The 245528-nt window shown below is 53.8% G+C and overlaps 69 protein-coding genes across 69 annotated transcripts; 33 read left to right on the top strand and 36 right to left on the bottom strand.

The window, feature by feature from the left end:
• Nucleotides 1-5632: 5632 nt before the first annotated feature.
• On the top strand, nucleotides 5633-6670 carry CH63R_07011 (SH3 domain-containing protein; the record flags this gene model as incomplete). The annotated part of the gene is made up of 3 exons (XM_018301986.1): nucleotides 5633-5770; nucleotides 5836-6129; nucleotides 6179-6670. 3 exons carry the CDS (start codon nucleotides 5633-5635, stop codon nucleotides 6668-6670), a joined length of 924 nt encoding a protein of 307 aa, XP_018156764.1.
• A 948-nt stretch (nucleotides 6671-7618) lies between these two features.
• On the bottom strand, nucleotides 7619-8146 carry CH63R_07010 (Mitotic spindle biogenesis protein; the record flags this gene model as incomplete). Its single annotated transcript, XM_018301985.1, has 1 exon — nucleotides 7619-8146. The coding sequence occupies one exon, from the start codon at nucleotides 8144-8146 to the stop codon at nucleotides 7619-7621; it is 528 nt and encodes a 175-aa protein (XP_018156763.1).
• A 1645-nt stretch (nucleotides 8147-9791) lies between these two features.
• On the top strand, nucleotides 9792-10402 carry CH63R_07009 (uncharacterized protein; the record flags this gene model as incomplete). Its single annotated transcript, XM_018301984.1, has 2 exons — nucleotides 9792-10150; nucleotides 10198-10402. 2 exons carry the CDS (start codon nucleotides 9792-9794, stop codon nucleotides 10400-10402), a joined length of 564 nt encoding a protein of 187 aa, XP_018156762.1.
• Nucleotides 10403-12084: 1682 nt separating this feature from the next.
• CH63R_07008 (Dj-1 family protein) lies at nucleotides 12085-12903 on the top strand (the record flags this gene model as incomplete). Its single annotated transcript, XM_018301983.1, has 3 exons — nucleotides 12085-12146; nucleotides 12204-12384; nucleotides 12451-12903. The coding sequence occupies 3 exons, from the start codon at nucleotides 12085-12087 to the stop codon at nucleotides 12901-12903; spliced, it is 696 nt and encodes a 231-aa protein (XP_018156761.1).
• Nucleotides 12904-15536: 2633 nt separating this feature from the next.
• Nucleotides 15537-16978, top strand: CH63R_07007 (YjeF; the record flags this gene model as incomplete). Its single annotated transcript, XM_018301982.1, has 7 exons — nucleotides 15537-15548; nucleotides 15622-15730; nucleotides 15789-15854; nucleotides 15918-16046; nucleotides 16417-16485; nucleotides 16551-16779; nucleotides 16876-16978. The coding sequence occupies 7 exons, from the start codon at nucleotides 15537-15539 to the stop codon at nucleotides 16976-16978; spliced, it is 717 nt and encodes a 238-aa protein (XP_018156760.1).
• A 5910-nt stretch (nucleotides 16979-22888) lies between these two features.
• CH63R_07006 (uncharacterized protein) lies at nucleotides 22889-23173 on the bottom strand (the record flags this gene model as incomplete). Its single annotated transcript, XM_018301981.1, has 1 exon — nucleotides 22889-23173. The coding sequence occupies one exon, from the start codon at nucleotides 23171-23173 to the stop codon at nucleotides 22889-22891; it is 285 nt and encodes a 94-aa protein (XP_018156759.1).
• A 3210-nt stretch (nucleotides 23174-26383) lies between these two features.
• CH63R_07005 (uncharacterized protein) lies at nucleotides 26384-26914 on the bottom strand (the record flags this gene model as incomplete). Its single annotated transcript, XM_018301980.1, has 1 exon — nucleotides 26384-26914. One exon carries the CDS (start codon nucleotides 26912-26914, stop codon nucleotides 26384-26386), a length of 531 nt encoding a protein of 176 aa, XP_018156758.1.
• A 1180-nt stretch (nucleotides 26915-28094) lies between these two features.
• Nucleotides 28095-29954, top strand: CH63R_07004 (uncharacterized protein; the record flags this gene model as incomplete). The annotated part of the gene is made up of 3 exons (XM_018301979.1): nucleotides 28095-28282; nucleotides 28352-28547; nucleotides 28761-29954. 3 exons carry the CDS (start codon nucleotides 28095-28097, stop codon nucleotides 29952-29954), a joined length of 1578 nt encoding a protein of 525 aa, XP_018156757.1.
• A 292-nt stretch (nucleotides 29955-30246) lies between these two features.
• Nucleotides 30247-35288, bottom strand: CH63R_07003 (ABC transporter; the record flags this gene model as incomplete). Its single annotated transcript, XM_018301978.1, has 12 exons — nucleotides 30247-30469; nucleotides 30545-31625; nucleotides 31705-31769; nucleotides 31826-31876; nucleotides 31934-32005; nucleotides 32062-32185; nucleotides 32243-32575; nucleotides 32633-32795; nucleotides 32856-33589; nucleotides 33650-33883; nucleotides 33969-35004; nucleotides 35070-35288. The coding sequence occupies 12 exons, from the start codon at nucleotides 35286-35288 to the stop codon at nucleotides 30247-30249; spliced, it is 4335 nt and encodes a 1444-aa protein (XP_018156756.1).
• Nucleotides 35289-38209: 2921 nt separating this feature from the next.
• Nucleotides 38210-38751, bottom strand: CH63R_07002 (uncharacterized protein; the record flags this gene model as incomplete). The annotated part of the gene is made up of 2 exons (XM_018301977.1): nucleotides 38210-38583; nucleotides 38640-38751. The coding sequence occupies 2 exons, from the start codon at nucleotides 38749-38751 to the stop codon at nucleotides 38210-38212; spliced, it is 486 nt and encodes a 161-aa protein (XP_018156755.1).
• Nucleotides 38752-44601: 5850 nt separating this feature from the next.
• CH63R_07001 (Hexose transporter) lies at nucleotides 44602-46344 on the top strand (the record flags this gene model as incomplete). The annotated part of the gene is made up of 2 exons (XM_018301976.1): nucleotides 44602-45084; nucleotides 45151-46344. 2 exons carry the CDS (start codon nucleotides 44602-44604, stop codon nucleotides 46342-46344), a joined length of 1677 nt encoding a protein of 558 aa, XP_018156754.1.
• A 2209-nt stretch (nucleotides 46345-48553) lies between these two features.
• CH63R_07000 (Aldo-keto reductase) lies at nucleotides 48554-49630 on the bottom strand (the record flags this gene model as incomplete). The annotated part of the gene is made up of 1 exon (XM_018301975.1): nucleotides 48554-49630. The coding sequence occupies one exon, from the start codon at nucleotides 49628-49630 to the stop codon at nucleotides 48554-48556; it is 1077 nt and encodes a 358-aa protein (XP_018156753.1).
• A 1271-nt stretch (nucleotides 49631-50901) lies between these two features.
• Nucleotides 50902-51879, top strand: CH63R_06999 (Short-chain dehydrogenase; the record flags this gene model as incomplete). Its single annotated transcript, XM_018301974.1, has 1 exon — nucleotides 50902-51879. One exon carries the CDS (start codon nucleotides 50902-50904, stop codon nucleotides 51877-51879), a length of 978 nt encoding a protein of 325 aa, XP_018156752.1.
• A 2241-nt stretch (nucleotides 51880-54120) lies between these two features.
• Nucleotides 54121-55176, top strand: CH63R_06998 (uncharacterized protein; the record flags this gene model as incomplete). Its single annotated transcript, XM_018301973.1, has 1 exon — nucleotides 54121-55176. The coding sequence occupies one exon, from the start codon at nucleotides 54121-54123 to the stop codon at nucleotides 55174-55176; it is 1056 nt and encodes a 351-aa protein (XP_018156751.1).
• Nucleotides 55177-56917: 1741 nt separating this feature from the next.
• CH63R_06997 (Alcohol dehydrogenase) lies at nucleotides 56918-57874 on the top strand (the record flags this gene model as incomplete). The annotated part of the gene is made up of 1 exon (XM_018301972.1): nucleotides 56918-57874. One exon carries the CDS (start codon nucleotides 56918-56920, stop codon nucleotides 57872-57874), a length of 957 nt encoding a protein of 318 aa, XP_018156750.1.
• Nucleotides 57875-58655: 781 nt separating this feature from the next.
• On the bottom strand, nucleotides 58656-60294 carry CH63R_06996 (Major facilitator superfamily transporter; the record flags this gene model as incomplete). The annotated part of the gene is made up of 2 exons (XM_018301971.1): nucleotides 58656-59109; nucleotides 59171-60294. The coding sequence occupies 2 exons, from the start codon at nucleotides 60292-60294 to the stop codon at nucleotides 58656-58658; spliced, it is 1578 nt and encodes a 525-aa protein (XP_018156749.1).
• Nucleotides 60295-63784: 3490 nt separating this feature from the next.
• Nucleotides 63785-64918, top strand: CH63R_06995 (Glycosyl hydrolase family 88; the record flags this gene model as incomplete). Its single annotated transcript, XM_018301970.1, has 1 exon — nucleotides 63785-64918. One exon carries the CDS (start codon nucleotides 63785-63787, stop codon nucleotides 64916-64918), a length of 1134 nt encoding a protein of 377 aa, XP_018156748.1.
• Nucleotides 64919-66932: 2014 nt separating this feature from the next.
• Nucleotides 66933-67260, bottom strand: CH63R_06994 (uncharacterized protein; the record flags this gene model as incomplete). Its single annotated transcript, XM_018301969.1, has 2 exons — nucleotides 66933-67062; nucleotides 67088-67260. The coding sequence occupies 2 exons, from the start codon at nucleotides 67258-67260 to the stop codon at nucleotides 66933-66935; spliced, it is 303 nt and encodes a 100-aa protein (XP_018156747.1).
• An 849-nt stretch (nucleotides 67261-68109) lies between these two features.
• Nucleotides 68110-68660, top strand: CH63R_06993 (uncharacterized protein; the record flags this gene model as incomplete). The annotated part of the gene is made up of 2 exons (XM_018301968.1): nucleotides 68110-68244; nucleotides 68337-68660. 2 exons carry the CDS (start codon nucleotides 68110-68112, stop codon nucleotides 68658-68660), a joined length of 459 nt encoding a protein of 152 aa, XP_018156746.1.
• A 1575-nt stretch (nucleotides 68661-70235) lies between these two features.
• Nucleotides 70236-72103, top strand: CH63R_06992 (Major facilitator superfamily transporter; the record flags this gene model as incomplete). Its single annotated transcript, XM_018301967.1, has 2 exons — nucleotides 70236-71765; nucleotides 71825-72103. The coding sequence occupies 2 exons, from the start codon at nucleotides 70236-70238 to the stop codon at nucleotides 72101-72103; spliced, it is 1809 nt and encodes a 602-aa protein (XP_018156745.1).
• A 1203-nt stretch (nucleotides 72104-73306) lies between these two features.
• CH63R_06991 (uncharacterized protein) lies at nucleotides 73307-74359 on the bottom strand (the record flags this gene model as incomplete). Its single annotated transcript, XM_018301966.1, has 3 exons — nucleotides 73307-73478; nucleotides 73597-73910; nucleotides 74057-74359. 3 exons carry the CDS (start codon nucleotides 74357-74359, stop codon nucleotides 73307-73309), a joined length of 789 nt encoding a protein of 262 aa, XP_018156744.1.
• Nucleotides 74360-77724: 3365 nt separating this feature from the next.
• On the top strand, nucleotides 77725-78173 carry CH63R_06990 (uncharacterized protein; the record flags this gene model as incomplete). Its single annotated transcript, XM_018301965.1, has 2 exons — nucleotides 77725-77846; nucleotides 77900-78173. 2 exons carry the CDS (start codon nucleotides 77725-77727, stop codon nucleotides 78171-78173), a joined length of 396 nt encoding a protein of 131 aa, XP_018156743.1.
• A 266-nt stretch (nucleotides 78174-78439) lies between these two features.
• Nucleotides 78440-79173, bottom strand: CH63R_06989 (CVNH domain-containing protein; the record flags this gene model as incomplete). Its single annotated transcript, XM_018301964.1, has 3 exons — nucleotides 78440-78672; nucleotides 78752-78858; nucleotides 78914-79173. 3 exons carry the CDS (start codon nucleotides 79171-79173, stop codon nucleotides 78440-78442), a joined length of 600 nt encoding a protein of 199 aa, XP_018156742.1.
• A 1921-nt stretch (nucleotides 79174-81094) lies between these two features.
• On the top strand, nucleotides 81095-82070 carry CH63R_06988 (CVNH domain-containing protein; the record flags this gene model as incomplete). Its single annotated transcript, XM_018301963.1, has 2 exons — nucleotides 81095-81875; nucleotides 81985-82070. The coding sequence occupies 2 exons, from the start codon at nucleotides 81095-81097 to the stop codon at nucleotides 82068-82070; spliced, it is 867 nt and encodes a 288-aa protein (XP_018156741.1).
• Nucleotides 82071-82471: 401 nt separating this feature from the next.
• On the bottom strand, nucleotides 82472-85342 carry CH63R_06987 (Beta-glucosidase; the record flags this gene model as incomplete). Its single annotated transcript, XM_018301962.1, has 1 exon — nucleotides 82472-85342. One exon carries the CDS (start codon nucleotides 85340-85342, stop codon nucleotides 82472-82474), a length of 2871 nt encoding a protein of 956 aa, XP_018156740.1.
• A 2590-nt stretch (nucleotides 85343-87932) lies between these two features.
• On the top strand, nucleotides 87933-91353 carry CH63R_06986 (ABC transporter; the record flags this gene model as incomplete). The annotated part of the gene is made up of 2 exons (XM_018301961.1): nucleotides 87933-90565; nucleotides 90624-91353. 2 exons carry the CDS (start codon nucleotides 87933-87935, stop codon nucleotides 91351-91353), a joined length of 3363 nt encoding a protein of 1120 aa, XP_018156739.1.
• Nucleotides 91354-92580: 1227 nt separating this feature from the next.
• CH63R_06985 (Glycosyltransferase family 2 protein) lies at nucleotides 92581-95383 on the bottom strand (the record flags this gene model as incomplete). The annotated part of the gene is made up of 2 exons (XM_018301960.1): nucleotides 92581-92769; nucleotides 92918-95383. The coding sequence occupies 2 exons, from the start codon at nucleotides 95381-95383 to the stop codon at nucleotides 92581-92583; spliced, it is 2655 nt and encodes an 884-aa protein (XP_018156738.1).
• Nucleotides 95384-104815: 9432 nt separating this feature from the next.
• CH63R_06984 (Beta-1,3-glucan-binding protein) lies at nucleotides 104816-106401 on the bottom strand (the record flags this gene model as incomplete). The annotated part of the gene is made up of 2 exons (XM_018301959.1): nucleotides 104816-105752; nucleotides 105872-106401. The coding sequence occupies 2 exons, from the start codon at nucleotides 106399-106401 to the stop codon at nucleotides 104816-104818; spliced, it is 1467 nt and encodes a 488-aa protein (XP_018156737.1).
• Nucleotides 106402-112250: 5849 nt separating this feature from the next.
• On the bottom strand, nucleotides 112251-113594 carry CH63R_06983 (Fasciclin domain-containing protein; the record flags this gene model as incomplete). Its single annotated transcript, XM_018301958.1, has 3 exons — nucleotides 112251-113249; nucleotides 113318-113359; nucleotides 113460-113594. 3 exons carry the CDS (start codon nucleotides 113592-113594, stop codon nucleotides 112251-112253), a joined length of 1176 nt encoding a protein of 391 aa, XP_018156736.1.
• Nucleotides 113595-117672: 4078 nt separating this feature from the next.
• On the bottom strand, nucleotides 117673-117927 carry CH63R_06982 (uncharacterized protein; the record flags this gene model as incomplete). Its single annotated transcript, XM_018301957.1, has 1 exon — nucleotides 117673-117927. One exon carries the CDS (start codon nucleotides 117925-117927, stop codon nucleotides 117673-117675), a length of 255 nt encoding a protein of 84 aa, XP_018156735.1.
• Nucleotides 117928-121351: 3424 nt separating this feature from the next.
• CH63R_06981 (RNA-binding protein with serine-rich domain 1) lies at nucleotides 121352-122461 on the bottom strand (the record flags this gene model as incomplete). The annotated part of the gene is made up of 2 exons (XM_018301956.1): nucleotides 121352-122122; nucleotides 122216-122461. The coding sequence occupies 2 exons, from the start codon at nucleotides 122459-122461 to the stop codon at nucleotides 121352-121354; spliced, it is 1017 nt and encodes a 338-aa protein (XP_018156734.1).
• Nucleotides 122462-123290: 829 nt separating this feature from the next.
• Nucleotides 123291-125094, bottom strand: CH63R_06980 (Membrane transporter; the record flags this gene model as incomplete). Its single annotated transcript, XM_018301955.1, has 3 exons — nucleotides 123291-123354; nucleotides 123412-124771; nucleotides 124827-125094. The coding sequence occupies 3 exons, from the start codon at nucleotides 125092-125094 to the stop codon at nucleotides 123291-123293; spliced, it is 1692 nt and encodes a 563-aa protein (XP_018156733.1).
• A 3449-nt stretch (nucleotides 125095-128543) lies between these two features.
• Nucleotides 128544-128864, top strand: CH63R_06979 (uncharacterized protein; the record flags this gene model as incomplete). The annotated part of the gene is made up of 1 exon (XM_018301954.1): nucleotides 128544-128864. The coding sequence occupies one exon, from the start codon at nucleotides 128544-128546 to the stop codon at nucleotides 128862-128864; it is 321 nt and encodes a 106-aa protein (XP_018156732.1).
• A 5835-nt stretch (nucleotides 128865-134699) lies between these two features.
• CH63R_06978 (Mitogen activated protein kinase kinase) lies at nucleotides 134700-136737 on the top strand (the record flags this gene model as incomplete). Its single annotated transcript, XM_018301953.1, has 2 exons — nucleotides 134700-136283; nucleotides 136342-136737. 2 exons carry the CDS (start codon nucleotides 134700-134702, stop codon nucleotides 136735-136737), a joined length of 1980 nt encoding a protein of 659 aa, XP_018156731.1.
• Nucleotides 136738-137999: 1262 nt separating this feature from the next.
• On the bottom strand, nucleotides 138000-138901 carry CH63R_06977 (SUR7 protein; the record flags this gene model as incomplete). Its single annotated transcript, XM_018301952.1, has 3 exons — nucleotides 138000-138249; nucleotides 138312-138798; nucleotides 138892-138901. The coding sequence occupies 3 exons, from the start codon at nucleotides 138899-138901 to the stop codon at nucleotides 138000-138002; spliced, it is 747 nt and encodes a 248-aa protein (XP_018156730.1).
• A 3162-nt stretch (nucleotides 138902-142063) lies between these two features.
• Nucleotides 142064-142906, top strand: CH63R_06976 (Octanoyltransferase; the record flags this gene model as incomplete). Its single annotated transcript, XM_018301951.1, has 1 exon — nucleotides 142064-142906. One exon carries the CDS (start codon nucleotides 142064-142066, stop codon nucleotides 142904-142906), a length of 843 nt encoding a protein of 280 aa, XP_018156729.1.
• A 1318-nt stretch (nucleotides 142907-144224) lies between these two features.
• CH63R_06975 (Peptidase C65 Otubain) lies at nucleotides 144225-146306 on the bottom strand (the record flags this gene model as incomplete). Its single annotated transcript, XM_018301950.1, has 4 exons — nucleotides 144225-145456; nucleotides 145739-145802; nucleotides 145889-145975; nucleotides 146235-146306. The coding sequence occupies 4 exons, from the start codon at nucleotides 146304-146306 to the stop codon at nucleotides 144225-144227; spliced, it is 1455 nt and encodes a 484-aa protein (XP_018156728.1).
• A 299-nt stretch (nucleotides 146307-146605) lies between these two features.
• Nucleotides 146606-147602, bottom strand: CH63R_06974 (Peptidase C65 Otubain; the record flags this gene model as incomplete). The annotated part of the gene is given in 2 exon segments (XM_018301949.1): nucleotides 146606-146999; nucleotides 147016-147602. 2 exon segments carry the CDS (start codon nucleotides 147600-147602, stop codon nucleotides 146606-146608), a joined length of 981 nt encoding a protein of 326 aa, XP_018156727.1.
• Nucleotides 147603-148817: 1215 nt separating this feature from the next.
• On the bottom strand, nucleotides 148818-149319 carry CH63R_06973 (uncharacterized protein; the record flags this gene model as incomplete). The annotated part of the gene is made up of 2 exons (XM_018301948.1): nucleotides 148818-149190; nucleotides 149228-149319. The coding sequence occupies 2 exons, from the start codon at nucleotides 149317-149319 to the stop codon at nucleotides 148818-148820; spliced, it is 465 nt and encodes a 154-aa protein (XP_018156726.1).
• A 7139-nt stretch (nucleotides 149320-156458) lies between these two features.
• On the bottom strand, nucleotides 156459-158084 carry CH63R_06972 (COP9 signalosome complex subunit 2; the record flags this gene model as incomplete). The annotated part of the gene is made up of 3 exons (XM_018301947.1): nucleotides 156459-157637; nucleotides 157743-157962; nucleotides 158041-158084. 3 exons carry the CDS (start codon nucleotides 158082-158084, stop codon nucleotides 156459-156461), a joined length of 1443 nt encoding a protein of 480 aa, XP_018156725.1.
• A 483-nt stretch (nucleotides 158085-158567) lies between these two features.
• CH63R_06971 (Pre-mRNA-splicing factor CWC25) lies at nucleotides 158568-159851 on the top strand (the record flags this gene model as incomplete). The annotated part of the gene is made up of 1 exon (XM_018301946.1): nucleotides 158568-159851. The coding sequence occupies one exon, from the start codon at nucleotides 158568-158570 to the stop codon at nucleotides 159849-159851; it is 1284 nt and encodes a 427-aa protein (XP_018156724.1).
• A 3106-nt stretch (nucleotides 159852-162957) lies between these two features.
• Nucleotides 162958-163904, top strand: CH63R_06970 (Rho3 protein; the record flags this gene model as incomplete). The annotated part of the gene is made up of 4 exons (XM_018301945.1): nucleotides 162958-163007; nucleotides 163239-163288; nucleotides 163393-163482; nucleotides 163534-163904. 4 exons carry the CDS (start codon nucleotides 162958-162960, stop codon nucleotides 163902-163904), a joined length of 561 nt encoding a protein of 186 aa, XP_018156723.1.
• A 1522-nt stretch (nucleotides 163905-165426) lies between these two features.
• CH63R_06969 (uncharacterized protein) lies at nucleotides 165427-166120 on the bottom strand (the record flags this gene model as incomplete). The annotated part of the gene is made up of 2 exons (XM_018301944.1): nucleotides 165427-165440; nucleotides 165502-166120. 2 exons carry the CDS (start codon nucleotides 166118-166120, stop codon nucleotides 165427-165429), a joined length of 633 nt encoding a protein of 210 aa, XP_018156722.1.
• Nucleotides 166121-168235: 2115 nt separating this feature from the next.
• On the bottom strand, nucleotides 168236-169189 carry CH63R_06968 (Duf1275 domain protein; the record flags this gene model as incomplete). Its single annotated transcript, XM_018301943.1, has 2 exons — nucleotides 168236-168894; nucleotides 168964-169189. 2 exons carry the CDS (start codon nucleotides 169187-169189, stop codon nucleotides 168236-168238), a joined length of 885 nt encoding a protein of 294 aa, XP_018156721.1.
• A 2591-nt stretch (nucleotides 169190-171780) lies between these two features.
• Nucleotides 171781-173372, top strand: CH63R_06967 (Glycosyl hydrolase family 16; the record flags this gene model as incomplete). The annotated part of the gene is made up of 2 exons (XM_018301942.1): nucleotides 171781-172586; nucleotides 172646-173372. 2 exons carry the CDS (start codon nucleotides 171781-171783, stop codon nucleotides 173370-173372), a joined length of 1533 nt encoding a protein of 510 aa, XP_018156720.1.
• A 2756-nt stretch (nucleotides 173373-176128) lies between these two features.
• On the top strand, nucleotides 176129-176846 carry CH63R_06966 (EC2 protein; the record flags this gene model as incomplete). The annotated part of the gene is made up of 3 exons (XM_018301941.1): nucleotides 176129-176312; nucleotides 176361-176666; nucleotides 176716-176846. The coding sequence occupies 3 exons, from the start codon at nucleotides 176129-176131 to the stop codon at nucleotides 176844-176846; spliced, it is 621 nt and encodes a 206-aa protein (XP_018156719.1).
• A 1143-nt stretch (nucleotides 176847-177989) lies between these two features.
• On the top strand, nucleotides 177990-179629 carry CH63R_06965 (C6 transcription factor; the record flags this gene model as incomplete). Its single annotated transcript, XM_018301940.1, has 3 exons — nucleotides 177990-178655; nucleotides 178723-179154; nucleotides 179222-179629. The coding sequence occupies 3 exons, from the start codon at nucleotides 177990-177992 to the stop codon at nucleotides 179627-179629; spliced, it is 1506 nt and encodes a 501-aa protein (XP_018156718.1).
• Nucleotides 179630-179820: 191 nt separating this feature from the next.
• Nucleotides 179821-180974, bottom strand: CH63R_06964 (L-arabinitol 4-dehydrogenase; the record flags this gene model as incomplete). Its single annotated transcript, XM_018301939.1, has 2 exons — nucleotides 179821-180096; nucleotides 180156-180974. 2 exons carry the CDS (start codon nucleotides 180972-180974, stop codon nucleotides 179821-179823), a joined length of 1095 nt encoding a protein of 364 aa, XP_018156717.1.
• A 682-nt stretch (nucleotides 180975-181656) lies between these two features.
• CH63R_06963 (Short chain oxidoreductase) lies at nucleotides 181657-182557 on the top strand (the record flags this gene model as incomplete). The annotated part of the gene is made up of 2 exons (XM_018301938.1): nucleotides 181657-181749; nucleotides 181883-182557. 2 exons carry the CDS (start codon nucleotides 181657-181659, stop codon nucleotides 182555-182557), a joined length of 768 nt encoding a protein of 255 aa, XP_018156716.1.
• Nucleotides 182558-182619: 62 nt separating this feature from the next.
• On the bottom strand, nucleotides 182620-184497 carry CH63R_06962 (Trichothecene C-8 hydroxylase; the record flags this gene model as incomplete). The annotated part of the gene is made up of 6 exons (XM_018301937.1): nucleotides 182620-183080; nucleotides 183160-183756; nucleotides 183849-183917; nucleotides 183984-184074; nucleotides 184129-184279; nucleotides 184328-184497. The coding sequence occupies 6 exons, from the start codon at nucleotides 184495-184497 to the stop codon at nucleotides 182620-182622; spliced, it is 1539 nt and encodes a 512-aa protein (XP_018156715.1).
• A 1669-nt stretch (nucleotides 184498-186166) lies between these two features.
• Nucleotides 186167-188280, bottom strand: CH63R_06961 (Hexose transporter; the record flags this gene model as incomplete). The annotated part of the gene is made up of 5 exons (XM_018301936.1): nucleotides 186167-186870; nucleotides 186925-187571; nucleotides 187622-188047; nucleotides 188102-188197; nucleotides 188249-188280. The coding sequence occupies 5 exons, from the start codon at nucleotides 188278-188280 to the stop codon at nucleotides 186167-186169; spliced, it is 1905 nt and encodes a 634-aa protein (XP_018156714.1).
• A 1762-nt stretch (nucleotides 188281-190042) lies between these two features.
• On the top strand, nucleotides 190043-191304 carry CH63R_06960 (Aspartate aminotransferase; the record flags this gene model as incomplete). The annotated part of the gene is made up of 2 exons (XM_018301935.1): nucleotides 190043-190528; nucleotides 190585-191304. The coding sequence occupies 2 exons, from the start codon at nucleotides 190043-190045 to the stop codon at nucleotides 191302-191304; spliced, it is 1206 nt and encodes a 401-aa protein (XP_018156713.1).
• Nucleotides 191305-191425: 121 nt separating this feature from the next.
• Nucleotides 191426-193710, bottom strand: CH63R_06959 (Carbamoyl-phosphate synthase subunit L; the record flags this gene model as incomplete). The annotated part of the gene is made up of 3 exons (XM_018301934.1): nucleotides 191426-191488; nucleotides 191540-191618; nucleotides 191687-193710. The coding sequence occupies 3 exons, from the start codon at nucleotides 193708-193710 to the stop codon at nucleotides 191426-191428; spliced, it is 2166 nt and encodes a 721-aa protein (XP_018156712.1).
• Nucleotides 193711-194266: 556 nt separating this feature from the next.
• Nucleotides 194267-195394, top strand: CH63R_06958 (Pyridoxamine 5'-phosphate oxidase; the record flags this gene model as incomplete). The annotated part of the gene is made up of 4 exons (XM_018301933.1): nucleotides 194267-194377; nucleotides 194481-194655; nucleotides 194718-195115; nucleotides 195233-195394. The coding sequence occupies 4 exons, from the start codon at nucleotides 194267-194269 to the stop codon at nucleotides 195392-195394; spliced, it is 846 nt and encodes a 281-aa protein (XP_018156711.1).
• Nucleotides 195395-196490: 1096 nt separating this feature from the next.
• On the bottom strand, nucleotides 196491-197756 carry CH63R_06957 (Methyltransferase; the record flags this gene model as incomplete). The annotated part of the gene is made up of 3 exons (XM_018301932.1): nucleotides 196491-196524; nucleotides 196583-196706; nucleotides 196772-197756. The coding sequence occupies 3 exons, from the start codon at nucleotides 197754-197756 to the stop codon at nucleotides 196491-196493; spliced, it is 1143 nt and encodes a 380-aa protein (XP_018156710.1).
• Nucleotides 197757-201388: 3632 nt separating this feature from the next.
• Nucleotides 201389-203036, bottom strand: CH63R_06956 (Glutamine synthetase; the record flags this gene model as incomplete). Its single annotated transcript, XM_018301931.1, has 4 exons — nucleotides 201389-201419; nucleotides 201487-202176; nucleotides 202231-202531; nucleotides 202607-203036. The coding sequence occupies 4 exons, from the start codon at nucleotides 203034-203036 to the stop codon at nucleotides 201389-201391; spliced, it is 1452 nt and encodes a 483-aa protein (XP_018156709.1).
• Nucleotides 203037-206544: 3508 nt separating this feature from the next.
• Nucleotides 206545-207859, top strand: CH63R_06955 (Short-chain dehydrogenase; the record flags this gene model as incomplete). Its single annotated transcript, XM_018301930.1, has 3 exons — nucleotides 206545-206615; nucleotides 206768-206906; nucleotides 207206-207859. The coding sequence occupies 3 exons, from the start codon at nucleotides 206545-206547 to the stop codon at nucleotides 207857-207859; spliced, it is 864 nt and encodes a 287-aa protein (XP_018156708.1).
• A 346-nt stretch (nucleotides 207860-208205) lies between these two features.
• On the bottom strand, nucleotides 208206-210067 carry CH63R_06954 (Isocitrate lyase; the record flags this gene model as incomplete). The annotated part of the gene is made up of 2 exons (XM_018301929.1): nucleotides 208206-209599; nucleotides 209665-210067. 2 exons carry the CDS (start codon nucleotides 210065-210067, stop codon nucleotides 208206-208208), a joined length of 1797 nt encoding a protein of 598 aa, XP_018156707.1.
• A 1071-nt stretch (nucleotides 210068-211138) lies between these two features.
• Nucleotides 211139-212674, top strand: CH63R_06953 (Citrate synthase; the record flags this gene model as incomplete). Its single annotated transcript, XM_018301928.1, has 3 exons — nucleotides 211139-211180; nucleotides 211245-212122; nucleotides 212179-212674. The coding sequence occupies 3 exons, from the start codon at nucleotides 211139-211141 to the stop codon at nucleotides 212672-212674; spliced, it is 1416 nt and encodes a 471-aa protein (XP_018156706.1).
• A 1815-nt stretch (nucleotides 212675-214489) lies between these two features.
• On the top strand, nucleotides 214490-215134 carry CH63R_06952 (Secreted protein; the record flags this gene model as incomplete). Its single annotated transcript, XM_018301927.1, has 1 exon — nucleotides 214490-215134. One exon carries the CDS (start codon nucleotides 214490-214492, stop codon nucleotides 215132-215134), a length of 645 nt encoding a protein of 214 aa, XP_018156705.1.
• Nucleotides 215135-216016: 882 nt separating this feature from the next.
• On the bottom strand, nucleotides 216017-217015 carry CH63R_06951 (Zinc finger protein; the record flags this gene model as incomplete). The annotated part of the gene is made up of 2 exons (XM_018301926.1): nucleotides 216017-216599; nucleotides 216717-217015. 2 exons carry the CDS (start codon nucleotides 217013-217015, stop codon nucleotides 216017-216019), a joined length of 882 nt encoding a protein of 293 aa, XP_018156704.1.
• A 132-nt stretch (nucleotides 217016-217147) lies between these two features.
• Nucleotides 217148-218238, bottom strand: CH63R_06950 (Zinc finger protein; the record flags this gene model as incomplete). Its single annotated transcript, XM_018301925.1, has 3 exons — nucleotides 217148-217471; nucleotides 217551-217955; nucleotides 218038-218238. The coding sequence occupies 3 exons, from the start codon at nucleotides 218236-218238 to the stop codon at nucleotides 217148-217150; spliced, it is 930 nt and encodes a 309-aa protein (XP_018156703.1).
• Nucleotides 218239-221573: 3335 nt separating this feature from the next.
• Nucleotides 221574-223796, top strand: CH63R_06949 (Sulfate permease; the record flags this gene model as incomplete). The annotated part of the gene is made up of 3 exons (XM_018301924.1): nucleotides 221574-221895; nucleotides 221944-222836; nucleotides 222888-223796. 3 exons carry the CDS (start codon nucleotides 221574-221576, stop codon nucleotides 223794-223796), a joined length of 2124 nt encoding a protein of 707 aa, XP_018156702.1.
• A 386-nt stretch (nucleotides 223797-224182) lies between these two features.
• On the bottom strand, nucleotides 224183-226278 carry CH63R_06948 (uncharacterized protein; the record flags this gene model as incomplete). The annotated part of the gene is made up of 4 exons (XM_018301923.1): nucleotides 224183-224304; nucleotides 224358-225400; nucleotides 225458-225730; nucleotides 225791-226278. The coding sequence occupies 4 exons, from the start codon at nucleotides 226276-226278 to the stop codon at nucleotides 224183-224185; spliced, it is 1926 nt and encodes a 641-aa protein (XP_018156701.1).
• Nucleotides 226279-227618: 1340 nt separating this feature from the next.
• CH63R_06947 (Metallo-beta-lactamase superfamily protein) lies at nucleotides 227619-228851 on the bottom strand (the record flags this gene model as incomplete). The annotated part of the gene is made up of 2 exons (XM_018301922.1): nucleotides 227619-228028; nucleotides 228086-228851. 2 exons carry the CDS (start codon nucleotides 228849-228851, stop codon nucleotides 227619-227621), a joined length of 1176 nt encoding a protein of 391 aa, XP_018156700.1.
• Nucleotides 228852-229443: 592 nt separating this feature from the next.
• CH63R_06946 (Sulfide:quinone oxidoreductase/flavo-binding protein) lies at nucleotides 229444-230805 on the top strand (the record flags this gene model as incomplete). The annotated part of the gene is made up of 1 exon (XM_018301921.1): nucleotides 229444-230805. The coding sequence occupies one exon, from the start codon at nucleotides 229444-229446 to the stop codon at nucleotides 230803-230805; it is 1362 nt and encodes a 453-aa protein (XP_018156699.1).
• A 461-nt stretch (nucleotides 230806-231266) lies between these two features.
• CH63R_06945 (Hard-surface induced protein 5) lies at nucleotides 231267-231818 on the bottom strand (the record flags this gene model as incomplete). The annotated part of the gene is made up of 1 exon (XM_018301920.1): nucleotides 231267-231818. One exon carries the CDS (start codon nucleotides 231816-231818, stop codon nucleotides 231267-231269), a length of 552 nt encoding a protein of 183 aa, XP_018156698.1.
• Nucleotides 231819-233623: 1805 nt separating this feature from the next.
• CH63R_06944 (uncharacterized protein) lies at nucleotides 233624-236173 on the top strand (the record flags this gene model as incomplete). The annotated part of the gene is made up of 3 exons (XM_018301919.1): nucleotides 233624-234177; nucleotides 234242-234899; nucleotides 234992-236173. The coding sequence occupies 3 exons, from the start codon at nucleotides 233624-233626 to the stop codon at nucleotides 236171-236173; spliced, it is 2394 nt and encodes a 797-aa protein (XP_018156697.1).
• Nucleotides 236174-236993: 820 nt separating this feature from the next.
• CH63R_06943 (Lignostilbene dioxygenase family protein) lies at nucleotides 236994-238227 on the top strand (the record flags this gene model as incomplete). The annotated part of the gene is made up of 2 exons (XM_018301918.1): nucleotides 236994-238157; nucleotides 238207-238227. 2 exons carry the CDS (start codon nucleotides 236994-236996, stop codon nucleotides 238225-238227), a joined length of 1185 nt encoding a protein of 394 aa, XP_018156696.1.
• Between the last annotated feature and the right edge of the window lie 7301 nt (nucleotides 238228-245528).

Genomic DNA, 245528 nt, shown 5'->3' with positions numbered 1-245528 from the left:
AGGTTGCATAGGAAGCGATGGTCGCCCTGTGGTGGTGTAGCTCCTCGCTCGGCCTCGTACGCTCATAGAGATTCGTCGAGACAATGCAGGGGGGTTGCGGGACGGGGACAGGGGGGAGGGGGGGGAGTCTGCCGTGGTGGAGAAATTGTGAAGATGCACAGTGTGTCTGCGATCAGATCCGACCTGCCCTGGAGTGAAGTCTGTTCGGCATTTAATCAGGCAAGAATGTCTCCTGTTCCTCTCGCGGGGATGGCAGGGAGAGCGAGCGGTGAGGTCTGACGAAGCTGGCATTGATGATGCCCGTTGGGATCGTGGGAAGCTCAAGCGCGGACCACCAAAAATGTCCCCCCCCCCCCCCCGCCGTGTCCCTGCATGCCAACTAAACTGTCTGGATCGCACCCGGTCGAGTCTGGGTCCAGTCGATCACGGCAGCACTGACCGCGGTACGGTATCTTGAGATTCCATTCGCGCCTGTCTGTCAGTGTCAAGTCGTCACCAAGCTCGGAGGGAGAGAGGCTCGTAGACGGACAGACGGTTGGAGGGGCTCCCATTCAGATAGGAGGTGGGAGGATAAGAAGATGGTGGTCCGAGAGCAGCGACATCCAGCGATAGGTCATTGACAGAGAATGCCCGCTACTTCATGTCCATCCACACCGCTTCCCTGTGCTGTAGAGACCTGCTCCATTAGGGACGGCGCATGCCGATCTCTGTCTGCGCTTGCGGCAAAGGCGCGCTGACGATGAAACGACACACAAAGAGGGTGCTGGTCAGGAAACCCGCCCCCTGCATCAGAGCATCAGGTGCCGGCGGGAAGAGCCAGGGCGGTGATTGAGTGATCGGTTGCCCTCTTCTGTGACTGTCCTGACTTGAAGAAAGGGTCTATTCTGCAGATTCTCAGCATTTCACCTTGCCCGACGTTCGCATTCGCACAGGCTTGATGTGTCAATGGGAAGAAATGCGCCTTGCGTCCGCCGTGTGTCATGCACGCAATGCAATAGCAGCCCGCGATGGTTGGCGGCTGCCCCAAGCTCTGATACGTTTTCCTCCCCCCCGGCGACACAAGCTCCCAAGTCGTCCGGCCGCTTGTTATCCCCGTTCGCACAAAGGGGCAGGAAGGGCTTTCCGTTCTGTTGCAGCCGTTTGAGCTAGTGAAGCGTGAGAAGAGAAGAAAGAGAGGAAGCGATAGAGGGAGAGAGGGGGAGAGAGACCAGGCACCGGCGCCGGCGCCGGCCGTTTGGCGGCAGTCTTCTCGCTGGCCTCCAAACGTCTGAAACCACGGAAACCGGGAACAGCCCACCTGCCACAAGCTTGTCTATCAAAACGAGTTGCGCCAACTGAAAACCGGGAGGGGCATCGTAGCGTCATTTTTTCTTTCTTTCTTCTCTTGTTTCTTTGTTCCACGAACCGAATCTCACTCCAAGCCTTCTTTCTGGTCGCCTCGTGAGCCTCGGCCGGATGTCATGCGAGACCTCCTGCCGAATGCTTTCTCCGGAGCCGCCTTGTGAATCGTGAGACTCCCCATGCCAGGGAAGAAAGGCTCCACCAGACAGACGCACAGCCCCTTTTCGTCCTTCTTTCGTCCCATGCTCCATCGGTGTCGAGTCGAACAATGCGTTCGTCCTTGACGTGTCTAGGGGAAACGGGGGTAGGGAGGGTGGAGGGGGGAGTCCGGAGGAGAGCAGTGGCCATGATCGCCGTTTGCTAGTGCAAACGATCGGAAAGCGTTCACAGCATGGGAAACATGGCCGCGTCGACTGGCGCCACAGGACATGCTGGAGAGTCGTTCCACGGGCGATGATGATGACATTGTCGTTGATAATGATGATGGGTCCCAGCCGAATCTGAAAGAGTGACGGAATCCCAATTTAGATCGCGAGACTCCATTAGCCGCGGATTTATACGCCGTCCCGCCGGTCGCCGCCCGGGACTCTCGGCGCTTCACACTGGTGGTTGGTCTCCAAGGCCCCATTTCACCGGACCGGACTCGAATGTCTGTTGCACGCGCGGCGGTTGCTAGACTTGGCAACGTACAGCGGAGGGGAGGCACTAGCCATCAAGCGCAAGACTTACTACTAGGACGAGCAGTCGATCAGTCATCAACTGCTGAAAGGCCCACGACACGCGCGCACTGAAGTAATAACAACACCACACCGTTCGAACTCTGGTGGTAGTCATGTTCATGCGCCCGAAGGTCCCGAGACTGCTCCTGATTCAAATCCCCTGGGATCCGCCATATTGCCACATTAGGATTCGGTTGTTTTCCCCACGGGCCACGGCCCTGCTGGCAGGGCTAGGCCGGGTCTGGAGCGAGCGAGATTAGTTGATGGGCTGAGCACGCGTGTAATGCAAGGGCGGCGATGGCAGGCGGGATGGCAAGCAGAGGGCAGAGAACCGTCATGCCTGCCGTGCCCACAGCGTTCTCATCATTGCGTCCCATCAGGACGGACACAATGATGGTATCTAGTGTTCAAACCCCTCTCGAGTGTTCCGTTCGACGTATGGCCGGGTCTCGGCTCAGGTAAGGCAAGGCGGAGCTTGAGGACGTGGGCCATCAGGGCTGAAGTGAACCAAAAAATGAGGTTAGAAAAGCGCAGTCGAGAAAAGAGAGGAGGGAGTGGTGGGGTGGGCGGGTGGAGGCGCAAGTCAGGGGCATATTGGCATCCAACCAATCACTGGATGAATCTGGGGGGAGACCCACCGTCCAATCCTGTTGGCGGGATGGCTTGCAGGACTCGAAGGAAAAGGTGCGAGGGGGGGGCGACCAGAAAGTTTAAAAAGAAAAGAAAAAAAAGGGAAAATCTCAAACCTCCCGATTTCCGACCCAGGGGAAGGAGAGCAAGGACCAACTGTTTCCGGGGAGTGTGATAGGGGAGACTGGGGCTTTGGTGGGAGATGCTCCGACACGAACAGGATAGGCAGGTACCGGACTATCAGATGGGTCGTTCTGGACAAGTACCAGTGCACGCACCACTACCACCACCACCACCACCACCACCACACCCACCCTGTGGAATTGCTGTTCCCCTTGCCCCGTCGCCTGTTGCCTGCGCTTCCTGCCGATGTCAGAAATGGGAACGGGAAAATCCTCCCCAAAAACCATGACGGACTAAACGCACGTACCGGGCCACCGGCAGAGCGTGTGCTGTCAACACGCGCACACGGTGCACCAAGCGGTTTGGAAACTGTGCCATGCAGCCGCAATAGGAGCAGCAGGAGAGATGAGGAGGATGGAGGAGGGAGGGGAGATAGAAGAAGCTCATCACTGTTGCAGTTTTGTTCTCTGTTCGTCGTTTGCGTGCATCTGCACATGTGTCTGTCTGCATTACTCGTCGACATCATTGGCGCTGAGCGGGACACTTGCCTGTCCAACACACCCACCTACCTACATAGGTACTACTTAGTTATACCTTGCCTAGTTACACAGCATAACAGATACCTGCCTGCCAATGCATTTCGGTAATCATTCACGGGAGGGGCCAAGGTATTGATTATATTGGCCGCCGGATGGCCCAAGCTGCGAATAGGTCTTGTATTTGGTGTTGATCATTGCCTGCACTTCCTTCCTCTTGGCCTTCTTCGTGTGTTGTCGTTGTCCTCGTCCATCCTAATTCCACCGCTCGAACCCCTCCGCTATCCGCCCCCCCTATCGTCCTTTTTCGGCCATTCAGCATCTACCCCCCGTCTCGCTTCCCGCGTCGAGTGGTGGTGGTGCCTGGATTCTGGATCTGGGTCCTTTTCGATCCACCGTCCACGTTGTGCGTCTCATTCAGTTTGGGTCTCTCTCACCCTCTCGCTGCTGCCCACGCCAGCAAATGCGCAGCACAGTGGCACACAGCTCCCCCAATCCATCCCAAAGACACAGGGCAGGCAGACCACAGACAGTCCACCACCGGGACCCCCCCGTCAGCACAGCCTATGAACCTGCAGCACCGCAACACAACCCCCGACACCCGCACCACCAGCGGCCCTTGCATCTCATCGCAGTCGTAGCCACAGGTGTCCCCAGTGTCTCTCCCGCTGCCCTCTTTTAATTCCATTCTTCCCACCCCACCGTCCATCCCTCTCATCCCTTTCCAACCCCATTCTTCGACCAGAACGGCTTTCGACTTGCCGCCCGCTGTCGCCCGTAGACAGACAGAGAGACAAAGAGACAGGCAGACAGACAGTTAGAGAGGGAGAGAGAGAGAGAGGAGGGCCACCATACGGGTACACGTAAACGCACCAAGCGCAAATCCCGCCCGACACACCAAACGCCAGATCGAGTCCAAAAGCCCGCACTCGCCGGGGCGCGACGGTCCCCGACTGGCAACCGCTGCGAACATACAAAAATAAAATAAAAACAAGTGGCTGATTGGCACTTGCACACCAACACGCGATCAAGGTACCACGAGTCCACAACACAAACCCGCCCAGTCTACCTACACGACTAGTCGAGGTACACTACAGAGTACGGATAACACTCCCACGAGCTTGGCCCAAATCGAGAGCAAGCGAGTAAACAGAGCAAGTGAGAAGTGACCCAGCGACTCGAGACCCAGAGCGAGCTAGAAACCACACCAGAGGACGGTATCGACGCCACACGACGCCTCGTCTCCCTCGCCGTCTACTCCGCCGACCGCCAGGAGAGCCAGTTGGAGTTGGGTCTGGCCTACTTGCTGCTGTGGCCCGGAGCGGTTTTTCTGCCTCGTTTTCCCACGCCGCCCGCTTCCTTTTTGGGATTCTGCTAGTCGTTGCCCTTCATTTCACGCCGTCAACCGACGACCAACGCTCGCCCGTCCCTCTCTCTACTCCTCTCCCGACAGCCTTTCTTGGCTTCTGGCTGCCCCTACAACACACTACTACCGTCGTTCGTCTCCCAACGACGCACCTCGCCCGCCTTTTCTCTCCTTCGACTCGACATTCATTGTTGTTGTTGTTCTTCCCCTTCTACCCGCCTTCCATCCATTCTTCTTCCGATTCCTCACTCCTTCGACTTTCCCTACCTTTTGTCTCTTTCTTCTTCACCCCTACCGACAGACACAGTCATTTCACTGCCGTCTTCGATTCGCTTCGTCATAACAGCCATTCCGACTCTTCAATTGCTCTTCTTCCTACTTTCCCTGGAAAAGAGGCTGCCTTGCTGGACAACCCTCTGAACAGAACCATTCGCCTGCGAGATTCCGGACACAAACCCTTCCATCCACCCAACCATTGCCGACAGCCTTCCTTCGCTGCCACTCAGCCTGCTACGTTCTAACCTCATCAGCACAACGGCAGCGCACACGCTACCTGACGCACTGAATCACTCGGCATAGCCATCACAACAACATCCCACGGCACCCTTATCTCTATTTTTGGCCGACGGCCCAACCACCAGTCACTCTTTTTCTTGCTTCTTCCCAGTCTCGAGGAATCGCATTCCAGCCACGACAGCCACCTCGCAGCATTCGGATTACGTATTCGCCGTTGGACTCGCACCGTTTCGCTTACCCCCCTCACCTGCCGAGATTCGTTCGCTTCGACTGCCTGTCTCTCGACGACGTCTTGAGGTCGATCGACCCATTTCCTCATCTCCGTCCTCTTTCGAGACCGACTCTCGACACTTGCCCCCAGGCAACTAATCGCTATCCGACAAACCCCGACATCTTTCTCTATGCCATCCTACGGTTCTCTTCATTCACCGTCATTGCGCAAAATGGAACAGTCAAGGGTTCAGTACGGGAGGAAGGGCATTAATCTGGGGAACATTATCGGTGATCCCTTCGCCCTAGCCACAGTCTCCATCTCCATGGTATGTCGACGTCCGCACAGCTCCTTCTTCGCCCTCGCGACTGCTTGATGCTAACTATCTCCAAGCTTGCATGGATAATTGCATTTATTAGCGCCATCATCGCGACGACCCAGGTCACAGACAACACCGGCTCTTTCCCCCCCTTCACATGGTGGACCATTGTCTATATGCTGTTCCTCATCGCCGGCGTCTTCGTTGTCGTCGCTTCCGACACGGCGCAGACCTACCACGTCGCTCTCACGGGGTACTTGGGTGCCGCCCTGGCCCTCAACTCGCTCACCATTCACTCCCTCATCTACTCGCCCATCGCCGCCCGCCAGTCTGCTGGTGCCGGCTTCATCCTGATGGCCATGGTTACCGTACGTCCAGATGATTGCAGTGCGATGGACAAATGCTGACTGCCTACAGATTGTTTGGATCTTTTATTTTGGCTCCGCCCCGTCAGCGAAGCCGCGCGCCTACCTCGACTCCTTCGCCCTGCAGAAGGAATCCGGCAACCGACAAATGATGTACGCCGGCGGCCGCCCCGAAACCTCGACCTCGGTGCAGCCCCCCCAGATGTACACGTCGGCGCAGCTCAACGGCTTCGAGAACCCGTCTCCCGTCCAGGGCATCCCCACCACCCAGACCCGCAGCTCAGGCGTGCCGCCCACGTTCAACGCGGCGCCGCCTGCCGCGAAGCCCCCCGGCCAAGACCAGGAGGTGGTGCCGCCCACCGAGTATCCCTACCGCGCGAAGGCCATCTACAGCTACGAGGCCAACCCTGACGATGCGAACGAGATCTCCTTCTCCAAGCATGAAATCTTGGAGGTTAGCGACGTGAGCGGACGGTGGTGGCAGGCGCGCAAGGAGACGGGCGAGACGGGCATCGCGCCAAGCAACTACCTGATCCTGTTATAATGAGCTCACGAATTTCGTTTCGCCGTTGGAGATGGGAGCAAAAAGAAGATGACCATATGGGAAATGGGAATGGTTTCGCGCTCACTGCTTGTTGGAGTACATTAGGGTCTCTTGTCCGGGATAAAACCAATGGCCGCCTTTTGGAGTCACGGGGCGGCACCACGTATATCCGCCGAAACGGCCTCTTTTTCTTCTTCTACCCGTTGTTTCTACTTCTACTCGCCCACCCCCGCGTGCAGGCCCTCCCTCTATTACTGTTAGTGTATGTTGCCATGGTTGCTAAAACCGAGGGGTTATAGTGGGCATGCTGTTTCCCCTTTCTTTCATTTTTACGTTTGTTTTTCTAGTGCGGTTTTCACGAGCAACGGGTCGGTCATTCGGATAGCTACGATAGCTCGCAAGTGGGATACACATGCATATTTGTATTCCCTTGCTGTTTTATAAATCGCATTTCACATACTGGAGAGAAGCGGGTGTCTGCGTGATTGTTTCGGTGAGACTAAGGAGACTCTAAGTGGTTCGGATGGCTAGGTAATCAAGTTCAGGCGGTAACGGTTGTGGAAGTTTCGACATAAAACAATGCTCTTGAAAACGGCCCTTCATGCTTAGTGTACTCCGTTCAATCATCCTCGTTTCGCTTGGCACATGAAGGCTCCGTGACATTCCATATATTCCGTCTCCTTGACAACCTCCATCAGGCCGTCTACTCGATCAACACGGCCGCCTCATCTCGAGTGTAGGGCGTGCTCTCAGCAACAGCCCGTCGCTCTCGGCACACGGAGTTGTGTTCATCCGCCGAGATCCTATCTCCGACTGCTTCCATTGGGTATCATAAACAACCTTCCTTTCGCCTCTCGCCCTACTTGAAACGCGAGCAAAACCTCGGGGCCCGGGATAACATCGCCCGTGCCATTGCCCACGCCAGCTTGTACACGCCCATCCTTCCCCTCATGCATTGTCCAGCCTCTTTCTCAGCTCCCGCTCCTTGGTCAGGACCTCCAGCTCGAGCCTCTCGACGCTGTACTCGAGCCCTTCCCTCCTCTGCCTAACGGCCCTCGCCCTCAGGGCCCTCTCCCCGCCCAGCGGCTTCCTTTTCGCGTCCCCCCTGCTGTTCTTGTACTTCTTGGTGGCGCCGTTGTTGTCGTCGTCGGCCTCGGGCCGGGCCAGGCGGCCCTGGAGCAGTTCGCAGCGGGCCTGGAGGGTCTCGATGCGCCTCTCGCGGCGGGCGATCTGAGCGTCGGCGCGGTCGAGGAGCAGGGCGATCTGGGGCCCGATCTCGTCGCGCAGGGAGGCCTCGGCGGCGGCGAGGGTGGGCTGGGGGATCAGCTCGAAGTGGCGGGTCGGGCGGAGGACGGAGGCGAGGCGGGGGAGGTCGGAGACGCCGGCGTCGAGGGCGGCGACGGAGGAGGAGAGGAAGTCGAGGGAGGAGCGGAGGGAGGCGACGCAGTCTGCGTAGGTTGCTCCGTTGTGGGCCATTATGATTGTGGTTGAGGTTGTGATTGTGTTGGTGTTGGTGGCTTTTCGTCTATGTTGTTTGTTTACTTTTGGGAGTTTCAACCACTGCGTGTGTGGTGGGGGGTCGGTGAGATGGTTGGACCGGGGAGTTTGGCCCCGTGGGTCGGGAGATAGGAGATGAGTGGTCTGCAAGGAAATCGCTTCGTTGACGTCGTTGAGATTGCGGTGGCTGGGACGGGGAGGGGAAGTCGCGCTGCGGTGAGGCTCTGGTTTCGTGGGTCTCGGGATGTTTGGTCGGGAAGGGAGAGGGTTTTGTTTTTAGAGGTTTCAGACCCGAGGAGGGGCGGCGGAGCGATGTGTCGCTGCTCGCTCCCTTGCGCTTGTTTACGGCCCCGCCCGCGAACCTCAACGCACGGGCCATGAACGGCCCCGGTACTCTGCCACGGTACCGGGTCTGGTCAGGCCCGAGGATGACCGCAATGGATCGTCTCCGTTAGGCTGGCAAGAATACTTAGATGCCGGTATTTTTGCCCATTCGAGTTCTTCTGGGCCAGATTTTTTTCTCTTTTGTGTACAAGATTCTCAGACATCGACTCGGGCGAAGGTACGATGTTTTGTCCGTGGAAACAGAGAGCGAGCTCACTTATACGGAAGGGAACAGGGAGAAACAGAAGCAAAACTAATTTGGTCACTATGTAGGAAGCGTTTACAATAACGAAAACCCACATATTCAAATACACCTAGAGACTAAATGTCTTGTTTAGAAAGCCTACTATCTCCCGGTAGACTTACCGGGATCTCACTGGAGCTTCCGTCTTCTTCTCCTCTGCTTCACTATTATCTCGGATGCCTGGCAATGTCTCTGAGAACATCTCGTGAGCCGAGACCAGTGGCTTTGTTTGGGAGCTAAGTAATCCCAACTCACCATACGATGACGTCAAAACTAAGCAGACTCATAAATCATCCTGCGAGATCATGCCTCACTTTCCGCAGCTTGCTCGTCTCAGATATCATGCCTATCAGCTTCAGTGGCGCCGCCGAAAAATGACGGTACCAGCCCAGGAGCCAAGGTCGTAGCATGTTGATCACGATGACATTCCGTCGCGCTAGAGTCGGTGTCAGCCCCTCCCCCCGTGCAATGAGAAACAACTCTCGCGCCCAAGTCAATGTCTCACAAGAGCCTATTAGGAATGCAACGACAAGAGTCAAGATCCATGGTCGATGAGCCCGCCAGTTGCCCTTGGCTGCTCCTGAATTTGAGATTTACATCTAAGCGATGCGTTTCACTCTCCCATTGAGGGGTCGCACCTCTATGCCCGTCTTCGGCTCAGCTACTGCCCATCAATACCTGACGCCGTCCACTTGGATGAACATCATGATACCGTTGCGCAGATAGACAACCCTCCCTGATCTTGGTACGCACCTCGGTGGCATTCAGACCGGCTTTATAGCGATACGTCGCTGGTATATGGAACAGTTAGCGCGCATTTTATCATGGTTGTCAAATGAGGGGACAGCGTTAACCTTCCGCCCTCAGCCCAGGCAGGTGGTCTGCCACATAATCAAGCAACGAGACACGAACGGGATTCAAGACACCTGTGGCCCTCCGCGCTGGTACTTCCCAACGCCTCCGACGTCGCTGCACAGGCCGGATTCAAACTTATATATGCCTACCGGGGCTACGGGTCCCTCGCCAACTTCGACCAGGCAGGCCTTCGAGACGCTCCCATTCGTCGACATCGTCCACCTCACGGGCGGCGACTCGTTCGTCTGCCAGGCTATGTGTAACCAGGTGCTAGCTCGCCGCTGTTTCTTCCTCAGAAACGCCATCTGCTCCTGCATCACGGACGCGGTGGACGTCACCTTCGCCGCGAGCCCGGCGCCCGCCGAGTCCCTCTGCACTACACCGTGCCTGAACCAGCCGCCGGCCGCCAATTTCGACGCAATCGTCGACGGCATCGCAGTGTACCACGTCTACGGCCAGGACGCGTTGCGACTGGCGTCATCATCTTCGACTATCAACGGGTCTACCACGAGCCGCACGAGCTTCGTCACGAGCACCACTATCACAGACGCGACGACCACAGCGGATACGACGTCTACTACAGATGCATCGTCTACGACAATGGAATCCACGGCCACGTTGTCCACTTTTTCTACCGTAGATACAACGTCTGCGTCATCTACAGCCGAATTCACACCCGCACCTACTTCGTCTACTGCAGATACAACATCTGCAACGTTTACTACAGATATTATAGCTACCACAGTAAGTAGCAGTTACAGCACTACCTCGAGCAGAAGCTCCTATATAATCATCAGCAAGTCTTCATCATCAAGCGCTAGTAGTGCTGGCTTTGCTCTCACACTCTCCAGCTCTTTGGATACGAGCACAATCCAAAGTTCAGGTTTAAGCTCCCATTCAAGTTCAAGTTCAAGTCCAGCGTCAAGCTCAACATTCACTTCAACGCCGTCGACATCGCCATCCGACTCACCCTCTCTACCTTCAGTCCATTGTCTTTCACGATTTTCCACAGATTCAACACAGCGTTTACCACTTCTTCAGCCTCGCAACAGCCCTTAAGCAACCCCGTCATAATCTTGACATCCGCGCCGAGCAGCAGCAACAGCAGCAGCCGCGTCATTTTTCGCCCCCTACAACGGTTTCCGTACAGAGTAGCTCAGCACCGCCTCTGCTCGGGAATTCCTGCAGTGTGGGCAGCTTGCCAACCACACCCAGGAACAGCCCGACAGTGGCTCCTTCTACCGACTCTGTGGCTTCGCCGATCAACAGTGCCCAAGCACCTGTCGCTGTTAACCCACCATGCCTATCGGTGGTTATTGCGTCGCTGGATGCGACGCCAATGACAGGAGGGGTGTAGCAGGGAGAACATCATGAAGCACTCCATACTCACTCAAAGATAGGTCGATTGGGTTCACAGAGATTTGCCGGGAAACGTTGGTAGTTGATGGAGAGAATCACAGAACTGAACGGAAGCATCATGGGGCCGAATCCTGTGAGGGTGTTTTCCGGGTGTTTTCGTCCCAGAGTGCCAGATGTTTGCTTTAGTCTTCTTCTACTCGAATCGGGTGTCGCGAGTATCCAGTTCAAAGTCCATTCTAAACCTAACTGCCCTTCTCGGCGTAAAGAAAGACAAGGTTGAAAATGATAATTCGAGAGAGAAAAGGGGCTTGGCTTGTTGTAGCGGTCCCGCATCTCAAACGGCCTTGAATGCTACTCGAGTGCTAGGTTAAAAACAGCAGGCACAGGGGTCCCTAACCTGATACAAAATGATGCAGGTTGGTACCTTGATTACAAGAGACCAGAGCTTTTGACAGGTTAAGAAGATGAAGTTGCGGCAAACGTCGACAAGCTTCCGGAGCGCTGTTCTGTACCAGACCAGAACCACAATGATGCGGAACAATTAATGGGGCTCTCCCTGCTCCATGACGGCAGATGCGCACTCCGCGTAATGGGCCGAGGGTGCCTGCGCCGGATTCCATAATCGAGACGGAGGCTGTTCGGAACGCCGAGTGAGTCCAAGTTCCGACGGGCGCCGACCTCACAAGGGCTCTATCCGCCCGTGCCCCCACTTTCTCACGATCCAAGGTGTCAAAGGATCTAAGCGCAAGAGGCTCCGACTCTCTCGATTGGTCGTGTTTGCACAGACATTTGTGCGCCGACACCAGAACTGGACGTAACTTCCGGACCCACTCGGTTCTAACGCCCGTCGCCCCGTTCCGGAAACTCGCCGCACAGACGACGGGCTTAGCCAACCATGAGCACTTACACCGACATGTAAGCGGCATGGTAGCGTCACGACGACTGGCTTTCAACAACGCGTCCAAGGTATAAGGAACCTTTTCCCGGCACGCCTGGAAACTAATCCGAATCCATCATCTAACGACTTCAAACATCTCTGCACAATTTCAACTCTCTACTCAAAACCCCCGCAGCCATGGCCTTCAACCTTAGCAAGCCGAATCGCAAGATTCAAGCCGGCGTCATATTGACAAAGGGGTAAAGTGCTCGGTCATTCCATTTCTCCATTTTCGCAGACCACTGACATGCCCACAGCGTTACCGAGATGCTCGATGTAGCGCCCTTTGAATTCTTCGCCTGGACGGATGAGACCGCGTGTCGGCTAATGAACCTTCCCGAGGAGATGTGGAAGGATGCCATCGATATCGAGCTCCACTGGGTCTCCGAGGATGGGAAGCCAGTCCAGATGAAGAGCGCAGCCCAGATCCAACCCACCGTAGGTCGAGCAGTCAGAGCCCGATATATATTTGGAGAGTGTGAGACTAACAGGACGATCTCCTAGGACTCGTTTGCGTCTTGCCCACCGCTTGACATTGCGCTTATGGGTGCCAGCGTGGGCTACAAGACGAGCGACGCCGAGATAGCCTTCATTCGCAAGGTCTACGACCAGTGCAGCGCCTTCCTCACCATCTGCGGCGGCGTCATGGCCCCCCTGGAAGCAGGCATCCTCGCCGGCAAAACGGCCACCGGCCCACGTCCGATGATCGGCACGCTGCGGGAGACGGCGCCGGCGGTCGATTGGGTCGAGAAGCGCTGGGCGCACGACGGCAAGCTCTGGACCTCGGGCACGCTGCTGAACGGCACGGACATGATGCGCGCGTTCGCCGAGGCCACGTGGGGCGGGAAGAGCGGGCTGTTTGAGGCGCTCCTCGACATGGGCGGGTATCCTGCGAGGGACGTGGACTTCAAGGACTTCAGGGGACATCACTACCCGATCGAAAAACTGGAATTTTGAATGATGGATGAGTTCTTCTCCTACTTTCTCTCCGAGAGATTTCGGCCACCTTCGCTGAATCTTTGGCAATGCTGGAGTATTTCAAGTCCTTGTTGTTAGATGTTTGCGACGGTTTCGATATGAAAAGAAGGAGAAACATCGTACCACTTGAATGTTGTTGTATCAGCTCGAAATTTTAACCTAGGATGAGTTCAGCCTTTTCTCACGTGGTCAAGAACGCCTGGAACTGACAGCTATGGCTCCCTGCTACGCCCCTCTCGCTGGTGACATCCGATGTGCGCTTGCTTCAACTGTCTTGTAGCTCTGCGGAGTGAATTCTTTGTACTTTTTTCTTGCAGCCCAATTCGATCATCTTTAAACCTAGAGCACTGTTCTGCAATGGAGATTACGACAAGGTCGATTACATGTAGTCCAGGCCTCGAGGGGTTTCTTGATCGTAGGGTAGCTTGCGTTAAATGATATCTAGCTCCTCTCAAATGTCTCAAAGCCGTCACGCTAGTATGTTTCTCAAACAATAGTAGAAACCCGGAGACAGAAGATGTAGAGATGCCCGGTATGCAGCTCTAGTTGAATACCTATGCCACACTCTCATCTTTTTGGAATCTAAGCGGGGGTGAGGGACTACCTGTATCCACATAAGTTGGAGCTGGTACGGGTTGAGGTGCGTTCTCCGGGCAAAACATCACCATCCCCCGCTGCGCGCTGATCTTCAGTCCTGTCTCGAACTTTGGCTGGGCGAGACATTCTCACCATATAGCACTTCGGATAGGGTGGCAAGTTCACTTGCACCAGCTCCTAGTGGTAAGTAGGTATGAATGCCCATCCCCTGAAGAATGATCAGTGCTGACTTTGTTATTATGAAATTTTAGGCTATGTGGTTCAGATGGATTCAAGCCTAGGGTGTCAGAAAAAAAAGTTTCATCCGGTTAGCAATGTAATCAATTTGCAACATCGGTTCGCATCAAGAAGCGCGTCCGCTGCGGTCTGGTCGTCTTTCGCCCAACGTCGTGTGATGATACCTCTACCCACTATACCCTCGACATCTAGAAACTCCTGCCTTCTAAAGAGATCATTGACGCGGTTCTCATATTCGTCCCTCTCCTCCTGCAACCTGAACAGCCCGCCCAATTCTCAATGAGGCCAATGCTTTGTGACAGTAGCGTATAGGACAGAACCAAGACTCAAGAACGCAAGTTACTGTTAACAATGCCCTTACTGTGCATGTAAGCAACGCATTCAATAGCCTGCTAAAACCACCTTTCATGGAGTCGTTGAGAGGCATTTTGGCTGCCCAGATATTGCTGCAGCCTGCCATGTCTACACTCGGTAAGTAGAATTCTTGGAGGTTTCGTCAGATTTCCAAGGAACCTGTAGGGTCTCATAAACCGTTCCTCCAGAATGTATGCTTCTAAGCCTTACCTTACGATCCAAGGGTAATATCGCAGCCTAGGCAAGATTTTATCTTCGACAGCATAGCGCTTCACTACCTCCAGCCAGGGTCAGATATACTGAACCTTGTAGACATAAACAAAATTGCCTTTTCTGGCTTGGAAGAGAATGCACGTAGACCCTAATGAATGGAGCTGTTCAAGCTGCCGTAGTGTAAGGAGGTCGTGTGCCATGACAACAGGGAGGAAGAATGGAGGTGTGTAGAAGGGTGAGATCAGGAGGTCAGTGAAGGTGTAGATAAAAGGTAAACAGTTAATCCGCAAGCCATTAGAGCGTGTATCAGCATATTAGTATGAGGGGGTGAAACCTAACTAACTAAACTTTCAAGGCGCTTTGTTTGACTGAATTAAGTTTCAGTACCTATATCAGGTTGCGCTGGTCTTGTAGAAACATATCCTCTTTGTTATTTACAAAAAACTAGCTGGCCTATCATATGCTCTTGTTAGAGGGCCATTTGGTTTATCTAGGGCAGAGTATCTAAGTGGGAGAAAGAGGGTCGTTTGTGCTGTTCACCTGTGTGCATCCTTCTGCCACGACTGAATCTCAGTATCAATTTATTAAAAGCAGTAGATAAGTGCTGTGGGAGATGGTTTGAATGGGAGAACGATTCAAAGATCGAACACAGTGCAACAAAGCTGGTTGCATCTCACTGCTCTTCGAGACCTTTACAGCTTGATATCTCGCTTGCAAGTCGTTTGAAAATGCTGTGTGATGATGAAACGAGTTGATATGTTGGGAAATTCCAAGTTAAAACAATGCCAGCAGGAGTATCTACTTTATGCATACCGTCCTCAATCTGACGTCTTGTCTCTTGTTATGTAATGATGATGTTGATGTGTGCACAGTGCACAGAATGGCGGGGTATGTGTAGTCATGCGACCTCAGGATGGAGGCAAAGGGAAGGGGAAAGGAAGCAACCTTGATGGCACAGTGTCTATCAGTATTGAAATGGCCCTTGCAATGACACTGTGTGGATACAGTTTCGGCGACAGCCGAACCGCCGTGGTTCGTCGCTGACCGGTGCGGTGCGGAGTGATGTCAGCCCGTCGCACGGCCCTTCCGTCCTCATCCACTCTCTTCCCTGACCTGTGCCCGGCAGACCTTAGCTCTCAACTTCAACGTCACCTCTCGAAGAACAAACCCGCCTTAATTGTTAAGAAGTCCGTTGAACAGAGTACCCCAACATGTCCCTGAGAGTGAGTTGTCGCCGAGGACCAGAGACCCCAGACGAGGTTTCAATGATGCTGACGGCGCGGGCAAAACAAACAGACCCTCGGAGCGAAGGCGGCCGCAGCCCTCGACAAGGACCTGATGAGCACCGGCGCGTTTTCCCTTGACCAGCTGATGGAGCTCGCCGGTCTGTCCGTTTCTCAAGCTGGTAGCTCCTCCACTTGTCCTGGCGGCCTTTGGAGAGTATCAATTGACGCTCTGTGCAGTTTACCGTGTCCACCCGCCCAGCCGAGGTGTGAATGTTCTGATCGCTTGCGGCCCTGGCAACAACGGTGAGTTGTTGTTTTTGGCCGCCCAGTGCGCCAATTAGACCGTGAAGCTTACCCAGACTCAAGGGGGCGACGGATTGGTTGCCGCCCGGCACCTCCGTCACTACGGCTACAAGCCAACGATCTACTACCCCAAGAGAAGCAAAAACGATTTGTACCAAGTGAGTGAGGTTTCATTTGATTTTGTCTATCTCGGTTCGTTTGCCCTGAGCAGTAGTACATGAAGAGTGGTCGCGCAATTATATACCATCATCTATCTGGCGACTCCTCTTCGTCTTCGAGCTTCCTCTTGTTTTCCATACCACGCTAAAACAATTCGCTTTGTGAGCTTCCCACGCCATACTATGCAAATGCGCAACTCTATGAATCTTCTCCCGAGAAGAGAAAAACGTCAGCGTTTCCGGTTGCGTGTATCAGTGGTTGCAGTCGTTGAACAGCAGCCCCCTTCCCCCTCCCTTTCTTGTTTTTTCTTTCTATCCTCTTCTCGGGGCCTGCCGTGGAGTCGAATGTCTCGCTGATCTTGTGTTTCTCCCGTAGCGTCTGGCGCAGCAACTAGTGGATTTAGATGTCCCCTTTGTCGACGATTTCCCTGCGGCTCTTAAGTCGACGGATCATGTCGTGGACGCCATCTTCGGTTTGTCACCACCTCTGCTGATTTCGTGATTTCGTCTGTTCTCGCGCCTGACGTCGTGAGTCCAGGGTTCAGCTTCTCTGGTGAGGTTCGGGAGCCGTTCCCCGCAGTGATCAGGGCGTTAGAAGAGACCAAGTTGCCGGTGACTTCTGTTGACGCCCCTTCGTCGTGGAACATCGAGGACGGCCCGCCTTCGTCTGGCCCTGGCAGCTCCTTCCAACCTGCGGTCCTCGTCAGCTTGACGGCACCAAAGCCGTTGGTGAAGCATTTTAAAGGACGTCACTTCATCGGTGGAAGGTAAGCCCAGGAACTCCAGCTGTCTCTTCCCTCCCCCGCAAGGCATTACAGGTAAAAAGAAACTGTAAGGGATTGTTTGGCTGACCTTGGGAGCAGATTCGTATCGCCGGGCATTGCTGAAAAGTACAACCTAGACATTCCGCAGTACGAAGGCATCGACCAGGTGGTGGAAGTTGATATTAAGGGACAGAAGCTATGAAGAAGTCAGCCGACACTTTATAGCTATCCCTCCCCCCTCCATCTCGCGGAATTTTCCGATCTCTACGTCTGAGCACTTACAATCAAGCTTTTTTGTTGCCGAAATGTCTGTTAGATGACCGCACAGCCCCCGATACGGCTGTTGGGACAGACGGGACTGGGACATCGACCGTCGAGCATCTGCATCGGCTGAATTAAGAGACCCTGCGGGCAATCCAGTAGGGGAGGATGGTATGCGTGACAGAAGGCGACATAGACAAGGTAAAGCCTTCGACAGACCGGGCAGACAGTTTTGTGCTCAACACACATGAAAACCGAATGAAAGGGATTTTGAGCCTCTCGGACAGCCGTGTGAAGAGTGACGACGAGGATGTGTGATCGGAAGAGGGCAACATGGAAGTATTTCGTCCGGGTTGTTAAGGGTAATGAGGAGAGTATCTGATTGACTGTGGGCGGGACGAGTAGGCGGAAGGTCAAGGGACCACCGGGGCGTGTTGGACTTGGTTGCCAGACCGGCGGCCGAAGATGTGGCTGATATAAAAAGCAGCTGTGGCTGCTGCCCCCCAGCTCGGGTGCCGCTCATCCAATAGCGAGACAGAAGCAATTGGGAATTGCCACACGGTGGTTCCACAGGGACCCCTTGCCAGGCCGGAGCGTTTTTGACAACGGAGAAGGACACGGACGAGGGTACCGGCGGTCCTGGCTGGTTGGTCGGTGCGTAGGTATGTACTTGTAGACAGGGTGGTGGTTGTACGGGACTGAGCCGCTGAGGTGGGAAGGGGGGCGAAACTGAACGGCGGCGGCGGCGGCGGCGGAAGCCGACTCAACGGGAAGAAAGGTTTCCTCAAGGGGGTAACGAGGGGGTTTAGGACGACAAAAAGATAATAGCGACGAGGGGGGGGGGGCAAGAGTTGGACTTGTGATGATCAAAAAGAGAAGGGGAGGAAGAGGGCAGAAAGGTAAACGCTAACGACTCGACTGATGAACGAGGGAAAGGGTCAGGGCAACAAGAAGGCAGCGGCGGCGGCGGTATGGAAGCGGGTAAGGCGTGACAAGGCGAAGCAGAGTCTAATCATGCTCGACAATTTTGATTTGGGATATATTTTGGTGCGTCCCATATCCCATTCTTTTTTTTTTCTTTTCTTCCCCGTCCCTCAGTAGAATTCCCCTCCCCTCCCCCCCTCCTTCATGGTGAAGATGTACTCTGTACACCTGGGTGTTCCGGACATGGCACCCTTCTTTCCCCATCTGTATCCCCCAGGCCGGACCCATGACCGGGTCAGGTAAGGTACCTACCTACATAAAGAGGAGGAGGAGGAAGGGTGGAGGGGTGGGAGGGATGAGATGGGTAACGTAGATAAAAGGTAGGTAGCAAAGCCACACCCAAAGACCCTTTTTTTGTGTGTGCAGAGAAGACAGATAGGCAGAATGAAAAAGGGCGAAAAGTCGAACGGGGACACCAGTCCGTCCGTCCCCCAAGCCCATCAATCCGACTGAAATGCTGGGCTTCCTGGTCGTAGGTCTTGCCGGAGCAAAAGGTCCGTTTGACCCCTGTGATAGGCCCGAGCGGCAAGGCAGCGCTTACGGGGCCGCATGGAGCACTGCGTAGTATCCGTCGGACGGGACCCGCTTTTCCTCTTGTCTCTTTCAAGAACGGGGCCCACATGGGTAAGTGTTGGTACCTACCTACCCAAGGTACCTACCTACCCAGCTTGGTAGGCATGGCTGTGGGATAGCGTATCCGAAAGACGGGTAGGTAGCAGGTAGGTACGCACGCATGCTCATTTATTAGACCTCTCCTTCCCTCCCAATACAATCCTTGTCCCTACGCCCCCTCTTGTTCCTTCCGTTAGTACCGATCATGGAAGTTGGCAGGGACATGACAGGCAGGTGGGAGAAAAAGAGGCAAGAGTCACACTTGTGCGTTGAAAGAAGGCCCAAAAGAGAGCAGATGGAGGAGTTGAAGGGGTACAATGGTAACCGAGAGATTGCCATTTATTATATCAATTCATCCGAGTGTGCTGTATTGAGGATGTTGAAGCAGAAGACTCCGATGTAAAAGGCACTTACTTAGTTGCATTATTGTATTCGAATGAATCCCCCTACCCAACTGTCTAACTAATTACCTCGCACTGATACACTTATCGTCATTATCTTCTTCCTCTTCTTCTTATCCCCCTGGCCCGTTCGAGGCAAAGCATCACGCTGATACTCGGCGTCCGACGACGCCACGAGACTCCAGGCGATGCTTAGCCGCCGCGTTGAAGTCTGGACTGTTCGTTCCGGCCGCGCCATCGCTACCCGTACCGGGGGTGGCGGATCCTAGGGGACGCGATAGCTACGAGCATCGCGTTCACTGGGGCGGCCGTCAAAGCTCTTGAGGCTCTTCAACTGGGGACCCTGCTGCTACCGCAATGCGAACGGTCACTCATAAAACGGTCCATACGTCATAAGACAGCTCGCGCGCATGTGGGAGGATTCGGGAATGGGGGGTTTCCAGAAAACCGGCGCCACTACCATAGGAGAAGAATTTCCGAGCATACGGAAAGGCCAAAACTCATCTTCCAGTGAGATCGAATTTTCCAGGCTTGTTGAGCCATGCATCTGTCCCGTCGTTCCTCCGGGTTTACCATCACGCCGCTCACGGACAAGGACAAGACACCAATCCCATGCTTCAAAATGAATTTAGAAAGGGGTCCCCCTTCTTCGACGAAGCTGGGGCCGGGGTATAATAGCTTGTCTGCTTCACTTGCAAGGGGGGAAAGGAGAAGAGACAGAGAGAGAAAAAAAAGGGACCCCTAGAAAGGAACCCCGCCATGTTTCCCTCACCGAGAGGCTGGGACGTGAACGGCGACGCGGCGCAACGGGCTACAGTTGCAGATACGAAGTTTCTGGTGGCTTCGAGAAAGCGAAAATGGCCACGTCTGGGCCTAACCCTGCCACCGTTCCGAACCCAAGACCCTGAACGGGAATGTCCTCTTAGGCTTCCCCTCACGCCAAAGGTGGGCTAAATCTCCAGCCACGGCAAATCGCCACGGGCTGGCTCCCACCAAAGCTTGAGGCTGATTGATTGCATGCCAACTGCGCTTCAGGGAGAGAAGCCGGCGCACGGTTGGATTGGCCTTGCACTCTGATGCTGATGCCGCTACTGGCTGCATCAGACACACACCCCAAGCGTGGCCTGTTAAGGCCTGTCTAGGCCTGCCTGACAAAGCCCAGCGATCCCCTCAGCAGGACCCTATGCTTGGGATCGTGGTGGCTGCCGGTGACAGCAATCAGTCGCGCCATTGGTCACAAGGCCCCTCCACCTTGCAGAGCAGAGCAGTGGCGGCATCAAGTTCCTTGGCAGCAGTGGCTTCCTCCTGCAGCACATCGAGGTATCTAGTGTACACTACTCGGCCGACTGTCGCATTCCTCAGCGGATTTTCTTCACCTCTCCCCCACGCCGCCAGTGTCCGAGTATCGTTCTGCTTTATGGAGCACGATGATTTCTTATGCTGCTGGGAGGAACACGGCGGAAGATCGTGGCAGCGGCTGTCTGTGTGGCAGACAGCGGACGCTGCCGGGCTCGAATGGCCAAATCCTGGGGGGTGATTCCCTGCAAAGGGAGGGTGTTCGACAAGGGTCTAGCGCATCATGATGCTGACGAAATTCAGCTTGGGTTATGCCGAAACGGTCGACGAATCATGGCCGGCAAATCAAGCTGGAGCCTCCGACGGGGTCTCAGAAGAGTGGATATTGGGATATTGGGATATATCACGTTGGTCGAATGCGACCACTGCCAACTGGTCACTGTCAGTCACCAGTCTGTTCCCCCAGCATTGTGTTGTTCGACCCCTGCACGCTAGCTCGGTCCTCAGATTTGGCCTGGTTTGTCGTCCTGGAGAAAGACCTCCGCCCGCGCCGGGTTACGAACTCCTCACGTCATCTCACCCAGTGGGCGCCCGAATCTCATGGTGACGCCTCGGATCCCCACCGTCGACGCCCAATGCGATTGAGTTTTCAACATCCCAGGGACCAGAAGGCCCTGCGACGCAGGGTGTGGTGAGCTCTCCTTTTTGGGATCGACTTTGACTGTGGCCGCCGAACCCTGACCGACTCCGTGTCAAGCCAGACTCAGCGGGTACACTGGCCAACTTGGGCTCGAGTCGTGCAAAAAAGGTTTCCACTGCGAAATCCCATTCTCGCTTTCAGGGTCTGCCACCATCAAGATTCGCTTGTGCGCCGCCCTCGTGGTCGGCGACTGGGGGGGGGGGACGTCTGTCTCTTACCCCCCTCTAACCAACCCCGCCAGCACAGCACAAAATACAGACGGCATCCAGCTTGTGTGTCGGGCCGCGGTCAATGCGACTGATTCACGGGTTGATGGCCGTTCCGATGTTGGGCCAATGATGCCCGATCCGGAGCTTGTCGCCTCTACGGCAGCGTCTTTTTCCATCATCCTTGTCCGCGTGAACGGGAGGCCATCCAAGCCGGGCTTTGGATCCAGTTGCAGCAAAGTCGCCGCGACTCAGGTGACTGATGAGCCGGAGCGGGCTCCGATGCCATGTCTCACTCAGCCCGGCATGTGAATGGCTTACTTGAGCAAGTCAAAAAGCATACAGCCCCAGCGGGCTCAAGTACTTACTTACTGTCTGCCCTAGCCTACCGTGCTGCACCCAACCGACAAAGACCTGTCGACGGGTTTCGGGTAGGCGTGCTCGTCTGCAGGCAACTCGGTTTATGGCATGCAGTTGGCGACGATCATTTCCCCTTTTTTCAGCAAAGGGTGCCGCTAACTCGAACAAATCTTGCCGCAGCAACTTTTTGACCATCCATACCGCCGCTACGCAGATGTCTGTCACGTTGGTTCCCGCCATTTACTATCACACCATTCTCGAAGGGGTACATGTAGCGAGTCTCCACTTGCTTCGAACGGCGGCAAATACAACACGATGAACTTGAAGGAGGATTGTTGACAGCGTGTTGTCTTCCCCGTCCCGTCCCTTGTCGCCGTCGACGCAAATTTTGCTCAGGGTCCAAGTCTGCTCGGCTTGGTGTGCGCTGTGAGCTGTTTCGTGTGACGGCGTAGGTTGGGCCGGGCGGCAGCTGAAGTTTCGCGAAGATTCCAGCTCGTTGGAGACGATGTGGGGGTGCATTGACGTCGGTCTGTCTGCCTTCACCCGTATAGCGCAGGGTTCATGATGTCCCGAATGGAAAAACCTGGACAATTCTTGCGGTTCAGCAAGTCGCAGACCAGCAACGCACATAAAGTCATGCCTTGCCACAGGGGAGGGGTGGTGAGTTTGTTTCGACGACGGGCCAACGACAAGACACGGCCGTTGCAAGGCCTTGCCTGTCCACGTCCGATGTCATACGCAGCATAGGGGTCTCTGCGCCCTCTTAGGTCTTGGACTCGCAGCACGACGTATCGCGCGCGTTGCCACGTCCATACACCACGCAAGCTGACTGGTCCAAGTGTTGGGTGTTCGTGAACTTTCCCCCCACCCAGAGGCTGAGTTGCCCTAAAACTCCTATTTCGAGTTACTGTACTACGGTGAGGCTACAAAGAACTGAGAGTTGGAAACCCACCTCGCCTCCAAAACAAAGTCACTGATACTTTGTTTTGTAACCTATACTTGACCTTGTATACACTACATGTACATCTCATGCGAGACGATGTCGGAACATCCTTCGGGGGGAGGGGGGGGGGGGGGGGGGGGGGGGGGGGGAATAAGCAGCGGGATCCCAGTCCCGGCTGGCTTCCATGAATGCCGATATCACGGAAACAGCATCACGACAACCACAGGGCAACATCGTCGACTCACTGAACCACGTCATCCCACACCACGAGTGGCGGGCTCATCTCAAGATCCACGTGCCAATTATCCCTGGAGCCTCGAGATAAGCTTCGAGATTTCAGTTCGAGATCCTAGCCCTGGCGAGGCGATGTCGCTGGAAACTGGTCTTCGTAGGCGCCGTTCCAGACCCGAGGAGAATGTTCTGGAACCAGGGACGCCAGCTGGCTTCCGTTGCCACGCGTGTACGTACGGCGCGACGAATCTTTCGTGATGGTTGACGTGGGCCGTAGCGGACGTGGGCCAATGCCCCTTCTCCAAAATGCTGTTGGGTTCGTGTTGTTACCATGGTACTGCGGCAGCGGCATCTGACGACCAAGGAAGTGGCGCTGGTGGCAGTGACGGTCGAGCCAAGGCATGATGTCGCCTCTTGCGTAGTTGAAAAGCTGACGTGGTTTTCTGTTTTGAATGTTCCGATTCGTTTTGACAACTGTTCGTCGTGTCGTTTGGTTGTCGATTGTGAGTCATTCTGTCGAGGTGATTGAAAACAGTTGGGTTTCCTGTGGCCGATCAAGACGGGGCAGTCTCTCTGATGATCCGGTACCGAGGGATCATGTGGTTGTGAAGATTGAGGGAAGCCTCAAGCGGCGAGGAAACTCCAAGACAGCTAGCTTCATGGTTATGGTTGACTCACTGTCATTGTAGCATGGCCTTGCCCCTCTTGGTGCTGTATAGGGAGGGTTCAAGAGGCGAAGAAACCCAGAGAAGGAAGCCATACATTCACAAGTGACTCACTGGAATGGGAGTCGTCTATTCGCCTGGTATTGCCCTCATCTTTTGTTAGCTTTCTCTGGTCATGATCTCCAGGTAGTTTGTGGCTTCTGATGCATTTCTTCCACAACACCCGAGTCACACGATATTCAGATGTGAAAGCATTGGTTTCTCCTGGATCAGCTGGGTTGTGCATAGTCTTCACCTCTCATGAAAGAGGAGTTGGCTGAATTAAGGTCTCTTGAGACTTGATAGAGGTATTCTGTGCCCGAGCTCAGTTCTTTTCATAACCATTTGTGACTCAGATCGCTGATGTGTTTTACTGCATCGGTATGTCTTGGTTTGACCCGCCGCTATGCTGCAGAGGAGCCGCGGCGGTGATCGTGAACTCTTTCTGAATACCCTTTTACTTGGTTGTAAACCTGCCCAAGCTTCCCGTCCACCCCTCTGCTGTCAAAGTAGGGATTTCCGTATTTTGGAGTCAGGTAAATCATCATTTGCATGATGTGTGTCGTTTCCCAATCGCCGGACACGAGCAGCGGCGGCTATCAATGGCACGATAGCTTCCAAACCAGTTAGGTTATCCGACTGTGGAAAACATGAGTTGATCAAACCGCGAAATCCGAACCGTCAATCCGAACCGTCACTAAGACTGGCTCTCAACCCATTGTGTCGTCCGGTTCCTTTCGCGGTTCCTCTTCTCGTCCCATCTCGTCTCTGACCAACCGGTCGGTATAGCGCAGCTTTGACCTCGGAATCTTGAGACGATACAGGACACGAGACACGCGTCGATGCCGGACCAAATGCCCCGGGGGTATCACAACCAACCAGTCGCCAGCCCTATGTCCCCCAGCACTCACTATACTGCTGCCCGGCAGTACAGTGGCTTCTTCCTCCAACGGGCCCGGCGGAGAGCGGGACTCTTCGCCAGGGGCAACGCTCAGGGAATGTTGCTATTCGGGCCATTTATCCCGCTCGCCTCTACCTCAAACAGCGCAAGCGAGGTGATCCTGGGGCTGTACGATCCCTAGCGAAGAGATGCCCTGTTGATCAATCGCCCGCCTGGGAGGACGGGGTTGCAGACGTGTTCTATCACGACGCCGACCACACGGTCTGTAACTCTGTCCTTTCTGCAATCTTTTCGCGTGCTCGTTTTCGAGGGGCATAACCGACCGCTTGCAGATCCACCGGCGTGTCTACATCGGGGTCAGATAGCATTGCAGGCCTACGGACCTTTACCTCCGACGTCTGTTGGCTTCTGTTCCGCGGCTTTCCTCAGCGACTTCCGGGTCCCCTGGCTCAAGGGGCCATCCAGGGGAGCGACGGATGGATCCCGCGTTGGCCGCGCTGAAGACACCCAGATAACGACAATTGTCGACGTTTGATAGGTACCGACGAGCACAATGTGCCGGACATGTCGGGCCCAGCCAGAGGGAAAAGCCACATTAGGTGCTCAAAGTGCTTCCGTAGGCCCGGCCTGCTGGAAGACGGCTCATTTGTAACGGCCCACATGTCGATGAGGCGGTTACTCTTCTAGTTTCGAAAAAACCCCTCTCGCATGGCGTGGTTTAGCTACCTCGTTCTGGCGGGTTGGTGCCTGGCAGGAATGGTGATGTGATCACCCCACTCACTGATCGTACGGCACAGGACGTTGATTCCAAAGCCGAGGGCGATTGTGTCTTCAACGACTGCGACTAAGTGATGGTCAGCAAGCTCGAGGGTCTCTTGGGAAAAAAGGGGGCTGTGGGGGTGTGTTGAAAAAGGTTCGTGCCCATTGACGTGCCAGAATTATTACTCATCCAAGTGACGCCGTGGTGTTTGCATACGTGGCCGTTTTGTGGTGTTTCAATCACAAACCACCAAAGAGGCAAACAACATTACTATGATGCCGTCGTATGTCCCATACTTCTATGGGGGATCGGCAATCCGCAATCCCGCTTCCACCTGGCGCGCTCTCGACGACGACGACCAGACGAGGCTGCTATTCTTGCGAGATCTGAGACGGCTTCAGCGATACTGTGCTTGAACAAGGTCAAGTTGCCAGCCATGGAGCAATATGGCGCTGCATTCTACGCGTGCTTTGTGGGTGTCAGCATCGAGACAATAGCCGCGCTGAAGCCCGGCTCGAGAAAGTGGGAGGTCCAGAGAAAGGCTTGCCCCATCAGTCAGCTGAACGAACGGAAAGTCGAGCGCAGGAATATTGGAAACCACATGCCTCTCATGAAATATTGTTGGTTATCACCGTTATGAAGCCAGCGCATCGATAATAGGGCTTATTGGTAGTGATGCCCGTCTAAGATTTGACCTTTAACCTGACCAGCGCTAGGTAGTCGGGGCGTTGACTCACCTTCATTGAGATTCGAGGACTGAGATGAGGTGCTGGCGTTTCCCAATCCAGAGACGTCGATGAGTGCTCCATGCTTATAGAGATGACCAAATGCAAAAGTTGACCAAAGCCCTCAACATAATTAACTGAGAAGGATTCTCGATGGAACACTGTTCTGTCGCGAATGAGAAAGATATAGAGACCTCTTTACTGTTATCGTTCAAAAGGAACGGCGAATAAAGTTGAACGCGGTGACTAGTCTTATTGAGCAGAAAGACGTGGGCGGCCCTCCAGTCTTGAGTCATGATATAAATGCGCATGCGTCCCTGATCAAGCAGGTTTCGGGCCTCAATAACGTCATTGTGATGTATGTTCTGAAAGACACAGATTCAGAAACAGACACACTCTCAATTCTGCTTTGAGATACACTACCAATAAAAGACTGTCCCGCTCCGCCACAGCCCGCACAGGAGATTGATCGGGACGCCGAAGGGAATGTTGACGGGCATACTCGCCGCCATATTCTCTCTGACTACCGGAGGGAAATCAGCGGATCAGCGGCATTCGCAAACGGGGTTCCAAAGTTGATGTTGAGCCCTACGCGTCCGTTGGTGCTCCACAACCAAGAGCGGCCACTGTCACCGCCACCACCGACGTCGACGCTGACATGCAAGCGCCAATAATTCCCTTTGCCGTTATGCTGTTGTGCTGCTGGTTCAACGGCTGACCTCGGGGCGGGGCCTGACGTCTCTGCTCCGATCGCTCCGGCCCGGAATTGTGGGGGCCGGCTATAGCGGGGCCATTGCGGTTCCAGCTGAGGGCCGGGGTGCCATGAGACCCCCTCATCGAAAGAGTCGTCTGCTTCGTCCTCTTCCGGCTGCTCAAAACCGAGTTGCGGTTGATGTTTTGGGTTGGCTGGTGGTGGTGGTGGCGGTGGCGGCTCCTTGGGTGTCTTGATGTCTCCGTACATCCTGTAGATGCTTTCCTCCCAGATGTTTCCGGTTTCCCTATCCGTTTGGTGTCGAAGGGGCGTAAGCGACTGAGGGTGGTTGTGGGGGTCCATGATTCGTTGGCTGTATTCCAAGCTTTCATCCTTTCTATCGGTGCTGTGTCTGTCAGCGCTGCGGTTGAAGTTGTTGCTGTATGAGCTTGTATACGGCTGGCTCTGCTGAGAACTTTGCGGCGCTCGTCGGACGAGAGCGTTGGATAGAAGGAAGGGCGACTGTCCCGGATGGGGGTTGTTAGATTTCCCAAGCTACCGTTTGATCCGGTCTTGTTGCTCCTTGCGGTGGTTTCATGTAATGAATACTAGTGATGGCTCGTGACTACGGCCAGAAGGGCTTCGATGTTGAGAAACTAACAAAGTTAAGTCACCTTCCATTCCAGAGGCGAAACCTCAAGTATCACAGGCGATCGGCATCTGGCGGCGCCACAGATCTGCCATGTGAGGTTCATGCGTTTCATTGTTGTTTATGAAGTTGATGTGATGAGGTATTCCTCATGGATGGATCGAGACCTTGCGATCTTTTGTCTGGGGAATGGTTTGAAGTCTTCCCAGTCGATTCGCAATTCGGCAACATGAGGCTACACAAGCCCCTTGACTACAGGTTTTTATCGCCCAGCAGTAGCTTGAGCCCCAACGCGAACGGAAGGGAGAGCTTTCTAGAACAACCTGCCTTCATGAGTTCTGGGGAATAATCAGTGTAGTTTCGGGCCATGGCATGAGTCTTTCGTGTCTCCGTATCCATGTCTTCCGTTCCATTATTGGTCCTTCCCTGTGTCAGGATCCCAGTAGCTGTCAGCCAACCCAAAGATCAACACAATTCAGCCTTTACATCTCACTTGTACGACACAGCGAGTAGCCTGAGATCAAATAGTAAAGATCTTCCACAAACTAGCTAGTGTTGCACATTTCCAGGTGCCTCCAGGGATGTGGTAGTTTGTAATATCTGCCTCTACAAAGGACACGTGGCCAAATTACATCATGACGGCGGTAAAGTTTACCATTGACAAAAAAGAACGGTAGATTCCATATGATCATATTTGGTTCTTGTACTTTTACTGATACAAGACCATGCGGCAAACTTTTCCAGGCACCAAGAGATATATCGTGCTCAGGCGTAATCGTGCCCGGTGTTCAACATCATTGCACAGGCCCTTGGCGTAGTGAAATTGCACATTGAGGTGGTGCTGGCGGTGATGGCCATGGCTTTTAAGCGGTTTACTAAGTTGAAGATCTCGGAATGGGGGACCCGGCCGATGGGCGCGAACGAGTAAGTAAAGTTGATGCCGTAGATATAGATGAAAGCGATGCCGGCCCAGCCGGCGGGCTTGTTTGTCCGGAGGGAGCCGCCGAGGCCGCCGATGATGGCGCCGACGATGAAGAACAAACCGCAGAGGGAGGGGGATTCGGCCGACCTTGTCGATATCAGTGAGACATGCATATGCAGGCAAGTGAGATACCTGTATATGCATGGTACTCTACGCACAGGTGATGAAGCCCTAATCTCCAAATTGAACTGCTGGAAAACCTTGATGCTGCATTCGGGGGACACGAGGCCGACGTTCTGGGCGTCGAAGAGCGAGATACTCTGCTTGCCGGGGAACTTCTTGCGGTTGATGGACTCGTCGAAAAAGACCTCAGCCTCGATGCCGCGATACTCGGCGGGCTTAGGCGCCTTATGTCAGGTATCTGGGTAAGTGCCCCTCGACTGCCTAGGTACTCGGGTACAGATAGGCCAAGACCAATGGTCTTACAAGTCGGCAAAGTCCGGAGAGTAAGCCTGTGTAACTTGCATGTTCCTACATGTCGCGAGAATCTCGCTATTGAAATGTCAGCGGGCTCCTCCTCATTCTCTCTTCTTTCTTCCTCTTTTTGAAGCTTTGTTGCCGAACTCTACTTCATTTAGTCGTTCCATGAAAGTCAACCAACTTCCTTTCTCGACATGTCGGTTTCGAAATGTGATCTATTTCCGGATGAGAAAACCCTGGGCACCATCTTCTCAGGCGTCGACCTCAAGCCCGCCGACTGCAACATCATCTCCCACACGTTCGACACATGTACGTTCAGCATCCACCCCGAGGCCGCCGCTCTCCCCGGCCATCCAAAGGATCTTCTTGTCCGGCTGGAAGCATCGTCAGGACGTGGTTTGCACCAGCTAGCGGCCATCCAGAAGCTCGCGCAAGCTCAACTACCCGATCTCGTCCCTCACGTCGTGGTTGTTGGTACCACGACGACCGAGGACGGGAGACGGGTTGAGTACGCCGTGTCGGAGTACTTCACAGGAACCATTCCGCTTGAGGAGGTATGGGACGCTCTTGGTCCAGACGATCAGATGCACTTAGTGGATTCGGTGGCTTCTGCCGTGGAGAAGCTTCAGATGATAGACCACGATATCCATGAAGCTGGCACGCAACCCGGCCATGCGCCAATCGGCGGCCCGCGGAGCGGAGATTTCCCTGAAATCAAGCATTTACTAAGAGGAATACTCCAAGAAAGCGAGCCAATGTCACGCAACTACACTCTTCGGGAGGTCGATGGGGGTGGTGTCATACTCGAATCGGCGTTTGCAGACATCGGCCGGGCCGAGTTGACAAACGCAGACCTCGACGAGCTCAAGCGCCACGTCGTCTTCTGCCACAACGACCTCGAGCCACGCAACATCCTCGTCAGGCCGCGATTAGCAGAGGGCACGAGCCCATGCTACGATCTGGCCGCCATTGTCGACTGGGAGATGGCGGGCTTCTACCCCTTTGCCTACGAATACGGACTCAAGGACAACGTCCTCGGCCTCTCCAATCTCTCGCTCAGCTGGTATTTCTTATTCAAAAAGCGGACCTCTCGCCTGTTGCCTCATAACCAGTGCCATTCAAAGTTGATACAAGCCCTTCGGGTCATTAGTCAGTCGAAAAGGAGAAGTATGACAAGGAACGTCGGCGTTCGGTTTCAGGAGAAGTGGGTGGCGGCTCACAGTCTAAAGCCATCTCTGGATATTCGTCGCGGCTGGGTTCGTAAGGCTGATATCAAGGCTCCTGTCAACTTCACTAAAGCAGACAACGAAAATCTTGAGCTGGAGGTTCTGAGGGAATTGGGCCATGTTTGAGATAAAGATGTCATGGTATGCTTCAGGGGTTCCCTGAACGCCCAAGCTTAGCGGTCCTGCTATCTGTGCCACCATGATTATCATCAAACTCTAGACGCTTATCCCTGCTACTTGCGGCTCCATGGTATTTCTCCAAGGCTATCTGTTTCAGCTACTTGTAGAGCTCCGTTACTATCCCTTTAAAGTTCGCTAACCCAAATTTCTTCCTTCCTGCTCAAAACAACAGTCTAATTCGTGACACAGAAGAGCTTTTGACATATGCAGTGGACATATAAACCAACGTACCCATTCATCAGTGCGAAATCTGCATAGCCTCCGCAAACTCCCTGAACTCCGTGTCCATCTCGAGAAGTTCTTTTGGCGAACCCCACCTCACTACCTCCCCTCGCTTAAGGAGCAGCACCTTGTCATACTGCTCAATGTACCTCAGCCTATGGATAACGGCGATGACAGTCTGCTGGGAGAACTCGCTCTCGATGATGCTCTGCATCTTGGCCTCCGTATCCTGATCAACGCTGGATGACAGTGTATCAGCCAATGGATTTCACTCAAACGCAACGAAAACATCCGGACGGTGAACATCATCATACCTGCTTGTAGCTTCGTCCAGAACCAGGATCTGACTCTTGGAAATCAAAGCTCTCGTCAGAGCCAGCAGCTGCCTTTCGCCCACCGAGAAGCCGTCGGCGTCCAGGTCTGCGTCCAGCCCGCCCGCCGTGCCGATCTTCCCCAGGAGGCCGACCTTGTCCAGCGCCGCCCCAAGATCTTCGTCACTCGTGCGGGAGTGGGGGTCTAGGTTGAAGCGGACGGTGCCCGGCATGAAGAAGGGCTCCTGCGGGATGACATTGATTCGCGAGCGCACTTCCGCCCTTCCCAGGCCGGCGAGGTCGACGTTGTCGACGAGCACCCTGCCGTCCGTCACCTCGATCATCTGCAGCAGGGAGAGGACGAGGGACGTTTTGCCGCTACCGGACGGCCCGCACACGGCAACCTTTTGGCCCGGGGAGATGGAGAGGGATAGGCCCTTGAGAGTGGCCTCACCGTCTTCCGTGTACCTGGCGGTGGTGTTCTCGAACGTGATGCCGCCCCTTAGCGGCCACCCGGACGGGGGAACGCCGCCATCGCCGAGATCTCGCACCTCTGACGGCGTCGTCTCCGCAAACTCCCTCACCCTGGCCACGGCCCCGATGGAAGTCTCCAGCGCGGTCCAGTTCTTGATCGTCATCGCCAGGCTGGTGTTGAACCCCAGCACCAGCACCATTGAGACGCCCACCGCCCCTGGGGAGAAGGTGTCGATCAGGGACGTCGCCATGGCGACGATGATGAGCGCCAGGACGCCGACGACGAGGTCCAGCACGAGGGCCAGCCACAACTGGATGCATGCGAGCACGTAGTGCGGCTTCTGGGACGTGTTCAGCAGCGCCGTGTTGCGGTCCTTGAATCCGCCCTGCCACTTGTAGGCGCGGATCGTGGTCACGCCCTTGAGGCTCTCGAGGAAGTGCGTGTAGATGGGTGCCTTGGCCTCGATGTCGAGGAGACGCACTTGGCGGGATGTGCGGAGGTAGTATCGCTGGACGAAGAAGAGCACTCCTACGAGCAGAGGAACCGAAGTCGCCAGGTACTTTCCCATGACGCAGAGTATGACTAGCCTGACAATGCATGCGCAGGCATCTGTAAAGTATCAAAGCGTAAGCGGCGGTGATCAGGAGTATCCAACCAAGACAAAGGATCTGGGGGGCGAATCACGTACTCGACACGAAATTGATAGCATTCGAAGGCAGGGTTGTGTCAACGAGGTTCAAATCCTGGCTGAATCTGCGTGCTGCCGTTAGTTTCTGTGTGTATACATGAGGTGAAGACTGCAGACGTACCTATTGGTAATCGAGCCGGTGTCCGTCGACTGAAAGAAGCTCAAAGGCGCCCTACGATGTACATCATCAGCAAGCATATACCACCGCCAGAGAATCCGGTCATTTTACCTCAGACTAGTTCGTAAAAGGTCGGCATGCAGGCCCAGGGCCGTTGAGCTGATGATGCGGATGAAGAGCACCCTACGCCGGTCAATTTTGTGTCTTGGCCCAAGAAATCTTTGACAATGAAGACTCACCAACATTCGACGCACATCGCAATACACGTCACGGTAAACAATAGGGCGTAAACCCCGAGGTACTTGCCGAGGTTGTCGTTTGGTCGTTTCTCGTTGGCTTCCACCCACCACTGGAACCAGATGGCTGGATTACGGGTTAGCAAAACGAGCGGGATGACTCATAGACCACGAATACACCTACTTGTGAAACCGCTGCAGAACGCTTCCGTAAAACTGGAGAGTATAAACAGTGAAATTACAACCCACCCAGCACGCTCGAAGTAGTACTTGTAAACGGACCAGGATCCGTTCTGGCGCAGGCGGCCTTCTTCAGAGTCCAATGAAGTTTGCAAATGCGCGGGCTTCACTGGCTCATCGACTGCTACATCTGCTTCGCTGCTGACGTCTTCCCTTTCCGTGTCTGCTTTGGTAACGATGCTGGACGACTCGGTGAGAACTTGCTTGTATGGGCCCTGGCTTGTCACCTCGCCGTCGTTAAGGACGACCACTTCGTCCGCGTGGCGAAGTAAAACACCTGTATGTGTCTGTCAGCTGATGAAACAATGGAAAACACTTTCAAAAGTGGACTTACGAGTGTGGGTGGCCAGCACCACCGAGAGGCCACTCCGGTGAAAGTGGCCGTCAATGCCGAAAAGGCGAGCCGAAATCTGGCTGACGCTCTTCGAGTCGAGCCCGCTGAAGATGTCATCGAGGATGAGAACCCGATGTCTGGAGTACACAGCACGAGCTAAAGCCTTTCGCAACGTAAGTCAATCGACTCCACGGGGATAGGAGGAAGGCTTTACAAAACTTACAATACGTTGTCGCTGGCCTCCACTCAACCCGACTCCGTTGGTTCCAACATTGTACAAGTCACCTTCGGGCATGTTGTTAATGTCTTCCGTCAGGGAGCACAACCAGAGAACCTGCTCGAGCCACTTTGGCTCGTACTCTAAGCCGCCGGTGATGTTGTGCCGGATGGTGTTGTTCATCATCCAAGGCGTCTGCGGGCAGTAGGCGGCACTGTAGCCCGTGAATGTTCTGGTTCCAGCGCCAATTGATGTCTCGCCAAGTATACTCTCAAGGAGGCAAGACTTTCCGCTCCCGACGGGGCCAGTGATCATGGTGGTTCCGCGTTTGATGGTCAGGGTGAGGTTCTTGAAGACCAAATCAGAGTCTGGGGACCATGAAATCTTGGCGCCATGGAATAGAACAAGTGCGTCTCCCGATTTGAGCTGCAAATTTTGAGACTCAAGCTCTACGCCGCTTTTGGCAGAATCGTCGAATGCAGAGTCCGAATGGACACTCTCACCTGATTTCACGCCCGAATCCTTCAGGCAGAATTCCTCGATGCGCTTGAAGCAGGCAAGGCCCTGCACAATGCTGGGAACAACCTGACAGAACATGAGCAGCGGCTCCGTCAAAAGATTGATGAGAGACAGAGCCGTGAAGGCGCTGGTGGTTGTCAGGGTCTGTTCCTTGGTGGTGACGGCGATGATGCTGTAGATGACAAACGTCGCGAACGGGGCGAGTTCGATGGGGAAGATAGCTGCTCAACCGTCAGTCACGTAGCTGTGCGACTAAACTGGAGGGTCATATCGTGGCTTACAAACAAGTATTTGGGCAAGGAGCAGCTTCCGAAACTTTTCTGAGCCGCTCAGTTCGATGCGTCGCAGCTCTGTGATGACGGTGGACAGCACGTCCGGCAGACCCAGCATCTTGATCGCCTTCATGTCACCAAGCATGGAAGCCGTGACAGCCACCCGCTTTTGGAGGCACTCGATCCAAACCGTCTGGGCTTTACCGATGGTCTTGGAGATAGGGATGACGCCGAGAGCGCAGACTGGGGTCGTTGTGTTAGCCATGAATACATTTCTCAAGGAAGAAAAGAAAAGAAAAAAGAGGGAGCATCTCCTCGGTTGACGTACCGATTGAAATAACGACGGGGACGACCGATGCCGCCGCTACCTGGCGTTGGAGGAGGAAGATAGCAATGCCGACCTCGAGAACAGCAGCCCACACTTGATGAAGATTAACAAAAGTGGTCACGATGCGCTCGATGTCGGTACCCATCAGCGTCACGGCCGCGTTGTCCTTAAGGTCATCCGCCCTCAGCGAGACGGTCTGCCTGAACACCACGGACGTCAGCCCCGCCCGGATCATGGTCGTGAAGCGGTACTGCTGCCTCGAGAAGGCCGCACGGGAGACAGCGAGGCCGAGATACGTGAGCAGGCACGCGCCGACCAGCGCCTGGCCGTATCTCTCCGACTGGGGCGTCTTGGGCGTCTGCATGAACCTTACGGTCGCCGTGATGAGGAAGGGTTGGCAGAAGGTGAAGGCGGTGAGGCAGAGGCGCGTGACGACGCCGAGGACGAGGGTCCCGCGGTACGCGGCGCAGTTCGCCCGGAACAGTGCGTGGTGTTTGCGGCCCTTCCGCCTCGCCCAAGCCCTCTCCAGTTTCTCTCCGGCCACTTCGCCCGTGAGGTCGGCGTCGACGTCCGGAATGTCCCGGATATGGATTATGCGCGAGTACCCCAAGCGGAAGAAGGGGAGGAGCCACGTGAAAAAGCTGCGGCCCCAGAAGCCTGTCTCTTCCTCCTTGGTGAGAGTTTCGTACGGGGGCCGCAGGAACTTCCTCTTGCTGACGGATTCGAGGGGAACTATAAAGGTCGTGAGGGCGAGGATGACTGTCCATAGCACCTTTGGCGCGCCGCCGGAGGAGACCAGCCACAGGGTTCTCAGACGGGGTAGGGAGAGAAATACAGAGGCAGAGAAGTAGAGTATGAGAAGGTCCGATGGGCGAATGGAGCGTTGGTCTTCGAGGTAGGAGTGGAATGTCGCTGCGAGGACGGCGATGAAGTTGAGGACTCCTGCTGCAAGGGATACATCTGTGCGAAGAGCCGATGTCTTGGTTTGTACGATGAGAAACGCCAAGTGGAGTGCCGCCAACACGATCAATGGACCCTGAAATCGGTGTAAGTGAACTTCCACGGCCAACATTCCGGCGGACGAGATTCTGAGGTTTGTACCAATTTCCACAACGCAAGCCTGTAAGTTGCCAACTTCACTGGCGCGCGCCAGAGCGAGTAAACCCGGAACGGTACCAGAAGCAAAAATACTGCCGAAGGAAGCACATGGAAGATGGCATCCTCGAATAGAAGTGTAAAGTCGAAATGACGGCAGCCGAAGTTTATACGCGGCCCAAACTGGTTGTTGCTGCCCGGCGGGCAAATGGCGTTGCTCGCCATTCTTCTCGCAAGATTACAGCCGTAGAACTGGATGAATGTTGTAATATTCCCTCTCGCTGACATGCGGATGAGGCAGCATATGAAGCCTTAAAACAGCACTGCTGTCTCGCAAAACGACACACGCAGTGGTCTATCAAGGGACCGCATGGGTGGATGGGTAAGCCGGCGTCATAATCAGCCGCGCTACGCTTCGTAGGGCAGGTCGTTGACTATCGGATTCCGGCTGATTGGGCGTCCTATTGCACCGAGGGTCTGCAGTCCACGTAAGCAAGTTTTTCATTCATTGTCTTTTGCTACTAGGGCTCGGCATCTATCCGACGGTGGTGGAGGATGGGGAAAGTATTGCCTGTTTAGGAAACCATTGGAGCGATGGCAAGGAACAGGCCAACAAACCGTGTAAGCGGTCATGATGCCGATGTTGACACAGAACCCTGATTGAAAAAATGATACAATATGGGCAAGGAGAAACTGAAGGAGGGAAGAAGAGATCAACCCCATCCCTGTTCTCTTCGCACTTCTCTTCTTTCTCACAAGCAACATCCGCAAATGCGTCGTCGCCACGGCCCGATCGCTGACGACGCCAGCATGCGCGTCAGCGTCGACAACGCAACCCATCAACGCACGCAATAACGTCGGGAGCATCAGTTAGAGGGTATGATCGCATCGGTGACTGTCCTCCTTCGAAGCTCCCGACACACTTTTGCCAAAAGCGTCAGAACCCTAAACGATGAGTCGGATTGCCAGTTGCATGCCAGCGGAATTTAAACCCAAGACAAGCCCATTTCCGTAGCCGTTGTAAAGGTTCGAAGGATGCCCAAATTTGAGCAGCTTCATCCCATCGGGTATCGGGGCCTCAACGGAGGCGGCCCCACACCGGGAGCCTGCCCCACTGGGTCTGCGGCGCCCGATTAGCTACATGACGCCGGCGGCAGAAACCGGCCTCCATTAACACTTCCGGACGTAGTCGCACCGATTCCTGCGTATTCCAATGCTGCAAAAAGAACCCTCCAAGCCATGATCTATCTGTAACGGCAATCTTCTACGTCCGAAGAAATGGGAGAAAAAGGGGACGATTCCTGACCGCCGACTCATGCGCAAGGTTACGCAGGGGCCTACCTTCAAGGCTTTGCCGTTAACAACACAACACGCACCTTGCCTCCCTTTGGGTGCATGCGTCAAGGTCATTGGAGCCTTGCTGCAATCGAATCAGAAACAGCTCACCACGATAGAACAGAACGACGAACCCAAAAAGAGCACGTCCTCGCAAAGCCAAAGCTCCCGATGATGAACCCCCCCCCCTTGACTATTGCGGCGATCGAGTCCTGAGCCGCGAGTAAATCTCCGGGCAGATTGGCCCATGATTTTAATTCTGTCCTGATGACGTTGGGGACGAAAGCGATGAAGGGTACATCCCAGACAAACCCCCATCTGTCCGCCCCGGACTCAAGTTATATTTGACAGCACCCATGCTCATTCAATTAACTGTGGAAGAAAGTGCATACACCTCATGTTGCCCCCTTTTGACGCTGCTGCGACGAATACTTGGTTCTCCGTACGGTCTCCACGCTATGCCCATCACCCATCCGAGGTCCGACTTAGCTGAGGTAAGATTGCGCATTGCCTCTGCCTACGACATCATCTGGGATACTTGTAAAACATGGGACACAAAGTCAACAGCACACCGGCTCCCCCGCAACCTCTTGGCAAGCTCGCAGCCCCATCTCATCTAGTTATCTAATACTATGCGCCAATGCGCCATAGTGTCCTGAAGGTAGTCCAAATAAGACCGTCCTGTTTAATCAGACGTCAGGGTATGACAACACGGCCTGTGTGCCGGCGAACCCGCATTGTACACTGCCTGCAGTGAGCAAACGCTTTTTCGAATGCTGGGCTCTACCGTCACGAGATCGCGCGTAGCAGTTGCACAAGAGGTTCAATGCACTGTCTCGAGCTGAATGTATAGAACTGTGAAACGCCAAGGCAGCGCCATGTTTTCGACGGGAACCCTGGCTTATGCTGTCCATTGACACAGGTAAACCCACCACGGTTTGTTCGTTGTGCAACTGTGGCTGACGTGCCTCTTCGTCTGTTCACGTTCCCTCGTTCATCCATGTCCAAGGACACCGGGGAGACATCACCTGCCATTCTTCATGCTTTTCAACCACTGAATTGTGACACTCAAACATGGCCATTGACCAGGAAGCCGGAACAAGCTTGTTTCCTCAATACCAAAGCTCACAAACATGCACTTCGCCAACTTTAACTAACAAGTACCGAAAAGTTGAACCAGGCTGGCTAGGCTAGGCTCAGGCCTCAACCAGAAAGCTCGCTCCTCAAGCTGCAGCTAGTCTACCCCCCCCACCCCCCCCTATCGGCACCGTCTACTTTGTACAGGCATTACGAAGAGCCATCGATGGGATCCAGAATCACTGGCCCGACACACCAAGCACTTGGAATCGTTGCAACCACAGAGCGAATCAACTCAATTCGGGAACCTACTACAATATTCATTACAATACGCGCAGATCCCTCCCCAGAAGCAGGCCATTTTTGCGTCGCTTTGAATGTTCGAGGACAGCCTCCTACCCCTAGCACAAATGACAACCCCGTACTTTGCCAGACAACTAACATCAACGAAGCGTGATTTTTAGTCGGGCGACCAGACAAAGAGCGAGTCTCCAGGCTAGTGTTTCCATTTGAAGCTTGATCACCGGCGCGAGCACTCGTATGCAACCATGACAACCTACTTCTTTGTATGGATCGACGAGGTGGTTGGGCAATGAGGCCTGAGTACGGATAGTAAGCGGGACAAATTGTCATCTTGAGGCCAACTGTGTCGTGTAGTTGCACCAGGAACAACATGGTAAGTCTGTGCATCAACACCCATGAATGCGAAGAAACACTTGCGCCCAGAAGCACGGTCATTGGAGGCTGGAGGAAGAGTCGGGTGGCTGATCCTTCGCTTGCAGTTGGCAGGTGACAAGCCACTTTGGTTCGGATTGGCCTGATCGCTCAATAGCTTGATCGCTCTGCTCCCCTGCCGAACTGGGCGGCGCCTCTTGGCGCGTTCGCACGTTGCGGCGATTTGGTGGCGGGCTTCCCCGGATCTGCGGTGTCTCAAGAAAGGGCCAGTCGTCATGACAAAGAAGCTCGACCCCGCAAGCAGAGAACGCGAATAGTTGTGCATCGGATGGTGAACGGCCGGGATGCATAGGAGGCGACTTCAGAATATCGTAGCCGTATCCAAGCAACCCGAGTCCGGAGCCGGCCGTCGGGTCGAAATCCGTGGCAGCTGCTAGTCGGCAATTCCGTTGGCAAACAGAATAGTGACAGAAGTGGCGTGGCGACGACGTCTTCCGAGGCTCGTTCGTTGGCGGCGTAGCCGGACAGGGGTCGGGCTCGGGCCAGGCCAAGCTTCACCTGACTCCAACGCTAGAATCCGGTGGTTCGGCTCATCTACCATGGTCGCCACCTACCAATCCTTAGCTTTGGCATCCGTGCCGATGGACATTTGGAATGGGTGAAGAATAAAACAACGGAGCACGACGCCAGAAGCACCAGCCAGTACCAAAGCACGAGGCGACGTCGACTCACATTACCTGCGACTCACGTGTCCCGCGGTCCTGGGACGCCATGCCTGGTCGCCGGGCTTGATCGTGATGTGTTGCGGTTCCGTGCGAGAAAGAAAAAAAAAAAAGAACAGTGGGTAAATTTGGAATACAGGGCCGGGACGAGACACCACCACGTGATGAAAATCGTGTCATGTTCCACAGTTTGCAGCGAGAAGTTCGGAACTGGATTTTCATTCATCTTTTGCTGTTTTTTCCTTCTTCCTTGGAGTGGTCCACAGAGGACGACAGGGGTGTTTCGCTGTTTAATGATGGCCTCCCCGCAGTGGGGAGTAAAGTCTGGAAGACGCCCAAAAGACAATCCTTCCGGGTGGGGACCGACTGCGCGCCCGTGTCCGGAGACCCCGTGGAGTGAGTGAGTGACTGGTCATGCGGTGACGGGCTGTCGGGTTACCGGTTAGACGGTTTCAAAGCCTGTTCGCACACCAACTTGCGCGAGACTGTAAACGAGATGATGCGTCAGAGATCAGGCGACCGGCGAAAACGCGGTCGTTTTACCATAGTTGCCCATGGGGAAGAACAAAGAGGAGACCTGGAGAGGAACGTCAGGGCGATGGGTGAAGGCCGGGGAAATCGACCCCAAACCCAAACTCGGCCGAACTCCGAAACGAAGAAACGAAGAAACGATGCAGAAAGCAAAAAGCAAGGCCAGGCGCCAGTCTGGACAGGGCCACAGTCGTGGTTTCGGGCATGGTGGAATGGGGCCGTTATCAAAGACGGGCCGATATCACAGCCGTGACAGGTAAGAGTAAGCACCTGGTACGAAGGCCCGACCAGGATGGCTCGGAAAGCACCCACAGGCGACAGGCGCCGGGGAAGACTCGGCTGGAAGCCTGTCAACTGGGCGCGCTTTGGTCTTCGGTGGCCCGGTGGGTGACTGCCAGACTGGTGGGGGATATTGTTTGGGTCCGTTAACAGCTGCGCATACTGAGTCAGGCGCCGAGGTGGTACGAGGCGACATGTGTTGTCTACGGATGGGACGGAGACGGCACCAAAAGTGAGCGCAGCACTCCGAGAGTCCCCGGAATCGGACGAGTGCTTAAGCGCGTATCTGGGTTACGGTTCGTCAAGTTTGGATACCCGCATCAACAGGCTGTGGAAGAGCCCCCCGATTCTTCCCCATGGTGGTGGCGGTGGTTGTTGCGTGGAGAGACGGCGGTTGGGGGCGCATTTGAGCCAGATCCACTACGGACTGGAACTCGGCCAATTTGCACACATGAGCGATGCGTCTAGAGGCAACTGTCTGGAGGCAGTTAGCGCATGGAGTACCACCGAGCATTGTCCCATTAGGGCGCCGGGGCCGGGGGATTGGAGGAGAGATGATGGGGTATTTCGGGGGAAGCTGGACAAGTCGGGGGAGGAGGGCAGAAAGTGCGGGATGATGAGATGGGATGGGATGGGATGGAACGGGGCTGCATCCGGCGCATGCCGTTCGGGTAATAGTTAGGCTCAGAGAAGTGGCAGATCTAGCAGTCCCCGGCGAGGTCGAATGGCCCGAATAGCTTCGCGTCTGGTCGCCCAAGCGAGTCGCTTGTAGGCGTCGAGGGCTGAAGATGGGTTAGTCGAGAGCCAAGAGACGACAAGCCAGTGTCGAGAAAGGGGCTGCAGCATGCGGACGGGAGACCACCGCTGGCTTCGCCTCGGCGGCCGGCTCATGTGGGTGGCGGGGAGGGCGTCAACCGTCAAGCCCCCGGGACAAGGATCGAAGTCGGGGTGAGGACTAAGGAGCCATACCGATCGACAACTTCGGTGGAGGTCGGCGCCTGAGAGGCTTGTCATCAATCAATAAGGGTGGATGGTTAGGTATGTATTTGTTGTTTTCAAAACACTGGTCGGATGATAGGTGGAGAGGATTGGCCAGAGAGTGTAGCGAAGACGAAGAAAAAGATTACGTGCGGCGCACCTATCCGTAGCTCTCCCCGTCTCAGTCAGACAATAGAAACCAACATCGTCGTGATGTCTCTGACCAGCCGCAGCCGCTGTCTGAGGTCCAGCATGCCACCTGGCTATACATGATAAATCGTAGCGTCACGAGGTTCGTTGCAGACGCGCCAGGTGTCAGACTCGGGCTCAATCCCATCCCCCCTCTCCAAGGAAAAGAAGAGGGAAAAAAAGAAGAAGAAGACAAAGTGCCGACGTGGAAGGCTGCGAGCAAGTCATGGCAAGACATTGCCAATTCCTTACCAAGAATGCTTGCCAGAGTGCGAAGTGCAAGTGACTGACAGGAGGAGAGAGAGGGGCAATGGGGGGGGGGGGGGGGGGGCGTGTTTTGGACTCTTGGGGGGTGCGGGTGAATCGGGGGAAGCCACCAGGCTAAGCTGGACCAGTAGGGGAGGCATCGCCGGCCAATGATAGCCACGAAAAAGTGGCCGGGGAAGTCACATCCCTACCTGTGGAGCACGGGGCTTTCCCTCTCGGCGTTACTATGGCGCTTTCCCCAACTTGAGCTCCATGAATCCATGATTTTTCTTTTCCTTCACTTTCCCTTCTCCAGGACTCCAGGAAAGGGGAAAAGTTGACTCCGTACGCTTGCTCCATACTCTGTACTTTGATTATACCCACAAGAGAGCCTAATCCACGGAATCACGTCGGGTAAAGAATACCCCTCGGGGAAGTTGGGAGCCCCACCGCCAGGCCCCCAGTGAAGCGGAAGGATCGGGGTGATTCGGAAGAAGATTTCTGAAAATTCTGAAATTTTTCTATTGAAATTTTGCTATTGAAAATTCTGACATTGGCCCTGCGAAGCGATCGTGACCGACCGACACCCTCTCTCTCTCACACACACACTCACTCACTCACTCACTCACACAGAGCAACGCAACAGGCGAAGAGAGATGCTGCAAGATCAAAATAAAAAAAGATGGTGTGACTGTTGAACCGGGCGCTTGACCTGAAACGGGCGTATTCCATCACCATCTTCCTCTTGCTTTGATTGCTCTGCACATCCCTCTCTCTGCCCTACCTGGCCAGCCCATGTCATGGCCAGCCCCATGGGCTCCATGCGGCGTAGATATCATTGATCAATGAGTAGCCAAGCAGTTTGTCGCATGACATTCCTGGACTCTGGGGAGTCCGGAGAGGGACGCGCCTTAGTTTGCAGCGTTTTCTGCATGAGCTCGGAGCCAAGCTCGGCACGTTCAGTCTTGGCGGACAGCTGGTCCCCTCCCCCGCCGCACTTGTTGTGTTGTGCGTCAGCGATGGTGTGGCTGAGATAGATGGGCGACGCGCCAAGACGGACGCGGTTGAGTTCACAGCGACAGTGTCAGTGGCGTTGGCAGTGACATGCCCTCCCCTTTCGGATTGCGGCGGCGGCGCGCGCTTCGCTTAATTGCTGCGCCTGTCGCCAATGCGATGCCGTGAAAGTCTCTTGAAAAGCATCAAATGACCTCGAGCACGACCGGCCCGATACTGGGGACTTTTCACGTTTTAGGATTTCCAAGGGAAATGCCAATAGGTAATCTCTACTGGGACATCGTTTTCGGCAACCAGGGCGTCGCCGCGCGCGAAAACGATTGCCTACACACAGTAGGTAGGTAGGCATGTCTCGAAAAACGGCCGGCGTCTTGAACCGAACAGTCAGAGACAGAGACAACCCACACACAACCCTCTGTTCGGTTCATCCGCTCTCATAGTCACCGGCCGTCTTCGTCGAAGCCGACTCCCGAGCCGAGGGTCGAGTCTGGACCCAGATCGGCAGTCCGTCCGACTGTCCAACACGAGAAATTGTGCTGACGAGTAGAGAGAGAGAGGGAAAAATCGGACTCGACACGCACCATCAGTCAGTGTTCAAGTCTCGTGCCCTTCAGGGCCGACCGGGAGCGGTCAAGGGTCTGGATCGAGCCTAGTGCCGATTCATCAGCCATAAAAATAAGAGACTAAAGACAAGGACTAGCCCCGCAAAACGCCACGCGACGGCGAGACAACGGCGAATCTTCCCCAGCTTTTTTTTTTCTTTCGTCTCTTTTTTCTCTTCGTCGGGGGAACTCGTGACCTGCGCGCGGTGGCTGCACTCTCCAACTCAGGCAATGGGGTGGGTGGAAAGGATGCTCCCCGCTAGAGGCAAAGACACTGGACTGGAGTCCCCAGTTTGTAGTTCCCCAGAGGGGAGGGGGGCCGCTAGAAACCACGTCCGTCTGGTTTTTGGCTGTGGTCTTCCAAATGTTTTAGCGCTCGTAGTGGCAGACACCGCCAACCGCACGCCACTGATGAGTCAACCGGCCGCTAAACTTGTCTTCTTGTTAGCGGCTTTCTTTTTTTTTCTTCTTTTTCTCTCTCTCCCTCCTACGGATACTGTACTGCTCCTTTCCCTTTCGCCTCCGTCGCGGTCTAGGTTAGGCCGCCTTCAGTCCAGATCAGCCTGGACTGCACAGTTGATCTGCTCTGACCCACACGGTCATTAGGAGGATTAATGCACAAACACTCTCGAGGTGCCAATTATACGTTTCCCTGCACACTTCTGGTTTGCATCCGATGGGCATCGTGTTGCTTCCGCTCTGTCGTGGCAGCAAAAGTCCATCTCCCGTTCCAAGGTCCTTCCTTCCCGCCTGCTTGATTTGACTTGACAGTTGGTTCCCGTCGAATGTTCCAACCCAAAGCCAACGTGCTCGTCGTCTCCCCTTCCGCCAAAGGCTCTTATTCTCGTGGAAATGAAGCAACGGGGCACTGAGTTTGGCTCATCGTCTCTCAAGGTTGCCAAAGGGACAGTACTGTAGTACCGTAATGTCTCCTTCTATTGAGCCCATGGTTGAAGACAATGCATCCGCGTACCGAGTTTACCTTAAGTCGAGGGAAGGTACCTGGCTGCCCTCCTCCTGCCTTAGCGCGGGCAGTCCCTCCCCAAGTTTCTCTCGTCCTCCCACACCTCCCTCCCACCCTCCTGCCTCCTTCCCCGTGGCCTGCCCGCCCCGCGGCCCCTTCCCAACTCGTCGGGAAGCCCCCTGTCCTCCAAGGAAGGAACACACACAAACACGCCCTCCCCCCTCCCCTCGGCCTCCACGCCTGCCCAAGAGTTATCGGCCCTATTAAGCATGAGCTAGCAGGAGCTCCAATATGGGGACGGCTAACCAACGGGGCTAACCCAATGGGAGTTCGTCCTCGAGGGAACTGTGACTCGGGAAGGGGAGATGAAGCACCATACGGAGTACACACACCACATGCTGCTCCTTTAGCACGGATCACTCCACAGACACTGACTGACGGACGGCGGTAGAGCAGACTCGAGAGCATTCGCCTGACGTCCCATTCATTCCTACCTACCTAGGTACCTTGAGTACCTAGTGTGAACTTCGGAGACCCCCCGGCTCCTCCCAACCGTACCTACCTACCGTGTCTTTTGCCGGTACCACCATGACACGCCCGGCGGACGAACTGACACGGACGCAAATTGACTGGGCCACTCCTCTACTACCTCAATACCTACCTACCAATGGATACGGATAGGTACCTTGTCTGCTTCATACCTACCTTGTCCGGTCCCAGTCAACACCCAGACTGATAAAAGGTCCTCGTCTCGCCCTCATCCCCTCGTCATATTCCCCTTCCCTCCCTCACGAGCTTTCCTCGCCAATCTCACTCCTCGACAAGCTTTCTTACCTCATCCATTCCAATCACCTCTCCTCCTCGAACAATACTCACCGAGCACCTCGAAGCGGTAGCAACTACTCCCCGCGAAACAGCCCTCCACCATGGAGAAAGAGACTGGCGTGACGCGCGAGCCTGTCCAGGGCCTCGCCGTCACCGACGATGTTAACGCCATCGAGGCTCCCGTCACCTGGAAGGCCTACCTGATCTGCGCCTTTGCCTCCTTTGGAGGAATCTTCTTCGGTTATGACTCCGGTTACATCAACGGTGTCCTGGGTTCCTCGATCTTCATCGAGGCCGTCGAGGGCCCCGGCGCCACATCCATTGGCGAATCCGACACTTCCCTCATCGTCTCTATCCTATCTTGCGGTACCTTCTTCGGTGCCCTCATTGCTGGTGACTTGGCCGACATGATGGGCCGCAAGTGGACCGTCATTCTTGGCTGCCTCATCTACATGATCGGTGTCATAATCCAGATGATTACCAACGTCAACACCGCTCTCGGCCCCATCGTCGCCGGTCGTCTCATTGCTGGTATTGGTGTGGGTTTCGAGTCCGCCGTCGTCATTCTGTACATGTCTGAGATTGTGAGTAACCGCCTCCCTTGAATCCCCGATCCCCGTAGGAATCATCACACTAACAAACAATCACAGTCACCCAAGAAGGTTCGTGGTGCTCTCGTCTCCGGCTACCAGTTCTGCATCACCATCGGTCTGCTCTTGGCTGCTTGCGTCGTCTACGCCACCAAGGACCGAACCGACACTGGCTCCTACCGCATCCCCATCGCCATCCAGTTCCCCTGGGCTATCATCCTCGGCGGCGGTCTGATGCTCTTCCCCGACTCCCCCAGATACTTCGTCAAGAAGGGCAGACTTGCCGATGCCGCCCGCTCTCTCTCTCGCCTTCGTGGCCAGCCCGAGAACTCGGAGTACATCCAAGTCGAGCTCGCCGAGATCGTCGCCAACGAGGAGTACGAGCGCCAGCTTGTCCCCAACACCACCTGGTTCGGCACCTGGGCCAACTGCTTCAAGGGTTCTGTCTTCAAGGCCAACTCCAACTTGCGCAAGACCATTCTCGGTACTTCTCTTCAGATGATGCAGCAGTGGACCGGTGTCAACTTCATCTTTTACTACTCGACTCCTTTCCTCCAGTCCACCGGTGCTATTGACAACACCTTCCTGATCTCCCTCGTCTTCACTCTCGTCAACGTCTGCTCGACTCCTCTGTCCTTCTGGACCGTCGAGAGATTCGGTCGCCGCACGATCCTCCTCTGGGGCGCAACTGGCATGTTGATCTGCCAGTTCCTTGTTGCCATCATCGGTGTCACTGTCGGCTTCAACCACACTCACCCCGATCCCGCCGATGCCACCAAGAGCATCGCCAACAACATCCCCGCCGTCAACGCTCAGATCGCCTTCATCGCAATCTTCATTTTCTGGTTCGCCTCCACCTGGGGCCCCGGCGCCTGGGTTCTCATTGGCGAGATTTTCCCTCTGCCCATGCGCTCCCGTGGTGTCGCCCTTTCCACCGCTTCCAACTGGCTCTGGAACACCATCATTGCCGTCATCACCCCTTACATGGTCGGTGAGAACCGCGGTAACTTGAAGTCCTCCGTCTTCTTCGTCTGGGGCGGTCTCTGCTCCTGTGCACTGGTCTACACCTACTTCCTGGTTCCCGAGACCAAGGGCCTGTCCCTGGAGCAGGTCGACAAGATGATGGAGGAGACAACTCCCCGCACCTCGGCCAAGTGGGTGCCCCACGAGACCTTTGCCTCTCAGGTCGCCCGCAACGGCGTCTTGGACAAGGTCACCGTCGACAACGTCGAGCGTCGCAGTTCCAACGTCTAAGCCGACGTCCCGTTGTCCATTTCCGCTCGTTTTCTATACTATATTACCCGTCATGCCGGGTAAACTGCCTGGAGGCACCTCTGAAGTTGAGTCCAATTTTAAGGGCATCACTTGAATTGTAATGCGAAACGTTGATGTGGAATGTTGCATGGCGTGTGGGGGGATTTACAAAGTGGCCACAATTGGTGGCCAGTTCGATACCTAACTAACTCTTACTGATACCGTTAATACACAAACAAATGTTGAAAAGTAATGCAATCTCCCCCACCCAAAAAAGTGTGCATGACATGGGCTCGGCTCATCTCCGTGACAAGTGACCAAGTTTGTGAAGAGTGTCTGCAGTGATCGCGGAACAAGGTCCTAAGTCGGGAGAATGCGGACCGAGGTTGACCAGGTCCCGTCTAAACACACCAGTCCCGGCTCCACACCAGCCGGCAGATCGCTTGGTCTTGGCCCGATCAGGCAAGCAAGCAACGCGAGCGGGTCGGGTCGACCTGGACCTCTTGGCTGCAGCGAGATACTCGATATCACCAGTTTTGGTGTCGTTCAAGTTGCGATATAATCGGAGTAACTCGAGCGCTTTTTCAGTGGACCAACCCAAGGGCTTGTACTTGGCTGGCCGATTCTTGCTCCAAGAAAACTCCACTTGTCTTCAGTCAATATCCGATCCTTCCGTGTTCACAAACATGGTCGCAACGGCTTCTAGATAGAGAGTCTCTACAGCATTGATGAAAATGACAATGCTGGCGGCTCTATACTTCTAGATGGGTTCGATCTCTGACGCCCCTCGGCTGCGAATAGAGACCCAGGAGTTTTGTCCCAGGAGCACTAAGACGGTATTGACGAGATGGTCAGACGCCATGTCCCCTCTTCACTTACAAGATACTTTCACGAGCCATGGAATCACGTTTCGATAAGCAGTAATATCTCGATATTCATTTTCTGATGTTCTCATGACTCGTGGCGGACGGCCGAAAACCTAACATGATGGTTATCCACCGCCGGACTAACCATTCCGATAATGACGAGGAAACCTTGATGCACACAATGCGCCACGGTGTGTGCTTGTTGAGAGTTAGTGGCCTTCTGGATGTTTTCCTTCTTAGGCTTCTGTTTTAGTTTCTTACCCTTTATCAATCTGAGAATATGATAGAGCAGGTCTCTTGTTTTTTTCCCCAGAATCTTTTCCTGGTTTGGTTCAAATGGGTTTGCCGACTTCTCAACCCTGATTTTCCACACCTTCTAACCATCAATTCTCAATTCTTTAGTCTGCAGCATGTGCTTCCGCTACAAGTCTTTTGTAAGGTGTTCTCAGTCGAGGGGAGTTCCTGCCCCTCTTTCGATTCAGGCTTCACCTCGTATTCCCAGCAGGAACCAGCCACGATGCAGCCCAAACTCACCCCGTGCATACACCTCGCGTTCGCAGCGGGCGCCGCGAACTCCCAGCTGGAAGGCCTGATGTGTATATACTTCCTCCGGGAACCCACCGACCGCCCCGACCCTCAACATTCTGACCAGCCACTGCTACATCGCTCACATTCGTCACGGCCAAGAGCCCACATCTCCACATCGTCTATTAACCACATACAAAGCTTGGGAAGCTTCCGCGCAGAGACGTCTTCCGAGTGGACGCGGTGGCTTGTTGCGTGCAATCGCTAGTTGGGGAATTCGTTTACATGCAGTCCTCGAGGCAAAAGGAGGGAGACTGGTAGGATGACCAAGAGTCCCGCTATAAATACAGCCGGGTGATAACAATTTCCTTGTTGAAATAGGTGCTGTAGTATTAGATGGGAAGGTGAACTGTGAGTTTGCAGAGAAAGTAGCGGATGCATGGCTTTCCGATTCAGTTAACCCGCTGCTGTCAGTGTTGCCGATGACTCGATAGAGCTGCAAGTGAACTGTGCCTTGTGCCGCAAGCTTGATCCGATTTGCAGCGAGGGCCGGATTGGTTATTCACTTCCATCGCGACAAAAGAGTATCCAACTTTTGCAGTCGTAAGCGAAACGTACTGCAGTTTCTCTAGCACAAGAGTCTCAATAAAACAGAGATTAAGATTGGAAAACGATGACAGTTTGAAAGTATCGAAAACCAGGAGATCTGCAAAGATGCGGTCTTTCTCTAGCTCCTTCCATCATTTTGACTTGCAACAGACAAACTATCGCGGGAGGTGAAGCTACTGCATAGTCTGTGTAGATACGGTACGACAACCTCAGTAGTGTCCGACAATATTCTTGGGGACGTACGGCTCCTCGAGGTACTTCACTTCATCCTCTGACAAAATCTTGCCGCGCAACTCCCCAGCCTCATCAATCCTCTTGATGGAGTTGAACCCCGTGATCGGAACCCCGCCCTTGGACCTGATCCAGGCGAGCGCAACGTGGCTCATGCTCCAACCTTTCTTCTGGGCCAACTCCCCGACCCTGCGGATGATGTTCTCGTCGACCTCGGTGAGGTCGGGGTTCATCAGACCCTTGGCCTGGGAGCGAACGCTGGTCTTCTCGGCCTCCAGCGGCCTCGCCAGCGCTCCGCCAAAGAGCGGGGACCAGTGGATGAGCCCGACGCCCGTGTCCCTGCAGAAGCGGTTCATCTCGCGCTCCTCCTCGCGGTAGACCAGGTTGTAGAAGTTCTGCATGCTGACGAACTTCGTCCAGCCGTTCTTCTCGGCGGCGAACTGCATCTGCGCGAACTGGGTCGCCCACATGGAGCTGGCGCCGATGTAGAGGATCTTGCCGGCCTGGACGAGATCGTGGAGGGCCTTCATGGTCTCCTCGACGGGCGTGGTCGGGTCGAAGCGGTGGATCTGGAAGAGGTCGATGTAGGTCGTCCCCAGGCGGGCCAGGGCGTCGTCGACGGCCTTGAAGATCGTCTTGCGGGAGAGCCCGCCCTGGTTGACGTAGTCCTTGCTCTGCGCCAGCTGCTGGGCGTACATGGGGGCGAACATGCTCGTCTCCTCGCCGACGTGGATGGCGCACTTGGTCATGAGGACTAGTTTCTCGCGGGGAATGTTGAACTTTTTGATGGCCTTGCCGATGACTACCTCGCTGACGCCGTTGGAGTACATGTTGGCGGTGTCCCACGTGTTGATGCCACGGTCGTAGGCAGCCTTGAGAACCTCGCAAGACTCCTCTTCGTCGAGCACCCAATCCATCCATTCGCTCGATCCAAGGGACATGCCTCCCAGAATGGGAACAGAAACCCTGAGACCGGAGGCTCCGAGGTTGACGTATTCGACCTTGGTTGCGTCGAGGCTCTTCTGAAGAGAGGTGGGAAGAGGTGGTGCAGCCATTTTGGGTTATTCCTTTGGGAGAGTCGTTAGGAATGTAAGTGGGTAGATAGACTCTGTTGGTTTACTTTGTGATGGTAATGTCTGCCAGGTGTTGGTGTTGAAACTTCAGGTTAGACATCGCAACAGAATCAGGAACTGCGTTGTTATTTAACGAAGCGCTTTAGTCCTACTAGCATCACCTGTTGTATGAGATCCGGACGGTATACCCCAAAAAAACATAGCCCTGCGATTTTCTCAATACTGAAAAGGAGGAGATAAGTGTAAATCCCGAGGTTTTCGACATCACAAACCCTGCGTCGCCGAAGCGCGCCGACATCCTTCGGCAACTTTCAATCTTGAATCGTCATGCTCGCCCATGTCCCTGAACAAGTGAACAAGAGTGGAGTGTTGTCAGATGCAGAATGACCAACAAACGGGACGTTGAACGGTGCATCACCAGTCACTGTGCCGATATAGCACTGCACAGAATCAACATTGCAATGGCGGACAGTTGACGGACTATTCCCTCAGTCCGCTCCTCCACAGAGAAGCGTGGGGCTTAGGGGCTGGGGATGGATTTTGGTCGCTAAATCCGCTAAACTCCAGGCGCGCTACCCTATCCCACACGGTGTGGGCGGTGTGGGGTACATCTGGCACTTGAAAGACGAAAACAAATACCACGGACCCGGTGGCCTGATTACTTGACTGTGAGTGAGAATGTTGCAGAGATGTTTGACTGGTGCTTAATGGAAGTTGGTTGAATGACGGACGGACATTACGGGGATTTTGACATCCTTTTTGGATCGGAAGCCACGCCTTCCGTCTCCAAAGGTCATTACATCTCATCTGGCCGTTTCGACACCGTCCGTTTTCCCCTAGCAGTGTGACATCCAAGACGTCCTTTAAGACTCATGGGCTTACAAAACATAGTGCGGTCCGGTCTGGAAGAGTTGCAGGAACCCAATTGAAGGATAAGCGTCAAAAAGAGGAGTCTGGCGCTCTCCATCCATGACGGAGGCATGTGGAGTTAGCCAAGTCTAGGCCCGGCGCACGTTGTGTGAGTGGTCCGCTCGGTCTCGGCCAAACAAACTCCTGCCTAACTCCGTCATACATTTTTTTGGACCACCAGACATAAGACGCACATATGGATCTCATGGTAGAACTCGTGTGCTCCAATTCATCTCAGTCTCGATTCTCCAATTATCTTTTCTTCTACAAAAAGTTGAGCTTCCACTTCTGAGAACATCCATCTCTCCCGTGTATCCCAATTTGATCTACAAACCGAAATCACAATGAGTTTTCTCTACAGCCAGCTGTTTAAATCCCTTCCGTACCCCCAGGGCTCATACGCCGGCAAGACCGTCGTGATCACCGGCAGCAACGTCGGCCTCGGAAAGGAAGCCGCGCGACACTTTGCCCGCCTCGGCGCCAGCAAGCTGATCCTTGCCGTCCGAAGCCTCGACAAGGGACGCGTCGCCAAAGAGGACATCGAAGCCACGACCAACTGCGCCAAGCACGTCGTCGAAGTCTGGGAGCTCGACATGTCCAAGTATGCCAGCGTGCAAAAGTTCGCATCTCGCCTCAGCGCCGAGCTGGAGCGTGTCGACATCTTCATCGCCAACGCCGGCGTGGCCCACACCGAGTTCAGACAGATGGAGGATAACGAGGGGACGATCACGGTCAACGTCGTCTCCACATTCCTCCTGATGGCGCTCGTCTTGCCCAAGATGAAGGAGACGGCGGCCAAGTTCAGCACCCGGCCCACGTTCACGATCACGTCCTCGGAGGTCCACGGGTGGACGAAATTTGAACAGCGAAATGCGCCTGACGGCGAGATCTTCAACACCATCAACGAGGAGGCGTCCAAGTCTTCGGACGAGGTGGGGAAGCTCTACCCCCTCTCCAAGCTCCTCGAGGTGCTCGGCGTGAGGACATTTGCCGAGCTGCACCCGGCGTCCGAGTACCCCGTCACGGTCAACAATGTCAATCCGGGCTTCTGTCACTCCGAGCTAACCCGCGACATCCAAACATGGCGCATGTGGCTCATGAAGCTCTTTCTGGCCCGGACAACAGAGTATGGTAGCAGAACCTTGGTGTCTGCGGGGTCTGCGGGGGCCGAGTCTCACGGTCACTACATGTCCGACTGTGCCGTTGCGGAACCGGCGCCGTTTGTGACGAGCAAGGAAGGAAAGGAGGCGCAAGATCGGGTGTGGAATGAGCTTGTGCAGAAGCTGGAGGCAATTCAGCCGGGTGTCATGAGCAAGATCTGATCGGCTTTCTGAAGCAATTCTTTGTTATGTATCATTATCTTACTGTTTCTCGTGAAGAGGAACGGTATTCGGGCCGCACCTCGGCGTCTCCCTAGACCTCGGGCCTCACAGAGGCGAGGATTATGATTCTCCGGATCTTTTGGTACTATGGACTTAATGAGCACACGTTCCAGTAATAGCGTACTTCTATCATCCGCGCACACTTTGTGGAAGTAACGTCGGTTTCGGCCAGTGTTTGACAATCGTACCAGACTCGTCTTCAAAGACCTATCTTCAGAAGCTTCAAACAACTGGAGAGTTGTCTTTTTGCATTCCCTCGAACGATGTCCTTCAAGGAACGGGCCGGTCGGTTGCAGCCAGAAGATAATCCGAGGCAAGCTTCCCAGTCAACCTATGCTCCAGCACAAACCGCCCGCACAACAGTCACTACGTCTAATAAACTGCCCGTCTAGGCTAAGCGCTGATTTCAGATAACTTGACTCGTATCAAGCCCTAGAATTTCTCACTGACCACATGACCCACATCTTCGTCCATATGTGGCTTCCAATTCATGACCATCGCCAATCTCGTGTTGCGGGAGGGTCTAGATGCGCGTAGAAAAGATGGCATCCGAAGCTTTCAAGTCAAACTCAAAAGTACCACATCAACGCTCCTAACCACACATACTAGCAAGTGCTACTTAAAATACTAATTGTGTGTTTGTACTGTGTCGCAAAAACGACGCCGTCAACTGCGGGCAGCAATTAACGCCTTATGTCCTACGACATACTGGTAACGCGGGATTCCAGCAACTTCAGGGCTGGGAATTGAGAACATTTGTAAGGTGACCGAACAACACCTCAGATCCATGAAGAAGGAGCATAAGCCAGCCGAAAAGCATTGATTGGTATTGATGGAACAGACCAAAATCTTTGGAAACCCCTGCATCGATCCCCGATTCGACAGAGCTGAAGCCTCAAGGTAAGACTGCATGTATCTCCATTGGTTGCCAAATTACTCTAGGCCCCGATCAGCAAATACGATGTAGACCTACATTACCGGATCCCCAAACCTTGACTGTTTCTACCCCGCACTTAGGAATTTTGAGGTTATTCATGGGACATGGATTCGTTGTCTCCCACCGAGTGCGGCCGTAGCCCGTTTCCATCAAGAGTAGTATGGGCTGGGCGCATTGCCTAGAGTTGATCAAAACAGAAACCGAATGGCGGTATGTTGAAGCTAAGAGCGGAGGAACGGTGGAGAAAATGCACGATGAAAAAAGTATGCGCCCCCTGTTAAGCGAGCCCAGACGCGCATACAATGTTATACAGTAGACTTTGCCTGCAGTGGAGATATCGCGCCAGGTTTCGCTGATGCGCCCTGCCTTGTTCTGGAGAGCGAACTGAATAAGTACGTGAGTAGTCAGGATTACTGCTGCTGAGTTGATTGTGGCTGCACCTTTACATTCTACCTGGCGCACCGGTAAAACCGTTGGCTGCAGCTACAGAAAAAGTAAAAGCGCGTGTAGGTGTAGCCTTCGAGCACCTCCTTCGCAAGATCGGCCCAGTTTGGACACCACTTCCGTCAGAACCGAATGGGGATATTTTACACGGCCGGCCACGAGGGGCCAACGCGTTGAGTGCCCCCGCTTTGAATAGTTTGCGTTTACGACATGCCCCTGAAATTGTTCTCATACTTTATCATCTTCGCCTAACGAAGCATACTCGAACCAAAGTCAGCCGGCGATAAGTCTTTCGGCGTCGGAAACTCTAACCGGCCCCTCGGACTCGTACTCAATTTATCAAGAGGATGACAAACCCTCCACTCTCCGGAGCTCAGGTAGGGGATACCTTACCTGGACCAAGCCTTATTTGTTGGCGCCACTATGGATTGTTTACCCAATTCAGCGTGGTAATTCACGGGATAGCTATGAGTTTGTGATAATCAGTCACCCGCCTGCTCGCGTACAAGCTATCTATCCTATGATCCTTGTCTATTCTGCATGCAACAACCCTCAACATCCGCGATTAGTTCGGCTCAATTACGGAGCTCACTCGGTCATTTGTCTGATTTGAACCGGCTTGTTTGCCTCTGAGAGTCCCCTCAGCCATGCAGGATCACATGGAAACTGTTTAAAAGTCATGGAAGTTTCGTCGTTGATAAGACATTATCCGCTCATAGAAACTCCATTATTCCACCGGGCAGTCATATGTTCATTGGCTCCCACTAAAAGGCATCCGAAGAGTTGGTTCGAAAGTAACCATGGCCGTGATTCCCAGCAGTATCATCATCACCGCCGCAACAGGCTCCGTTGGATGCCGCCTAATCCCCCTTATCCTCTCGTTGTCCCATTCCCATCCCATCAAGCTCGTTCTACCCACAAGGAACCCCGACCACGTGGCCGAGCTGATTGCTTCTACTACCAGCTCTACAAAGCCTAGCCCTTACATAACAACAGTTGTCGAGCAGGGCGACATAGCCGACCCAGTATGGCTTGGCGAACTCATAGCCTTGCACAAGGTGGACACCGTGTTCCTCAACGTCTCTGGGGCGAACGAGCTCACCGTCGGCCTGAACACCTTTGATCTTTGCTCCCTTCCGGGATCGAGCGTGCGCCACGTTGTGTATCTATCCATGGCCGGGGACTTTACCGCCCGCAGCGTCGTAAAGGACGGGGCAATCCGACGGGTTCGTGCGGCGCATGTGGCTGTCAAGTTTGCCTTGGAGCAGTTCCTTCTATACGATGGTCACTCAACCGACGAGGGAATGGAACTACCTTTCACCTGGACCATCCTCGGTCCCGTCATGTCCAACGACAACGACCTCCGTGGAAAGCAGATGATGCTGCGGCACGGCGTGTTCCCATCTCCGCTGCCGAGCGGCTCGAGACCCGGGCTGCCCAAGGTCGACGTCGCGGACATTGCACTGGGGGCGTGGCGGGCCATTGAGGACCAAGGCCGACGCTTTTACAAGCGGAAGGTCACGATCGGGACGAGAGAGGGATACAGAGCAGAGGAGACGGAGAGACTTTGGAGCGCAGCTCTGGGCCGGCCGATCAAGTCGCGAGTCGCCACCTGCAAGGAGGACCTCGACGATTATGAGTTTGAGCTTGTCGATCATGGAAAGTTGACGCCTGGTTTTGCTCGTGACTTGAGACTCATGATGGAGTCGATGGGTACTAGGTTCTGCATGCGAGGGCTGACGGACCAAGAGTATCAGCTGCAGCTTGACTTGCTGGGGAGAGAACCTCGGAGCTACGAGGCATTCGTCACTGAGACTGCAAAGAAGTGGTTGCAGGAGGAGAGTCACGTAGGTTAACCTAAAGACCGGAGTGAATTTTCCATCAGACCTGTCGACGAACTTTGTAGAACGGCTTGACTATGATCATTCTATGGTTTGAAAAACAACAGAGATTGGATTTTATACGGATTACTGATATGACGGCATGATGAGCATCAAAGGCAGGTGCTCATCCAATCTGAGTTAATTCTAAAACTCGGTCTGGGTTACACATGGCTTTGGGATAGGTAATCTATCCTTCCTTCTCCCTTTGTCTACATTTCGGATAGATATAGCACAACAGCGGTGCGGTTATTGGTGTCCATGATGCGTTGGAGACTTGGAAGTGAAGGAGAACTTCTGACGGCGGCTGTAATATGACAGGATCAACGGAGACAGATTCGCGTGGTCTGACTGGTTCATACTGCCGCTTACTTCCGTTGCCCATCGGAAACCGGCTGGGCATCCAACACTAGACATGAATCGCGGCAGGGAATGTAGATGTCACAACGTCATGCTGTAAACTTTTCATAGACTTCCTGCATATACTTTGGGTTAAGCTTGCTTGGAGAAAGTTAATGCCACACACACATACACACACACACACACACACACACACACACACACACACACACACACATTCGGTTTCGGAACTTGACTGGAAGGATTGGAGTGGTTTTTCTGTCAGAAGTGGCACTAATTGAATTTTGAAGATTTGGCATTTCTTACTCATGTCACAAGTTGTATAGTGCAGGTATTAAGTGTTGTAGAACGTGAGAATCCAATCCATGACCTCCAAGCATCATGACGCTATGTTTTAAGTTTGAGTAGACTTTAAGTATATAATCTTACGATGTAGTTGAGCTTGCTTGAAGAAAGTCAATGACAGACACACACACACGCGCGCGCGCGCGCCCTTAACTCCACCTTTTTCGGCACTTCACTGGTCTTTCTTGTCTGTCTTCACTTGCTGCCCTCGGTTTCAGCTCGATGTATCCAATCAACCATGTGCTCCTTGGTTTCGTTGCGATTCACCCCAGCGATTGGAGAATCCATCGCAGTTCATTCACCTAACAGGCTTCAAAAAGGTATTCCCGGCAGCCAGATAACTTTGGGGAAAAACACGCTCTTACCATTTAGAAGTGTTTTTGTTTCTTCCATATACCGACTTGAAGCCGGTGAAGTCTGGTGTCCTGGATATTTCGGTGGAGCGTCATGGAGTTAAGCCGTCTTTAAAACCGTGGACTATCCAGCGTCGACCTACGCCACGACCTCGAACCAGACCTGGGATATAAATCAGACATTGTAACCACATGGACAACGGACATTTCCCAAAAGGCCGAACAATACCGATTTTTCATGCTGGTCTGTACTGTTCAGTTTGTGAGTCCCAGACAGCCTCCCTGGGAGCGGTAAGAATCGTTGATTTGGCATGCCTTGTACTCGGTTATATGCAACAGTCAGCAAACGATGCAGCTCTGCTGGAGTTTGCGGCTCACGATCCTAATCTCCGTGCAGGGGCTCCATGCAGGGGCCCATTGCTAAGGCGCGTCAAGAGAAATCGTCCAGCGAAGAACATTCCAAGTCGTGATGGCTGACGAATGTTGGTTTTCTTATAAGACCGGCTTCACCATTTTCGTCTGTTGTAACATCACATCTAGGTGCCTCTTGCCATACCGTTCCAAACGCCTCAACACTCCTAAGCAAGAACCTTCCAACCTTTAGACTCCTTCATCATACGTTTCCCATTTCAAGACATTATTCGATATCAAACGTAGCCATGACGACGTCAGGCCGACAGAAGCGCATCTTTATGACCGGAGCAAGCGGCTACACCGGCTCCGTAGTCACAGAGCTAGCCATCGCAGACGGCTACATCATTCACGCCCTCTCCCGGACCGAAGCTAGCGACGGTAAACTCCGCGACCTCGGCGCCGTGCCCATCCGGGGCGACCTCTGCTCCCTTGACACCCTCCGTCGCGAAAGCGCACAGGCGGACGCGGTCATCCACCTGGCCACCGCCTACGTCTTCGGCGGCGAGCCGTACGAGACCTTCCGGCCCATGGACACCGCCGCCGTCGATGCCATCGCCGATGCCCTCGCCGGAACCGACAAGCCGCTGGTCGTGACGTCCGGCACGCTTTGCGTCGCCGCGGATCCCACGGGCGCCGAGACCACGGAGGCGTCGCCGGCGGAGCCTAACCCTATCAACACCCGCATCAAGACCGAGCTGCACTCACTGAGCCACGCCGCGAAGGGTGTCCGGGTCACTTCGATCCGGCTGGCGCCCTACGTCTACGGCCGAGGCGGCAGCGGCGTCGCGCAGTTTTTGGGCATAGCGGCGAAGACGGGCGGCGTCGTGTGCGTCGGCGGCGGCAGGAACCGCACGACGGTCGTGCACGTCGACGATGCCGCGCGGCTGTATCTCCTCGCGGCGGAAAAGGGGCGGGCCGGCGAGATCTACAACGCCAGCGCCGCGACGGACGTCACCTCACGCCGGCTCTCCGAGGCCATGGCCGCCGCCGTCGGCGTGCCGTTGAGGGACATCAGCGCGGAGGACGCGAAGGCGCAGCTGGGGGCCACAGTGGCGTTCTTCCTGGCGGCGGAGAACCGGGCGTCCGGGGAGAAGGCCAGGAGGGAGCTTGGCTGGACGCCCCGCGGGCCGGGCATCTTGGAGGAGATTGGCAGCAGCAAGGGTTCGTATGGGGAACTTGCCAAGGCACTCCGGAAGCAATAGCTTCGCGGGGTAATGGGGTCTGCTCTTGGGGGATATGGATCATGGATCGTGGGGGTGGGCTTCCTGGGGGGCGTGCGGCACGGATGAGGGGAACCCATACCCGTCTCCAAATGCCAAGTGAAGGCGAGCAGGTCCAAGAAGTGTCTATATTGTTATCAGTCGCGTAATATCCTTCCCCCTCCCGAGGCCTTGGGTGCTTTGCCCTTGACCGCCTTGGCGTTGAAAGCCGCCAAGTGAGCTTATTTTGACGGCTACCTCTGTTGTTCTCCATCGTTTTCTAAACACAAGTTATCTCTACCCGTTTATCTCACCAATTCACCAATCTGACAAAGCAAAGTACACAATACAGTCAATTCCATTACAAGACGAGTGTAAAATCGAAACTGCTTTCAATATGACTTCTTCTATCTGAGCGTTGTTTGTACAGGCGTCGTCTGCCCCCTAGTACATACCGAGAATCTTCTAGAATTCGGCTGCAATAACGTGCCAGCATGAGTATGATATTGTGCGGCTCATCAATGTCCGATTCAAGCGGTAATGTTTAGCAATTCCAAATAGTAGGGGAGAAAACCTGCGGCGTCTATCCTCCGAACCGCCTAGAAAGAATCGCAACAATCAAGAAGCCGCTGGCAAGTAGAAAGCATAGAGGACAGAAAAGACATGTTTCACGGGCTCGCGGGAAGAACTCGCAATGAGCATGTGTGGGGTATATTAACTTCGTCAAGTCTTCTTCATTGAATCTTACAAATAAACGGATTACACGTGAGCCTATACACTTTCTCTAGAACACATAGCGGAACGACAGATTCTCCTTGTCCGTCATGTCCTCGAAGGAGTGGGCGGTGTATTCGGGAGACGCCTCCACAATACCCGCAGCGACCATGTCGTCTCTCTTCTTGTTCTCGCGGGCGAGGTAGATGCGGAGGCTGATGATGATGACGATAAGCAGCGCGTAGCAGCCCAGGTGAGTGGCGAAGGCGATGAAGTAGCGCGGGCCGTCCCACTTGAGGAAGACCTGGGGGCCGATGGCGTTACCAGCAGCCCAGACGATGAAGTTGATGGCGACGGCAAACTGCTTCTTGGTCTGGCCGGCGATGTTTCGGGAGATAAGCGACAGGGCGAGGGTCTGGGCGGACCAGAAGGACAGAGTGATGTAGTAGCAGATGAGCAGACCAACACGCTGGGAGAAGGTGTTGTTGGGGACAGTCATGAGAAGGACGGTGCCGATGACGGAGCTGGTAGGATTTGTTAGTTCAGTTGTAATGCTGGGAGGTGAGCGAATCGGTCGAGACTTACGGGACACAGAAGCCGAGCATGACGTAGAGGTTCTGGTTGAACTTCTTGACCAGCCAGACGGAGCCGAGGAGGACGAAGATAATGTAGAATCCGAGAACCATGGCGAGCAGCTGCACCTCGAGGGTGTTGAAGCCGAAGCTCTTGATGATGATGTTGGCGAAGGCACCCAGACCGGAAGTGGGCAAGGTGGTGCACAGGGCGATAAGGGAGTATCCCCAGACCTGGGGGTCCATGAGAGCCTCGATAGCCTGCTCGCGCTTGAAGTTCTTGTTCTGGATACCGGTCTGGTTATCGCGGACACGCTCGACCATCTCGCGCTTAACATCTTCGGAGAAGCACTTGGCACGCATGGGGGAGTCGGGCATCCAGAACAGGACGAAGACGCCGAAGATGACGGAGATGACGCCGTATGCCAGGAAAAGCCACTGCCAGGACTTGAGAGGGCCACTCTTGATGTGGGTGAAGCAGTAGGCGAGCAGACCGCCGACGACCTGCTGGGCTCCGTTCATCATGTACCAGTAGGTAACACGAGATGCCTGTTCCTCGCGACGGTACCACATGGACGAGAGGATGACGAAGGCGGGCTGGCAGGCCGACTCGAAGATACCGAGGAGGGTGCGGACGGCGACAAGGCCGACGAAGTTGGAGCAGGCGGCGTGGCAGGCCAGTACGGCACCCCAAGCAATGATGGAGAAGCTGAGGTACTTCGCGATGGGGACGCGGGCGATGATGTAGTTCTGGGGGTACTCGACGAACAGGATGGCGATGTAGATACAGGTGGTTAGCCAGGAGAACTCCTGGCCCTTGAGGTTGGTGTCCTCTTGGAGGCCCATGATGGAGGCGAAGGACATGGTGCCCTTGTCGATAGCCTGGAGGAAGTAGGTGCCAATCATGATGACGAGGACGCGGCGGTCGATCATCTTGCGCAGCTCGTCGCTGCGTTCCCGGGTGACGGTGACGGAGCCGTCGCCGACGTACTTGGACAGCTCATTGTCGACATTCTCGAGGCGCTGCTGGTCGGCCTTCTCATGGGAGATTGAGCGCTCGACTTCCTGGAAGGACTTCTTGCCTGGGGCCGTCGTGGGGCGGACGTGCTCCGAGCTGGTGACTTCGTCGGAGGCCATCTTGTCTGACGATGACAAAAGAGGTGGAGTTGTCGATGGTGTCGAGGTCCCGTGTGATGGAAGAAGAGAACGCAACAAAGGTCTCAGGGCTGGCTCGACGGGGGCGGGGCTTCGTGGGCTTGGAGTCTGTCTACCCTCTGTAGGCTGGAGGAGGAGGAAGAAGAAGAAAAAGAAGCCTGGCAACCTGACGAAGGGAGAAGGAAGAAAGGAGGAAAAAGAAGGATGCTACCCTCGTTCTATATAAGAACAGATATCAAGTGGAGTGGGAATGGGTGGTGGTGAGGTATTAGGAAGGCGAGCCGGTGCTGTGCTGGGGATCTCTCTCCCTTACTCCTTTGAGCGACGGATTCATATGGTTGCTTGTCAAACCCCGGAATCTCTCCCCCATTCTCTCCTCATTTCTACCCCAAGATTTCTTGTTGGGAAGGGGACACGGGGGGGGGACCCAGAGCTCGGTCCCCCGCGAAAAGGGACGACGAGAGCAGGACAAGCTTGTTCCCCCACAGGCCACGGGTCCTGAGGGGTTACGGAGTCGAGTTGCTGGGTTCTGAATGGTTCGAGGGCTTGGACTCCAGCTGAGGCAAGAAAGTGAATGGACGAGGGATGCCAGGACGAGTGGATGCAATTTGGGTTATCTTTCGACCGAGATGGTGGGAGGCGAGGAGTGTTGACATGTTCACGCCCCCCTCGAGGCCGTCCGATCCGGGCCTTCTCTGCGCCAAACTCCGCACGCTTGCGTTCGACCCCCCAGGCATCTGGGGAGAATTGGGGAGATGGCTCACTCTGTTGGCTCAAGATTGGGTGAGCCTCTCGATAAAGTGGACGAGCTCATGGCTAGAGCGGCATGAGTCAAGGGTTGCGAGATGGGGGTGGAACGTTACGATGGCCACCGGGTGAAAGGCAGAGAGCAGCATCAGCGTGATGGAGAACGTGGAAGGAAACCGGATGGCGGAAGCCAGTGACTTCACAGAGATAGAAGTGGGAATAGGGCGTGGGCGGATGGCTCCGACGCAGGAGGGTCTCTAGTTGAAGTTGCTTCCTGGTTGGCCCGGCTGGCCAGGACGACCCGTCAGGATGGCGTGAGCGTAAGGCTCCCCGGTTTGGGCCCTGGGGATGATTGGCGGTTGGTTTTCCTGCAACGGGGATAAGGCTCGACGTTAGTATTGGTAGTCTGTTGTGGTAGCCATGGTAGTGGTTTGTCGCTGAATAAGTCACGAATGGCGTTTCTCGAGATGAAAGGGAAATCACTTGGGCCCCCGTTGAAGCGTTCAAGCGTTAAAGCGTCATGGTGTTCGATGCGCAACCAAGAAGGGGAACAGCATGGTAGTAATGAGGCGCCGGCGGCCAGCGGCCTTGGCATGGCACTTGGGCGCTCTCCCGGTCGCCGCATTCCTGGGCATACGGAATTGACGGTGAAAAGGACGATGGAGAGAGGGTGTGAGGGGGTGGAAGGATGGGTGTGTGAGTGAGAAAATTGCTTCCGGGTCCGGGCTACACAGGGATAGGATTGGTTGTCGATAGGGGGACAATCGGGCGGCTTGCCTCAAAGAAGCATGTCGTCGGCTCAAGCCCCTGTGCGGCCTCAAAGACTGTCTTGGCCCCGTATCTCAGTCGGCTCAAGCCTTTCCACCCCCGTCGGTCAACGAAGCCGCCGTCAGTCATCCAGCCAAACTTGGCTCGACTTACGGGAAAGCTTGACGACGGGGACCACGGGAGTTGAGTAACGTGGCGTTCTTGGCTGTCGTCTCCGTTATCACTTCAACTCTCGGCATTGTGGAGTGTCGAGTTTTTGTTCCTTTTCGACCGCGATGACGGAAGATGGCATTGCCATGGCGAGTGGTTATGGCACAGGTCACTTCGACAAGGGTGTTTATCTGGCCTGTGAGGACGTGGGTGCGGCGTCGACGCGTTGCATTGCGACTAATGCACAGCGTGATGGCACTTGCATGCGGTGCAACGATGGCGAGATGCCTGGGTTGACGGGCTAATCTGCGCAGGCATAGGTTAGGTTGTAGCCAGAGGCAGTCGTCTATATGAACAGAGGCGTTCCCTTCCATGTTTCTGGACCGAACCCTCGGTTCTCATCCTGCTGGCGTGAGCAACAACCTCGTCCATCTCGCTCAATCTCGTTCCGTGGCCGGGTGGGTGGTGCCTGGTGTGTTCAGCATGGAATATTAGTCACCGTATCCGTCTCCGCAAACCCGGTCTGAGCCCGCTGTTTTCCCCTCAAATCTCGTCCCCGTTTTTTATTCCCCCAAAGATCCAGAACGGGGGGGTTGCGGAGAGGTGCGGAGATGACTTTCCCCAAAAACAACTCTGCCACCAGCCACACACCAACGAAGGACCTGGAATAAACACCGGCGCCGGCCGTGTTTCGGCCTTGGCCTCGACCTCGAAAAGGGCTGGTAAGAAGGAGAGAGGAAAAGAGGGGAAGACGACAAGGATGGTGCAGTAAGAGTTGTCCAGTTGTCCAGTTGTCCACTGAGTCCAGGTCGGCCACAGTCCCACAGAAACAGAGTTGAGCGGGACAAAAGTCGAGAGAGCCAATCATGACGCCGGAATCAGAGAGGATAAAGGGGGAGACCCCGAGGAGGAAGAGAGAAAAGGTGAAAAAATCGGGGAGGCGACCCACCGACGCGGGGTAACTGGCCCGGGGCGCGGGGGAGGAGGAGCCGAGTGACCCCGCCGTAGTGGGTACGCGTGGTGGGTGTCCGGCGCGTCCTCTTAGCCAACCACAGATCGCCAGTTCTCTTCCTCTTCAGCGTGATGCAAGAGACATTTCTGCATACCTAGTCCACTATGTACTCTGTCTACTCGCTGCATTGGAATTAACAGTGCTGCAGGCTTCCTTGGGGGCACAAATTCTTCGTAATTTCCTGGTATGTGGGGTTTACCAAGTCCCTGAATCCCCTACACCAAACCGGTCTCTAGAAAGCGTTTCCTGCGGGAGTCTTGGTCTTGGGGCCTCGGTCACCATCACTCCGAGGCCTGCCCGGTCGGTCCCCTCTCTCTCACCAGCAGCCACCACCTGTCCATTGACCCCGCGTTTTTGCCATCAGTACCATCTGTCCTGTCCGTCTCCTTGATAAAACGCTTCTGTACCCAAACAGTGTCTTGCTTCGTGTGTCGAAACCTCCCTCCTTTTTTTTTGCTTTTGTCTCGTTCTCTCTACTGCTCCCTTTCCTCCCGAGACCTGTCGATCGCCTTATCAGGTCATCCGCTGAACGTATAGAAGGAAACTGAAAAGGTCAGTCACACGATCCAATTTCTGCCGTCTTCCGCAACCCACCCAGCGTGGTGCGACGAGAACCCTCTCCAGGCCCGTCTATTCCGATGTCTTCTCGGGTCCATTCGTGGTAGCAGACGGCAGACGCACTGGCAACGATGCCTTCACTCTCGACTCTCTGAAACTGACCCTTTACGGCAGACGCCAAACGGGTCCAGCTACACCTACAGGCCCAATTACCCTCACTCACAAAACGCCGTCAACATGCCTGCCGGTACCGGAATCACCGAGGTCTCGGGCGTCAAGCGCGCCGATGTCCACAAGCAGGTCAAGCAGCTAATCCACGACATGGTCAACATCAACGACACGACGGGCGAGTTCCTCATGACGCTCGAGGACGGCCGTGTCATCGACACCAAGGGCTGGGAGGACTGGGAGTGGACCCACGGCATCGGCCTGTACGGCATCTGGAAGTACTACGAGCTCAACGGCGACCCGGCCGACCTGAAGATCATCGAGGACTGGTTCAAGAACCGCTTCGCCGAGGGCCACAAGGGCAAGAACATCAACACCATGGCCGTCTTCCTCACCCTTGCCTACGTCTACGAGAAGACGGGCAACGAGACCTACCTGCCCTGGCTCGACAGTTGGGCCGAGTGGGCCTACCACGACCTCCCCCGCACAAAGTACGGCGGCATGCAGCACATCACCTACCTCGAGGTCAACGACCAGCAGCTCTGGGACGACACCCTCATGATGACCGTCCTGCCCCTCGCCAAGATCGGCCTCGTCCTCAACCGGCCCCACTACGTCGAGGAGGCCAAGCGCCAGTTCCTCATCCACCTGCAGTACCTCTTCGACGCCCCCTCCGGCCTCTTCTTCCACGGCTGGACCTTCCACGAGGGCGGCCACAACTTCGCCCGCGCCCGCTGGGCCCGCGGCAACAGCTGGCTGACCATCGTCATCCCCGAGTTCATCGAGCTGCTCGACCTCGCGCCCCAAGACTCGCTGCGCTCCCACCTCGTCAACACCCTCGAGGCCCAGTGCGCCGCCCTCGTGCCCCTGCAGGTCGACAGCGGCCTGTGGCGCACCCTGCTCGACGTCCCCGAGGACGAGGGCTCCTACGTCGAGGCCAGCGCCACCGCCGGCTTCGCCTACGGCATTCTCAAGGCCCAGCGCAAGAGGTACATCGGCAAGGAGTACGAGCCCGTCGCCGTCAAGGCCGTCAAGGCCGTCCTCGACAACATCAGCCCCGAGGGCGAGCTGCTCCACACCTCCTTCGGCACCGGCATGGGCCACGACCTGCAGCACTACAAGGACATCCCCCAGACGAGCATGCCATACGGCCAGGCCATGGCCATGATGGCCCTCGTCGAGTTCCTGCGCGTCTTTGTATAAAGTTTTATGATTAATGGCGAATGAAAAACAAAATAAACGAAACCTAATTACTTCTTACAAGACTTCTCTAAAAACAAAATAAACCCCTTTTCTAAATAAATAAAAAGAGGGTCGATCTTCCCTATTTTCGAGCTCCACGAACTGTGCCAAGTAAACTCTATGAGACAGCAGCCAATGTCACAACAAGCATCTAGTCAGATCGGCCGACTTCGGCCTGAGATCTTACGCGCCGTCCGACCGGGCCCGACGCCGGTCTTAGCCGGGTTACGCGCTTTCGGCAGCAGGGGTTGGTCGCCTTCGGCTGAATGTCGACCGAGACAGCCCGAGACCCCAAAGTGCAACTCACTACTCGTGCCTCTTGTCCCGGGGCGCGACGAAAGGACTGCGTCTCGTGGGGGAAGATGGATACTTGTGTCCTACATTCACGGCATTCCCGGCCTAGTACAACCCGAGATACACGTGCCTGGTCGCACCCGCGCTTCGCTGTCCTTCGTAACTCCCGAGCCCGTGACCGCGGCTTAGTCCAGCTGCCGCTGTGCTGTTTGATACTTCTGGAGTTTTACGTCGCTATGACGAACGTCGATTTAGAGGGTCGTGGGCGTGGCTGGCCACCCGAACAAGACGGAGAGCCTGTTCCTGCGGCCCGCCTGGTTCGTCGGAAGTCGGGTCTCGGTGTTGATTTTGGAGGGTTCGGTCTTCCGGACTGGCTGTCGGGTCCTAGTCAAAACCAATATGCTAGACAAACAACTTAATCTCGAATGGCAGGTGTTACTTTGTGAAGTGACTGTTGAATGGGTACCGCGTATACTACCTAGTCCTGATTCGATCCACAAAGTCTACTTGTCGGCTCGGTCTCAAAGGAGTGAGGCTTCCAATGACAACATAATCCCCCCCTATATGAGCGCTGTTACAAAATGAAGAATGACATCGGTATCACCGCGGCGCAACAGCCGCCCTTAGCCAAATCTGACTCTGGGCACTCTGTACTTAGTCAACGTCTCCTGATTCGTGTCATTGTTTGCTGACAGGGCACACAACAATAGACCCTGCATACCGCTTGCATCGGAAAATTTCTCTCTCGGCAGAATGCAAAAGCACACGATAGGGCTGCTGGACGTTGGGGAGGGGTCATCTTGTACGACTAGTGCAGGATTAGAGATCAGGTAGCCTCGCACACTGACAGATTACAGGCTCGTCTTTCTAGCGATCGAATTTCATCGTCTACGCTCTGTGAAGAGCGTCTGGGCACCATGTGACATGTGACAAGGCTTATCACCGAAAGGGACTTGATCAGAGATTAGTGTCTTGATTATAAGAGGGACTGTCAGACTTTCCCAGTGACAGTAGGTTTCAATAACATCCTGGGCACATTACGCAACTCTTAATCGTGTTGAACGGAAACGAACAAAAGAACAGACATCAAAGTGTGGTACTTTGGACGAGCAACATCTTGACAGTCATGGGGAGAAATCAACATGAGCTGTTATGAAAGCAAAACATATACTGAAAATGAATTCATTCCAAGGACAAAAACACACCATTCCGAGGATCCATCGAACTTTTCAATCAATCACTTCTAACTCTTCGAACCTTCCCAATTGTCTGTATGCTACTTGTGAGCAAGATTGACATATGCCGTGACCCTTATTCTCAAGTCTTGCCCTGGGAGCTGGTAATCGTCAATCGCTAGCAGTGAGCGTTGGCGACGATGGAGTTTCACTTGGTTTTGTGGAGGGCCTGGCCGGACAGCCACGACCTCTCGCCATTCTCGATGCATCTTCAGGCAAGCCACAGGCCACCGTCAGCAACAGACCCGGAGCTAGTCGACTCCTTCGGCTTGTTGTCCTGAATGGTTGGGTCTCATCAGCACACGTCATGTGTCCGTGCAGATGGGATGGAAGCACGTACGTTGTCGCACGACCGGACGCCAGCGCTAATGCCCTCGGATCCCGAGCAACTGACCCTGCCGCAGTTTCCGGGACCGGCCGCGGTTCTCGGGCCTGCCGGAAACCTTTTATAGGTAACCGATACCCTTCATGGCTTCTCCGGCTCGAGTCAGCGGCCATTTCCCCCTGCAGAAGTAGGAGCAGCCGGTGAAGTTGGTGCGGTCCTTGAAAACGCTGTCGTCGTCGCACCTCTGGACTCTGTGACCCAAATTCGTCGTCATACTTGGGGTTAAGCTCCAGCAGGCTCTCATAGACCTTCTGGACCGAATCGTTGAGGTTGATTGTGGGACCGTCGGGTAATGCCTGCACATCCCACTCGAGGTCGACGACGGTGAATTTGGTGCCGGCAAACAGGTCGACCTCAGTGATAAGAGGAGCTGTATCCTCTTGCGGCATGGGGGTGGCCTAAATACAAGCCAGGTGTTTCAGTATTACCTCTTGCGATACCAGAAGGACAGAGAAGCTGGGGATTGAGACTTAGATGCGTAAGGATTCCGAACCCGACCGAGGTGTCAAGCAGAAGAGTTGAAAGGATCGTCTTGTTTTAATTGGAAGATTCAAAAGATGAACGGAGCGAGGAGCAGATGGGACCACAAGACATCCGAATGGTGACCAGAGAACGAGATGATTGCAAAATCAAGTCATTGGATGGAATATTCTCATGGTGTCTATCCAATTCTATTCACATAGTGGACGGACAAGATGTGAGGGCTCTGGAAAAAAGGCTCACCTTCGTACCGAGGGATTTTGCAAGGATTCCGACTGGTCATGGGCCACTTGGACATCTCAGGACGGCAACCACTTTACCGCTAGGCAATGAAGACTTGTAGATGATCGTAACAGTGGCGGAACCGCCTTCATGTTTCGCATCCAGGTAATCTTCCAAAACCCCAAAAGGGTTTGGAACCCAACCCCATCCTGCCCCTTCCTACTTGGAGTCATCAAGGTCTGACTTTTTGTCCTGGACAAGAGAGCCGAAGACGTAGGACTGTGTGGGTGCGTGAAAGAGCGTGATCGCGCCTACCGACGGACAAATGGCTACATCTTACTGCAAAATCAATCAGGTGGTGAGCCGGTGGACACCAATATGGTGCGAAAAAATGGCATTAAGTGCGGCCGTGTTGATGTTGGTGAGTGATCATGTTGGTGCAGCTGCTGTTGGTTCAACGCCGCACCGATGCATTACCAGGGGAGACTTGAAGCTCGCATTGCACGTGCGATAGCCGCGAATTTATACCGTGCTACATGAACCGCATCAAGAACGGCATCTCCCACCTCCATCACACTTTGGGGCGGCCAAAGAAAGGGTCCGGCCCCGGAAACTGCGGCAGAGTCAGCAGCGCTGGTCGCTCCGCCATCTGGTGGTGCAACGATGAGAGTGTTACCCAACGCTTATTCAAGTGATGTGATGTATCTCATCGGTGAGATAAAAGCATTGGCAAAAGTTGACGGTTGGCACTGCGCCGTTGCAGGGACGAAGCATGAAGGAACTCGTATCATTCGGCTCCATCGCCGGCGGCACTCAAGACCTCGTGGATGGGCGTCAGATCGACAGCGGCCTCTCGGCTCAGATGGCCGGGCAGGTGTTTTACAAGACGAACTGGAACGATATTGTGCGCTGGGACGGCGGAAACTGCGGCACGTTGCTGTCCCGTGACTTAGGTGGTAATGGTGGAAACTGGAGACCAGCGGCCTTCTGGATGCATACCTGGACGGGACGGCCTAGGGTGGGCTTCCTGAGTGGGCGATGGACGGCGATGAAGCCCTGTGCGGGCCGTTTCTTTGTCTCTTCTTAGCTGTAGCCTGTCGTCACATTAATGCTTTTTGATCTCGGTTTATGGAACACATAGCCAAACGAGGTATGCTAACAGTGATATCTCTTAATAGAAAGTACTACGATGATGCCAATCAAGTTGAGCTTTGTTTTACTCTGAAATGGCGTCGTCGAGCGGCATAGTATCGTCGGTTAAAGTACACGAACGATCCATCTGTTCATAACGAACACGTGCGGGGGGTATCGTCAGGGATTTTCCCGACCGGGGCACTGCATCTCACCACAACGGTAGACAGCGGCATTGGAGGCATTCAACGGTGTCAACAACTCCTTGTGTCACAAGGCTGTTTGTCTCTTGAATCTATGCAGCGGTCTGCGTGGCCAAATGATTTGGCGTGCCACGTAAGAAAGACAAGCTAAAGGAAGATGACGGTGTCGGAAAGCGAAGAGCGAGGTTAGTGGCCGTTGGAAGCTAAGGGTTTGAGGTTGGATTTGGATTTAGAGCTGAAGCTGGAGCTGGAGCTGGAGCTGGAGTGGTCAGGATCTCGGGCGATCAGTGCCGGATCAGAGATCAGATGGCCATGGCCAATGACAAGCTATTGGTTGGAGGGATGCGCGTCATCGGGATGCGCGTGTGATGGATGGCAAAGAAAAGCCAGAAGCTGAGCATGAGGCGATCGGTGTCTGTGTGGTCAAGTACGTACCGAAGTATCCATTTTTGCCATCCTAGGTACTTTTCCAGGTACCTACCTAGGTTGGGAAGCCAGGTTTTCGAGATGATCAAACCGATTGGCTGTTAATGGCCAAAGCTGCTTCCAGGGCGGAAAGCTTAACATGAGATTTTCCGCTGTCGGGCTCACTGTCCGTTCGGTCAGCACGCTCCACCAGCCAGCACGCCAAGCGAAACGAGGTGAAAAAAAACGCAGAAAAATGAGGTCACTCACGTCGTTTGAACCATGAGTACGTACCGACACCCCATATGTCTGTCTGTGTTTCGCTGCCATTGGGTCCTGGCCCTTCCGTCTTGTCGCATCCAGCCGAAGCTTGTGGATAGGTAATGCCGATATCCTTCCACAGCACCCATACCCACCACGCCCACACTACCTAACATCCCTCCACACCACATCTTTGATCCAGTACCGCCGCCATCGGTCGCGGATGCACCATATTCTCTTCTCCCTCTTCTCAACTCTTGTGCGACCGAGTGTTTTAATATTTTTTTGGCATCGCAATCGCCCAGTTCTTTCCCTCCCAACTACCCACCGTTGCCTCTCCGCTACCAGCATAACACACGAGACCATGCGCTGGAGGCTGCGATTCTGCATTCCATCACCGTGAGACCCTGCCAGCGGGGTAGCCCGGCTCCAGCAGCTACGCCCGAAAGAGCATCTCTCTTACCGAAGCCCATCTCCGACGAGTTGACGACCTACCACCGACTTTCGAAAGCCCAATTCGACGACGCCGCCGTCACTGCTGCAACCCCAATCTGCTGCACCCGGCAGCGCACCCTTGTAGCAGGCCACAAACGCCGACGACAGCGACGGCGACGACGACGACGACAAACGACGACGGGCCCGACCTCTATCCCGAGCTCATCATGGCCCGTAACAACGCTGTCCGCGCGGCTGCCACTTCCCGCACAGCCTCGTCGGGTTCCTTCCATGCTGGCGCCCCAATTCCCACCCTCGGGGCTATTGAGTCCAGCCGGAGAATCCTGGTACGCCGCCAGTCCACCCATCGATACCACACCTTCCCGACACCCCCTCCCAAGACGCCTCGCGAGCAGTCCTCGGCCGAGCTCTTCCCACATTCCGACGACGGCTCCAACGCCTCCGACGACGGCCATGGACAGACTCCTCTGCCCGTCAAACAGCTTGCCCTGCTCGCTTTCCTCTCCCTGAGCGAGCAGACGGCTCTCAACTCGATTGGGCCCTATCTTCCTCAGATGGTCGAGTCCTTCTCCGACATACCAGACTCCCAGACGGGTCTTTATGTAGGCATTCTGGCCTCGGCCTTTGCCTTGGCACAGCTGTCGACCAATCTGCTCTGGGGCTATCTCTCCGATGTGGTTGGCAGAAAACCCACCATGGTCATGGGCACCTTTATGCTCGCCGGCTGCTTCGTCGCATTCGGCTTCTGCAGGACTTACTGGCAGATTGTCGTCGTCCACGTGGCCATGGGTATGCTCAACGGCAATGCCGCCGTCGTGCCAACCGTCTTGGGCGAGGTGACGGATCGCTCAAACCAGAGTCGCGCTTTCACCTGGCTTCCCGTCATCTACTCTTTGGGTGGCATCACAGGTCCCGCGCTGGGCGGTTTGCTGGTCGGCACCTTGGGGAAACGGTATCCGTACCTGGCGCCGAACCTTCTCAGCGCCGCTCTGCTACTCATTAGCGTGCTGGTCGTCGGCATCTGGTTCGAAGAGACGCTCGAGTCCCTCGAGCCGGATCACGCTGCTTGGATTCCGAACTGGGCCCGGAACGCCTGGTCTTGGGTCCAGCGACGGGTGGCAGAGCCGAGAAGAGATTCTTGGGCTACCCGTTGGCCTCGTCGCGGATCGCAGATCGTCACGAGCACATCAGACGACGAGGATGAGGAGGAGGACGACGACGATGTAACCGAGGAACAGCGCCTGCTCCGGCCGGGATCGGAGAATGGCTCCGATGTAGACGACGATGCCAAATCTCCCAGCGACCTCGCGACGTGGCGCCAACTCTTGAACCGCAACACGATTCTGGTGTTGTTGACTTACCTCGTTTTCCAGCTGTCCAACATCTCGTACAATAGCCTGTACCCTATCTTCGCCGATGCCAATCCGCCGACGGGCCGCGGACTGCCGCCGAGCAAAATTGGTATCAGCTTGAGTCTTGCTGGTGTCGCTACCATCGTTTTCCAGGCTTTCCTCTTCCGACCACTGAAGGTGCGGCTGGGCAATCTAGGCACCTATCGCGTTGCGCTGCTGGGGCTGGCCATCAGCATGGCTTTGATGCCTTGGATTGGTTACTTGGACGACGAGCCCTTGTTCGGCGTCGGCACCGGCTCCATATGGCTGTACATCGAGCTGGGAATTATCCTCGTCATTAAGAACATCTGCGCCGTCGGTGGTCTGTCCAGCGTCATGCTTCTGGTACATTCGTCCGGTTTTCTGTGTCATTTTGAGACCATCGCTAACGATACAACCTCTAGATCACGAACTGCGCCCCGAACCACGCGACTTTGGGCACCTTGAACGGCATCGCCCAGACTCTTTCGGCGGCAGGCCGCAGCTTCGGCCCCTTTGTTTCGGGCGCTCTCTTCACCCTGTCTACGCGTGTGCACCCGAAGGGCGAGGCCCTCGCCTGGGGCATTTTTGGAGGCATCGCCCTCCTTGGCTGGCTTGGTTCCCTCGCTATTCGCAACCGCGGTCTCGAGAGCGACGACTGGGTCGGTGAGGAGGACGGCACCGACGGTGAGGCAGAGCCATAAGCCGCACCGCGTAGGGCTCAGGGCCCCGTGAGCACCGGGGCTGTGGCCATTAATATTGCGCCGGAAAAGCTCAACTTGTTTACTGAGTGTGAGTGTGTGTGTGTATGTTGAAAATTCCCGGTAATCATAGCGTTACCGAGAACCGGGAATGTATAGCGCGAGACGGCTACAGCGATGATGATATGTTTGCATTGATAGAGGGGACACACATGACACCCCCCCTCCCTCAAAGAACGAGAGGAGGCAGATAGTACAGCTCGGCTTTAGATCTAAAGGGCCACTCCGAAGCTAGATCTTGGAGACAAATCAGAGTAGATTTGATACCTTGCTCCTGGTGTGCTGTGAGCGGGAATTGCCCAACCAACCTGTTGATCATTCACTACGAAACAGTCACGGTCTACTAAGCCTTCGCAGCCCAGCCAAGCTCGCCTATCTCGAACAGACAAGATTAGGTGAGCTCTTGACCTAGTCCACGTCCACCGCCGGGCATGGTCATCCCTCGAACGAGTGGGAAACCGCCCGCCGGTGACGAGGTCGAGTGGCTCGCTTGTTGAATGTCGTCCTGCGGCACGGGCATGGCCGAATCTGCCTCCACGCTCCCAGAGACTGCTTTCAAGAGCGACTCACGGCTCCATCGCCGCGGTTGTTTGAACTCGGAAGCTTCTTGTGGCCATGTGTCTAGGTGCTTTCTTATCTAACAAAAAAACAACAAAAAAGCAAAGAAGATCCCAAAAAGAAAGTCTGCGGTAGGCTTGCCAGAAACCCGCCGCGACGCCATGTGCCCTTGGTCTGCATGCCCCCTCCCGTATGCTGCCCCTCGGTCCCCTGCCCTGATATGCGGTAGCCAAGGACGTAGGGGAGAAGAAAGGGAGGGGGCGGGGGCCGGGGGAGATGATCAAATCGAAACGCCCTGAAATCCGTTGTTGTCGTCGTCGTGGGACGAGTGTGGTGTATGCCCAAACGCCGATGCCGTTGTTGCCCACCCATACCAATGCTAGTACTTGTTCGTCAACAGTTGAATGTCTCGCTCTCAAATGCTCCAAGATACTCCTCCCTCTGGTTAAATGTGCTTGCTTCGTATCATAGTCCTAAAATCCACTCATCATAGTCACAGTTGTCGTCATCTTCTCCAGCTTTGCCTGCCTCTGTGGTTTCGGAGCCGGCCGGCCGGCGCATGGGCAACTTTGCCGCAAGGGCGACCAATCAGTACCAGGTCGGCGGGATGGACCAGTGCCGGAGCATCGTGTCGACGGCCTTGTTCCACTCGTACTCGAAGCACGCGCCGAGCTGCGCCGCCTCGTCCGCCGAGGGCTCGCGACCTCCCCACATCTCGGGCTTCGCGGCCTCGAGGGCGGCGTACCCGGAAACTAGACCGCTATTCATGCCCGTGTTGTCAGCCTTTTTGGTCTCTTCTTTGCTTCTTCTTTTCTCTCTTTCTGCGCGCAAACTGGCACCGCGTGGACGTCTGCTGGGGTATTCGGGGGCGTGCTTACTCTTCCTGGATCTTCATGAGGCATAGCCACGCGAGGTTCCAGCTCTTATTGGAGTCCGGGTCATTGCGCACGCGTATGTGGGCGTCGTAGAGAATATCGCTGCAAAGCGGGTAGCTGCGCGTCAGGCCGCGAAGCTCCGTCAGGAACTGGTTGCTGTTGACATAGTAGTCCCAGGCCGAGGTCATGGGGCCCTGGAAGGCTAGGGCGTCTTCCTCATTCTCGCACGTCGCCGCCACACGCTCGATGCGGCAGAGCTCCGTCAGCGTGTTGACGCGGTGTGTCTCGAGGGATTCGATCAGTTGCTGGATCGAACGCTGTGGCGTGGGTCAGTGAGGGCGCTCCTCGAAGAGAAGATTGGGTATGACCTAAAGGTCTCGAAAGGGGCATGCATGTGCAGAGTGGGTTTGGATTCCAGTGACTTGTATGAGGGATGCAGTACAAAGAAGAGACCATGACTGACTTGAACCGCCCTTGGCTTTTTGCTGCTCTTGGAGCTGCGGTGGTGGCTCGATGACCCCCCTGAACGGCCCGAACGTGATGACATGTTTGTTGCTGGAGTGCGGGAACAAAATGACCTTTGAGCAAGGGGTTTGGATGAAAAGGCGGTAAGGAGGTCTTCTAGAGTAAACGGAATGTCTTGTTCGAGTTGAACTTCAAGACCAGTAAGGTTGGTGGTGTATCTGTGGGTAGGAAGGGAGCAAGGCTTCGGACCGGACGAGGTCGTTAATATATCCTGTCTCTTGATCTCAGGGTTCTGGCTCATCACTGTGGCTATCCACCTCGGAGAAGGTCTTAATCTCGCAGAAGGTCCAAATGAGGTAGGCAGCTGAAGATGATCGTCCGCTCAATGACGTCGATAGGCGGCTGGCAAGTCAAAATAGCCGTCGAGTTCCTCAAAGAGTCTCCGCAGCAGAGAATCCGGAGAGAGCGTATGATAATAGTGTGATTATGTGCGTCCGCAGGCCCTTTGATGACCGGCGGGGAGGTCAGAAAGGCTTGGAGACAAGTAGCACCGAGCCAGATATCCGGCAACGTCGGGACTGAAGGCGAAGACTGTTTGATGCGGCCGTTGCATCATGTAAATGGCCTAAAGAAGAAGATGATTACGGTCGAGAGTGACAAGGGACAGTGGCAGTTGAAGGTAGGACGAGAGTGCGTAAGTCACGCGTGCTAATGCCGAGCATCCACCCCTCTGATGACACCAATCGAGTAACATGAATTCTAAACACACATGATTCCACATTATGCCATCAGTGGCCGGGGCTGAGACTGGGGCTGATGGAAGGGGCATCGGGATGTGAGCCATGGGTACGACATTCCAAACGGAGTGCAGTCGAGCCACGATACGAACTAGGTAGGGTGTAGGCTGGGCCCAGGAACAGCCGACGGGTGGTCTCCGAGATCCTAACCCCAACCAAGCCTCACCTGTTCCGAAGAACCAGCTGTGCATCCATTCTGGTCACTATCGAACATTCCTGGACATTCGATGGCTCATGGCCCCGGAGTCCTAGATGTGTGCGGGCGGTCGATCCAGTGTGATGGGCAGGAAAATAAGGTCGAAGTCGATGATTGGCTATAACGAGACAGGCATCGGTAAATAGGACTGCTGACAGAGCAAAACGTATTTTTGTCCAGAGTGCCTCGATATACCCCGGCCTACGACGATAGTGAACAGAATGGGTCCATACCCAGTAGTCGCAAAGGCCAAGCTGTGGGCGATGTCTGCTTCTGGGGTGTTGCGGGCCAGGCAGGGGTCATAGATGCAGCCCTACCATGGGTGAGAAACGACACTAGATGGGTCATAGGCTGCTCGAAGAGATGCTCGGCGGAGAGTGAGAGAAGGTCCCTGGGTCCCAAGAAAGACAACGTCAGATTTTAGCGGCGGGGGGGGGGCGTCCCTGTGACATGGGCTTAACGGCTGTTCACCATCCAACGAGCTCGCAAATCTGGTTGATCGAGTGAGTTTGAGTGTGTACCCGGGGCAAGAATACATCTAGCGGCCGGCCTCTGTGCTCGGTACGAAGGATGTACGGAGTCGGCAGAAGGCAGTGGCGCTGTTGCTGACCGGGTTGAAAGCTTCCTCTGGCAAACCGAAGAAACTACACTGGGCTTGTGCGACAATGCCATCCAAGGGTGATTCATCGAGCATGCAGACACAACACCATTTGTATCAGTGGAGTGGCGAGCGGAGCGGTGTTTTGCCGTTGTGCCTCTGGACTCAAACGCAGTGAAGCGAGCGGACCGGGGTGATCGCCGGGCCACGGAGCGGACTTGTGGCGAATGTGGGGACTTCTTTGAATGACTGTCCAGAAGAGGCAAGCTTGACATTGAGATGGAATGACGAACCCGAGGCCTTGCCGGACTTGAGATACCGAACCGGTCTTGTTACAGACTGTGTTTGTAGCTCGCGTGGTGTGGTGTCATCCAAGACAACGGTTGCCCTGATCTGAGTCGCAGATGATGCGGGGATGGGATGCTTCGGTAGGGCTGAAGATCGAACAAGTTTCACGAGGGATTGGTTGGTCGAGTTGCAAATCAGCCGCCCCGCATCCCACTTCTCTCAACAGTTGTGGAGGAGTCGACGAGGCATTTCCCCTGACCGGGGTGAGGTGTTTACACTAGAATCCAGACGCCCCAGCGAGTGACGCAGTCATCGAGAACGGAGATGGTTTGCCCCAGGTTGGAGTTCTTGCGCGCTTATTCGGCGCTGCGAAAGGTCGGTGGTGATTCGGGCCTAGAACCCTGATGCAGCGGCCAAGCTCACAATCTGGACCTCGGGCGTTGGGGCATCGACCAATAATGCTGACGAGAGGTCGCTTTCTCGAGGATTTGATGCATGCTGCTGAAAACAAGGCTGGATGCAGCTTTGACATCCAGCCCTGTCTGAACAGATCGATCGAACGGATTGCGGCCGCATGAGGAGGCGGCCGGGCGATCGTGAACGACCTGGATAGACCACGGTGTGCAGAGGCACTGAAAGGAAAACCACAACAATAAGCGCCGAGCATGTGCCCCCGCTTGAAGAGTAAAAGAAGCTCGTGTTCAATTTTTGGCAAGGCAGACTTCGCAGATGCTCTGTGATCCGGACCGGCGGTCATTGACGGAAGAAGCGCCGTGCATGCGAAGGCGCGAAGAGGAACCAACGGGGAGACCGTAGGTGGGCATGCATCGCCAGGAAGGGATGCTTAAGCGCGAGTCGACGTGGTTCTGGTTTGCTGTGTTACGCTGGGGAAAAAAGGAAGGAGCAACGGCAGGGAGGGAAACAAGCGCGGGGACTAACAAGAAACAAAAGACGTGGAGCGTAGGATGTGGTGGAGTTGACGTGATGGAGGGATGATGGGTGGATGATGGACCATGGACGAGGGATGAATCATAATGCATACAGATAGATACTGACACTGACAGGAGTGACCGACGACTGCGCCACGGCCGAGTGGATATTCATCTCCACTGAATAAGCTCAGGCTCGGACCGACGCCCAATGGGATGAAGGATCTGTGGCTGGGGTGAATCCTGATTGGCTGTGTCTGTGGCTTTCTCCGAGTGGCTGCTTCTGCGTCTCCGCCCCAAAAAAACCGTGCCACAAATGGTTATCCTTCCTCTGAATCGGGACTCATCTTTCACGGAGGCAGCCCGCGCAGACATCCCCTGCGCCATGCCCTGCTTCCTTTCCGTTTCCTTGGTTTGTTTCCTCCCGCGACCTTGCAATGCAAGACGGGCGGAACGGGAAGGGCATAGTTCCTTGCATCGATTGCAGTGCTCATCCACCAGCTCCTTCCGACTCTGTATCGTTTTCTTCACTGATTGATTCCCGAACCACCTCGTCAAGTAGTATCTCTGCCGTAGGTAGGTAGGCATGGCTGTGTGTGTAGCCTGTGCCGGCGCGCGACGGGACGATCATCGCACCGCCCAACACCTCACGCACCCAATACCTCATCCCGCGCGTGTCGGTCGTCGCCGACAACACTGCCGGAGTTAGTCATCGGAGTTCGATTGCTCTGAAGCATGATAAACCCGGCTTGTCCTTAGGATGCCGTCATTTACACCAACCCTGCGCCAAGTCATCAACCCCCACGGCGGCCGACGATATGTCAGCGGTCGATATGCTGCGCTTTTGCTGTGTAAGCCATGCCAACCAAATCAGCATCGACACAGAACCACCATCTAGAATGCCCGCCTCGCCCGACACCGACGGTGAGATGCACGAGTGACACTGGCGGCTTACCCAAACAATGTGGCTTGTCAATGTTGTGGCTCACACCTCCCACCCTTGGATCTCAAATACCGATGCTGACGCGTGCAGCTGCCGTAGGATGTATCGCCGACCCGTCGCCCAATCTTGGAGCGGCCTCCGCTTTTCACCTACCTCACCGTGGGCCGGCTTTGTTGCCGAGATTACGCTGACCACCCCCGGAGAGCGCCGACACAATCAGAACGCCCTCACAGACATCACTGCCCACCGCATACATCGTAGACTCCCAGCGTACGCGTGCTCGTGGTTCTTGCTCCTGGGGTCACTCGACACGTTTGTGTTACGCCGCCCGGGCACTCGGTATCATCGCCCTCCATCACAATGAATGTGATGGTGTGGTCAGGCACCTGAAGCCCCCCTTCCCCCTTTCGTGTAACTTCGGGCAGGGCGTTTACGGAACTCGATGCCACAGGTTCGTATGCAGTCTTGGTCCAGGGTATGTATATCACCTCCACCTATGTACTGGCTTCCCAATTCGGCCCGTCTTTCACAGTACTTGCCTTCCGTGTATCCATCTTCAAGTCCATCTCGCCACCATGCAATACCAGACGTAGTTACGGCCATATCCCCGGGCTCTTCTCAAAGCCCCGACTATTCCGTTCGTCCAGGCAGCAAGTTGCTCGCCAGCTTCAACCCCGGCGGCAGCGTCAGGTTTGGCGGCGTCATCGTGGCGGCCTGCCAGATGTCGCACGGGGTGTCGACGACAGTCGGACGCCATCCCTCGGGCCACCAGTTGTCGGGCATGCACTGCCAAGTCATCGGGTAGCAGTTCGAGATCTGGCTGTGGCAGGCCAGGTATCCGTTCCAGTTGAAGACGATGCTGTCTGCAGGGGGTGGGATGATTAGTTTGAGTCCGCACAAAAGGTCAAAGGAAACATTCACCGGCTAGCTGGGTATACTTACTGACGTCGAGAGAGGACTCTTTGAAGCTACCGTCGAGTCTCGAGCACTGGCACTTGATGTGGCTTCCCTCGATGTAACAGTCCTTGCAACTCTTCCAAAAATTGCCCCTACAATGGCTTCGTCAGCAAGTGTTTTGTCATCTCCAAAGGGGGAGCAATTTACCTCTCGCCATCGGCCTTGGGCCTGAGATCGCCGACCACATTAGTGATGCAATCGTTCAGATTGAGGACGGTGAACCCCACGGTGCTGCAGAACTTGTCGTTGCAGTAGGTCGTGATGGAGCCGTCACCGCGCAAGGTGAACTGCGATCCCTCGTTGATGAAACCGCAGCCGTCGTCAAGGAAGCCGGCTTGGATGACCTGGGCGGCGCCGAGGGCGAGCAAAAGACCCCTGAAGGGCATGGGAAGACTGAATTTGATCATTGTCGGCTGAATGTCGTGCAAGATGTTCCAGCAACGACACTCGTGGCAAGATGAGGTAGGGAGACGTAGTTAAGTACGCCGGCGGGATACTCGACTAGGCTGTCTTGTAAACCTGGACATGAGAATAGTCTGGTCGGAATGGTGGAGAGCGGATCCGGAGATGCTCGACAAAGGATATGTGCAGCAAGCGACGGGCGACGGGCGACGGCTCGCGGTGGTACGCTTGCCATGAGCCAAGGCTTGTCATGGCATGACAAACTTGGGGCTAAGAAACCTTTGAAATGAATCCGTTGGCTGTCTGGGCCACGAGCTCTATCAGTTGTGTAATGTAGCACGATGAGCCAAGGCCAATGCCACAGACACTGAGTATAGGGATCACGCCGACCATATCAACACAGTGACCTTTTCCATTGGAAAGCCCGTTGGTTCCGTCGGCAGAGTCGTCACGCGAGGTTGCAAGGCTGAGATTGGGCTCGGACGGGGTTCCTCTCGGGCAGTATCATTGACGCGTCGCCGACCCGTCGATGTGTCGATGTATCAACCATGGCCGCTTAGACCATGCTTCTCGTCCCATGCCTCTCGGGTTCCACAAACGCAGATGTCTCGGGCACGCGGACGAGTGATATCATTCTTAGGTTCCACCAACGTCGTGTTAGCCTCAGCATTGACGGCGCGATTGTCTCGGGAGAGCTGTTCCCTGTGGCTGTCTGGCACCTTCACCGCCCCGACATCCGTAAACTTGCAATCAGTTGATTGTTTTCACCAATACGAGAAAGTGAATGCAGTGCGGGACTCCTCTCGATGGCCCGTGAACTTCTCATCTCCCAGGAACACTGCAAGTTGGCACCAAAGCGTTCCCGTCGTCATGGTCTCTTGAAGTTTGAGAAACGACATCTATTCAAGATCGTTTTCTGCACATATGACAATGCGAAGCAACTCATTCAACCCCCGTCGGCGGGAACCGGCGTAACACATATGCAAGTATCACAACACCTTGTGCCGTCATGGTCTACTACTCTCTTGGAGATTCATGTATGAGACTCGAAACCACCAAGCCGCTGAGAACTATGTGACCGACACAAGCTGAAGACGCCGAGGCCGAAAGCCAAACTCATGGAATGCCGCAAAGTTTGCGGTTCAGATACCGATCGGCTTCGTTCGCACTCGGCCTGACATCACCACCTTTAGCTTCTCAGTCGTTGAACGATGAGCTCATGTGCTCAACGGCTTCAGAAAACTCATATTCGTCGAAGTCGAACTTGTGAGCTAAACACAATGCAGATCAAGAGGACGAATGCTAGTGAAAAAGCACATGCTGGTGAAAACAAGGTCTGAAAAGACCATGGTAGTCCATTTGCTGCCTTGAAGCCAGGTCTGGAAGCAGACACTGATTACTAAAAAAGCATCCTACCAGTGTCATCATGTCCCTACCATCGAGGAGGTTGAGGGCTATAAGTTGAAAGTTGGGGGCAAAGTCCGCATCTGTCTACATCTGAAGGCGGCGCTCTAACCTCGGTGTTTTTTTTATGTTGGTTCACGATCGCCTTACATCTGTCATTTGGCGTTATGCTGAGGCATCATACATATCGTGTTTTGTTCAAAAGATGCAGTTCCACGGAACAGGAAAGGGTTGTGGTGAATACGACAGTCGTCGCTCTAGCCCTCCGACCACAAGATGAAAACTCCAAGCGATGGAAAATGTGCCCTCCTTTGCAGGATCAAGTGCAGTAGGAACATGCGAAGAAAAACTCTTATCTTACCTCACTTCACCTCACCTCGACTAACCGCCTTTGTACTCCTTCTCCATCCCATCTCTCAGCACGCGCTGGGCACTGCAACTATCCGCACAAACGCGATACGTCGCCGATTTGTTTTCCAACCATCAGACTTCTACATACAACTCAACGACTGCATAACCAAGATGAAGCTCCTCACCGTTTTCAGCCTCATACTAGGCTTCATTGCCATGCTATTCAATGCGCAGCCTACCTTCACCGACACAAGCAACTCGATTGGCTTCATCGCAGGCTCGTCCAAGTCCGCCGAGACCACCATCACCGTAACTCGCAACCACCCAGTTTTTGCCGTACCCCATTTGACCTTCCAGACTGTTGTCACCCCAGTCAAGAAGTCAACCTTGGCTAACGAAGGCATCTTGGTTACCCATCACCAGCCCACTGATACTTTCCTCCCCAGTCACTTCAACGCCAAGGCGGTTTTTAACACCGCACGCGAGTACCGGTCCGAGAAGACTGACGATGAAGTTTTCTTTAAGGCTGTTCAAGGGGACGAAACATCCCACGAAGAGGCAAGTCAGGGGGGCGAACGCGGTCCCGAGAACAATGCAGACGGCCACGAGAACGGCCCCCACGAGGCAGCCCGCCTTGTCCTCGATGATCGCTCCCCCTCAGCCGCAAATACCGGCGGCTTCGCAAAGACCTGCGCATCCGGCTGGGCCGTCTGGGACCTTGGCAACACCATCTGGGCCAACTGCCGCGGCAGCGGCGAACGCCGCGACGCGCTCTCCTGGTCCCGTCTCGGCCTCGATCACATGCTCGGCAACGATCGCGGCGAACTCGTCTACCGGCCCGGCGGCGACTTCTCCTCGACCTGCGCCGATTGCGCGCGCTGGGGCAGGACGCACCTCGCGTGCCGATGCCTCGACGAGCGAGGCGAGTATCACGCCTCAGCCATCAATCTCGGTGGGTTTGATCTCTCATGAACGCCTCTTCCAACCCGGCGAAGATGAATTAATTGATGCTTGATGCGAAAAAGGAGGGGGCAAAAGCACTAACGATGATGGGTTCGCAGACAAATACATCGGTAACCATGACGGCCTCCTGTGCTCCGAGTACGAATGCGGCGTTCGCGAGAACCCGCCTCCCGGCGCCAATTAAGGCTCACCTCTTTTCGGGTCTGAGATCCGATCCTGGGTCTTTCTATCTATAGGGATCACAATCGCCTTGAGCTAGGATGGCAGATCAGGACAGACTTGGCACAACGAGAGCGCACACAGGATGAATTCAATGAAAACGGGACGACTGGAGAAGGCACGGTTACGTCGATAAATCAAAATCGAAGAGCCGGCGAAATCATTGACAGACACGGAACGTCATTTAAACGGCTCTATTCGCCTTTATAAACAGACAATAAGCATGCGCAGATATGTCCAATCATCCCCCATGACTCTTTGACGTGAACATTATCCAAGAAACATAAACACCCATCATGCCTTCTTGTTACTTCAATCATAACCATTGACAGTCGTTTGCCGATTAAGAACACAGAAGTACAAGAGCTACCAGCTACCCACCTTGGACAACTGCCGGGAGCTCTCGCCGACGAGAAACGAGTACTCTCCGGACGTGACCATGACCCAATTTTGATGATGGACGTCCCAATAACTCAGGTCGCGACGTGTCAGGTTGAATGTGACCGTCTTCTTCTCGCCCTTCTCCAGGTTGAACTTGTCGAACCCGCGAAGCACCTTGACCGGGAAGTCCACGCCGTGGACGTTCTTTGGGTAGGACAGGTACAGCTGGGGGACGACCTTGCCGGCGACGGCACCGGTGTTGGTCACATCCGCCTTGACCGTGACGTACGTCTCCCAGAGATCGGGGTTCCCGCCCTCCTCGCCGCCGGCTTCCGATAAGGGCTGCTTCACGTCGTAACCTTCTGGGTAGGGGTACGGCTCTGTCGAGATGTCGTCAACAGTGTTTAGGTAGGGGTAGACGTATTTGTCGAGTTTGCGGAAGCCATCGGGGAACAGGGCCTCCTTCTTGTCGGGGATCTTGTCGCTGAATTTCGGCGGCTCGGCTCCGGGCGATGGGCGAGCCGCGGGCAGTACGCTCTTGGGCTTGACACCCTCGACGACGACATTGGAAAAGTCGAACGTCGTGTACGACAAGCCGAATCCAAACTCAAAACGAGGCTCAATCTTCTTCTTGTCGAAGTAGCGATAGTCGATGTACAAGCCTTCGGAAAAGTCTTGCTGAGGCACAACACCGTTGGGGAGATACAGAATCTGCCCGCCTGGTCCGAAGTCCTTCAAAGACTTGGGAATCGTGTACGGCAGCTTGCCGCTGGGATTGACGTCGCCAAAAATGACATCCGCAAGTGCGTTTCCGCTCTCTTGTCCAGGAAGATTGGCGTACAAGACCGCTTTGACGCCAGGGTGCTCGATCCAACGCTCCATCTCGACAGGTCCAACAGAGTGAATGACCACGACAGTATCGCCGCCCACCGAGTTTCCATCGCCCTTGCCGCAATTATCGGCGACTCGGAGGATGAGGTCGTCTCCACCATTTTGTAACTTGAGATCCTTACGGTCTCCGCTGTTACCGCCCCAGGACACGAAGCCCTCGCCAGAATCCGCGTTGGCGAACACGAAGCAGACATCCTGGTCGTGCAGGATGGACGGGTCCTTCTTGAACGGAGGCGAGTTGGTGAGAAACTCGGACAGTTCGACCTTGTCGGACTTGAAGCCCTTCTTCAGAGCCTCCACTGGCGGCACCAGGTAAGGGAATTCGACCGCGCCACTGCCCCAACCGGAGCCCAAAGTGCCTTGGTTGCAGCCGCGATCCTTGCAGTAGTTGGGTCCGTTGCCGGGGCCGGCATCCTCGCCGAAGATACCAATCTTCAGCTTCCCTTCATGGCGCTTGCGTTTGGCGTCGACAAAGCCTTCTCTGCTGATGGGCAGTACGTTGTCGTTCTTCAGCAGCACCGTGCCCTCGGCAGCAACACGGCGAGCGACGTCCGAGTGGTTGCTCTGCACGTTGACGTACTTGTTCACCTCCAACTGCGGCTGGGGGGTTTTGCTGCCGGGAGCAAGAGTCCCCATCTTGTCGTCGGTCCACGAGGAGAAGTTGGGAAGCTCGTCGGGGAAAAGCTTTTTGTCGTCCTGTCCCAACTGATACCATGAGGCAACGATGCGAACGGCCATGTCATCCAGTCTGTCGACGGGAACGGATCCGTTCAGGACAGCTTTGGTGAGCTCAGGGCCCCAAAGAGACTTGCCGTCTGCCCAGAAAAGCCCATCGCCAGGCATCGTCATGTCCAATCCGGCCAGCGCGCTACCGACGCCCGAGCGCTGTGCGAGCCAGTCGCTCATGACGAAGCCCTGAAAACCCATCTCGTCCTTCAAAATACCGTTAAGAAGCTTGGAGTTGTCGCATGCATACGAGTTGTTGACTTGGTTGTACGAGCACATGACACTCGCAACGCCGGCCTTGACGGCGTCCAGGAACGGCCAGGCGTAAAGCTCATGCATAGCTCGGTCGTCGATGTTACTGGAGATGGCATTGGGCAGGCCCCATTCCCAGCTCTGGCGGAAGTGCTCTTGCTCGTTTGCCACAAAGTGCTTAATGGTCGCCATGACACCCTGTTCTTGGATGCCCTTGATGGTCTCGGCGGCAGCGATTCCCTGCAGGTAAGGGTCGGCGCCAAATCCCTCCCAGTTGCGGCCGCCAGCTGGCAAGCGCCCCAGAGGGCCGACGCATGGTCCCAGCAGGACATTTATCCCCTTGCCCCGGGCTTCTTGTCCGTGTGCCTTTCCTCGCTCATACATCAACTCCTTATTCCAGGTGGCGCCGACGGTAACGCCGGCGGGAAATGCAGTCGCATTGTCGGCGAATCGGATGCCCAGCGGCCCGTCCTGCAATTGAAGTTGGGGGAAGCCGACATGAACGGCGGGGCCAGTCGTGCCGACAGCAAGACCCATCATCCAGCCAGTTCCAGTGGTGATGTTGACCTTCTCCGGCAGCGTCATCTTGGAAACCATCTCGCCGGCTTTCCTGTAGCTCTCGGCCCAGTTCTTGGATATGCCACCTTTCGGGGTCGGGTACCACGGCGGTGACAGGCCGGTGGGCGGCGCGCCTTTGAACTTCTTATACATAACAGCTCCTCCAACGCTGATGACGATCCACATGATGAAAGCAAGAGCGACGACGAACAGACATAGTCGTGAACGTCCTTGGAACAGTCTCTTGAGCACTGCGAAGCAGCCGGTAGGCCTAGTGGAGAGGAAGGCGGGTTTCGGGAAGGACGATTCCTCCTTCTGGTCCTCTCGTGGGAGGTAATCGGTGGCATCGATGTCGGAGCCGTCTTCGGTATCGCGATCATAAGAGCGGCGGGACTTGTCGCCCAAGAGACCCTCTTTGCTGGGGTCCATGATGGGCAGCAGACGTGATGCTTCGCAAATCGTTTTCGGTAAGTGTCGGGTGGTTAGGTTAGAGTTACTTGGAAGTCAGAAGCTCCCAGTCTGCGTAGAAAAAGGGAGCAGGTTCTGTGTCGAAGGAGCACACTAGGAGGGTCTAGCGACTGATTCCTGAAACACAGTACAAGGAGCGGACCATCGCTCAATGCGCCCCCAGATAACAAATCCAGGTGAAATGAATCGGGTATGACAAGCGTGAAGAGGAAGTTGCAATGCTGGCGGACCCTAGGGCGAGTCTGGCTGGGTTTGTATGAAAAGGCGGATGACTCCAGTAGTCGAGACTGAGATGGAAGAAAGACTGGCAAGATAGTTGAGGGGAAGAAGGTCGTCAGGTCTGTTCCCGTAGGTTTCGACTCGCAGCTCCTCCTGCGGCTTGTCCGACTTAGCGTCGACGGGCCACGCTGCCAGGAACTCAACTTGGGGCACTTGGGGGACGACTCTGGGAGCAGCTTCAGGGCTGAAACAGTGGGGGAAGGAGGGTCGAAAGCCAATGGGCCCACGCTTGGGCCGCTGCCCCTGTCTTACATGACGTCCATCAACTTTATGAGCCGTGGTGAGCAGAGAGCAGCAACCCGTCCGACTGATTTGCGCGGGGTCTCGGCAGCACGGGCCTGGCGTCCTTGAAGTACCAACCTGGCTGCGACAGTAGGGGCATGTACTAACCTACATACCTGATAAAAATACGAGACACCCAGAACCTGGCAGAATTTAGAATCCTAGTTGTTTCCCTGGCATTGCCATCCAGCGATCTCCCATTGCTTCTTGTGTTCCGTCTCGTCTGGAAGTATCCGATACCGACATCCCCACCCGCGGGCCGTATTCGTCGCGGAACATGTAAGTAAGCAAGCAAGCATTGGGGGTCTTTCTAATTAATTTACACAAGCATGTATGTGTTTCTCTAGAAGCCTGTCCAAACCCCCAACATCAACGGACTCGACAAGAAAATAAAATCAACCCGTCATTGCACTCGCTTAACCTTCCCCTCTCATCCCAGCGCGACAGACATCGTGTCGCAACTCAAACGTTCATGACGATTGGCACATGCGGAAGAAAAGCGCCGGCAAGTTTTGTACCGATGCGAGAAACAGCAAAGCGCGAGGCGTGGGATCACTCATGGATCCGAACATCATCCCAGTCAATCTTCGAGGCTCTGATTAACCACAAGAGTATTCGTTTCGTCCGATGGTTTCTCCTGATAAACTCTATTTGCATTCCGGTATTATGCGCCAAACACACAACCTTAGTGACGGACACGCCTCGTTGCACTTCTCGCGCCCAGACCAATCATTTGCCAGGTAATTGACCTGGTAGTTGTCCGAGTAGCGGCGATGAATATCATGATAGCCCTCGTGGCATCTAACACCTCCCGTGTCGATACGGGTTCTTGGTTTGCGACACCGCCGCGGTTTGCATCGATTCCGGCTGATGGCAAACGTGAAAGAGGACCGGGGCATTCTCAAAAATCGGTTTACTCAGGCCAATCCGTGATCAATATGCTGTGGAAATACCTGCCGTCTTACTCTTGCCTTAAAGACACGGGAAAGAAAAAAAAGGTGAGAGACCAGCGGACGATGAGTCGAGAGACCAAGGACCGATAGCTACTGAATAATCGGTAAGAATGGGTAAGCTAACATTTTTCGGTCCGGCCTATCTAGACTCCCCTTCTCTTTGCAACAGAAACCAACAAGTACACAAGAGGTAGTCGCCTCAATTTTAAAGGGGAAATTTTTGTCTAAACTAATGACGAAACAACGGCCATAATGAGACTCTGCAACCAACCCCCTCTGCGATCAGTCTACTTCGAGGCGGAGGGACACTACCGCATTAGTGGGCCGGGCTTCCTCCTCTGCTTCTTCTTCTTCAGCAGGATTTCCGCGTTCGGAGCAGTTCCCCGCGCCGGCCAGCCTTTACTCTAATCCAGAGAAAGGAGGTTGTGTCGACCGTTTGAAATATTCACGTTGCCGAGTTACGTGCGAGGAGACGAATAGAGACGAACAGCGTTGCTGGATTGGTAATTCGGGCATCAAGGGCCCTTCGCGGCGGAGCGAAAAAGATGAGGTACGGAGCCCCGTGGTACGTACTCTTACGGAGATTGGAGGCAACAGTGGAGATGACCGGTATAAATGGGCGAATCAGATGTCTCTGATAGGGAACGGGCAAAAAAAAAACCAGGACAAGTCCCTTACTCCGTACCGCAGACGCAGCGTAAAAAATTTCACATGGGCCAAGGATGCGATTCTGCTGGTGGATAACAAGGGACAAAGAGGGGTGTAGAGGGGTGAAAATTCGCGCCCAGACACGCCCAATCCAAGAAAAAAATTGTGTCGCAACGGGAAACCTCCCAGCTGCTGACGACCTACACACACACAACTCGGAGTCCACGAGAGAGGACAAACGAGCGCATTTTCTTCCTCCTTCGAAATCGCAGAATTGAGGTCCCCTCTTCACACCTCTTCTCCTTCTCCCTTCTTCTCTCTCTCTCTCTTTCTCTCTCTTCCTCCCTCCCTCTTCCTCATTCTTGCACAGAGTGTTGGCTGCCATTTCCATGCCTCACCCTGTAACCCCGCCCTTATCGCAGCAAGAACAGCAAGCGACGATGACCGTCGTGGCCAAGGGCGATGCCCCTCCCCCACCATCCCAAGAGGAAGTTTCCGCCTTCCTGACCTCCATCTTCACAGCCACCACCTCCGCCGCTTCGGTCGATGCCGCATACGGTCTTTGCGAAGTCTTGAACAACACGGTCGGGTTCGCTGGCCTGCACCAATATGGAATCCTCGCCGAGGTCAAGAAGGCCGCCGCCAACAAGAAGTCCCCGCAGCTGCGCGAGTCTGCTCAGAACCTGCTCGGTGCCCTCTTTGAGCGCATGCCCCCCAAGTCGCCCTTGAGCGAGGTCGTCTTCCTGCTCCAGGATGGCGGCGTGGTCCCCTGTGCTCTCGACGCCCTCGCCGACAAGGGCTCCGTCGTTCGCGAGTCTGCCCAATATGCGCTGGACGCTCTCTTCAACAACCTGAGCCCCGAGGCTCTCGTCGTCGGCCTCCTCCCCGTCCTTCATACCTACCTCATCAAGAAGACCGGAAAGTGGCAGGGAACTGCTGCCGCTCTCCTTCTGCTGCAGAAGATTGCCGACAAGGCCAAGCAGACCGTCGGCTCCACCCAGGAGCAGGCCGAGGAGCAGGATGTTCTTCGCGAGACCATGGGCACCAAGCTCGCCGGTCTCATCCCCCTCGTCGAGGGCGGTATGCACGACCTCAAGTCCGAGGTCGAGAAGCAGGCTGTCCAGACCATGACCGCCCTCACCGGCATCATGTCCAACGACGACGTCGCTCCTCGCATCCCCCTCCTTATCGACACCATGCACCACCCCTCCACCGAGACCCTGCGCAAGGCTATCCACGCCCTGTCCATGACCACCTTTGTCGCCATCGTCACCTCTCCCGTCCTCGCTCTCCTGACTCCCCTGCTGGAGCGTTCCCTCAACACCCCGACCACCGCCCAGGAGGTCCTTCGCCAGACCGTTGTCGTCGTCGAGAACTTGACCAAGCTGGTTCACGACCCTATCGAGGCCAGAACCTTCCTACCCAAGCTGCAGCCTGGTGTCAAGGGCGTCTACGACCGCGCCTCCCTTCCCGAGGTCAGAGAGTTGGCCAAGAGAGCGCTGGACGTCATCGAGAAAGCGATGGGCGACGACAAGGATCTCATCGAGCGTGTCTCTGGCGACGATGTTGCCAAGGTCCTCGAGGCCGAGATCAAGAAGAACGGCGGCCTGGCAAACGCCGACGCCTTCAAGCTGGCCCGCCCCTACATCTGCGACCAAGTCGCCGAGGACGTCAACCACCGTTTTGTCCGTCGCATCTCTGCCAGAATCTCCCCTTACCTGCAAGCTCTCCTGAACAACCCCGCCGCCACCACTGCCGTCGCCGAGGGTGTACAGAAGCACTACGTTGAGGAGGATGAGCGCAAGTACGGTGTCCCTGAGAAGGAGGACGATGGTGAGACAGAGATTGTCAATGCTCACTTCTCCCTGGCCTACGGCGGTATGCTGCTGCTGTCCCACACCAACCTGAGACTCCTCAAGGGTCACCGTTACGGCCTCTGCGGTCGAAACGGTGCCGGCAAGTCTACGCTCATGCGCAGTATTGCCAACGGCAAGCTGGAGGGCTTCCCCCCTCAGGACGTCCTCCGCACCATCTACGTCGAGCACAACCAGGGTGAGGATGCCGACATCAGCATTCTCGACTTCGTCCTGAAGGACTCTGAGATTGAAGCGCGTGGTCGCGACAAGGTCATCGAGGTTCTCGCCGAGTTCGGTTTCACCGACGGCCCTGACGGGCGCCAGTCCCACAAGGTCGGCTCTCTGTCCGGTGGATGGAAGATGAAGTTGGCGTTGGCTCGTGCCATGCTCAAGGGCGCCGACGTCCTGCTGCTCGACGAACCTACCAACCACTTGGACGTTGCCAACATTGCCTGGCTCGAGACCTACCTCAAGACCCACCCCGACATCACCAGTTTGATCGTTTCCCACGACTCCGGTTTCCTCGACAACGTCACCACCGACATCTACCACTACGAGCCCAACAAGAAGCTGGCGTGCTACAAGGGCAACCTGGCCAACTTCGTTAAGCTCCGCCCCGAAGCCAAGAGCTACTACACGCTCTCTGCCTCCCAGGTCCAGTTCAAGTTCCCGCCCCCCGGTATCTTGACCGGTGTCAAGTCCCTGACCCGCGCCATCATCCGCATGACCGGCGTCTCCTATCAGTACCCCAAGGCCCCCAAGCCTTCCCTGAGCGAAGTCACTTGCCAGCTTACTCTGTCGTCCAGAGTGGCCATCATCGGTCCTAACGGTGCTGGCAAGTCTACCCTCATCAAGATTCTCACTGGCGAGGTAATTCCCACCACCGGCAAGGTAGAGAAGCACCCCAACCTGCGTATCGGGTACATCAAGCAGCACGCTCTCGAGCACGTCGAGATGCATCTCGAGAAGACGCCCAACCAGTATCTGCAGTGGCGTTACGCCAACGGTGACGATCGCGAGGTCCACATGAAGCAGACCCGCATGCTGTCGGAGAAGGACCGCGAGCAAATGGACAAGCTCATCGATCTCAAGGACGGCAAGTCCGCCCGCCAGATCGAGACCATTGTCGGTCGTCAGAAGTACAAGAAGACCTTTCAATACGAAGTGTAAGTGTCCCTGCAGCCCCGCAGCAGCTAGATAACGAGTCACTAACACAATTGATAGCAAATGGCGCGGCTACCTGCCCAAGTACAACACTCAGGTCTCCCGCGAGACCATGATTGAGTGGGGCTTCTCCAAGCTCATCCAGGAGTTCGATGACCACGAGGCTTCTCGCGAGGGTCTCGGTTACCGCGAGCTCCAGCCCACCGTCATCTCCAAGCACTTTGAGGATCTGGGCCTGGACCCCGAGATCGCCAACCACAACGAGATCGGCTCGCTGTCCGGTGGCCAGAAGGTTAAGGTCGTCATCGCCGGTGCCATGTGGAACAACCCCCATTTGCTGGTGCTCGACGAGCCGACCAACTTCTTGGACCGTGACTCCCTCGGCGGTCTTGCCGTCGCCATCCGCGAGTTCAAGGGTGGTGTCATCCTCATTTCTCATAACGAGGAATTCGTCGGCGCCCTGTGCTCCGAGCAGTGGCACGTCAACGACGGCCGCGTCGCCCTCCGCGGCAACGCGGCCATCAACCTCGGCTCGTTCGAGGACAGCAGCGCGCCTGGCAGCGCCATCGCCTCGACGGTCGCGTCAAGCGTTGCCAACAGTGCTGTCAACAGCGCCGTCAACTCGGGCGCTGAGGACAACTCGGAGATGAAGTTCCGCGCCCGCAAGAAGAAGAAGAAGACCAAGAAGGAGCTCAAGGAGCAGGAGGTCCGTCGTCGTCTCCGCCACATTGAGTGGCTCAACAGCCCCAAGGGAACCCCGCACCCTGCCGACACGGACGACGAGGAGTAAAGTCCGAGTCCCACGACATTGACGATAATATGAGCGCTTCTTCTTGATCTGTTTTTTGTTTGTGTCGGGCAGAAAGGAGGTGACCGCCCGCCCTCGGTCGACCTCTCTTTAGACAAAAAAGTTGGGATTTTGCTTTTCAAATATCTTGGGGGATAGAGTGCGAGACAGACAGACACACTGAGGCGGTGCTGCTAACGGCAAATGATTGCCACGGCAGAAACAACCCGAGGAACAGAAACAAGGGCCCCATAGAGAAGGGGAAGGGGGCCGGGCCAACCTCGTGTGTTTAGACCGGTATTAGAAAGGCGTTTTCGCATATAGACGGGAATGGGAATTGGGCAGGATTATTGTTCTTCAGCTATCACTCCTGTTGTTGGGGTTTCCTTTCATTGTTCTCCTGTTTTTTTCCCTCTTCTGTTTCCTAGATTGTCGCCATGGACATGACAAGACGAAACCAACCAGCCTGGCCTAGATAGCTGCTATTCTGAACGATGGAACGACTTTGATCCGATCCCAACTTGTGCCTCTTGGTCCCGGTGTTTGCTGTGACAACATGAGGGTCGAGGTCTCGCATTGATTCCATGCTGCCTATCTCTTGGCTTGAACCGGTTCGTCATGAATTGACCAACACCGCTGTGCGCAGTCACGAAATCTCCCCTCACCAACTGAACCTCGGGGCAAACCCACAATACCATAGTCAACTGCCGAGACACAAACATACTCAGGTACGAAAATGTAACAGATGTCTAGAAGCGTTGACAGATGAAGTGGCTGCAGTTTAGTCGTTCTGAAGTTTTGTTTAATTTTGTCTTTCTGGAATGAAATGCCAACATTCGGGCGTGTCTGTCTGTCTTTAACTGTCATCTACCTCATACCTATTTGTTCCGTGGTCCAACCCATATTGTCCTGTCCTTTTGGCACCGTCTGTGGTCACCAACCATATGATCATAAGTATTAAGCTTTACAATACAAGCTCGCAAAATATTTTGCATGATATCTTCAGATATATCGAGAGAAGGAGAAAGAAAATCAAGATCGGGAGCCCCAATCGTCATGTGTCGTGATGGGCTTCGATGAAGGTCTAGGTATCGAAGGCACCCCCCTCGCGATCGCAACTCCGTCCCATGTCTATACCGATGCGAGAAACGCCCACTGTACAATGTTTGGTCGCGCCTCGTAGGGCCCGTGAAAATTATGATACGCAATGAATTCAACGTGGCAGGTCGTTTACCACGAGAAGGTCATGAGCGCCGGGTTGAGTGCGATGGGCAGAAGCAAGTGGCTGGCCGAGACGGTAGCCATAGGCAGGATGGCGACGAAGTCGGTAATCCGCCAATCGTGGGGGATGAATGGCGCAACGGCCAGAATGATCATACCGGCGATGAAGACGCAGGAGAAGATCATGGAGAATTTGAACTAGTTGGAAAGCGTTAGCTGAGACTCGGACAAGACAGGGGCGATTGGGTGTTGGAATGGGTGGACATCAGTAAGCACCAGAGGAATGTGGAGCAGCCGGATGACACGGACAAGGGAGGAGGGATGAACAGATATAAGAAGGGCATACCTTTTTCAAAACCTTGGGCACCTCAATGAAGAAGTTGGAAAACTCGGCTTCCTTGGATGTCGAACCCCACGACATGTCGATCTCGAACATATGAGCCAGGAGAGCCTGGCTTACGTGCAGACTCAGACCACCAAGGAAGATGGCGAGGAGGAAAGTCCACTTGATGTTCTCGAAAAAGGCCCAGAGCAGGCTCTTCTCACCAACGCGGTAGCGCATGATGGCCAGAGCGACGTTGCCGAGGCCGTTGAAGACGATGATGATGGAGAACCAGACCTGCCACGAGTCGACGTAGTACTTGTCGAGGTACCCGTTGTACCAGCCCATGAGGAAGTAGTTGACCGACGTCATGATCCAGGCGGCGCCAATGGCATAGTAGGTGCCAATGTACGACACGACAGTGATCTTGGAGGTGAAGCGGATATTGCTGAAAAGAAACTTGCGAAACAGCGGAGTGAAGGGACCTCTCCAGAGCCAGGTGCGGATGGGGTGGAAGAGAAGCTCGTTGCAGCCATATGCGTACTTTTCCCAACGCGCAAGCTCGTCGTACACGGTAAGAGACACGCCCTCCTTGAAACCCTCGCCGGCCCAGGCAGCTAAGCGGATGATGTAGCCATTGCACTGGAGACGAAGCGACATATCGAAGTCCTCGGAGACGTGCGACTCGGACCAGAACTTCTCGTAGCCGTCCTCGTCAAAATAGCCGACCTGCTGAATGGCGCTCCAGCGGAGGATGGCGTTGTGGCCGACAAAGGGAGCGACATCACCATTGGAGACGGTGTAGCGGATGGCGCTGTAGATGAGGTTGGTGAAGAAGGTAATGCCGTTCTCGAAATAGGTATGGACGACCTGCATGACGCCGGAGGAGAACTGCATAATACCAACATCGGGAGACTGCTCCATTTCAGAAACAGCGTCCAGGAAGCAGTCGGCGGGGACTTGAGTGTCGGAATCGATGATGAGAATGTAGTCACCGACACGAATGTTACCGTCAGCCCAGGCACGGCCGTCTTCCTCGAGAACCTCCTTGAGGGCATGCTCATAGGCCTGGGCTTCGTCGTGCTGGGTCCATTCGACGGGGCGAGATATGGCCTGGAGCTTCTCTTCGACCTTGAGGGAGATCATCAAGCCAAAGTTCATGTTGGACGCCTTCTTGAACTTGCCCTTGCGGGTGAAGCCGTTCTCGCCGTGTTTGGGACGGGCGACCCAGCCGATGCTGTTGTCGGCGTAGAACTCGATGCGCGCGCGGCGCTCCTCCTCAGAGATCAACTGGAGACCGTCGTCGTTCATGAACATGTTGGCGGAGCCACCTTGGAGTTCGTAGGTGGACATGGCCTGCTTGATGGACTTGACCGTAGGGACGATGACACCGGCGAGACCCTCTTTGTATACGGGGCACTGGACGGTGACGTGGGGGAGGACCGCGCTCTGCAGTCTGGGGGGAGGACGGGCCGAGTAGAACTTGGAGTTGATGGTCAGTTGGCGAATGGGCCCGAAGATCTGGGCCAAACAACCAACAATGACCTGGGCGAAGAACAGTGTGAAGAAGATCTGCAGCGGGAAGAGGGCAACGAGAGCCAGACGCAGGTACTCTCCGTCAACAGACACCTCAATGGCGAGTTGTCTCCAGGCGGCGCCGAGCGAGACGACGACGAGTACGAGGGTAATGGACACCAAGTAGGTGTTGAGAAGGTGGACGGGCCGTTTCTCGGGCTTGATCTCGCCGCTCTCCTCGTCGATCTCGTAATCGGCAACGTTGGGGCCCTTCTTCTCGTCGCCCTCGTCTTCATCGGCGCCGGCTTTCCAGACTAGTTCCATGAGCTCCGACTCGATAGCCTTGGCTCTCTGGACGAGATGCAGCGCATCGTCGTCCCAGACCACCAGAAGCCCTTCGGCAGCAATGAAAGCCGCGAACTGGTGCTTTCTCGCTCTGGGGAGATCCTCGATGGTGGGCAGGATCTGTACCCTGAGACCGTTCATCAAAGGGACGTCAACGGCGTCCGGAGACCATTGGAGAAACGTCTTGATAACACGAGAGTTGACCGTCATGGAGCACTGGACATTGAGGGCGGCGCAGGCCTCAGCGAACGGGGAGTTGCCAAGCTGTGGCGGGCATGCCATGTACTGGCCTCTGGCCTTACGAAGAAGCACACCTTCAATCTCGCCAGATCCGTCACTGACCCAGAGATGAGAGCACTGTTGCTGATAGAGGTAGTTGACCATGACCTCGTGCTTGATGTCGTCTAGGAACATGGAGCTGCCATTGGAATGCGTCGAACGGCCGGAAACGGACTGGGGCCTGGAGTTGTAGCGAGGTGTGGGCGGTTGAAGCTCCATGTCGTTGGTGCTCGTCCTGACGGATGGACCTTTCTCCATCATAGAGGCCGTGTTTGAGCGACTGGGCTGGGGCGGACTGCCACCGCCAGAGGCTTCAGGCTTCTCGGACTTGAAGTAGCCACCGATGCCCATCTTGTTGAGAACTGGGGGGGTAGAGGAGCGTCTTAGAGTCGCGAAGATGCTTGCGAGTGAAGTAGGAGAGACTGCCTACTAGCAAGTCGTCAGAGAGTCGTCGGCCAAGTTGCGGCACGATTCGAGCTGCATAAAGCTTGTTAATACTGCTTCTGTGACAAACTCACTCCCAGTGGAGTTGACACGGCAGGACGGGATAGTACCTCTGGAAGTCACGCAAAAGCAATGCGGTGACTGCTGCAGTGTGCTGCAGTGTTGTAGCACGAAGCGAGCAAGCAGAAGCTGTGACAACAGGCGCCGAGTCCAAAGTTGGATGAAATCAAGTCGAGTTGAATATCGGTGGAATTGCAGTAGTAGCGAGTGTACAGGCTTCCGAGTGGAGCCGAGGTGCTGAGGAGCGATGGTATGGAGACGTTCAAGCTACCATTGATCGAGACGGCGGAGGGATGTCGGGATCGAGTCGAGTTAAGTCTCGTGGAGGAATGCGGACCGGAAGGCAAGCAACGACAAGCCTAAGAGGATGCACAGGGGAGTGCGAACCTCGGGGTCTCTGCAGAGGGCGCCTTGGGGGTTAGTCTGGGAACGATCTCGAGGGATGAACGAAGGGAAGACAAGCGAGACGTGTGGGAAGACGAGGGAGGGATCAAGAGTATATTGAGGGGGAGAAAGACACCAGCACCGTGAGCAGTGCGCGAGCGGCGAGCAACAGAACCAGACCAATCGGGGAAAGCGCCCATTGAGCCTCGCCAACACGGCTAGGGGTGCCAACGGATAGCGCAGCGAACCGGTCCTTGGAGGCAAAAGTCCGGCGGTGGGCAGGGGGAAGAGAAGCGCAGCGTGGTGGTGGTGTGTGGGTGCAAGTGAGTGAGTGAGTGGGTAGTCGGTTGGGCAACTTGAGCTTGGCCAGACCTGAGCAAAGAGCTTAGGCCGTACGGATAGAGGCCGGGGCTAGAGGGGTGGTAGGATGCAGATACGGTACGGACGGACGCCTCGACAGATGCTGTTGCCGAGGAGCGAACGAGACGGACGGTGAGGGGGATAGGACGGGATAGAGTATGGGAAATGGGATATGCAAGAATCGTCCCGGTGTGAGCGGACGGACGGGTACGGTACCTTTTGCGCGGCGAAGCGAGACGAGCCAAGATTTTTGAAACTGGGAATGGAGGAACTGGCAACGGAAAGATGACGGATGTTCGAGGGGGGGGGATCTATTCGCAGATGTGCATCTGTTGCTACAAGGAAACGGTTCCAGCGCTGGGCTCGGTGTTGGCAGGGTAGGGTAGGGGTAATTAGCAACCGTGTGCTCGGTATGGTCGGTGATGTCCACGCTGGTGCTGGATGGAACTGGAACTGGAACCAGAGCTAGCTAGGATCACGACTGAGATGATGTGCAAACGAGGGACGTGGAGAGACAGTGGGTGAGTGAGGTTGAGAGGAGGTCAGGAGGATATGGTTCAAAAAGCGGCAAAAGGAGGGATTGAAGGGGGAATGGGAAAAGAAAGAGGCGCTTGTAATCACAACCAACAAAATGTCAAAACCCTCACTCATGTTACGCTCCCTCTCTCTCTCTCTCTCTCTCTCTCTCTCTTTCTCTCTTTCTCTCTTTCTCTCTTTCTCTCTTTCTCTCTTTCTCTCTTTCTCTCTTTTGGGGTGGAAATGAGAAAAAGGGCAAGAGCCAGCGGATTAATGGGAGGGGACTATGTGCTGCACTGGGAACTGGGGACAGAAGGCCGCAGTGGAAATTGGCAACTTGACTCCAATGGGCTTAGCCTACAGAATGATGGTAGGGGAGTCCTCTGTACAGATACAGAATATACCACATACAAGTAACAGGTACTGTATAAATGGAGAATAAGAAGAGAACTCGGAGATGGGTGGTGGCGGGTGCTTCCTGCCTTCTGAGAACTGGGACAGGCCTGGGGCTGGACTGAGGACATCGTAGCTGCCAAGGGGCAAGGAACTGTTCCGTGTGTGCTGAAGGGGAAGGTGCAAGTGAAAATATTGTGGATAAACAAACACGACAAGGAACAAGGGAAAGGGTGGAAGAAGGTGACTTGTGTACGTACCTACCAAAAGTGCCCACTTACCTTACCTAGTGTGTTAGTGTGTGGTGTGGGAGGTTTCCAGGAGTGGGGCGTGATGTTGTCGGGGTCAGGGGTCAAAGGACTCGACAAGGATAGAAAGAGGCGGCCCACCTTGGCTTCTCTTACTTTTTAGCGTGCCGTAGCGCTGTGCCTGTGCCTGAGCCAGTGTCTTCCGCTGGCCTGTGTGCCTTTCTTGGATGGTGGGGACTTGGGTAGCGCTAGGCGGCCCCGGGAGGAAACCGCCGTTCTGTCCTGCTGGCTGCCACCGAGAGCAAGAATACTCTAAGTGTTGGCTAGCTGCTGCTCTGTATTCGTACACTGTGCGTATCTTTATCTTTTCCGTCAGACTCACCTTGGGCCTCCCATGGCTTCGGCTCACGGCTTCGTTTGGGACTTTGGCTTTGATAATCAAGAACCACACGAGCGACGACGGCGTGGCCTGGCGATTGCGCAGTTGCTGGGGAGGCGCTCTGCCATTTTTACCCGTTAATCTACCTCTTGGCAGTCGACCCGTTGCCATCCCATGCACCTCCAAGCAAACAGGCCTCTTTTTCTGTTTTCACGCCCTGTCCCCATGCCTGACAGAGTCTTTGTCCAACCAACTTGTCTGACGTACACAGCACGCGTTGGAGCCGCATTCCCGGGTCCGCGAATTCGACGGCCTCAAGATCGTCATGGCCTATCTGCCAAACCCGAAGCCGAGCCGTGTCACTGACCACCGTCCCGGGCCATATACCGAGTCCACGCTGGCATCGTTACTGCTTGGCATGTACCAGCTTCTTTCTGCTCCTCTCACCGTCAATTCCCTGCCGCACTGCTGATACACCTGAGGGAGTTTGACGCGGCCAAGGAAACCTATGATGCCCACTCCGGCCCTTGATATCTTGCCCGAACAAAGCGCCAAATACCCACGATCCAACACCTGCCCTCTATCACGGGAGGATACGAGGCCAACGCTCAAGGCCATTCAATCACCGTTGCTAAATCCACATATCCAAGATGACGGCAGAGAGATGGACTTTGTTGCTGTCTCGCATTGTCTTTCGGCGGCTATTGCCCTATGGAGTCGATGACGTTGGTCATGCTATCAGCGCCAATCTAACAAATGGCTCTTGCTCGCATCACAGTTCCCTCAGCCTCCAATCACAATAGCAGGTGACATCAATCTCAGCCCCTAGCCAAGCTTACATCCGGACCGTCTTTGAGGCCTTTGATTGAGATGAGGTCCTCCCCAGCAGCCTGAACGGGGTCGCCCGCGCTCATCTCCTTGCGCCACTAGCTCGACGCTCTATCGGTTCGCGCAGCACAACCAGCCGCCAAACTGTTGCACGATGCCTCCTTCAACCATTCCGAGACGGCCAGTTGACAATCTGGGCGGGCTGAGAAGCCACCCGTCCCCATGGGTGAAGATACTAAACAGTCAATAGCTGCAACAATGTGCTAGAGCTGAAAATGTGGCTGCTCAGTACCAGAAACCCTCCGCAAGAAGTCAGACGCCTGAGAAGAGGTGCACAAGGATTCGGGTAAGTCGTGCCAGAGACTGTTGGTTGTCTTCGCCGTGAAACGCCTCCCTCGGTCATCCCCAGCTGCTGGGACGGACACTCGGCAACATGACAAAGAGATGGGATTACCGGATTTGGCATTGGGGTCTGGCTTGCCGACAATGAAGGCGAGCGACTCCCGCGATAAACAACAGACGACGTGTCGCAACGTAGCAATCACTGCAGAAGCGCCATGGCGAATTTGCATGGCTTCGGGACGATCAACAGGCAAGGGAGCTACCGTCATGTCCGCCCTGCTGCAGATACCACGATGTACCTAGCCAACGGTGCCTCGCAGGGCTTCCCGCAATGAGAAAGTGTTGATGCTGTTAAAGCGGCGAGGGGAGCATCGGTCGGTGGGTCGGTGGCGGGAACAGGGGTTCATCCACGCCAGCAGCAGCCTGCCATGCATCATGCACGAGACGCAGGTGAGAGCCCGTTTCCTGAAAAAGAAGAAAGCAAAAAAAAAAAAAAAAAGTAGTTAGTAAAATATTGTTGGGCGCTAACGGTGAGAGTACAAAAATGGCTTCTGGAACATCTGGGCACAGGCTCACTCGGCAGAGGGCGACTGACAGGGGCCGGCCCAAAGCCATGATGCCGCTGCTAAGGGAAGATGAGACGGCGGCGTCATATTGAATTTTGGTACACCGGATGGCGGAAAGTCTCATCAGCTGTGAAAGCCCTTCGTTTGACCATTGTCCTCCTCTTACACTCCCTCTCTTTGACGAGGTCGAATGCCGACACAGCCGCCTATCTCTACGGTCTCTGATCTGCTTGGGCCTGGGCACGTACGCTTGGGACAAATGTTACGGTGCCGCCGCCCCGAGGGCGGTGTGAGGTCAAAAGAGAGGAAACCGGTGGTGGTTTTTTTTCTCTCTCTCTTTTCATGAGCTTGCCGTCATGGTTCGTATCGCAGGGTCTCGGTGTTTGTTCGAGATCCGAGTCAGGAATGAATGACGCTTTAGAACCTCGGGTGTCACCTTTCGGTTGTTTTGTTCTTTGTGACGATGCACCAGACGTCAAGCTTTCCATGATCTAGGACAAGCAGACCGGCAAGAGCGGACGGAAACACTACAACATGATCCGTTTGCTCAAACCACAGTTGGTGTCGACAAGCCAGCACGGGAACAGGGCAGATACCACCACCCAATAGAGGTCAAACGTAGTGACTTGTCCAAGTGAGCGCGGCAAACGAGATTCGGGCCCAAAACCACCCCAGTCACCCATCATCAAACCCTCCGGTGGCTCTTCAATGGCATGTTTGCCAATTGAGCGGGAACCATGTCGTGGCAGTGTAGGGCAGAAGGGCTGAACAACCAACGTGGGTGACCTGGTCTCACTGAAAGTAGGCAAACCCAAGAGACGAAGGCTGGAAAGGGGGCAATGGTTGTGCATCCGGCCGGTTGTGGTTGTGCTTATTTTGGGGTCTTTTGTCCAAGGCGCCAATTCTTCGTATTCGCGGTGTTGCAGGTGCAAACCCACCAATCCGGGGCTCCGAATACCACACAACACACACACACACACACACACACACACACACACAATCTCCCGTCTCATAACGGCTAACCAGTCGACTCACTCGCCGTTGAGATCTCTCGCATGATGTTGATACCGATGGTGGCGGTGTGAGATGGGACGTGCCGACAACGCAACCGCCGGCAGGTTCCGACCAGGCCTCCAGCCATACAATGGGCGCGAGAAGACGGGCGTGACAGGAGTTCAGTGTGGTCTTTGCCATAGGGGCTTTCACCACCCACTGACACAATTGCTGCGAGAGTGCCAGCTCATGGGTACAGGGGTTTTTGCCCAAGCGAGCGGTGTTGCTCTCCGTTTTCGACATGGCCCCTGGTCTTCCCACGCAATTAAGCTTATCGCGGACCACTGCCTCGAGTTGCCGGCTCCGGCATCACCACTCTCTCTTATCATAATTGCCAATATCAAGTCATGCTCTCGTCACCCGTCGGCGGCATGCCTTCACACGTATCACCATCTCCAGTTGCCGAAATCGTTGTCCAGCCACATGTGCCTCCTCGCGAGAAAAACAAGCTTTTCTGACTTGGGACCAGAGCTTGCGGCACCAGCATCCATGGCTCACTTTTCTCAACTTTGGTGTGGGCAGGCCGCTCCATCGCCCGGTCCAGAGATATCGTGGCAGGGCATCCAATTTCCACCCAGACCATGATAAGGGGCAGGAGGTTTCTGGCGCCGCCTCCCAGCCAGGAGGAAACCACGCGGCTTCACCAACCGGCCCCGTCCCGCTGGACTATTACTATTGCACGCGCACAGTCCTCGCGGGAGTGATAAGGGAGGGGAGGGACTCGTCGATTAGGGGTTCACGGAAAAAACGTGGTTTCCCACGACTTGACAGGACCATCTGCTCCAGCCCATACGCAGCCCTGGAAATGGGCTCCCGCAACGTGGGATGTTCCAGGCGGCTCGCTCGTGGCGTTTGTGCCCATTTCAGAAAAAAAAACCACCAACCGTCGTCCTGGGTCGTTCGAGCTATCGCCAAAGAAAGTCAGTTGCCAATCCCGGCTTGATACACCGCTCGACACCCCTATGCCCGGAATAGCAAATGCCACCACATCCTGCCGGATGCCCAAACTTTTACCGGGCTCATCGGGTTTCCCTCTCCTAAGTCCCCCCTCTCAAGTATGTGGTTCAGATTCTAGGCCTCAACGGTTCGGGCGACCCCTTGTCAAGATAGGAGACCAGCAAAAAACGGGACATCGCAGTGTTTCCTTGCGAACGGCGAGCTGGCGCCGGCGTCTGAAAAAGCTTGCATCGCCTGGCCTCGCCTTGCCTGGGTGGAATGAACGGCTTGCCATCTGCCGGAGAGGCGGTAACCGGCACCTCGAACGCATGTTTGACATGCACCGCTTCGCACGATGAGGCACTTATTAACAGACGACTCGGTGTGACTGACAGCTTGGCAGGCCGGCCGGCCTTGCGACAGCACCGCATTGTATTTGTTCTTTTCTTTCCCGTTCTTCACTACGATCACCAGCACGTTGTCGTCCGCGCGTCGCCCTCTGAATAAGCCAGGTTGGTTAGCTCGTCGGCGAGATTCCTCGGGGAGGATCTTTCCGACCCACCGGCATGGGTGTTGGGTAAAAATCGCGACGGGCGGATCCTCCGGGAAGAAACAAACGCGGGCGGCTCCATTTTGGTGTGCCATCAAGAGATTTGGATAATCAAAAAGAGTCAAAGAGGTTGCCGCAGTCCGACAACCCCCCCTTCCTCCATCCCCAGTCTCCATCTCCAGACTCCAACAGCCCATTTTTCAAGCTGAGGTCAAGGCGGCGTTTCTCCATCGTTTGTCCATACTGCCACGACGGACCCTAGCGTGAGGGGAATGGGGATGACTTTCCCCGGTTATAGCAAGAACTCCGATAGCTTGGTCAACTATGTGTAACGGGGCTTGAATCTCCCGTGGCAGCCTAGGACGAGGATAGATGCCGGCGACGCGGGCAAGGTCCGGGACGGCTCCTGCAACAGGCCATGGCAAGCTCCCAGACGGCAAGTCACCCCAGGCGGGCGGAAGGAAATTCGACATGGGATTTTTCGCTCGCACCGACTGGGGGTCTGTTCTGCGACAAGGAGGCAAGCTCGTACGATGTAAGATGTATTGGGGGATGATGGCTCGTCTTGTGTGACGTACGTAAACCTACAATCTGAGAATACTGCACCGGCCGGCAACGGTACAACAAAGAAAGGAAGAAAGAACACTCCTGCGGTCCGCGGAGCACGGCGAAGAATCGAGATCGGGCAACGTACCAAGACGTTCGTCACTCCGGAGTCTTGTCTTGGGTCCTTGGCCCAATATCCCGCGACGAGCAAACCAACAACAGACGGGCGAGCAGGCTGTCAGACTGGCGGACCTCTAATTTCACGGAGTGGAACACTGGGAAAGGGTGGAAAACAAACATCCTTTCAAAAGCTCAAATGTCTCCGGGTAATCCCATGTCCCATGTCACGCCAGTAGGTGCCCTGTAAGAGTCCGTCTACCGAGGTAGCAAGGCCTTCCCTGGAAAGCCCACTGAAAAAGGCTGAGAAGAACGCTCTCTGACAGTGTTTCCCACCCTGAACAAATAGGACGAACACAATAGGACGAACACCCGTGAGCTAAAACAATCCCTATGAGTCTGTTTCTGAGTCGCTGAAGGCGGTTCGGTGAAGCAAACCAAACCCCACCGGGGGGATGCTCGCTCCGGCATCGTCTGTTGACAACCCTCCCCCCCCGCGCCCACTGCGATTCACCCGCAGCAACAGTTTCGACGTCGATCTGAAGCCGCCGTTTCCAAATGTAAGTCTCCTCTGGATACACGGACGGCATGAAAGAATTGCGGACGCTGTAGAAGCCTGGAAAGGAAAAGGAAAAATAGGTCTCGGTAAGGTTTCTTCTATCCTCCAAACCATGATTCACCCGCCCTCGTGCCGGCGATTCCCCCCTCCCTCGCCTTCGCTCGCGAGGCGACTCGTCTCATGACTCTCATGGGGGAGATGCTGACCTAAGGCCTCTCTGATACGGATGTTCCAATTGAAACCATGCGGTTGCACACCGCCGTGCGAGAACGGATCTTCCCCTCGCGCCCCGAATCCAGAAAGAAAGAAAAATGGTTCATCCGTGTATCGAGTTTGATAGCCTCACTCTTCCGTGTCGCGATTCGGTTTGTGCTCCCACGTCATCCTGATACACCAGAAAAAGAGGCAAACCTTGATCATCGGCAAAACGCCGAGACACCATGTATCCGTAACCTCAAGATCCGCGCCTCCTCCTTGGGTCAGAGGCCTCGATTCCTCGGCCGAGTCAGACATACATTGAGGGGAGGCGCGGCGAGTTTACCCCTCGAGAGCAAAGATGAATGAGTGCCGCGGGTGCCAGCAGAGGCCAAAGTGACAAATCACTGACCAAACCAGCCTGCATCAGAAAAGTAGGCGGGCATTGATGACATTGCAGACAGCTGCAGCTCACCCATCCTTCTTAGGCATAGAGACTCTAGGCATAGAGACTCTAACAATTAATGACTACGGACATGATTCGATCAGCTACGGCCCGGCCGGACCAGCAGGCCCAGGGTCCCAGCCCTGCACCCTCACCCTTGATTATTGGCCTGCCTCTGTCTGCAGCGCAAGAAATGCAGTGCTGTCAGTCACCGCCGCAGGGTTGCGTGGGTTTATTGATTCTGGGCTATCTCACGCCCGGGGTCTTTGCTGGACCAAATGCCGCCTCTGCGACGAGACCCAGAAGGGAAGCATGCTTCCCGCCAGAATGTGTCGTTTGACGATGCATCGTCTGTCAGCAGTAATGATTTCTGCACCGTCTGCGTTCGGCTTTGAGATGCAGGGATACAGACCTGTAGGATCTCCTGCCGATGTGATCAGTTTACTGCACGCTTGATGACACCACTGGTGTCAGTGTTTCATTCTATGTCTCTCAACCGAATCTTTTTTGTTTCCTCTTCTCTTTTCACAGGGGACTATGCGAAGTGAGGGCAACAATTTTGTGTATATGAAAATTGTTCAAAGTTCATTAAGGTAGATAGAGTAGATGATGATATGTTGTGTCCCAATATCTTAATCATAAACCCAAGACATTGTCGTCAAATACATGTGCTTGTTGCACCTGGGTAACATCCTATGTGTTATCGGTATTCCAAAATGATGGGCCGTCCTTCGTGTGAAACCGCAACGCACTACGCGCCAGTCGTCTATCCACTAATAGCATGTCGCCGTCTATGTGTTACTGTTTACGGAAAAATAAATGGAAACTAGAAGAAAAAAAGTTGCGCCGGCGACGGCTGCTTTTACAACTCTTCGTTGCCGTCGCATTGCTGCCACATGGAGACCTTGGAGACAGTGAGCTCGGGAGACGTCCACGTGGGAAGCCACTGGTCGCGGGCCTGCCAAAAGTCCTTCTTGGCGTTGGGGCTGGTGCCAACCCAAGGCTTGCCCGACTTGCCGTCCTCGAACCAGCCGTTGGTGCCTCCGACAGCGACATTGATGATGAGGTAGAAACGCTGGTCAAAGGGCGTGTTGGCGCGGCCCGTCTGGCTCCAGACGTCCTCGAGACGGGAGCCGTTGGAGTTGGTCTGGGGGAAGTCGCCGCGCTGCCACATGGGCTCCTCGAAGTTTGTGTAGAGAACCTGGAGCAGCCGGCTGTTGATATAGGTGAAGATGTACTTCTGGGACCATTCGAGACCGAAAGTGTTAAAACCGTCGGCGTACGTTGTGTGCAGGGCCTGACGCTTGTTGTTGGTGCGCCACCAGGCGTCGTTTGCCTGGTCGGGGCCCCAGTGGAGAGCGGACGAGGCGATGTTGTTGCCTCCCTGGCTGTAGGTCCAGTTGTTGCCGCGGGACTCGAGAATGTCAATCTCGCCAGACAGCGGCCAAGGTCCGTAGGTGCTATCGACGGGCATCATCCAGATGGCGGGCCAGAGCCAGTCGCCCTTGGGCAGCTTGGCGACGACCTCGACGCGACCGTACTTGATGGTTGCACCCTTCTTAGTGTTTATGCGACCGGACCTGGTGGGTGGCACAATGGACGAGTTGCCGGCCGTGGTGTTGGTGGCAGCGATGCAAGACGAGGGCTGGTCAGAGGTGCAAGTGCCATCTTTGAGCAGGTCAATGACGGTGTCCTTCTCAATGAGGGCCGAGTCTGTGAGAGTGGGACGAATGAAGAGGTTGCCGTCCTTGATGAAGACGTTCTCGTCGTCGGCGGTAGTCATCTGAAACTCGCCATTGCTGTGAGAGAGGTCAGCATGGAGTGAGCCTTGGTGGAATCCCCTACCAATCGGGTGGTGATGAGGAAAATGTCGACGGAACAAGACAACAACAAGAATAAAAACAAAAACAAAACGTACCCGAAGCCGCCGACCTCGACCTCCTTAGTCCAGACGTTGGAGTCCAGGCTGCCCGAGGCAAAGTCCTCCATGAGCACGGGGCAGTACTTGTGCTTGACGACGCTGCGGATACCGTCCCAGACGAGGAAACCCGAGACGGCGAGGCCAATGAAGATGCCGACGATGGGGATGATGGTGACCCATTTCTCCTTGGGGTCGGACTTGTCCAACCAAGGCTTCTCGACGTCTTCCTTGCGAATGCGCCTCGAGTGGAAGTAGCGCTGAGAGCGTTCATCAAAACGGGCGCCGATGGCGCTGGACGAGCCGAAGCTCGAGGCAGGACGGGAGACGGCGGGGGTGCCGAATGGATTCGTGCCGACGGGGCCCCTCTGAGAAGCCTGTGACTCGATGCCGTCGCCAAAGGGGTTGCGGCTATTTTCTGTGTTGGGAGTGCCGGGGCGATTAGGGGTGGCCGAGGCCGTGGTAGCTGTCGAGGGCATTCCGGCTACAGGGCGGGAGTAGTAGCCCTGGCCGTATTGGTCCTGGTCCATTGTGGATGGAGAGGAGAGGGTGTGTCTCGGCGTGGTGAAGCCGGCACTTGTTGAAGATTCGCGGTGGGAAGAGACGAAAACGGAGCGAGCGTTGGCAGTGATGATAATGGTGATGGTGATAGTAGTGATGGAGTTGTGGCGGTCTGTCTAGGCCAAAGGACTCAGACTGATTGAACAGCAAACGCGTCGGCGACCACTGTCGAAAAGAGCGACAGGAGGTAGATTTGTACTGCTCGGAACGGCGGGCGACTGACGGCGAGCGGAGCAACGAAGAGAAGAAAGAATGGCAGTTGGGCGTTCCCAGACGAAAAATGAGGCGAGGCCGGGTAGGTAAAAGCAAAAGGCGTAGGCGTAGACGTAGACGTAGTAGACGGAGGACGCGGGCAGATTCGAGGACGCTCCTGGACAAGACTAAGATTGGGAAGGGTCAAGTGCGCGAATGGGTACGGCACTTTCAGCCACTCACTCACACTCTCTCTATCTCTTGCAGTAGTAATACTGTACGTCGTTTGGTTCTGTTGTTTCCCACGTCAAAGACGCTCTCTGGAGGGGGGGGGGAGTGGAGGGGGATGATGCATGTGGGACAAAAGCAGCCAAGCTCCAGCTGGCTGGTCCTAATTAGGCCCAGCCAGTCCAGTCCATCCTGCCTCCGTGGGTCCTTCCTCCCAGCTCTTGTCGTGCCTTTGTGAGTTCCTTCCCTCTCCCCTCCTTCTCAGCGGTCATGCCAGTTACAGTGTGCAGCTGCGTAGCGTTGGTCAATTTTAACACAGTATTTCGGCAGCCCTTCGGCGACCCCATTCCAGTGCAGCTGAAGCCGGGGCTACTTCTTGTTAGCGTTTACTGTAGCGCCTATTGGTGCTGCCGTCCACCAAGTAGGTACACTTGGTGAGAGTGGAAATGACGCGCACTGTACACTGTATACACTCTCTCTTTCTCGCCTCCTTTCACTCTCTTCTCTCGTTGCCCCTGTTCCTCTTCCTCTTCCCCTTCTTCCCCCGCGTCACTGGCTTTGGATCCGGCCTTTGTTAAGTTCGGCCGGGCCCGACTCGTTTCTCCATTGCCAAACATCCATCACCACGCCTTACACTGGGAGTGGGACGCATCGTCATTGCCCTCGAACCTGAAGCACTCCAGTGCGTCCGTTTGGTCCGGTCTGGTCTCACCGATTGTCCAATATTACCACCCAACGACATTTCTCCCTCTCTTCATCTAGGCGCTTCCGTTTAGCTGCACGCCAAATTGAGGACCAAGTCATCAACAGAGAGATACCGAATCGCGAGTGTGGTCTTGACGAAACCTCACTATTGGCAACTTGCAGGCGCTTCGCCCTCAGCCTTGGTGATATGATAGCCCAGCTGCCGCCGGTCTCTCTCTTTCCCCCTGTCTGATCCGCTGCTCTATCCGTCCCACCCTGTGTGCGTTGCGTTGCGTCCTCTGACGGCTTCCAGGTCCAGGGCCAGGTCCAGGTCCATTCAGCTCCCCCTCTCTTTCTGATCACAATGGGAAGAGAGACCAGAAAAGCAGCAAGGGATTTTGGTCTGGCCCAAACTCCTACTGGTGCGTCGGCTAGCTTCGTGTGGCGTGCATGCATCGGCCGGTTCGCTCAACCGTGCGTTGATGCCCTTGTTCCTGCATCAGGGCCCCCTGGTCCCTACTCCCCGCCAAGTCGCTGGTCGGACGAAAAAGACGCGATAAGGTGTATGCTGCCTCTTCAGGACTAGATCCGTCAACGCCCACGGCAGTATTGAATCCGTCTGCCTCGACCCGTCTTGGCCGTCTCCTGGCTTCCTACTGCAATTTCCACCCTCACGTCAAACGCCGTGGCCGCCATGTCGCGATGGCGTCAAAGCTCGTCCACCGTGCGCCTGTTTGGTCGTCACACGCCATACAAACGAGAGCCCTTGTCTTCCCATAGCGATACGAGACTGACAAAATAGCGAGGCCAAAGCGAGGGCCAGTGCCCTCGTTCTTCAACCAACTTCAATGCCCACCGCACGTAGAACATCGGATGAGCCTCTCCCTGCAGTACCGGCTTCTTGGATGATCCGCAGTTCAAGCTCGAGCAGAAGATCGGCAACAAAACAAAAATGCTTCTAGATGTCACTCGACCGCCCTGCCCTGCCGCCGTGGCGAGCAGCAAACCAAGTGCTTGATCAACAACGATCCAGCGGAGAGAAGGTCTATACCGGCCCCACCGTCCGACGATCCAGCGTTCCTCGCCAGAGTGACTCTGCCCCACGCTAGGACGTCCGAATGGAACCCTTCGTCCAAGATCGATGTTCCGGGAGCTTCCCGCCGACGTGGTGGATGCTGTTCTTTGTTCCGATCCGAGCTGACAGACGCCTCCAGCCTCTACCAGCTTGTGGCTATCTGATTGGAACTCTCGGGACCGCCGCCTTTGTCAGTCCCAAGTTGGCACTCAAGACGGGCAAACGAAAAGTTAGCCCCGGTTTCGCTGATACACAATGCCACCTCTGGCTCCCTCAACTGCATGCTATTGATTGTCACGCATGCAACCATCTGCAGTGCGGATAGGTAGTTGTCAATGCATGCGCTGATAGGGATGCTGCCACCCTGCCCAACCCTTTGCACTGTCCCTCTCTCACGGGTAAGAGGGCCGATTGCACTGCATTGCGCATGCGTTAGTCTTTCGATAGCAGCGTAGCACCCAGTCGAATTACTGCTACTGCTGCTGCTGCCGCTACTGCGTTGTTGTACGGCATCATGGCAGGCCTGGATGAGGCCATGTCGGGCGATCCAAGGGTACTCTGCATTCCCGATTTGGGACATGGCCTACTTGTTGGGCTTCAGCTCTCGCATTTCAACGAGTCCAGACTGCAGTAACCTTCCTGGCTGCCTGTTTTCCTTGCAAAATCCAAGGGAAATATCTGTTCATGCAGCGACAATCCCAGCTGAACCCGACCCGCAGAGCCGGTACTTCTCAATGCTCCGGTTGTAACGCTAGAGCTTGTTCCCACGGGCTGTCTGTCATGCCGCATACGGCGCCCAGAATGAAGCCTCTGCTGCATGATGGAAGCATCCGTATGTCACCGAGTCCTTCTGTTTGCCCATACAAGTTCTCCGTGAACTGCGAGACGTCAACAAGACGGCTGTACGTCATACCCGGTCTGTCTGTTCTGCGGCCTGCCTCTTCCACGCATCTCAAGCTTGAAATAACGCTGTATCCCGTCTCTCAAGCTCGATGATCTTGCAGAGTAGAGAACCCATGAACATCGTCCTCATTATGGGTGTGGCGGGCAGGACGAGCCAGTCAGCCGTTGCATAAGCTCGATAACCCCGCCCGCCCTCGGGCTGCCCCTCCACTTCGTATTCTACGTTGGCTTCGATTTGCCCCAATCACTGGTCAACCAGTCACTCGTGCAGCTCGTGTAGCCGTTTTTATTTTGGGGTGACCGCATGGAACGAGACAAACCCCAACCCTCCCGGACGCCTCTTCCCCTTTGCCCTCCACGTCAAGCTGCGCAAGTCTCGCGTTGGTGGTATTATTGCACTTTGGCCCTAGCGGCCTGCCCGCATGTCGTCCAATTGAGACGACCTACTTCGTTTGTTGTTATCTCGCTCGCCCGGCTGCGTGCGTGTTTCAGTTGAGAAGGACGGATAAGAGTTGCGAGCTGCGAGCCCCATCGTTCGTTATCTGGAGGTCCATGTAGGCAGTAAGAGTGGGTAGGGTCGATACTATACGGTGTCATGTCTGCGAGTCGCTGTTGAGGTGGATGGCCGGGGCAAAGCTCGTCTGCATCTCTCATGTGCCAAGCTCGATACCTCTTTGCCACCCCCCCCTGCTTACTGGAGAAAGGCTCCAAATGCATCCCTTGCACTCTGCAACTCTGCGTGGTCGTCTCGTCGCGGGCAGGCGGGCGATGAGTACCGGACTGAGACACGTAGTCAAGGCAATGCAGAGCACCCTACGCGAGCTGGAGCCGGACAGCTGGGTATGCGTTCTCTCCCGCCACGCCTGGAAATCAGGTTCTTGTCTCCGTGTTACTGTCTACTGATTATGCAGCTGAGGGTGGCCAGCTGGCAGGCGTGAGGTTGGTGTGGTGCGAGACGCGGGCCTGCGGCGTCGGTGACCTCGGTTGAGGTGTAGGGGGGCTGGGTGATGTTGGGGCGTAGGAATGAGGTTTGAAAGATGTTCGTGTGTGGAAGGTGACGGGGTCTTGATGAGGCTGATGATCGAGGTGACGGGTTAAAGCCGAGGCTTAGATAGCGATGTCAGTAGATGGGCCTCTGTGGCCTGGGGGCACTTCTTGGAAGTCTTCCTAGCTTAATGTGTGTTGCTGGGATGTTGCTAAACAACTTGGCCTGTGAGGTTGCATTTGAACTTGTGTCTTCAAAGCTTGTCGTTGTCGAGGGTGCGAGTTCACCGGCAGAGCATATGCCCCGGTCACACGTACCACCTTCTCTCATTGCTCGAGACTTGAGGATTATTACACATTTTTTAGTCTGGTATGTCTTCTAAAGACACGCCATGACCGATCGACTTAAAGAAATCGGGCCCTGGACGACAAAACAGTGTCGTGGCCTGTTGTCGAGAGCTCAAAAGTGACACCATGCCTTCTGCGGTACAAAATACTTGGGAAACGCTCTTATAGACAGTAAGTTCTGAACATCTTTCGAGATCTTCATAGTTTCCGCCATGCCTCGAGTAGCAGTAACAGTTATTTTTTTTGATCTGTTGAACTTCCAATAGAGCTGTCCGCTTCGACAGGCTTTCAAGATATAGTAGGGGTACAAGAACTATTTTTCAGCTTCTTAGAATATGGCTTTCTCCTTGCGTGAACCAGAATCAAGTACAATTTCCATATTCAAGGCTTGTTTTTTCATTCCTCTGGCACCATTCTCCTACCTGGGAAACTTGGTTCGAATCATGTCCTTCCGTTCAGACAGTTCATCGAGACCTAGAAACTGATCAACGGGTTGCTGAAGTCGACTGTCCAGTTTACGACCGATGACAACCTGCAAGTGGATCTTCTCACCGGCATACTGCGTATTTCTTATACTAGCCGATCATATCAAGTAGATATCTTCGTTCATGTTTCGGTACTGGAAGGTAGACGTGCTCATGACGAGCCGTCGGCCTCAATCAAGCTTCACCTTCCGAATCTAGTAACCAGAATAGGAGGCAGTTTTAAAGTGTCAGAGGACTGCTGATCAACTACGTGGCAAGGCAGCTGCTAATAGTTACATTAACGTGTTCTCGCGCAAGGCACATCAAAAGCTACCATGATGTATACCTAACCCATCCTTGCGAATGCTTGCTTGCTTGCTTGGGTAAGTGCAGCTGGCGAAGCGATTGCCATTCCGCGTGTCTGCCACCATGGACCAGCCGAATCTAATATTCTCCCCTCGCCTCTTTCCCTCCACCATATCCAATCTTCACGACTTTCTATGCCACGATCAAGTTCTGTGAATGAGAGGGCATCATATTGGCCACTACACCATATCGGACTTATTTGGATGGCTGTGGAGCATTACGAAAAAACCTGACCTTTGAGCTTGCGGGCGAAGACCCGGACAAAGGTGGAGATAGTTGAGTGGAATGAAGTCTGCTGGGTGAAACAGGGAAAACTTGTAGACATGGCTTGGATGGCCAGAGTTGGCATTGCAACTACTGGCCTAACGATTGCAACTATAATATCAAGGCCTCTGTGAGCGCACTACATCCCGCGCAATGTACGCGCTGTTTTCTTGACTCCAAGTATTCCAACTTCTTCAGGCCCAGGTTTGAATTCTATTTACAAAATGATCCAGTCAGTGCTTTAGCATTCCAACATCTACAGTGATATCGTAGCCTCGTTCTGTCCGTGCAAACCAGGCCCCGTTCCGAATCAAGTCAGCGCTGCCAACCCTGCAAGCAAAGCCGCCCCAGCAGCCACGCCAGTCCGCGCCGCGGCACCGGGGCTCGTGGCAGTCCTGATGGCCGTCGTCGATGCCGTCGTCGATGCCGCCGTGGGAGTCGCGGTGGTTGTCACAGGACAGCTCACGGTGCAAGGAATCGCCGACGTGAACGGCAGCCCAGACGCCGAGCTCTCGGGGAAGACGGGCAGCTGGCTAACGGCGGTGGGGTCCGGCGTCGCCGAGGCCGCGTTCGGGTTCAGGACATTGTCGACGATGTGGAGGATGCCATTTGCGAGGAGGATGTCGGGTTGGACGATCTGTGCCGAGTTGAGGAAGAGATTGTTGCCAGAGCGGATGACGTTGAGGTCCTGCCGGGACAGAGTGGTCAGGTTCGTGCCGTTCTTGAGGTCCGAGGAGGCGAGAATGCGGCCTGTGACGACGTGGTAGTTGAGGATGTTCCGGACAGCGTCTTCGTCCAGGTCTCGGAGGGATCCGGCGACGCGCTGGAAGGCCTCGTTGCGCGGGGCGAATATGGTCACGTTCTTCCTCTCCGACAGCGAGGGGAGGAGTCTGGCGGTGTAGAGCGCCCCCAGGAAGGCGGGGAGCTGAAAGGAGTCGGTCGTGATTTCGAGCCTGGCAGGGGGGATCATGAGGTTGTCGACGACCTGGATGAGGCCGCCCGCAAACTTGATGTCACCTTCGACCTGGGTGGTACGGATGCCCTCGGACGAGGTGAAGACGGTGACGTTGCCGGGCTGCTTGTTCACCATGACGTTCTGTCCGCCAGTGACGTTGGTCCAGGCCGGGTTCTGGAGTAGCGAGGAGTGCAGGACTGACGGGCCCGATTCGAGAGCGCTGGTCGAGACTGTGCCTTGGAGGATGTGGTACTCCAGGATGGGGACGGCGATGGAGGGGTCCGTTTCGTTCCAGATGCCGTTTAGTTGGGTACCGGGAATGTTCTCGAAAGCCGCGTTGGACGGCGCAATGATCTGAGCAGTGTGTTAGCCCTGTGGACCACATTCTTGGGATTGGAATTTTCAGGGAAACTTGCTGTGACGCCATCGTAGCTGGGAAGCTTAAGAATGACTTCGGGGTATTTCTGATCAGGAGTCAGCAAAGGGTCGATAACTTCATCATACATCTCGTTCGCCATCAACAGAGGGTCGAACCTCACGCCGGCCAGAGGCAACTCAACTCACTTTGATCAGGTTGTAATAAGTAGACAGATTTGATTTGGACTGAAGAACGCTCCCGAGGTCATCTTGTTGACCGGCAACGAGGCCGGCCAACGACAGAAGGCTGAACACGCCAGCCTTGAGAGGTGACGAGAGCATCTTGTGGCTTTCTGACGGGTACTTGGGTGGGAAAATCGAAAGAGCCGATCGGCCAGGCAAATCCACAGCAACCTCTAACGATAATCTCTCTTCTATCAGGCTCGAAAGACGGGTGTATTGGAGTTCAAGCTAACGGTATCGTAACAATTGAGCCATAACAACAGATAGGCTTCGGGGGACGAGTTGGCCCGTCAGAGAAGAGAATGCTGTCTGAAGAGGTCGCCACGCCACAGCTCGACCATCGGCGAGCGCCCTGAGCCCTGCAGATAGCTCTGGGCCCCCGGAAGGGATCATCTGCATCTAAAACTGGGGTAAGGCGACGTCGATGGGACAATCGGCTTGGCAGAAAGCCACCGGAGGGGATGATGGGGTTACCACTGTCACAAGGTGATTGACCCCAGGGCAGCGACGAGATTGATGTCTTGCAAGCGGCTGGGACCGCACGCGATCGAGACACCTAATACGCGGCGGCATCGACAACAGGTGAGAATGGTAAGAGAGCTGCAAGGCTGTCTATTGCTTGTATTCGAATACTTAACGGGCAAATCATTATCTACGTAGTCCATCACATGCAAGACGATGTCGAAGCCAGAGATGTGCCTATTGTTGCCCGAGAATCATATCAACCGATATCTGTTCGCTGTTGGCATTGGCAACGGGAAGCCGAGCGCCACTACAGAAGCACAGTCCTGTTTCTCGTCCTCCTCCCTTGACAAGCCCCTGTGGACAGCTCGGCGAACCGAGTTCATCCTGCTGTAGATGGCAGACGGAAACCGACATGATGGGGGTGGGGGTGTTTGGGTGGGAATACCAGCCGATCGTTCCAGGGGCGAGAGAGACATGCCTGTTCTGTTGCAAAGGGACTATTGTGGCCCTGCATGAGAAAGTGAAACGACGAAAAAGAAGAAATAAGACACATCTTGGCCGGCATGACAGCCCTTTTGGTAAATTGAAGCAGAGTAGCTGTTGCTTCCAGGGCGTTGGGCACCACAACGTCTGACAGGAGGCAAGTTAAGGTGGTATGTTGTTGTGGACGGACATGTCTACAGTGGGGGGGGGGGGGGTCCATAAGTTTGAGATCAGGTATGCCTGTATTTTAGAAGGGGGTGATCTCGGAATTTTGGGTTGGGACTGTAGCTGTGGGCCATGGGCCATCTTCCTAGGCAACATATGTCTCGGCAGCAACCGGGCTAAGAAACAGCAAGTGAATTGAGTTTCAAAGAGGAGCAGAACTTATAGTTAATAAGATTAGCCTTCCCGCCCTTGCAAAGTCCTGTGATTCGAAAACACGGATGAAGTGAACGGACAGCGGCGGACCAAGCGTTTCCCTTTCACTCCAAGCCGATACGAGTTGCCCGTGCCATCCAGGCAGCGTTGCCAACAGTTAGCCAAGACCGTAACGTTCTTGGCCCTCCCCCAACACGAGCTGCAGGTGCATGAAGCATGGATTCACAATAATAGCGCTTTAGCAGTGATTGGAGCTCGGCAAAGGTGGCCGCTGCAGACAGACAGACAGACAGCTTTCACCGTGGAACTGCTCCCTCTCATCGCGAACCATTGGCCCCTACTATCTAGTTTTCCTTGCCCGGCATGCTCTGTTTATACCATTCGCAGCGCCAGCGGCAGCCGGACGCATGTGCTATGCCCCATTCTATTGTCCGTCACGAGCATCAGCGGTTTGCTTGTCCCCTTCAAAGCCCGGGACCGTCAATGACGGCCAAGAGGCGTTATGGCTACCTTCTACGCGCTACAACGACCATGGCTCCCATGCAATGACGGGGTCATGCCCTCCGTCATCTGTTTTTACCCCCTTTTGTTTGTTGGTCTGCTTTCCGAACGTTCATGAATTGAATGGGTTGCCGTTGTGGTGGGGAGAACGTTCCCAACCCTTACTCAAAACCTGTTAGACACTCTTCTCCGAGAACACGAGGCGAGGCGCTCGTTCGTTCATGTCCAGGCTATGACGTGCAAAGTCATGTCTAGATACCCAAGATAGATTCCCGGTCCTTCCAGATGTGAGGTCTTCTAGCGTCTGGTTCTGCCAGAAGAAAGATCCATGGCCCGTCTATGAGTCTTTGAAGCCGTCCCATTTGGTAGTCTCCAAAGAGTTCATTCCTCGATGGAACTCATTGGCGTGATATCTATGCTTCCTCCCTATGGCGCACCAGAAATCCATGATTCTCCAATCTGACAGCTTCAGTGTACTTTCCTGTGTCTACCAAAAAGACTGCGATGGCCCAAACAGCATGTCTGTGTAAGAGAGGGAGGGCGAGAGCCGCATTCGTGAGATTGCATCACGCCTAGTCGAACTCGAGTGCTTCTCAAAGGTGCATTGCATTGGCGAGCTCCGAGAGCAGGAGTCCCCTCAGACCAAGGCTGGTCACTTCCAAGGATAGCCCGGCAGACAGGAATAATTCAGGCAAATTTACGAGCGCGAAGGAGCTGGTGATTGAAGCGATAAATTTCTACCGGACTTTCTCATGTTGTGTTGCGGGTTCGCGGTCTTGTTGAATGGAGAACCTAGGAGACTCTCGTACCCTCTGCTCCAAGGTGCGTTGGCAAAATGATCTCGGACTGCTTGTATGCGTTAGTGCACCAAGGAGTGGAATTTGTAGACTTGATGGGTGCGCGGAGTGGAAAATGAGCGAAGGCCTTGGGAACGATGTTGACTTTGGCCGTGCATCACGAGATTCCCGACAACAGCAGTCATGGACGATTAAAAGTTATGCTATTTGAGCAGCAGATTGGATAGATTTTGGGTCTGATTATGAAGAAGGTACGTGAAACAGAAGACAAGCACTCAAAAGACACCATAAGTCTCTTCTCAAAACTCAGCTCTCGACTCCAAGACAGCTTACGCCTAGCTTTGTGTACGCTTCGCCTAACCCGTACTACCACAATGCTTTGCAAATGAACGCTCGTTGAATATACGAACGGAGAGACAGTTCCAGTATGAAGAGCCGAACATTGAGCCAAAAAAGTGCTTTAAATCGTGGCCAGTCAACGCGATGGTATTGGGATACCTCCCCATGCATATCGGATCATGCCGAAAACATAGCTAGGAAAGGTGAGATGGTGGATGAAGCATCGAGCTGGCCACGCTTGAAAATCACGATATCTTGCTGATTAAAGATATGTGGATGTTTGTAAGAGCTCCTTCGATAGCTGTTTGCAGCTGGTGAGGCGATATTCTACAGTGTCCCATCGAAGTGCAGGTCTGCATTGAAAGCGCTATTCAACTACACACGTAATTGCTGGGGAGGCTGGGTCTCATCGACGTATTCAGAAGCAACGGAGACCATCCCAATGGAATGAACATGCCTAGGGTTCGGGCTACAGTTTGGTGCAACATAACAAGAAGTCTGGCACATTCAAGGGCAACAGTTTTACTCTCAGATTGGCAGTCGGCGGGGTACGAACAACAGCGGTCTAGTTAATCAATCATCACCACAATACAGACGACCAACAGCTCATGCCGTTTCGCATTCACACCTGGGCCGCCTGCCTTTCTTGGATTCTAGTAGTTGAAAACGAAAGTGAATTCATGAGTATTTATGCACGAACACCAACTCCTGCTCTGAAGAAGCGAAAGCGAATGATACCCAGGCCGTGTAAATGCGTGTCCCTGCCATGTATGCTCCCCTCCAACCTACAAATTAAGAAATATGCAACAATTTTATACGCAGATAATGTAAGTCTAGTTCAACGATGTCGCTTCGGTGAGCGGTTTGATTCCATCTGGTCGTGTCGGAGTAAAGGGAACGAAAGAGACGGAGATGAGACATTGGTGAAAGAAAATGGAGGGGTCTAAAGGCGAAGGGTGGAAGCCGGTTGGTTTCTGAAGGAGAGAAAGAGCCTTTCGGTTAACCATGCCGTGCGACAGCCGGGTTCCGGAGCCTTGACGGCTACTCGGTCGACGTGCCGCGTCGGCCAGCTGGGTCCTCCGCAGACACGTTGGAGAGCTCGACGAGCCTATGAGCACTGTGGCGGACGAGGCCATCATCACCCGCAAGACCGACTTCGGAATCACCAACAAGATCCATCCACTTAAGTCCCCCGGCAGGCAGCACGCAGCTCTTTACGGGCTTGGAGGAGGCGTAGGGACATCCGGGCGGGGGCCTAATGGGCCGGGACGCGGACGGGGCGGCGGTGTAGGCGGTGCCGAGGGGACCTTGCTTATGAGAGCGAACACGTCGATGGCGAGCGAGGGGTTGCTTTTGGGAACGTGTTGTTGGGTTTCTGGGTAGACTCGTTGTCCGTCGTCGTGGCCATGTGAGATGTAGGCTGTGACGTGATCTCTGTCGAAGAGGTTTGCGTAGACGGGGGAGAGCATCTTGGCTGCGGGCGCTTTTTCTCGATGGGAGGTCTTCAAAGGGACTTGACCGTGTGGTATCTAGGTAATTCAGAGTTTGAGCGGGCTATTGGTGAATGAAGGGCGTTAAAATAGGCTTCACCCGGTGATAATAGTTCAGAACGGTGAAGACAATGTTGGTATGGTCCTGTCGCCCGAGACAATGAACTGGACGACGACGGGGCTCATATATGCTCTCATCACAGATCCTTCATGAGGCTTTGCATTCAAGACACATATGTACACACAGGAAAGAGACGACAATTCCCAGGCAAGGTAATCCTCCATCTCGCCCAGAAGACCAAGACTTGTCCACATGTTACCAAGTCCGCAGGGCTCATATTACCTTGGGTTTCCAAATACGTCAAACCGCCACTGGCCTGGCGCTTAATTCGCATATTACTCCCTGGTACAACGTGATAGCCAAATCGTCTCCACGCCAAGAGTCCCGCGATGTGTGGGAGGGGGTAAGCTGGTTAGGACACCTATTTTGACGACTCTACCTAGACATCCCAGGCAAGGTACGCCGGGGTACATACGGCCCGCCAGCAAGATTCCCAAGAACCGGGAACTGCCAACCACATTGCTGGGAGGGCTCCCAGAAACCCGGATAGGAAGGGCACCCCGCGAGCAAGGAATAGGCAATCGTGGCGTGAGAGGGGGGCATCCTACTCCGGGATGGGGGTCGAGTCTGACAGTACCCCAAGGTTGTGAGATGGGCAACGCGGAATGATGACAGATTGTGACGGAGGAGGGAGATACGCCTTGCTGAAAGCTATTATGAGTTAAACCAATCAAGCCGAGCGACGAGCACAATCGGAGCAGATGCTCGGTGGAAGTTGAAGAGCACTTGACCCATAAGCCGTAAGCAACCTGGCAGTACCAATTCTGACAAGTTTTCTGCCTTGACTTTCGCCCGCGTTCTACGGGTGGTGGGTGGTGAGAGTCCCGCCCGAGTGATCCGTCATGTGAGCGGCTGTGATCGTCAGTGTTTGAATGTGGATCGTGATCACGCCAGGGTTGGCCAAACGGATCGATGAAGACAAGTAATGAGAAAGGACAAGAGAATGCCATCACGGAGTCGTAGCAGAGTCGGGGACCAGTCCCAAACTAGGAGGTTGGAGGGCGGATAGACGACGTATGTGAGATTCCTGGGCCAGGATAGTGTGGCTCGACGTTTTCCCACCCAATCCCGAGCCGGAGACGTAGTCCCGCGAAGGAGGGATAGTAAGGTGAGACACGGCCACGCTGACACTCCATAAACGAATGGGCATCAGGGAAGACGAGAGGCTCAAGATGTTGATGTCTCTAGGCTTCAGTAGGCAGTCGAAGCGAGGGACGCGCAATTTGTGGTCTAGCGCAGAGCCGATGGGGTGGATTCGACCACACCCACACCCAACATCCCACGCTCTGCACCCAGCGGGGCTGGTTGGGGCAGGACGAGGGTGTATGTCCATAGGGCTGAAGGATTGCGAGGCTTTACCAAGCGTCGAACAACGTTCCACAAAGTTTGTCGAATGCTGGAGCTTGACCAAGGACGGTCAGCGTTTTTTTTCTTCTCGATCAGCCTGAGTGGATAGCGAACCCCATTGTTACAAGGTCGCCGATCGAGATAGATGCGTTCCTTTGACCTCATTTGGCCTGCAGAGCTCAGCTCAGCCCTCCCGAGAGAGCAATGTGGGGGGGTTTGATCAGGATGGTGAGGACAGCGGCCGGGATTCAAGACGGCGGAGTTCCTCCCTTGCGCCGCATGCGGACTCTAGCCCAGTGCCATTCAGCGGCGGGCTAATGAGAAAGAAGGGATGCCGTAAGATTGGGAAACCCAATTTTCCATGGGCCAGGACAGACGCTCTCTTTCACTTACAGAATGTAAGCAACGTAAAGGTCGTCCGGAGTCATTGTCGGCCGCTCCGGCTTCAAAAACACTCCCCTGCTGCAGGCTCATGCAGCCCTTTTGTCAAGGCCCCAGGGCAACAGCGGTAAAACGAGGCAGGGGGGTTCACCAACAGCCAAGACGCTGCCAAATTATCCCCAGTTGTCGGTACTGGCGCTGTTGCCACCACGTCTGCTGGGCTCGACGGCCATTGGCTGGGCAAGACCAGGCCGGTTAGTGTGTTGCGTGGGTGGACGAACCGGCCTCAGGGGACCTTTGTCACTGATCCCAGCATCGAAGTCAGCTTGATCGGCTCAGCCGGGTTCCTATGACGATGGGAATATTTCGCAGGCCACGCTGGTTGACAAGTGAGATTGCGCCTTTGTATAGATTGTCAGCGCGGTCAAGACCGAGCCCCTCAGGAATTTGCGCCAGCATGAAGACGAGGAGAATTCGTCAGTCGTCGTGCAATTATGGCGCTCCTTGAGGTACTGTGCATATCCGTCAAGTCGTCGACGGCAATATCGGATATGATGGCTTTGGTAGCCGCACTGTCGATGTCTCATTGTAGATAGAAGTAAGCAATGTGACGGTTTGGTCAGAGGAAGACGTACTATCCACCTGCTGCCTAATGCCTCGATGATGGTTCATCTGTGACTGAAATTAGGGATTACAAAACCTGGAAGCTTAGTAAACAGTGAAGAGCTGCAAGCACCCCGACTGACAAACACCGGAGACGTCATCAAACATACGCTACGTTCACTCATCTACTAACGTGGAGGAGATACAGTGAGGCGTGACCAGGGAAGCAATGGGTGTGGCGTAAGCTCACCTAAATTGTCATCCACTCAACCGCCCGGGCCGAGTAGAGTACGGATCGACTTCTCCGTTGCGTGGGCCTAGTCTTCGGAATCTGGTCGAGACCTGTCGAAGGCATCAGGGCAGCCTCAAGAAGAGGTATCGCAACAACGGCCAAGAAGAGCAAAAAAAAAAAAAAAAAAAAAAAAAAGAGGCTGTGCTCGTCGGATTGATTTCAAATGGCGAAGGATTGCGGCGAAGGTAAAAAGAACCGAAATAGGACTGACCAATCTGCCATGCAGCCCTTCTGATTCGTTATAATAGGAAAATCTAGAAGAGCCCAAGCAACAAGCCGTGCAGTTCGTAGCATTATACGTACTGCTGGTCACTTGGTGACCATTTGCGGACTTCCTTTAATCATTGAATAGGTTACGAGCCGGGGATGGTCGGGTGCATAGAAGGGGTATGGAGAACCAATGCGGATTCATCTCGGCAGATTCGCGTCACGAATCGAAAAGGGGACGAGATCATGTGTCAAGAAGCGGTATTCTAGGCATACCTCTATGCGATTAGCTGAGAATGCGTGTAGGCATGGTCAGGTCTTACGGGTCAACTGAGGTACCCACGCCCGCCGCAAGTTGTAAGGTGGGTATCCCAACCGACTTTTCCTCGTTCCTCCCAAACGCCGTGAAATAACAGAACCCCATTTTCGCCAAGTCATGCTAAACCTCTCGTTCATCGGTATCCGCGGCCGCCTCCGCGACCGCCACGGTCGCGGGATTGGCTTGGAGACCGGGATCGACGGCTGTCGTAGCTATCGTAGCTGTCTCGGCTCGGGCTCCTTCTCCGGCGGTTACGGTCGTTACCTCGACCACCGCCGCCACGTCTCGGGGGTGGTGAAGGAGATCTGGAGTAGGATCTGGAACGGCTTCTATATCTGCTTCCACCACCCCTGGACGGCGGAGCGGCACCAGGGGATCGAGTCGGAGAACGCGACGGCGAACCAGGCCGGTATGTGTCTGATCGGGGACCGAATCGACCAGGCGGGGGCGACGCGCCTCGTCGAGGGCCGTTGTGGCCGAAAGAGCCAGCCCCTCGCCCTCCCCCGCCTCTACCACCACGACCTCCTGGGGGAGGGCCTCTGGGGTCGAAGCCTCCGCCACGACGGGCCTGGGGAGGTGCTGGGGAAACCTTGCGTCGAGGGAGAACGATAGAGACGTTGATTACGGTGCCGTCAAGCTGTGCCTCATGCATGTGGGCAATGGCTTCCTCCGCATCGGCTTCGGTTTCATAGAGGATGTACGCGGTGCCGCGGTTGGTGCCAACTAAATAAGGAACGTCAGCTTGGTGGATTTGTAGCCCGAACATAGGGGCCAGACGGAAACTCGAGGGCGACTTACGTGTTCCGTTGATGGGAAGATGGAGGTCTTTAATACGTCCGTATTGGCCAAAGATTTCCTCCAAGTGGTCGACGTTGATATTTTTGGTCAGACGCTCGACAACAATCTATGGGAAGACGTCCGTCAGCTTCACGTACTCCCAGGAAACAGAGAACCTGCGTGATGTGGGAATAGAATGGGAAGAAAAAGTGCGTCTGACCTTGGTAGTCCTCACTGAGGGGCTCGCAGAGCGTCCTCGGCTATCGCTACGACTGCGGCTGCGGCTGCGACTCTCCGTTCTGTGTCTGCCACTTCGTCGCGGCGTGGGTGATCTAGAACGAGACGGGGAGCGTGAATCGTATGAGCGACGGCGGGCTGGCGAACGTGACCGGTTGGACATCGGCGTCAGAGACCGGGTGCGGGAGCGGTAGCGGTCGCGCGAAGGCGATCTCGATGCGGAAGCCATTTTCGTATGTGTTGCTGTTGCTGTTGATGTTGAGGTGAATTTTCGGCTCGAAGTTTCGAATTGGCATAAAGACTGGAGACTGAAAGTCAAGGAACGGCAGGCGTAAAATCGCGACCTTCTTTCCTGCCATGGCCCGGATTGACGTGTGGTCACGTGAAGGCGGAGCATCTCACCAACGGCTCGGTCAAAAGTGGGTCATTGTGCAGCGGCGCCGTTGCTCCCCACTTGCCTTGGTACTATGATAAGTAGGTATCTACCTACGTACATAGTATGTACCGGGCTTGCAGGTACAGGGTTTCGACAGTCAACAGTTCGATGGAGACCAAGAAATGCATTTGATGAAGTCAGCAGATAATGGATATTTTGCATTTAAACATCTCTAGAACCAGTTCTTTCCCTCTTGGAGGCGCTCCCTTAATCCACATGTGGCCAAAACAGTTATTTCGACAAGCAAAAGTTTGCAAGTCATTGGTGGCATGTCGCGAAGAGATACATCGGAGAATGCGGGTGGGTTGGGCCATGCTTTCCAAGTCCATGTTTATATTCCTATTAGTGCAAATATACAATCGCTAGTGACTGCCAGGGCGGACAACGATCAGCTATGAGGATTTTTTTTAATCGTTTATGCTTGGTAGAAAGAGATGCCCCCCAATTCGCTTGTGCTGGTGTTAATACACGGCCAAGGGCCAATTTGTGTTCTGCTTTTGCCCCTGGTCACGGCGTGTGCCTTGATAACCTAAACGCCTGGACGATTCCTGCAGAAACCACCTGTACCATTATTGCGCTCAATACTGTGAGTTCTCCATGACAAAAGAAAATAGTTAACCGCTCAAGCAGCCCACTCAACGACTTCCAAGGCGCACATGACGAGGATCAAGGTTGATGGGAGGATCCTATAAAGACGTTAGCTGAAGTGCCAGATGCAAAGGGGCAATGAGGGGGTGGTATACCAGATGACGTAGCTCTGGAACAGAATTCTCGACATGACACCCTCGTAGACCTCATTGATCTGGCAGATTTGTGCCAGTTGAAGGGCGCTTGGCGCGCCGGTCAACAAGAAGCAGACGATAACGAAGATGGGATCGTCCAGGATGCTGACCGGTACATACTTGGCGAAGATGGCCAGGATAGGGGTCATGATGAGAGTCGGCAGAAGCATGCGGCACACGAGAGAGGCAACGAGAAGCTTCGTTCCGATCTGATCCTCCTCGGGGTCGCGCTGCTTATCGCTTTTCTGGGTGTTGCGCGCAAGGTTGGCACCAAGAACAACCAGAATCAAGGGGACGGCGACTCCAGCGCTTGATTGGACGGCATCGGTGAAGCTGTTCTTGACGAATGATCCCTCCTCGAAGAAAATCTTCTGCAGGGCCGGAATGGAAGCAACGACGACGGCGATGAGCATGGCCCACAGGGGCGGGTTCATAAACTCCCAAAGGAAGTTGTAGAGCTTGCCGGCAAAGCGGCCCAGTGCCGAAAGAATCGATTTGGCAGGAGCAGGAAGGTGTTCGTACTGGCGTTTGACAAAGTTGGACGTGGAGCGCTTAGCAGATACAACGGCATTGTTAACGCGGGCAGGGTAGCCCTTAACTCCCTCGGGAACGTCGGGTTCATCCGTGTTAAGAATGCGGGGGAAAGACGATATCTCATCGCCACTTCCGTCGAAAACGGGATGATTACCATTAAGCGGAGCGAGGGCATTGGTCGTCCTCGCCTTCTTGGGAAAGTCGTCCTCGTCCTCGTCCTCGGTGTCGGCGGGCGAAGCCCTGGATCTGCTAGCAACAGGAGTACGACCGGCGGGTTCGTAATTCGACAGATTGTCACTGGAAGATCTGCGGGAGGCGGCCGCGCCGTCGTCGTACTCATTCAGCAAAGGCGCCGTCTCCCGATCCCCGGCGTACTGGCCCTCCTCGATGCGCTCGTCCTGATACTCAGGGTACTTGTCCTTAGGGGCGAGCAGTACGTGGTAACCCCAGCTCCAGCGCACCAGCTGACCGAGTTGCTGGAAGATCAAGAGGTACAAAATGCCGCGGGCACCAACCTCATCATCGTTATCCCCGGGAATCTTGTCCCAATGCAAACCCTTGATCGTCTGCGACAAGGACAAGATCATGGAAATGGGCAACGAGTTGGAATTGCCAAACACTCCCATAGCTGTGACAAAGTTGGAGGCGCGGCGATTGAAGCCAAAGAGGCGAGATACACCAACAGAGACGAGCCACGAGACGAGGGTCTGGATGACGAAGATGATGGGAATGACGGCAAGATCGAGGAGCTTATCGGCATTAAGCTGGGAGGCCAGCTTGGTAAAGACTGCGGGAGGGGTCGTTAGCAGGATTTTTGTTCATAGGATCCGCGACACACGTACTCAGGCATGGCGTGAAGAGCATGACATTAAGGTTGGCCAAGAACTTCTGCTTGTCGGCGTCGAAGTGACCCATACGAGCGACAATGTAACCGGGCAAGCTGACGCAAACGACCTCCAGGACGGCTTCGAAGACGAGGAGGACCAAGTTGCCCATGGAGGGGTGGGAGTCGTGCGGCTTCTTCATAGCCATGAGAGGCATGTCGTAGGCACCTTGGGCCATGTCGGCCAGACGAAACGACGTCGGAGGCGTCATGTACTGTTGGTCCATTTTGACAATGGTGATTCCTATCCCTGGGGGAATCGACAACGTCGAGCGAAGTTCGAGAAAAGACTATGCGAAATTCGGAGGTAGATGTAGCCGGGTTGAGGACGGAGGTCCAAGGGGGCCAAAGCTGATGGAAAGTTCTCGGGATGGGCTTGGCGCAGCGCGTTGACACCAGAGAAAGCCCAAGCAGGCAAGACGATGCACGATTGTGGTTTCGGAAGGGTCGCGATAGGACGGCTGCCAGGTCGTGTTCACGATTGAGTGGGAAATGCTATTTGTTTGTTGGGTGGTTTGTTGGTATCTCTCGAGGCAGAGAGAGAGAAAGACGCAACGTCGGGATTATCGGTGGTAGGAATCGGGCCTCCAAAGTAGAGTTCGGCCTTTTCCAGAAGTATGCGAAAAAGCTCTCATTCTCTGGCGGAGAGAGACATTTGATGAGGTGTTCGTCGGGTGGGTTCAGTATCGAAAATGTGGTTGACGATGGAACAAACGTGGAAAGATTAAAAATGAGACCAAGACGATGTAGAAGGGAAGCAAGAGGAACAATGTGAGATTGCGGTCGGACGATACTGGAAGGGCCGATCAGGAGTTCGAAATCTGCCACGGGAGGAAGGGAAGGCACGATAATGTGAGGCGGGTTGATTGATAAAGGGCGAGGCGAGAAAAATGGCGAGTGGTCCCTCCCGGGGAAATAGATACACTACCTCTGGAAAAGGTCAAAAGGCAATCATGGCGCAAAATGGCGATGGCGCGCACTGGGTTGACGCTCCAGGGATGCCGGTGGCTCGACATTGTGCCACTCCAGCCAGCGCCAGGTCACAGTTGAAGACGGGACCCGTCACCTTTCTCAGATACCTGCCTTACAGATAGCAAGGTGCACTGCAGCAGTTCCACCGTCATGGCCAGCGGAGCAGAGCAGGGAGGGGGCAGGACTAGACTCCCGTTCCCAGTGTCCATTTCGAGACTAGAGCCACACCTCCCTGCTCCTTCTCTCTGCCACTCTAGGTCGACAAGCACGACGAGTGGGGGAGGTACAACCATATCCATTCGCGCTACGTGTTGCCCAGCGCCCAATCAGGAGAGCAGACTACAGCACGATGACGCCGAGCGATTCGTCTCAGTAACTCATGCCGGGAGGGCCTAGGACATCACTCAAGCATCAAAACTCTGCATGCAAGGCACACCCGGCTATTCTTGCTGTGTCTGGTTCAGCCTTTTTGTCAATCACCTTGATCTCCGCTTGCTCGACAATTTGTTACTTTTTGGAGGCAGCCACGCTTTGCCCGTCAACAAGCTCTTGGTGGTAGCAACAGAAGTAGCTATCATCAGGAGATTCTGTACTGCCAACGAATAGATGTGCTTGTCAACCTATGCATACAGGTACACAAAAGCTGACAGACTGCCCGCCGGACTGGCTCTTGGCGCAACGGGCGCAGCGAGTGTGCTGCAGTTTGCCTTGGCACCAAACCGACCTGGAAAAATGAGATTGCCCTGACGTCGCGACGCGCCCATGACCGACGTGGCCCCTCGCCTTGGGCCTGCTGCACCGCCTCCGACGCTGGTTCCACCATTTCTCATTCGCCTTTTTGCCCCCCACCGTTTCTGCTCTGCTCGCTTGATTCATCCGTTGTCTGACGTTGTTGCATCCGTACCGTACTCCGTATTTGACACAACCTCATCCATCAGATGGGATGCCACATTCAACCAACCGCCAACCATCCGCTCTTTGAAAGACACCCGCGCGCACATGTACACTTCCACCTAATTGCACGCACATCAGACCGTCCTTTTCCTATGGATCACTATCCTCCAGCTTGTCTGGTCATGTCAGGTCAGGTCGCAGCAACTCGAGCACGACACACCCATACTGCTCGCGAATTCCGCAATCAACCGGCCAACCACCATCCATCGGAGCCCAATTCTTGACCCCAACCGACATCCATCTTGCCTGTTCCTGTCCTTGCAGGCTCTCCGATGCGCAAGCCAGCCACATTGCCCAGGCGCCATGGCGAAAGCTTACCCACATCACCCTGCCCGCCCCTGCGGTTGTTCTTCCCGAGTCCTCCTTGAGTTGCACTGCGTTTCCAGAAAAAGCCCCGATATCGCCGCCCGCCCCCAGCTCTGCCTCCCGAGACTCAAGGGTCCTGCCGGCAACTCAAGGCGCTTAACTGCGATCCGCGATGGCTCCAGACTGTCCAGTCCCGCTTGCATTTGGCCCAGCTCTTTGCCGAGCAGCAATGCGCATCCGAAGGGAGGCTGTGAAATCCCATTACCCCGCTGCTCACATGCAACTTTGCTCATGGCTGTCGCCGTAACTCTGAGTTCTACTGAACCCACGCACAGATATCCCTTCAAGGTACATGCCTTCAGTTGCTCGACTAAAGTTGCCGCATCATGAACGTACCCTTGAAATCGTATCAGATGCAAGATAAGGGAGACATCTCTTGCCGGAAGGATGATCTTCCAGCCCGCCAAGTCCGGTCTAGACATGAGCAGCATTGCCTGAGGCTATACGGAGACGGCTTGGCGCCCTCACTTGGGACGACTCTTTATCAGATCTCCGAGATGGATGCAGGTACGATGGATGTTTCTTCTCGACAAACAGTGTTGCACGGTTGGCTTCTGGCCTGATTTCACTCATTGTTGCGACAATTTTCATACCATTGCCAGATGGCCGTTTCAGATAGGCCGCTTTCCCTCCTTGGCAAAGACTATGATGGCTGATGTATACTGGAACTTGTGCGGCGGCTAACCATCATACACATCGTTTCCTCCATTGTTCTTGTGTAGATACTCTGAGGAATTTGAGACCGTCACTCGAGCGATTATGAAGACAACAAACAAAGCTGTGAGGGTATTTGGGGGGTATCGTACAGCTGTGTTATATTGCGGGGGACGGTCATGCTTTTTTGTACCTGTGTGGTTGTTACCTTGATTGTTCTCCCAATGGATCATTGTGACAAACAAGTGTTTTTCAGTTATGCCCTTTGACAGGGTTTGTTCCGTTTCTCCCCAGCTGGCACATTTCCTCGTTTTGGTAGCCAGTTAAGGGAAGACCTCAAAGCCGACCATATGTGCTCTTGCTCAATGACAATAGCCTAGCTGCTGAATGCTGTTGTTAATAAACCAAAACCAGCCTCTTCAGGCTGTGATAAACACGCTACTGGGTAAGCAACCACCATTGTCTTGTCGACCGAATCGTCGCTTTCCTCCTGTCAGTCACAGTCACGGTGACAAAACGTAAGACGAGAGCAGAGATATAAAGACGGCCTCTACACCCAACAGTGACAAAATACTCCTCCCAGTCTGAAGACAAAACTATCGTTTTCTCAGCTTGGAGGAAACAAATCTTGGGATTCAAACAGCTCGCGAGAAACGAAACTGCTCTGCTACGTCCTGCTCGGCCAGAACTTGCTATACAAACTTCACCAGTGTCCGCACTCACTCTCAAGATGCCCACTCTCAAGCAGAATGCCCTCCGTAAGGAGTCGAAGAGCCCCAAGGCCCCCAAGACTACGAGCCAAGGCAAATCCGCAGACAATATCGTTGACATGACAGCGGGCGCCGTCAAGGCCTCTGCCGTCGCCGACGACGCGCAACACAAGCCGCGCCGCACGCCTCGTCCTCGTCCTCAGCATGCTACCCCCCTCGACACCACGGACGACGACGAATACGACGACTGCTGGCTTGCAACGTACGAGGACCCTCATGCCTCTGACCAGGTCGTTGAAGAAGACTGGGTCAGAGTCAAGAAGCCAGACTCGGGCCGCTAAGCCGCATTCTCACGACAGAACAACGGAAACGATGATACCAGCTAGTGGAAGCGACAAGAGATTCGCAAACGACACCACCGACAAGGTGGGCTGGATCAAGCCATGAGCCTGAATCATCTCGGCAACCTGTGGTTCTTCCCATTTCATCTTCACCCCTCGGATGGTGTGCTAACGAATGGGCGAGCAGGCGATGAGTAGGATAATAATCGACAAGACAAGCATTTTTCCCACCTAGTTCCCCAAGATACCCAGCAGAGATAGCTTCGAAGTCATCAAAGTGATTCGCCAACTACTGTGCACCTCCATGCGACTTGTGCCAGCACGTCCCCTTCGATGCGAAATTGTGATGACGAGGCATACTCTACCTTCGGCACTTTGGCAGCAGAGCAAACCAGCAAGTTCTCTGGATTTATGTTGGCTGCTTTCTCATCCATATGTCAACGTATCGATATGAGCCGGCCCCGCAAACACCACTCCATGAAGGTAGGAACACTTCAACACCGTCATGGCATCCAAAAAATGGATTCTGGGCCGCAGGTCCCATGATTGACCAAACCACTCATCGTCGACATAGGACCGACTAGTTTCACAAACACTACGTATATTGGTTCCATTGTTTCGCTGCCGGTGTGAATTGAATCTCATCCTATTCCATTCATTCGCTCTCAGGATGTGGCTTGTTCCGCCAAGTGTGATGGAGCAGTACCAATTGCATAGTGCGATGGCAGGCACACAAGTTCGATGATGCTCAATCTCTCAGCAACACGTTGATGACCGCCTGGATCAAACAGAGGGGCCGCCAACCAACCCGGAGACAGACGACATGCGTTTCTCGAGAATCTACGGTCCCCTACAATATAATCGGGATATCTCACCATGGCGAAAAGCAGACTTGTCGTCATGTATCCCATCACGTGCTGACATGTGACCTTGACGTAATGAAAGCAACACCTATCACGTAGATTGTCAGGTTTACGTCTAACGTCTCCCCACGATGACAGTTGCGATGACCCAAGGGGGATCGATTGGCGCCGGAGGAACGCCAGCAACGCGCGATGCTGGACGCAGGATAACAGTCCAACCTCCGTCATGCGCTTCGCCGTCGGGTTCACCATGTCAGCATGTCGTTGTAAGCCAGCCGACAGAAGGGTAATCGGCGCGCGTGGGAAAGGGAGCGTCAGCGGGCCCGAGGTGAAACCAGATGACAGATGTGGGGGAAGGGAATGGAGGGAGGCGATCAGCGGCGATCCGTTGCGCGGCGGGAGCCGGAGTGCAAGCCGAGCGGCGGAAACATGTGGCTGATGACGCCAGACGTCGGTGGCCTACAGGGTAAGTATCGAGATGACACATTGTCCCATGAGTCCAGTCCATCGGCATCGGACATGGCCAGGGGAAGGGATTCATGAAAAATGGGTTGTTGTAGGAGTTCCCATTGACTTTTTCTTGGTGTGCGAGCTGCAGGGTTTCCTCCGAAGCCGCGCAGGGCATCCCCCTGATGGGATGCCGTGCTTGGATTACTCTGTTTCAACGGCATTTCACCACAGTGATTTACGACGCGGACGATCCGGAGGGAATGGCCAATACTCGAGTGGACTCGCGGCCAGTCTTAACGTGATTAGGGGGCCGAAAGACCCTTATTTCCTGCCGCTTTTGGCTTCGAGTTTGCATACATCATGGGGTCTTTGAGGCGGGAGACGGCGGGCAAGGGACCGGGTGGCGACGGGAAGGAGGGGGGATCACCCAGCACGATGTGCCGTGATTACAGCTCAGAAATGGGAATTTTCCCATCGATGAGCGCGTGAACGCACGTTGATTCCTTGGGTCGATTACCTCCACACATAATTGAATGCCAAGACCTCACGACATTTACAACGGCGCATTGTATGAGAACGATACGGATTTGGGATTGCGCGCGAGAAAGAAAAAAGAGGGAGCGAGAGAGAAAGAGGGATTAGAAGAGACAGGGGTGGGTGGATGGCTTGCAATTGATGATGTCAGACGGAGCTAAGCATCTGGTGCTGGAGGGGAGGGGCATAGAGATAAAATGAATACCTAGATACCGAGTATCCGTACGTCAGTACCTCTGTACTAAACAGATAATCTAGCGGACCGTTGTGCTTGTTCACCGGCACCAACTTGACAATCTCTGCCTCATGAGGAATGATGTAAGGCTCATATTGGATGCCCTCCCCCGTGAACATCGTACGTTGTCTGATATGATGCAACGAGTCGTTGATACCTTTTGTTCTTTAGGTACCTTACTATACTCCTCCTCCAGGCTAGCGGACCGAGAATCATGCTTTCCCAAATTTCGACCGATGGGAGGTCCCTAGGGCGATGGGGCGTGGAGGAGCATCGTCAGTGGGGTTCAACTCGCCCCTAGCGCCCTAGCGGGCTTGTCTGGTGTGCTGTGTTTGGCAGCGCGGCCGATGTGGCTAGGTTGCATGGGAAAATATGCCTCGTCAAGCCACAAGTCTTCTTTTCTTCCCCCTCATGGCATTTTCCCTAGGAGCAACGTCATCACTCTTCCCAGCACCCTGGCCCGACCAGCATATTCGAGCTTGCGAAACAAAACGAAAAGCCCACCAAAACCCTCAGGAACCACGACAGGGGTGTGGGATTGGAGAAACGAGGGAATGGGGGGGAACGTCTTAAGGCTTCCCCATCAGAGCTTTCCTCCATGGGGCATAGTGCCGACGTCTCGATGTCTCGAGTGCCCGATTACTGGCCGAGGCTGTCTAGCGATGATGAGGATGCCATGCGTGACTGGGCATTTCGGCACGGTACTTCGCGTACTAGAAGACACTAAATACTTCATGGCGGCATCAAAGTGGCTCCATGGGAGGGCACCTTTCATCTCCTCCCCGGGGAGAATTTGCACGTCGTCGCCTGCTGGAGCTGACTCCACCAATCGTTTGCTTTGCTTTCGAGCGGCAAGCATCCTCCGACACCATATCTATCGCGTGGGATATGTCTCAACGGTGGGGTGGAGAGGTCGGGCCTTGGATATGCACATGTTGTTGCGGTGTGGTCCAGCCCAATATGTCACATCGTTTCCAAGACAGAAAACGCAGGATTAGGGCAGGGCAGGGGGTGGAAGGATGAAAGGCATGTTGCTGTGGTCGATGCTTGATTTCCTCTTTCTCGTTATCCGAGACATGATGTTCCCACGTTACATCACACCTCTCTCTGAAGGGGGGAGGCGAACCGTTGGAGGGTTCGCTTGCTATTTTGAGACATGTGGAGGGGCCAGCTCAGTGCAGCTCACTGCCTACACTGGACGCAGCTTGGAGCGAGAGTCGAGATAATCTGCGGGTATCTTGCTGATGGTCTCCCCCCCCCCCCTCGCCGTGAACCGTGGCCACTGAAGAAGCCGGGTTGGGGGGGGGGGGTCTTGTCGCGTCGCTTGTCCTTCACTCCCTCCCGCCTTACAACAGCGACAGCGGCATGAGGAAGAAATCTTACCGTTGTTTGGTTGTTTTGGAGTTCGCAATGTTGATATCTGACTGACGAAAACCCTTGCAGGCCCGGAACCGAGCTGGGACGCTGGGCTGGGATACACCGGGCAGTGATGCAGGTGGCGGTGCACTTGACAATATTTCTTCTGTCTGGCTTCCTTTGCGACGCATCTGCCCAAGCTCCCTTCCTTGACCTTACCCTCGTCCCCGTGCCTGTAGTCACGGAGCAAGATTACATGGTTGTTGACCTCATCGTGGCCAAACCAAATTGCCATCGTTTGGGCCAGAGCCAGAAGCAGGTCCCACCGAAAAAAGAATAACGTGGAACAGTGGTCCTAGGTACCCGAATGTAGATGATGGCGTTGAGCTGAGCGTATTGGTGAGCAACCATTGAACCAAGTAACGTACAGTACACGGTACTTTCGGCATGTACCCAACAGCAGAGTGGAAGCGGCTTGAGCACCGGTCGCGTCTCTGGCCATCATTGAATTAATATCGCCTTTGCATCTTCACCTCGATCTTCCTTTGGACTTTCCCATACCGAGCCAACCAAACCAGATAAAATTTAGCAAATAGGGACCATTGGCGCCCGAACATCTTTCATCCTTTATCCATTGTCGCCTTGGGGCCGCCCCTTCTAGTTAGCAGCGTCCCGTAATTTTTCATCCATTGCTGCCCTGCTGCTGCAAGGCGCAACTCTGATTTCCCAGGGACCTCAGGATACTGCTTTCTCAACCTTGGTTCGATACGCATATATGCCCTGCTAGCTCGCACCCGTCTCATTTGAAGTGCCTTTCTTATACACACATCCACAACACTCACTCATCACACACGCGCGCCCACCTCGTTTCTTTCGCGCTGCATAGGCGACAACATTTCAACGGCCACTCAAGTGGTCTAGAACCTTCCAAGTCTCTCATTACTGTACAGGTAAGTGAGCCGCATCCTCCTACTATCCCGTACACCGGGCTGGCTGGCTGCCTAGGTACGTTGGATACCTGTTATCCCCAAGTACATCTTTCTTCCCCGGTTCACGTCAGCATCTTGTCCTTTTGACCATCCTCTCAACTCCGAGTGTCTTCCCCCGACAAGTGCGAGTGTATCTATCCATCAAGAGCCCCTTCTGTACCTCAAGTGGAAATTGGCGCCTATGTCTCTGCTCCGTATCTTAGGTAGGCTGCCCACTTCCAATGGACGGGCAGATATGACGGGGGATACTCCGGGACCTTGGCCAACTCGTCTGGCCTTGTGGTTGGCCAGATTGACAAATACGGAAGGTCACCCGCTGTCTTCAAGTTGTTGTTGCGGCTGCTTCCAGGTATTGCCCCCCCCCCCCCCCCCCCCCCCGCACCGCACCGCACCGCAGTCCAAATGGCTCCCTACCAAGGTACCTAGGCGATATCCACTTAGGTACCTAGATAGGTAGGTATGGAGGTAGCGGAATGGACAAGGTATCTACTACCTACGCAAGTACCTAGGTACACTATTTGTGCCTGCCTCCTCCCCTCTTCGTGTTCTTTGCCTGCATTTTTGTGACGTTTGCACCAAAATTGCGTCGCCATTTTCGAATCCATATTCCCCCCCATCCTGCCAACCTCTTTTGGTACAGTGCACACCATACCACCAACAGAGAGAGGTCCAGCAGGACATCATATGTCTGCAGACACTCTCTTTTCTTGTTCCGCCTTACCCTTTTTCCTCACGTCGAATCCTCATTACTCTCTTCCTATCTAGCCCTTCTGCCCTCCTACGTTACCCACCTCTCACTTCACCTCTCACCCACACTCACATCATCTCTCTTTCTCTCTCTATCCAGAGCGCGTCCACTCCTCTCTCACATCGTTTTTCTCACTTTTCGTGTTATTCTCCACACGGACCCCAAAACTCACCACCATTATCAGATGATTGACGACTCAAAAGCGATCTCAACACAATTTCGGTCTGGCCGGTCTAGCTCGCCTGCGCGCAAGTCCAGTCGAGTCCATTTCGCCCCGGCTTAGACTTTGCCCTTGCCACCGCCCCGGTTGCAACCCCGACCCCGACTTAGTACCAGGCCACGCTACCTAAACCGCCGCGTCTAGACCCCGCGGCAAAGCTCCTCGCTACAACCCCCGAGTTTTCGATCCTCTGACACTACTCGGCCTTGAGCGATCGGTCGTAGTCATTTCCATCCCGATTCCGAGCGACCGGACCTCACGATATTTCGATCGCGTGCTTGACTTTCGCCATAATTGCGAACCATCCTTCGTCCTGCAAATACCGCATGCTGCGAACACTCTAACGTCATTCGAGACATCCCTCACACCTGACGCCTTCTCCCGCCCTCTCCCTCCGTTGTGAACTGCATCGCCGCCACGACGACCAGCAGCGCCTCACAATGACGGATCTCAATACCCCCGACTCCTTTCCGGCCACGCCTGATGGCTTGATCGACAGAGATGGCCTGAGCAGTCCCGCGTCACCCGGCTCAGCCGACTCTTCCGAGGCCAGCACCCCGCTCGAAGGCCCAGCCGACAACCTCTCCGATTTGCCCAAACGTGTGCCCTCGCTTCGAACCGTCTCCGACCCCCAGAACATGAACCCTTCTTCGACCCCTCTCGGCATGCTGAGCAACGCTCGCCGCCCACCGCCCACCGCCTCCATGATGAGCATGGGCGGCGGAGCCATGAACGACGCCATGGCAAGAGCGCGAGCACTCCATGCCCAGCGTATGGGCAAGCCCGCTGGCTCACAGCCTACCGGCAACAACATGAGCATGGCGAGCTCTCCGGTCTCGCCAGTGCCTCGCCAGAGCTCTCCTGCTGGCCTGCCCGGGGGACTTCCGGGCAATCTCAAATTGCCGGGTGGCATGGTTCGGCCTTCCCCTGGCGGTATGCCCCGTTCCGCCCCCGCCATTCCGACGAAGCCGTCGCTCGCTGCCAGGCGTGGTCCCATGATGAAACTGTCCGATATGAGCGGTTCGTCGCCTGCATCCCCGCCGCCCAAACTGTCCGACATCCACGGCCCCAACAACAACGGAACCGCGCCGAACGGGACAACGGGGTCCAAAATGGATGACTTCAAGAAATACATTGATTCGGAAAAAGGCTGGATCACGTTCGACGGCGCTGCGACCATCACAAAGACTGGTGTCAACTTTGCCAACGGCACAGCCTTCGCCATTTCTTTAGACGAGGTCGAGGTCATGGATGAGCTGGGCAAGGGAAATTACGGGACTGTGTACAAGGTCAGGCATACGAAGCCGAGAGTCCCTCGTTTCGGTTCCGGACTGGGTGGATTCAAGCACGCAAACTTGAGCACGGCGCATTCGGATCCCTCACCCATCAGAAAAGCCGACGGGTCTGAGGAAGCATCGCCAGTGTCAGCGGCGCCCGAGGCCTCGTCAGGCAGAGTAATGGCCATGAAGGAAATCCGGCTGGAATTGGAGGAGGCCAAGTTTACGACAATACTGAAGGAGCTCGTCATCCTGCACGAGTGTATATCACCCTACATTATTGACTTCTACGGCGCTTTCTTCCAAGAGGGCGCAGTCTACATGTGCATCGAATACATGGACGGCGGATCCATCGACAAGCTGTATGACGGCGGCATCCCCGAAGGTGTGTTACAAAAGATTACCTACTCGACGATAATGGGCCTCAAATCGTTGAAGGACGAGCACAACATCATTCACCGAGACGTTAAGCCCACAAACATTCTGGCCAACACCAGGGGCCAGATCAAGATTTGCGATTTCGGTGTCAGTGGAAACCTCGTCGCAAGCATTGCCAAGACGAACATTGGCTGCCAGAGTTACATGGCTCCCGAAAGAATATCGGGAGGTGGCATGACAGCGGGCGCCGATGGCACTTATAGTGTGCAGAGCGATATCTGGAGTCTGGGCCTGACGGTTATCGAGTGTGCGTTGGGACGGTACCCATACCCGCCAGAGGTATCATTGACAATTTTCAGCCAACTGAGTGTGAGTTCATTAATCCTACCACCCCCTCCAAAGAGTGTAAGCTGACCCAAGATCTCAGGCCATTGTCGAAGGCGAGCCTCCAGGCTTGCCCGATGAGGGTTTCTCCAGCACGGCGCACGACTTTGTTCGCAGGTGTCTCAACAAGATCCCCAAGGACCGTCCCACCTACGCCGCACTGCTTCAACACCCTTGGATGGCGCGTTTCTCCAAGATCGAAACAATCGCAGAGGAGGTTGAGGAGGGAGATGAGGCTGAAGCTGTAGCGGAAACTGTTGGCAAACTCTCCCTGTCGTCCGGTACGGATGATGAGGAAGTTGCTGAATGGGTCAAATCGGTACTGGAGCGCAAACGGTCAGGTCTCGTCACCCCTGCATCACGACCAGCACTCCATGCCGCACCGCTGGACACTGTCAGCCCGTCAGCGAACCCCCTGGTGGGTCGTCAGTTGCAGTAAAGAGTTGTCGCGGGAAAGGCTACAATAAACGTCATGCGGTTAGTGGAGAGGTTTACGGATTGGAAAAGATTTCCCATGCCAACCGAGCTGGTCTTAGTTGGTCTTCCTTTCGACCTTACCAGCTATACCGCTTTTTTGTTTTTCTCTTTTCCATTCCCATACCCTCAATCAGATATTTCTACGTTGCATCATCGGCATACATCTCTGGTTGGCAAGGAGTGTTATCTTCAGATGCGGTTTCCATTGGGGGCGGAAGGTTCCTTTTATTTATCTGTTTCGTGCGGCACAACCACATCCGTTGGGCTGTCCAAGCATACGACAAGGATGGCAAACCGTCAAATCCTCACCACATTTTCCCTTCCTATTCTGGGCCCTTTGAATCCGGGTCGACCAAGATGAGGGGGGACATGGTGGATGGAGGACTAAAGGTACAGGAGTTTACGGTTGAATGGCAGCATGCACGACAACAGAAGGATTGATATAGCCCAGGAAGAAGGATAAAATATTCAAAGGCAACTGAGATTACAAGAAAGAAAAAAAAGGCTTGTTGGACTTGACATGGGGGTTTTCTTAGGCTTTCGTATTCCTGGTGTAGAATGCTTGTGGGGGGATTGTGTGCGAGCTTGTGAACATTGCAGAGGGTGTCAGACATATATATGCGTACTTACCAAGGGAATTATGGGCGTAGATGATTTGTGGGGGTGGTGGGTGGTGGTAGTGTGAGTCTGTCTCTGGGAACAAACAATGATGAGTTGAGTAAGTGGCATAACACGAGATGAAAGAACTTGATCATCCGACGGAACCACGAAACCATTATCTCTAGAGTTGTACATGACCCGTTGGGATCATCTACAACATCACTTGCATTTGCGTCACGGTGTAGTCAAAAATTCATCAAAAAATGGATCGCTGACAATTGTATAGAATTTGATATTACTATATTAGGACATGGGTACTTCTTCAACGAGTGCGATATTTCTACAGCCAGGGTGTGCCCGAGACCCGCAATAGAAACTCCAGAACCATGGTGACAGTTCCCGGCCCATCTTCCCAATCCATCCCTCCAAGAAAACACCACATTGGTTGTAGATGGCGCTGCAGGAACGCCGGCGAAGATGCAGAATGAGCAAATAAAAGGCGCACGAGCGTTAAATCACCACACACGGCCAAATCATGAGAGCACACATGACATTGCCCTTGAAAACTCCAAAATTTTCAACACAAAAGAGAAATCTGAACCGGTTCGTCGCCTGTATTTCTTCTCATGCGTAGTCCTCCTTGACGCGACGACCGCTGTTGACGTCAAAGGACCTGCGGCTGCGGGTGCTGCGGTTGCGGCGGAAACGGCTGCCACCACCAGCGGCCTTGTCGCCGCGGATGCCAAGGCAGAAGAGGAGCGTTGCGATGAGGAGGGCGGCCCAGGCGCCCCACGTGAATCCGAAGGCGTAGGTGCCGATGTGGGCGTCGCGGCCGGCGGACTGGAATGCGTTGCGCGCTTTGACAAAGGTTGCACTGTGAGGTCTTGTAAGCATTTGCATATTCACTTGAGGGGGGCTGAGGAATTCGGAACATACGTCATCAAAGAGGCGGCCACGGTGAGGAAGAAGAGAGCCGAGGCAGAGACCAGACCGGCGACAGCGGCACCGAGACGGCCGCAGCACGCCAGGAAGCTTGCAAACCAGGCCATGGCCATGAAGAAGAGGGCGATCAGGTACATGACCCAGCCGAAGCGCCACAGGTAGAAGAACTGGGTGCTGGTAGTACCGCCCCCGTGGCTGCCGGCGAGACCAGAAGGAACGTTGGCGGCGTCGCGGCCCCAGGCCCAGCCGAAGGCGGGAGCGGGCCACGCACCCCAGCACTCAGTGTTCTGGTCGTTGCAGTAGTAAAAGTAGGTCCATCGCGTGAGACCCTCGCGAGCGCCGGTGATGCCCGAGGTATCAGCCTCGAGGAAGTAGGTGTTGCTCAGGGGCGCCGAGTCACGAACGGCGGCGAGGATGACGAAGAGGAGGAGGACAATGGAGCCCGAAAGGAAGACGATGGCAGCGGTGCCCAAGGGGGCGTCTGGAATGCTGGTGTTAGTCTGGGAGCTGGATCATTTTTGGCTGCCATGTTGAGGAAAGGCGCATGGAAGGAGCAAAGGAAAAGACGACTCACGTTTAGTCATTGCTGTAGATTGTATGGAGTCGTCGGTGTTTGTCTCTGCGAGTTTGCGCCTGCGATTCCTTGTGATGGCTGGGTATAGGAATGAGTCTTCGGCGGGACGGGAAACCTGTAGGGATTTGTACTCAGCGACCCTTTGTTTGTGACACACTGGAGCCGAAGGTGATGTGCGTTGCGCAGGAATGCAGAGGACAGGACCGAAGCTGAGGAAGGAAGAGGTGAATAGGCGTACACTGTGTACACGTACAATTTATCCTCGTCGTTGGCTGGCACTGGACAGGGAGGAAGGATGGTGGGATGGAGAGGTGTATGAAGCGGTAGTGACAGGAAGCGGGCAAACTCACCGGATTCGCACAATTGTTTCAGCCAGATGGGGAAATATGTTAGGTCCAGGGTGGGGGGTGTCTCTCGTTTATGTTTCTTGGGGTTTTTCTGTTTGTTTGTCTCAACCTTTGTTCTCGGCCGGGCAATATCTGGGCAATGATAAGGACACGGGTGGGCCGGACAGAGGTGGTGACGGACGGGGATTCTGCGTTGGTATGTCTCCTTGTCCTCGGGATGTTTCGTCGGACAGGCTAGGTAGCAAGCAGTTGGTTCTGTAGATCATCAGAGATGTGCCGAGAGAATCCAGGAAGGCGGATGAAAGTGCACGAGTCTTGCAGAGGGATCTAGAGGGGGAGGATAAGAAAAAAATGGAAGAGTTGGAAGGAAGAACGGGATGACAGGCGGGCAATCAGATGATGCAAACCGGGTTTGCGTGTGCCGGGATGCGAAGCCAAACTAGCGGGGAAGAGAGGCAACCCCAGCTCGACTGAGGCCCGACTAAGGATAGCTTCAGCTTCGCAGAGTTCTTACACCGTACTAATATCCTTACACCACTCCTTAACCGGCACCAGCGAGCAGCGTCAGCTCCAGGAGCTGGGGTGTTGGTTGTTTCCCTCCTTGAACAGCGCATCGTGGGCCATGACGACACCACTGAGCCACTACCGGCCCCATTTCTTGGGCGCCGTCTCCACCCTAAGAAAACGCACTGTAGAAAGACGTAGGTTCCAAAAGGAAATGGACGGTGTGCGCATCATCGCACACAGTAACGCACATCGACCTTGCAGTGGGCTGGGCAACAGACTGCACGCACCCTACTCCTCTAGCGTCCTTCTCTTAAGGCACTCTGATTCGTCTTACACCTGACAAAACGGACAGCCGTCGACTGCCAGCGAAGGGACCCTCCGTGGGCCCAGCCTCCACTCAGCCACGACGTCATCCAGCTCCCTCTTTTTTTTCTCGTCCATTATTCCTCTCTCTTCTTCCTGTACGCATACCAGGCTGAACAAATCGCTGCCGCTGCTCACGACTCAGTCCGTCGTCACCTGGGCCGACCCATCGTTAGCCGCTTTCAACCTCTCGCTCACTACAGCCCACGGCGCTTTACTAGTCCTGGATCCCGACAAGCAGGACGTTCTTCCGCTCGGCTGTGTTCGATGACAAAGTTCGCTGCGGTGGTTCGGATGGACTTGGTCTGTCCTCCGTGTATTACTTCAGCCCACGCGTTTGCTGAACATTTTTGCTGTCCGATATTAAAGCTTGCATACACATGTGTCAAAGCGGACGATCGGAACTGCAGACTGCACAGTCTTTCTGAAGAACTGGAAGCCATCCCTGAGTTGAGCGTTCTTTTTGGATGCCTAGATTGGTTTCCGTAGGGGCCGATACAGGGTCTTTGTCCATCCCGCTGCACCATCTGCATGTGCTGTTTCGAACAGCCCAAGACGCACGCTGGATAGCTTTGCCGCAGCTTGTGCGACCCTTTGCATCGATGATCTGCGTCTTGGAAGCTCCTCTTTTCCTACGGCCCCGTTCCCGCGGTGTTCGACAACACGGTAACCAGTCGGCTTTACCTGCTTCTCGAATCTTGCGCGGCCTGACACCAGAGGTGATGTGTACAACTGTGGCTCAGATGTGGTGCAGTGCAGTGAGCACAGACGATTCAACTCAGCCAACAGCCGTCGGCACGTACAGCAGAGGCTTAACTCGTGTGCCCGCGTCACCTCCCTCGGGAATTACGGGTGCTGTAGTCTGTACTCTGACTTCTCCCTCGCAGTTGACAGGTGCGTCGCCGCTTCGACTTTGGGTTGCCTCTTCCGCCGGTATACGGGCTGCAGACCAGATATTGGTCTGTCTGCCAGTGACAAATAGAACATATCCGACCCACCGCGCTGGTCCTGATGCCTTCGATGTCTCCACGCATCGGCGCCAGATCGACTCGACAGCTACGCCCCTTCCACTTGGCGGTACGCCGGCGCCGGCTCGGTATGTTGAGGTCTGGTGGACTTCTCCAGTGTGTCAACTTGTCTAGATGTCATTATGATGAAACAGCTCGTCTTTATTCCCAATACTGGGGCAGCCGACCGGCACGTTCTGCATGGCCAACGTGAGGACGAAAAATGAACCATTCGAGTCAGCGATGTGAACACCAGTGCCTCATCACCTGGTTGCCAGGCAAAGAGCTAGCGCGTGTGGACTGTACATCGTGAACACAACGCTAGAAAAGTAGTAGAACCACAAGCTGTGAGAAGGGAATGGCGGCGTCGACTTCTCTTCTCCTGCCTCTCGACAGCCACCGCCTGGTCGCTTTCTTCGATTGCGGTGTCCTGGTCAGACCCGGGCACCAGGTAGAGAAGTGATGAGACACCTGTTGATGGAGAAGACCGCGGGAGGATGAAGACCCCTGGGCTCATCTCATCCCCATTGGTGGCTCGTGCGCTTCCAGCGGCCCTGTCTTATCGATAAGATGCCGGCCAATGTCAAAAGTCCACAGTCTGTGGCCGGCTCTTTCCGCCAAACTCTGTTCAAGCTTCCACGGCGGCAGCTCTCTCCTCTGTTCCCCTCCCGACCTCCATTCTCCCAAGCTTTGTTTTACCTTCCAGCTGCCATTCCACACCCTGTCGCCGGCACATGATAGCCAATGAGGCCTCCTAGGACACTCCGTCGCAGCTGCGCCTCTTCCATCCGAAGCCTCGCGGGCCGGGCGAATCGACCGTCGGGACGCCTCCGGCACCAAGCGCGATGGAGCTCCTCCTCGCGGTCCGTTTCCGAGCTCGCATTCCCCGAAGACGACGGCGCTGAGCCGAGCGCGCTGCGGCATGTCCACCTCGATGCCTCCTCGAACATGTTCCCGTCGTATACCGCGGCATCCGACTTCCAAGCCCTTCTCCGCCAGGCGTTCCTCGACTGGAAATCCGCCCCGACACCCCGTGCCCCGTCCCCGCTCGTCGTCTCGTTCACGCCCACGCCGACATATACCCTCGGCCGACGGCAGAAGTCCTTGACGCCGGAGCAGCTGGGCCGGCTCCGATCACCGTTAGATGTGGACGTCGACCTGGAACCGGCTGGTGAGCGGGCGACAGACAACAATGGTCGCGCGGGGCCGCAGACGCAGCGGCAGTTCATACCCGAGGTCATCGAGACGGACCGCGGCGGGTTGACGACGTACCACGGCCCGGGCCAGGTTGTCCTCTGGCCCATATTGGACCTGCATAGCACGTACTACCCTCACCTGACGGTCCGCTCGTACGCCAGGCTCCTCGAGGAGACGACGCAGGCCGTCCTAGCTGACGGACCGTCCATCCAGACCTACCTCTCGGAAGAGGACCCCGGCGTGTGGGCCGAAGCTGCGAGGCGCCGGGCCGGCGGTCAGGAGCGCAAGATCGCTGCCATGGGCGTGCACCTCCGCCGCCACATCTCGGGGCTGGGCACGGCACTGAATGTCGACGTCGCCGTCGACGGGGACGAGGCGTTAAACCCCTGGGCGAGGTTCGTGCCGTGCGGGCTCGAGGGGAAGACGGCCACCAGCGTCAGGGCCGAGACTGGCGAAGAAGCGTGGAGGCGATGGGAGCTCGCTGGCGATGGCAGAGCGAGGAGGGACTGGTACGCGCGGCGGTGGACCGAGGAACTCGCGAGGCGGCTCGGCATCCCCACCGCCCCGGCCACAATTCATTACCGGCTCGGGTGAGGTGTCAATTAAATAGTACGCGGGACGTGGGCGTGGTGAGCACCACGTCTCCGCTGCTCTGCATGCCTGAAAGCCCCTCCGCTTCCGAGGGGGACACACATATCAAGGTCGGAACGCCCGCCCCTGCCCTATTGTCGGGACCATGCTGGACACATACGTTGTGGTCTTTGTTCTCGGAAGAAGCAATGCGGCTGGCGCCGAACTCGCACAGCCAGTTCCAACGTGGCTGGACTGGCCTTACTTTATCCCCGACGACAAGGCAATCAAATAAGTCGCAAGTATTGCCAACATAATGATACCTCTCCTCCCCCACGTTTCATCGAAAGATGCACGTGGATCCTTCTTAATGAACACCATGGGGGGGAGGGGAGGGTGGCAGTCATTGGCGACAGACGACGCAGCTTCGCACAGGAGTAGGTCACTGCCCACTCACTGCACACCGCCCGCCTTTCGCTACGACATATGCCGGGGGTTGCACATCTTAGGCGGTATACAAGACAGCAGCAACCACCCTCCCCTCACGAGGAGATAAGGCCACCGAGACATTACCATGTCGCGCCATACATGCCATGGTCTGACTAATTTGCGCACGCTCGCGCACATGGGCTTTGCCACGGCGGCAGCCTTCACAAGGCCCAGGCCGCGGGAAGGACAAGATGAAGGGATGAGTAGGGAAACTCGGCCGAGACGCAGCTGGCGCTTGTGCACATTCGTGGTAGGGGGCATTTGTCGCGGCAGGCAACTAGTTTCCGACCCACCACCCACATTGAGCACATCCCGACGTCGATCCTCCGAGATGGGTGGACGAGAACTGGGTGGCTTGCCCGTCTGTCAAGGATTCGTGTGAGAATAAAATTGTGATTAATGCACACATAGCAAGTACAATCAGGTGTCAAAACGCCGATGCTATGATGAGTATCAACCCGAGGGACAAGCCCTTCCGTCAAGAAGGCCGCGACGATGTACCCCCCCTTCTCCATCATAAATCATTACCTCTCCCCCTCTGTGCAACCAAGTAAATGTGGGAAGGATAATCACAGCCCAAAGCAGCCCGATTTTGGTTTCCTTGCTCAATGATACAAACCCACCAAGTCCCCCATCCATCACTCCCTTGAGAAAGGAAAAGTTGTTACCGGCCCGATGGAATGGATACATTTGGAGTTCTCCGTTCCTGGAACCGCGGCGACCCGGGTAAATTCTGTAATGGCAAGCTACCTGTCCACGTTGCCAAGCCGTTAAATCCCACCTCACTACCGAATCGCTAAGATGTCACTGTTATTACTAGTTGATGGTACTGTTGTCCCACGATTATCGTCGCCTAGTTGTCCGCCCTGACTTTGCCCTTCTTTTTGGCACTTGGGACCTTCTCGTGGTGACCTTCATCGTCGGGCGTCCACTCTTCGGGGTGAAAATGGGGATTGTTGTAGTGTGCCTTGTTAAAATGACTGTTTTTGAACATGGCTGTTGTGAAGCTGGGCTCCTGGAAACCCGAAGGGGGAGAAAGAAGCGAAGGTTGTGCCGAGCTGGTATTGTTCAGATGCCAGCACTGGTGACTAAACCTCAGCTGGTAATCGACAGGTTGTGAGGACTTTGTGGGAGCAGGCGTTGGTGGCTGCGACTGAGGCGCCGTCTGAGGATGCGGCCGGGGGGCCGCCACGGTTTGCTGCTGCTGCTGCTGCTGCTGCTGCATATGGTCTGAATACGGCGATGGCAGCCACGAGGGATGTGTCGGCGGGTCAAAAGCGTCTGGCAAAGGCGAGTTCGGGGTGGGTGAACCTAGCGAGGACAAGCCCGATGACAAGCCGGAAGCCGGGCCGCCAAAGCCGGGCAGCATGGCCAATGGGCCGTAATTGAGATTCGTGTAACTCTGAAGGGTTGGCGCAACGCTCGCAATCTCGTGCCGGTGAGAAAACGAAGCGACCCGGTTGACCTGCAGATCCAACGGAGCAGGGCCTGGAGGAGACTTGTAGAGAATGTCGTAGTGGTCGGGGCGGTATAGCAGGTAAATGATGGGGCCCAGGTTGGCGGGATCCTGGCCGTTGGCCTCGTCGGGGAAGCGGTAGATATTGACCTGGCTTCCGGGGCTGCGGTCGAGATAGGCTATTTCCAGCACGAAGTTGACAGGCTTCAGCAAGACCTGGGCAAGGAGGGTGATGCCGAGATGCTCAATCTCTCTGTTTGGGCGCTCAAGCTCGCCGCAGTACCCGGCAATACCCGTCTCGGCGGGGATGAAGGGCTCGTAGGATTCGGGGTTCCCCTTCAGCCACGAGCTCGCCAACAAACGGAGGTGGTAGATGATGGCATTGGAGATGTCCTGGTCATTGAAGCGCTGGAGAAGGATGTGCATGGCGAGTTGCGGGTTGGTGATGTTCTGGGCCAGGTCTTTCAGCAAGCCGATCGTCTCCTCCACCATGTCCTCGAACAGCATCCGATCGTAGCCGCCGACGCGCAATAGGTACTGGTCTAGGCTCTGGATACGTGCGGCCTCTCCGAGAATTTGGTGCTGGTCGCCATTGTTGACGAGATGTTCGAAGTAGGAGAATCCAATTGCTAGAGAGATGGTTAGTCAATTCTCCGGGCGCCGCAAATGACGGAAACGGGGCCGCAATGGAGAGAGGCATGGGTGGCCGCGCAAAGGATTTGTGCCAAGATTGCACGGAATGCGACGCGTTCTAGGGCGCAGAGACCATACCACTTTTCGGAGAGCGGCAGTGCGGGGTAGCGGGAGGAGTCTGAGAGGGAAGAGGAGGAAGGGGAGGAGTAGAGGCTGAGGTGGTAATATGGTGGTAGTAGTGGTGCACAAAGCGGCGGGATCGCCAAAGGTAAACTCACCTCGCCAGCCGCAGTTACCGTCGCCTTGAACAGGTCGGTAATGCGAGTACGTTTGGGGGAGATTCTGGAGAGGTAAGGACGTGGGTTAGCCATGGTTGCGTCCAGGGAAAATGTTGGCGTAGAGGAATCGACGGGGCAGCAAAGACTCACAATGGTTTTGGCAATGTAAATGTCGTCGGCCTTGGCATACTCGTCGGTGATGGCTTCGCTCGTAATTTTGTCGCCCACCAATGGACCCTGGGGAGGCGGGGATGCCCATGTCAGCGTAAATTCCCGAGTTTACAAGCACAAAGAAGGCCGCCAAAGGCCCGAGCCGGGTCTGGTTAACAAGGAGAATGCGAGTCGAGAGGTGCTTGCTTGTCACTAGGTGGCGCATCGCCCGAGGGCGAGGACGGTTGAAGATGAGAAATGAGACGGGAGCCACGAGCAGCTTTGTCCCGCATCGAGTTTAGGGTTGGCGGGGGAGTGGAAAGTCGGGCGGCAGCAGCAAACTCACCTCGAGGTGTGGTTGATAGTCCCTCGCAGCTGCTTCCTGGGCGGCAAGGTCGGAGGGATCGCCAGGTTCCATGGCGGACGGGCGGGTGCTCGCGGGGTGGGCGATGCTCGATGCAGCGAAGGCAACGTTGGTGTTGTTCAAGTGGGTGTCGGGATTGTAAAAGGCGGGGGAAGCAGTTGAAGATGAGGACGACGCAGCTCCGGGGTAGGAGTGTTGGCGGTTGGAGTGTGACCAGAGGGCGTAAGCCGTGTTGGAGTGGGAAACAGAGTGTGAGTTGGAGTGGTGGGAAGAGGAGGGAGAGGATGCGCCAGGGCTGTTGTGGTTTGGATTTAGATGATGGTTGTGGTTATGATGAAGGTGGGCGGCTGCTGCTACTGCGGCGGCGTCGGGAACGGGAGGGCCAGAGGCCGTGGCGGAGACGGCAGCAACGGATGACGGGGATATATAAGAAGGAGGAGGAGGAGGAGGAGGCGAGGATGAGGTGGTGGTGGAGGGAGAGGATGGTTGTGGTAAGGATAGCTGTTGTGATGGCGCTGTACCAGCAGCAGCAGCAACAGGAGGAGTGTGGCCGGGGCCCGAAGCACGAGGGCGACGAGGAGGTGCAATCGGTGCAGGCCCCCCCCGTGCAGGTCCTGGCCCAGGCCCGGCAGACCCAGGGCCAGGTGCGGTTCCATTTCGTCCAGTTCCAGGGTGTTGTTGGACGTGTCCCTGCTGCTGCCGTCGCCCTCGCTGGTGCTGTTGATGTTGGAGCTGCTGTGACTGCGCCTGTGCAGTCAGCGACAACGGCATGTTGGAGCGCCCTGCAGCTTCCCCTCCCGTAGATGGCCGCTGATGCGACCGCGATTGCAACTCCATGCTCCTGTCCGTGTCCATGTTGACACCGTCCGCCGTTCCCAGTCTGGAGCCCAGGGGCCTACCCATGCCGTCGCCATGCCCTTGTCCCATTACCAGTCCCATCCTCGTCGATGAACCCACACCAGCTACAGTTGGAACTCCAGCTATAGCTCCAGCCACAGCCCTGGGTCCCGATCCTCCTCCTCCTCTTCCAACGCCAACGCCAGCGGCTCCCCCGACTGCCAGCGACGTCGGCGGAAGGGTGTAGTCGCTCATGTTTCCTCCATTGTTGCACATCCCGCCCATTCTGCCCATTCGTAGACCCGTGTCTCCTCCGTCTTCGTCGGCAATCATCATTCCACCGAGCCCTGCTCCCCTTCCCATACCCATGCCATATCCTGCATCGCCCTGGGGGGATTGGTCTTGAGGCTGAGAGGCGTGAGAGTGGTTGTAAGATTGAGCAGCGTTGGTGGCGTGGCAGTACTGGTAGGGAGACGCGTGAAACGCTAAAGGCGTTGATTGAGGCTGGAACATGGCCTCGCTGGGCGCCGTAGCTGTTCTGCCCTTGCTTCGAACCTGTTGCCTGCTGATTTGCCTACATGTAACAGCGTCGAAAGCCGCACTTTTGATGTCTCGGAACTCTTGCTAGCAAACCTGGGCGTGAAAGTGCGGTAAGACGAACGGTGCGCAAAGCTACCACTACTGCGGTTGATGGCTGCCGCTATTGCTGACGACTTATGCAATATGTCTTGGCCTCAGTCCCCAACGCCGAGTCGATATGGAGCAGTCAGGGGATGGAACCGGAGGAGTATCCAGATGGGCCGATGGCTATAATTTTTTTTAAAAAATTTAAAAAGTTAAGAAAAAAACCAAAAGAGAGGGAATGAAACTTGGCAGTGGTTGTGGCGATATGAGAGAGAAGGGGAAAGAAAGGAATCAGAGCAAAAAGACAAACCGGCCGAGTTGGTGCAGATATTGGTTGAGATGGGTACGTGATATGTGGTTCGCCTGTAGTCCGGCCTCGACACGGATGCACGTGTCGTGTGATAAGATGGGCAAGCAGCAACTAAGACTGCTGCTATCAATAAAACAAACCGCTCAATTTCCAGTTCTGATAGAGCGAAAGGGGAAGAAAGACAAAAACAAAAACGAACAGGGCCGCCACCAAGAGATGGAGAAAAAGAATTCGGGGCCAGCTTGGTTTGTCTTCGCCGATTGGGAGGTGGGTGTCCACGACTGTCGAGTAAGGCCAGCCGAAGTAACCAGCTAATATCTCACCACCAAGTCGCCGTATGCACCTTGGCTGTCACCGGCGAATGAAAGGGTCGAATACAGGGGGCGGGGTGGGCAAGCAGAGATTCGACGGCCGTCCCAGACAAGGGCTAAAAAGGAACAACGATGTGACCTGTGGTTTTCCGGGGTGCGTCTACCCATTCACATCCCTCCTACATTAACCGCGTCGACGAGTCTCTTCTTAGTGCAGACTAAACGAGTCTCGATAGGCAGCCGATTTGTTGGTTCGTCTCTTGGGCCTTGGGCAGCTGTCGTGGTGTGGTGGTCTGATGCGGTGTGCGAGGCTTTCGCTGATTTTGGCTGCTGTGATATTCTCCTCGCTTCGCGTCTGAGACCCCCTTTCTCTTTGATTGTTCAAGAAATCGGCGTCTTCAGTGGTCTTCCTAGCCGTGCTGAACCCGATGTGAATGGGTGTCATGGGCCAGCTAGATCTAGTCCCGCTCTCTCAAGTGTGCGCTAGACGTCCCGGGATGAACGGTTTTGAACGAATGAGGGACGGCTGGTGGTGCGGATGGACTCGATGTGATGTGATGTGAGTGTGCAGTGCCGTGCCGCAGCTAGTGGTCGGAGGGACAAGGTAGGCACTGTCGAGCAGAGGAGCCCGATATCACGGTCGAGGACGCTGCCGATGCTGCCGCTGACGCTGGCGATATAGGTCGCCACGGGGAACACAGGATCATCCAAGTACAGGCTGCCGAGCGGTAGGAAGATGGAGAGAGATGGAAAGACGGGGAGGTCGAAAATGAAGAGTCTGGGGAGAAGGACGAAGGAGGGAAGGAGATGAGAAAGAGGAAGAGGAAGAGTGTAAGTAAGTTTTCGGACAGTCAACCTAGGTACTGTTCATGTAAGTTGAGTAGAGGTACCACCAGGTAGGCCGAGCAGCAGCAGCAGCAACAGCAACAGCAACGCCAGAACGACGGGAGATAGCAGTGCACTTTGATGTGCCTGTTGCAAACATGCTGGCCGGGGGCACCAAGTGCCGTAACTTGCCTTCGTCCTGGTCCACGTCGAATGGACGAGACCATGTACGTACATCTCATGGAAGGCAGGAGATGCAGGGGACCACATGTCCGGTGCGGATATCATAGAGCATGAGAAACAAGTATAGGACAAGGGGCCAGAGCCGGCGGCCCTTCAAGATTTTATGGTAGTGATACCAGTGTACTACGCCTGACGGACGTGATGGGGGATGTAGTCCAGCCAGATGGTTGGTGGCCTCCTTGACCCGCAACCCTCGCAGGCTGGCATCCTATGCAGACTGTATCCGTCGATACCCAAAGTAGGCGGTGGCGTTGGTGGTCATGATACCGACAGGGCTATCGCCAGAAGCTACCCCTCGTCGAGATGACGAGTTTGCCGGAGAAGGAGGGAAATGGACAGGGTGCTGAGAGACAAACGGAAACGATCAATGTGACGACTGACGACAGCGATCCTGCTTCGACCCAGAGATAGATGGGTCTGGCCCGTCTGGCATCTCCGGGTCTGCATCATGCTTCCTGCAACATGTTAATTGGCTCAGTGATTTGTCCGTCAGCTAATTCAAATAATAGAACAATTGGCCGCGGGAACGGGCAGTCCCATGAGATGGGACCCGGCGGCGGAGAGGGCAGAGATATCACGATACTGCGTTCGGGGCATTTAGTTGTTGCGTGCTATCCACGCCCGCGCCACTCCCCTAATCCGACAGTGCCAGATATTCGCACCTGGGTAAGTATTTGGACGGATACCCACAGGCTATTTCCTTGCCAGTGGTCTTTCCTCACAATCCCAAAGTCACCAGTACGGTACGGGGCAAAAGCAACTACCTACATAGGTGCGTACATGAGGTAGCGTAGGTAGGTTCGGATACCTACGCACTTCTCGTTCAATTGAAGAAAGCGCGACTGGCGTACAGGTGCCTTGGTGACAGATCAGGTACACGTACCTAGCTACCGATCATTACCGCCGGCCACCGACCGACCTCTGCCTGCAGTTACGGTAGGTAGGCATTAGGTATCAAGCTCTTGAGGAACTTCCACGCCCATCGTCGATGTTCTCTTTTTCCCTCTGCCTCCTCCTCGCCTGACTGATCTCTTGGGCCCAGTTTGTCGCCCCTAACCTAAGCTTCGTAATAAGATCACGCCGTATTACATTAATTTGCGAAGGATATATGAACTCGACAATGAAGCAAGGGTGGCATTCCAGGGAATCTCGGAGCTGGGGGCACCCCCTGCACTTCACCATTCGGGCTAACAAGGATACTGGTTGAACGGGGCCCGCTAGCAGTCGCTGCGAGCCCGCTCATACCAGCCCATCATCCGTGATCGATTCTCGAGAATCGCAGGGGTGCCACAAGACTTTGGCATCAGCGTGATGCATCGTCCACCAGACAATAACGCCGCCCCAAGGACCGTGGCAGGCACCGTAGTGCCGATGATCCATCGTGATCCTCTGTCTCCACACTGCAGAAAGAACTACGCGGTTGAGTAACATTCCTCACACAGTAGTTCTGCTCGTCTGACCCCCTGTCCATTGGTCGATGAGGCGGCATAGGCGTAGCTCTCTGGTCGCGACACGCTCTGGACTACAAGCACCCAAATGTTGCTTCATCCAGCCACCGGATTTGGCTCAAGCATCCAGTCACCGACGTGGATGGTAATTAGAGGCTTCGAGCGACTACACAGGCTACGGAAAGCGCGAAGGGAGTACATCAGCAGTTCCCGCAGGAGAAACTGTCGGCTCTTCGCTTGTTCTCTCATTAGTTCACCTCTCTCGTCCGTCCGAAGTGTGACAAGAAGTGGGTAAGCGTGACGAGACACGCAGGAGGTGGGACAACCACGGCGACGGCAATACCAGTGTGGGCTGCTGATTTTCATTATCGCACCCGTGGTGTTCGCGACACAACCCCGTCTTTCCGGCGTTTCTTTGTCTTCCTGCGCTTACCGTCAACCGACAGCCGCCCATGTCCGGCTTTTCCCTCGCTTCTATCCCTGACATCTTCATAGTACTAAGAAGAACAGTGGCATGGCCAAGCCCGGTGCTTCCCGGCATCCAGGAGCGAGTATGCATCGCTGCCAGCCTGCTGCCTCTCTTCACGCGAACCCAACAGCGGTGAAAGCGGTAAATGGTTGTCCAGAGATTGGGCAACACGAGTCGAGGTTTTCGCATAACTGGACTGCATCTTGGGGTGCGAAGACCGCCTCAGCCGCCTGGGCAAGACCTCCTGGTTAGTTGATTGTACGCGAGGAGTCAAGGAACCAAGAAATGGGAAGCTGACGTTGGCACAGGAGCGCAGGCCGTGGTGGAGCTACCTTTTACCTTGCACCTAGTCCGCCGAAGTCCCGCAGATTGGTACCCCGATAGTTGAGCCGTGACTACTTCGCATCCGGGTACTGGAGTAATGGACTTCCTTCGGGCCCGATCAATCTGGTGAGCGGAGCAATAACATGGCGCGGCCCCTCGCGGGCTGCCTGAACTCTACAGCAACCCACACGATGATCAACGGGTCGAGGTTCCGTGCCTTGGTTGCAAATCTCATCTAGAATTCTGGGTTCGAATTCTTGAATTACGCTAATGAATATTTCGCAGGAGGGCGATACCAATACGACGAATTCACTCGTCACAGACTCGCACAATTTCGGCATCTTCAGACACCTGCCAACATGGCTGTCAGAGTCTGACAGGCACCCCCCAAGATTCAAGCAGCGTGGGGATCACAAGTCATATTCCGTGCGGGGCGGTGGAGCTTCTGAACGGCCTGTTCCGCACACAGCTCGGATCTGCAAAACGGGGTTTGCTCCAGAGGAAAGCAAACTAGACAACGTCCATTTTGCTAAAATGCGGTCCTGTGGTACCTTGGGAACGTGGGGACGCCGCGGGATCTGCGTCTGCCATTCCCTTCCGGATCGCTACCCAGATATTTAGGACAAGGTCCCGATTCGTGCGTACACCGGGGTGACTACGAATAGACAACCACTAAAAGCCATTCGGATCAGCTTTACTGATTTCTTTCGTGTTCCCTTGGTGACTTTTTTTAGGCCCTGAATGTCACGCAAGCTCGTCCGACATGGGGTAAACCAGATATTAATACAGCATTGCGCAAGAAGAGCAAGCAAGTGATTGAGCGAGCGAGCGATAGATATAGACCTTGGATCTCTCGAACAATGAGTCGCATGGCAGCTCGACAGGGCAGGACGAGGTGACCAACGGTCTTGGTGTACGACACACCAGGGGGGGAAGGGGGGGACCCTACATGACCATTCGATCTTGTTTGACCAGTCTCGTCCTTCAAAATCTCTTCATTAGGCTTCTTACACGGGATACGCCAGACGCACCAATCCCATTACGGAGGAGAACAAGTGAAAGATTATTCGGTCGGGTGCAGCCTGGTATCTATGTAGCCATCGCAAAACCTCATGCCTCTGGAAATTGTAGCACTCAGGACTTGGGTAGCACAGAGCAAAGCTCTACATTGCGCAGATGGCACCAGAGCACACACCCACTCGCCACGAACCCGCATAGCTACCGTTAGCATCCATCCGTTCATGTATCGTGTGTCCAACGGCCACGGACATGGACAAGAAACGGCAAAACGGCGGTGATCAAAGGACGGGCACAGCTGGTCGGTATCCGCACCCGACTTTCGGCGAATGAGCACCAGCGGTGGCATATCATGTTGCAGCATCCGTACCAGCAAGGATGGTCTATTGGCTACGTTCTTTGCGAGCTCAGAGGAGGTCGAGAGAAGCAGCTGCCCCTAAGATAACAACGCTGGTCCAAGCCCTATACCCACCCGGCCTTGATTTCACGCTATCACGGATTCGCCCTAGCCTGTGACCCGAGAGGATCACTCCAAGCGTCGACCACCCCTGTAATCAATCACTGGCCCTGGGAGAGGACCACCTGTGAAGGCCAGGCCGGGGCAGGCAAGTAATGGTTTTGTAGTGGACGGGACGCTTCCTAGACCGAGGATGAGGGGCTGGACACGTTTTTTTTCGAGTCCGCAATTCCGAAGAGACCAATAGCCTCTCTCGAAAGGCGTGCCTGCACTCATCATCGTCCCACTCTCGTCTCGTCCGAGAAGTTTGTCGATATTGATTACGGATTCAGCTGAGGTCTGAAGACAACGCCAGATGAGCCAAAAGCATTAGCCAGGAGGAGTTCCAACATCGCCAGCTCGTCAGCAGCGTTGCATCGGCCGTCGTCCGCCCGCCCACTTTGCTTTCGTTACCCGCCCGTCCCCGCCCCCCCCGTCGTCTCTAATACTCGCATGGGACGGCGACTTGCAATGGAAGCTTCTTGCCTGGTGGATAATGGAGGAAAGAAGAGGACTGGCCTGTGATGTGGACACGTCTATTTCTACCGCAGGCCGCCGCTTTCTTCCCGCCCTGAGAAGCGTCTTGTCATGCAGGTGCACAGCTAGGGGCTGCAGAAAATATCCCCTCTAGAGTAACCATGGACCCTTGGCGATGTGACAGCTCATTCTTCCGGCGCCTTCGACCCCTGCGCGCGCATATTGAGGATGATCAGCTTGGCTAGCCTCCCTCCCCTCGCACAGTCCACAACCTCTCCCCTCTCGTTTTCATCAGGTCGACGATGGAAGAGCGTCAAGTTCAATAACTCATCGATGTGGATCGGCGGCGTCGCTAAAATACGATTCGCACGCCACTCGTTGTCTCCGGCTTCGGTGAGCTATGCCTGCGTGGATCAGCCGTCGAACGGTGGAGCTGAGAAGGGGGCCAGAGGCTGGAACTAGGCGATGTCCTGGAAACTCATTGCAATGGTTAATTGGCCAACGACGACATAAGAGAGATGGTTGCTGGGACTGGGACTTCGCCACTTGGAGCAACCCGTTGATGATGTTGTTACCGTACGACATGCTTACTGTTCTCGGCGGTCCTCATTGACCGCAAGGTATAGAAAGCCTCGGCCAACGTCGGCTGGAACCGCCCTCGTCGTTTGAGAAGTCGTCAGGTCTACAAGACACCCGGCGAACAAAACCCCTTTCCTGTGCGGCAGGGTCATCAGCGTTGGTCATTGACCATATTGACGGCAGCACGAAGTCACCTGCAGAACCAACTCCACGGAGAAGTCATGGCGTGGCGTTTGTTTTCGGCCCCAGGGGAGCACAGCCCGAAATTGCGGCATGCGAGTGTCCACTACCTATGCAGACAAACAGTCGCTCGCCCAAGCACATCACGTTGACCAAGTTCCTCTACTCTGGCTGCGAACTTCGTTGGTCCTCGAGGCGACTCTGGTAAGACGCTTATCTCCTCCTTCTGCATGCCTGATGTGCTGTGCGACCCAAATACATCGTCCAATTATCGAGCCACCAAACCAATCTTCGTCACGGTGCAGAGAACCGTTGTCGTACCGGCGAGGAATAGATACGGAAGGGAAAGGAGGGCACCCAGTCATGGACGAGCAGGCGACATGCACTCCACCTACCACTACATTGTGCAACACATGCACGCCCATTTCGCGTCCAATGCCGACGTCTGAGTAAACGAGTCAGTTCCACGACCACCTCCGTGACACTGTAAACGAAGTGGTAGCACGGGAGGAAGCCTAGCGGATGGGAAGTCGCATTGTTCGCCTGTCCCTAGTCCATTTCTTGTTTCAGGAACCCGAATGACGATCTGGTCGACGAGGTTCGCAACAATTCGACGACGACGACACATCCACCATGCTGTACGATGTGACAGGTACCGAAGCAAAGCTCCGGCTGCTGTTCGACCAGACGTAACCTGCACTGGGATAAAGGATAGACCCAGACTAGACTCAAAGACAGCGTCGATCTTCTCTCGGCGGTGATGGCCCCCGACGTCGGGAGAAAAGCAACACCGCGTCGGTCGGCACCACTGTTTCGGCCGGCAGATGAGAAGAGCGAGGGCGAGAATAGGCCTGGTACCTTAGGGGGGCTCTCGGTGCTACGCTGCCAGTAACCATCGAGACCATCCCGCGTATGTATCGACAAAGAGGAGGGGCTTGGGTGCTTGTTTACGGAGTGCTTACATGTTTGGTGATATGCGGAGTTTGTTACTGTACATCCTAACAGAGTACCCGTACAGATAATTGCTTACGGCACCGCTAAACAAACCGAACACCACGTAACTCACGCAAGAGGGCCGAACGACTAGCCGGCTGCCAATATGGACAATGTACTCTGTAGATGGTAGGTGGTATTCTGAGTCGGCTGCGACTCTGCCAACGCGGTAAGCTGGGGACGTTGAAACTTGATATACGCTCCATGGATGGCGTGTTGGAACTCGCCTTTCTTCCCATTGCCCTCTGTGGTCCTCGTCGCTGGAGGGGACGGGAACGTCATATTTTGGTGTGCTTGCGAGCAGTAGGTGCTGGCTCTGTGGGATCGTTGCACACAGGAGGGCAGACACAAGGGCGTCGAGCAACTCAAGGAGTGTTCAAGCTCGAGAATTCTTTCTCTCAACCAAGTCAGTCATTGTTGCTTCTCCATGCATAACAAGGCCTAGTCGTCTCAGGAGATGGGACTGGAAGAGGCTTCCCATTTTGCAATTTAATTTTCCCCGCGCGAACGACGCAAACTCCGCCCCAGCCGGCTTGCTGCGGAAGCCATCTCTCAGACTTCCCACGCGCCGTCGTGAAAGCCGGGCCCCAAAACGGTGTTCTTCCTGTCTCTAACCTTGCCTGTCCTTGCTTCTCTCACTCGTATACTCCGCTTCCGGGGTTCTTCAAGGTCTAGAAGAGAAAAGCAAAATGTCAAACGGATCAAGTGACTTGCAGCGGAAAGCTGCTTCGGGTCTTTTCTTTAAATGAAATAGCCCCATTCCCCGGCCTCGTCTGCAGACATGGTATAGACGCTGTGCCAATCACCATCTCCTGTGTGGACGCATCTGTTGGGGGGGGGGGAGTGGAAAGGTTTTTCAATTTTTTGGATGGCGTTGTTTTGGTATCTTCTAAACTCAATGATTTTGCTTTCCTCGCTCTGCCCGTGATTAACCTCATTGCGGCGCCATGTGCGTTTCCGTGGAGAGAGAGGTTCATGGCAAACCGCAGATAACAACCAAATCTATGTTCTGTCGTCTACCCCGTATGATTCGCCACGTGCCATGCCATGACCGTAATTTTGCTCTTTGTTGTTCATGTCCACAACGGCATCACGCCTTTGCCCTTTCGTCCGGGTCCCCGCGGATGCCCCCGTGGGCCGCCGCTTCTGGGCGTCATGCCACCGCCCACCATGTCCATGGTCTGCTCGTCTGTAGGGAAATCAGTCGACCGAAAGCCATCGCTCTCCTTGAACACAGTCGTGTAGAGATTCGAGACAGACTGTGTAAGCTCGTACAGCGCCTTGGTGCGGCCGCTGTCCGCGTCCGACTGGATCTCGAGCGTGCCGGCCTGCTGGTCAATCTTGCCGTCAATCTTGCCGTCGACGATCAGGAAGCCAAGGATGTCCTGGACCTCGGGTTCCGAGATCTTCAGCTGCTTCGCGATCCAAACCAGCTTCATCCGTGTATAGGGCGCAATGAGCTTGACGACGCCCTTGGTGCGCATGTTGCGCGTCACCTCGTCAATGTTCTCGGCAATGAACGGGTCGGCGAGGATGTCTTGGTTCTTTTGCAGGACGTTTTCGTATGCGTGGACATCGTCGCGCTGGTAGGCGTCCACCAGGTCCGTCATCGCAGTGATTCGTGGATCCTGCTTGTATGGCTTCGTCTCCTGCGAGTCGAAGGGGTTGATGGTGGACTTGACCAGCATGGTCGTGAGAAGCAGGTACTTAAGCACCTGAATGCGCTGGAGCGAGCCGGCCTCGTCATAGTTGCGGAAGGATTCGAAGAAGTCTGTCTGTGCCTCGGCCCAGTTCTCTTCGCTCATGTGCATCTTGCCACCGCACTCACGAATAATGCCCATGATCTTGGGGTGGGGAACCGCCGACCTGACCTTCAGGGCGCGCTGGTAGAGGCGCTTGAGCTGCTTGTTGTTCTTGGTCTCGGCGTGCATCTGGATCTCGAGGGCGTATATCTCCATAGAATACGTGCCCTTGCTGGGATCGTCGCTGCCGTCTTCCTTCTGACAAGCCCTATGGAGGTCCCGGAGTTTCCTGGTGACGGTGTTATAGTCCTTCCGGTCGAGCAGGAGCTTGGAAAGCTTGATGTTGGTTTTGAGCCACAGCCTCTCGTTGTTGGTGCTCTGGAAGCTCTCAAGCGTGAGCGAATAGAACTTCTCCACACAAGCCACTGCCTTGGGTCCATCCGACCCCTTCTCAATGTAATCCAGCATGTTGTTGATCGACTTTTCCGAGTAGTTTCTCGTCACGGCCGACTTGACGTACGTCAGTAGCTCGGCGTAGTGTTCTGTCGCCTTGTCTCCGCGTCAGCATTTCCCACCCTTGCCGGTGTGTCGCCGCTCCGAAGGCACCGTCCTCACCTTTTCGTACTGTCCTAGCTTGAACTCAAGCTTGATGGCTTGCTTTAGACCTTTGAAGCCCCACTCGCCCTTCTCCTCTTCTAACGGTGGTATGCCCAGGAATTCGGCAATGGCATCCTCGGGGTCGGTGAGTTTCAACTGCTTCGCATTGTAGTATTTGTTTTCGATGCCGACGTCTCCGGAATCCTCGTCGTCGTCTTCCTCGTACTCAAAGTCGTACCTGGCCCAAGATCAGCTTCAGCGGTTTCCGCAACGGTGCCCGGTTGCAAAAGGGAGGCTCCAGTTGAGAATAGCTCACTGTTCTTCGTCCGACTCCTGCATGAAGTCCTCATCGTCAGACATCTTGGCAGGTGGTTATGGGCTGGCGCTATTGAGAGATATCGATTACCGCGGCGGGATAATTAAGGGGGAGGGGGAGGGGGAGGGACCGCGTTGGCAGAGGGTGACGAGAGGAAAGAGGTGAAGAGGTTCGGGTTGTTTGGAGTTGAAGAGTAAGGCAGGCAGGTTAATGAAAGTGCCAGACAGGTGCAGAGGCAAGTGCAGCTGGGGTTAGACGTTGAAGGCGGGGGAGCTTATCGATTGGAGGGGCCCACCAAACACAATAGATTGCGCACTGGCCACGCAGAAGCAAGACGGGAAGCGGGAGGCGGGAGGCAACTTTTCGTTCCCAACCGCCTTAACCAGACCATCAGCCGTATCGGTCGCCGTTCATCTACAACTCGACATTTAATCCACGCCTGCCACCACGAGCTCTTTTTCGACATTGTACACTGCCCATAAAATCGTCGAGAATCATTTCAAAAAGCCACAGGGACAGTCGGCAACATGGGTGGCGATCTCAACCTGAAAAAGAGTTTCCATCCCTCCCTCATCAAGAACCAGGCCAAGGTCTGGGAGGAGGAACGAAAGGCCCTTGAGGAGCGCAAGAAGACACAGCAGAGAATCAACGAACTCAAGGAAGAGCGCGAGCGCGAAGAGCTGCAGAAGAAGCTTGAGGCCGCCGGCCACACCAAACGAGTCGATCGCGTCGAGTTTCTCTACAGCGGCCCCACCGATGGACAGACCGGCACGACAGAGGAGCGCGAGAGCTACCTCCTCGGCAAGCGCCGCATCGACAACTTGCTTAAGGGCACGGAGCACAAGAATCTAGAGAAGCAGGCTGGACAGGAGAGTTTCATGGCACTGCAGGCGGCCAACACAGCAAGAGACACCGCAGCCAAGGTCCGGGAAGACCCTTTGCTCGCCATCAAGAGACAAGAGCAAGCCGCCTACGAGGCGATGATGAATGATCCCATTAAGCGCAGACAGCTGCTGGCATCTATGGGCATCGCCGACGACAAGTCAAAGTCCAAGGACAGAGATGAGAAGCACAAGAGAAGGCATCATCATAGACACCGCGATGGCGACGACGACAAAGAAAGGCACCGACGGAGGAGGCGGTCCTACTCCAGATCCAGAAGTCCGCGCCGGCGGAGAGACTCTGAAGACGAGGACCGCCATGAGAGACGACGACGCAGCGATTCAGAGGACAGGCACAGCCATCGACGTAGACGGTCGTCGAGATCGAGATCGCCACGCAGACGCGATCATGGCGACAAGGACGACTACGGCAGGCAACACCGCCGCGACCGCCGTGGGGACCGCGAACGAAGAAGGCCTGGATCGGTTTCCGATGAAGGTCGTGCCGCCAGACGAAGAGAAAGGTCACCTCAAGAGAGCGACAAGCGGGATGACCGAACCGGGGATGCACCGGGGTACCGAGGCCGCAGAAACTACGACAATCGGCGGCAAGACCGGGACAGACGACTCGACGGCCGTGCCAACAGTGACAAAGAACCGGACGACCGAGCTGCGGATGAGGAAAGGGCACGTAAGCTAGCAGCGATGCAATCGGCGGCTTCTGACCTCGATACCGACCGAGTCCGGCGTCTAGCGGCGCTGGCAGAGCGTGAGAAGGCCGCGCGCGAGGCCGACGACCAGGCGAGAGAGCGGTCTTCCAAGTACGGCGACAGGGAGTTCGTCAACGGCCTGCATCGGAAAGCCGGCAACATGAGCCTGGGAGAGAGGATGGGCCGCGGCAGGCAAGGTCTGCAAAAGGATGATGACTGAGAGGGCGGCGTGCGGAGCATCTCGGCCACCACTTGGCCGGCTCGCGGGTGCCCTTCGGCTAGGCACACCGTACAGTGCTACAGAACATGTAGAAGGGGACATGAAGGGAGCATGGTGCCTACACTACTACTACTTATCCACATCAGGCGCAAAACAACAAGCGCCCGTACGATACGAGGGGAACGGGCCTTGGTAGCATTGGCCAATGGATCGACTCGGCAAAGCCCGACGGCCCACGGGAAGATGGCTGGAAAGGTAATTTTTTTCCACGAAGGGTTTATTATGGGATAGGATCCCCCCGCAGAACATATCGGGATGTAAGTTTTCTGGCTGCACGTCATCAAGTGTGCTTCTAGAATGTTGAGCAGCATGCATCCGCCTGCAGATGAGCGGATGAGTTAGCACGTATCTTAGATACCCACCCCGGGGCGACACTGGACGGTCGCTGAGGAATGATGAAAGATTGATTTTATTCCTGTCCCATCGATTCCATCAAGGCACAAAAATTTTGTTGTAAAGCTCGAATGCACCGACGGCAGGTCATCCGTCGTAACGTCTCCTTGGTGTGTAATCATTTGGGCACAGCCGTTGTGGCGGAGAGGAGGTTTAGCGTCCGGCTCCTAGAGCACCAGATGGAGTGGAAAGCCAGTGCTTGGCGGGGCGACCAGCGTCACACTCACAATTCTCGGCTGTGCCTCACAGTTCAGTGCGCAGGGGTTGTGTCGTTAGGGAGGTTGACGATGCCACCTCCATTATCTGATGAGGAAGCTCTTGTTTGGATGGTTTCTTGGAACGAGGCTGAGCGAGGAGGGGTAAAGAGGGGGAAGGGGATGGTGGTGCAGACGAGGTTCTGGATTCAGTTTCGTTCATGATGTATACGAACACTGGGTGGCAGGAAATGGACGCAAAGGGTAGAGGTTGTGCAGTATATACAATGGAGTAGGCCTAGACCATTGCGCGGCCTGGCTGACTGGCTGGCTCCAAGTCGCCGCTCTCGGTACTCCTTTCGAGTCGAGTTTCGGCGCTTTGTGACGGGAGTGCTGCCGGGATATGCATGTTCCAGGTGGCGGTGGTTTCCCTGGCCCAGGATGCGGGTTTTCTGTTTCCGTAATGTATTTTTGATTTTTGATTGTGACTGGACAGATGAGGTGGGTATGCCGGGTTCTTTCCTTGGTCCTTGGGGAATTGGTGATGATGATGTCAAGACGAATGAGTCGTACGATCGAGGTTACTTTATTTGTTGTTTTTTAAGTCAGTTGATAGAGATAGAGACTGAGGAGGGATTTGATGAAGGTGAAGAGGCAAGTTGCAGTAGGAAACAGAAAAAGGTCACGAGAGTACGCTATGATTAGATGTGTCAACTGAAAGCGAGAGTGACAGCGAGAAAAAGGCGCAAGGTTTTTATTTTTCTTATTTTACCTAGGTACCTACTAGTGAGGGCTAGGTTGGACAGAGAGAGGTCGGGGATTTTGACGATGATCTGAGACTGCGATCGGAATAAGGTGCAGCAGCTGCCGGACGAAGGAGCGGGTGCGAGGCAACCATGTTCATAGGGACTATGAATTATGGCCTCCCCCAGCGCCAACACAGCCGAGCCCGGGCGCACCTCTTCAAGCCGAGTGATTTGCTACGAGAACTTCAGGTATCCTCCCCCTCCGGTTTTGCGTGTGAAGGTACATGTTTAGGGAGACGATGGTGGCAGATGCCCAGGCACAAGAGCGGCTTTAACGGACTTGAAGCCGGGGCCTCCGTAACGCCACGGCAGCGCGCCATCATCGACTTTGGTCATACTCTGTATCCTCTGTACAGATACTCATTGGTGAGATGGTCTACTGCTCTATCAAGCTCACATCGAACTCCTGTTGTTCTCTGCCTTTGATGAGAGGCTCAAGCGGGCAATGGGGAATGATTGGGCCAGGTAAGGAGTGAAGGGGTGGGGGATGGGACTGCGATGAGATTGTCTGGGGATGTTGATGATGATGACGATGGCCTGCGTTTCCTTTTGTCTGCCGTATTTCCTGCTAGAGTATGTCTCTAATCCGATAGTGCATGCAGCTGCTGCTTGGAGTGGATACCCTGCGCTCAGTCAGTGCCAGTGACATTCATTTCACCAATCCAGTGTGCCCCATCCATTCCTCATTTGTTTCCCTGGCTGGTGGATGCTCTCGTTTAACGCTGCCCCTGGTCCCCTTTCTCTTCCTCCCCTCTCTGGCGCTGGCGCTGGCGCTTGTGGTTGCTGCTGTACCCTCCCTCTGTACCCGCGCTCCGCACCTCTGCAAGGTTGTTATGTATCTACCTAAGGCAAGTTCAGTGGCCTCCCAAGCTGCTTCCCTCATGAGCCCGCTTCGGTCCCAGCGTCCCCTTCCCTCCTTTTCCTCCCAGGCCAACCCCAGCAACAGGGAGGGTACGCTTGACCTTGTCCGTTCTTACTCTCTGCTGCTCCATTTTGGAGCCCTTCTGACTTCATCTCGGCCAATCGAGAAGCATACCATTTCCCAGCCCAATTTCCCGCTCCTGCATCTTTGCATCTTTGCATCCATCCCCCATTCATTCTACTGTAGCCGTATCCGCACTGCAACTGCACCTGCTGCACCTGCACTTTTGCCTCACTTTGCTTCTTCTAATCCATCATCAAGCGTCACTCCGCTTCGGCCTCGCCCTTTGCTCACCCCAAGGAGAAGGTACAGATTCTGACTGTGGCACTGCCAAACCTGTGTTCCCCCGCCATTGCATTCCACTCCCTCTCCCAAGCCACCCTCTCAAAGGAACCAATCGTACCTTCTCTCCCGCATTACCATCCAGTCCACCCTCTTCTTCCCTGAACAGCCTGTCAGCCCGTTCTTTGTTACGCTTCCTTTTCCACTCAGACCCAGCTGCGAACAACATCAACCAACCACCACTTCTTTGGCACCTTCCCCTTGCACCAACAAACCACAGCCTGCGGCCATTTCTCTGCTAGGTTGCCAGCTTATTTTGCTTTCTGCGAACAAGCAAACCTTGTATCCCATCGACTTCACTTCTTCGCCATCCCTAATCCCACCTCTCAAAATCGGATTCCTCCTCAGACACAGACAACCGCCACCCAACAAGAAAACAATAGCTCATCATGCCTTTGTGTGGAGGATCCAAGACTGTCCAGCGCAAACTGGTTCTTCTGTAAGACCAACTTCCAACCCCTCCTTGTGCTTGGCTTGGCTGCAGCCTAGGGACTCTGTACTGATTGATTTTGCGACCTGTAGCGGTGATGGCGCGTGCGGCAAGACATCTCTGTTGAACGTCTTTACCAGAGGGTGAGTTCGGCCGCCTTTCTTTCCTGGCCTACCGAGGGCTGGGAGGGGTGGGCAAAACCTCCCAAGGACGCTTCCTTCAAATGCTGACCCATCTTAGCTACTTCCCGACTGTCTACGAGCCCACCGTCTTCGAGAACTACGTCCACGGTACGCGATCCTCCTCCCGGTACCTGCGAAAGGCGCTTCGTCGCCCGACACCCTTGTCGCAATTCTATATTCGCCAATCTGCCTGCTGACCCCGACTTCCCTAGATATCTTCGTTGACAATGTCCACATCGAGCTTTCCCTCTGGGATACTGCCGGTCAGGAGGAGTTCGACCGCCTTCGCAGCCTGTCCTACGGTAGGGTCATCCACAAGGACGGACCAAGTAACACTAGCTGATTATGCGCAGATGACACCGACTTGATCATGCTCTGCTACAGCGTCGACAGCAAAGACTCCCTGGAGAACGTCGAGAGCAAGTGGGTTGGCGAGATCGCTGACAACTGCCCTGGCGTCAAGCTCGTCCTGGTCGCCCTCAAGTGCGATCTTCGCGAGGCCGACAACGAGGAGGAGGAGGGCGCCGAGGGCCAGCAGCGCGAAAAGCGTCCCATGATCAACTATGAGCAAGGTCTGGAGGTCGCCCGTCGCATCAACGCCCTCCGCTACCTAGAGTGCTCAGCTATGCGCAACCGCGGCGTTAACGAGGCCTTCACTGAGGCCGCCCGCGTCGCACTCAGTGTCAAGAAGGATCGCGAGGAATCTCAGTGCGTCGTCATGTGAACGAATCACGCATCCCAACATGCGCATTTTGCGCTCTTGGCATTCTTCACTTTCTCACGGTCGCGATCACGATCGAACGGGCGGACCTTGTTTCGGACGGGATCGGAATACCATTTTCAGTGTTGCACTACTCGGACAGGCGTCGGCGTTCCCACGGATTGATCCTTTCCACCTCGAATTTGCACCCCCTCGCATTACCCAACTACTTTTTTTATTCCAGCTTGTCCAGCTCATCGGGCAGACGCGACGTTTCTCTTTCATCGTCGGCCACTCTATGCACCTGTGGTCGACGCGACTTTCTCGATACCTCTGGGCACCAAGAACTCACCTTTGAGCAAATTTGTAAATACCCGCTTCACTTCTCAATGCACATACGGGGTTGGGGGCAGGCTTCATCTCATGTCGCTCTCGGGTTTTATTGCGTATACAAGACGGGCAGCATGGCCACCGAGGAATGGCGTGCTATAGGTGGCAGGAGGATGGCACATGCATGTGACTGGCTACTAGATTTCTCAGATGAGGGATGGCAACAGCAGTCACTCTCCCTTCAGACTCTTTCATTGGCCTGTATAAGCAATCAAAAGCTATATCTAGATGATGCTTAATGAACACAACCGTCCAGGTACAAGCCGAACTGAACCTCTTTGGCTGGTGATCTGGGAATCATGGACGCTTGGGTCACGATTCGAAAGGCCATGTACGGATACAAGCTCTAAGATAGCTCGCGTTGGGTTCTGGAATATCGGGAACCCAATGAGCGACCCGTTAAGAAGCCAAGGCGCCGCCGTCTTCGTTTACGCTCCTGTGCGCGGGAATGAGTTGGAGATGGAATGGGTGGCCTTTGCCGGGTGTCAAGGCCAAGAGCTTCCGGGGACACCCCCGATCGGCAGCCGACGCCCGGAGCCAGTCGATGACCCGTTGCAGTCGGACTGGAGATCGGGCTGATCACTTGGGATCAGTCACGAGGAAGCGAAACCTTGGGCTAACCACATAATTGCGCTGCACTAAAGGCCTGATCAGCGGTTGCCTTGCGAATCGCGTATGCACAGCAGCAGGCTTGGACAAATCAAAGCTCCATGTTGTATAATGATGCAGGCCACGACAAACGCATTGGCTCCAGGCTGACACTATCCAGAAAGTCTGGGCTGCAGCACAGGAGGCGGAATTGTACGACATGCCATTACGGAGAGTTGTCGGATGGATAATCCATACCGTAGTTTACTTGACGGTAAATGTTCATAACAGAGTTGAGGATGATGAAAAAAATTGGCCAGCAATTTTGGATTTAGACTAGTAGTACAGTATCTTCTTCCAAAACTCCCTAAAATCATCGCGATCGCTCGTACAGTGAACGATGAAGTAGTAATATAAATACACTGGACAGAAATGGATTTGATCTCGCTCGCGTTTAACTCCCCTCTCGTTGCCAGTACACCATGACATGAATCATGACCTCGTGAAGAACAAAGGGAAATTGCAGACAATATACCTCCTTCAGATGTCTAACGAAGATGTGATGTGTTTAGTCACCGTGGCCTAGGGTGCTCTGTTAGCTTCATCGACACATTGTGCAAGTGACAGGGGTGAGAAAACGTACGGCCGAGTGCCTTGCCGCGCTTGGAGACCTCGCGGGCGTGGTACTGCTTGATCTTGGCCCGCCTCGCCTCTTCCTTCGCCTCCTCCTCGAGCCTGCGCACCTCGGCTCTTGCGGCGATGACGCTCTCGCGGGCGGCAAGCAGGGCGCGGTCCGCCTCCTTCTCGGCGGCCTCGGCGCCCATGACACGCTCACGGGCCTGGACGATACTCGGATCCATCTCTACGGCGCCGCCGGCACCACCGAACTTCTGTAGAATGCCGCGGCGGCCGGACGACGCGTCCGTGGAGCGACGGAACATGGATCCTCCCCCACCGCCGCCGACGCCATTGTGGTGATGGCCGTCGGGTGAGGTGTGGTAGGTCGTTGACGACAAGGAGGAGCGCGAGGTGGCCGAGGTGCGGGTCGTGGGCGTCGGGGAGGGATCGCGGCGGGAGGACCCGAAGAGACCGTGCTTCCGAGGCGCGGGCTCAGCGACGGGTTGGTGGTGGTGGACGGGCTCTGGGGAGGGTTCACGGCGCGAGCCGAAGAGGCCGTGGCGACGGGGCTCCGGCGGTGGTGGGGTCGGTTCCCGGACAGGTTCGGGCGAGGGCTCGCGACGGCCGCCTCCGAAGAATGGCATTTTTATTTTATTTTTGGGGTATGCAGTGGATATGACCGGGAAGGAGGTAGGGGAAAATGGACTAGGGTTTCCTTAGTGGGCTTGGTAGTGGTTGGTTGTGGATGGTGGTTGCGTGGACAGTGACGAGGGCGAAGGCTAAGGATGCTGGATAAGACGGAAGAGAAATCTCTGGGCGGGAACGGGAAGAAGTTATATCTGTCTCGACTGCCCACCACCCCCCTCCTATTCCTTCTTCCCCATGCTCGGTGTTCTCATCACACTCTTCGTCTCTTGACACTAGGGGGCCTCGAGAGCTGACGTTGTGAAGTAAGGTACGTTGCATGGCGGGCGCCCGTGCCGAGACAGATCCTGCCAGCGGTTGTTCGTTGGCAATATGGCATGGGTTATTGCTGCACAATGATGCCAAGGTGGTCATCCCGAAGCCCTCTACGCTCTCCATCACCCATTCCTGGCGCCCCTTAGCGAAGGAAAGGAGTCCAAAGCTCCGCGGCTCTCTCAGTCTTTGGCAGCGTCGTGGTTGGTGCTGTGCGACCCCAAACAGGTTTGTCGTCGATCCGCGGTCAAAGATCACCTTCGTCGGTGACGTCAAGGGTAGCCGAGGGGCGGACGGACGGGCAGGATGGGAGACGGGGGTCGAGGTCATGGTGAGTTTAGACCAATTGGAGACCTGTTGATGCCGGCGGTCTAGCCTCTTGTGGATGGACCCCTAGATTCCAGCCACCTTCTCCCTCCTCCCAGTTTGCTAGTTGGGTCGGGTGCTGCAGGGTCTTACCTGAGGAATTGTCTTGTCCTCTCACCCCCGAGACCAGTCTTGTTTGACGGTGCTAAGTTGACAAGGGGGAAGAAGTCCAGGTCATGACATCGTACATACATCTCTGGTGGTGTAGATATGTGAGAGCCCAGGCACAAAAAGAGGCTGTGCTCGGATGCAAGGGGTGCTTTCCGGTGACGAGGTGGCCTTGATGAGCTGGCAGTGGTTCTGGTGTTCTGGTTTGAGACGGGTTGGTTCCCAACGGCGGACATGACGATTGGGGAAGGCTCGTTGACGTTGTGGCTTGCCACCCCCCCCCCCCCCCCCCCCGAAATGCTGTGACTCGGCCACGATCGCGATATTGAAGTTACAACGCTCGGTTAGCGAGGGGGAATGAATTTGTAGTACCCCCTTCTGAGGTGCCAGCTTACACTGATTACCAAATAGGTGCTCATGTTGGGAACACGGCGGGATACACTTCCTTGAAGGCCAGTCCGGTAGTGCGTAGATCGATGTTACACCAGGGCTGGCGAACCGACTGTGTAGGATGGGTTGGACGAATCAGGCTTGGTTTGTGGGAAAGTCTTAAACCAAAGCAATGCTTGGGTGAAAGTTCCTTGCTAGAGGACTCTCCATGTCTCGGGTAGCTTATACAACTTGATCAGTGCCGAGGAATCGACAGGCTGAAATGTCCTTGTTCGGATGCAGGACCTTTCTCTGGCTAGAAAGAGGCGCAAGGGCTCATGGAAACTTTGCGAAGAGACTCAAGGACAGGAAACTACGTATGGATCCAAAGTCGGTCAGCCATGACTCAATGTTTACGAACTGAACAGATGCCGGGCACACTTAGACATCGACAACTCTTCTCTCGAAACGGCGGGTTCTAGTTGTTCGTCGCCGTTCTCACCTGAATATACTGCCGGAAGCATGGTGATGCGTTTATCACCTGAGTATGGCGAATACTGCAGAAGCCGTCAGCGTGAACTCTTTCGAGACGTCCAAAGGAATCCGTGCGAAGAAGCTTGAATTTCAGGGCGTTCGACATAGCCTACAAGGTATCTCGATAATCCAAGGACGATGGCAACATGAGCCGCTCAGGGTGACATTCTCATCTGTCGGAAAGCCAAGAGGAACCTAGTCGGATACTCAAAACATGTGAAAACATTGGGGCGAAACATCAATCAACAATATTTACTGAAAACATCTGTTGGAAAAAAAGCAGAGTAAGACACCTCTTACTCATGGGTATTATCGCAGCATGCTTTCCCCCCGCGTTACGACCAAGTCTGCGAGGTGGTAATTGAACCACGATCCTGGCCAACCCCCACTGACATCTCAAGCCTTGAACAAGCAACCAATCCCGTTTATGACTTCGCGACACCCTTCTCAAGCTTGCTTTCTGCTGGCTCGTTACTGGCCCAGCCCATCCAGGCGATTGCAATGATTAGTTTAACAGCACCAGAGATCCAGAGCGCCCCAGGCATGCCAGCCTGGCTTCTCTGCAACCAACCACCGAGGATGCCTCCCAGCACAAGCAGAACTACGGCCAGGAACCTCCTGTTCCGCTTCGGATTTTCCTTCAGGGGCGCAAAGAGCTTGGGGTCCGAGAGGAGATCGCAGTAGACGCTGGTAAGCACGTTGGTTGGGACCTCGTTGTAGCCCAGGATCCTGCTGGTGACGATCTGTCCACCGAATTGGAAAGCGAGGAGGGCGAGCGGGACCATGACGAGAGGGTTCTCAGAGGTTTTGAACTCGTGGTTTGAGTCGGAACCTTGGACGGATGTGGCCCCAAAGTCGGCGATGAGACGGGTCTGGGCGAAGGCGGCGGCGAGGAAGATGAGGGACGCCTGGAGAAGAAACGAGAGCGCGAGGGTGCTTCTGCGTTTGGGGTGGATGTGCCTCGACTTGGAGAAGAAGAAACAGCCGAGCCAGAACGCGGCGATGGAGCTGAGAGACTTGAGCCAGAGGAGCGGCTCGCCGGCCGGCAGACGTGAGGCGCCAAGGGCCATGAAGATGGTGTTGCCTTTTTTTATTAGCTAGATTAGCATCACGCCACAATACCCCGAGGAGGTATAGAGAGTTGTTGACTGACCTGTTTGCATACTGACGAAGACGCCGGCGGCGTTGACCGCTACACTGTCGCACAAACCAGACACCAGACAGCAGGCGAGGACGGGGATATCGGTGTATCGGATGTTGACATCGTCTCGGAGCCAATCGACGACGGTCCGCTTTGATGGAGCATCGCGGGTCTGCTGTTCGTTTCCGTGGTCGGTGTCGGACGAGTCACCCACTCGAAGGCCGTTCTGTGTGCTCATGTTGATGATGGCAGTTGGCAGTAGCAGGTCGAAGCTTTTGACGAAAATCGGAGTCGAAAGGGGAGACAAGGGAGAGGGTAGGCGAGAGAAGAGGCTAGGAAGGGTCCAAGCCGGTATATGAATGAAGGGCGGCTGAAAAAAATCCCTGGTTCGATCCCGACGCCGTGCCTGGGGTTGATATTGCGTTATCGCATCTGGGCATGTCGTTTTGCCGTTCGACACGGCGCTTTTTGCACGACTATGACCTCTCGGGGTAAGCGCCCGTGTCGAGGAATCCACCGCCGCGTAATCGGGACCGGACTGGGCTGCCGTGAGTCACGCTTTGTTTGGTGAGGTTCGGGGACGATGTGGGCTTTGGACCGGATAGATTGCCGAGATTGGTATTGGCATTCTACGGATGCAGGGCAAACCTCGACATGTTTGAGTCTATCTGCAGATCTGCCATAGAACCGCCATCGAGGGCATGTTCACGTGGCGCATTTTCTTCCCGACGACCTTTTGCGTCCATTTCCTCTCGACTCGGCAACTGGAACGACGGGTGTAAACCAAGCGTACAACTCGGTGTGGTTTGGGGGTTGGTCCGACACCGGTCTGGTCGAGCCGGCCTGTGACTGTGACGAAGACGGCGGCCATGGCCGAGAAAAATAGAAGGAAAAAACCCTGTGCTTTAGCGGCTGCGCAGCCATTTAAGAATATGGATCTCGGCCGGCCCTGACCCAGGCGTTTGGGCCCGCTGCTGGGCCGAACACCCGAAGATTCGCCATTTGCCTTTGCAGCCTTTAGTCATCTCACACTTTCCGCCCAATCTCACATCTTAATCACTCACCTCGCCGTATGGTCTCACTTTCTCCATCCATTTCCCACAAACTGCCGTTCGAGCTTCGAACAGTTTTCGTTGCCAGCGCGGCATCCCGACGCGCAGAACTGCAATGAACTGGCCATGGCGCGACGTTCCACCGCCGGACGAGAGATGTCAGGCATGCACATTCAATCCATTCGTGTTACCGGAATCCAATCTCAGTCCGGACCCATCGCGCTTGCGCTTCTTCATGAGTCGGGACCTCTGAGCCTGCAGATCCCAATCGTCGCCGGCGAAAGCCGACCTTATACACAACTCTTACCACCTTTGTGATACGGACACCTCCAGGTATCTAATATCGACAGACGGCCATGTCATCATGATCCAGCCGTGGTCTGCCAACTCCGTCAATGGCGAGCCACCGTACGCATTGGGGTGCATTTGTTGGTCGCTTCACGGTCAAACAGTCCCCGTGACTATGTATGCATCTGTCGTGCTCAACTACCACAGGCTAGAAACCGGCAGGCCGCGGAATTGGGTTTCCAGGCAAAAGGCTCTTCGTCTTTGGGTCTCGAGCACTGGCTGGTTTTTCTTCCAACGAGTGTTAGGTACAACACCTGCCAATTCGTGCGTTGAGGACGTGACGGGAGCACTCTTTCCCAAGACCATCACGACGTGATTGGATCTTCTGGGTGACTGCTTGGCAAATGTCGTTTCATCTGGGCAGGTGTCTCGAGATTGATTCGACCCTTGTCTCAACCCTTGCTCCATTCGTAGAGTTGCACACTTTCTTTCTCTCCGAATCCGCATACTGGTCCAACCGGCTGTTAAGTCTGAGATAGTACAGGTGATCTCCCAGGATAAGGAAACTGGGCATTTCTACGCTTGACCTCTGACGCAGGTTGCCGAATCACGAGGGCTTTTGCCCCCATCCTGATGTAGAAGGGCGGTCCACCAACAATCTTGGGATCACCTTCAGAGTTTCCCAGCTGGTCGCTTAACAATTGCCTAATAATTTCCTTTCTGATAACCTTGCACCGCCGGTGCCACAACGAACCAGGCCCGGGCTGCTACTCGCCTCTGGTTCGACCGATAGTTAAGACGCTAATCCTGGTTGGCTCTGGTGCGGAAACGCTGCCCGTTGCAGATGCAACTCCAGGAACCGAAAGAGGAGCAACAGACATTGGCACCCCCTTAATCACCATGTTGCTTGTCGCGATCCTAGCATCCCCTGGCCTGTCTTTGCCTCTGAGTCTCCGCTTCGGATACGCTGAGATGAGGCCGTCCCCTCCTGCTCCTGTCATTGTATCCATCCCCCCTCCCCCCGATTTGTTAACTAAATCTGTCTGTGCTTCTGTGTCTCCTCGGCCCCAGTGTCTATCTGAGTAGCATTCGTACCGGCGCCCATATACACGCTTCTTTCCAACCCAATTTTGAAACCCCGCCACCATCAACACGGCTTTTCACTCCTTTCGTTCTCAAAGGGAACTCCATTTGTTCATCCTGCCGTACCAATATGACGGTGGCCCTTCTGTGATATTGTGTTTCTTACGCTCCTTCACTGCCAACTACAGGCACACGCACACACTCTCTCTATCTTTCGAGACTATTCCACTCATTCCATCTATTACACGTTGCCAGGTGCGCCGTGTTCTACCCACTTGCCTCTTGTTCTATCAATCCGACATCGTCCCGTGCGATAGCCCACGCCTCAGATTTGAGCGATACTTTGGCCCACCAGAGCCCTTAATTGCTTCAATTCCTTTGCGGTTACGACTCGATTCTGATCGCCATGCTGTCTCAATACGCTCTTTCAGCAGTGGCGCTGCTAGCATCGCTTGCTCAGCCTGCACTCGCTCAGGTCTCAACCAAATGCAACCCGATGAACACGACTTGCCCTGCCGACCCGGCTTTCGGCATGGACTACAACTTCAACTTCAACTCGACACCATCGAGCGATGCATGGGAGACGACCGTTGGACCTGTAAAGTACACCGCCGAGAACGGTGCCGAATTTACCATCAGCAAGCAGGGCGACTCTCCCACGATTCGGACCAAGTTTTATTTCTTTTGGGGCCGCACGGAAATTCACCTAAGGGCGGCCAAAGGCAAGGGCATCGTGAGCTCGATGATGTGGCTCAGCGACACACTGGACGAGATCGACTGGGAGTTTCTTGGCATCAAGAACGATGCCCTGAGCAACTTCTTCGGCAAGGGTGTTGAGGATTGGCACAACGGCGACGAGCACCCTGTAACGGGAAGCATCCATGACGAATTCCACAACTACACCTGCGTTTGGACCAAAGAGAAGCTCGAGTGGTGGGTGAATGGAAACAACGTACGGACTCTTCTCCCGAAGGATGCCAACAACTCCCAAGCCTACCCGCAGACGCCCATGCGCCTCAGTCTCGGTATCTGGGCGGGCGGCGACCCCCGCATGGCCAAGGGGACCCAGGAATGGGCCGGAGGCGAAACTGACTATGCTGCCGGTCCTTACACCATGTACGTCAAGTCGGCGCAGGTGACAGACTACAGCTCTGGAAAGGAGTACTCTTTCGGGGACAAGTCGGGTTCATGGGAGAGCATCAAGATTACCGAGTAAGTCGGCCTCGATCCGGACATTCCGCGCAGGACGCCGTACTAACTTCGCGCGCCAGGGGCAACTCAACCGTCAAGGAGGCTCTCCTGGCGGAACCAAGCAAGTCCGTCAGCGAGAAGTTCAATGAGCTCAACCCAACCGCGAAGACCGCCGTGTATGCCGGAGGCGTCGGCGTCGGCTGCGCTCTCATCGCCTTTGGTCTTTGGTACTTCATCCGCCAGCGCAGGCGCGGTGCCGCCGAATCAAAGCTTGCCGCTCAGAGGGCCGAGAACGAGCGCCTCGAGCTCGAGGGTTTCCACAAGCGCGGTGTCGACCCCGACTCCTTCGCCGGATCGACGGGCACCGAGTACAACGCCGCAGAATTCAGCAAAAACGGCATGGTTCAGGAGAACACGTACAGCGTTCCCGCGACCCAGGAGAAGAATGTCTGGGACGCCGCCCCCATGGCTGCTGGCGCGGCTGGTGCCGGAGCCGCGGTCGGCATGGCCGCGTATAGCGACTCGCCCAACGGCCGGGGACAAGTGCTGTCTCCGTTGCGGACGCAGAGCCCCGGCATGCCGCCTTCAGGTCCGCTTCCCATGGCCCCGAGCCGCAGCGCCTCCCACGGCGGATACTCCAGGCTTGGGTCGCCCGACGGTCAACACAGCCCTCCGCCCATGAGCCCGCCCTCTCAGGGCTACAGCGACCATGGCTTCGGCGGCCAGCAGAGTTATGGCAACGGTGGCCACGAGGGCGCGAACCAGGGCTACTGGAACAACGGAGGCCCCCAGGGAGGCTTCCGGTAGTGATGCTGTCGCCGTTCCCTTCATGAGCGTCTAACCCTTCTTTCCACCAACAAGTTTTGGGGGCCCCCCCTTTTCTGTTTCTCTGCGTCAATCGTTGTTATGCATGAACATCTAAGCGATTCCTTGTATCCGCTTCGAGCGAACGACATGAAGAAAAGACATGGAGAGAAACACCGCCGTTGACGGACTTGTTTCTTCTCATCCATCGCACTTGCCAAGATATCCTGAAATGCATTCTGCCCCCTCATAAGGGCCTTCACGAAATTCAATAAATGACTTACTTGATCATCCGCCACCACTCTGATGCATTGTCGGTGCTTCTATGCCATCTATCGGCTTTGCCCCCGTGGCAAATCGCTGCAGCGCGCCCCAGTCACTGACTGATGCGTTCTCCGTCCAAATGTGGGTTGTTCAAGACAACCGTGCGTGAACCGGTTCGTACGGTGATTGCAGGCGACGATCGCCTGTCATGGCATTTCTCGCTCAAAGCAGCCAAGTGTGGACGCCGCCGTTCGCACATTCGTTTCGAAACAGGTCAATGGCATGAGTGTTTCCAATACCTCGGCCGGCGTGCTATTGGACACGTCACATCTGAGGAACGCCTAGCGAACCCAACCTTTACGCTGTAGGGTTGCGGCATCGCACGGGCCCGATATTCGTTCAGCCTGCAGTTCAAAAAGTTCCGACGATCCACGTGGGTGAAGCTCGAGATGCATCAGAGTCTATTGCCAAAGAAACTACGGACCACAATCTCTGGCAAGCTGAGTAGTTCATGCCAGGAGGTGGCGTAACATCGGCGTAGCAACACTTTGCAGAACCGGCAGTCCATTGAGAGGGGACGAATGATGCGAGTCCAGATCCCTTGATTAGCAACTTTTCAATGCTGACCAGGCGAACCAAACTCTGCTCAGCTTTGCGTCGCTTTTTTGGGGGCAGCATTGTCATGCTTTCGCCATCCTTTATGTGAGACGTGCTGACTGTCGATTGGCCGAGCCACAACGCGAAGCTTAGCTTGAGGTTGTTGAGCGACTGCGCGGGACATCTGCGGGCAGAGGACGTAGAAAAGACCTTGGACTTTGAGTGTTGGGTTGTATCTTGAATGCAACACCGAACGTTCGGTTGATTGAAAAAGCTGTGCCGGAATCGCAATACGGCATGTTGTAATTTATTGCACCCGGAGCTGTGGACTTGTTACGCGTTTCAGCAGCAAAGCCGGTGGTGATAACTCACCTCGGTCAACTCGCCGGTACTGTGCAGCTACTTGTTGCCGGAGTTCTAAACCACTATGCGCATTGGCGGTGTCTTATTGCCCTACTTGGAGGCTATCGCCTGTCTGCCAATGCAGCAACCATGGATAGCCAAAGTACTCTTACTTGCTTATGCTTGAAGAGTGTCGGCATTGGCGGACGATTTGCATAACCCATTTCTTCATACCTCTCTTTTGGGGAGTTCGAAAGTTCGTCGGGTAAAGCTTGCGGCCCCCTCGGATGTGTATCCGCCACCTGCAACGACGTCCGATCTTACGGACGTAGAACCCCATGCATGCGGATTTTCAATCAACCCCGATCAAGTTCCTCGTTTACATTCTCCCGCGTGTAAGCGTACTCCAAATTTGACATGATTACAGGAGCGTCCAGTGACGAGAACCACATCCATGCACCCTCTTGCTCCTCGTGAACTTGGTCAAGAACCTCGATGACATCCTCGGTGCTTCTCCAGGGTCATCATGACCCGCGTTCCGGAACTTCTTCGCTGATTCTCTCAAACATCGAGGCCACTTCTTGCGAGAGTCATTCAAATTTACTTGCTGCGACATCCAGCGAGTCTCGAAATCACAGAGAAAGGTAGCATAACGTGAAGTCGCTCTCCTTCAGCCATGAGAAAACCAAGGGTAAGAACTTAAGCTTTTCTCCGTTGTGCTGCATTATGCCCCACGCCCTTTTCGGATGCTGGAAGGCTGCCAAGGACATGGTTCCAACTTGATGCCTTTACTTCCACCTTCCACCCTGGCACGCACCAAAGCTTCAAGTACAGCCGGCTGTAAGGGTTGCAACCATATCACGGCTGCTCCATGCAAACGGCGATGAGTCGCCCGATTAGAGTTTGACTGGCACAACACCCACAGCACAGAAACCACATGGGAGTTTGAAGCTTTGCTCAAGTTTGTCAGGAATCCTTGAATTCCCTTGAACGCCATCAGGCAATAGGCATACCACTACAATGCCCGGACTTCACCCATACTCATATTCCGGCATAGTCAGATAACCCTTGCTTCCTGGTTCGGGATATGCGCATTTTCTCAGGGACAACCACCGGTTTCATGCCACCCTATCGACCTAACTCTTCTGAAAGGGAACAAGCAAATTGGTATGCCATGGGCACCCAAGCCGACGGTGAAAGCTAAGCAAACCCTGTTTCCTTGGCGACTGGAGGTTGAAGGCTGCGGAAGTATCGGGAAGAATGGCCGTCGTTAGCAGCACCGTCGTTAGATCATGTTATCGATCAGGGCTGGACTCTGCTGAGTGTGTACAGTCAACGCCCAGCTTCCACAATGGGCGAATATGTACCAAGCAAATACCTGAGTGGTCCCCAGCTGATCGACTATAAAGGATGCCATTCCTGCCCACGATATCCCAATCTTCTTCCCCTCATCAGACAAACAAGCAAGCAATCCCTTCAATCTCAGGATACCCTTCCGACTAATACCCATCTTCGGTCTTTGATACCCTCCCCTCGCCACTTTTCGAACCATCAAGATGCTCTACTCCAAAATCCTCATCGCCGCCATCACCGGCATCTCTTGCGTGGCTGCCATGCCTGCTGATGCTCCCAAGGACAAGGAGCCTAAGAAAGATGTTGAGGTCTTCCGCCGAGGCCGTTGCCGCGATGATCGAGATGACCTTTACTGTGGACGCGGGGTAAATGAGTTTGTCAAATACGGTATGTTCCTGTTTGTTTCTTCTGGAGTTGGACTCTACTGACTGATAGCACCAGACGTCAACAGCAAGCTCTGCTACAACGACGGCGCCAATATACTTTTCTGCGCGATTCGCGAGCAGCAAAAGCTGGCCGTCGAGCTCGCCAGGGAGTGGCAGAGACTCCAGCGATGCGGCCTGAACCAGTACTACGCCTTTAGAGAGAGACGTTGCGAGTGCTACGGCCGACGCGATGCGGTCACTGCCACTGACCGCTGCGACGACGATGACGATTTTGGTCGTGACAACCACTACCCCAACTGCAAGGGCGATGACATTGCTTTTTGCGCCGCCAACGAAGACCTGATCATCACCTATGGTAAGACGCCCAGAAAGACAGACGACATTGATGGCTAACCATGCGGCAGATCGCATCAACATTCTGTGCGACAGGAACAGGGGCAACTATGTCTTCTGCGCCGACCCGGAGCGCGGCGCCGCCCGCGATAAGGCCAGAGATCACTTCCGTGACCGTCGCAACAGCGTCAACCAGGCTTAGATGATGCCGTGCACTAATGGCTAATTTTTAATGCCTCAAGAGCTCGAGTGACGAGGCGGGGATCGGAGCTTGAGACAGCTTGGGTGTGCTAGTCGTGAAGGGGGGGGGGGGTTGTACTGGGCTGTGTACTAATGGGTTGATTTGTCTGTCTTTCGACGAGTGTTTAGTGATGTTCATGTTGAGCAAGACAGAATGCAGAATAATATTACGTTATGTAAACGGTAAAACACTTCTTTTTCTTCCCAACTTGCCGGTCAGGGTGCCTGAACTGTAAGACAACGAGTGAAGACTTCAGGTTCTTGTTGGCTGTTTACAAATAAACTCTGCGTTAGGAAACCTTTGAGCCTGATTGAAATGTGATGATCTGTCTTGAGTGATTTAAGCAAATTAGGAAAAGAATCTGTAACAATGTGTTTTTAATCTGACATTGAGTTCCGTGTCTATCTATACACTTACTAGCCCCCATCGAATCACTTGCATCGTTTTTAGTGAGATGGCCCGGGGTTCTTCATTTTAATCGCTTTTCAATGTATGCATAATTCGACAACATTGATACGCGATTATCGATGCGTTGACCAGGATATGTAAGGCCGGAAGACATAGTTATGACAAAAGCTTCCAATCCAAGTAAAAGGCGTCTACATCGAAGCATGCCTTTAAGAACCCTAAGCAGTTCGCGTATATAGCATAGCTTGAGGCTGAAGTCCGGAATAATTACGCTCAAGTGAAACAGGCGTGGGAGCAAAGGGATTAAGAAAGGCAGAAGTAACAATTATAGGTTTCTCTGGAAGATGTGGTTGTGATTGTCCTCAACCATTCTGATGTGCGAATGTCTCGTCTCGACTTTCCTCCCCTGAAAGCGGCTCGACATTCCTTCCCAGAATGAAACCGAGAACGATGTGGGGTCTCGTTCTGGTGCTGGGGCTGCGAGCGCGGGGGGCTGCGAAGGATTAGCCGAATCGGATGAAGACTACAGGAACGTCGACAAAGCAACTCGAACAAAACTCTTCTGATGGCAAATGCAACATGACGGCCCAGAATCTTTGACGCAGGGGCACAATACCTTCCCAGAAAACTATTACACCCGCGGAACAGGCGATATCGAGTACTGAAGTTGGTTGAAGTTGCAGACGGCCGCCCACGATGCCAAAGCCGCTGGGCCGTAGCAATGGAGGTTGCTGGACATGCCGTATCCGCCACAGGAAATGCGACGAAGCTTCCCCGTTGTGCAAGGAATGTACAGATAGACACATAGAGTGTCATGGGTACGGTACAGAACCAGAGTGGATGAAAGATCCGCCCAAGCTCCGGGCCGAACTGCAGCGGATCAAGCATGCGGTCAAACAGAACTTTCGCCGGACTCGAAAATCGCAAGCTGCTTCTGTGCGGGCCTCGAAAATTCTTGCGGACTCTTCAGCTAGTGGCTGGAACGAGGCAACGGAGTCTGCACACGAAGGCTCGGAATTTCGCGAGGCCGAGCTCATCATGTATTACCTCGACTACATTTTCCCCCTTCAATACGCCTACTACGCAGACAAACCAGCACAGGGAGGCAGGGGATGGCTGTTCTGGCTCTTGTACAAAAAGGGGCCATTGCGCCATGCCGCTTTCACGCTCTCCGCCCTCCACCAACATACAATATCGCAAAGCAAGACAGAAGAGATGGAATCCGAGCTCATCCGGCATCATACAAACGCCATGCAAGAACTACGCCAAGTTCTCAGCCGTTGTGAGATGGAGGGATTCGACAGTCATCCCGAGTATCGCGTCGAGTTTCTCACCTGCGGAACCTTCCTCATCAGTTTTGAGGTAACCGCATGATTAGACCCCATTTTACCCTACCTTCATCCCCTGCTGACTTGACTGGGTTGCATAGGTTTTCCAAGGGGGTACATCCAACTGGGAATCACACTTGAAGGCTCTCGTAGCGGTAGCTAGTCAGATCGATCTCCAAAGCATTGGCGCCGTGACTGATCCTTTGATCTCGACAAGACCCGGTGCTGGATTCCAAAGGATAGTCAATGCCGCCACCAGGTTCCACATGTCTCAGCTGCTTTGGTTTGACCTACTATCGTGCATTTCCACGGGCGAGTCGCCAAAACTTCCATATCAGAGATGGCTGAGTCATGAAGATATCGATATTTCCTGTGTCATGGGTTGTCAGAACTGGGCCATGTTAGCTCTTGGCGACGTTGCCTCACTAGAAGCGCAAGGAGCGGAGCCGAACCCCAGAGCCATGAGGCGCCGAGTAGCAGACATAAGGAAGAGAATCGAGGACGGGATTGGGTATTTAGGCGTCCAAGAAAAGGTAGGTCATACCACCATCCCCAACATTTGAGTTCCCAGTGGTGGAGTTAAAAAAAACATTCCAACAGTCTACGGCAGCAATCGCCTCACAATCAGTTACTCGGGTCTTTGCTACGGCCATACTAGTCCAGCTGCGTGCAATATTGGTCAATGTCGGAGAACCCTCCGAGATAATCCACGAAGCTGTTGCCGAAGTTATTGACGCTTTGCAGAAAGTGCCGAAAGGCGTGCCTATAAGAGGCATGCCGTGGCCGATTTGCGTCGCTGGAGCAATGGCCGACCCAGAGCAGCAATCTTTCTTCGAAAGCCTCATCGAAGAGGTTCTTGAGACATCAGGGGCCGGATTTACAAATTGTGACACAGTCCAGCGCATTTTGAAGGAGAGCTGGAAAGATCAAAACCAGTTTGCTGTGCAGGGTATTCCAACATGGAGACAAGCCATGTCAAGACTTGGCATATGCGCCTTGTTAGTCTGAGTGGGAATGTCTTGTCAAGTGCTAAAACGAACCAGCCGATACGGTATTGCAGGAACTGTAAAGGGCAGATCATAGTTCTATTGCAATTTACAAGATACCTTCTCACAATTCCATCCCTGCTTCCTCGGGCTTCAAGCAAGCTTGAAACAACGTCCCTTCAGTGACTCCATTCAATTTCAGAAGTACGCCTTTCAGTCGTCAATGACTTGAACTTTCAACGCCAGACCGCTAGGATCTGAAGCTATCTTGAAGGCCTCCTCCCCTTCTTCGAGCGTAAATCTGTGGGTTACCAAAAGCTTCAGATCAATTATTCTTTCGGCAACAAGCCCGATGGCTCGAGGGTAGATGTCGCGGTAGCGGAATTGGAATCGCAAATCAATCTCTTTTCCAGCCATGTACATGAGCGGTATCGTCGCAAAGTCTTTTCCGCACCCAATGACAAAGACCATGCCCCCAAATCGACAGGACTGTATGTGTGGTTCTGTTAGACTCATTCATCATAAAATGCTGGGTGAGGGCTACTCACGTAGATGCCCGTGATGACGCTCGACTCAACACCAGTGCATTCCATGACTACTTTGGCTTCCTGACCCAGAGCGTCCTTGACGTCTTCAGCGACTGCGTGTGGTTCTTTTCCTGGGGTAACGAGAACCGTTCGGACTCTGGGGACAGCCTTCTTCGCCATCTGTAGTCTAGTCTCGTTGATGTCCGTAATGACAATTGGGTTTGCGCCCGCAGCGTTAGCAGCCAGCAAAGTGACGATACCAATAGGCCCCGAGCCACAGATGACAACTGGGTCTCCCAAACGTACACCAGAACGCTCGATCCCTGTCAAGGCCACGGAGAGCGGCTCGAGAAGGGATCCCTCTTCGTAGGAAATATTATCGGGTATCTTATGCAGCCAGTCCTCTGGATGAACGTGATATCGTGTCAGTGTTCCATGATGGGGGGGCGTCGAGTAGAAGACTACGTCCGGGCATGCGTTGTACTTGCCCGTCCGACAGAAGAAACAGGACGCCTTCATGCACGGAATTCCACACTCGAGTGCCACTCTGTCGCCGATCTTGAACTTGGTGACGTTTTCACCGATCGCAATCACCACCCCAGCGCTCTCGTGGCCCAGACCGTTCTCCCCCGTCACAACCATCTCGCCGATGTGGCCTGCCTTCCAAAAGTGGACATCAGAGCCGCAGATGCCCGTTGCCCGCACGTGAATGAGACAATCCCCCACACCTGGGGTCGGCAAGTCGACTTGTTTGAGGTAAAGCTCGTGTTGGGGGTTTGTGTATACAGCTACATTCCCAGGCTTCCGAGTGAGGACCTCGGTCGTAGTTGTGTTCGACATAACGGGCCGGCCAGCTTGGCGATTCAATCACATGAGAATGATTTGGAGAAGGTGTATTGAATAAGCCAGTCGAGCGGTGATGGTAGGTAGGCTTGTGAACCAAAACAGACTACAGATGCACATCAGCTGCTTTTCGTTTGGGATGTGATACCTATGTATAAAGAACCTTGCCGAGCCCACAAGGTGGTACCATAACATTTGCCCGGATCTCATTACCCCTCCCACCCTTCCTACCCCTCCATGAACATTCCGAGTGCTGCAGCCATGAGCAGGTGGCTTTCAACTACTGGGACTGGATGTAGAGGTCTCGGTGAAGCCAGCATTACCCCACACCCCTGGCATGTTGCCACTCGGTGGCCACTCCGTTGCTCAAAGACACGGCGAATTCCCCGACGGCGTCCCTGCTCAAAGTAACCCCGCCCGCTTGAATGATGCTTCGAACACGGACATCCCCAACTACGTATCGTGATCCGCATCTCGTTTGATTTTGGGGATTCCTATCGATGCATTACCTTGAAGGGAGTAGGTAAGTTCAGCGAGAAGATGAGCCCAAGCTTTCACTGTTTACTATTTACACATCGCCAGCGCACAACACTCAACTAGTCTTTCACCTCCGTCAGGGTAATCTATCGCAACTTATACAGATTATACTACAATTCCTGAGAATTCACGGAGGAACATCATGTCTCTTCAACGTAAGGTAGCCATTGTAACGGGCGCAGCTCGCGGCATCGGAGCTGGTATTGTACTGGCACTGGCTAAAGAGGGAGCAAGTGTAAGTAGGCCTATCCATCTCCCTTCTGCGTCTACATCACCCTGTTTGGCTTTTTGAACTTTTGAGGGCTTGATTGTCAAAGTGCTGTAGTCTCGCCCAGAGACGTTCTTTACGTATTGCTGACGACATGTAGGTAGCTTTCAACTATGTCTCCCCGTCGTCCGAGGAAGCCGCTGCCAACTTGGTGAAGGAAGTACAGGCGATTGGAGCCCGCGCAGTCTGCGTCCGGGTCGACATGGCCTCGCCCGAGGCTCCCTTGGTTCTGCTGAAAACCACTTTGAGGGAATTTCAGACAGAAAGAATCGATATCCTGGTCAATAACGCGGGTCTTGGAGGAAACGCGCCTTTGGAAGAAGTTACAATCGAAGAGTACGATCGGTTGATGACAGTCAACGTCAGGGCCGTTATCTTCATGACTCAGGCTATTCTGCCACACATCAATCGGGGCGGACGCATTGTCAACCTGTCCTCAGTTTCCGCTCGAGGAGGCTACCCAACACAATCCATCTACGCTGCATCTAAGGCGGCCGTTGAGGGGCTCACTAGAGTTTGGGCAACGGAGCTCGGTCATAAATACGGCGTAACGGTGAATTCAGTCAATCCCGGCCCGGTCGATACAGACATGTACCGGGCTGCGGGACTCGTTCATCTCGCCAGGATGGAGGAGAAAAACAAAAAGGTTCCTGCTGATCCTCGATGCGGCACAGTAGAGGATGTTGCCGACATTGTTGTGTTCTTGTGCGAAGAACGATCTCGTTGGGTCACTGGAGATACCATTTGCGCTAACGGAGGCATGGTATACACATAGAAGGATAAGTGCTGTGAGAAACCAATATGATCCTTTCTCTATTTTTCCACGTGAGAAGTTTATTATTCCGAAGACTCCAAAGAGTCAATGTCAATCTCCTCCTGCCGTCTCCTCACCATAAGCTTGATGCTGGGATCTGGAATGATAGTCATGCCAAATACAGTCCAATTGGAGTCTGGTTTGGCATCCTCAGACAGCTTCCAATCATACTTGAGGAGAAGGTGACAGAGCGCAATCTTGACCTCGTTGGCTGCAAAAAAGCGTCCAGGGCAGGAATGCAGTCCATGTCCAAAACCAAGATGCTTCGAGCTCGTGCTTACCAGGTGCGCCGTTTTGCTGTCCGAATCTTCGCCCCCCGTAGCTTCGCGCAGCCTCATGAAACGATACCCGTCAAACTTCTGGGCATCGGTATAGTAATCCGAACTCCACATGTGAGTACTATCCCCGATGACTTTCTGGCCCTTCTTGATAACGTAACCGTCCGAAAGCTCGACATCTGCAAGAGCCTGCCGCCGCCAAATTCCTGTAGCAGAGTTGGCAAGATTAGAATTTGCCCCCGTTGATTTGCGTTATTGATTTGATCGAAAGTTCTCTCGACATACCGAGCAAGACAGGTTTGAGCCGCTGCGACTCTTTGAACACACTATCCATCAGTTTGAGGTTATACAGCGCAGTCTTCTTGAGACCTTGCGAGCCCAAGACTTGGACGACTTCTTCTCGGAGTGGCGCAAAGAGTTCCGGGTTCTTTGCAATATCAATCATCGTCTGCTGGAGAAGATCACTGGTCGTATGAATCGCCACAATCGTGAGGGTCAGTTGGTTGATGACGTGGTTGTTTGAGGGACCGTATTCGCTTTCCCACCACTCAACGAGGTCGTCAAATGGGCATGGCTCGCCTTTGGCCAGAGCGGCGGCCTTAATCGCGTTGCGGCTTGCCATGTAGGGCTCGAGAGTCTGGCGGGCATCTGCTAGTTTGAGTCGGAGGTCCCAACAGATTGGCATGAACCAATGAACAACCGGGCGGAGAAGACGAGGCCACATTCTGACGGGGTCAGTTGCTTCAAATGCAGCGAGAGTATAGTCTCCTGATGCATTGATCCAGGCTTCGTTCCTGCAAAATTCTTCTCCTAGGAAGATCCTCGTCGACATCTGGGAAACGAGGCGGACTAGATCTTCTTTCGGGTTCATCTCATGCCACGCTTTGTCAATCAGTTAGCTCCAGTTGTTTTATGCCTCGAATATCTGGGATAATATCCATCGAAGCAACTCAGTGACCAACAGCCTAACGTACCGGATGAGTCTGTCAAGATCGAGCGAAGGGCAAAAGCAGCCTCTTTGGAAATTGGCGCGGTAAGTTTTGCTGTTACCATGCGTCAGTACATACTCAACAGCTTGCCATGGTGCTGCAAGCGGCCTTTGAACCTACTCAGTGCTTTGGTCAAGTGCTTCGTCACAAGCTTAGCGAGACGCTCATCCAGTTGGAAAGGGTCAAAACCAGGGATATAGCCGTGAGTATCCTAAACAGGGGAATTAGCATCAAGAGTGCCCGATAGTCACTGACTTAAACTTACATCGTTTGCTGGAACCATGAAACTCAATCGCATGTCACTTCTGAGCTCTTCAATGTGCTCAGGAGAAACAACAATGACCTCACCCCAGTCACAGTACGCTTTGTACAGCTTGTTGTGGAAGCGCTCTCGGCCTTGAATGAGAATCTCCTTGCTATGCTGGAAGAATTCGGCGAGTCAGCGTCGGTTTGTGAATTCGAACGGCTTCTTGGGGTTCAACTCCGGGAGGTTGATGACGGGCTTGGCCAAGATGCGAGAAAGGAGCAGGGTGACGACCAAGGTAGTGAAACACACAACGAAGCGATCTCCAACCAAATCGTTGAGGTAGGAGTCCACCCTGGTTTCGTTATGCATCGTAAGTCGATGGTCCATAACGTAGGTGTTGTCTTGTTTTGAAGCGAACTCGAAGTAGAAGTTGTTAATATGGAAGTTGGTTCTTTTCAAAATAAAAGCTGGAGTTGTCGTTGCTTATATAGTTGATTCCGAGAAGCGTGCTGACAGCCGCATTGACTCATGGGCCTCGAGTTGATGTTTTGGAATTGCTAGATAGGACATGTATGCACCACTGCATCTGAATGACTATGCAAATACCCAGGCTTCAAAATACTAGTTTCCGTTCTTCGGCCATGTCGATCTCCATCCCGCTGTGGGTAGGAGACGGATGTAAGTGAAGACAGCGACCAGTAAAACTCGCTAACGCTGTGCGTACGGCACGCACATGAGTCCGACGCCGCTTACAAACCACAAAGCACAGGCTTCAGACAGCCACGGAGCAACATAGTAACGTGAGATTGACCAAAGAGACTATTAAAGCCCAGTGTTTTTCTATTTCGTCTTACAGGGTTGCCATGCGTGAGTCATGAGCTTGGGTTTGAAGAAAGGATAGTGAACCACCCCCCCTTGTAGCCGCCTGACAGAACTCAAACAGGCTTGTAACGCTAGGACTCCGAAAGCCGTCTTACTGCCGGTTGTGACTGAACGGAACCCAAGAAGGACCCCGATGCCCAATGAGAGCAGTTTTCCAGCTTGTGGCCGGCCTTTGGTTACACTCCGATACCATTTGTGTTCAAGATCTACTTTTGGGCGCCTTACTAGTAACCCTAAGCAGCTCCTTGCAAGTGTTAGACGACCACCACATGCCTTCAGCATTTATGATTCGGTTCGCAAACAAGGATCATGCTGTTTTCGGCGCCCTTCCTCGCGGGCTCTTGAAAAAATGAAGAAGTTCAAAATTGAATCAGATTGTCCTAATGTTTCAAACAGAGGTATAACACTTTGCTGTCATGAAAATAGATTGACATGTGTGATGATGGCGCAAAAGTGGATCGATCTACAATTGCCGTACTGCAATTGCGGCTTATATCCCCTCAACCGCGACAAGGCCCCAGACCCACTTTTTACCCCACAGTACAAATCTCAGTGCAGCAGCATTTCCCCCTCTGTTTTTAACATAGCATTACTACTAAAGCTGTTAAAGGCTGGATTGTTAGATACCTTCTAAACCTACTGAGTTTAGCTGCAAGAAGAAGTACTATACATCTAGGACGCTATGCTATGCCCTTATTGGTCACTACCTCGCACACTGTGTGGGTCTGGGGCCTTGCCGCGGTTGAGGGGATAGGTAGGTATCCGTACCCATCACGACAAAATGTGGATGTTGTGTACTCAGCCGGATTCCGATGGGGAAATGGGGACGATATACATCACCTTTCACCACGAACAGAAACACTTTTGCGTACTCGTTCGCTCGATTGAGGGAGGGAGACCAACAGCGAATTTAAGATTCTGAATCCCATAAGGGTGTGCACACCAGAAACGTGTGCTTGGTTGTGGGGAGCAAGAGTGGCATAGTATTAATGACAGCAGGCAGCAAGCATAAGGGGTCTTCGACAATTAACAATCTGAAGAGAAAAAAGTACATTTGAGAACTGAAGAACTGACGCATAAGCAAATGTATACACTGCACGTTCAAAAACAGATGAATGTCATATCCAATGCCTGTCTGTATGCTCACACACTTCAGGTCAATGTGGCCTCTGTCTCACAACCTTGGGCCCGACTCGACATTTTCAACCATCTCAAAATCGTACAACTTTGGCTCAGGCTCCAACCCTTTCCTCAAGACGTACCGATTGAACCACCAAGGCAAAACCTCTTTGAGTTGGTATGATGCATGCCGTCGAGTGGATATAGAAAATACGCCATCAAGCTCTTCAAGTGAGCGCTGTTTGGTCTCTGGAAGAAACAGGAAGATGAGGATGAAGCAAATAACGTTGAAGAAAGCATAGAGAGAGAAGACGCCCTGAGGATCGATGGCTTGCAACAGAGGTGGAGACGTCTGGGCGACGATGATGGCCCAGAAGTTGTTGGTCGCCACAGCCCAAGCCATGCCAACCTCGCGATGTGACAGAGGGAAGACCTCGGCCGAGTATACAAATGCGCATGGCCCCTCACCCGGGCCGTAGAAAGCTGCGAATAGGTAGATGAAGAGGCAGATGACTCCAAGGTGCGCTTGGCTGTCCTTTGGGATGTAGAAAGCCAGACCAGCAGCCCCCATCGCCCAGCACATGTTGGGAAACGTCGCGAGCAACAAGGTTCTCCGACCCCATCGATCGATGGTCTTCAGGGCTGGGAGTGCGAACAAGAACATGGCCATGCCATATCCCCAAGAGGCCAAGAGAGCAGATGTTTTGCTTGCCCCGGCTTCTTCGAACAGAGTCGAAGAGTAAAAAGACATGAGGTTTACTGAGTAGCCGATCAGCGATAGCTTTTATGCTGCATAGTGGAAGATGGACTCACCTCCGCAGAACTGCTGAGCGGCCATGATGATGCCAGATGCCTGAGTTGCACGGCGGTTGCGCGGTACCGTCCACAGCTCTACACATCTTTTAAAAAAGTTGCTCTTGTCAAATCCCTGCGCCTGTATGAGGTTCTGCTCCATGCTCATTTGAGCATCGATCAAGTACAAGTCTCTGGCTGCGAGAAGGTCGTTCCCGCGGAGTTTCTGGAGCGATGCATAAGCCTTCCTGTACTTGCCCTTCTTTAACAGCCATCTCGGGGACTCGGGTGTGAAGTAGATACCCAGAAGAAGTGGCACAGCAGGTATCATAGCAGAACCAAGTTGAAGCCTCCAGGCAATTTCACCGTATCCGGCAACAGCTAGGTTTGCGCTGAAGCCAAGCATGATGCCGAATGCGCTAAAGAGCTGCCAGGACATGACGAGAGCCCCACGGATGCTAGATGGCGAGCTTTCCGCAGAAAACACTGGAACAGTGACTTCCTTCAAGCCCATGCCCATGCCAAGCAGGATTCTGTATATCAGGATCTGTGGCCAAGTCTGGGAAATCGCTTGGCCAATTGGCCCAATAATGCTGAAGATAGCACCGACAAAAATAGCGCCTCGGCGACCTATCCAGTTGTTCACTGGATCAGACAGCCAGCAAGCGCTTCGTTTGTTAGCAGTGTGGCTTCATCTGGTATAGAAGTACAGACTTACACAAGGCATATAGCCATGTACGGCGAGCTATTGATGGCACCGATGATCCACGAGTTTCTCTGACATGTTCCAGATGCTAAGCAGGCTTGTCCCTTGTCCTCAATACCAAAAGCTTGCGGGAATGATAGGTTTGCCCCATTGGAACCTGTTTGATCCCAGCCTTGCACTGCTGCACTGATCGAATTCATGGCGATGGTAAGGTAGAGTGCAAAAGGATGCCTCCAGCAGTGCTCGACTTCATTCCTTAAAACCGATCGATCGTCCTCGGTGAGCTCCGGTATGTCCTCAAATACCGTCGGGCTTTGTGCTACCAATGCTGCTTTCTGGAACAATCCGATTTCGCTCGGCCAGCCGAGGCTGACTGCAAACAGACTAGCTTCAGCTTTGAGTCGGTCCCGAGGTATGTTTCTCAAGGGGTTTCCAAGCCTGTTGTACGAAGGCGTCAGTTAAATTATCTAAGCTTGCACAAAGTCAACTTACCCGCCGGTCGTCTGGTGACTGTCATCGAGCTTGCCGTGATTAGGATGCTCCTTATGGCTAACATCGATTTCAACGCCTAGAGTATTGTTCTGATGACTGAATGGCTGGTAAATATTACTGAAAGCAACAAGTGGCTTTGCTGCTTACATTGTCTTGTCTGCGGAGTGAACTGTTGACATTTTTGCGTGGTTGTAGCCGGTGGTACCGCCCTTTCATGTGTCGAGATTGTGTGCGATCCGAGTTGGAATGCAGAGAGAAAATGAGGAAGAAGGAAAATCTCTCAGCTTTTGAGTAGGTATGATAAATCCCCCTTTCTCGTCTCCGAGTCCCTCAGGGTCAGTTGTGAGGCGCATGATGTGAACCCTGGTGATGATATATATGAGTTCTTGTGACCGATGGCTGTTCCAGAATACTTCAAGAATTATGTCCAAAGAGGTTCGTGAACGGGGCAATCGAGAGGGGAAAGCTCACGGCCAGCCTGCCACCTGCCGCAGCGCTCTGGACCGTGGGCATGCGAGTTTTGGGGGCAACCTTAGTTCCTTGCCGCCGAAGAACTTTCATCATTATTTCAGTAGAAAGGGGGAAGTTCAAAAGGAATGTATGATTTTCGAGATTTCTACATTGACCAATTCCCTGGTTTACATTTGGTAGCGAGGGAGACGGCAGTGATTCCGAGATTCCAACGAACCATTCCAGCGCCATAGTTTGACACTTCTGATTAACTTTGCCTAAGAAACGCCAAGTTATGTATTTAGTGCGGACGAACCACAGTTTGAACAAACCTATTGAAAGTTTGTGGAGGCCCCTTTTAGAGTAATCTGCAAACCAAGGCGGTCTTACTTTAGGCATGCCAGGCGGCCAGAGCGGTGCGAACCAGCGCTCAAGGTACTCCAATCTGTCCTTTAGCCAGCTTTCTAAAATGGCAAACTTAAATAAATTCTGTAAATCGAAATATAAGTGACTGGCTGATTTGGATTCCCGAGACTGGCAGGTGTTGTGGCCTATTGTGTTGATGTATTTACATGCTCCTATTGAGAAACATGTAGCTACCGTTATGGACCATCTCTCAGAAAAGCACAAGAGATTTAGTAAACAGTTAAATCGATTAAATTCGAGCCGAAGTACTGAATTGCCTGTGTGAAGACTTGCCACTTGTTCAGCGTGACAATTCGCAAGTCATGACTGTCGTCTTGAGATCCAGCATGGTTATCTCAGAAGTCAGACGATAGATGTCCTTCAAAACATGCTATCAATTCTTGTGGAGCTATGTATGTGTGAAATTTAACCTTGTAAATGCGATCTTGTACTAAGCAGTGGTTTGGGAGGCCGGTGGAGAGCACCAGATGCAAACAGTTCTGGAAGACTTCCTGGGCAGCTAATTGGCAGTGCATGGTTACAGACTGCCCTGCTGGGTTTAGTTGCTAGGGTCACTATCAAGTTCGTCTAATAAAGCATGTTATATAATAGAGAAGTCCACATTCTGTAGACAGCTTGAAGCCCGCAAGGCTTGCTCAATCTGTCCGTTTCCTTGCGTTTGTTGAGGTGGAGAGCAGCATCCTGCATGCTAAGAAATCCCTATGACATCGCTTGGATTCTATCTTTGTGGCAGTAAAGCAACAACCCCCCTTTGAAGATAAGCATAATTCATGAAATGGTATCCCTCCGATGCGGTGAGGATATTGTGGTGTTTTGGGCTGTACTGTCCTTGTGATCTTCAGTGGAGATGTGGAGAACTATGTAACTCTTAAGCCTGCCCCATCGCAAGGGCGCGCCTTACAAGTACGTATACTGTAGGGCAAGAAGCCGCGAACTTGATGATGAGCGTTACCAACCGGGGTCTATTTAAACCGATGTCTTCATTCCATAATCACTTCAGTTGAAAGATTGGATACCAAACCTCACATACGTCAGCCTGTATCAAAATTCGTCAAAAGCACCACGATGGTCCAGATTAAGCCCTTTGTAGTGGAGGAGTGGATGGATCGCCTGGAGACCACTCCCGGTGCTCTCAATATGGCCGAGACTTGCTGCGAATCTGTTTCCATCCAAGAGCTCACACAATTATCCACTGAAAAGTCGGCTGCCGGACCTCTAGACATCACGACTCGGCGAATGACCTACGGGGCGATTTACGGCTCGGAGACGACCCGCCAGCAAATCGCGAATCTCTACGATAATGACATTTCAGGTCCCCTTCCGAGTGGCCAGATCATCCTCACTCAGGGGGCCATTGTGGCCAACTTTCTCACTCTCTTCACCCTTGTTGGTCCCAAGGATCATGTCGTCTGCGTGTACCCGACGTACCAACAGCTCTACGAGGTCCCCAGGAGCTTGGGGGCAGACGTGACCCTTTGGAAATTGAGGTCGGAGAACGGTTATATCCCGGACGTTCGAGAGCTGGAAAGCCTTGTGCGAGACAACACGAAGGTAGGCCAATCCCCAAGAAGGTGGCTGCTAGAACGGCCAACTAATGGTTCGGCCAGATGATCATCATCAATAATCCCAACAACCCTACTGGTGCCACGATCCCAATGTCCGTTCTGGAAAACATCGTGGCGTTCGCCAAATCACGGAACATCATTGTGATGGCCGATGAGGTCTACCGCCCACTCTTCCACAGTCTCCCCGAAGGAGAAAGTATGCCCCCGTCCATCTTGTCGCTGGGATATGCCAGAACAATTTCCACGGGAAGCATGTCCAAGGCATTCTCGCTCGCAGGTATCCGTTTGGGCTGGATCGCCTCCAGAGACCTCGAGGTCATCGAGGCCGTCAAAAACGCCAGAAACTACACGACTATAAGCGTGTCGCAGCTGGACGACAGGGTGGCTGGGTATGCTCTCTCGGATGCCGTCAAGCCAAACCTGCTGAAGAGGAACACCGACCTCGCAAGGAACAATTTGGAGCTGCTCGATGCATTTGTGCGGAAACACAGCTTGTTGTGTTCCTGGGTCAAACCCACTGCTGGCACGACAGCGATGATCCGCTTCGAGAAGAATGGAAAGCCTGTGCGTGATGACGAGTTCTGTCTTGAGGTTCTAAAAGAGACGGGGGTTCTCATCATGCCTGGCTCCACCTGCTTCGGAGACGGAACTGACTTTGAGGGGCATATGCGGTTCGGATATGTGTGTCGTACGGAGGTTTTGAAGGCCGGCTTGGAGAAACTGGGCAGGTATCTTGAAAACTTCAGTCAAGTGGTTGCATAAGCGCTACAGACTGCAATCCTGTCACAGGAGGTCAAAATTGTCAAGCCTTCGAATTGCTAAACCGTTCGCTCGGCAAATTGAGCGTTGTGTCTTGTATATCATCATGCAACCAACTACCCATTCATGACTCTTCATTAGCCTCCTCTTCAAAAAGAACCAAAACAGTTCCAGCTTTGCAGATATCCTGAGTTGTGTTAGTTGTCAGCTGCCGAGACCGAGAGACCTCATGACTTACTCCTTCCTTATGCGCCAGCCTCTTGATAACGCCGTTTTGGGGTGACCGGATAACTGTCTCCATCTTCATGGACTCGATGCTGTGCATTCAAGTCAGATCCTGGCTATCACCATGCAATGGCAGTGAAGCAATGGGCGGGGCACTTACACAACCAATGGGGCGCCCTTGGCCACCGTCTGCCCTTCCTCTACCTCGTTTTTCAGAATCTTACACGGCATAGGCGCTACCACTGACGCCGTGACCTCCTTCAGGCCAAGGGCCTTCTCGAACCAGCCGGGTGGCAGTAGAGAAAGCTCCGTCTTGATGCCGTGCTGAAACACTACGATCTTCGTATCCTGCTCGCTCTGCGTGTTCTGCACGACGGTGGATTCGAGGCGTTCGTCGGGGAAGAACGTCGTCAGTGCGTTTTTTGACGAGCCAGAGATCGATTTGCTGACGAGGTTCTCGAAAACCTGGGGCGCCTCTTCTCCTTTTCTTGACACGCGCGCGTCGAAGAGCTGATGAGCCTTTTGCGTGATGCTCACCTCCACCACCTCCCCCTCTTTTTCGCTGTATGAGTCAAGGACCTTGAAAGCAAACTTGCGCTCGCTCAACGTGCTAGCATCGCCGAATCCTAGGCTGCCGCCATGAGGAGGGCCATGGACCAGCTGGGGAGACAGCGAACCGAGAGCAGCCTGTACAAAGACCTCGCTGTGGATGTGTCGCGGCTTGAAAAGCTCCTCTTTCCACTTTTCGATGAAGCCTGTCTCGACATTTCCCTCGATGAAGGCGGGAGACCGGCAAAGTCTCTTGAGGAACTCGATGTTGGTGCTGAGACCGACGACTTCGTAGTTCCGGAGAGCCAGTTCCATCCGGCGAATGGCAGTCTCTCTGTCTTTACCACGGACGATCAACTTGGCAATCATCCCGTCATAGGCCTCCGAAACCGTGTCGCCCTGAACAAAACCGGCGTCGATGCGAATGTCCTCGTTGGTATTCGGCGTGGTCAAGTGGATCAACCTTCCCGAGTCAGGCATGAACCCCTTCTCGGGGCTTTCGGCGTAAATACGAGCCTCAATGGCTGCGCCGTGCTGCTTGATGTTCTCCACAATCTCTTCCTGGGTCAAGGGCAGCTTTTCGCCAGCGGCGACGCGAAATTGCCACTCGACGAGATCGGTGCCGGTGACCATCTCACTGACGGGGTGCTCGACCTGCAAGCGGGTGTTCATCTCCATGAAGTAAAACTCGCCGGTGTCCTTGTCAAGGATAAACTCGACGGTGCCGGCGCCAACGTAGTTGACGGCCAGGGCGGCCTTCCTTGCCTTCTCCCAGAGGTCGAGACGCGTCTCGTCATCCAGGTCTGGTGCCGGCGATTCCTCGAGGATCTTCTGGTGTCGTCTCTGTATACTGCAGTCACGCTCTCCGAGAGCCACGCAGTTACCCAGCTTATCGGCGAAGACCTGTACCTCGACGTGGCGTGGGCGCACAATGTATTTCTCCACCAGCATGACCTCACCGCCCTCGCCGAACGAGGCGCGTGCTTCGGCGCGGGCACTGCGGAGCTGAGCGGCAAACTCGTCCTCCGTCAAGACGATGCGCATGCCTTTCCCACCACCACCCTTGACACTCTTCAGTAGCACGGGGAACTTGATGTTCTTGGCATGCTGCAGCAGTTGCTCTTCTCCTTGTTCAGAACCATGATAGCCTGGCACGCAGGGCACGCTGGCGGCGGTCATGATCTCCTTGCTTCGTGCCTTGTCGCCCATGTCAGCCATGGCTTGCGCCGGAGGCCCGACGAAGACGATGCCCTCCTTCTCGCATCTCTCAGCGAACTTTGAATTCTCAGAGAGAAAGCCATATCCTGGGTGAAGGGCTTGAATGCCGTGCTTCTTGGCTAATGAAATGATGCGCTCGCCGTCCAGGTAGGCTCTCGCATCACCCAAAGCCAGGGAATGCGGGGAACACGCGGCGTGCTGGCTGGAGCTGTCGGGATCCGTGTACAGAGTAGTTGTCCTGATTCCCAGCCTGTCGGCAGTCTTGTGGATTCGCAGGGCAATTTCGCCGCGGTTTGCAATCAATAGGGAGGTGATCGGGGTGATTTGGCTCGAGGCTGGGACGGACTGGCCGGCGGCAGAGGAAAGGAGGCGAGGGAGGGGTCGGACGAGCCGGTGCTTGGCTTTCATTGAACGCATGATGGACAAGTCAAAGAAAGACTGGAGGATCTGGACTTTCAAGTTTGGGGGTCAATTGAGATCTTTACAAAGAATTAAAAAGAGGTTAGGGTGTCGATGATGGAAGGAGAAAAGTGCAGAAGCCGAACTGGTCGTTGACCCGAGCCCTCGAGCTAGCTGTGCTTCGGCTTGTCGCGCTCTCTTGTCTCTGGGAGGTTGTGGTGCCGATAATAGCCGTGCCTTATTGGAGAGCCGCTGGAAGGCGACCCCGGATTCCAGTGGTCCACCGAGGGATCAGTGGGGGAGTCCATTTCGGATGTCCTGCCGCTTGATAAGATAAGGGCGGGTGACATGGGCCATTCTAGGTGAGGTGAAGTGCGTCATCCCGCCAGCAAAGATGGAACACTGACCGTTGTTGCCCCGCATTAGTCAGCGAGTGACGGGGCCATGTCTGTCTGTCTGTCCATCCTTCCTTTCCAGCCCAGCCGAATTCAGGAACGCTCATTTTTGGAGAAGCTCACGATACTGCGCACAGCATCACCATCCCAACCCGCCAAGCAACTTAACCTGACCGATCATGGAGCAACAAGTACCTCTCAATTACGAGGCTTCGGCCGGCGATACCAACAAACAGGTCACCGCCACCCTGCCCCAGGAGGTCGTTCAATGCTTGGAGAACGCCCGATTCGTACGTTCCGAAATCCGCTCTCCTCTGCCCCGCGTCGAGCTTGCAGCTGTATCATGAGGAGCTTCTTGTGCTGACCTTGGGCCGTCGCCACTGCATCTGATAGCTCCATCTCGCAACATGTACCGATAACATCCCTAACGTCTCCCTCATGAACTACACATACCTCCCGTCATCCGACTTTTCGTCCACCCCAGTCATCGTCATGACCACCAACCCCGCCTCGAGAAAGACGCAGAATCTCCTATCGAACCCCAACGTCTCTCTGTTGGTCCACGACTGTATGAAAATACCCCAAAGCTTTCGAGGAAGACGCTCCATCTTTCTAACCGCTATCATGTAGGGTCATCCCACCGCCCACCGACTTCAGGCCGCCGTCTCTCTGGCGGCAGCCCCGGGCCCGAGCACCGCTCCAGCCTCGCCTCCCTCCTTCTGAACTTGAACACCGCCGCAGTCTCCAGCATCAGCGCCACAATCAACGGCACCGCTAGCCTAGTGGACAACGGGTCCGACGAAGAAAAGTTTTACCGCGAGGCGCATCTCGAGAACAACACCTTTGACGAGGGACAGAGCTTCAACCCCAGCGTGCAGGCCGAGGACGGCGGCAGGGGATGTTTCGTGGCCGGCGAAGAGGTACGGGTCATCGTGGTCAAGATCAAGGACGTGAGAATCAGCGACTGGAAGGGCGCGGTGCGGGATTACGTCTTGGCCGAGGAGATCGCTGCTCCCCAGCTCAACGGCGTACGGTAGGATGAAGCCGAATAATAGGTTGCGATGTTGACGATACCGTTACCGTTGGTGAATCGCCCGTGACAGAAACCATCTGGGATTGGCATGCAGGACGAGACCGTTTTCTAGTGGCACATCCTAGGCCTTGCTGCCGGAAAGTTCCCTTACGAAGGCGTCACCGCCGTGCTGGAGAAGCCCCCACGTTCAGTGAACTCGGTTGAACTTGGTATCCCCTACAGGGAACCTAATGGTCTGCTTCCAAACGGACGCGTAAGTCTTTCTGCCGTCTGAAGGTATCGTAGACAAGGGGCCCAGTACGACTGATGGGATGGGGGCCCAGTGTATGTAAGTGCAGTGACCATGATTCAAGTTTCAGTAGTCAATCGGCCTCATCTGTTGACTTTGAGATTCTGCTTGTGGGCGGACAGGAAAACGGCCGCGGCTCGGTCACCCCCCCCCCCCCCCCCCCCGGCGTTGTCATAGCCTCTATCGTCGGTCAATTGCCCTGTAAGTTGTAGGTCGGAAAGAAAAGCTTGATGATTTCACATCCATCCGATGCAGCGGTGTCCATACTTATGTGGCACGCTGGTCTACTCCCCTGGTCAATCGTCTGCGTCGGCAATGGATTGCGGAGCTTCTCCGCATGGCAAGCAAAGCGACATGCTTACAGGCAAGGAAACCTATTTCAATGCCGTCCATCGGTTTCACGCGGTGAATGCTACCTCGGTCAGTGGCCACGGCCTAACGAAATGTGGTTCTGGCGAAAAAGAAACTCAATGCAGTTGTCAATGGGGCAAGCTGAAAGCGCAAGCCTCAGTTTGCCCCGATGCTCGAACAAGGTGGATTGTCCTTACATGGAACGGCTGACGGGGAGTGAAACAATCCAGGGATCAAGGCTCCTCGGGGGTTTCTGCGGCGGGATTTGACGCTCGGCTCATGATAGTTCGAGTCTAACCGATCTCCTTGTTCTGTACTAGTATCTAGCATACCTGTAATGCGGAGAATGGGGGCTCGGCCCATGGGAGAGCAGAGAGAGTTGAGGGTTGCAGAGGTTCGAGGTGCTTAGGAACCAATGGTTTATACTGGCGCAAGCCCGAGTGACATTCGGACCGCCTCAGCCCGACTTGAACAAAGCATCGGTCAATAACCGACCGACTGACCGCGGGGTTGGTAGCATCCCACCAAGTCAGGTAGTTGGGCCAGGCATCAGGATAGGAGGCAAGAATTGTGACAGGAAGATGAGATCTCACAGAGTCTGATTTGGAGAACAGATGCCAGTTGGAAGCAGAGAAGGACGATAGGGAGGTCATTATTCTTATTGTATGAATCTTGTGGTTGATGATATGTGTCTATGCGTGTAGAGAGCGCGGGTCATTTCAACATCACCTCATTGCATTGGTTTCCTGGCCGTTACAAAAGATCTAGAAAAAGTGTCAGCCGTCGGGTTTCAAAACAAATATGCATTCGTTACAGACTCACACTTTGCCGTATGCCTCATTTGCCGTATCTCGCGACTCTTTGTGGACTCTCTGTAGGAGATTCCGAGTCTCCTTCTCATCCCAACCCCCCTTGACGAACACGGCCAGCGAGTAGTTCTCCAAACCTGGAAACAATTAGATGGCGATCCAGTGGAAAGAATTTGACCGTGAAGGAACACGAAAAACCCACCATATTCAAGCATCTGGGCAAACTGGGCCCCCTTCCTGACCATCTTCTCGTCGTGGCCCACGGCCTGTATAGGCACCAGATCCGACCAGCGTCCCACCCTCTCGAACCCAACACTGGACAGAATGGCGGGGATTTTGGGTATGGGATCAAAGTCGACACCCGCGATGGCCGCCATTTGTGCAAACCCGATCTCGAACTCGCGACATGCCGTCATGGAGCCGTGATCTTTTTCTTCCTCGGTCGGCGCGGTGGGCTCGTCGCCGCTGCTATCGACGAGGTCAAAGTACCTCGTCCGCACCTCGGAGAACTCGATCTGACCGCCGGGCTTGAGGTGCTCGTACGCTTGCTGGAAGAGCGCCCGCCAGTCCGGTATGCCGCCGCCGACGAGGTTCCGCATGTGGACGAAATCGAGGCTGTTCTTCTCGCGCGCCCAGTCCTCGTTGGCGTCTTCAACCTCGAAGACGACATTGGGCGGGACCGTCGTGGGCAGCAGCGCGGCGGAGATGTCGACACCCATGATGTTGGCCAGGGGGTACTGCTCGCCCATTTCCACGGCCCAGTTACCGGTGCCGGAGCCGATGTCGAGGACGTTGAGGGCTCTGTCCGTCGGCAGCTTCGTCGCAGTCAAAGCGCCCTCGAGGCATAGCTTGAACAGCTGGTGCTGGATCTCTAGGCGGGCACGCTCCGATTCGTCGTTGGGCATAAGCAGGAGACCTGAGCCGTGATAGGTGTGACCGTAGGCGCGGATAGGCGGCAGCTCGTCGACGGAGACGGAGCTGAAATCCGAGCAGGCATCTGAGCCGTCGTAATGGTCGTCATAATTGTCGTCGTTCATGACTTTGGCCTCGGCTGCTGCTGCACGGGAATGTCGCCTCCGTTCCTTGTAGTCCCCACAGTCCCTCGTCACACTGGCATCATCCGCCCCGAGTCCGCCGCTGTCGCCGACGCCAGGATCTCCGGTCGCGGCTCCAACGTCTTCGCCCATGAAGGAAGGGGTGACAGCCACCGGTATTACGTGATAAAACTGGCACGCGCGGTGTTACTTTCAGTACGAGTCGATGATGAAGCCGTTGACGGGTTCGTCACAGCTGTGCTTTGGCGACAATTCGACGAATTCCTGCTGTCTTGATTTCTGGACTTCCTCTTCAAAATACCACCTCAATATGGAGCTGTGTGCGGCACCAAGATGGAGGAGTGTTGGAACTCGGTGAGGTACGGCCACACGTGGCGGTTCTCGTAGGAAATTCCTCGCGATGACTTAAAATAACAAAATATGACAATTAGGGTGCCCCAGCTAATATGAGCGCGGGGAAGATGTTTTGCGTACGGAGAACGACAACAGTGGCCTTTGATCGAGGGATTGGATGGAACCCCCTTCGTATTCATCCCCCTTTAAGAAACCGATTCGGGGCCGAGAGGGAAAAAAAAAAAAAGAGAAAGAGCAACCGGAATCCGATGACAAGAAGGGCCCGTTGGCTTCTTGGGCGTCGACAAAGGATGACGGCAGCACAAAGGGGGCCAGGCATACGCAATGCACAAGACCGGAGGGGAAAGGCTATTTTGACTTGAACCGGGGGGAGGTAGGATCTGATGAGGGAAACGGGGGTAGGGGGATTCTAGCTTTATTTTGTATGTTGTTTTTATTTTATCGCGGAGACTACCTAGGAATTCGGACTTGGACGAGGATGGAGAACCTCCACGTCTTCCACCCTTCCTGCTCCTCTACCGGGAGGATCTGACGCCATCAAATCACGCCTGGCTCCTGATCGGAGCACCTGTCCGCACGGAGTCACTGGCAAGGGAAAGAAAGAAAAGCAGGGGGGGCGCGGGAGGCGGTCGACGGCGCGCCGGCCATGGGTCCGTGTACATGCCGGCCAGGACGACATTGAAATCCATGGAAGAAGTCGAGGGAAAATACGCAGTATCCAGGCTGGGAACAAAAAGAAAATCAAACCAAACCCCTCTCGAAAATTAAATAAAAAAATCGAGCGTGTTGAACCCCTCCCCCTCCCCTCCACCCAAGATGTGCATGCATGCATGCATGCAGAACAAGTAGAGGAAAAAAACACCGGGGCGGCTGGGCTATGGCTGCCAAGTTACAGCGTAGCATGTCGACTACTACCCGCACCCATACCCGCACCCATACCCTGGCTCCACGGCAAGGACTTGGAGCTTGCCGCAAGGCAGGTTGGGAAGGGGATGGGTTGAATATAGGCAGGATTGACCATGCTGGCATGGCACTTGAGCGCAGAGTGAGGTGATGATTTTCGGGGTGAGGAAGCTCATCAAACGTCTGAGAGGGCGAGGGAAATGGCGAGGAAAGGAAGCAGTGCAAGTGAAATCAAGTCTCGAACCAGGCCCGCACGGCCGGCCGGCATTGATACAACAGACTTGTTTCGAACCATATGCTTCAAGTGTCTCTTCCAACTACCGTACCTTGCTTGCTTCTTCACAGATACAAGCTGCTGCTGAAAGGGCATCATCTATCCCCACTTGGCACCTAGAGCCGTATTTCCTCTTGGTTTAGATCGTGATTCCATTTCCGATGCCTCCGTCATCGTCATCGTTGGCCTTGGATCACTTCCACAGCCGTATTCGGAGCCAAGCCTCAACGAGGCATTCACTTGATCCCCGTTGGTCCTGCTTTTGCTGTCCCGTTCTCGGTGCCACTACACCAATTAGTCGCCTCATCCCTCAACGCATGTCTCAACGGCCGGAATACCACCCCCAAGATGAGGTCTAGAATCCCCCCCCATCGACGGGATGCAACCTTGGTCAGTAGCATGCCCTTTCTTGGAGGCGTTCCCGCCTAACTGTTTGCAGACAAGAGATTTGTTCATAGTTCATAGGGATGAAGGAATCGCTCGAGAGGCACGATTCCATTGGAGCCCGTTTCTGGAACAACTCCATGTGATGTTTTCTCCCAATGTAGAGCTGGCCGCTTCCTCGAGTTCCACCGCATAGATCACCGATACCCTGTCAAACTTCTGTAAGGAACCCGGCCCGAAGCGATAAAGCAAAATTAAAAAGGCCGTTATTGCGACCGTGTGGGACCCCCGTCCCCCTTTTTTCTTCCCTTTTTTTGTTTTTTTTTGTTTTTGTTTTTTGTTTTTTATAAAACATGACCAGGCAAACATCAACCATCACCCGGCCTCCACAGCTTACTACGCGGACGCTCCCCGAGGAATGACACGAGGCATGCCCGCTAAAAAGCCACCAGAGGTGACGGGACAGGGCCGGGCATGGGCGAGCGACTTACCTACCTTGGGAGCCCCAACCGCCCAGGGTGCCACGCTATGTATGCGTCAAATGGAGCTAAACGGCGTGGCATTCATGTGCTCTGGAAACCGCCGTCGCCCCCCCGGTCTCACGGCAATTTGGCGAGGGTGATTGACGCCCGCCCTTTTTCCTTCCAGAAGAACCGCCCCCGGCACATGGGAATAGCAACTGCCTCATAACGAGATGAAATATGGGCTCAGAGACTAGACTGGGCTAGGATCACCCTCCAGGGGGGGCGGTGAGTCGAGGAATCGATAGCTTGGAAACCATCAGGTTTTGGCCTTTCCATGATCAATCACCTTGAAGGTGGCTTTGACGTCGATGGCGACAATGAGCTTGTTGGGAATTCCTGGAAACCCCAAAGGCACGTTCGACATTCAATGCCGTCCCCCCCCTCCTTTTCCTCTTTCTACCGAGGAATCTCGCTCGTGGCGGATCTCGGATCTCGGAACCTGGCATTGTCGTATCTCTCTCGTTCTTGATATTTTCATGTTCCATACTTGACCTTGGCCAAAACGCCCACATTGTTCAAGAAAACCATCACTTACCATTGGCGAACACAAGATAAGAGAGGACCTTGCAGACGACTACGGACCTCGGAGTTTGATGCCGCATCGGAGCTTCCGTTGTCGATGCAAGTGCTGCCCCTCTTATTTGCAGTGCCTCGGGGAGGGGCGCCGTCGGCCAACAAACAGCCTACTTGAGCCTCTCCTGACTCACGTCTCTGTCTTGTCATGGGTCGCAAGTAGTCAGTCTTCACCGACATAGGTCCTCAGCTCGGCCAGGGGTGGGCCAATTGAACAAGTGTGATCAATCAGAGAACAAGCCATCAATGTTGCTGCGCCTATCGCATCATGCATCATGTGTGAGGAGACGGGAGCCCGCTACAGCGAGGGAGAAAAAAAAAGAGGATGGGTCCTCATCACAAGCTTCCGGCTCTCGACTTCGGGATTGGATCGATGGGACGTTTTTTGCTCATATGGGACCTGCGACCGCGCTGGCCCATCACAAAGGCGCATCTGGCACAGCCAATCAAGCGCGACTCCGTGTCATCGCATCCCACATATCGCAAACATTCCTTCGCGCTGGTCTCATCAGGTAGAACCAAGAGCCAGCCTTTTGAAGCCGGCGGTGCTGGATCGATACTTTGGTATTTCAAAAGGGTATCTAGATAATAGGGTGTAACTTGGGACGGGGCCCAGAAGATACTTGCACGCGTGTTGCCATGGTGTCGTGGAGGGGCCGTCATACTCGCGCTCGCGAGGCTTGACGTCAGGGTTGAAAACATCCGAACTCCAAGAAATGATGGAAGAACAAAGTTGAACAGCCCCGCTGGCCTTACACCGTCTCGATATATCGCTTCACTTCCCTGTGCACAGCAGCTGTTAGCCGTCTTTCTTTGATGTACACAGAGGGGGTCTGAGGTTGATACGCACCAGTCCGTCACAGCCTCGTCCCAAAGGCGGATCTCATGATCTCTTGTTCCACCAAAGTGGTCGACGAAGTCGTCCCCGAACACTTCTCTCGCAATGCTCTCCTTTCGCGTAAATCGGTCGTTTGCTTCGCGCAGACTCTTCGCAAGCCTGATACCCTTGTCGCCGCTGCCGCCCACATCTTGACCCTTGCCCAGAGGCGGAACAGGGATTTCCAATTTCTTCTCAACACCTCGCCAGCCCAGAGCAAGAATTGCTGCGAGCACAAAAGAAGGGTTCGTGTCCGCACCGGGAACACGGACCTCAAAGCGAGTTGCGCCCGGCTTCGCCGTGGGGGGCGCAATAAGGCGTATCGACGCGGCTCTATGCTCCAAACCCCACGAAACAGTGACAGGTGCCCAAAAGTTCTCAACCAGGCGCTTGTACGAGTTGACTGTGGGCGCCAGCAGAGGCATGACGTCGGGGAGACCCTCGAGCAGACCAGCCAGGAAGTGACGGCCCAGGTCCGATAGTCCAGCAACGTCCGGGTATGGGGGGTTCTCATCCTTGGTCTCGCGAGCAAAGAGGTTCTTACCCTCCTTGTCGACGATGGAGACGTGCATGTGTCCGCTGTTCCCGGGCAAGCCCTGCTTTGGCTTGGCCATGAAGCACGGGGTGATTCCGTATTTTGTCGCGACCGACTTGACGACATACCTGCGAGCGCACTCGGTCAGCCTAGCAGAGACAGTAGTAATTGCGCCGGCTTACTTGAACAGACTGGCCCTATCAGCCATCTGCTGGATCTCCCCAAACTCGAGCGCCGCCTCGAAGACGCCTGGGCCACTCTCGGTATGCCAGCCCTCGATGTCACATTTGAATTTGGAGCACGTCTCAAAGATGTCGTAAAAATAGTCGTTGTTGTGGACGGTCCGCGTTAAGCTGTAACCAAACATGCCCTCGGTGAGAGACGGCAGCGCTTGAGGAGGGTTCTCTTGCAGGTATCCGGCCGTGGAGCTCGTGGATTCGGCGGAGCGGGCAGGCGCCTTGAACTGGTAGAACTCGTACTCGGCTGGAAGGGAAAAGCGTGCTGTTAGCTCCATGCGTTGCGGGAAAGGGCATTCACGGGAAATCTCGGCAGTCTCACCACCAGCCATGGCGCCGTAGCCCTTGGCCTGCAACTTCTCCAGGGCGGTCTTCAACAGGCCACGGGGGCACGCGCAGATGGGCTCCTGAGTATCCGGGTCGTGGAAGCTGACGAGAAAGAAGGGCACATTGTTCTCCCACGGGATGCGACGGAAACTGGAGAGATCGGGAACGGCGATTAGATCGTGGTAGCCGTTGTCGGCGTTGCTAATCTTGAGCTCCTTGATGTACGTCATGTCGTGCATGTCCCAACCAAAGATGACGGAGCAGAAGCCAAAGCCCGACTTGGCGACGGACAGGAACTTGCTCTTGGAGACGAGTTTGCCGCGCAGCATGCCGTCGACGTCGATACCAGCCAGCTTCACCTTATTATCGTCCCGGAGAAGCTCCGGGAGCGACTCGACAGTGATGGTGTCGTTGGACGGCGCCATGATGGGATGTCGGCAGCAAGAGCGAGCTGTCAATTGACTTTGGATGACGTTGGTTTGGACGAACGTTGGTTGATTTGGAGGCGTGACTGCGAAGTGTGGTATTGCTGGGACAGACAAGCAGGAAGCCGTTGTCTGAGAGGGTCTTTCTATTTGCACACGAAACTTGCAGCTTGGACGGGGCAAAGAAGAAGCGATGAGCGATGGCAAAAGTTATGAGTTGGTCAGGAGGGCAAGGAAGAAATCGGCGAGTGAGGGAGCGCGCGCGCGTAGAGCAACGTGACACAAGTACAGATCGTGGGGCCTGAGACGATGCGCAGCAAACGATGGGATAAGCTCTGAGGGAACGCGGAAAGGGACGTGGGGAAGGGGGAAGGGGGATGGGGACCGGGACCGGGACCGGTATCGTACAGTGAATAGGAAGAGTCCCTCCCCCACCCGGGATGTTTACAGTCCAAGTCCAGTTCTTCATGAATACCTGCGTATGTACCTACATCATGCGACGTATGCATCCCTCCTAAGGTGAGTGACTCGGAGTGAGTGGTTGCTTCATTCAAGCTTGATTCCAAGGAACCCCCGTGCATGCAGCAAACTGGATGCGGGAGCGCCGATAAGGGAGCGCGCGGCCAATGGAATGTTGCGGATTGAGATTTGGGGAACCGGCCGGAGCGACCATGACATCGGGCGGGGCAGGGCAGCTCCATCTGCCAAAGTGAAAGTCTATGATCAATCAATCAATCAAGCTACAGTGTCACCTCATTAGAAAACGATCTCGCTTTTCTTCTGCGATGGCTCGTATGGGGTCAGTGTGTATGGTATGTAGGTAGGCACTGGTCATCTGGAACTGGCTGCTTCTCTCTGTTCAACCTTCGGCAATACAGTACTGCACAGGACGGCACAGAACGGCACAGAACGGCACAGAACGGCACAGGTCAAAGGGACAATTGAGGAAGGAACCGAGGAACGTGTTGGCTGCGCCTGCGTCATCATTAATGATCGCAGTAGTCATGCAATGAGGGACGTACCCACCCCCTCTCTCTCAGCTCCCCTTCGCTGAGTTGTCTCACCTCCCTCCTCCTGTCAGCTAGAGCTGAATGCTGATGCTCCCTGAATTGCTGGACGGACTGAGGCAGATAAAAACAAATGATGGATTTTTACCGGAGGCCGCCCGCCGTCACCGTGCGAAGTGTCCGGCGATGAACCGCCGTTGGCATATCTTGTCCATGTTTTCTCTTCGTCTCCATTTTCCGATTTCTCTTTGTCCCCTCTCATTATCCCGCCCCGAGTCATCAACAACCGCCATCGACTCTCCGCCATTGTTGCGCTGCCGACTGGTCCTGGCATCAATCCGAAACTAAGACAAGGGGAAAAAGCGGGAGACGGACGCGCTTGAATCAAATACCAAAGAACATGTCATACTTTCTATGGGCTTGGGTCCTGCTGCCGCGCGAAGCCCGAACCCTCCACCTCAGTTTACCGCCAACGGGGATGCAACGCATCGTGAACTCCATCTGGTTCATAATGGAGATTGTCCCCTCATACCCCTCGCTACGTGCAGTGCGTTGTTTGCCGATTGCTGATTATGCTACATGCCAGCTACAAGCGCGGCAATTGTCCTGCGTAGCGGTATCAAGGCGACCGCGACGGCATTGCACGAAAGCATATTCATCTCTATCTCCGTCTGCGCTTTGCTGCCGCTGCTGTCACCTCCACTACTCAGATAGGCACATCAATCAATCATCGAGCATTTTTTAAGCTGGCGTTGCCCGAGCAGCTCCCGGCCAGCCCTCAGCTCGGGGATCCCCCCTTCGGCGCGGTCTCGGACCGCGCTGCGCTTCCATATTCTGCAATCCACGAATGACGAGTTTACGAATCGTAATAGATTGTCCGGCCCGTCCGGAGCCTAACACCACATGGTCGTTTGTCATTCACCGTCGCCTGCCCACATGACGATGAAAGCCGAGAGGGGTGGAGGGGCTCGGCCAGACCGCCTCCGATGCCAAAAGGTCATGGCAGCGGTTGCACACAAGACACACAGTCTTGGCTTTGCCGTGCCGCTCTCCTCTGTCCACAAGGATGACCGACACACATACCATACAGTTCAGGTACCTGGCAGGACTTGAGTGGCGACTTGTCTGATCTATCGAGCAGATCCATGCCCTTCTGCCGCTGAGGCCGGCTCTGCACTTTTAGCCCGAGTCTTTGCGGTTCGCCATTGGCCTGGTTGGCTGCTTAGCCCATCATCCCGGCAGCTTCTCCGGAAACCATGCACATAGGGTCTTGATCCTTTCTTCTCCAACTGGCCAACGTCAACATCCATCATTAATGGCTCTTTTCATGCGGACATTTGGCAACAATAGGGTGTTTTCCGTCTTGTTGACAGGCAATTTTCGCGATGCGATTGTATCTTCTAGACGCCCATGCGTGCCCGACTCGACTCGACGTGTACTCCGTCGCCCCCTCCACGACTGGCGTTCCCCCTCCCCTCCCCCCCTCTCGCAGGTGTGTTACGGAGGGGTTGGTACCTGATCTAGGACCTCCGTCGTGTCGCAATCAGACCCACTGATAAGAGATAACGCGATATCGGTGTTGCGCCCGTTAACACGTTGATGCGCCGTCTTGGGGAACGATACACACGACCGAGGCGCGCCTTCTGCAGCCGATGTCGTGGACCAAGGAATATGGTTCTGCCACCATAAAGATATCCGTGATGATCCTCCACCGATCTCGATCCAAGCGGGTGATGGATGTGTTGTTTCCTTCCGATGCCTAGTAGGGCAGCGACAACTGTCAGCCCGAGGCAGCAACAGCTTGAGCTGAGCAGACAGAGAGTGCCCGCCGGCGCCCACCACCCACCCCCATAACAGACGGGTCTTTCTGTCTGCACCCCCATCGCCCTGTGTCACATCTCCGTATGAGATGGTGTTCCCCATGCGCCGTTGTCGGATCTACCTTCCCAGCGAGAGGCTCGAGCAGCTGGCAAGCCGGCTAATCGTGAGCTAGGAAGGGGGCTGATAGCCATCCCGACCGACCGACCCTGATATGTATCCGAACCGCGCTTGCGCGCTTTGTATCCAGTGCCTACTCCGTGTATGCGACGACCGCCTCCTTCTCCCTTGAGCAGCATCCCATCAAATTGGTATTAGTCCTTGACAATGTGGCCAGGGCGGCAAAACGAGGCATGGCCCCCGGATTTCCTTGACTCATCTCCTACCTCCTGACGACGGCCTTGTCTCCTTCTTCGGCTCCATTCTCCTCAGCCAGCCCCGTCTTGACCCGTCGTCGTCCAGATTCTTTAAACACATCGTCTCCGTCGTCTTGTCGTGTTCAGACCTTCTTCCTCTTCCCTCCTCCCACCAACAACCCAACCAAGCAACTTCTGCCGCCTACCCAACCGCCTCGCGACCCCAAATTCGACCCTTTCCGCCACATCACGCACTCCCCACAGCCAGCGGCTTTCGATTCAACATCACCACAATTTCATACACCCCTCAACAAAACAACAATCAAAATGGGTTCTGTTCCTACCGAGATCAGTGGTAGACTGGCTGGCAAGAACGCCGTTGTCACGGGCGCAGCTGGGTAAGCAACACATCTCGTATCGCGGCCACCAAACCGCCTTATCTTGACGGCAAATCAGGATGCGCCCCCAAGGGCTGGGCGCTCACCGCAAGAAACAAGACAAAAACTCATCAGGATGCGATAAGCTGACCCGAGCCTTCCCCTTCTGACAGTGGCATTGGCCTGGAGACCAGCATTCTTTTTGCCAAGGAGGGTGCCAGCGTTGTCATGGCCGATATCTCTGGTCCGGCGCTCGAGAAAGCCAAGGCCAAGGTGCTCTCGCTCATTCCGTCCGCGAGGGTCGAGACCAAGGTACGTCTGCACTGCGAATGGGAGGCGTTGGAAGATTCCATTCCCGCCTCTCCGAGACTCCGCCGACACACCCGTTCACGCTGCTTGCTGCACCGCGCGCGCACCTTGCACATTCCCAATTAAAAGTGCACAACTACCCCGCTGAGCCCCGCCATCAATCCATCAATCAATCATCACCCATCCCATCATTCCCGTTTGCGTCCCCGTCCTCATCCGCGTCACATTCGGCACCACCATCACCACACGATGCTCAACTCCCATCATTCCTCGAGCTGACGGTTTTTGCTACGCTGGAATAGATCACCGATGTTTCCAAGGAGGACCAGATCAAGGCCCTCGTCGACTCGGTCGATGCCTGGGGTGGCCTCGATATTATGTTCAACAACGCTGGTATCATGCACGCCCGTGACGACGATGCTGTCAACACCCCCGAAGAGATTTGGGATCTGACCCAGAACATCAACGTCAAGGGTGTCTGGTTCGGCAGCAAGCACGCCGTTCTCGCCCTGCGCCGCAACAACAAAAGCAAGGGCTCCATCATTAACACGGCCTCTGTCGTCGCCCTCGTTGGCGCTGCCACCCCTCAGCTTGCCTACACGGCTTCAAAGGGCGCCGTTCTCGCTCTCACCCGCGAGCTCGCCATGGTCCACGCCCGCGAGGGTTACCGCTTCAACTCGCTTTGCCCCGCGCCTCTCAACACCCCGCTGTTGCAGGACTGGCTCGGCGACGACGTCCCCAAGCGCATGCGCCGCGAGGTGCACTTTCCTACCGGCCGCTTCGGCGAGGCCATTGAGCAGGCCCAGGCCGTCCTTTTCCTGGCGAGCGACGAGTCGAGCTTCGTCAATGGCCATGACATGGTTGTCGACGGCGGCATGACCAAGGCCTACGTTACCCCCGAGGGCCCCGCAACGCCCGCGCCCATCAACAACGCCAGCCGCACCAGCCTCGAGTAAGAGTGCGAAATGGCTTATTGATTGCGATGTTCCCGAAATGATACGGCACAGGACTGGAGTTTAAGGCGCTTGGCAAGACAACCAGGGGGAGGCACTCGATGGAGGGTCATGATGATGAAACTGTGAATAGACTACATTATTCAAATGGCAAACTTTTTTCCTTTGCTTTGGTTCAAATGCAATCGACTGGCTTGTGTAGGTAAGTTTGTATGGGTTTCGAAAGACACAGGAACCATTTGTACTTGCTTTTTGCTGAAGCAACATCATGAAATTTTACAAGACAATTGACCAAAAAGATTGTAAACCTGCAACGCCACCCCATGCACTGCAGTCAAAAATGCGCTCTCTAATGGAACTGGCTCTCGGTGTTGCCTTCACCCATGCTCTTGCTACTGGAGCTGCCGCTCTGAATCGCCCCTAAGATGCCGTCAATGTAGCCCGCGCCGCTCCACTTCTGATGCGTCAAGACATCGCAGCCACCCTCCTTCTCGCGCCTCTGGACGGTGTTGACGTAGGCCAACATGCCGTCCTTCTTAAAGTCCCTAGCGAGCTCGTTCGTGATAGTCGCGTTAGAGTGTAGGCCGGCGAGGGAGATGAGCTGCAGCACGAAGCCCTCCTTGGCAATGTCCCAGATGAAGCTCTTGAGCGTCTCATCGGTGAAGCCATGCGCCATCCAGTTGAATGACGGGCTGAGGTTGTAGACGAGGCCCTTGCCGGGGTACACCCCTCGGACGGACCGGGCGAGCGTCGACGCGACCTCAACGTTGGGGTCGCCCGTCTCGACCCACAAGAGGTCTGCGTACGGACCAAAAGCGATGGCGCGCTTCGTCGCGGCGTCCATGCCGGCGCGATAGTGGTAGAAGCCCTCGCGGGTGCGGGGGACGTCCCATGAGAAGTAGACGGGGGTCGACGTGTGCTCGTTGGCGAGCTTGCGGCGCTGGGAGATGCCCAGATCGCGGTCCGAGCGCACCCTTTCGAGGTACGCGTCGATCTTGTCCTGGGAGACGCCCTCTTTCTGCATGTGCCCGATGGCGGCCTCGTCAAAGGTCACGAGCCTGGTGTTCTTGACCCAGTCGGCCTCGAAAGTGTCGATCTCGGCGCCGGCGGCGCCCTTGGCCTCCATGGCCTGGATTGTCTCGGCAAGGGGTTCGATGGCCGGGTCGGCGACGCCGAGGATGAACTCGTGATCGCGCACGTCAATGGCGCTGCTGATGAGCTTACCGCTCTCCGAGTCAGTGCGGGCAATTACGAGGTTCTCGCAGCCCATGACGTCCCACTGGAAGCGGGCGGCGTTGAGCCGATTGATGTGCTCTCCGATAGGCACCAGGACCTTGCCGGCCAGGTGCCCACACTTCTTGCCGCCGTGGAGCTGGTCTTCAAAGTGCACCGCCGCGGCGCCGTTCTCGGCGAAGAGCTTGGCGAGCTTAAGAACGGCGGACAGGCCGCCATGGCCGGTGTCACCGTCGGCAATGATGGGTCGCAGGTAATCGACGTACGGCGTCTCTATGCGCTCCTCGGGCTTCAGCTTCCGGCGGGCGTCCCATTGTTTCCGGTCGTGCATCGACTGCGCCTTGGCGAGTCGCTGGACCTGGTTCGGCACGGTGTTGTAGGGGTAGTCGCCGAAGTCGGGAGACACCTCGTTGGTGGACGTGAGGAGGGAGGAGCAGGCCCAGCCCGAGATGTAGAGAACTTCCTGATGAGGAGCTTGTTGCGTCATCTGAACGGGGTCGATGGCGCCCACTGCCAGGACACGTCGGTTAGCACAAGATTGCTGGACGACCACGAGAGCATAGTGTCGTTCGTACTTGTGTGGATGGGCTTCCCCTCGGCCTCCCGCTCCTTGACGAGGTTGAAGAGCTTTCTCGCCATGACGGAGCTGGGATACGACTGATGTTGCGAGCCGCGCTTCGAGACGACATCGGCAGCGCTATAGGGTCGCTTGATGCCATGGTATCTTGGCGACTGCCACCATGCCTCGACCTCCTTGATCTGAGCTTCGTACAGTTCGTCTTCGGCAGCGCCGGCCTTCTTGGACTCGGGCAGCAATTGGAAGGCATCGCTGGGCGGGGAACCGGAGGAGAATGGGTTCGCGGGGGCTTGGGCCATTCTAGGTGTAGTTGAGATACAGCGCAGGGCGATGGCCGAGGTCGAGGTTGGTCGAGGGAGAGGAACCCTACGGGAAACTGCCCGCGCGGCAGCCCTTCTCATCATCGTCGCCTTGGTGTTGTGACGGCTTCCGGGGGAGGGTACAAAGAAAGCGTATGGAGTTGTGAGAAGATGGCTGTATTTGTGGTCTCGTCCAGGTTCTAGGCAGGGCCCGTCTAGAAGAGGAGGTAAGCGTCGTAACGCCGGGGAGACATGTGTCGCAGGGACAACTCCGAACAGTGGCGATTCGGGCACTCGGGGAAGGAAATCTTACATAACGAAGAGTCTCTGCCAGGGTTATCCGGAAGATAAGTGGGAATAACGTGGGAAATAATGCATTAAACAAACCAGTGCAGCCAAGCAGCAAGTGGTAGCCGGACAGAAGCGATGAAGAGCCTTGGTAAACAGCGGCAAAGACGGAGTGCACATGCTACTATTGGCCAATTGACAAGGCCGCTCATCCGCCGGCGGCTTCGGCTTGCCTCGGCCCATTCATTTCCCCTCACTGCTCACAGTGTCAACAGGCGGGGATGTCAGGGATGGATTTAGGGCGTCATGGGGATCACCAGCCAATCACAGTGTCTTGATTGTGCAAACTTGAGCTATGTCCTCTCAGCCCGCACTGCCCGCCGCGACCCGCCAAACGTGGAGGAAGGTGGAAAAGCTGGGGTTCCCGTCCCCCGTGCCCCGTCAATCCCTCAATCCCCCTCCCCGCTAAGACAGAGTGGCTCATACCACAGGGTGTCGACTTACACCCAGAAGGAGGAGGTCGGTGCCGCTCATCCAGGCTGCCCCAACCTCGGGTTAAGGCAAAGCCAGCTTGTCTCGGCCTAGCAATGGACGTGTGTACGTGTTTTTTTTTCCTTAGGTGCGTTTGGTGTGTGCCTTGCTTGGTCTTCTTTTTTTTGTCTGTTTCCTTTCCGATTTCTCGTCTTTTTCCTCCCTGTAATCATTCCTCACACAGTACACACGATCGTGGTATTCCATTGAACTCTCAGTTCAGACGCCCTTAGGATATCATCTCCTGCCGCCTAAGCGATTTTCACCTACCCACGTCACACCTTCATCTACCTCCTCGTACAAGTCAACCGCTTGCCGCTACCTGTACTTTTCTCTTGCTCGGCAACCATTGCGATGAACGTCACAAGAAGCACGAGGGCCCTGGGAGCTCTAAGGGTACGTCAAGCTTCGCAATCATCATAGCCACGTCCAGATAAACGCCGTGACTAACTCGCGCCAGCCGCTGGCAGCTCGTTCCGCCCTCAATGTCCGCCAGTACTCGTCCTCCTCCGAGTCAGACCTCAAGACTACGCTTAAGAGCGTCATCCCGGCCAAACGAGAACTCTTGAAGAAGGTCAAGGCGCACTCCTCCAAGGTCATTGGCGAGGTCAAGGTCGAGAACGCCCTGGGGGGCATGCGCGGCCTGAAGGCCATGGTCTGGGAGGGGTCTGTTCTGGATGCGAACGAGGGCATTCGCTTCCACGGCAAAACCATCAAAGACTGCCAGAAAGAGCTTCCAAAGGGTAAGACCGGCACTGAAATGTTGCCCGAAGCCATGTTTTGGCTTCTACTCACAGGCCAGGTCCCGTCCACAAACCAGGTCCGCCAGTTCTCTCGTGAACTGGCCGAGCAGGCTCAGCTGCCCGACTTTGTCAACGAGTTGCTCGACAACTTTCCTACCGACCTGCACCCCATGACCCAGTTTGCCATCGCCGTTTCTGCCCTGAATTACACTTCCAAGTTCGCCAAAGCCTACGAACAGGGTCTCAACAAGGCCGACTACTGGGAGCCTACCTTCGATGATTCAATCTCGCTATTGGCCAAGCTGCCAACAATCGCCGCCAAGATCTACCAAAATTCCTATCGTGGCGGTGGAGCCCTCCCGGCTGAGGTTGACCTTGAACAGGATTGGTCCTACAACTTCGCTGCCATGCTTGGAAAGGGCGGTAAGGAGAATGAGAACTTCCAGGATCTTCTCAGGCTCTACCTCGCTCTCCACGGCGACCACGAGGGAGGCAACGTCTCCGCTCACACCACCCACTTGGTCGGCAGCGCCCTTAGCGACCCCTTCCTCAGCTACAGTGCAGGTCTTCAGGGCCTAGCCGGACCTCTCCATGGGTAGGTTTACGGAGGACCGCCGGGATGCTGATTGTCATATGCTGACAATACAATAGACTCGCCGCTCAAGAGGTCCTTCGATGGATCATTCAGATGAAGGATAATATCCCCAAGTCTTATACTGACAAAGACGTGACGGACTATTTGTGGAGCACTCTCAACTCTGGCAGAGTGGTACCTGGATACGGCCATGCAGTTCTCCGCAAACCCGATCCTCGCTTTGAGGCACTGATGGACTACGCCGCCGCACGTCCCGAAATCGCACAGGACCCCGTCTTCCAACTTGTGCAAAAGAATAGCCAAATCGCTCCCGAGGTACTCAAGAAGCACGGCAAGACAAAGAACCCCTATCCCAATGTCGATTCTAGTTCCGGCGTTCTCTTTCACCACTACGGTTTCCACGAGACGCTGTACTACACCGCCACATTCGGTGTCTCCCGTGGCCTGGGTCCCCTGGCGCAGCTCATTTGGGACCGCGCCCTTGGTTTGCCTATTGAGAGACCCAAGAGTATCAACCTTGAAGGTCTCCTTAAGCAGGCTGAGAGTTCGTAAAAGGAGACTCGCAGATTTTGAGAATGGAAATGTTGAGAGCGTGGTAAAATGTGCTACTTCGCGTCATAGACCAAGCCGGAGTTTGCCGTGGAATACAGGAATAAATGAACCCTCAGCTATATCAGCAACTGGCTTTTTGAGCAACCGTCACGTGTAAAAAGCTGCGTATTCTTACATTATACAACCATCGCAAATTTTAGACTGGCCTGCGGCCATCGGGGTCTTATTACATTGCTCGCCTAACAATCATAACCCAGGTTCCATCCATTTTCAACGAAGACTGCATCGCGTTCGATGACCCCTAGGGTCGCTCACTGAAGATAATTAGGCAACAAAACTCGATTACCTGAAACCATACTAATACCGACGAGAGCTCCGGCCAGCCGATCTTAGACCTCCTTTTCAGCGTTCTCTCCGAGCGTGTTTTCAGATGTTCCAAGACCATGCGCTCTGGTGTTAGCATGTCTTCTCATTAACAGGCAGCAAAGCTTATGTCGATCACGGGCAGAACCCAACCGGCAAATTGCATGGTTCTGCTAAGACAGGATATTCAGGGCCCAAGACAACCTGTCGATTCAGAACCAAGCAAATTTAAGGACAGCTTTTAGTACTATGCACGACTTGCATGCCCTGAAGGGATTGGCGCCCGACGGCTAAAGTCTTTTCAGCCTATCTCTCTCTTGTATTGTTTAATAAATTAGTGTTATGCAGACAATATGTTATACAATATCTCTTCGCTGTGTCTAGTAAGCCTCACCTGCTGGCATAGTTTTGTCGATAGTGTCTCTAAGCTTTTTTAACTAGATAAACCAATACTCATCAATATTGCACATGGAGTAATCAGGGTAAATACATGGTTTCGGCTTTCATTTGCCGGAAAACGATAATCACAAGCTGTTCTGCCGAATTTCCACCATTATTACTGCCTAATACAGTTTACGGTATATTTACTCTTCAGCGTGCTGTGACAGCATTTCAGTCTGTATTTGACCCGGCACCTTCTCAGACAGTCAATAGACCTTTGAATTAGGTCTGCCTTTGTCTCTATAAGAGAGACACTAATACTTCTATACTATTTTCAGATGCTACGTATCACCTAAGTATGTGGTCCGGCTTCCATATTGGTTACAGAATATGGATGATGGAAGTCGCAATAGGAGAATAAGTAGCTTATAAGTAATTCATCTTGTATAGACTTGACAGTAAGTTTTTGATATTTTAGGGATAATTAGATAACTCGACGTACAGCCGATTTCAAAGTTATAGACGACTGAGTGCGACAATTAATACATATTGAGTACTTGCGCTGACATAAACCCTACCCTGCCTGAAAAAAGCCCGACTTTGCATCCAGTGACAATCTGCTTGAATTGGAATCACACTTTAGCCGTGATGCCTTTTATGAATGCTCGTTCCACTTTGCCCAAGCGAGACATGGAAGGATTGATCCAGATATTAAGGTGTGGCATCAGTTTAGAGCTACAAGCACATTATGTCGATAGTATTATGATTCCTTTCATTGATGCATGCTTTCGACATCAATATCGTGACGCTGGAGTGGTTTGCTATTGTTGTTTTGATTTACGGCAAAAAACTTTCTAGCAGTTGGCTTTTCGAGACATCAGAGATGATGCTCTTTCTGTAAGCTCCTCATGGGGAGTGAGGGAAAATGTTCGACGAGTAAGTATATATATCGAACAATGTCGTCCTTCCATTGAGTAACATTCATCTTTGACACTCTCTTCTCCATCAATTCTAGTTCCTGTTCATTATTATACGTCCATTCTAGCAGTCTTTTGTCTTTCAATTCGCACTATGAAGAGCTTTCTTGCTTTCCTACTCCCGGCTCTAGCCATGACCGCCCCTTTGGCACCCTCTGGAATGGGTGATGCTCCCGATCCAAAAGAAATTCAGATCGTCAAAGCTAGCTTCTCGGGAAGTGGTTGCCCCCAGGGTTCTGTTTCGACCACAATCTCCCCAGATGGTACTGTCATCACCTTTGGCTTCGACAGGTTCCAAACCTACATCGGACCTGGCGTTCCCATATCCGAGAAGTCAAAGAACTGTGCTTTGCATCTAAGTCTGAAGTACCCCGGCGGTTTCCAATTCGCGCTCGTCGAGAGCACGTACCATGGTTACGCCCAACTTGAAGAGGGCATAACTGGTACATTCTACTCGACCTACTTCTTCTCTCAAGATGCTGGTGCCACGACGACGACCCAGACTTCCATCGATGGTGGCGGTATATGGCTTGATGGCCAGGTATACACCAAGCAGGATAGGATTCCCACCGCAGCACTCATCTACTCACCCTGTGGTGCCTCGGGCATTCTCAATGTCAACAACCGAATTGCTCTGACGTCCAAGAAACCCCTAGCATTCGGTTCCATCACCGACGACGATGCGACTGTGGCTTTTACTCAACAGATCAATGTCAAGTGGCTGACTTGCAAGAAATAAGCAATTGGAAGTCACGGCCGTAGAGTCAGTAAGACGCTCAGCTTTTCGCTTCAGATTTTTGAGGCTTGGACGCTAATCCCGAATCAACACCAAGCCCGGCTTCGATCGAATGGGGGCCAAAAAGATATTTTGCGGGCCTGGTAACGCTGGATGGATAAAAACACGACGAGAGTGTGATGGATGTAGGAGTTTGCACGCAACAACGCTGGATACAACTCTCTGTTTAGGTTTCGGATAGGCTCAATTCTTTTTCCTTCCCAGTAACTTTTCGTATGCGTCGTAACAATTCAATCAAGCCTCTAAAAAAAAACACAATTATCACCCAAAAAAAACTTTACTGTAATGCAAAATACTCATTGAAGTCTCTTAGCCGACTTGGCCGACTTCATCTGCCTCCCTTCACTGTGGCGCAGTTGGTTGTCAGCATTGCCAAATCTGCAAAGCCACCCAGTTTCCAAGATGTCCAGGAGCTTATCGTAGTCTACTAGCTTCAGCATTAAAGTGGCTGAGCGGAACAGCGAGAAAAACTGGGGAGAAGATATGGGACAAAAGCGTAGACTGCTGAGTCCATGCAATTCTACACATGGATCGATGAGGTACCAGGCTCCGTGATCGCAAGTCAAGGAGTGTGTGTGCCTTGTTTGATCTGCTTCTGTCTTACTCTTATGATTGTGGCCAGGTAACTTCTAGTGGCCGAACACAGCCGGCCGACTTCATAATCGGTACTAGGCCGAGCGAGACGCTGCACAACAGCCAACCAAGCTGCTCCCTGTTTGGCAACTGGTGACGGAGAATCGACATCTACCGTCTCATAGCTCTGCATACAACTTGGTCCTTCAAGTTCACGGAGCTGCCTTTTGTTCGATCTAAAGATCGAGGGTATCATCCACTCCCACTCCTACTCCCACGGCCAGCATCGGTAGGATCTATCTGCTGGAAATTCCTAACATCATCGTCATCTACCGTGGTGAACTCTCGAAACAGCGCAATGTCCTCGAACCTCTTTGCTAGGTTCTCAACCCTAGCCGCGTCCGGGTCCGTCATTGCAAGATCGAGATCAACCATAAAAGTAGCCCGTACATCATCCTCCTCATGGTTTGTTTCTGCCTCTCTGATGTGTTTGAGTAGGTGTCGCGCCTCGGTGCCTGTTATGTCTCCATCTCTTAAAGTCATCGTAAGCAGGCCACGTGTGATGACCTCGGCAATCCGGTAAGGTTTTCGGAGGCTTTCGTAGCCATAGATACAGGCGAGAAAGTAGAAGCGCCACTCGGGGTTCTGGGTGTCGTGCAGCACCGCGTTGGCTACGTAGATCAAAGCACTTTGCCACAGAAGAGTATATGCCGAAGATGCGTAGCTGCAACGATACCGAACGATGAGCTGTTTAAGCTGACCGACGGAAGCATTAAAGGCGGCGTCTGGAGAGGCATAGCGAGCATTGAAAGTCTTGAGCCGGAGGCGTTCATGTCTTGAGATACGTATGAATGGTCGGAAAATATCGAGGATGGCGGCATGGAACCATATGCTTTGGAAAATGTCAGAAACGTGGATTGGCATCGAGAAGAGACGAGATGAATGAGCATACTGCAAGATGATGACATGATGGGGGCAGCCGTCCCTCAGCATCTGGTCAGGGTGTAAGCCCTCTGCCCAGGTAAGAAGCTCACGATACTTGAACTCGGCAAAATCGAGTGAGACATGACCAGGGAGAGGATATTGACGATTTTTGTAGTATGCCAAGGTGACGCCATGGATGATGCGCCAGAACTTGCACAATGCAGAGAAGGTATGGCCCATATAGGAAGGGAAGTCTTCCTCCGAAACAGTAGGGCTGAGGTTGTCTGAGCCCCCCAGTGTCTCTCTGCATGTTGGCTCAGTGGGCATTGGGTATACGGGGGGGTAGACGGGATATTCGAGCCCTGGTTGTTGATAAAAGAGAGTCGTAAGGCTGCGCGCATTAGCCAAATGATTGAACGAGAAAGGGCGGGATAGGGTGCCAGGGATAGGGTGCCATTCTCACACTCCCCAGTTGAATATTCCCCAAGCGGTATACGAATTTGCTCTCCGAGTTTGCGGAGACAAGCGTTCCATTTCCTCCAGCGCCTTTGTTGTTTCGATACCAAACAGGGACATGCGGGTGCCAATTTGCAGCGCAGCAGCAAGGTATTTGAGGACATAATGATCTTTCCCATGGCCCAAATAAGCCAGACTCAGCAGTTGGGCGCTTGCGGCATTAAGGATGGTGGTATTGTTCTTTTCAAGGACCCAAAGCCTCTCCGCTTCTTTACAGAATGATTCGGCAAGATGAACAGCGTCGTGGTCGATAGCAGTGTACATTTGCTAGCAAGCATTTCAATGTCAGCCAACTTGCCCTAATACTCTTAAGCGGGTGTGCGTTATTGTTGAACTCTAAACTTACACAGCCCCAATACATGAGGGCATTGACGAGAAGGCGAGAACAGTATGTTTGCCGTTGTCCAACGAGATCAGAAATGAAAAGATGCGGGTCGAAAACGCCCAACAGCGGGTGGTCGGTGACCAGATAGAGCGAAATGACCCTCGCGGCATAGTCGTCGGTCACAGACACATCGGTCCAATAGCTGATCTTCAGGTCCCGAAGTCGTTCGTCACAGAGGAAGGGGACCGGGTATCTGCTCTCGTCGGAGGTTCTACTGGAGGGCGCATCTAGGTGGAACATATCGTTGTTGTTGTCGTCGTCGTCGTCATCGTCGTCGTCCTCATCATCATTCTCGTAAATAGGCAAACCATCCATCAATTTTGCCGTGCTTTTGCTATTGGGTGAAGGATGTTGGCGTAGACCGTTCTGTTTGGCCGATCGCAATCCGTTTGAGAGGTCAGCGTGATTACGCAGTGTAGCAGGAGGAAGAGTCTAGGATAGGACATACATACTGGTAGTCGACGGACTTTGATCGGCGAAGCCTGCTGGGCCGCAGAAGCCCGTCGCGCTCCAGAGTAGTCAAAGGGACGTGGCGAAGAGCGGGATACGCCACAGGGTTTTTGACCATCAACTCAAACTCCAAAGGTGATTGTGTTGAGCGAATAGCACGGCCTGCATCGTGCTCGGAAGGCCGCGCTACCCCGTTCATGCCGCCTTTGATGATGTTCAAAACTGAATTGGGATCGCCATTCGTTCGTAGCAATCGCAAAATCTCGAAGGCCTGCGATTCCGGCGCAGACTTCAAAAGTTCAAGAACTTCATGGGAGCTTTCGGGTGATCGACTGAGCCTCGGAAACTCCTTCTTTTCGACGAATGTGCACTCGGTTGATCGTTTTCGGCAAGCTGCGCAAGCTGGGCGTATTCCATCACACTACGTCGAGAACAAACTCGGAACAATCAGCAAAACACGGCAGCTTGGCCAGGGTTTCAAGGAATGACAATGCGCAACGAAGTTGTCCGAATGGACTCACACGTGTCTTCCTACGCCGGCATGGATTGCAAGCGACATCTGTTCCAACTCGTTTTCTTTTCGAGGGATCCTCACGAGGAGAGCCGAAAGGGAGCCGATGACCATTGGTGTCTGCTGGCAGCAGCGGAGCCAACCTCTTTGGCATTGTCATGAGGTGCACCGGCTTCAGATATTGCAGATAGGAAAAGAGTAAGCTGGCGACATGTTGGCGAGTTATTCCAGGCCGACAGACCAACGGAACTGGCGAGAGGGGAATTATGTGAGATGGGCAACCGGTCTGATTAGACGCACACAAGCAGCTCCAACGATGCTGATTGGTTCGGCTCTACATCCGCTCACGTGATCGCAACAGCTCGCCTGCTTTTCGAGGGTCATGGCGACAAACAGCCGCTTTTCCAACCCCAGCTTCTCCAATGAAATGCTTAGGATTCGTTGAGATCTCGATCTGTCGGCAGCCCCCCAGGTGGCGATCGGATCCAAGTGACAGAAATAATCACAAGCCAAAGTGCCGCCTAATAAGGGGCAGAGGGATAGGAGGGGGGGACCCCTACTGCCTTTATCTATAGGCAAAGGCATTTAAGCCCAGTTTTCGGTCCTAACTCCGAGCACCCGTCAACATCTCAAGTTAGCTACAGCTTCAAACAGTAAGGTCGACTATGTCTCTAAAGCTGGCATGCATGTCCCCTATTAAGCAAATATCTATTCACTTCCTCTGTCTTGATTTAAGTTAGGTATTCAACAAAAAGGCTAAGAGGACTTTCCCTGTGCCCAACCCGGCTAATTGCGTTTTTAAAACAAAGCTTTCACTGCTTTTACTAAGACCTCTTTCCCTAAATCTCTCGGTAACCCCACTGAGAACTCTCGGACTAAGGGGTAGGTTCAATGTTTCGAGCCCAGCCCCACCACTCTTACTCCTGAGCCTGTAACGTTATCCGCCCGGGAAGTCGGATTTCCCCCCCAAGCACCGCGGATCTACGGCGGATACTGGGACTAGACGTCAAAGGACGACGGAAGCTAGAGTCTAATTTTTTTAGTCTAATAGAGCGACCCTACATGCCCAAGGTTGTGTGCGCCTGCAGTGCTTTAAATATTCGGTTTTCATCCAAGGTGCTGAAAAGCTAAGAATTCAGCAAAATTGTTTTCCCCATCCTTGAGTAGCATACTTATGCATTTAAGTACGGAGTACAGAGGAACACTTTGGAGCTATACAGTAAGAATAGTCGCTGCTATTCTTTTACAACCGTTGCATACTAAACCTGTGACTTCTGTCCAGCACCTAAATATAGCCGTTTTGTCAATGCTTAAAGTGCTGATTCATTGTCACTTTTATTGCTTTAGCAAGTCACAGTTCACTTTCTATCCCAGCCTGTCTGCTGCCGCTAGACTCTAATGTTATCCCTAATTGCTAAGTCTGTTTGTTACATTGACGATTTGTCGTAAAGTAGAACTGCTCCCAAAGTTATATTGTATGACACAAGTCACACGAAGGTGTTACGTGACTAATCTCACCAGTATTCCAACCCGAACTCTCGTGTAGGATAGATCTTAGAGAGGTTAACCACTGTTCATTCTCTCACTTCTAGGCGTATGGTGCTCATCACACGATTACAAACTCAATGTGTTGTAATAGACTGATAGCCTCATGCAAAAGGAGCTTTTCACCTGAGACGATCTGACTGCCTAGTAACGGAACAAGAAATCTTCCAGGCTTCCACCAGGCCGGCCTGCCTTGTTTCTCTCTGCGCACATAGACACAGGGAATGAGTTCTGCAGTCTACCCTATTTTTCTAAAGGAAGTGCTTCAATGTAGGACCGAAACCTACTTTTCCACGGTTGTTTTAAATATATGATGTCAAGACCTGTAACAAGTCAAAAAGCACGACTTAGTCAGATGTTAAAGCTTAGGGCTCTGATGCAAATGACGAGAACGAGCACTTGTTGTTTCTCCTATCTGTTTCAAGCAACAATGAAGACAGCCGTTGGATATTGAAGCTTAGGAATTCCGATTCAAATGACGATAACGAGCACTTGGCGATTATCGTGTGTCTCAAGCAGTGAGGCAAGAAGTCATTGGATGTTAAGGTATTTGACTCCGAGGCGAGTGACGAGAACGAACACTTGGTGTTTCTTGGCGGCATCATCAGACGAACAAAGCAGCTGAACAAGGCCTTCATACTTATATTTCCTGGGCGGAAGTTAATTGACAAATTGGTCCTGAATTTCCTCCTAAGGCCGCGCTGCCAAGGCTACTTGTTTCATCTGTAGTCAGAGCCTTATGTGCAGCACCCAGTGCAGCGTAGATTAGTCGGATGTCTCCAAGCCGGGGCGCCTGGGTCCAGTTTATGTTTTATGTGCAGTTTATTGCAGTAATGCGAACTGCCGATGTATTGCGTTGAAACTCCTTCTCCAGGCACGAAGCATCGACAGCACGGAGACCGTCGTGAAGTATGCCGCCTCGAGATTCTCATTTAGAACTGTTCCAAGTATCAAAACCTGCAACATGGGGTTCAGGGGTCTTCCACTCCAAGATAGAAGGACTATATTCATAGCCGCAACTGATACTCTCCTGTCCCATCAAACAAGCCAGTGAGGCTTGCAACAGATATGAAGCCAATAAAAGACTAGGTGTGCGATCCAGCGAGTGGGGTTTCTATGTTTTAGAAGCGCAAAATGTTACCATCCCAAAGCAAAGTCAGGATGTCCCCGCTGACCGCATCACTGCAGCTGATGTTCGTAAGCCATCTAGACGGCAAACACATGAAGCCGATCATCTCAAGGTCTGCACTGCCTCTTCACGGCTTTCAGATGATATTTTTCTCGGCATGTCTTAGGTAGTCTTGGCCACCAAGGTCTAATCGCGCGTGGTGAAGACCGTTTTAGGGACTAGAGTATCTAATAAAGCTGTCTATCGCATCGTTAAAAATGTGTTGGACTCTCCCGATCTATTACCGGACCTTTTGTTCACTTTCCATGAGTTTTGCGCATACCACTTTACAGAGGACTTTTCAGACATTATGAAGTTCGTAGAAAAGGCCAAGTCCGATTTTAGGACAGACAGCACTATCAACACGGTACGAGAGGAGGTCACCTCTGGATTGCCAAGGCTACCTTTGGCAATTGGCCAGTACCTCATCCAGAAAGTTCCCATAGTCCAATGGCTTCCCCATTATAATCCCAAATGGGTAATTTCCGACTTCACAGCGGGAATGACTATCGGTGTCATGACGATTCCACAAGCACTCGCTTACGCCAAAATTGCGAAAATCCCGGGAGAGTTTGGTCTGTACTCAAGTTGGTTGCCGGCGGCCATCTATGTGTTCATGGGGACGTCCAAGGGTAAGTGCCGAGAACTTGTGAAGCAGAGCCATGCTAAAAGCTCGTTAGATTTGTCCACCGGCCCGACCTCCATCATGGGTCTGTTGACGGCAGAGATCATCAGTGACCTCAAGACCGAGGGGTATGCCGCACAAGACGTCTCATCGGCTATCGCTTTGGTTGTTGGAATCTACTCACTTATCGTCGGTTTGTTGAAGATGGGGTTCCTACTGGAATACATTTCCGTTCCGGTGCTGTCGGGGTTTCTTTCTGCCGCCGCTATCACCATCCTTCTTAGTCAAGTTGGGTCAATCGTCGGCCTCAGCGATGTCCCATCTGGTGCATCCAAGAGCATCGAAAACATTCTCAGACGCATTCCCGAGATGAAACCACTGACCATCGTTATTGGACTTAGTAGCCTTTTGCTGCTTTATATCCTGGAATTCATCGGCAAAAAATGGGGGAAGAGTAGTGCCTCCATAGCGCTCATTTGCAGCAGTCGGGCTGCAATTCTCTTGCTCGTCTACACTACGATCAGCTTCTTAGTCAACAAGGACAGAGAGGAACCCTTATGGACTATCAGCAAAGTCAACGCCAATGGCCTCCAAGTCCCTAAGGTCCCGACCTCTGACTTGATTTCCAAAGTGGCCATCAGAGCGATCGCTCCATTGGTAGCATCGGCCCTCGAGCATTTGGCCATTGGGAAATCGTTCGGTCTCAAGAACAAATACGCCATAGACGAAAGCCAGGAGCTTTGCTATCTCGGAATCACCAATGCCGTCAACAGCGTTTTCGGAGCGATGAGCGTTGGAGGCGCAATGTCAAGAACAGCCGTGAACTCAGAATGTGGCGTCAAAAGCCCTTTGAGTGGCATTTTCACTAGCGGATTTATCCTTCTGACTTTGTATAAACTGTCAGATGCTCTGTTCTGGATCCCTAAAGCGACGCTCTCTGCAATCATTGTATGTTAGTTCTGCTCATTTCTAGTCTTGTCGCTAATTATTGTCTTACAGATCATGGCAGTTATCCACATCGTGGGGCCTGTTTCTCTGTTTTACCGCTACTGGCGAATCTCATTCATGGACTTTGTGGCTTCGATGCTGTCCTTCTGGGTCACTCTTTTCGTATCCACCGAGATGGGAATCGCTTCTGCGGTCATGTTCAGCGTCGGGTACACCCTAATCCGGTCGGCGTTTCCGAAAGTCAGGACATTTTCCGCTACTGGTGCGAAGAATCGAAAGATCCCATCAGGGCAGGCTACTAACCCTCCGACGGCTGAGGATATTCCCGTTCCCGAAGACACCATGCTGATCAGCTTCACCGACTCCATCTACTTTCCCAACGCTGGCCGTATCAAGAAGTTAGTCCTTGACTCTGTCAAAGTCCATTTCGAGAAACAACCGGCTGTTGACGAAGAAGTCGGTATATCTGCTGAACGTTCGTGGAGCGTGGCATCAATGAAGCGTATTGAAATGCTGCGAAAGCGCGACAGTGTTGTGCCCTCGAGTACGTCGATGACTGTCATGGTCTGGGATCTGACCCAAGTGCCCTTTATCGACGTAACCGGAGTTCTAACGCTATGTGAGCTGAAAGAGGAGGTGAAGCAGCACGTAGGAAAACAGATGTCTCTAAGACTTGTAGGAATGAACAACAAAACTCGATGCAGGTTCTCTCGCGCTGGATGGACGGTTGTCGAGGACCGCGAGGTGAACGACGGAACAATCGGAGATGTTGATGTTTTATATGAGAGACTCGAGACGGCCCTCTGGGATAGAGACGACGCTGTTGAGCAGCAGAAGACTGCTTTACAGGAAAAGCCTTATTACAGCAACTCGGGAGTAAGGCTCATCCCTCGCGCCCTTGATGATAACGGCGAGATGGTGGAATCGATACAACCAGGCGCGACCGTTTTCAATCAGTAAACAACGCCGTTCTCTTAATATTTTAGTCTGTCTGTTTGTTTGGTTCTGCATTGTAAGTTCTGGGTTACATTGCACCATGTGAAAAGAAAAAACAGGACTGTGAACTCAGAGGGAAGCCCCGTTGGCTGTCCCCTGAAGAAAGTAGACAAAACTGCGTTTGACGACTCCAGTGAGGAAGACCAAATAAACAACAGCATATTGTTTAGCGATCTAAGGTCTTGAGCCAAGCTGTCATTGTCACATCATCTTATCATGGTCAAATTTGCAGAGGAAAATGTAGGTAGACATGAAGAAGTTTACCACAAATTGGGAAACGTGTTTTGATACTGACTTTTTCTTAAGATAAAACATTGCCTGCCTTAACCTCATTATGGTGCATCATTCTTTTACCCAACCTTTCTTGAAGATTCTTCACAGCCATTGCCCTTGCAGTCCTGGGAGTCGCAGGTGAAGGGGCTCGCTGGCACTCCTCCAGTCTGTCTGTCTGGCTTCTTCGACCCAATCTTCCCTGAAGCGTTCTCACAGCAGTTTTTCTAATCGTCCTTGGAGTGCCTGGACTACCCGGTGTGCTAGGAGACGCGAGTATCTGTTCACCCGTTTGCGTCGGACCGGAGAAGTCGTTATCTTGTGGCTTTGTAGCACGCAAACGTTTTGCAACCTTGGACTGCATTCTTGCAGCTGCCGAAGTTCGAGGTCTCGAGAAGTTGTGTACTTCAGATCCGAAAGACTTCGCAGTCGATGTCGGACTAGTGACTTGCTGTGCAGGTGCACTTGCGACAACTGAAGAGCCCCTCTGGTTAGGAGGTCTTGTGTTGGGACGTGAAGCATGACGCGAAGCTGTCCGGCTGTTTGGTTCGGACGTGAGACGCCGACCTTCACTCAGCCCAACACTTGAGATTCTCCGCCGCCGGCGTCCCTCATTCGGCAACACATTACTTTCCGGGCGTATGCTGTTCGTGGGCGTCTCGACTCGAGTTGCCAAGGTTGCAATGTGCGGGAGTGAAGGACGCGTCTCTCTCTTGGCTGCAATACCAGACCTTGTTGATGTCGATGTTGCTGCCGTATGAGTGCTTGCTGGTCGACTAGACCTAATCTTCCTGGGGTGACCTGTTGCCTCCCAATCGTCCTCTATGATTGAGGGTCCACGACTCATGATCCTGCGCTCCTCCTCCATAGTCATCAAGGGTGTAAGCGGTCTTGGGAATGGGAAAGGTAGAAACTCGCCGTCGACCGAGGGCGATTGCATGTCGGCGGCTGTCCATCTTTTCCAATCGTATCGTCTTTGATGCTCGAGCAATGATTGGTTCCGTGGTGAGTACTTGACGGATTGAAACATGGATGGAAGTATTACATCGTCTGGATGTGCTGATGCGTTTGTTGATATGTTAGACGCTGCATGTTGCATATGAGCATGCTCCTGCCAAGTGACCCAGCCATTGACTGTTTCACCTTTATCTATCTTCAGATTTGTGTCATTCCTCGTCGGTGGTTTCCATGCGAAGGAAGTGTGAAAGGCCTGAAGAGAGTCGGGCGGAAAGAATCCAGCTTGGTCGCTGAAAACGCTGTTCAACGGGGTTGGCATTGACATACTTCTCGCATGCCGTCTTGGAGAATAGATTAGTTCATCCAGATCCCCAAGAGTTCGAGAAGGGATAACTCACAAGACTCTTTGCTGAGCTTCCTGAGGATTCTTCTTGATTAGTGTTCTGCGCTTCCTCTTCTCCTGGCTCCCCACAACCTCCTCATACTGGTACTGGTCTTCCCGTTTCTCATGGAATGACATCGCCGTTTCGGCACTGGCTGACTCCAAATCGTCCTCGTCGGGAGACACCAGAGTATCTTCTCCCAGAATGAACCAGGTTTGTGAGAATCCCAACGTCGCAAAAGGACGGTCCGCCATTTCAATAATGGCTAGTACAGCACCCAAGGAGAATCTTTAGAGGGTTTTAGCCGTGGCCGAGAGGTTTTTGTTAGGGATCAGATCGACAACTTACAGAGAAGCGATGCTTATGATAACATTGAACCAAGGAATGTTCTGCTGCACCCCTTTCGACAGGTCCAGCCCTACATTTACCGCAACAAATATTGCAAGGGTGATTGCCGCAACCCACACGGGAAGGCCCAATCGCGCCAGCAGAAAAGCAAATCCAGCAAGATACTTCCCGTAGACAGTTGGGGATCCATAATTTTTGATGTATGCGGTCCTGGCAGCGACAATGTGGGTGACCACGTAAACAAGACTCGTACAGGAAGCTACGAAAAAGACGGCACGGCTGAGAGGGTCTAAAACCTCAGTCGACTCGAGGTTGCGGAAGAGAACAATGGCTGACAAGGCAATACCGGCTCCAGCCGAGAGAAAGAGAAGAATGACCGAGAGAAGCGACAAGGTGGGATAGATTCGAGCGGCCTTTGGCGGAGCAGGCTGCAGCGGAGATTTGAGCGGCGGCACTGCAGTCGTCGCGTCTTCATGATTCCGACTCATGAGTATTTCGTATCATAGACGCTTAGAAGGCGTTGAGATTGATGGCTCGTCGAGAAGGCGATTCAAGGCAGATGTGAAGTTAAGAGTAGCCACTGGAAACCATGGTCAAGTTGTCGGCGTCAGTCACCGCAAGTTGAGGCAAAGTCGCCCAGTCCACTTCAATAGCATCGAAACTCGTGGAGGTTGGGGTGCGGAGCAGAACTGTTTGACGGTGTGACAACGAGCAGAAGGGAGGGGTTTTGTTTGCACGTGTTACATTGAATGCTTGGAAAACTGGTCTCTGTCTAGCGGGACCGAATGACGTGTCGTTTCATTCAAACTCTGGAATCTTTGTCACAGTCCGAAGTTGCTGAAGTTACATCCCACAGCAATCCGGCCGGCGCATGGATCTTGACTGAGTCTTACAGTGTCTGATCAGTGTCCATCTGATGTCTGGGCTAGTTTTTGAAACAGGTGCAGTGGCCAAAGCGGTCCAAACCCATGGGCTAAGGTAGTTTAAGGTTCCTGGATCGAACGCTGCAACGAATGATTTGATTTCGAATTCCTGCTTCTTCTCATCTCGGCGGCCAAAATCGCCATACAAGAATGAGCTGTTAACGTTAGACGAACCTGGCGTTTTCTTACACCGGTCATTCTTTGACCTCATTCCCGTCCTTCACCTTTGAAAGTTTTACTCAATCGCCTTGACAGAGGTCAATTCATAGAGGTCAGTCCATGGTGGCCCAAGCCTCGTCGCCTGCTAGACCGCACAGTCGATAAGAAAATCAAGCGAGTTCATCGACCAAGTAGAAAAAGACTGCCAAGCAACCGCCGTGCCCAGAATTCTCATTGCGTTTCTCTCTTCTTCCTTGATATACGGATTGGCCCCAACTCTGGTAGCCGAGCTACCATACTTCTCCGCTCGCCATGGTATCTGTTTCAGTAGTGACCCACGTGTGCTACACAGCTCGTGTGTCATGATCATGTCTTGGGCTTCTTTTGGAGTTTTGGCAAAAGGCCTAGTTTAGGGTATTGAACCGTCCCTACAAAGTCTTGTCAGTCCAAAGAACTTGTCTGGCAACAGTGAGTCGTTGCAAGTGCAATCATCAACGTCAATTTGACTGCTTAGAGCTAGCCCAGTCAAGCTGTGCAGCCACAAACGAGGAGTTTTTCAAACACATCAGTTCAGGGATCATCAAACGTCGCGGTTTCCCATTTGCCTCATTTCTAAACATTCCCGAAGACGGCGTCAATTTAGTTGCCTCACGAGTTATGGGCGACCCGTGACTGACACCAAGTCAAAGAATCCCATGATGATTGCTTTCAATAAGCGCCTAGTTGGATGATAATGTCTGAGATTATTACCATTGCAAGCCATTTAGCTTCACCGGCAGACGGAACATGCGATGCCCTGAAGCTGTTGGTTGGGGAAGTCTCCCAGCCCGGATGTTCGTCTGCAAAGACTGATGGAGTAATTTAGGCTCTCCTAAGCTTGCATCGCGTCGCTTCCGTCGTGCCACAAACTCTTCCTCCGTGATGCTATCCCTCAGATGAATGTTGTGCTTTTTGTGATCCCTTACAGTCATCCAAGCCACAGGTTGAGCCCGGTCCTTCGGGGGGTAGTCATGGCCTGTCCATAGTTTGACGTGATCCGGGAGGCTTAGGAGTCTGCGGCCCGAGTGAAAAAGGTTGTTGGCGCTTCCCCCAGGAAAGTCGCATCGCGCGGTGCCGATGTCGACGTGGAAGAGAGAGTCGCCGCAGAAAACATTGTCTGGCGACGATGTCAGCAGAAGTCAACCGCAATGGTGTGTTGTCATTCAAGATTCACCTCCAATCTTGTAGCCCAAGTGATCGGGAGTATGGCCAGGAAGGTGCAGCGCGGTGGCGCGTAAGTCACCAATGGCAAACTCTTCATCGTCGTTGAAAAGCTGATCAAAGACCCCCTGAGTTTCCTCACTCGGGACACCGTATCTTTGAATAAAAAGATCTTGCACCTGGCTGATGCGCTTTCCGATACCAATCGGTGGCATGTGGCCTTGCACGAGCTCATGCGCACGGGTAAGACGATTTTGCAAGTACGACGCAGCTGTCAGATGGTCTGCATGGGCATGAGTTTCCAGTACTCGAGAAACCGTGTAGCCGTTCGTTTTGATCAGTGAGAGCAACCCGTCAGCAGATGACGTGCTGATAACTTGAGTAGTTCGGTCGTAGTCTAGAACCGGATCAATGATGACTGCGGCTTTCGTGACTGGGTCAGCCACGACATACTGCCATGTTCCTGTTTTGGATTCGAAGATATCATGAATGATAGGCTGAGGAGCCATGGAGACTGTCGTATAACAACAGGCGTGCCTTATTGTACCCCTGGAACAAGGTTGGGCACTCTTGGTCGAGCGGCTCCTTTGACGAACGAGCGGTTGCTTCTGTATCAATGGAACACCAGCACGCCCTGCCGCGTGAAAGGATGCTGATTTGGTCCTCAACGCATGGTCGCCGAAGCGCACCGACGGTGCTGCTATCAGCGAAGGCACATGTCGGACATGTCGAGTGGTCCTTTGGCATGAGCTAGAAATGCGTAGCATCGCGTTGCTCATGGAGGTAAAGGTAAGAATATGACTAGGTAAACAAGAACCTGGGAACAAGTAGAAAAACACAGAACAGCCAGTGGTAGACGGTGCGAGAACCCGGCTTCAGGATCGACAAGACTGACACAGCAGGCCTTTTGAGGAAGAAAGCCCAGACTCGAAATAGAATTCAACATGAGATAGAATGCCTCCCCCCCCCCCCCCCCCCCCCACCACAGGATGCCGGCGCTCCCCATCCGATCAGGAACGCGTAGTTTAGGTTCGGCGACCATTCTCGCCGACCAAAGGCAAACATGCCCGCCGTTGGCCCCACAATACCAACAAGACGTTATGTCACTGTGGGACGAGTAAGATTTTCCCCTGGGACAATGACGGCTGTCGGCGGGGTCGGGGCGGCTGGCACAGTCTCAAATTTCTACTCGTCACTTGTGCCGGCAGTGGGTCCCGGGTACCCACATCATTCGCCAGACTTCGGCATCTGAATTTCTTCAGTTCGAGCTTCCAGTTTCTTTTCAGCCGCCTTGACGAACGTCCAAGTCGCCGCCAATTACTCCTCTCACATTGCATTTGTCGCCACTCGGCGTTTTCTCTTAGCGCTAAGATGATTTCGAATCGTTTCAAAGTGGCATCTCGTCACGTGAAGCGCGCCGGCGTCTTTGCGCACAACTCCTCCAAACTCCGAGGTCTTGCGACAGCAGCCCCCGTGACCTCCGCTTCCCGGAACCACAAGGTCGTCGTCGTTGGTGGCGGCAGCGCCGGTCTGACTATCAGCCACCAGCTCCTTCGGACCGGCCGATTTTCCCAGGACGACATCGCCATCGTCGACCCCGCCGAATGGCACCACTATCAGCCCGGATGGACCCTCGTTGGCGGCGGCCTCAAGTCCAAGCAAGAGCTGCGAAGACCGTTGAATAGCTTGATCGACCCCAAGCTCAAGTTCTACCAACAAGCCGTCAGCACCTTTGCTCCCGGAGAGAACAGCATCAAATTGGGAAGTGGCGACAACCTCGTATATGAACACCTCGTTGTCGCCCCAGGCATCAAAATCGACTATGGTAGCATCAAAGGATTGCCTGAGGCATTGGCGGACCCGAACTCGCTTGTCTCCTCCATCTATGGTTATGACACCTGCGACAAAGTCTTTGGTACTTTTGAGAAGCTCCAAAAGGGAAACGCCATCTTCACCCAGCCAGCCGGCGCAATCAAGTGTGCCGGGGCGCCCCAAAAGGTCATGTGGCTGGCACTGGACTACTGGAAGCGTGTGGGACTGTACAACGCCAGCAACAGTGTTTCTTCGCCGATCAAGATCAGCTTCGCCACTGGAATCCCGGCCATGTTTGGCGTGCCCAAATACAGCGCCAAGCTCGAGGAGTTAAGGAAGGAACGGGGTGTCGAGGGACTTTTCCAACATGATCTCACCGCCGTCGAGGGCAATACCGCCACCTTCGCTCGGCCCGACGGAAAAGAGAGGGTTACCAAGAAGTTTGATCTCTTGCACGTTGTTCCCAAGATGGGGCCTCATGCATTCGTGAAAGACAGTCCACTCGCCGACGCTGCTGGTTTCGTTGATGTCGACCAAGCCACAACTCGTCACACCAAGTATGCCAATGTTTGGTCCAGCGGTGATGCTTCCAGCCTGCCCACATCCAAGACGGCTGCAGCAATCACGTCGCAGGCCCCCATCTTGGTCAGCAACTTATTGCGGTCGCTGGACGGGAAAGAGCCCGAACCAAAGTACGACGGCTACACCTCCTGCCCTCTCACGACCGAATACGGCAAGGTTTTGCTGGCCGAGTTCAAGTACGGTGGCGTTCCCAAGGAGACCTTTGGAGACCTCATCGGTTTCGACCAAGCAGTCCCCCGCCGTGCGTTCTACCACCTTAAGAAGGACTTCTTCCCCTGGGTATACTACAACTCTATGGTGAAGGGCACTTGGGGCGGCCCTAACGGCTGGCTGAACTAGGGTTAAACTCGAGTTAAAGCTCAGGCGCGTCGGCACTGTACTAGTTGTGTAGGACTATTGCAATTAGGACACACAAAAGCTTTCAGATGTTGATCTCACTCAGCATTGACTGTAAGATTTTGCGTACTATGTTTCCCTATCTGCACTAGTCACCTTCGTTGCCATTGGCAGGTGCGGTGAAGCAGAACTGCTCCGTCAGCCAATTTGAATGTTACGAGCCACAAGTTGATATCACGTGACCAACCTCATGTGTTTCTCAACCTGGACCTTCGTGTAGGATAGCCCTTGAAAAGACCAACTACTGTTGGTTCTCTATTATCTAGACCCATGGTGTTCATTACAGCAAGTACGTTATTTGTTATTGGCTCCTTCTCCACTAAAGTTGTACGCACTATTCCTGCAAGTGCTGGTTTCTGGCTGCAATCTAAACTATCTCTTATGAAACCGCACCCCTGAAGGACTCAGCGCGCGCCCTTCTCCTTCTTTGTCAGCACGCACAACGCCTCCATACAGTCAATGCTTGCAATCTCCTTATACCAAGCATTCTTTGACGGGACGCCGACCTTGGCGGCCATGAAGTCATCAACAAGCTCGTGTATGAAGGTCATAAAAGTGCGCTTGGCAGGGTCAGCCCGGGACGCATCGCCGCCGTAGGAATCCATGAAGCTTGTGTGCAGGTCCTCAGCGAAGTAGATGCCGCCGGGCCGGAGGAACGGCCACAGTTCGCGCAAGGAGTTCTCCTGCTGGGTCATCGTATGGCCGCCGTCGTCGACGATGATATCCACAAGCCCAGGAGCCGTGACCTCCGAGCCCACTTTCTTGATGAACGGCGCCGAGGCCTGTTCGCCATAAAAGACTGTGGCTTCAGGATTTTTAGCGGTCCAGGCTTTGCCACAGATCTCATCGTACTCGACAGTGTTTAGGTCGACGTGTGGGAAGTATTTCATCCACGTTTTGTAGGAGGCGCCAGGTCCATAGGAATGTATAGAAACGCTCGTAATCACAGATCGCATTTCGCAAGGATGGTCCTGCACAGGGCAAGCTCACCATCTCACAACCCAGACCAATCTCGATCATCCTGACAGGCTTGTCACGAAATGCGGGGAGATACTTGTCATGCAGAACGCTGTAGTTGTTGTCTGTCACCTTGTCTGTGCCGGAAACCAAAGCCAAGTCTGTGAACGTGGGCAGGTCGTCGTCGTTCTTGCTACCGAAGAACGGCTTCTTGACAGCTGGAGCAGCTACAGCCTGTGTAGTCTCTTGGTCGACTGAGTGTCAATATATCAATGTTAGCCGCGACAGTCAAAAGACACCAAGAAGACTGCGCAAGGGCATGCGAGGAACTTGATAAACGTACGAGTTCCAGCTGATTGTCGAGCTAGCCGCGCCGGACGAGTGCAATGCGCTGAGAAGGATAAGGACGGTTGCTCTGACGAGCAGTGCCAAAAATAACGGAGTTTGATAAATTATTTTACCGTCTAATGCTGGCTGATACGTTGCCGGTGGGGGAAATTTTAGGGAACGGAAAATAAAATAGACGGTATGAATAAAGAAAGACGGCTAAGAGGGCTGACGAGGTTTTTAGTACTTTAATACCTAAGTAAAGATCTTTATAGGGCTTTCCTAAGTCAGCTATTCTGTTAACAAAAGAGTTAAGAGGCGCAAGAGAATGGCAATCATGGCGTTTGACTCAACTAACCGATATCACTGGTCCAGCCACACAAGTGTTGCAATTTTGCTGCAGCTAGTGACCCCTTGCGTGCTTTCTACAATTAGGAGAAATGTCGTTGCACTTTATTATTAGGAGAAGACATTTGAAAGAATAAAGATATTTTAGGCGCGCAAGAATGCATGGCTGGTGTCTTAGAGTTCCCTCCCTTGTATTTCTCCCTCTAAGATACTTCTGTGTCAGTTCTAGCGCGTCGCCAACTAGAGCTTTCGCTTGACTGCTTTTGGCCCCTGCCTAGAAGCTACAGGCTCGCTTCTAAACGTTTGCAATGCCTCCTATTGCAGTTGCAGTAGGGTGCCAAAAGTCTTTAGACAGCCTACTTCTACTAACTACCTGCATTTTCACTCTCTTATTTTTGCTTAGGAGACGTGGGACTGACGTTCATCTTGCAAATCACGTAAAGCACTAGTTGATTCATCACCGTCTCTGCAAGCCACAACGCATGTGAAGCTACCTTTTTTAAGACATACTACAGCGGGTGCGATTGGTAGCAATCCCTAGCTTGCCAATCCCTAGCAAACTAGGGATTAGAACGGAGTATTGGAGAAAGACGCTAAATAAACTTTTAGAAAGTGGCAATGATACTAATTAAGTCTTGTTAGTTTTTTACTAGTGAAGAAATGATCCTCTTGATAGCTAGTAGCTGCTTGAGAGACGAACGCCATCTGTGTTGACGAATGCGGCCTCCAGTCAAGGTAACCACGCCACTCACTGCTTTCAGCTACACCAAAGGCTTGATGTGGATGGCGTGGCTGATGGCTGCTGACGCTGCATTTCATGGCAGGCGGCATCTAAAAGGAGAAGGGAAGGCTCAAAATCAATAGCAATAGACTCCGAGTCTTGCCTCCAAACGCCACCACAATGCCCTAGATTCCAAGACAGAAGAGACACGCGTGGAGCTTCCATCCCTTCATTCCCTAAAGGGGCTAACCCATCTTGATCTACATTCCTACTAGCTTCCCTTGCAACGAAAATGCGAATGAGGGTATTTAGGAGTCCCCAAGGTTCCTGCCTCAATTTCTACGCTCACATCGTTTTTCTGCATGTCATACCTACTTTTGGACCATGAAGACAAACCAAGGCCGTACAATGACGTCTATCGTCTTCCGGAGTCTCTCCAGGATGAGTCGGCAGCATATTTTCATAATCCTGTTGTTTCTATTTTGCTGGTTCGGGCCTTTTTCCTCGATTTTTAACAACAGCTACAATGACGATGATACGTTCGACACTTCTGACCTCAGACCACCGCAAGATCCATACTATTCGCAACCGGACGCCTCGCGAAAGATCCCTCAGGGCAGTGGCAAGAAAAATAAGGGACTGCATGGTTCCAGCCCTTCCGTCAAGGACCTACTGGGATATTATATGCCTGGAAAGTCGCAGACAAATCACCACGAAATCTTGTCCGCAAAGCGAGCAGACTACTCCATCAAGCCGATTGTCTACGTCTTCCCACAGTTCCATCCAATTCCAGAGAACGACAAGTTCTGGGGAGCCAACTTCACAGAATGGACTAATCTCTTGAAACTCACTGTCTCCAAAGAGGGAATCGAAACCCAACGCCCAGCGAAAGAAGTTGGGTTCTATAATCTCTTGGACCTTTCCACACGGAAGCGATGGACGGAAACGATGAAGAAGAGCCGGTGCGGAACCGCTGACCCCCTAACACTACTGCATTAACTGTGCCATTGACTGACCTTTGTCCAGTATCCATGGGATAGTCTATCATCACTACTGGTTCGGGTATCCCGTAATGGATGGTGTTTTTAAGGCTATACTCAAGGATGGCCACCCCGACATACCGTTCATGCTTAGCTGGGCCAACCAACCCTGGACCGTCCGATGGGACGGTGTGGACATACCGAGCGGCGACGGTGTTATCCTGGCGCAAACCTACGGCAATCTCGAAGAATGGAGGAAACACTTTGACTGGATGGTGCCATTGTTCAAACACCCCAACTACATCAGGGTAAACGGCAAGGTACAGATGATGATCTACGATCCTGCACACATGGGAGACACGGGAAAGCGAATGTTCGAGGCCTGGCGCATCTGGGCATCGGAGGATCCCGCCATCGGCGGCATGGACGTGATCGAGACCAAGATCGAAAGCGACAACCCGGACAGTCGCGGGCCGACCGACGCGATCAACGAGTTCGGGTTCCGGAGCGGCGGCGGTAAGGATTACTCTCAGTGGCCCAATAACCCCCGCGCGCATAGAATCTATCATCGTGGCGCCATGGTGTCGTGGGATAACACGCCACGCCACGCGACAGACGGCGGAGGCGATGTGGTGGCGTTTGCGCATCCTCGGCTTTGGAAAGGCAAGATGACCCATCCACCCCCGACCCTTTCTCCTAAGAGAGTGAGAGGGAGAAGACTTTTAGTCTTTCGAGTCACAAGGTCCTAACGCAAATACATTCAGGCCACATGATTGAATTGCTTCGTCGGATCAAGTCGGACCCGAACCCGCTGGGGGAGGAGAATTTCTTCTTCATCAATGCGTTTAACGAATGGGGCGAAGGCAACACGCTTGAGGCCTCGGTGCGGTGGGGGGACGGCTTCATGAGGGCCCTCGACGAGGCCATGGAATACGCTGACAAGGAGATCCCATGGCGGCCGGATCTGCTCGAGCAGAACGCTGGGCTCATCAAGGAGGTCGCCAACAACATGAGCCAGGTCGATGTCTGTGTCATCATTCGCGACTTCCACCCGACCTATCCCTGGGGTGAGGCATGGACGTTGTCGCAGACCCTCGAGTCCCTGCGGAACATGCAGAACAAGCGGTGGCGCGGTGTAGTGGCGAATGTGCTGCCGGCGGGCAATACGCGGTTCGTCGATGTGACGCTCCTCGACGCACAGGACGCGCGGGTCGTCAGCGCCGCCGTCCCGGAAGATGTCCTGAAGAAGTCCGGGGAGGCGCCAAACGCCGCCGAAGTGACGGACTGGGTGATCAAGAACATCGACACCATTAGCCCATCGTGCGGCAGGGCCAAGTACATGCTCATCACAAATGCTACCAACAGGTACGAGCCCGACACCTTTGACGCCGCCGAGAAATCGGAAAGTGACATTATCGGCCTTAACTTTGAGTCACGCGAGTCGATGGACTTCGCCAATGCAGCATTCGCCGAGAACTACACCTGGGACCAGCGCTGCGAGCGCTTCAAGGACGGCACAATACAGAATCGCCGGGCGGCGACCGCTGACGCCGAGCTGCTCGACCTCGGCGCCGTCCTCATCAATATGAAGCGGTGGCGGGACGAGAGCGTCAACCTAGCCCAAAATGGGAATGCCCACGGGGAAGCCAGCGTCCTACGCGAGCTGCATAAGAGCACCGGGTCGCCGTGGAAGTGGGCATCGCCTGCCGTTGATCCGTCTGTTTCTTGCCACCTGTTACACGCGGACTCTATGACGAACTGCCTCAGGACCGGCCGCCTGTGGGCTGACCTGCCCAAGGTCGAGCCCTTCCAGTCCGGATGCTATAGCGGTACCCAACTGCAATATGCGTATGGAGGGCGGAAGGTCACTGAACAGTTTGACTACAGTAGATTTGACAAAGATCCCTATTGCGTACGCCTGTCGCAGGATGTGTATGAGGGCCTCACGAGTGGGAAGATTGATCCTAAAGGTTCATAAGAACTTTAGTGTATTATCAGCTAGAAAATGAAATGTTCTTAGTAAACTTGATGAACAATGCTCCCTACACTAGAGATACATCTACACCCTCAACAGAAGCCAAACATCCATCTGGTTGTTGTCAGCCGAAATGAGCCCGATTACCCCAAGTCCATCTTCTCAACCTCTGACAGGATAACTATACTTGTACCATAGCTCATCCGATTTTCTCTGAACCGTGCGCACTACTCTACGAAACTGGGTACTCGGGCAAGTAGATTGGAATTCCTTACACAGTAACAAAGAAAGCCGGATGGACTCCTATAAATAGAATGTAGTAGAAAATAACTTTGTTAAGTGCAGATAGTTGGAGAGGGTAAAGTACTGCTTGTTATTAGCAACCCCAAGACACCTGACTTAATTTTAATTTTTTTTCAAAGGGTCCGGCTTTTGTTGTCACCCGCCTAGCCGTGTGTCGGGGTGTAAATTGACCCGTCTGCCTTGCCGCAACCTCGGGAAGCTTCAGAATAGCGGATCACAATCGTTTACCGTTGTGAACGCGTTCCATTTATATTGGACGTTGGACTCGTAGGATCCGCACCAGGAACAAAATTCGGGACCGAACCTGAGTAACTCGGTACCGATGAGCGAGTAAGGACCCGAGGACATGCCTCTACTGGTGAATAGTGATATCTAACTTAAAACGGTTCGTTGTAGTTGAGTTATATAAACTTAGAAGACAGCACGAATATAGCAGCCTTTTTCGGAGCTTGCAACTTCCTTAATTGCTGCAACCCTTACAATATATACTCTTTGCTCTACTCTATCATTTTCGGTCACGATGGCAGCTCAACCAGCACCTCTCAAGGGAGCCGAGAACCTTCAATCTCGATGGCACTGGTCAGAAGATCTTGGTGGCTTCGACATGCCAATCCGCCTGGAAGGGGAGATTGGGGACGTCATGGTCCGAGGCACCATACCAGATAATATCGACGGAACTTTCTACCGAGTCGCCGGAGATCATTTTACGCCCACACCTGAGGGTCACAGTCCACTTGAAGGTCATGGCGCTGTCAGCGCTTTTCGCATCCACAAAGGCCAGGTGGACTTCAAAATCAGATACGTTCAGAACGACCGTTACAAAGTCGAGCGAAACCGCAAGAAAAGCTTCTTCGTCGACATCGTGGGCCATCCCATGCTGGACCATCCATGTGTTCGTGCTGTCACGAGTCAGGCTTCCAACATCAATGTTATTCATTGGGCTGGCAAGCTGCACGCTCTAAGCGAAGGCGGACAAGCGTGGACCATGGATCCCGACACATTGAAGACCACGGGCACCAATCCTTACGGCAGCCAAGTATCTGGCTCGGCAACTTTTACGGGTCATCCCAAGATCGACCAGGGTGTTGACGAACTCATTACCTGGGGATTTAGCTCCGACTTCAGAGAACTCATTTCCTATTCGATTACTCGACAGGGCGAAGTCAAGAATCTTCATCGGATTTTACCCAAGGCCGTTGGTCCAATTCACGACGTCGCTATAACGAGCAACTGGCTGGTTTTCTGCCAGTGGCCTGTTAGTCCGTCAGACCCGAAGAAGGATGTGGGGAAAACCAGACTTTCCTGGGACACTGAGCGGCCCACATCCTTCATTGTTACACCTCGCCGCCCAGATCAACCTTTGGCCGGGTCAGGATGGAAACCATATGAATTTCGGACATACACTCATCAGTCCAACTCGGAAATCGTTCATACTGGTGGCGCTTGGGAAGATAACGGCAAGGTTATCTTCGAAGGTACTTGGCCAAACAACCCTCTGTTTCCATTTTGGAGCACCCAACAAAAAGAAACAATCCCGGTCCCCACGGTTGTTGACTTTGTCCGGTTCGAGATCGACGTTACTCAACCGGACCAGGCGGTACTTGCGGATCCAACCGTTCTAGTCGACATTCCAAACGAATTTCCTCGAATCGACGAACGCTACTACTGCAAGCCGCATGATCATGTATTCATGAATGTATTCCACTCGAGCTCGAAGGAACCTTTCAGCGCAGCACACGTTTTCCAAGGCCTGAACGCCACAGCCATGCTGAACAAACGCACGAATGAGTTGAAGATCTACTCGCCAGGCACGCACTGTCGATGCCAAGAGCCTGTGTTTATTCCACGATCAGACGACTCCCTAGAAGGCGATGGGTACATTATATTCGCCGTTGACCGCCTTGATGTTAACCTTACGAATCTTGTCATTTTGGATACGAAACGTTTTGAGGAACCCCTTGCTGTTATAGAGCTTCCTCTCCGCATGCGTGCCCAAGTTCATGGCAATTGGGTTGATAGAAGAGAGTTGAGTGGGCAACCTCTAGTACCTGACCCTCTCCTGAACAATAAAGCTTAGTAGTAAGATAATAGCATCTATATATATCTTTAAATAATATATTGCTTCTAACTTATTACTGCAATAGATTTATTAGTACTAGTTTAAGAGAGAATATTCCTTTATTCTAGGTTAAATTATAAAAAGTCTAATAAGTTAAATTAAAGTGTACTTAAATAGAGATATATTACTATAAAAAGACTCTCTAGCTAGTATCAGCCTTATTTTAGACTTACTATATCCCTTAATATAGAAAATACTATATTTAGGTGTAAAGATTTATTCTATTCTATAGAATATATTAGCTTATAGTAAAAGCTATTTTAAATAACTATAGAATAAAAGTAGAGAAGTTAAAAAGTATTTAGTAAAAGATATTATTCTCTAGTAAAGAAAAAGCTATTTATTATAGTTAGTATTTTATAATAATATTTAATAGAATATAGGAATATAATTTATTATTAAATGCTTTTAAGAATAGAAATAGAGAAATATTAGAATAGAGTAGTATAGCTTATAAGGGCTATAAGGAGGAAAGAATTATAGGATCCACTTAGCTTTTAGATTTTGAAATCTAATTATATATAATAGGTAGAATTAGCCTAACTAGACAGTAGGACTTATTATTATTATTAGGAGTATAGGACTTAATTTTTATACTTTACTTATATTCTTAAGTAGACTTTACTTAATTAATTGTAATTTATTTTACTTACTTAAAGTAAAATAAATTTAAGAATTAAAGCCTCTATTTATTAATATACAACTTTTAATAATTTAAGTATATAGGAGTAGAGCTTACTTTTACTTCTAGTTCTACTAATAGTTTAATAGTATTATATATTAACGTACACGCATAGCGAGTCGGCCAACATAGCGAGCCGGCCACTCCTTATCGCTAGAAAAAGCCCCTTTTCTAACTATTTATTAAAAAGTAGATTCTTAACTAATAAAGACCTAGTTTTTAGCATTAGATAACGATAAGAGTTAGATTTTAAGAAATAATAGTATTAAAATTATTATCTCTTTCTAGCCTATATTACTAAGCTTACCTCTTATCTAGGCCTCTAGATAAGAGGATTACTAAGAACCTAGGGTTAGGAAGAGACAATAATTTCTACAATATTATTTCTTAAAATCTAACTCTTATCGTTATCTAATACTAAAAACTAGGTCTTTATTAGTTAAGAATCTACTTTTTAATAAATAGTTAGAAAAGGGGCTTTTTCTAGCGATAAGGAGTGGCCGGCTCGCTATGTTGGCCGACTCGCTATGCGTGTACGTTACTAGACTATTTTAATAGAGTAGGTTATTTTAGTAAGTACTACTTCTATATATATAATTTATTCTAATAGTACTTAGAGGCAAATTAGTTTCTCTAAAGCTAATTTATTTACTATAGAGAAGGAATACTTTTATACTATTTAAATAAATACTAATAATTAGTAAAAGAAATAATGTACTTATAACGTGGCTGATAAGCGAGTCGATCAGACAAGCGAGTCGATCACCCAACCACGACTACATTACAAACCCAAGAAGACATCAATATCAACACCACTAGATCAATTAACGCTACTAAGAATTCTCTTCCTCAGTCGTTTCTACATCAAACTGACACGTTCGCGCATTGTGTCCTGTGTTTCCGCGCACGCCACACCGTCGTTGACCCGATTCAGTCCTTGGCTTACGACCACTCCTCCGACGCGTTTCCTCATAAACCTGTGCTGTTGCGTCCCTCTGCGACTGTATATCCTCTGCATCAGCTACAGTAAGACTTCCTCCTTGCTGGAGACGCGTTTTCTTAGCTCTCCGACGTCGGCTTAGTGTGCTGTTTTCCTCTCGAAGAGTTTTGTTCTCCGCCCTCAGGAATGCATTCTCATGCATTATTCCTAGTGTTCCTTTAAGAATATAGTCAACGTCGTTATTGATAGGTGTTGGGGAGCTATTTTGATGACGGGCAATTCGATCCTTGATCAGTGTTGACTGAGAAGTTGCTTCTGTTGGGTTGTTTGGTGTCCTGGAAACCCAAGGGAGCGGTGTTGTTGGAAGTGATCCTGGAGGCGTTGGAGTGCGTAACTTGACGTCCAGCTTTGATAATACACTTTCTGCACTCAGAGGGACAAGCCCGGAGCCTCTGAAACCTCCCTGGATATTCTTTCCCGTAAGTGCTTGTGTAAAGGCCTCACGAAACGCTGGAAAGAAGTCTTCCTTCGTAATATGGGTTACACCTCGCCGCATCTTATCCTCAATTTGTCGACCGTACGCCGTTTTGAGAGGCCCAAAGCATCCTACATCTAAGGGCTGAAGTAGATGAGATGAATGAGCCGGCATACAGAGTGTGACGATGTTACTCTCCTGACAATATAGCTCAAAACCTGCGGAGTAGTGGCTTTCATGCCCATCGACAATAAGGAGGCAATAAGGACCTCTTGCACGTAGCTTTGAATGACAATCGAAGTGTTTGACCCAATTTAGGCCTATCTCGTTTGTTGTCCATCCGTTTTCAGATGTTGCAATAACCCAGTCGTGTGGGAGATCTATTTCAGTGTACCAGGTTGAGAGGTGATAATGGCCTGCAACGATGATGTATGGCGGGACGCTGTAGCCTGACGAACTTATGGCTTGGATAACTGTAACCCATTCCCGATTACCAGGCTGCACCATTTTCGTGTTTGATCGCCTTTCAGCACTCGTTACAACCATGCCAGCTGCGATCTGGCCCATCATGAAACCAGTCTCATCAAAGTTGTAGATATCAGACTCTTGGATACCGTACTTTACGATTGTGTTCTTCACAAGGGCAAACCAGCTGCAAATAGCCTGTGGATCTTCGCATTGGGCTCTCTTGTAGTCATACTTGCGAAAAAAACGCGTCCGAAGCTGTGGTTGTCGTTTGATGAAGTTCGACGCCCAGCGCTTCCCAACCGGTCGCGCGCCACGGTCGGCAAGCAGGTGATTGGCCATTTCTTCAACACCACTGATCCGGGGAGGAAACGATCGGGCATCTAGGTCAAGAATGTACTTAACTAGCTTCTCTTCTTCAAGCAGCGTCAAATTCCGTAATTTCGGCATGATGTCGCGTCGCGAAGGTTTTCCATTAAGTCGGTCGCGTAATGTTGTGAAGGGTACTGAATAGATCCGTGCTGCAGCTCGAATACTAAGATTTGGAGTGTTTTTAATCGCTTGAACCGCTAGGATCAATTGCGCTTCTTTGTTTGATGACGACATTCTTTATGGTCGATGGACGTGTGTTGAAAGCGGGAAGATGGTATGATCGCGGTTGGGTGATCGACTCGCTTGTCTGATCGACTCGCTTATCAGCCACGTTATAGTAAGTAGGCTAATATAGTAGCCCCTCTAAATAGCCCTAAGCCTATTAGGTTAGGGCTATAGGGATATAGAGCTAGAATAGATAAATTAGCTATAATAGGGCGACAGCTAGTAGGGAAGGGGAGCCTAGTGTAAGGCTAGTGTAGGGAGGACTAGGGGGGGTATTAGTCTATTGTATATAGTATACTATACTATGTAAATAAATAACGAATAGGAAAAGCCCTATAGAGCTTTCTTACCCCCTCCTAGTATAGTATAGTAGTAGTAATTATAGTAGTTATTAGAATAATATAATTATATAACGTACGTGCATAGTGAGCTGCGCATCATAGTGAGCTGCGCACGTCTACTGCCTTTCTACCTCTTATATAAGTTAATTCAACTACAACGTACGAAATCAATTAAAACTACTTATCACCCTCTTCTTCATCACTATCCCAAACTACTTCACAGGTTCGTGCGTTATGTCCAGACTTTCCGCAATTGCCACATCGTCGCGCGCGTGGTTCAGCACCTTCCGTACGACCCTCCTTCTGAGGGTTATTCTCTCCTCCAGCATCAACACCACCCTTTTCTACTTGTAGTGCCTCTGCTTCAGCAGTATTAAGTGACCCTCCAAGACGTAGTCGTGTTTTTTTTGCCCTCCGGCGCTTACTTAGTACCTCTATCCCCGTACGAAGCTTACGGTTCTCAGCCTCAACAATAGCAAGCCTATGGGCTAACTTGCTAATACCTCTGGCCTGGAAGTCAATTACTTCGTACATTGGTGTTGGTGAGCTACCTTGATGTGCTTGGATCTTCTTTTTAAGAGAGGAAGCACTTCGTACGCCCTCTAGTGCTGTGGTTGGTGTCTTTGCGTCCCAGGAGCCTCGGCTGCTTGGCCGTGAGTTTGATGGTGTTGGCGTCTTTGGCTTGAAATCCAAGCGAGAAAGAACCACTTCAGGGTTAAAAGGTACAAGGCCTGCCTGTCTAAAACCAGCTCGTACGTTGTTTTCGCCCATTGAGGCAAAGAATGCTGCTTTAAAGGCAGGAAAGAAGTCATCCTTAGTAATATGCGAAATCTGCATCCGCATCATCTTCTCGATTTCCTTGCTGTACGAGTGCTTTAACGGGCTAAAGCACCCAACATCAAGAGGCTGGAGCTCGTGCGATGAATGGGGAGGCATGCAGAGAGCAATAATGCTTTGTTCCTTGCAGTATTCGTCAAAGTCGGTCGATTTATGGCTGTTGTGACCATCAAGGATCAAGAGGCGATAAGAGCCCTTCGTACGAGTCCTTGTGCACTAATTAAAGTGCTGTAGCCAATCTAGGCCAATATCATTTGTCGTCCATCCATTTTCGCTTGGATGGATGCGCCATGTGGCTGGGAATTGGCCGTTGGTGTACCAGGAGAGGAGGTGATATTTGCCCTTCACGATAACGTACGGAGGCATCGCCCAGCCATCTGCACACACACCCTGAATGACAGAAACCCATTCCCAATTGCCAGGCTGCTTCGTACGAGGCCTTCCCTTACAGTCAGACGTTGTAACAACCTTTGCATGCAACAGCATTCCCATCAGGAACCCAGTCTCATCAAAATTGTAGATATCGTCATCAAGTATTCCGTACTTTGCAATTGTATTTCGCACGAGTGCAAACCAGCCTTGTATAATTGTAGGATCCTCAGCTAAGGCCCTCTGATAGTCGATTCGACGTCGAAATCGCATTTTCAATTGGGGGACGCGTCGTACGAAGTTCTCTGCCCATCGGGGTCCCGTACGCGTCCCGTCGCGCGCGTTTAGGAGTTAGTCGGCCATTTCTCGTACGTCTTCTTGTCGCAGAGGGAACCCTCGATCGATTAGGTCAATAACTCGTTCAAGAATCACCTCCTCTTCAGTTATAGTCATCTTCATTGATTTCGGTCGCGTCTCGGCTCGTGGGAGTACACCAGCGCGTCGCGTGCGAAGGGTTGATTCAGGAACCTCAAAGGTGGAGGCAGCTCTTCGTACAGACATTTTTGGGTCTTTTTGGATAGCTTGGAGGGCAAGGATAATACGGCTTTCTTTAGAAGAAGAAGTCATGTTCGTACGTGGAGGAAAGTAGGTGTAAAGGTTTAAGAGGTAGAAAGGCAGTGGACGTGCGCAGCTCACTATGATGCGCAGCTCACTATGCACGTACGTTAACTATATAATACTTATAAATTTAGAGTAGAGTATATAGACTGGATTGTACAGTACTCACTTAGATATAGGGGAATTATTACTTAGTTTAGCTTAAATAACTTAAGGCTAAATAAGATAGTATATTTATTTTATATAACTCTAATTTTGTAGTTAGGAAGAATAATTATAGATATTATTCTTTAGTTTACTCTATATTTAAGTACTTACGTGTACATATAAAGCCTATTTAATACTAATTAGTAATTACTTAGTAATTGTATAAATTTACTATTAGAATAATATAATTATATAACTATATAATACTTATAGCTTAGAGGAAGAGTATACAAATTGAATAGTGCAGTATTTACTTATGCGCAAGGGAATTACCTCTTAGCTCAGCCTAAATAACTTAAGCCTAAATAAGATAATATATTTATCTTATATAATACTAATTTTGTAGTTAGAAAGAATAATTATAAATATTATTCTTTAATTTACCCTATATTTTAAGTACTTATATATATATATAAAGCCTATTTAATACTAATTAGTAATTACTTAGTAACGTACACGCATAGCGAGTCGGCCAACATAGCGAGCCGGCCACTCCTTATCGCTAGAAAAAGCCCCTTTTCTAACTATTTATTAAAAAGTAGATTCTTAACTAATAAAGACCTAGTTTTTAGTATTAGATAACGATAAGAGTTAGATTTTAAGAAATAATATTGTAGAAATTATTGTCTCTTCCTAACCCTAGGTTCTTAGTAATCCTCTTATCTAGAGGCCTAGATAAGAGGTAAGCTTAGTAATATAGGCTAGAAAGAGATAATAATTTTAATACTATTATTTCTTAAAATCTAACTCTTATCGTTATCTAATGCTAAAAACTAGGTCTTTATTAGTTAAGAATCTACTTTTTAATAAATAGTTAGAAAAGGGGCTTTTTCTAGCGATAAGGAGTGGCCGGCTCGCTATGTTGGCCTAGCCGTCATTGCGGGCGGCGTTCTGGCAGAATACCAGGGTTAGGGTCGAGGGTTGCGGGCAAAAACGGGAGGGCATGGTCCGTGCATTGTCGCAGGCTGATTCTCGCAGATTACGGCGTGAAAAAACAAAGGATAAATAAAGATAACGCGCCCCACATGCACGGCAACCCTGGGGTTGGCGCATTTACCCCACGCCAAAACTGCCAAAATAGTAACCCTATGCCAATTGGAGGATGGAGCGTAAGCCAGGAGCGAGCGCTGCCAACCGCACCCAGCAGGGCGGTAAGGTGCACCGCATACTGCAGCAAAACAGAGGTTCTTGCCTGGAGATAGAGAGAGAGATGCACACCTCCACGTATGCAGCCTGTCTAGAGAAGGCGCAGCGTAAGCAAGCCAGTAGGGAAGGGAATTCGCAACATAGGGAGGTAGGTTAGGGGGCTGGAGGTAAGTAGATGTGTACCAGTTAGGGTTACAGCAGGTGTAGTAAGCAGATGCGCAGATAAGTATACTAAAGAAGAAGATAGAGAGGCAAGAGG

The sequence above is a fragment of the Colletotrichum higginsianum genome, chromosome 5 (genome assembly GCF_001672515.1).
Source record: "Colletotrichum higginsianum IMI 349063 chromosome 5, whole genome shotgun sequence".
In the NCBI taxonomy this organism is placed as follows: domain Eukaryota; kingdom Fungi; phylum Ascomycota; class Sordariomycetes; order Glomerellales; family Glomerellaceae; genus Colletotrichum; species Colletotrichum higginsianum.
The sequence above is the reverse complement of the archived record's forward strand: the minus strand, read 5'-3'. Positions and strand labels throughout refer to the sequence as shown.